Source organism: Eretmochelys imbricata, chromosome 10 (genome assembly GCF_965152235.1).
Source record: "Eretmochelys imbricata isolate rEreImb1 chromosome 10, rEreImb1.hap1, whole genome shotgun sequence".
Classification (NCBI taxonomy): Eukaryota; Metazoa; Chordata; order Testudines; family Cheloniidae; genus Eretmochelys; species Eretmochelys imbricata.
In genome coordinates, this window is record NC_135581.1 from 50,267,389 (window position 1) to 50,555,746 (window position 288,358).

General features: G+C 42.7%; 3 protein-coding genes and 1 long non-coding RNA gene across 6 annotated transcripts; 1 reads left to right on the forward strand and 3 right to left on the reverse strand.

The window, feature by feature from the left end:
- The first annotated feature begins 31,440 nt into the window (after positions 1 to 31,440).
- NRG4 (neuregulin 4) lies at positions 31,441 to 95,076 on the forward strand. Its single transcript, XM_077828950.1, has 8 exons — positions 31,441 to 31,463; positions 49,931 to 50,024; positions 51,316 to 51,393; positions 52,632 to 52,697; positions 58,847 to 58,940; positions 77,423 to 77,572; positions 94,113 to 94,192; positions 94,296 to 95,076. Exons 4-8 carry the CDS (start codon positions 52,688 to 52,690, stop codon positions 94,307 to 94,309), a joined length of 348 nt encoding a protein of 115 aa, XP_077685076.1. The 5' UTR covers positions 31,441 to 31,463; positions 49,931 to 50,024; positions 51,316 to 51,393; positions 52,632 to 52,687; the 3' UTR covers positions 94,310 to 95,076.
- A 3,065-nt stretch (positions 95,077 to 98,141) lies between these two features.
- LOC144271547 (uncharacterized) lies at positions 98,142 to 102,369 on the reverse strand. Its single transcript, XR_013347366.1, has 3 exons — positions 101,794 to 102,369; positions 100,433 to 100,503; positions 98,142 to 98,921 (listed from the first exon to the last, which is right to left on the reverse strand). It is a non-coding gene; the product is annotated as an uncharacterized LOC144271547 (long non-coding RNA).
- A 4,524-nt stretch (positions 102,370 to 106,893) lies between these two features.
- Positions 106,894 to 121,844, reverse strand: FBXO22 (F-box protein 22). Its single transcript, XM_077828951.1, is given in 8 exon segments — positions 106,894 to 108,206; positions 111,002 to 111,167; positions 112,200 to 112,364; positions 113,558 to 113,653; positions 117,474 to 117,561; positions 120,018 to 120,150; positions 121,638 to 121,759; positions 121,761 to 121,844. Coding segments are annotated over 8 exon segments (1,281 nt in total). The 3' UTR covers positions 106,894 to 107,779.
- Positions 121,845 to 124,275: 2,431 nt separating this feature from the next.
- On the reverse strand, positions 124,276 to 201,356 carry UBE2Q2 (ubiquitin conjugating enzyme E2 Q2). 3 transcript variants are annotated; one of them, XM_077828015.1, is made up of 13 exons: positions 201,333 to 201,356; positions 178,898 to 179,002; positions 165,246 to 165,350; positions 161,122 to 161,178; positions 158,676 to 158,816; positions 140,663 to 140,747; positions 137,506 to 137,566; positions 135,454 to 135,544; positions 134,732 to 134,790; positions 132,987 to 133,035; positions 131,756 to 131,851; positions 129,469 to 129,535; positions 124,276 to 125,982 (listed from the first exon to the last, which is right to left on the reverse strand). In XM_077828015.1, exons 1-13 carry the CDS (start codon positions 201,339 to 201,341, stop codon positions 125,951 to 125,953), a joined length of 957 nt encoding a protein of 318 aa, XP_077684141.1. In that variant the 5' UTR covers positions 201,342 to 201,356; the 3' UTR covers positions 124,276 to 125,950. The 3 variants fall into 3 exon arrangements, with proteins under 3 accessions (XP_077684141.1, XP_077684139.1, XP_077684140.1); XM_077828013.1 differs by lacking the exon at positions 201,333 to 201,356 and adding an exon at positions 200,491 to 200,897; XM_077828014.1 differs by lacking the exons at positions 165,246 to 165,350; positions 201,333 to 201,356 and adding an exon at positions 200,491 to 200,899.
- Positions 201,357 to 288,358: the final 87,002 nt, after the last annotated feature.

The window sequence follows — 288,358 nt, forward strand, 5'->3', positions numbered from 1 at the left end:
CTTCGATCACAGCTTGCTTGCAAAGGAAATAGTCACTACCGTTTAAAAATCATGTGTTCTTTATTAATTGATTATAAAAATAGGGAGATAACTCACAAGGTAGCCTGGGTGGGGTGTGGGAGGAGGAAAGGAAAAGGCCACTTTAAAACTTCTTGAATGACAGCCTTCTGTTGCTTGGGCTGTCCACTGGGGTGGAGTGGTTGGGTGCCCGGAGCCTCCCCCGCCGCGTTCTTGGACATCTGGGTGAGGAGGCTATGGAACTTGGGGAGGAGGGATGGCGGTTAAACAGGGGGTGCAGCAGCAGTCTGTGATCCTGCTGGTGTTCATGAACCTCCACCAGATGCCGGAGCATGCCTGTTTGATCCCGCAGCAGCCCCAGCATTGCCTCATGCCTCCTCTGATCTTCCTGCCGCCACCTCTCCTCACGTTCATCAGCCACTTTCCTGTACTCTGCTATTGTGTCCCTCCACACATTCTGCTGAGCTCTGTCAGTGCCGGACGACTGCATGAGCTCAGAGAACATTTCATCGCACGTGCATTTTTTTTCGCCGCCTTATCTGAGATAGCCTTTGGGACGGAGGAGGGAGGCTTGAAACATTTGCAGCTGCTGGAGGAAAAAAAGGGAGTGAAGTATTTAAAAAGATACGTTTTACAGAACATTGGCTATACTCTTTCACGATGAACAACACTATTCACGTTACATAGCACATGTGATTTTGGTACAAGGTCGCATTTTGCATCTTCTATTGAGTGCCTGCGGCTTTGGTGTTAGAGATCCCACACGCAGGGCCGGGCAACAGAATTCGGCTTGCAGGCGGCCATGATAAGCCGTAGTCTTTTGGCTTCTGCAGCCTTCAGAACAGCAGCGCCCTCCACTCCCATACCAAGCAAAGCACGTTGAGTTGGCCATTTAGTGCTGAGGTTTTCCTGTTAACGTGCAGCAGCAGAAACCAAACTAACCCCCCTCTCCCCCATCCAATTCTCTGAGATGATTGCTTTACCCCTCACCCCACTGTGTGGCTGGTATCAGGGAAGATCCTTGCTAGCCAAACGTGAACAGCTCAGCACCAAGGCTCCCCACCCGGCACCGCATGGCTAACTGCAGGGAGAATTTCTTTTCAGCCACAGGCAAACAGCCCAGTAGGAACGGCCATCTCTGAATGTCCCCTTAATTAAATTCCCCTATTTCAACCAGGTTACCATGAACGATATCACTCTCCTGAAGATAACACAGAGAGATCAAGAACGGATGTTGCTTGAATGCCAGCAAACACCGGGACCATACGCTGCCAGGCTTTGTCATGCAATGATACCAGATTACTTGCTACTAGCATGGCGTGGTAAAGTGTCCTACCATGGAGGATGGAATAAGGCTGCTCTCCCCAGAAACCTTCTGCAAAGGCTTTTAGAGTACCTCTAGAAGAGCTTCATGGAGATGTCCCTGAAGGATTTCCACTCCATCCCCAGACACGTTAACAGACTTTTCCAGTAGCTGTACTGGCCATGAATGCATCCCAAGTCCTCAGGGCTACTTAATCATTAAAAAACGTTTGCTTTTATAATATATATTATATTTAAAAAGGTAAACTCACCAGAGGTCCCTTCTCCAGCTTGGTTAGGTTGGGAGGGTATTTCAGTTAGGGTGATAAAAAGATCCTGGCTGTCGGGGAGAACGGTGTGCTGTGTGCTCTCCTCAAGCTCGTCCTCCTCCTCATATTCCCAGTCCGCAAAATCCTCAGGCATGGATGAGAGTACCCCATCATCGGAGTCCATGGACCGGGGTGGGGTAGTGGTGGCGGCCCCCCTTAGAATTGCATGCAGCTCAGTGTAGAAGCAGCATGTCTGGGGCTCTGTCCCGGAGCATCCGTTTGATTTCTCTGGCCCGCTGCTCCTGCCGGAGAGTGCAGGCAGTGTGGCTGTGAGTTCCTGCTGCTCTGAGTGGCATGGTAAGGGGGTGGGGAGTGGGGTGGATTGGATAAGGGGCAGGAGGTTCCGTGGGGCAGTCAGGGACAGGGAACAGGGGGTGGTTGGATGGGGCGGAGGTTCGGGGTGGTGGTGGTCAGGGGTCAGAGAGCGGGGGGGGGGTTTGATAGGGGGTGGGACTTCCGGGGGGCCTGTCAGGGAGTGAGGGGATGGATATGTATCGGGGCAGTCAGGGGACAGGGAGCAGGTGGGTGGATAGGTTGGGGATTCTGAGGGGGGCAGGCAGGGGGTGGGAAGTGGGAGGGGCAGATAGGGAGCGGGGACTAGGCTGTTTGGGGACGCATAGCCTTCCCTACCCAGCCCTCCTACAGTTTTGCAACCCCAATGTGGCCCTCGGGCCAAAAAGTTTGCCCACCCCTGCCTTAGCTCATTCCCTGGTGATCCAGGGAATTCAAATTACTAAAAAAAGTCACTAGCTGGCAACCATGTCTTGCGATCTCGTCAGCTCTCACAAGTTAATCAAGGTAAGCCTAGTCAGTGTTTGGAGGGGGTACTAAGGTAAAGAGGATTTCATAGAAAAGCCATGTTTTGTTATGCTAGACTGCTCCTATTTTTTCTCACTCAGAAGTTTTACCTACAGTTCTGGGTTGCTTAACTTCTCTGCTTAACTTTTTAAGTATTTTCATACTTATTTTTTAGAAACAGTTAACTGTACATCTGAGGTGAAAATCCTGGTCTCATTGAAGTCCACAGCAAAGATCTCATTGATTTCAATGGAGCCAGGATTTTATTCATGTTTTCTAAGGTTAATGAAATGTTAAGGTTGCTTTTTGTGTTCTTTTTATTCCAAGGGACACTTCAGTCCTGTTGGAACCTTGTGCACTCCCACTTCCATCAATTAAAATCCCTCACCCCTGTAAACCCAAGTCATATGCACCATCCTCCTGGACCGGAACTCCTTTGGAGACCATCAGTATTGCTCGTTAATTTTCCAGAGCAGTAAATCTCAAACAACGAGCAATACTCTGTTCCCACATGGAAGGCTCAGAGCATTACCATTAGGATAGAAAATAAATGCATAAAACCCAAAAATAAACACACACTATTTTGCACTTATATAGTTTCCTGCGTCTGAATACATTTTAACAAAGCCCATCCATGAGAGGCAATTAAATAAAATATTCATATTACAGACAGGAAACAGAGACAAAGGCTGACTTTTGCTCAGTGTCATACACTGAGGATGGAGCACAGTTATGAATATACCCAAATATCCGCATACCAAGTCCACTCTTCTAAATGTTGGACTACACTCTCTCCTCCCATGCAGAGCTGTATTGTTAAACATATTTGGAAATTTATAAAAACAAAAGTTAAAAAATTGCACTGGTAGACTGAATACTGAAGTGTGTTCCAACACTGTGTGCAGCACAATTTTTGAATTATGACGAGGCTTTCAAATTCTTCTCTTTATAAACTGGTACAAGGAAGTCAAATTAAATATCTAGAAGTGAAGGTTTTACATTAAAAAACACTACACTACAACAGAAACTTGCTGCTATTGAAAAATAGCTAGGTTCCCTCATCTTTCATAAATGCTATGGGCACCTTTCCAGCAAGGATACATTTAATTTGAATGAATTTGTAGTTTTACTGTATATCTTAATGGCAACTGCATAATGGCACATGGTCAGCCTATTAATATGAAATACACTGATCTTCTCCCAAATCCAAAATAACTCCCTGTAGTTTTAGTTTTTAGTGACAAATAGCCTGGTGGCTTAGTTTGTAAATTCACAGACAATTACTGTATTTCATCGTGGTGCACATATTGCATATTGTTAATCAAAATCTTGTCTCCTGCCTCAGAAGGTGAAGCAGCCCACACTATCTATATGGCCTAATGTGCAATAATATACATGGCGGTAAAATTCCTTCCTGACTCTTGGAGATCACTTTACATCTCTACCCCAGCTGAGTTCTGAAAGATCATGTCAGGAAGGAAATGCACATACAAAGCACATCTTTGAAGTCTAGTTTCCTTCCCTGCTCACTGTTAGTCAGTTGGGTGTCAATACCTAATACTTGTACTTGGGAATGAGACTTAGGATCTTTTTGGGTGGAGGAATGGAGAAAGGAACTAGTTTTGAGACCCAGCTCTTGCCCCCTTCCTTCTCCCAGAGCAGTTCCACAGAGGTTGCTATATAACTTTAGGGTACTGCAGGAGAGAGGACGAGCAGCAAGACGCACAAACAGGCTATATAAAAAGCCACTTGTGATGGGAAGGGGCAGCAGGGAGCACATTTGCATGAGCTCACCACCCCACATAATGGCTCAGAACCTTGCTCCAGGGGCCAGGGAGAAGAACCGCCACCCTCTTCACCAACCATAGTAAGGGTATGGTGACCCGGTGCAAAGCTGAACTATGCAGATGTAAAGGGCTAATATCCACAGTTACCTTTAGTCTAAGCACAAGTAAGTAAGAGATATGGCTCTGTGAAGAATATTTCCTCTTACAATATGTCTGCTGCACAAAATTTTAATTTGTCTTCCATTCCTCTCTTATAGCAGACAATTAAAGTAGATATTTTGGAGTTTAATTAGGTAATTACACTTTTTTTAAAATCACTTTAGTTGCTAATCATTAAGTTTCTGTATCTGAATTGTATTTTGGAGACGAGAGGCTCTAATTTTTCTCTGCAATGGAACTGAAATATTAAAATAATTATTGATTTTCTATGTAACTGGAACGTCAGCAGTACATTTCACTAATTGATGTGTAATGGGTTTTCAGAACTTATTTGACTGGAGTTAACTGATTCATTAGTTATTTTAGGTAGAATATAAAAGAGGATTACTGAAGCACCGGAAAGCAATAGTTTAAGAAAGCACAGAAAATAAAGGGTACTTTTTTCTTTTCTTTTTCCTGCAAGGTGGAGTAAAGCTTTTCAAAATGTATTATTTATATCTTGAGAGAGACAAGGTAAGAGAGGTAATATCTTTTTTTGGACCAATAAAAGATATTTCCTCACCTACCTTGTCATTCTTAGATCCTGGGACCAACAAGGATACATCAACAATGCAAATAACTATGGATAATTTATTTCTTCACATTTATGTTTAAAATACCTACCCCTAGTTTTAGAAGTTTTGTACAAAACTCCATACACACAGGGAGGACACAAATCCTTAACTGAAAGAATAAAAAAAAGTCCAGTCCACCAACTTCATCCCATCAGATCACCTATGCAACTAAAACAACCATCCCTGTCCAACCATTAGATCCTTCAAACCCCACCCACTCCAAATACCACAAAAATATATAGGCAAATTCAGAGGATGACAGACGAGGGGAAGGATGTACCGGAAAATAATAACAATATCACCATGTATTTCTTAAATAGTGCTTTTCATCAGTAGATCTCAGAATGCATCACACTCTTTAATGTTTTTATCTTCACAACACCCCTGTTAGGTATTATTATCCCCATTTTACAGATGGGGCACTAGGAACATACAGACTAAGTGACTTGCCCAAGGTCACATGGGAAGTTTGTGGCAGAGAAGAGACTTGAACCCAGGTCTCCTAAATCCTAGGTTAGTGCCCTAACCATTGGCTAATCCTACCTTTCAATAACCTACCACCAGCTGTCCTTCTTTTAAACAAGGGGATTAGTTTGGGCTCTTCCACTGGTTGCATTTGTGGTAGTGTCACATACGAGGAAATCTGATGTAAACAGATTCTATACAGGATGTTGTATGATTGATATATGACCATTTATCTCATTACTATTCCCACTATTTGACAATTGCAACAAAACTCGTACAAAGTATGTCACGTAAGTTGCCAATGGAAAAATTATGATTCACTAAAGATGATTATCCTGTTTAAATGCATGTATCATTTATGTATCTGAAGTTATGAATATTGGCTATAGATTTGTATTCCAAATGTCTTTGTTCCTGGGGTAACTCCCACTAGGTAAAATCTACATTGAAGCCAGACAGCTTTGTGTTGATGGCCCACCAAAGGCAATTAACTCTCACAATGGGCCATAGAAGAAACTCATTCTGTCCAGATGTCTCTTTCTGAAGGCGCCTTAGCTTCCAAGTGGCCCCTGTGAGTCAGCAAGACATGTAAGGGCATGTGACATGCTCATCTGACCCTGGACTCCTTCTTGTGCCAGTAATAATTTTCCACAAATTGTAATGTGTGAGCTTAATTTAGGGACAGTAATGTTCCAAGCACATGGCAGAGGGTATAAAAGACGCTTGAATCATCTCCATGTTTTCTCTTTCCTGCTCTGATTCTCTGGACTGTGGACTTACAACTAAAAGGAGCATATTTGAACTATGGGCTGAGGACCTTCCAATCTTTTGAAAGTTACCAGAGACTTTACAAGCCAGCAGTCTATAACGTCACTGCTACAAACCTGGTATAAGAACATTGCCATTCTTGTATGTAATGATCTATTAACCATTTGTAACTCTCTTCTTCTTTTTTCTTATAATAAACCTTTAGATTTTAGTTACTAAAGGATTGGCAGCAGCGTGATTATTGGGTAGATCTGAGTTATATATTGACCTGGCTATGTGGCTGATTTCTTGAGATCAGAAGATCCCTTCTTGAGATCAGAAGATTAAATTTGATTTTCAATAATCACTATTCATAAAATCTAGTGTCTGGGTGGTGATGGCCTCTAAACTGCACCCATCCACTAATTCAGTGGTTCTCAAACTTTTTTTTTTTGCGGACCACTTGAAAATTGCCGAGGGTCTCAGCGGATCACTTAATGATATTTCCAAATGTTGTTTGTCCTATTAGCTAACTATTGTAAAGCGCTTTGGATAAAAGCGCTATATAAAAAAACAATAATAATTAACGTTTTTTGTTCTACAAATAAAAGCACACAACTCATATTTTAATATCAGTAGTCTTACCTTTCTAATGTGATGGATGTGCCCTCTCTACCCCGCCGCAGCAGCCCCCAAGCTGGGGCTGGGAAGCAGCTGCAGCAGCCATAGACCTGAGGCTGGGAAGGATGGCACTCTCTCGCCAGCAGCTGCAGCCCTGGAGCTGGGGAAAGTTGCCTCTTTCTCTGGCCGCCGCAGCCCTTCACATCCCAAATTTCTCCCATCCCCTCTTCTCACTCCACAGCCCCCTCCCACCTACCACCTATTCCCCCCAAGGCCACCACTTCACCTTACATGTGTGTCTTCTCCAGGGTTCAGGCAACTAATTAGTGGAGCCATGCCTGCGCAGCTCCACTAATTAGGTGGGTGGCCCTTCATTCTCTTGTGTGTGACCTCCCATGCATGCACCTTAGCGAGAACTATCTGCGGACCACCTGAAGGGAGCTTGTGGACCACTCGTGGTCCACGGACCACAGTTTGAGACCCTCCGCACTAATTAGAATCTAGAAACAAAACCCAAAGCCATGCAACAAGTCAGTACCAGAGTTGGGATTAGAACTATTGTGTTCCTGGCTCCCTGCCCATGCCAATCTGCTACACCAGTGGTTTTCAACCTGTGGTCCATGGACCCCCTAGGGGTTTGCAGACTATATTGAAAGGTTCTGTGAACGATTCTTGTTACCATAGAACAGTGGTTTTCAACTGAGGCTATGCCTAAGATTTCCAAAGTGGTCCACACCTCCATTAAAATTTTTTTTGGGGTCCGCAAATTAAAAAAGGTTGAAAACCACTGTGCTATACCATGCTGCCTCCTAAGAAAAAGCGAAACCTGCAGTCTCAGTATATTCCTTACTGGGAGTATATATGAAATCTTCTGTTCACCAAAACGACTAAGTAATTTTGTTTTAAAGACTTGTTTCAATTACAAAAATAAGGAACAGCAAAATCAATAAAATGTCTCCAATAAAACAAGGATACATGCACAGAATTAAAGTTATACTGGCCTGAAATCAGGAACTTGCTACAGTAGGTCCTGGCATAGTGCCAACAACGTACTGTTAGATCAAGGGTTCAGTGACAGTTTTAAGGTCTGATATCTTGCGATCATTCCTGTCTATTCTTTACAGTTCATGAGATACGAGTCCTTTAAAAAAAACACATGATTCCAATTATTTGCACCAGCCCTCACTCTCAACAAACAAGCATACTTAATTCAGACATGATTTTAGCAACTGACAGCTCAGGAACTCATGTTTTATACCCTTTGAAAAACCGGGGATTCCAGGCTTTCATTTGTTTCCAGTAATAGCTGTCAGAGATCTCAGCTGCTAGAACTATGACAGGATTAAATGGAGGAAAGTGCAAGAGGAACAAGCAAAATTATATGATTTTTAAGATTCCAATAGCTAATCTCTCTGGGCTAGAAAAATTGGGGCACACTTTTATTATTTATACAGCACACAAAAATGTGCTAGGTACTTTACAGAGCAATTTCTTTTAAATGACCTAGGCCCTGCTCCAAAGAGCTCACAATCTAATTTTAGACAAAGGTTTCAGCAATATGATGACATAGTTACTCAAGTTTGGAAAATCTGTACATCTTGATAGTTCCATTAAATTATTATATATTTATAAGATAGCGCACCTTGTGTGAATGACACTGAAGATATGGTGAAGAATTTGAAGGAGGAGCAATTGATGGCATGGGAAATAAAGAACAGGTATGAGTTTTTTTTCAGGACCCATCAATTTTTTCAAGAATTGGACTTAGACCCTCAATTGTACAGAAAAGGTTTTTCTGGCAGGTATGCCTTTTTAAATGAACACAAACTTTCTTTAATAATCCAGTGACATGGACACACCATCCCCCTACACATAGAAAATGCCATGCCATTGTTGTCAGAGGAATGGATGGCAGCAGTGTCCACAGGACTGGGAATGGGATTTGACAAATTCAAGGAGGCCAAGGACAGGGTTGTCAACTTTCTAACTGCACAAAACTGAATACCCTTGCCCCACCCCTTTCCCGAAGCCCCACCCTTCCCCTGCCGCTTTTCTGAGGTCCCATCCCCACTCACTCCAGCCCCCTCCCTCCGTCGCTCGCTCTCCCCCCACCCTCACTCACTTTCACCGGGCTGGGGAAGAGAGTTGGGGTGTGGGAAGGGGGAGGGCTCCAGCTGGGGGTGCAGGCTTTGGGGTGGAGCTGGGTATGAGGGGTTTGGGGTACAGGAGGGGGCTACAGACTGGGGCCAAGGGATTTGGTGTACAGGAGCAGGCTCAGGGCTGGGACAGGGGGTTGGAGTGCGGAGGGGGTGTGGGCTCCAGGAGGGAGTTTGGGTGTGGGAGGGGGCTCAGGGCTGGGTTAGGGGATGCAGGTGCAGGAGGAGGTTGTGGGGTGCAGGCTCTGGGATGGAGTTTGGGTGCAGGAGGGGGCTCAGGGCTGGGGTAGAGAGTGCTGGGTGGGGGTGGGGGTGCGGGCTCTGGGAGGGAGTTTGGGTACGGGACGGGATTCCGACCTGGAGCAGGAGTTTGGGGTGCGGGTGGGGGTGCAGGGTCTGGGAGAAAGTTAGTGTGAGGGAGGCGGTTCCAACCTGGGGCTGGGAGATGGGATGCCGGTGGGGGTTCGCAATCTGGCAGGGAGTTAGGGTGCAGGAAGGGGTTCCGACCTGGGGTAGGGGGTTGGGGTGCAGGCGGAGGTCTGGGGTCTGGAAGGGAGTTAGGGTGCGGGAGGGGGTTCTGACCTGCGGCAGGGGGTTGGGGTGCGGGAGGGGGTTTGGGCTCTGGCCGTGTGGCACTTACCTCAGGCAGCTCCTTGTTGATGGCACAGCGGGGCTAAGGCAGGCTCCCTACCTGCCTTAGCTCCATGCTGCTCCCAGAAGCAGCTAGATGGAGGTGCGGCCAGGCAGCTCTGCACGGGTGTGTGCTGCCTGCATGTGCAGGCACCGCCCCCGCAGCTCTCATTAGCTGTGCTTCCTGGCCAATGGGAGCTGAGGAGCTGGCGCAGGGGCAGCAGGCAAAGCTTCACTGATTGCCCCGCACCTAGGGGTCAGACATGGCGGCTGCTACCGGGGAGCTATGCAGAGCCAGGGCAGGCAGGGAGCCTGCCTTAGCCCCACTGTGCTGCTGACTGGACTTTTAACGGTCGGTCAGTGGTGCTGACCAGAGCCGCCAGTGTCTCTTTTTGACCGGGTGTTCCAGTCAAAAACCAGATGCTTGGCAAACCCTAGCCAAGGCCCATCAGGAAAAGTCGACACAACTGGTCCTCTCTGAACAGCCAAATGCTTTCAACCTCTGAAGGGATTCTGAGGCTACAGAACAGTTAGTTCAAACTCTAGCAGCATTCACATACAATTATTTTGCTACTACTTCACATGCTGGTTTGTGGATAGGATATGGAGCTTGACTCTGTGGTGCTGAGGCCAGCTCAAACCACCTTGAGCCTTGACATGCCTCATTTCAAGAGCCCTGAGGAACTCCTGTGCTATATGTGATTATGATGTATGTCACACTGGAAGCATGCCACTCAGGCTGTTCTCACCCACATAAGCTGTTGCCTGACTCATTTTGTAGCAAGTTACTACAAGTGCCTCCCTTCATTCTGCAGAAAGGAGGATACTGTATGGGCCATACAAATGTGAGAAGCTACACAGATCTGTTTTTCCTGTCTGTTTTAACTTGATTGTTGCTTTGCTAAAGGAAAAGAAATGGTCCAAAACACAATCAGTCATATTGATTGTCAAAGGCTTTCCCTCTTAGGGTAAGAAAATGTGGCATTCTAAAATACATTCCTGACAAGGGGACAACTCTGCTCTCTCTCATACCAGGAGACAGTGGAGTTATTGAACTTACATCAGAGCATGTAAGAGCAGAATTTGGCCATAAGGCTAAAGCTTTAAGCCGCTGTCGTGCCCTTCCCAGAGCACTATCATCACTAGATGGTGTGTAAGACTTTTAAAGTAAAAACATAGCTGAACAAGTCAAATTATCTGTTTATTTAACTTTGGAGCTCAAGAACTAACTTTTTCCAGATACTGAAAAATAGTGACTAAGACTACAGATTCTGCATCCTTCAGCACATGGTAGGATTACTCAAGTATCCAAAGATACACTCAGTGGCTGACAGACCAGAGAACTAACCAATGAAAGTTCAAGAGGTGGATTCTGTTGTCCAGAAGTTCTCAAACTGGGGTCTCAAACTGGGGACTGCTGATAGGCCTCTGAGAGCTGGTTGGTCACAAAATGCTGGCTTCTCTGATTTCCCCTGCAGCGACTGACTGACTGACTAACACTCACTCTCTCTCACACACACACACACACTTTTAATGTTACTTCTCCACATAAGCATTTGCTGTAGTTACCACATAGATGTCATACAATCATGAATGGTAGAGAAGTGGTCCACAAGACAATGTTTTTAAAATAAGAACTTACACTGTAAATGAGTTTGAGTACCCCTGCCAGGGCTGACTTTGATGGACGTTTTGCAGGCTTGAATACTGCAGGATCTAGACTCAGATCTTCTAGTATGGGCTTTCTCAAATACTTCTATGTGAAAATTCCATCTATACTGCACACAATCATTTAAAATAAAACAAATATCCCTTTTCCCATACTAGCTGTAATAGTGTAGCCATCTCAGATGTGTACATTTTATAATGTTAGTGTTGAGATTTACACTAAGTAATCCAAATGGAACATAAGAATGACCATACTGGGTCAGACCAATGGTCCATCTAGCCCAGTATCCTGCCTTCTGTCAGTGGCCAGTACCTGATGCTTCTGAGGGACTGAACACGACAGGACAATTAACAAGTGATCTGTCCCCTGTCATCCAGTCCCAGCTTCTAGCATTCAAATAAAGTAAAAGGTCTGTGAAGAAAATGTGTGCTACAATTTACTAGACAACCAGTTGCACAGCATTACTATCTATTACTAGATTTTTAGTTATTAGGTGCTTATTTCTAATAAAGGGCATCTGAGCATTAACCAAAATACAACTGAAAACAATAATTATCAAAAAGGCAACATGGGCCAGTGCATAAATCCTAGAACTGGTTTAAGTGTATATACATACACATACACACCAAAAACAAAAACCACAGAGACAAAATCTAAAAAGAGGGATAAAAATGTCACCAGTCTCCTTGAATATGCCACAGATCAACTCTAATACAAGGCCACTACTAACTTCCAGACCCTCCTTTTATTTTGAGATTATATTATGGGATGATTGGCAGTTCAAATACCACCAACCTAAATGCCATGACAGGAGACTAGGTCAGCAGGTGGCTTCATATCATAAATTTGATTAGCCCTTGCCATACATTTCCTCCCTTGCTTATTTCATAATGATCCCTGTGAGCAGATGGGTGGTTCCTTCAGTAATGAATGGGAAGGATCTCTTAGCAAGGGTATGATGAAACAGTAATTTAAAGTTAAGCCATCAGTCAAGTCTTGTTGCCCAAGATAGAGGGGAAGAAAAAATAGTGTATAAGGGTCATATACTGAACCTGATCATCATTATGAATCAGCTTATTTTCTGTGATGGCTAATCCCTTCTTTCCCCTTCCTCTATTCAAGGCAAAGCAAGGTTACCAAGCCCAACTCCCACAAAGTCAATCCAACCCCTCTAAATACACAATATTTACCTGAAATAAAGCCCATCTGTCCTGACATTCCCATTGCTTGGAATGCACAAAGTGTCTGGAGGAGAGCAGCTTTATTTCTGCCAAGGTCAGCAGAGGTGATCAGGCTTTTGTTGGTGATTTCTGCACATGACAGTGAAAACCTGGAGTTTGGACTCTCAGAGTTTTCCCTTGGGAGATCAATCATTCTGACATCTGGGTCTACTCCATTTTTTCCTCCCCTCTGCTAGAGAAAGCAAAGAAGAGATTTTGGACCTTGGTCTTCTGCACCTCATTTCTCTCTGCTAAAGGCAAAGGGCTGTCTGATTAGACCAGTACATGATTTCCTTTACATTCTTTCCAATTCCAGAAAAGACAGATGAAATACCCTCATATTTACCACATTAATATAATTAATTTTTTTTTTTTACTTTTCTTTTGGATCAACTGTACTGTATTGTTTTGTCTTGTTTCTTCCCTATAGCCTAGGAGAGTCACATCCATAATTAGGGTGACTAGGGACTGGAGTACCTCCTTCAGAAAGATATTCTTCCTGCACCAACAGATCACCACTGGGACAAGTCCACTATTCTCCCGGCAATAATATTTTTTAATCCAGGTCACAGTATTTTGTCTGTGGACTCTCAATTTTTCAAGTGAGCATGAATGTTCACCCACAGGACTAGGTCTAGTCAGGATGCTCAACACCCTCTTGCTCTGACATACTAGAATGGTCTCTTTTAGATGGAATTCTGTTGTCAGGAACTTGTATTGGCACCTTTCCACATACACCCACTCATATCTGTTATTGCTCCAAAATGGGAGCTTTTGGAGAGCACTGAGGGAGTGATTTCCTTAATTCACCATCAGCTCTACTAGCTGAAAAGGTTTCTGAGATCCTGGATACTGCTGAATTTGTTCTCTTTGCTGATCTACTTTTTGGCAGCTATTTATGGTAGATTCCTTTATGTATGATAAATGCTACAATCATCACTTCTCCTAGGGGAAATGTAAAAGTGCTGATCCCAGCCCAAATGGGTATATAGTTTGCACTGAAAATGTAACTCCTCTACTGCAAGGCAGAGAGTTCTTTGGTGGTCTGAGAAACCAGGGATATGGAAAAACACGTTATTAATTATTATTAATTATTATTATTATTAATTGGTATCACTGTAGCTAGTTACAGACCAATTTAATGTGCGAGGCCAGAATTTTTTTCATTCTTCAAATAGTCTCAGTTCCACCACTCTATTGTTTCTTCTTTAAGGCATAAGTGCTAGGAAAGAGAAAATTAGCGGCCGGACTTTTAGGTAGAGTGAAATCTGGAGAAGAGAGACGGCATTAAAAGAAGAAAAATGATTTCCCGCCCCCTGCAAATTCTGACTCTGCCAGATGGACAAGTCCAGAGCAGGAACCCATATATCTGGAATAGCTGCAAGCCAAATCCAGAACTGCTATATTTTTGTCAGACTGGGAAAAACTATCAGCCACTAATGAGACTCTACTACAGTTAATAATTTACCATTCAATAGCAGCTTCCATCTTAGAATCTCAATGCACTTTACAAACAAATGAAGTAAGCCTCACATCCCTGTGTGACACAGATGCTATCTCCCTTGTACAGATGGGGAAACTGAGATACAGAGAGGTTGAGCGAAATGCCTGAGGTCACTCAGGAAGTATGTGGCAAGGCCATAAATATAACTTAGGCTTCGTCTACAATGCAGTTTCATTGTTAAAACTTTTGTCGCTCAGGGGTGTGAAGAAAACACCCCCCTGAACAACAAAAGTTTTAACCACAAAAAGTGACGATGTGGACAGCGCTTCGTCAGCGGGAGACGCTCTCCTGATGACGAAGCTACCGCCCCTCATTGGGGGTGATTTTATTTTGTGCCGTTGCAGCTATGCCATTGTAAGATGCATAGTGTAGAATAGCCTTAGATTCCTTAACTCCCACTCCTGTGCCTTAATCATAAGCTTATTCTACCTTTAGTTTGGAAAACGGAATAGTGTAAATATCCCCAAACATTACCATTTTTCTTCATTTCTCTTTAATTTGTGTTTAAACAGAGCTTATATAATATTAAGTGTTGCTGCATACACTCACAAAACGAAATTCAACGAAACTGAAATATCTTGTTTCAGAGTAGCAGCCATGTTAGTCTGTATTCGCAAAAAGAAAAGGAGTACTTGTGGCACCTTAGAGACTAACAAATTTATTTGAGCATAAGCTTTCGTGAGCTACAGCTCACTTCATCAGATGCATTCTATCCGATGAAGTGAGCTGTAGCTTACGAAAGCTTATGCTCAAATAAATTGGTTAGTCTCTAAGGTGCCACAAGTACTCCTTTTTCTGAAATATCTTGGAAACTTTTTGAACTGCTAGTACCATACAGCAAGTGGAAGTGTGACACAGTGCATAATACCCACTGTCTTCACTGCTGTAAATATTTCACTGAACACAGCTCCCTTCATTTCTTATATCAATCAGGTAACAAGAGATTCAGCCATTTCACACCTAGGCTCTAATGAAAATGTTGCTGTTTCCTGCTTGATAGAGACCAATCATTCAATGAATGATCAAGCTGTTGCATGAGTTCTGAATGACTACAGCATGTCATTTGATAATGTGGTATCTTCTGACCCAGACAGAGCTGCCTACAATATATAATTAAAGGTTTCAGATACACTATGTTTGCTCCTGCCAAATGCTGTTCACGCAATATGCTCTGTGCATGCAATGAAAGCAATAGCAAAACATTCTATTTCATTAAAACAGCTTTGATAAACTGTTTCAATGAAACTACTGTATAGCACCAAGATCAGATGTCCAGAGTCCTTCCAGAGGAACAAAATACCACTAAATCAGATGTTTCTCTGCAGTACCTAATTCTTAATTAACAAGAGCTGTATTTTTGTTCCTGGCCCTTTGTTTCTTTTAAACATTATTATTAATAATCACTTAAATTATGGTATTTCCCCAATAAGGATCAGTGCATTAGGCACTGTACAAACAGAAGAGACAGATCCTGCTCCAGACAGCTTACAATCTAAAAGATAAATATACTTCAATGTGAATTTTAGAGCCTGTGAAAGGCATAGACGGATGGAAGGTGCTGAGAGTGAAATCTTCTATTTATCTACAAAACAGTCAATAGCGCAAGTGCAAGCTTCCAGGCCAGTATGGGTCAGTGCTTCAACCCTGATCTGGACGTACCAACTTCAAGCGCAAGATGAAAGCTCATTCTGCATATGGCCCATTAAATCCACACTCTCTCCACTGAGGCTGTCAATAAGGAAGCCATTGTTGTACGCAGTGTTGTTGTAGCCATGTCCATCCCAGGATATTAGAGAGACAAGGTGGGTGAAGTACTATCTTTCACTGGACCAACTTCTGTTGGTGAAAGCTTATTTCTCTCAATAAACAGAAGTCGGTCCAATAAAAGATATAACCTCACCCACCTTGTCTCTCTAATAAGCATGCCAACTTAGGTGGTGTTTTTTGGAGCAGGATGTGGATACCTGCTCACTTGGAAAACATCCCAATTCATTTAAGCCGTCAAAGAGCCATCAGATACGAACTAATTCATTCACTATCAACCATTGCCTTTTATTTCTAAATTTGTCACTTGAACAATACCTGAATCTTCTTCCTCTGTCTAGTTAACTTTATCCAATGCTTCCAAAATTAAGTGGGGGAAAAAAAAGTGGTATTGTTTTATGTTTTAAAGTGAATCATTCCCCTGCAATCTTACAGGAAATCTAAATAATGTTGTGCTAATGACATGAGAATCAAAAAGTGGCAACCAGACTGGTTTCGCTGTTCAAAGTGAAGCTTAAAAGACTCAGTCAAAACGAAGTCAACCCAATTTTTAAAAAAGTGACAATAAGTACTGTGTACGGCAGGGGTGGGCAAACTATGGCTCGGGGGCGCATCTGCCCCTTCGGATGTTTTAATCTGGCCCTCGAGCTTCCACCAGGGAGTGGGGTCTGGGGCTTGCCCCGTTCCGGTGCTCCAGGCGGGGGCTTGCCCTGCTCCACGCATGCTGTGGCTCCACGCGGCTCACGGAAGCAGCGGCACGTCCTCCTCAAGCTCCTATGAGTATGGGCAGCCACGGGGCTCCGCACGCTGCCCCCACCTCAAGCGCCACTCCCAAAGCTCCCATTGGAACCACGGCCAATGGGAGCTGCAGGGGTGGCGACTGCGGACAAGGCAGCATGCTGAGCCGCTTGGCTGCACCTCTGCATAGGAGCTGGAGGGGAGACATGCTGCTGCTGCTGTGAGCTGCTTGAGGTAAGTGTCGCCTGGAGCCTGCACCCCTGACCACCTTGTGCATCCCAACCCCCTGACCCAGCCCTGATCCCCCTCCTTCCCTCCAAACCCTTCGGTCCCAGCTGGGAGCACCCTCCTGCATCCCCAATCCCTTATCCCCAGCCCTAGCCCTCACCCCCCCACCCCAACCCCCAATTTCATGAGCATTCATGGCCCACCATACAATTTCCATATCCAGATGTGGTCCTCGGGCCAAAAAGTTTGCCCACCCCTGGGCTAAACTAACTACTCTTTACCCAACAAACATTGCCCTAAAGTTGCAATCATGTGAATAAAAAAGAAAAAGAACTCAAAACTGTCAGGTGGTAGATTAGAAAGGATCTGCTTTGTCCTGCCTCCTTTTATAAGAAGTCCTGGGCCATATGCCAGCCCACCCCAGAACTTCTGAGAGGTATTAAGATTGGCCAGTGCAATCCCTCCTTACAAAAGTTGAAAACCCTGGTCCACTGCCCCGGGAGTAGAGTTGGCTCTCAGGAGAAGCCACAACAATCTAATACCACCTGTTGTAATCCATGCAACTATAGTGAACTATAAATAAACATCTGAGTAAAAATAAACTTACAAGAAATTACCTGTTCGCATATTATTCTGACAACAATTTTTATTCTTGGTTAGAGGCTAGTTTTCTAAAACAGCACCTAAAGACAAAAAATTAAATTTAGCATTTTAATCCTATTGTATTTTGCCTGAGTAAATAGCTATATGGATGTATTTTCATTTATGCTGCAGACCAAGAAGTTTCTCTACTGTAGATAGAAATATTCTGTTATACTATATGTAAACTCAATTAATTTTAAAACTAATGGCAAACATTCATACGTACAGTCAAATTCATAAACCTTTATGGCACAGTGCTACTGATAAAGCAGATACACCTTCAGACTCGTTTGAATAATGAAAATATTGAAAAATAGTTCTACAAAGGAATTCCGCCTTGAAGAGAATGTAGTCATGAAGGACTTATAGTGCTTGATGCTTTTAGAAAATCTACATTATTACCTACATTGTTGCTTTATAAATTCCAGTGCACATTATAAAGCCAGTCATGATTCTGAAGTCAAATTAAGTTTTGCTGCAGGATTGGGTCCCACTTTTGCCATTCACTGGTATGTGAAATTTACTGTCTCAAAATTCTTGGTTTTGTTGTTTGTTTGTTTTCTATTTTGTCTGATTGTAAAATTAAATTAGAAGCTGAGAGTTTAATAAAATTCAAAAAAGTACTAGTTATATATGGATTATAGAGGATAATTTTTTTTATAAGGGATATAAATTCTTCTACTTCAGGACACAAACCAACCACTACCAGAGACAGCTCGGAAAAAACTTCCTTTTTGGGAAGTTTATTCCATAATTGTCCACTGTAGCATTTCCTGTAACTTATTCTAAAACATCTGGTTGTGGCCACGGTCAGAGAGGTTATTAATCAGATGGATCGTGGAATTGGACTGGTCTGGTACAGCAATTCCTATTTTCTAAAGTTTCCTATTTCTGAATTTATTTTGTTTTAATTCACATATCATACTGTATAGTAAACCACTAAAAATAGAACATGTAAGAATAAATTAATTGTGGCAGCATATAGCCACAGGTTAGGAGAAATATGGAGAAGTACCACCGCCAGTAAGAGCACAATGCCAGCAGAGGACAATAGCCGCTACATCACCTTTAAAGAACCCCTTGGTTTGAGCCTGGAGCACCCTCTTGTATCCCCAACCTCTCATCCCCAGCCCCACCCCAGAGCCTGTACCCCCAGCCGGAATCCCAACTCCCCGGGCACCCCAACCCTCTGCCCCAGCCTGGAGTTCCCCCCCCCCGCACCCTGAATTCCTAATTTCTGCCCCCACCTCAGAGCCCACACCCCCCAGCCGGAGCCCTCACCCACTCCCTCACTCCAACCCCCAATTTTGTGAGCGTTCATGGCCTGCCATACAATTTCCATACCCAGATGTGGCTGTCAGGCTAAAAAGTTTGCCCACCCCTGGTGTATGACCTACACATTCTAATAGGAGATCAGGGCCCCACTGTCATTGGCACTGAACTCACATATAACAAGATAGTCCCTGCTCCAAAGACCAAGGTAGTTTCAGGTAATATACATGCTTCTTATTCCCCCTACCAACTTTGTTGTTTTACAATTACATTTTCTTATTTTAATTTTTTTTCTCCCCCATGCTGCTGTGTGACAGATCCAAACTAATGACAGGGGGAAATAGGCAGTACACACAGGGCTAGCTGTCAAACACTCAAAGTAAACAAACTGAAAAGGTAGATACAATTTCTTTGACCTTTTAGCTGTATTAATCTTAAGTGTTACTTGTAGGTTAGACGAATCCATGCAAAATTGTGATTTTTTAAAAATATACTTATTTTGGTATCTCTCTGAACCAACGAAATACATAATAGAAAGGTATACTGTTAACATTATTTCAGTTTTTAATAACTTGAAGCCCTATTATGGCAAAGGAGTCTACAAAGACAGACCCTTACACTCATATGTTGACCCACAGGAGGCAATGCTACTTGATTTTGTAGGACCTGGTCATTAACACATAGTAACAAATATGATTATTTTAATGTCTCTTTATATAATGTGGGGTTATATATATATATTTTATATGTGGGGTTTTAGTCTAGAGCTGTGAGATATATATAAATATATATAGATAGATATATATATGTATATATGTGTATATATATATCTCACAGCTCTAGACTAAAACCCCACATGTAAAAAAGAAGCATTTTAAAAAGCTGTTTGTTTAGAATTATCAGATAAAATAATAAAAATAGAAAGTATTTAGGATATTTGGTTTTGCACTTAAGCAAAAATTTGAGAAGTGGGTTTGTGCTATGGAGCAAAAATATAAAGACTGACTTACTAATTAGATGTACAGTATTATCTGCATATCTAAGGTAAGATACCTATCACCATACACATTGTTCCAACAAAAATATTTTAGACTTTAACCCAAAACGGCAAAGATTGCCTCTTATCTATGTTTGTACAGCACACACCACAATGGGGCCCCCAATCCTTATTGCCTTTGAACATTACCATAATACAGATGTTACTAACATAGGAGTTTGAGGATCCACAAATAGGGATCTGTTTTGTTAACCCTTTGTGAACAACTCCCATTCACGGGAAAGAATAAACACTTGAAGAGCAACTGAAGTCAATGCAAGTTTTTCCTGAATAAGAAATGTACGACGGGTTCCTGCATGAGGAGTGCATGATAAGTGCATATATATAGCAACCAGATGGACACTGCAGTGCCATATGCTCCCCTCCACTGCAAGGCAGGGAAGTGAACAAAGATAAATTAAACTGGGTGGAAAAGAAAGAAAAGTGGGGGATGACAGAGCAGGGAGGATGATGCATCTGCAGCATGCTGCCCCCCATACCAGGAGCCTATATAAACTCCTCTGCCCCTGCTTGCTGTAACTTGGGACATGGAGCTCAGGGTAGGGAGGGCAATGCCAAGGTGGCGCTAGAGAACCACGGCTCTCTTCACAGCATAATCCTTGCTAGGCAGGTTGATGTCTTGTAAAATTAAATTAATGTTACACCTAGCATGATTAACTTCCTGAAAAACCCTTTTGAGAAAGGGTGGGTATCACACAAGCATGGGTTAAAGAATCAATAGCATCATGGCTCACACCATGATGAGGAGGGAGGAAGCGTGTGGAGAAAGACAGCACTACAGAGGGACAGCTCTCAGCCCTCTTGAGGCTTTGGAACTTCCTTTTCCCATGGATCACAGAGCCCTTAGAGATCATGTGAACTCCGCAGTCTCCTCTGAATCTCTTCTTGCCAAGGGGAACTTGTGTCAGATACTCTTAAGTGAACCTTGGAGCTTTCTAAGCCCCGTTGTCCCAACTGGAAGATACGATATGGTCACATATTATAATGACTCCAAGGAGTATTTGCCCTTTTGAGTTTTTTTTTATGACTAACACCTTTAAAAGATAAACATTTCTATTTATGTAGTTTACTATCTGTTTCCCTGCTCAAAAATCCTACTTATTTAAAAATAATCAGTGAACAATCAAATTACTTAGAATGTGAGTGGGCAGAAAGGATAGAGAGAAAAATCTGATGAATAATAGTTACAAGTGCATATTTTAAAGGTTCTTTTATTTATGGATCAACTGTGTAAGTGAACATGAGTACCTTGGGCTGTCTCCCATTTCTACTTAAAAAAAGCTGTTTTCTAAACCTACTAATTTTATCTTTCCAAACAAGAATGTGATAATTTATTGGAAGGGGCCTGTAAATTCCACTAGCTTATTGAATACTGAGAAAAGTCATGGGTTGTTTACTGACTGATGCACATCACATGCCCAGTGATCATACCTTGGCAGTTTGCTAATGTAAATTATTACAGCTAAGAGCTCATGAGCTAACTAAAAAACTTTTTAGAATTCAGTTTTTGCAATAAGAAGGTCTAAGGCTTCATATGGAAAATGTAAATCAGTAGAGAGGTATACCTTCGGCTAGGAGGGCTGATAGTTCAGATGGTGGATTTCCCACCAGAAATTATACGATGGACTTGGACAAATGAACACATTAGGTGAAATCCTGACCCCAATGATATCAGTGGGAATTTTGCCATCAGCTTCAATGGGTATGTCTACACTGCAGTTAAACACCTGTGGCTGGTCCATGTCACCTGACTCAGGCTACGGGGCTTAGGCAGTAGGGCTATAAAATTGCAGAGTAGACATTCAGACTCTGGGACACCATGAGGGGAGAGCCCTCAGAGCACAAATCAGCTGGCACAGGCCAGCTGCAGGGCGTTTAATTGAAGCATAGCCATACCCATTGAAGCCAATAGCAAAACTCCCACTGACTTCAATAGGGTCAGGATTTTACCCTTTATGTTTGGGAATTCTCATTTTTAATTATATGGGGAAGCTGGCAGTGACCCCTGCATTTAAGTTTCCTAGCACTTTCCATTATAAAAGTTTCCTGCGACTTTTTTTTTCTTGAGAAGCTCTGACACGCCCATTTAGGGTGACCAGACAGCAAGTGTGAAAAATCGGGACGGGGGTGGGGGGTAATAGCAGCCTATAAAAAGACCCAAAAATCGGGACTGTCCCTATAAAATCGGGACATCTGGTCACCCCACCCCCTTGTTTACAAAAGGCCGTTGAAATTCAACAGGGAAATAGCCCTTTAGCTATAAAAGTGCCCTTTCTTTGTCCTGTGACATTTCATGCAGATTTAGCTAAGATATATATTGTTAAAAATAGTCATCTCTCATCCCTTGCTTGCATGGCTCAGGAAAAATCTGGCAGCCTGCCAAAATAACAAGTGATATGAACATTCTAAAGTCAGGTTCATGACACTGACAAAGCATCAGCATCAGCACACACTGCAGCAGGAAAGCCTAGGAGCTTCTAGGGCAGGAGAGGAGGAGGGTTGAGGGGAGAGAGCCAGGCCAGGCTCTCCCCAACACCACTCCCCTGGATCAAAAATATGTTCCTAGTGGTCCACCCCCTATCTGGGTACAGCACATAGGGCAGGAGCTCCCACAATTCCAGGAGAGGAGAGAGTGAGAAAGGTGGGTTGGGAGGATCCTCCTTACAACCTTCAGAGCCAGCACTTGGCTCCCATAGCCTAACCCTCAACTCTTAGACAACTGCCTTCTCCTTCTGTAGCTCAAGTAGCAGAGGTTAGTGCTGCAGGTTTAAGGTTAAAATCCTGCTGTTAATATTTCATTGGGGAATTGTAGAGTTGCACATAGAAGAATGTTTTCTCTTTTCTGTTAGTTTAGAATTTCTGAGGTTTTTATACGTTACAAGACTGTTATTTTGACTGAAAAGTCATGTTCTTGAAAGTTAGGAAATTCCAGATTAAAGGTTGCCCGTGCATCTTTAAATCTGCCTTATTCAGGTGCACTATGATACAGTATTTAATTTCGATTACCATTTTTTCCACAGGACCCCCTGCCTCATTCAGTGTAAAGGATGTACACACAAGGGGGTGAATTACATTTGCACAGACAATCTTAATCTGGCATTTCCTAATTTTTGAGTGCTTGACTTCACAACCTAAAGTTCCTTTAACATAGTTTTTTAATGTAATTATATTTGTATATAGTGCCAGAGATGTACATGGTACTTTATAAAGCAAGGAAAAACATGGTACCGGCCCTGAAAAGCTCACAATCTAAATGATCATAGTAGCACAGGATGAGGGAAAAGATAAAATGGAAGTGGGACAGAGGGAGAAATTTGTACAGTGGAAACATTACATTTTTGAATAAACCAAGGAATAAGCAGATGTTCAATTAATAATTATTTAGAAATTGAATCACTTCCATATGCTTCTCAAGTTTACATAACCCATTCTGCCTCTGCTTAAATTCATGCGCCACCAATGATTTTGGTGCGATTACATGGGTGTAACTGAGGGCTGATTTGGACCCTAAAACTAAATTAAGTATTAAACTCTATTATATCATTCTCAGCAAGCCAACTCCAAGCACAGCATATAGTTTGAGTAACTGGGTCTTCAGGGACAGAGACAGTGAAGGACTCCGCCTATTACCTCTTGTGCAACTTCAGGGCCTCCTGCACCCTGTAACCACCTTATTCATTGATTCCCACAGGGGCAAGGGCCTATGCAAAGGGTGGCACAGGGCAAGTTTAGCCCCACAATAACAACAAGCAAGAATTTTTATTTTATATTTAAAAGCATAAATCTGGAATGTCACAGAATATGTTAAAGTGGAGTTAAACTGATAAGCAACTCTAAAAGTATTGGTGACGTTTTGTATTTATTCTGGCTTGGCGATAGTCATAGGAATTTTACAAGTCAAAAGAACAAACTTTCTGTATTGCTCCACGGCAGACTCGGGGCCTGCTCCTGTACCCATTGAAGCTAATGGGAGTTTTGCCTTTGGTTTCCATGGGAGCAGGCATTCAATCTGGGATTCAAAATAAATAAATAAATCTAATATTTTCTTCCTCTTATATAACAACTAGCAATCAAGATTCTGCAAATAGAACTTAGTTGACACTTTTGATGATAACACATGCAGCAGAATAGACTCCAGCTCACTTTCCCATGGCTATATTAGCTCTGCAGCATTAACAAGGATGAAACTTTCTGTCTGTAAAGTAACCGAGTCATCCAGGGAGCAGATTGGTTGAGTAAGATGGCATCCTTACATTGAGCCCCATTCACTACCCCTTTAAAGAGGTAAGAGTTATTCTCCTGTACAGTGTTTACACTATGTAGCACAATTAGAGTAACTGCTTGTTCTGCATTCAGGTACGGCAGGAAATTTAAACACATACAGATGCTGGAACATGTAGACTTTTGCCTTCTGGTAAAGAGGCTGGACTTCTGCAGGGAGGGCAGTCTAACTTCTCCCACTTGTGCTTTGGATATACTAAAACACAAATCCCCTTAACAACCCCAGAAATTTGTTACTTTCATCCCCCTTTGCTAAAAGCTGTCCATACAAAGGGAGACTCAGAGCTACCTTCACCATACATTAGCACAGAGACAATCCAAGAGGAAATGAGCATCCAGCACCCAGCCAATCAGGGTTGCAGGAAAATTGCCATTAGCCATCGCAGCAGAAATAGCCATGTGGCACAACAACGAGAATGGTTGTGGTGGGTACTGAACTGCATAAATCCCCATAGCTTTCTAGTTGTGCCCCTCTAAAACAGCTATATCAACACCCACACACTCATACATTGGGACAGGCATGGTGCCTATGGGAACAGTTAACTCTACCCACTCTGTTGCATCCAGAATATCTGTCACTAATCACATGTAGTGTTGTAGCTGTACTGGTCCCAGGATATTAGAGAGACAAGGTGGGTGAAGTAATGTCTTTACTGGACCAACTTCTGTTGGTGAGAAAGACAAGCTTTCAAGCTTCTTCAGCGGGAAAAGGTACTCAGTGTCACAGCTGGATTTATGATTTATTACAACAATCTATAACCCTCTTAACCGCCCCTTCTTGTCCCCCAGTTTTATTTTTTGCCCCTATGACTGGAAAGGTGTTAATGGGCCACTTCACCTCGAATGGTCCCTTGAAATATGTGTTAACTACTTACGCTAAACAATCTGTTCCACCTTGTATTTAACTGTGACCCTCTGAGTACATTTCCCAGATCTGAAGAAGAGCTCTGTGTAAGCTTGAAAGCTTGTCTCTTCTCACCAACAGAAGTTGGTCCAATAAAAGATATTACCTCACCCAGTCACAGACATTTCAACTGAGTTCTAGGTTATTCATTGCACACACACACTGCAAGCATGGCCCGATGCATGCTAGATCAGGGTAGATCCCTGCTTAGCAGACCTTTGTCATGCCCTTACTAACACCCCCTCCACTGCCCCATGAATTGGCAGGAGTTATGTCTGCATACAGCCTGTTATATTTTAGTTCTAAGACTGAAATAACTGCTCACTCTTGATACACATTCCTTTTGTGTAGAATTTGGAGTAGTCGCCCATCAGGCTAGCCATATACTTTCTTGTCTGACCCAGACCTTCTCATCCTTTGTCAGAGAAACATACCACACTGTATACAGGGGCTGCATAGTCAATTCTGCAACTCAGTGAGAAAAATGAACGTGAAGTTACTACAATTTGTTCAGAAACATGCTGGAGCCAGTGAGCATATGTACTGCCTCAGGCACGCAGGCACTTGACTCACTGAATTGGACCTGCAGTCACTTTTCTGACCATCAGCCCACTGTAGTGCTGCCCAGGACACAGTGTGTCTAAAGCAGCATGCACTAGTTTCCTGTTCTGAACCTTTCGTAAGAGAGGGAGAAGCATTCCTTTCCTTTTCTGCACAAAGTACACTGTCTCGCAACAGTTCACAAGCTCAAGGTAACAATTATTTAATGCCAACATCTCATCTCACAACAGAAGACTCTATATGTCAATACCGTACAGCTGTTGTCTAATTTGTGTGGAATATCTCTAACATGCTCATACTACATTAATGAACTTTTTACAAGTATTCTGACATGCCTGATCTGCAGGAATTTACAGTATCTGCACAAGAACTAGCAGAACCATTCAGTACCAGTATTATCTCAGTTCAACCCTTTACATATAATACAATTTTTACAATATATTGAGCAAAAAATCAGAAACAAAATCTTGCCTTATTTGTAAATATCAACTAATGGTCACAACAAATAAAATAATAAAACAACACTGGTTTTCACTTAAATGGATACAAGCAAAAGAATCTTCAGATTAAAACTACCACAGAATGCTTAGCTCAGTCCTGCTGTGCTAACTTTTTCAGCAAAGATAGCCAGCAATATATGGCAATGCACCTCACAATATATTACACACACTGGATTCAATATACAAGATGTGTTTATGTGTGCGTGTGGTTACATTTATATTATATATTATACACACTTGAGTTATACCTAGTACTTATAAAACCTTTTGTACCTACAAGCAAACTTGGCTCAAGGGGTGTGCACTCAGTCTGTTGTTCAGCCAAGTGATTGTCTGTTGTGAAATATGCATGTACAGAATACAGAAATTTACATCAGACCAAATTTACCAGCCCCAGGACAATAGGAAAATAAACTGAAATAGTGATTTATGTTAACTTAGGAACCTCACTAAATGAAGTTAATGTGACATTCTATGACATCTTATGTTTGAACATGGATCTCCAACGTTTACTGATTTCATCCCTATACATGTGTGTAATGAAAAAAAAAAGACTGCTAATTCTGTGCTACATAACTATGCAGCAGATTACAGAGGGAAAACTAAACATTTTCTTGATTAAAAAAAAGAGTCCTTATGGATTTGGCCTTCAAAAACTATTGCTGGTCTTCTTGCTGTGACGTAATACCATGCTAATGTAGGTCAGAACCTTGTTGACAAAAGTCACAACATAATTTTATGGATTTACAGCATTTAGAATGAAGGCATGATTCAAGAAGCATTATCCTGAAGAAATCACACAAAAGATGGATGGGGGGCAGGTAAGGGAAGATGGCATTAATGCCCCCAGACCTCTGGGATTCTTTATACTTACATCTGGGAATGAATATGGTATAAGGTGGTTCCCAAGGCCGCTTTCTAGGATCAAGCATGTAATTCTTAATCATCCACCTGCTAAAGTGTAGCTCATTACTTGTATCCTCGTGAAAGAACCAGCAATGTAGACCAGGACTAGCAAGGTACACCTAAGCAATGATGGAAAACAATTTTTCTGGTTTTACAGCTATTGACAAATCATGGAATTGGAAAACTCAACAGCATCTAAGAACTGGATCAAACCCTAGGCAACCCTCCACATACTTCATACAACTCCATACCAGCCAGAGCTTATATCTTTTTTGTTTAAACAAAAGAAGTGACCAGATTCAGAATAACTTCTAAACTAATGACCACATCTTCAGTACAAATATTTACTGTTCAGTATCTTCTTTTACATTAAGTACAAATATTTTGGAGTCTATTTTCCCTCCTCTACTTATATTTATAAATAAACTAATGATGCACTTAATAGAAATAATGAGCAGAGAAAGGCATCTAAGACACAACCTGCACCCGGGGCAATTACAAAAAGGGTAATGCCCATACACCTTACTACTTATATACACCCTCTATAGGGAATCAAGAGTATGCCTGTTGTATTGAGGGCAGTGCACTGCCATATATACTAATATAGAAATCCACTGTCCACCTATTATTTGTATAGTGGGTGCTATGTTGACATGTCTTACCTCCAGAACCCCAGTGCACATCTATTAACATTCTGATTAACATCCTATAGAGTAAACAGGGAAAGATTAAGAATGAGCTCTCAAAACTAGATACTCTCATAAAAAACAACCTTCCATACAAAACTCCTCGTGGCTGGACTTTACAAAAATTAGACAAGCCATTTACAGCACACAGTTTGCTTCTCTACAAAGGAAAAAGGACACTAAACTATCTAAACTAATACATGCCACAAGGGGCCACAACAGTGGTTCCCTTAACCCACCCAACAATATTGTTAATCTATCCAGCTATATTCTGAGCCCAGCAGAAGAATCTGTAGTATCTCAGGGCCTCTCCTTCTGCCCCTCCACCCCCACGAACATGATACAGTTCTGTGGTGACCTAGAATCCTACTTTCGATGTCTCCGACTCAAGGAATATTTCCAACACACCTCTGAACAGCACACTAACCCACAGAGACCTTCCTACCAACACTACAAAAAGAAGGATTCTGGATGGACTCCTCCTGAAGGTCAAAACAAAAGACTGGACTTAGACATAGAGTGCTTCCGCCGATGTGCACGGCCTGAAATTGTAGGAAAGCAGCATCACTTGCCCCATAACCTCAGCCGTGCAGAACACAATGCCATCCACAGCCTCAGAAACAACTCTGACATCATAATCAAAAAGGCTGACAAAGGAGGTGCTGTTGTCATCATGAATAGGTCGGAATATGAATGAGAGGCTGTTAGGCAGCTCTCCAACACCACATTCTACAGGCCATTACCCTCTGACCCCACTGAGGGTTACCAAAAGAAACTACACCATCTGCTCAAGAAACTCCCTGAAAAAGCACAAGAACAAATTTGCACAGACTCACCCCTAGAACCCTGACCAGGGGTATTCTATCTGCTACCCAACATCCATAAACCTGGAAATCCTGGATGCCCCATCATCTCAGGCATCGGCACCCTGATAGCAGGATTGTCTGGCTATGTAGACTCTCTCCTCAGGCTCTATGCTACCAGCACTCTAGCTATCTTCAAGACACCACTGACTTCCTGAGGAAACTACAGTCCATTGGTGATCTTCCAGAAAACACCATCCTGGCCACTATGGATGCAGAAGCCCTCTACACCAACATTCCACACAAAGATGGACTACAAGCCATCAGGAACAGTATCCCCGATAATGTTATGGTAAACCTGGTGGCTGAACATTGTGACTTTGTCCTCACCCACAACTATTTCACATTTGGGGACAATGCATACCTTCAAGTCAGCGACACAGCTATGGGTACCCGCATGGCCCCACAGTATGCCAATATTTTTATGGCTGACTTAGAACAACACTTCCTCAGCTCTCGTCCCCTAATGCCCCTACTCTACCTGCGCTACGTTGATGACATCTTCAACATCTGGACCCCTGGAAAAGAAGCCCTTGAGGAATTCCACCATGATTTCAACAATTTCCATCCCACCATCAACCTCAGTCTGGACTAGTCCACACAAGAGATCCACTTCCTGGACACTACAGTGCTAATAAGCGATGGTCATATCAACACCACCCTATACCGGAAACCTACTAATCGCTATTCCTACCTATATGCCTCCAGCTTTCATCCAGACCACAACACATGATCCATTGTCTATGGCCAAGCTCTAAGATACAGCATTTGCTCCAACCCCTCAGACAGAGACAAACGCCTGCAAGATCTCTATCAAGTGTTCTTACAACTACAATACCCACCTGCTGAAGTGAAGAAACAGATTGACAGAGCCAGAAGAGTACCCAGAAGCCACTTACTACAGGACAGGCCCAACAAAGAAAGTAACAGAATGCCACTAGCCATTGCCTTCAGCCCCCAGCTAAAACCTCTCCAGCGCATCATCAAACATCTACAAAGATCTACCTAGTTTTTTTTTCTCCTGCTGATTGGTCTCGTTAAGAGTTGATATGGCAACTCCCATTTTTTCATGTTATCTATCTATCTATCTATCTATCTCCCTACTGTATTTTCCATTGCATACATCTGATGAAGTGGGCTTTAGCCCACGAAAGCTTATGCTCAGATAAATTTGTTAGTCTCTAAGGTGCCACAAGCACTCCTCGTTCTATCTACTGAAAGGAGAGGATGGACTGACACGTAACCTGCTTTAGGAACTCCTCAGCAGACCAGTTTTATATATTTATCTTGGGGACAGGGAAGACTGGCAGATCACAATGCAGCTTGCTATAGGAACTCTACAGAAATCCCAATACGCAGCTTGCTATAGGAACTCTACAGAAATCCCAATACATGCCATGCACCATGCCATTGGGTGCCCACAGCTTGTTCATGGATGGATGTTTGAAGGATGACCTGTCCTGCTCCAGCACATAGCAATTTACAGGCTGTAAAATGAAGGGGGTTTGGAAAGAGAAACATTCTGTTCTAGAGCCTGCTTTATGAGGAGGGGTAGGGGGAAATTCCCTGACATAGAAGATCATATAGGATCATAAGATCATGCCCTGCCACAGGGATCCCATAGACCATTATATGTGAAATGCCCTCCTCCCTGCCACAGGGACTTCACAGCCCTGGTCTATGGGGGATACCCTGCTCCCAGCCACACATCCCTGTTATATGAGGGACGCCCTGCTCCCTGCCATAGGGACTTCACAGGCCTGGTCTATGGGGATGCACTGCTCCCAGCCATACAGCCCCAATCAGCTCCATTATATGGGGGATGCCCTGCTCCCTGCCACAGGGACCTGCAAAGCCCAGTTATATGTGGGATGCTCTGCTTCCAGCCATACAGCCCAATCAGCCCTATTATATGGGGATGCCCTACTCCCTGCTATACAGACATGTTATATGAGGGATGCCTTGCTTCCTTCCATACAGACCTGCACAGCCTCATTATATTGGGAATACCTTGCTCCCTGGCAGAAAGACCCGCACAACTCTGTTATATGTGGGATACCCTACTCCCAGCCATACAGCCCCAATCAGCCCGGTTATATGTGGGATGCCCTGATCCCTGTCATGCAGACCTGCTATACAGACCCGTTACATGGGGATGCCTTTTTCCCTTCGATACAGACCTGCACAGCCCTATTTTATGGGGGATGCCCTGCTCCTGCCATACAGACCTGCACAGTCCCGTTATATGGGGGATGCCCTGCTCTCTCCACAGGGACCTGCAGAGTCCCATTATATGGGGGATGCCCTGTTCCCTGTCATCCAGACCCGTTATGTCCTGCTCCCTGCCACACAGACCCGCACAGCTCCGTTATATGGGGATGCCCTGCTCCCTGCCATACAGACCCGCACAGCCCCTTTATATGAGGGGCTTCCTGCCATACAGATCCACACAGTCCGTTACATGGGGGATGCCCTGCTCTCTCCACAGGGACCTGCACAGCCCCATTATATAGGGGATGCCCTGCTCCCTGCCATACAGACCTGCACAGCCCCTTTATATACGGGATGCCCTGCTCTCTGACCCACGCAGCCCGCTATCTGGGGGATGCCCTACTCTGGCAGAGGCCGGAGGTGTTTTGCAGGGCTATGTGGTATATTACGGAGGGGGGTCCCCAGCGCCTCCCACTGCGGGTGGGACTGGGCACGTGTGCAAACCCTGCCCTGAGGGAGTGCTGGGGGGGGCGGGGCCGGTAGACACATACCTGATGCCCGGAATCCTGACATCCCGCTCCGCTCTGCAGCAGCAACAGCTCCCGGGATCAGGCTGGCGCGCGCTCTCAAGAGATCGGGGTTCCAACGCGCGCGCACTCTGGCTCTCTCTGGCGCGTGCACGTGCCCTGTCCTAGTGCTCGCTCGCTCTCTGGCGCGCTCCCTTTCTTCTGGGTCGCCTAGGAAACAACTGGCTGTGACAGCTGAGTTCGGCTCGGGGCGCACGCTCAGCGTCACGTGGGGCATGCAGGCCCAATGGAGATGACTGACTGCGTAAGGCTCGTAGTACTACGGTAGGGGGGAAGGGAGGGAGGGAGGAAGGAGCCCCTGTCTCGGGAGGGGGACCCTTGAGGAAAGGCCTCACCACCCTAGGATGGGGCAACGGAGGGGCGCCTGAGGGGAGCGGGCTCCTGAAGTAGGACTGCACCCTTTGCTGGGGGCTAGGAGTGGCTCTTGAGAGACGCTCTCGTCGCCTTAGGGGGGAGGGGAGGAGGAGCCACTGCGGAGAGACCCCCCGCCCCCACACCGCCCTAGATTGGGGGAGGGAAGGAGCTATTAAGACCTCGTCCTCCTACACTGGGGAGGGGAGGGCTATGGAGGAGAGACCCCCCACTCTTGCCCTGCATTGGGGGAGGGGAGGAGCTATTGAGGTGGGAGCCCCAACCTAGAGCGGGGCGGGGAGTCACTCATGAGGAGCATCCTATCCCTGAAACGGGGCCCTGCCCTGAGGTGTTGTTCTGAAGTGAGGGCAGGAAGGACAGATCTGTACTAACCTGACAACCCACTTGGATTTGTTGCTCCCAACGAGGTTGGCTGTTAGTGCACGGTAAGGTGCAAAGTTGCCTTATTTGGTCTTCCTCACATGAGGATGGAGGCACCTCTGTGGCTTCCTGGTGCTATTTGCTACCACATCTTTAATATGCAGGGGAAGATGTGAGGCATCACCATCCTGAATTTGCCCCAAGCAGCACCACAGCAAAATACCAAACTGCTCACCACGTCATGGTCTTTCTTGAGTCTCCTATTTCAAGAATAGGGATGTAAGGTTGCACTCAAGAGAAAAATCAGGACCATTTGGCAAATTCTGGAATTACAGGAAATCTGTGTCCAATTGCCAGGGATAAAGAGGCCCTAGCTCATTGTATTCCAGTTTAATGCAAAGTCCATCATGGTCAGGATGGCATGTTGCCACTAAAACCTCTTGTCCCCTGGGGCTGTGATGCTTGGATTAACCATCTTCTTCTGGGGGCTCATCTTTTCTGTGCACTTGGACCAAGATGGAGCATTGCATGTTGGGATTTGTCTTTTCAGCAGGCTATGTCATTCAAGTCAGTATAGTGTTTTGGATCTTGGGAGCCATCATCTCTGCAGACTGAGGTGGATGATTATGAAGACAAATGTTTGCATTCTGGACCACAGAATTTTCATAGGCTGCATTTCTAGATTAAAAATGGATGCTAGAATCATTGCATGTTTGGACTTGTAGTATATAGGAATTGTACCATCACACTAAAGATGAAGATTGCAACAGTCGACACTGTCTATGCAAATTAAATGTAGCCCTGGGGCTCCTGGCATGTTGCTATTGTAGTCCTCAATTGAGCAATGTTTGTGCCCTGCTAGTATAGTGCCAAGACTCCACTAATTTTGCTTTTACAATAAAGGTTTCTTCCCCCCCTCCACATACTTACTAAAGTTTTGCTTGCTTACATGTATACCAGAACAATTACATAATCACAAAGAGAGTGAGCAGCTGCAAGATTTCGTGAGGCAGACTAGAGATTACATTGATTCAGCAGATTGTCCTATCTGAGAAAGATTACACCAATAGAGTAAATAATACCCATTTATTGGGGTAGGTCAAGTAGAACAAATTAATAGAAAATTAAATGCAAAAAATAAACAACAAAATAAGGTTAAAAGCCTGTTTTAAACTGACAAAATGCAGGGAATTAAGACTAAAAGTCAGTTTTTAACACTTCCCTCCCACAAGAGGTTTCTAGACAATTATTTTGTGTCTGGATTGTGCTTAGTTTATAAAAACTAGTTACTTGAAGCACCCAGTGACCACATTTTAAAATTAAAGTTTTACAACATATTTTGAAGTATCTTAGAAGTGATATGGACCTATTATTCTACCAAATAACCACTGGCGAAACTGGTAATTAATATACCAATTTCTAATAAGAATGGTCTTGAGCTGTGACGTTTGGATCTGAATCTCACCTTTAACAAAAATTTGAGAGAGAGGTATAACTGGGAATCTGGTAGGGGAATATCTATAACTCTGAGTTATGAATATAAAAAGTAATACCACATTGCGAACCTTAACATTTTATTACACTTAAACTGCTTTTTAAAAATACACTTTTAAAGAAAAGTGTGTTTGGGGATAAGGCTCTATGAGAGTGAGATCTGGGATTATTGTAGAGGAGGAATTAAATGTATGAGCACACAGTGTGACTTGTGGGGGTTTTGGGGTGTGTATTTATACAAGTTTCTCATCTAAAACTGATTAACTAATAATTCCCCTTGCATAGTCCCAGGACTTGAATCTGCTTGTGGAGCGCTACATGAAATACCAGAAATTGTATATCCCTTTGTGTACCTGACAGATTTGCAGCAGCCTCACCTCCCAAGTGTAGCTGCTCTGAGCACTAGAGTCTTCAGACAGATAGGTCAGGAAAAGTTTAATACCTATTAGAGCTGTGCTTGAAGCTTCATTACCCACCAGCTGCTTATATATCCATGTATGAAATGGGTCTATATGGGGCAAACTTTATGAGCACAATATAGTCCAAGTACTTAGAGGAGTAAACAATGTTTGTATGTGGGCCTCTTCGGGATACAGTTAAATGGGAATTCTCTGTATACTGTACATGTGATTTTATACATCTGCCAGCTAACTCAAAGATTAAAATACAAAACCAAGCATTTAAATAATGGGACAAATTCTGTTCTCATTTACACTTGTGCAACCCGTCTGAGCTCAGTGGAGTTGCAAAGTGTAATTTAGGGCAGAATTTAGTCCACTATGTGTGCATTTGATACTCTGACGGAACACAAGTTCATTACTTACCTATTGTAATTTTTCACTGGTGGCAGATAGAATACATAATATTCCTAGGCATAATACCCCTCTTGTATTTTGTGGGGGTTTAATTTATGGTAGATGCGCAAAGTATAGGAAGGGTGCCTATAAATATTTTTATAAATTTGAAGTTGTGCTGAGCTATATGTAATTAACCATTATATAGGATTAACTAGGATGAAAAAAAGAGGGACAAATATCTGACACTGTACAACTGGGGTTTCTGAATATACGAATGAACAGTTGGATGCAAACTCCTAATAAAATGTTAGAAGTGGAAGATTTTTCTTAAATTTGCTGTAAAGGCAAAATTTGATCTGTGACCACCATGTCATGATAAATGTTGGTGTTAGTAGTATAGCCTTTAATTAAACGGATGATGATAATAAATAGTAATATTATCATTTCTGTAGAGCCTTAAGATCTCTGTAAGCAGGTCAAGTTCATAGCCTATTTTGAATGACATGTACCCACTATATATATAGTTCAAACTTACTATTTTTCTGGGGTTTGGCTGTGTTGGCAACTTATATAACAAGCATACTTACATAACAGAAATCTCTGGCTAAGTTTTCTCCCCAAGCTTTGCTGTCCCTTGGCTTTCCTTGCAGGATTTCCTGTGCGCCACACTTTTCTCTATATTCCAGAGAAAACACCTCATATCTTAGTGGCAGCTAACGAAATCCAAATGCCAGAGTGATACAGCAATAATTAATCTGCATTTTTATGCAGGGTTTTAGCACTGGAGCTTACTGTTGCTCAACTTCTAAGCCCTGCATGCCTGTGCAGGGTCTTAGAAACTGTCATTATGTTACAATCTGAATGGCCCCCAACCACACAGTCTCTAATGTACCAAAGAACAGGAAATATGACAAACTTTACAAGCCAGAATCCCACCCAGGTTCTTTGGTTATGTTCACAGTGTCAAAGAAAATGGATTTTGGAAGAGGGCATTTTCTTTTCTGGTCTTTATTTTAGTAACTACTAATTACAAGCAGTTATGGTTTGTTATACCCTTTGAACGACAATATCCCCATTTCTGGAAAATATCCCTGAGAGTAAGGCCTTGTCTATAATATCACAGTAAGTCAACCTAAGTTACACTACTCCAGTTACCTGAATAATGTAACTGGAGTCACCATAGCTTAGGTAAACTTACTGTGGTGTCTACACTATGTTGCGTCAATAGGAGACGCTCTCCCATCAACTTCCCTTACTCTTCTCGGAGTGGTGGATTACTGGAGAGCGCTCTCCCATCGATTTTGTGTGTCTTCACTGACCCACTAAATCGACATCCGCTGCATCGATTGCAGCAGTGGTGAGCTACTGATAAGTGTAGACAAGCCCTAAGTAGTAAGACATTCATGAGGTTTAAGAAGATCAGTAGTTTGGAAGATACCTTTTGTGAGCCTTTCATGACATTTCAGGTTAGATGACTAGGTCCTTGGTAAGGACCATCATTGTTTGCTGGTGCTCTTGGTGATAAAATTCAGTTACCAGATTAACAGCTATGGCACTGACATTGAGTCAGTCTTTGTATAAGTAGCTCTCTTGCTGATATCCAAGGTCAGTCCTTCCACCGTTTCTTTAAGGAATTTCCATGTCAAGCACAGTTTGGATCTAATCGTTCTAGGATTGCCAGAGATATCTCTTTTGTATCCATTGGATTCTACTGTAGCTACAGTGAAACCACAGTTTTGCTGGAGGACATAGAACCAATTTTAATTTCAGCTTCCTATTGTGTAAATGTTTACAGGCATGGAAGGATGTAGCTTTGTTCAGAGTTTATCAAATGGGACTGTGCCCTTCAGTTTCAGGTCATGCCAAAACTTTCCATTCCTCTTCAGAAATCCTATTAATTATACACTACTATTGGATGAGGTCCAATATCTTCTGGAAATGGAGACCAAAACATAGGTGCTGGTGCCATGGCCTTATTGCAACTCTAGAAACTACAATCCTTGTTCTAAATTCTCAAGATTAATTTGGGCCCTCAACCTTCAAGAAGCATAATTCTTCATCTTAATAAGTCAGAAGCACAGGAAATATCTCAGGTTAAATGTTTTCTACTTAATACTATAAGGTTCAGAGAGGGAATTTTATATTTGTTTTTATAACTTGTGTCAAGGGGTTGTAAAGTTTTGATTAGATGCCCCTTTTTATTTTTGTATAATGTAAATAAATAAAAGAATATTAAATAAAATGTGTCAAAGTCAGTCTTAGTGACATTCAGGTTCCAATATTTTGAAAGGCTTCCCAGAATTTGAGGAAGGTATTAGCTTGTCTCTCACAACAAAAGTATCTAGATTCATAGAATCATAGAATATCAGGGTTGGAAGGGACCTCAGGAGGTCATCTAGTCCAACCCCCTGCTCAAAGCAGGACTGATCCCCGACTAAATCATCCCAGTCAGGGCTTTGTCAAGCCTGACCTTAAAAATATCTAAGGAAGGAGATTCCACCACCTCCCTAGGTAACGCATTCCAGTGTTTCATCACCCTCCTAGTGAAAAAGTTTTTCCTAATATCCAACCTAAACCTCCCCCACTGCAACTTGAGACCATTACTCCTTGTTCTGTCATCTTCTACCACTGAGAACAGTCTAGATCCATCCTCTTTGGAACCCCCTTTCAGGTAGTTGAAAGCAGCTAGCAAATCCCCCCTCATTCTTCTCTTCTGAAGACTGAACATCCCCAGTTCCCTCAGCCTCTCCTCATAAGTCATGTGTTCCAGGCCCCTAATCATTTTTGTTGCCCTCCACTGGACTCTTTCCAATTTTTCCACATCCTTCTTGTAGCATGGGGCCCAAAACTGGACACAGTACTCCAGATGAGGCCTCACCAATGTCGAATAGAGGGGAACGATCACATCCCTCGATCTGCTGGCAATGCGCCTACTTATACATCCCAAAATGCCATTGGCCTTCTTGGCAACAAGGGCACACTGTTGACTCATATCCAACTTTTCGTCCACTATAACCCCTAGGTCCTTTTCTGCAGAACTGCTGCCGAGCCATTCGGTCCCTAGTCTGTAGCGGTGCATGGGATTCTTCCATCCTAAGTGCAGGACTCTGCACTTGTCCTTGTTGAACCCCATCAGCTTTCTTTTGGTCCAATCCTCCAATTTGTCTAGGTCCCTCTGTATCCTATCCCTACCCTCCAGCGTATCTACCACTCCTCCCAGTTTAGTGTCATCTGCAAACTTGCTGAGGGTGCAATCCACACCATCCTCCAGATCATTTATGAAGATATTGAACAAAACCGGCCCCAGGACCGACCACTTGATACCGGCTGCCAACTAGACATGGAGCCATTAATCACTACCCATTGAGCCCGACAATCTAGCCAGCTTTCTATCCACCTTATAGTCCATTCATCCAGCCCAGGCTTCTTTAACTTGCTGGCAAGAATACTGTGGGAGACCGTGTCAAAAGCTTTGCTAAAGTTAAGGAACAACACGTCTACTGCTTTCCCTTCATCCACAGAGCCAGTTATCGCGTCATAGAAGGCAATTAGATTAGTCAGGCATGACTTGCCCTTGGTGAATCCATGCTGACTGTTCCTGATCACTTTTCTCTCCTCTAACTGCTTCAGAATTGATTCCTTGAGGACCTGCTCCATGATTTTTCCAGGGACTGAGGTGAGGCTGACTGGCCTGTAGTTCCCAGGATCCTCCTTCTTCCCTTTTTTAAAGATGGGCACTACTTTAGCCTTTTTCCAGTCATCTGGGACCTCCCCCGATCGCCATGAGTTTTCAAAGATAATGGCTAATGGCTCTGCAATCACATCCGCCAACTCCTTTAGCACTCTCGGATGCAATGCATCCAGCCCCATGGACTTGTGCTCGTCCAGCTTTTCTAAATAGTCCCAAACCACTTCTTTCTCCACAGAGGGAGGGCTGGTCACCTTCTCCCCATGCTGTGCTGCCCAGTGCAGTAGTCTGGGAGCTGACCTTGTTCATGAAGACAGAGGCAAAAAAAGCATAGAATACATTAGCTTTTTCCACATCCTCTGTCACTAGGTTGCCTCCCTCATTCAGTAAGGGGCCCACACTTTCCTTGATTTTCTTCTTGTTGCTAAAATACCTGAAGAAACCCTTCTTGTTACTCTTAACATCTCTTGCTAGCTGCAACTCCAGGTGTGATTTGGCCTTCCTGATTTCACTCCTGCAAGCCCGAGCAATATTTTTATACTCATCCCTGGTCATTTGTCCAATCTTCCACTTCTTGTAAGCTTCTTTTTTGTATTTAAGAGCAGCAAGGATTTCACTGTTAAGCCAAGCTGGTCGCCTGCCATATTTACTATTTTTTCTACACATTGGGATGGTTTGTCCCTGTAACCGCAATAAAGATTCTTTAAAATACAGCCAGCTCTCCTGGACTCCTTTCCCCCTCATGTTATTCTCCCAGGGGATCTTGCCCATCAGTTCCCTGAGGGAGTCAAAGTCTGCTTTTCTGAAGTCCAGGATCTGTATTCTGCTGCTCTCCTTTCTTCCTTGTGTTAGGATCCTGAACTCGACCATTTCATGGTCACTGCCTCCCAGGTTCCCATCCACTTTTGCTTCCCCGACTAATTCTTCCCGGTTTGTGAGCAGCAGGTCAAGAAGAGCTCTGCCCCTAGCAGGTTATTTAGATTCAATTTTTTAGATGCATTGATTCCCATCTCAAAGACTAGATTTCAAAGTAGTTGCCCTGTGAGATACTACCCAGAAAATCTGTATTACAAGTAAAAATGTTGGGGTTGAAGGCCATCTAACTTGCCTTTTGTGCTTTTCTTTTTCTTATTAGAAGGAAGATTAGACTGGCAGAGATGTTGGGGCGGGGTTTCATCTTCCTCTGCAGCATGGGGCACAGCTCACTGGCTGGTTTGAACTACAATAAATGGTGGATTCTATGTTGCTGGAAGTTTTTGAATCAAGATTTGAGGATTTCAGTAACTCAGCTGGAGGTTATGGGCCTATTAGAGGAGTGGGTGGGTGAGGTTCCATAGCCTGCAATGTACAGGAAGTCAGACTAGATGATCATGATGGTCCCATCTGACCTTGGTGTCTATGAGACTCATCTGATCACTTTTTTTACTTTTCTTCCCTGTATAAAGGCAACCAGGGAGACCTGATCAAGAAGGTTCCCCTTTCTTGTATATGGATTGGTTCCCTAATGGTGCAACATCTAGAGGTTCTTGTTGTGTCGGGGACTTAGCTGTTGCTTGTCCTTTCTCCTGGATGTTAAGGCATTCAGTGGTGGTCTGCTGACAGTCCTTCCACCGTAAAAGTCAAGAATTCAGTTTTGGGACAGGTACAAGCAACACAGGTTTATGCAGTAGTATCACCATCTGCAAGCAAAGGAGATCATTGAGGCACAATCACTAGGTCTATTCAAGACTAAAGTAGATTTAATGGTTGGGCCCTAATCCAGCAAATTACTCCATGTGGGCCATTGTCTGCAAGCACATTGAGCTGTACTGAGATCTGTGTGTGTGTGAGAGAGAGAGATCAGCAAAATAAAACAGTGGTTAGATACAGAATGAAGATAAGTGCATTGAAAATTTCTTTAGAAGAACAAGTTTAGAGTAAAAAGAAAAGGAGTACTTGTGGCACCTTAGAGACTAACCAATTTATTTGAGCATGAGCTTTCGTGAGCTATAGCTCACTTCATCGGATGCATACCGTGGAAACTGCAGCAGACTTTATATATACACAGAGAATATGAAACAATACCTCCTCCCACCCCACTGTCATGCTGGTAATAGCTTATCTAAAGGGATCAACAGGTTAGGCCATTTCCAGCACAAATCCAAGTTTTCTCACCCTCCACCCCCCCACACAAATTCACTCTCCTGCTGGTGATAGCCCATCCAAAGTGACAACTCTTTACACAATGTGCATGATAATCAAGTTAGGCCATTTCCTGCACAAATCCAGGTTCTCTCACTCCCTCACCCCCCTCCAAAAACCCACCCCCATACACACACAAACTCACTCTCCTGCTGGCAATAGCTCATCCAAACTGACCACTCTCCAAGTTTAAATCCAAGTTAAACCAGAACATCGGGGGGGGGGGGGGGATAGGAAAAAACAAGAGGAAATAGGCTACCTTGCATAATGACTTAGCCACTCCCAGTCTCTATTTAAGCCTAAATTAATAGTATCCAATTTGCAAATGAATTCCAATTCAGCAGTTTCTCACTGGAGTCTGGATTTGAAGTTTTTTTGTTTTAAGATAACGACCTTCATGTCTGTGATTGCGTGACCAGAGAGATTGACGTGTTCTCCAACTGGTTTATGAATGTTATAATTCTTGACATCTGATTTGTGTCCATTTATTCTTTTACGTAGAGACTGTCCAGTTTGACCAATGTACATGGCAGAGGGGCATTGCTGGCACATGATGGCATATATCACATTGGTGGATGTGCAGGTGAACGAGCCTCTGATAGTGTGGCTGATGTTATTAGGCCCTGTGGTGGTGTCCCCTGAATAGATATGTGGGCACAATTGGCAACGGGCTTTGTTGCAAGGATAAGTTCCTGGGTTAGTGGTTCTGTTGTGTGGTATGTGGTTGTTGGTGAGTATTTGCTTCAGGTTGCGGGGCTGTCTGTAGGCAAGGACTGGCCTGTCTCCCAAGATTTGTGAGAGTGTTGGGTCATCCTTTAGGATAGGTTGTAGATCCTTAATAATGCGTTGGAGGGGTTTTAGTTGGGGGCTGAAGGTGACGGCTAGTGGCGTTCTGTTATTTTCTTTGTTAGGCCTGTCCTGTAGTAGGTAACTTCTGGGAACTCTTCTGGCTCTATCAATCTGTTTCTTTACTTCTGCAGGTGGGTATTGTAGTTGTAAGAAAGCTTGACAGAGATCTTGTAGGTGTTTGTCTCTGTCTGAGGGGTTGGAGCAAATGCGGTTGTATCGCAGAGCTTGGCTGTAGACGATGGATCGTGTGGTGTGGTCGGGGTGAAAGCTGGAGGCATGCAGGTAGGAATAGCGGTCAGTAGGTTTCCGGTATAGGGTGGTGTTCATGTGACCATTGTTTATTAGCACTGTAGTGTCCAGGAAGTGGATCTCTTGTGTGGACTGGACCAGGCTGAGGTTGGTGGTGGGATGGAAATTGTTGAAATCATGGTGGAATTCCTCAAGGGCTTCTTTTCCATGGGTCCAGATGATGAAGATGTCATCAATATAGCGCAAGTAGAGTAGGGGCTTTAGGGGACGAGAGCTGAGGAAGCGTTGTTCTAAATCAGCCATAAAAATATTGGCATACTGTGGGGCCATGCGGGTACCCATAGCAGTGCCGCTGATCTGAAGGTATACATTGTCCCCAAATGTGAAATAGTTATGGGTAAGGACAAAGTCACAAAGTTCAGCCACCAGGTTAGCCGTGACATTATCGGGGATAGTGTTCCTGACGGCTTGTAGTCCATCTTTGTGTGGAATGTTGGTGTAGAGGGCTTCTACATTTAGAGTTTAGAGTAAAAATCTTTATGAAAAATAGTTACTATACATGCATTGCAGTCACTTGTAAACATAGGATTCCTGCCACTTACTTTTTAAAAACATAAACGACACATTACCAGTTACCAGTATGAAAATGTCTACTTTAAAAATTTAGCCATTGTTCTTAGTTACAGGAATGCAAAATCAATAGCTATAAAATGTCTGTTTCAGAGTAACAGCCGTGTTAGTCTGTCTTTGCAAAAAGAAAAGGAGTACTTGTGGCACCTTAGAGACTAACCAATTTATTTGAGCATGAGCTTTCGTGAGCTACAGCTCACTTCATCGGATGCATACCGTGGAAACTGCAGTAGACATTATATACACACAGAGACCATGAAACAATACCCCCTCCCACCCCACCGTCCTGCTGGTAATAGCTTATCTAAAGTGATCAGCAAGTTGGGCCATTTCCAGCACAAATCCAGGTTTTCTCACCCTTCCCCCCCCCCCCCACAAACTCACCAACAACCACATACCACACAACAGAACCACTAGCCCAGGAACCTATCCTTGCAACAAAGCCCGTTGCCAACTGTGCCCACATATCTATTCAGAGGACACCATCACAGGGCCTAATAACATCAGCCACACTATCAGAGGCTCGTTCACCTGCACATCCACCAATGCGATATATGCCATCATGTGCCAGCAATGCCCCTCTGCCATTTACATTGGTCAAACTGGACAGTCTCTACGTAAAAGAATAAATGGACACAAATCAGATGTCAAGAATTATAACATTCATAAACCAGTCGGAGAACACTTCAATCTCTCTGGTCACGCAATCACCGACATGAAGGTCACTATCTTACAACAAAAAAACTTCAAATCCAGACTCCAGCGAGAAACTGCTGAATTGGAATTCGTTTGCAAATTGGATACTATTAATTTAGGCTTAAATAGAGACTGGGAGTGGCTAAGTCATTATGCAAGGTAGCCTATTTCCCCTTGCTTTTTCATACCCCCCAGACGTTCTGGTTAAACTTGGATTTAAACTTGGAGAGTGGTCAGTTTGGATGAGCTATTGCCAGCAGGAGAGTGAGTTTATGTGTGTGTGTGTGTGTGTGTGTGTGTGTGTGTGTGTGTGTGTGTGTGTGTGTGTGTGTGTGTGTGTGTGTGTGTGTGTGTGTGTGTGTGTGTGTGTGTGTGTGTGTGTGTGTGTGTGAGAAAGCCTGGATCTGTGCTGGAAATGACCCACCTTGATTACCATGCACATTGTAGGGAGAGTGGTCACTTTGGATGAGCTATTACCAGCAGGAGAGTGAGTTTGTGTGTGTATGGGGGTGGGGGGGTGAGAAAACCTGGATTTATGCTGGAAATGGCCCACCTTGATTATCATGCACATTGTAGGGAGAGTGGTCACTTTGGATAAGCTATTACCAGCAGGAGATTGAGTTTGTGTGTGTGGTTTTTGGAGGGGGGTGAGGGGGTGAGAGAACCTGGATTTGTGCAGGAAATGGCCCATCTTGATTATCATACACATTGTGACGAGAGTGGTCACTTTGGATGGGCTATTACCAGCAGGAGAGTGAGTTTGTGTGGGGGGGGGGGAGGGTGAGAAAACCTGGATTTGTGCTGGAAATGGCCCAACTTAATGATCACTTTAGATAAGCTATTACCAGCAGGAGAGTGAGTTTCTGTGTGTATGGGGGTGGGGGGGTGGGGTGAGAAAACCTGGATTTGTGCTGGAAACGACCCATCTTGATTATCATACACATTGTGAAGAGAGTGGTCACTTTGGATGGGCTATTACCAGCAGGAGAGTGAGTTTGTGGGGGGGGGGGGGGGGGGCGGAGGGTGAGAAAACCTGGATTTGTGCTGGAAATGGCCCAACTTGATGATCACTTTAGATAAGCTATTACCAGCAGGACAGTGGGGTGGGAGGGGGTATTGTTTCATGGTCTCTGTGTATATATAATGTCTACTGCAGTTTCCACGGTATGCATCCGATGAAGTGAGCTGTAGCTCACGAAAGCTCATGCTCAAATAAATTGGTTAGTCTCTAAGGTGCCACAAGTACTCCTTTTCTTTTTGCAAAATGTCTGTTGTGTTTTGTCAACTTGGCAGAGACATGAACTGAAGTTTTTCATATTTCCACCTGCAAAAATACTGCCAGGCCAAAATAACTTCTTCAACCCAAAAGATATTTGCATTCCCACATGCCCTCACGTAGATACTCAAACATTTCTGACATGAAGGCTAGCTTGTTTATTATAACCTACAAAACCTCATACCTGTTATATGACTAAAATGTATTTGTGCTCACATGGATCATCTTCAGTGCCTTCTGGTTCACCTTTAATTGTGGGATTCATTTCTTCTGTCTTTGTTGTAACTCTAGACTTAATCCAGATCAAAAGTTATTGCTCTGTCAGAAACGAAAGCACATGTATAAACTGCCACATCTGTCAGATTGTCTTGCTAGCTGTCTTTAACACTCAGTGCTAGGTCTTTCTATTTAGGACAGTTCATCTTTGACTATTGTGTCTATGTTCTTCACTAGCTCTTCATTTCTGGATTATGTTTTTCTTAGTTCTTTCTTAGTTCTTTTTTGGGAAGAATAGCGGCTTCTCTTTGGGCCAGTGGGCCAGGCACAGTGCCTATCGATATGGGCAATATATAAATAAGATATTCTTTTCATATTCCACTCTAGCAGTGATGTAATCATTTGCTCCACAGTAGCAGCTGAGAATTGTGATAGGGCAGAGAAACATGTTTCTCAAAATTCAAAACCAACAAGTCATCGATCCACTGCCAAATTATTTTAATTTCACCAAAAGTATGTCAGATGCTGGATCCTATCTACAAATTGTTGCAATACAAATCAGTCAGGTATCTGCTTGGCACAGGTCCATTTGCTGAATTATTTCAGCAATACTCCAAACATTTAGCTGCTCCTCTGCACTTTTGCCGTGTCAGTTCCATGTGCCTGTAATATCCCCAATATGATTTCTTTGGCAACATTTCCCTTTTATTTGATTTACAATTCAATGTCACTGATATTGGATCCAGCCAAATGTAACTTTATAACTTGCTGGTTCTCTCTTCCACCAAATATAGCTGACATATGAAGAAGGAGAAGGGATGGGGAATGAAAAATACCCCATCAGGCCCTCTTTCTTCTGTAAAGACTACATTCACAGTTGGTAGTGCAACTGAGAAGAAGGCTGGATTATGGCTTTCAGACATAGCCTCATAGCAGGCAGTTCTCAATGGCATTTGTGCAAATGGTAGGCATTTTGCCTCTGGAAGTGCTGGGGGAAAGCACAAAACCATTGTTTAATCCTATTACAGACAAGTGTATGTTACCCCACGCCACCCTCTCTCTGCTGTCCAATGCTCGGGGAACAGAGATTGAGCACTGGCCTCATATCACTCCCTTTCCTTTGCGGAGTCTAAAACTGACTGATCATCCTGGGCCCCTGGCCAATGTAATTTGGGGTAAGTTTCTATATTTGGGGTGAAAAAGAAAGAAATACTTCTCTGATAAATTAATTTTTAAAAGGCATATGTTTGAAGATGCTTAGATGTTTGGAGCATGAGACTAAGACCTGGGGAGATGGATTAGTAGGCAAAATGCAGGTACAGCAAAGTAAATAAAACTATCACATGGCTGTGCATATACATAAATACATTTTACTTGTATGTTAACTGCCTTATATATGAGATTTTTGCTTACTTTACATAAATTATAATAGCAATAATATGGAATAAATTATTTGTTATTTATATAGATGTCATGAGCATTTCCATAGGAGTTTAACATGGATTAATGTGAGGAAGTATTTAAATGCTTTATCCCTTAGATCAAGAATTTTAGATGTCCTACATATAGAATAAGTTAGTATTCCAAAGGTTAAAAAGAACAGTGGGACAAATTCTGCAGCCCCTACTTGGGTTATAATCTCACTCCCATTGAGGAAGATGGCAAAACTTCCACTAAATTCAATCCTACTTTCATTGTCCATCAGCCATGACTCAGACTAAACTCCTATTGACCTCAATGGGAGTTTTGTCTGAGTAAAGACTAAAGGATTTGCCACAGAGACAATATATTATCTAAAAGTTTTACTGTTGTCACTTGTACTGTCTGAACCCTGGTTTTCAGAAGTGATAATAATCTGCTGCCAAAGAAAAATGCCTTACATGCTATAGGGCATTATCTGTAGGAGAAAAGAACCCTTTCTAGTAAAACCAGATTGAAATCAGTTCATGTAATCTTGTGTGTGTGTGTATGGGGGGAATTACAAATGATGGTCACTGATGGGTTTCTATTGCATACATATATAAGTAGAGTCAAGCCTTCCCCCCCTTAAAAAAGTTTTGAGAAAACTATAGTAAAAACATAAACCAAGCTGTATATACAAAAATACACCATCACAAAACATTTGAGACTTCATTAATTACTCGGCTCTAGGAAAGAACACCTTAGCATTAGTAAGAGGGGAAGCCAAAGGGTAACCAGTGTCAGCTCTTCAATTTTGGAGGCAGTTCTATGCTGAGGTGTAGCTCATGTAGATAAAAGCAGCCTGGGGGTTCTTTCCGTGAAGATTCTTCAGGTTTTTTATTGGTGAAGGAAGAGGGAACAATAATACTTTTTCAGCCAGACCCTCTCCTTGATCCCCTTCCTGCACTAAGATCATGAAACTTACGGTGGGGATTCTGTACAGAAAGAGTGGCACCTTTTCAGAAGCATCTCACTTTCTCTCAGTTCCTGCAGCTGGGAACTGTTGGATGTCTGAACCTTCTGCTGACAGAAGCAGAAATGATATGGCTCACTGGGAGGGCAATATGGCTGCAAAGGCTTTCCTGGCTGTTGCCGTGGCCTATAAGATCTTCTTTATGGGTAGTTAGTTCTATGTATCGTTTTTGCATATTCCTTAACTTTTGTAAAAAGACCTCCAAGTCTCACCACTGGCTCTCTCTTCTGTACCACATCAAATACAGCTTCTGGGTCTCACCTTTAAGTTCTTTCACAATTTAGCTCTGCCCAACTTATCCATTCTTATATGTTATCACACTCTTCCTGTCCCTTCCACTCTACAACATTGCCAGCTTCCATTGCTCATTTCTTTCACAAGCACCTCCATGGTTTCCTCCATGCTGCTTCTTATGCACAGAACCCAATAGAATCATAAGACTGGAAGGGACCTCGGGAGGTCAGCTAGTCCAGTCCCCTGCGCTCATTTTCATTTAGGCCACAAATCTGCCCACTTTCAAATACTTTGAGACCTCTTTTACTATATAATGCCTATAGAAAACTGCCAATTTATAACTGGTAATTGAATGGACAGTAGAGGACTTACAATATTGTATCTTTTTGTATATCTTAAATTTACTGTTTAAAATTAGCTTCTTCAAAACCAGCTAGCTGTGCATATATCTGGCCTAAGAACCTGAGTTTATATATTAATGTTTCTCTTGTCTCACTTCCTTCCTTCAACTTGATTTTTACAATCACTTGTGTCTTCTTTTAAATAGATAATACATTTTTGGGAAAAGGGACCATCATTTACTTTGTGTTTTCATAATATACAAACAGGTGATTGGACTAAATACAAGGACAACACGGTGAAATTCTACAGGAGGTCAGACTAGATGATCTAATAGTATGTTCTGGCCTTAAAAATCTATGAATACATAGCATGGTGTGGCACCAATTCTGAGTGGTGCCTCTAGATACTGCCACAATAAAAATAACAGCAAGTATTTGAAAACTCATACCTGAAAAACTATTTCGGTAATTTATCTATCATCTTTAGGGACTTTTGTGGAAATTATTTTTAAAAAGTGTGTGGTGAGCAAAGCACCATAAAAATAGGGAATATATGTGGTTTTGCAGCTAATTTAATTCCTTTTTAAAAATCTGCCTGCACATGCAAGTCTTCCAATTTCCCTTCCTGTTGGGACGAAGCAAGTCACAGATGTATAGAATAGCTGACAATTTAATAATTTAAAAATATAAATTTAAGCTCAAGTACACTGGAAATTAGTAGTATAAAAGATTAATTGTTAGTAAGCGTGCAGGGGGTAATGCAAACAAGATCATTTAGAGACCAATCATAGTGCTCTGAGCAAAGGGCTCCTCCCAACCTTCAATCATAGAAAGAGGCACTCTCATATATGGGCTGCAGTCACCACTGTAGGGTGAACGAGCACTGGACAAAACCCACTGCTTCTCTGTTATGCAGTTTCGTGGATCCAACCTGTGCAAAAACTCACTGGCTGTTCGCAAACCATAGCCCCAACAAATCCTCCCTGTACTGCAGAGCAGAGAACAGTTGCAGAGTGCACAGGTGTGTGTGGGCCCACCCACAGAAATGATCACCCACCATGAAGCAGAAACCCAGCTTTCCACGCTGTTTCGGGCCTTGTGCTTCTGCATAAGAGAATATATACATTGAATATATACCTCACAAGCTCTGTTCTGCAGTTCTGCAAAGCTTTTATGCACATGCTTAAATCCCATTCACTTAAATGGGACCACTCACATGCCTAAAATTAAGTATTTGTTTACATGCTTTGTGGAATTGAGGCTATTGTTATTAACAGATCTAATTAAATTTGATGGATTATAGGATTCCAAATAATATAGCCGACATTAAAGACATATCAAATGGAACCTTCAGGTAATAGAAGAGGCAAAAATATAATTATGTTCTGCTGACATTAGAATTTTTTAATCTATGTGCTGTAGTCTGTCAAACAATTATTGTCTTCAGAACTGGTATTATGATAAGATACAGAAAAAGCATCAGAATAGAATTGATTGAGGTAGAATCCTGTCTAGATTGTGTCTATTTAGGGTTGAATACGTGAACATGTGTCTGAAATTTTCTCTATCGAGATACCAAGTAAAGTGATACCATCTAGCAATGTGGGTCCTGTCATTTCTAAATAGAAAGATTATTTCCAATATTATGTAACAAAATGCTTCTCTCAGCTAGTCCCTTATTGATAGAGATTTTTGTGACTTTCAGGATTTCATTTTCAAAAATGAAAATGTACAGTTAAGTATACATATTTGCTGGCCTAGTTTGTGTGAGCAGTTACCACAACGGCATGTTTAAAGTAGGCATTGCACATGCAGGTAGCCAGTTATTCATGCACGCAAATAACTGATTTGTGTGCAGAATGCTGGCGATTACTATGCAAATTACATGCAAGATGGTGTACGAGAGTTTTTGAAAATCAAGGCCTCAGACTAGTAATATGTTCCTTAGACAAATAAGAAGCATAAGCACTAAAGGCTAGATTCACAGAGGGACTTAGGCACTGCGGTGCTCAGACTTGCACCGCCTAAATTGCAGATGTCTAGAAAAATCACAAAACCTGAGTCAGGTGCTCAGACTTTCTGTACAATGGGAGTTTGGCACATAATTCTGGACTGGAGGGAGGCAATTATCTCTTCTTGGAATTCTCACTAATGAACCCTCTCTTAGACTTAGGTGCCTGCGGTGTGTCTTGCAAGAAGGGAGGGGGAGCTGGATCATAACTTTTAGGTCAGTGGTTAGGGTACTCACCTAGGGTGACCAGACAGCAAATGTGAAAAATTGGGACAGGGGGTAGGGGGTAATATGAGCCTGTCCCAATTTTATAAGAAAAAGACCCAAAAATTGGGACTGTCTCTATAAAATCGGGACATCTGGTCACCCTATACTCACCTGAGATGATGAGAGACAGCCCCCATTCAAGTGCCCCCTGGACACTAATTTATAGGGGTTCTAATTTCAGTTTTGATCAATTCCAAAACATATGGAATAGTACCTTCTTATTTTAAAACAGAAAGTGGAGTCAGAAGCTGAGATATACCCAGGCAAAATTCATCCCTGATGTAACCCTATTCACTTCAACAGCATTACACCAGGGATGTATTGGGCCCTCTAAGTTTAGTGAGGGTAAGGTAAAAGTTACAGGTCATAAAGTGAACTAGTTGAAATTTGTGTGGGGGGTGAATCCATTTCCCACTAATTAACTGTAGCGTTAAGAGATATTGTATTTAGTAGAATGGAAAAAATAAAACAGATTGGAAATATGTTTCAGTAAAGAAGTTACACTTTTCATAAAGGTTTCAATCAGGGTAGGGTCAGGGAGTTTAAAACATCTGCCTAAAGTTGGCATTACCGACAATCATGTAAGTACTGAAATAAATTCATATTTTCCCCTTAGCTGAATAAAGTTCCTTTTGATAAAGAGGCTTCTTCCGTGGAATGAATCCTCATTTGCTTCCAGGATCCAAAGCTTAAAGAAGAAAAAGGCTGAGGTAAGTTACTGTTTTGTTACAGTGGGTGGTGCATGGAAATAGTTATTTTAAACTTGTTGCTTTGTGCTGGAAGTAAGAATTACAATAGAATAAGACTAGATAGAGGTTTGTTGGCCTGATTCCCTACTGTCTCACACCCTGTCTAGTCATTTACACCTGTGTAATTTGAATGTAAAATGACCACCAGATCAAAATTCTTCATTCACTTTAGTTTACACCTAGTTTGCACAGCTGTAAATGACTACACAAGGGCCAGGCATTGGAAATTCAGTCTCTGCAAGTTTCTGATATGTTGGACTATATGGGTTTGATAGTGGCAGTGGGGAAATTTGTTATAACAGAATTAACCAGGTTCAGTTATGTATTGGATGTCTAAAAAGTAATGGATTATGGGCCAAAATAAGTGAATTTGCATGAGATTAAGTAGGGCATTTTTTGTTCCACATTTATATTAAGAACAGATATATCTTAAAGAACAAATGTTTTCAATAGGTACAAACATTTGGATAAGATATTCCTGTAAACAAAGCTTAGGCAAGCTATCATAGTAAAGGGGAGGTTGCAGCTAATTAAACCTGGTAAAGCAGTTAGTGTAAAGTTAGGTCATGTATCTTATTTAAATTGATTGGGATGAGAGCTCTTAGGTATTTCACAGTAGTGGGTCATTTTAAAAAGAGGAACGATATATTTTATGGGGTAAAAATTAAGAGTAAAAGTTTTCTAATTTGTTTAACCAGTATCTTGTAACCAGATACTTGGCTGCAATGTATTCTTTTTATGTTGCAATTTGGACACTGCTTTGGAATTTTTGCCAAATATCACCTACAATACAGCACTTGTTTATAATCGAGGATCTGCTAGGATTACAGTTGTGAAAATGTGAGAACTCTTTTGTGAGCACAAAGGGGCGTTTCCCTGGCCCATACTTGGCCTCTGTGCACACCTTTGTCTTTTTCTCAACCTCACCCACATTGCACTGTGCACACACATAAGTCTGCAGCTTTTTAACAGCAGGTATAAAATGCAAATCTGGGGTTCTGCTGAACATACCACATCTGCAAGATAATTTGTTTGTTGTAAACATTTTAGTTGTGAGGTAAATAATTTTTGAGATTTTTTTGTTTGTTTTGTGCCATGTACTATTTTTAACTCTGTTTTGTTATGTACACTTACAGTGGATAAAGTTGTATGTATGTGTGAGAGAGCCAAAGAGGAGGACTGCCCTTTGGGTGGAGACTTGGTATTACATCTTTGTAATGTAGGGAGTTGCCATTTTAGATTTCTCTTGTAGGGTCAGGACGCTTAAAGAAGGAGTAGAGAAGTGATTTAAGTTCCTGTGAGGAACAGAATTATCTACTTACACTATACAGTAAGTACAAACCCTTTTAATCTTTTGAAACAAGCTTCTATATAAACTTGTTTTGTACAACTAGAGAGGTTCAGGTGTAGGCATTTCTTTCTAGTAATGCTCATAAATTCTTTGTTTTGCCATTTAACTGGAAAAAATCTTTTAAAGGCTGGGATGAAGGAAATATCTTGGATGGATGATGCAAAGAGGAGTAAATACTGCATCCTTTTTAAAGGTGATGTAGCGGCTATTGTCCTCTGCTGGCATTGTGCTCTTACTGGCGGTGGTACTTCTCCATATTTCTCCTAACCTGTGGCTATATGCTGCCACAATTAATTTATTCTTATATGTTCTATTTTTAGTGGTTTACTATACAGTATGATATGTGAATTAAAACAAAATAAATTCAGAAATAGGAAACTTTAGAAAATAGGAATTGCTGTACCAGACCAGTCCAATTCAATGATCCTTCTGATTAATAACCTCTCTGACCGTGGCCACAACCAGATGTTTTAGAATAAGTTACAGGAAATGCTACAGTGGACAATTATGGAATAAACTTCCCAAAAGGGAAGTTTTTTCCGAGCTGTCTCTGGTAGTGGTTAGTTTGTGTCCTGAAGTAGAAGAATTTATATCCCTTATAAAAAAAATTATCCTCTGTAATCCATATATAACTAGTACTTTTTTGAATTTTATTAAACTCTCAGCTTCTAATTTAATTTTACAATCAGACAAAATAGAAAATAAACAAACAAAAAAACCAAGAATTGTGAGACAGTAAGTTTCACATACCAGTGAATTGCAAAAGTGGGGCCCAATTCTGCAGCAAAACTTAATTTGACTTCAGAATCATGACTGGCTTTATAATGTGCACTGGAATTTATAAAGCAACAATGTAGGTAATAATGTAGATTTTCTAAAAGCATCAAGCACTATAAGTCCTGCATGACTACATTCTCTTCGAGGCGGAATTCCTCTGTAGAACTATTTTTCAATATTTTCATTATTCAAACGAGTCTGAAGGTGTATCTGCTTTATCAGTAGCACTGTGCCATAAAGGTTTATGAATTTGACTGTACGTATGAATGTTTGCCATTAGTTTTAAAATTAATTGAGTTTACATATAGTATAACAGAATATTTCTATCTACAGTAGAGAAACTTCTTGGTCTGCAGCATAAATGAAAATACATCCATATAGCTATTTACTCAGGCAAAATACAATAGGATTAAAATGCTAAATTTAATTTTTGTCTTTAGGTGCTGTTTTAGAAAACTAGCCTCTAACCAAGAATAAAAATTGTTGTCAGAATAATATGCGAACAGGTAATTTCTTGTAAGTTTATTTTTACTCAGATGTTTATTTATAGTTCACTATAGTTGCACGGATTACAACAGGTGGTGTTAGATTGTTGTGGCTTCTCCTGAGAGCCAACTCTACTCCCGGGGCAGTGGACCAGTGTTTTCAACTTTTGTCAGGAGGGATTGCATTGGCCAATCTTAATACCTCTCAGAAGTTCTGGGGTGGGCTGGCATATGGCCCAGGACTTCTTATAAAAGGAGGCAGGACAAAGCAGATCCTTTCTAATCTACCTCCTGACAGTTTTGAGTTCTTTTTCTTTTTTATTCACATGATTGCAACTTTAGGGCAATGTTTGTTGGGTAAAGAGTAGTTAGTTTAGCCCAGGGGTGGGCACACTTTTTGGCCCGAGGACCACATCTGGATATGGAAATTGTATGGTGGGCCATGAATACTCACAAAATTGGGGGTTGGGGTGGGGGGGTGAGGGCTAGGGCTGGGGATAAGGGATTGAGGGTGCAGGAGGGTGCTCCCAACTGGGACCGAAGGATTTGGAGGGAAGGAGGGGGATCAGGGCTGGGTCAGGGGGTTGGAATGCACAATGTGGTCAGGGGTGCAGGCTCCAGGCGACACTTACCTCAAGCAGCTCCCAGAAGCAGCGGCATGCCCCCCTCCGGCTTTTACACGGAGGCGAGACCAGACAGTTCTGTACTCTGCCCTGTCCACAGTCACCGCCCCTGCAGCTCTCATGGCCTCAGTTCCTGGCCAATGTGGGGGCAGCGTGCGGCGCCCCTTGGCTGCCCCTACGCATAGGAGCCGAAGGGAGGACATGCCACTGGTTCTGGGAGCCGTGCAGAGAGGGGCAAGCCCTCAACCCGACTCCCCAGCTGGAGCACCGGAGCGGGGCAAGCCCTGAGACCCCACTCCCGCGCTGGAGCTCGAGGGCCAGATTAAAACATTCGGAGGGTTAGCCTCTGGATTGGGGACAAATATATGTGTGGGGAGGAGGTTTCTATGGGGTTAGGTGGTGTTGAGGATTTTTATCCCCCAACGCATAGGGCACTCTGGCCCAAATTTTCAATGGATACAGATAGAGGTGTGCATACAATTTAGCAAGTGTCTGACCAGAATATGCACACACAGGGCCCAGTGCATGAGCACAAGGCTGCTTGGAGATGTGCACGTGCATACAGCTATGTGTGCATATAAAGTGTTGAATATGCCAATTTGAAACTGTAGGTCTTAGTTATATGAGTAGGTCTTAGTTATATGAGTACTTAGAGGGTACTATCGCCTCTTCCACTTTGAACCACTGCTGTGTTAGGGCTGCAAGAATCAATTTTGCTTAATTTTGGTTCAATAAAGTTGCAACTGTTTGACCACTTTCTAAATAAAATGTGTTGGCCCCCCTTTATTTTCTTTCCCCAGCAAGTAAAGCAATATATCAAAATACAAATATACATGACATAGAATATCCATAGTATGTTGGTGCCATTTCTACAGTAGTATTAATTGGAAAAGTTGATGACAATATCCAATTATTTATTTATAATCTAGATTGATATTGATAATGTTTCCCTCTCGTCAACATTTATCTTGTATGACCTTTCTGTCTTGGTAATACTAATCTAACTGTAGAATACATTTGACTCTCCAAGCTTATAATTTGAATTTTTAGATTAAAGCAGTTTATTAACTTCACTTGTAAAAAGGCATAGCTATGTCTTTCAAAATAAAAGACAATATTTCCTAACAACAAATTTAATAGACTCAGAATAAAAATAGAGATAGCAATTCAGGTTAGATGAGTTTATTTTGTCAGCAAAGTGTACTACTAGCTAGATGAACTGGCAGGTCTTGTTGTTAAAACAGTTTATCTCTGCAAAAAGTGTCAAGCTATACTCCACCCTCTCTGATGCTAAAGTACCTGGGTTCCTACCTGTATTAGAACCCCTTCTGACACTCATATAATACTTGTATTACAGTATTCCAAATCACTGACTGTAAGCTTAAAGGGGCAAATTTTGGCCCTGTATGCTCAAACTTGACTTCTGTTGTCACTGGTGAGAGTTGTGCATGCCTAAAGGCAGAATTTGGTCAAAATTCTCTAATGAGGTGACCATGAATTGTGACATTGATTGCAATATTTTTTCTTGATATTATAGCATCTTGTATTTTATTTTATTCTTTCATTTATTCAAAATGTGTAGGCCACTTTACATAGTGTCACTTAATAAACAGCAGCAAAATACTATTTGCTCAGATCAGAATGACTGAAAAGTACAAATGGACTGATGATGAGATACTTGACCCACATGAGTGTAAAGGTATTCTCTAAATAGCCCGCTTATTGGCAGTTACTTTAAACAAATGAAGGATATATTTTTTTCCCCTTCATTGCAAGAAGTGGCTCTGGAGAGTGGCAGTATATCCAGGAATTTAGTCTGTGATGAGATTCCCTGAAGAACTGGTTTTGTTGATGTTACTGTACTCTCAAGAAAGACAATATTCATTATTGTAATTTACACCCACAGCCACAGAGTATTATACTCAAATTATTCAAATGGATTATTTTGCCACACACTGTCTCTCTCTCTCTCTCTCTACACGTCTCTCCCGCTCCAGAGTTCCTGAGGCATTTTGCCATGGAGTGGAGGCATATCTAGTGGGACTGCAGAGAGGGTTGATGTTCTATGTTCTACAAGAATATCCTGTAGATCTCAGAACATTTGGGAGGTTGGCTGTGGCATCAACTACTCCTAGGTCCTCCTCCCCCATGGCAGCATGGGTCTTGAGTAATCCAGAGCCTTTGCCTTACTTTTACTTATAGAGTAATAAAAGACTACTTGCTGGGCATGACTCTAGGAAGTTAACAAGGATCTCATTAACTCTCACAAAAATTTTCGTGAGGGTATGCCAGGAGATGCTGCTGCATAAACTTACTTTCCATTGGCTCTCCCTTCCTTCAGCTGGCTATCCAAGTTGTAGAGTCTCAGCAGCACTGCATTCCCTCACATGGGCATCCATAAGCTTGGGGAAGTCGGAGAGGAAGAAGGGGTGGGAGATTTTCTACTTTAGCATCTCCCCCTTCCCTCCAGCAGTTTCAGAGACAATAGAGTAGGATTTCTACTTTTTTCATCCCCTCCTTTCATTCAGGAGATGACATGACCCCAAATCTGGTTACATTGACATATCTACATGGAGATAATAAAACATATTTAATTTATTTACAGCTTCTGTTCAAAAAGACTTGTTAGTAAATTTTCTCTTCAGCTGTTTTCTCCCCGCCCCTCACACCATAGTAAATGGTCTGTACACACAAGTGTAATACTTGAAAAGTTCTCAATAGTAAGCTTGCAGTAAACAAATTGTCAATGTGTATTATAAGTATAGAAATCATGCTGGTTAAAAGTAAAATTGTATTTTATTTTTGACCTTAGTGTGAACATATAGAGTTAAGTTGTGCCTGGTCTTGTGAAGATGCACAAGGATGGAGAGGGCACAAAGAGCTTTCTGTCCCCCTGATAATTTGCACTGGGTCTGTGCACAGTTCTGATCCTTGCACACTGAGCACGTGGACATGGGGATTGAAATCCTGGCCCTGTTGAATCATAGAATCATAGAATATTAGGGTTGGAAGAGACCTCAGGAGGACATCTAGTCCAATCTCCTGCTCAAAGCAGGACCAACACCAATTAAATCATCCCAGCAAAGGCTTTGTCAAATCGGGCCTTAAAAACCTCGAAGGATGGAGAGTCCGCCACCTCCCTAGGTAACCCATTCCAGTGCTTCACCACCCTCCTAGTGAAATAATGTTTCCTAATGTCCAACCTAGACCTCCCCCCACTGCAACTTGAGACCACTGCTTCTTGTTCTGTCATCTGCCACCACTGAGAACAGCTTAGCTCCATCCTCTTTGGAACCCACCCTTCAGGTAATTGAAGGCTGCTATCAAATCCCCCCTCACTCTGCTCTTCTGCAGACCAAATAAACCCAGTTCCCTCAGCCTCCCCTTGTAAGTCATGTGCCCCAGACCGCTAACCATTTTCATTGCCCTCTGCTGGACTCGCTCCAATTTGTCCACATCCCTTCTGTATTGGGGGACCAAAACTGGACGCAATACTCCAGGTGTGGCCTCAGCAGTGCCGATTAGAGGGGAATAATCACTTCCCTCGATCTGCTGGCCATGCTCCTACGAATACAGCCCAAGATGCCATTGGCCTTCTTGGCAACAAGGGTACACTGCTGACTCATATCCAGCTTCTCGTCCACTGTAACCCCTAGGTCCTTTTCTGCCGAACTGCTGCTTAGCCAGTCGGTCCCCAGCCTGTAGCGGTGCATGGGATTTTTCCTTCCTAAGTGCAGGACTCTGCATTTGTCCTTGTTGAACCTCATCAGATTTTTTTTGGCCCACAGCAAATTTCTGTTGAAGTCCACAGCAAAACGCCCATTGATTTTGAAATCCTAGCCCCATTTAATCCAATGGGAATTTTGCCATTGACTTAAACATGGCCAGGATTTCACCCAGGGTCTCCACTGCCAATTGCATCACTATATAACCCAAGGAGGACAGTGAGAGGGCAGAATTTGTAGTGCCAGCCCAGTGTACTGTAAGGATATGGTGCATACTGCACCTCTTCCAAGAATATAGCAATGGCCAAACACTCCTAGTGCTCCTGGAAGCATTGTGCCCACTTAGACTGCAATGCCTGTGGGAGCGCTCCCTGTTGTGGGATGTTTTAACACCACTTGCTAGTGCGGATTGTTGTTCGCAGCCACAGTTTTGGCCCAGGGGAGTTACAAGTGAGTTACATTGGTTATTCCAAAAGAGTAGATATGAAAATGAAAATCAAGATACCTTTTTCCATAATAGTATATTTTGTATGCACTGCTGAAGGCACATTTTGCCATACGCGAACAGTAGGCATTCTGCAGTCTCATTTTCAGATATGGCTGGAAATAACAGTGAAAATAATCACACCTAAAGTGTGAGATAACACATGATTCTCAGGTTTGTGATGTCACAGGCCTGTTCTATTCCTGTTTTAAAGGAAATGCTTGGGTTTAATGAGTGAGATTAATAAAATCTCTCTCACATACATATATATGGCTATATACTCACTTGCATATACCACCCACCCACCCACCTACCCCAGTTTTAAAAACATGGACTTCTTACTAGGATGTCTAAATCCTGGATTTGGATGCCCAGATTGGGATTTAGGTACATAAAATGGACAATTACATCTCTAAATTCCAATCTGAGCATCCAAATGCAGGATCTGGATAGCTTATTAAGGAGCCTACATTGAAAATTCATGTTTAAAATCAATCATGAAAAATGTACTCTTTTGAAATTACATTATAAGAAACAAATGTAATTGTTTGGAGAAATCTTATATTGCGGTTTCTCCACACAAGTATTAATGAACTAGCTCCTCAGCTGTGCCAGAATGGTGCTTGGTGCAGCTGGGTGGCCCAAAGTTGGCTGGAGCCAGCAGGGGGATGGGTCAGTTTTCACTGAAGGTTGGAGCAGCCTAAAGGCCCAAGGGGCCATTCACTGCCAGGGACAGTTAGACTGCAGCAGCACTTAGGCCATTCTCCCCTTTCCCTGGCCGCACTCCTAGGCTGGGAGGAGGGGGAGTATAGGGTTGTCTATACTGCCTCCACATATGTGGATTCCTGTATACTGCAGGAATCCCCATATAGCTGTTTTTAAAGCTGCTTTGCACCACTAGAGCAGTGCAAAGCAGTCTTGATAAGGGCTATCATCTGGCCCAATATATTCACTATGCTCCCCGAATGTGATAGCCATGAGGAAGATTTCAAAGCTCTGTCACTCCTTACTAATGGAACTGCTCCCACTTCCTCAAACTTTAAGCCTGCCTTCTGATATGCTGGTATATTTGCTATATATTTTGTAAAATCAACTTAGTACTTGTATTCACAGTTACAATCATTGATTTTATTAGCTACATAGTGGTACATACCAATATGTTGGAGAGTAAAACTGTCCCTTATTAGTTTCTAGTATTTTTAAGCCAGTTGTATTTTTTGTGTTATAATTTAAAGAAAACAACAAAACAAAACCCAAATCACCACATGGTATAATTTTTTCACATCTTGATTCCTCCTGAGTAAAACAAATCTCTCTCTTTGTATCTGTTCTTTTCAGATCATGAAGAGCTCTGTGGCACCAGTTATGGATCTTTTTGTCTAAATGGCGGGATTTGTTATATGATCCCTACTGTATCCAGTCCATTTTGCAGGTGAGTGAAATTTAATCTTGTATGTTCACACATTGGATTTAGCTATTGGAAGGACAGATACTATGCTAGTTTAACAATATTTCTTTAAAGAAATATAGCATGTTAGGTGAAAATGTGTATGTGTCCATGGCTGTTGTAAACAAGTTTGTATGTGCAAATTCAGCAGTTCTTGATCATGTGGTTTAATGTTAATGTTTCTGTCTGGTCCATGGAAAGGGCAATGGTTTCAAACCCTGTGTATACTTGGGGAAAAAAATTGGTGGATGAGGCAGTACCCATTTATGTACTCAGAATTCAGATTGGTATCTATAATTCAGAGCTTTATACTCCCCTCCTCTTATGCAGTACAGAAGGGAGAAAAATGCCCTTAATCTCACAGAGAAGAGACTGGAGGAAGGGCATACAGAGAGGCAATAATGGATACAAGTGTATTCCCTCCTCTCCTACACATTATATAGCAAAGTGTTATAATATAAAAAGGGTGTGGCTTGAACAAAATAGGGAGAAGACAGCATATTTACTTTGGGGGGGGGGGGAATGTAATGGAGGCCAAAAGCATAAGTGAAGGCTGTTTGTGCTCTATGAACCCAATTAAAAGAATCACAAAGCACAGCTTCAGGGGGACAGCTAAAAAAGCCACTTGACAAAAAAGCAGCATAGTAGCTGTGTATGCTCTGCTCATATGACAGAGGTTTATAGTGCTTGGGGAAAGCTAATACGTGACCTCCAGGAGGGGATCATGTAACAGAATGTGGAAAGACCTAACACTGCCTATCTTTGCAGATAAGATCTCCCCTTCCACATGTAAAAACAGCTGCTATCTATTTGCCAAATCACCCATCAGAGACACAAGAAGAAAAGGTTACCCAGTATATTATTTTAGGTCTGCTTTTGCTAATTTTAAACTATTCTTCATTTGAGATAAGAGAACTGGCTAACTTAAATGGTTCAATTGGCAAGCTGGCACTTACACTGAAAGCTTATGTTTATGGATGTTAGAACATTAGGGCTCTCTTTCCCTCATGCTTGGTGACTTCTGTTCCCCATTCCCTGGTGGCTTCTTTCAGCCTTCAGATGTAATAGGAGTAATGGGTTGAAATATTTAGGAAGAAAAAAACAAAACAGAAAAACTTCTAATGGTGAGATCTGTTAAACTGTGAATAATCTCACTTTGGACATTCCAATCTAAAATAGACGAAATCCTGAAGATTAGACTGCAGGGAACAATCCTGCATTGTTTTTTAAGGGATAATTATATGATCTCATAAAAGTTTTACATTTCTTACTTTTATATTTTCTAGCCACAGTAGATATGCATATATTAACTATTTCTTCTAAAATTATTAGCAGTGGAATAGTTAATAAAGTTGACATTTTAATCAGCATAATTAGGCTTCAGAATTAACTTCTACTGAAATAGGTCAATCCACCTCTCAGCTATTGTTAAAGAGGTCAATAGATTCAGCAAAACAGTGCTGCTAATTGTCACATTTGAAAGATTTCAGCCCTAAGGGTTAGAAACTTAATTTATTTTAAATGAAAACCTAAATTCTTCTGAAATTTACAGGCCCACCAGAGAACTATTAAACCACTGTTATGGTCCATTCTGTCTCTCTTCTAGCCCTGTTACTAATTGGTTCCTGAATTTTCAAAACCTTGCATGAGATTTTAGCCATATAATTCAAATCAATGGAAAATGCATAGCTAAAACTCTCCATCACACTTTGAAAAATTTAGGGATATTACCCGCTGTATGTAGAAGTCTTGTAATTTAAAATTAAAACATCATATACTTTGATACAGCCCCTCAGAACAGAGAAATTTCACAATTGTTAATTGATACATTTTATAGAAAAAAGCAAGAAGAACACAGGGTAACATACATGTGGAAAATTCTTTAACAGGATTTCAATCATTATTAAATCTTTAATTTTCTAATTTATATGAAGTTAGCCTTTGTACCCTATTTATTTCCAAAGATCTTAATGTGCTATCAGTTAATTTATTGTTACAGTGTTGTAGACTCATTGGTTCCAAGATACTAGAGAGATAAGGTAGAAGAAATAATATCTTTTATTAGACCACTTATGTTGGTGAAGAGACAGGCTTTCGAGCCACAAAGAGCCTGACCTGAAGAAGAGCTCCATGTAGCTCCAAAGCTTGTCTCTTTCACCAACAGAAGTTGGTCCAGTAAAATATTGATTTGTGATTTTTAAAAAGTGCCTGTGTCTACATTAAAAAAATTACCAATTTCTTCAAATACATACATCCATTCAAGGTTAATCAAAATCAACAACTTAATCTCCTTCTTACTCCTTGAATTAAGACTCAGTTTTCTTGTGAGATAGGTAATAAATATTCTAACTTTACAGATGGATAAACTGAGAGTCAGAGTGATTAGTAGTGTGCTCAAGGGTGCCCTCCGAGTCTTTTGAGGTTCTACTACCAAATTGAAGATTGGGTGGAAGTAATTTCCCTGCCTGTAGTGGACAGTGTTAAAATTTAACTGTAACTGGCTAAGCTTTGCCAGAGATTACTTATCCTTGAGGCTGAAAACAAAGGAACAGACAAACAAAAACCTTCTGAAGTGCATATTTTTGCCTTTGGAATGTACTAGATTACACCAAATCATAGCTATATTCAGCAAATGTCTCTGGGAAGGATGCATCCAAAAGCCTATAATAAGTCTTCACACAATCAATCCCCAGTTCTATTTCAAATTACACAAATTGAGCACTGTGCTATATCATCAGTAACTCAAGACCTAGTGCTGGAACCCTTATTCACACACTACTTGACGTAAGTGGGCCTACTCACAATTGTGACCTCAGTATATTTTTCTTGGAACAAAAAAGTACAAACATTTCTAGTGAAATGTACATGATACAAACATGACACATTCTGTCACCTCTCTCCTTGATTATGGTTATGACAAAGGGTCTTTGTTCATTTGCTTTTTGCTCTTCCATTTGAATACACTATCCGGTCCCTCATCCTTCTCTGCAAGCACACGCGCCTCTGGTACATGGGTTTATCACATGCTAAGGGAAAACATTTTTGCAGGAAACTCTTGTTAAAATATTCACTGCGCATCACTGAGATTTATCCTTGAGGATAATTGTCCAACATCATTGAGTGAATCAAATGCAGAGATAAGAATAGAATGTAGGAGTCCTGATTTCCAGGTCATTTGTTCAAGCTACTAGGCCACACTAACTCACATTATATAATTTAAATTAATGCAGAAGAATTGAAAATAAAAGTCTATCAAGAAAAATCCTTATTTTTGGTTAACTAGAAAGAAACCCTCCTTTCCAGCATTTTAATAGCTATAATAAGTAGGGGAAAAGTGGAACATTAAAATTAGATGGTGTCGGTTATACAACTTCAGATACAGTTTCAAAGCATTCTGTCTTAGGAATTGCCTAACCACAATATATAGTGAAGGAGGTGTATCTAATGTGATAACTGTATATTTGGAGTAACAGACTTCCTGAACAACTAATTCTTTAGCAATGCACGCTTGTAAGCATAGGTGATTTCCACTTTAAAAGGGTTCCAAATGGAATCTTATGTAAATCAGATACTGACTGGCACTAGGATATTTTGCAATCTGGAAGGGCAAAAAGCTAACTTCTTTAGAGTATCTCTGTTGTACGCTAGCACTAAAAACTTATTTCTTCACTACCCCATTTCAACTTTGAAGTATTTTTCCTGTATATCTAATTGCGGCTTATCAATTTATATGAATTTAAATAGAAGCATTCTATTTAAGCATATGCTCATTCCAAACATGTTCCTTAATCAGTCAGAGAAGATGGTTAATTATAAATGAGAAAGGTTCTGTTTACACACAGATATCTGAGTAATCAGCAGCGATGTGAATAGAAATAATAGGAAAAAAAGTGCATCACTGTGCAGTGGAATTAACAAAAATATTTGATTCTTTAAAACTTCCTTAAGACTGACATTACCAAGCAAGTGATCAAATTTTGTGTTTCTTATTCTTGCCTAGCTCCTCAAGGTGGCAGGGACCTGGTGTCACCCTATAGTATAGACTCCAAGTTGCTCTAATATGACCAGCTGTGGCCAATGCAAAGAATGACTAAAGTTTAGGGCTTCAGAACCATATTCTCCAGGCCAAAGAATGAATCACTGACATGGCATCATTGATTGCAAAGGATTAAGAAAACAAAAATGTGGACCTGAAAACTATTTTAAAAGCGCTTAAAATACATTAATGTAAATAGATAGCACATTGTGATAAATGCCATGTTGCAAGCAGGGTTTATGCAGGATACATGATGCAATATAGTCTGTTGTAACTCTGCAAACTATGATCTGTGTCTAAAGTAGAATTGCATCATCCTTTAAAATAAATATGGCTCTTTTATAGAGGATTTATAGAGAAACTGATAGTTACCGTTTGCTCTTAAATATTTCACAGCTACTTTCACTTGGCAGAAGTGGATATTTGTACGTAATTGAACTAGGGTAGCACAAAAACTTTCTCTGCACAGCATAACATTTTCTGATTCTAAATGCACCTGGCATATGTTAATAGATTGTCAGCTGCCATCTTCACTTTGTGCCATTTCTAATACTGGCTTAATTTCTTCAGCAGCCAAAGGTGCACCTGTCGCCATACACAGGGTGAGATTCAACACTGAAGTAGCCAATTTAAAAAATATATATAAGTAACAAACACACAGAACATAATGTGAAATCCAAATGCCTCGGGTGTGTTGTAAAGCATGAGGCTGTTTGCTTGAGCACGAGATGTACAGCTGTCCCATTATCATTAACAAGCTGGAGAAGAGTACTAAGCTATGATTTTGTCATCTATGGTACAAATCTCATACTAAATTATTTCTTCTTTATTTTATCTTACATCTGTGCAGAGGAATTTGGATGCCCAGTTTTGGGCACTCAGACAAGAAAGGGAAGCAGAATGTGGGCAGTGCATGCTCTTTGAAAATCTCTGTGGATGGGAGTCCAGCTATGGCTGGGGGACCCAATACTGAGAATATCTTTTCAAAGCTTCACTATTATACGGTGCTCTGCTCTCCTGGCATTGCTGTTCTCCTTGTTTCTGATTATCTCTGCCCCTCCCCTTCTCTCAGTCTACTGTAGATGCTTCAGCAATCCTCTGAGGGAATCTGTGGCCTGCACGGACACCATTGTTTCATCAGCATCTGAACAGATAGAAAAGCCTAGGAGATAGAGATCAGGAACAGGAGTTGGTCACTGTTTAAGTTGACTATATCTCTGCTCACAGGTTGCAGAAATAGAAGAAGAAGCAGAGAAGGGGCAAGTTCTATACACTATGGCTATGTTTTAAAATCTTGGGTAGATGCAAATAACTATTTGGGTCCCCAGCAAGGGGCACTAGTGTGAGCGAATTATGTGCCCAGGCAATTTTCACAGCTTGGATTTGGCTGCTCACAAGTTGCTTGAATATACAGTACTTGGGATTTTCAAAGTGTCCACACAAATATCCTTGGTGTTTAAGGCTGAGCAGAAACAGCCACCAGGTGCAGTGGTAACTGGCAGTATACTAATGAAGCTTGGACACCCAGTAATGAGCAGTGTAAAAGCAGGTTATTTTCAAGTAATGGCTATTCCCAGTGGAGAGTGGCCAAACTGGTAAAGGTTGGGGTAGGCACAAATGATAAGACAGAAGCAGAGAGGACAAGAGGAAGCCCAGCTACTGACTGAGGCAATCAAGTCCTACTCCTAGACACACCACAGCCAAAGCTCCCTCTTGGTCTCACCTTGGAGAGCCAGCACCAAAGTGGGCCTGATTCCCCTGCTAATCAAGCAGGGGCATCTCCAGTCCATGAACAGTTTCAAGGGCCTCCCTCCCCTTAAGAGTCGGAAGAGTATCTGCCTGGGTGGGCAGGCTTGGCCTGCTGCACTTTTCTCCTTCCATACATGGAGTGCTTTGTTGAAGTGGTGTTGGAGGGCCCTTCAAAAGTGGGTGTTGGTGTTAACACCCCATTAAGAGGCAGGCTGTAGCTCACACCTCTCAGAACAATTGTTTCAGGCTCTCTCTAAAGCTGGGGTGGGCAAACTACGGCCCACGGGCGGGATCCAGCCCTTCAGGGCTTTGGATCCAGCCCACGGGATTGCCATTCCCGTGGCGCTGTGGGCCCTGCACCACTCCCAGTAGCGGCCGGCACCACATCCCTGTGGCCCTTATTTGTGGGTTCCACACACGAAGCTCCCATTGGCTGGGAACACGCGGCCAATGGGAGCTTCGGGGGAGGTACCTGCAGGCGAGGGTAGCGTGTGGAGCCCTCTGCCCCCAGGGTATGCAGGGACGTGGTGACGGCTGCTTCTGAGAGTGGTGTCGGGCCCCGGCAGGCAGGGAGCCTGCCTTAGCGGTGCCGCTGCCAACCCGGAGCCACTCCAGGTAAGTGGCACCAGGCCAGAGCCCGCACCCCAACCCGTCCTGTACCCCACACTCTAACCCCCTGCCCTGAGTCCCCTGCCACACCGTGCACCCCTCCCTGCACCCCAACCCCATGCCCTGAGCCCCCTTTTACTGCTCCTCCGCCCCAACCCCTTGCCTTGAGCCCCTTCCTGTACACCATACTCCCTCCCACACCCTGCACTCTCTCCCGCACTCCAACCCCTTGCCCCAGCCATACGTTCATGGCCCTGCATGCAATTTCCCCACCCAGATGTCGCCCTCAGGCAAAATGTTTGCCTACCCCTGCTCTAAAGTCAGGCAGATGTTATTGCATCAGTAGGCTGCAGATGTTTTATACTGGTCTCAGATAAACAGTGACACTGAAGAAGTGGTCAAGACCCATTGCACATTCCAAAAATACATGACAGGTTAAGCAAAAGAGCCCATGTTGGTGGCACTGGAAAAATTGGTCCCTTGGAGCAAAGTAGGCATAGATTTGTTTACATTTACTGGTGAAAAAATGCATTCTAGACTATTATTCTAATTTCCCTGAGATAGCTTTACTAGGAGATACTGCTGCTAAACCGGTGATTGTGCATGTCAAATCTATTTTGTTAGACATGGTATAAGTGACATAGTAATGTTTGATAATGGGCCACTCTGTGGTGGCAATGAGTTTAAGCAATTTTTAGGGAAGTTTGCGTTTAGACATATAATCTCTAGTCCCCATTATCCCCAATCCCATGGGCTGGTGGAAAATGGTGTTTTCCGTGCCCTTTTCCCTGCAAAGGGGCACTAGGCACTCAGTTAGGCACCAACCACATGTTAAGACAGCTGAGCCCCAGTACCTAACTCTGCCAGAACAAATGGACTCTCAGTCTTCTGAAAATAGTACTACTGATATTTCAAGGGAGACTTCAAGTCCAAGTGAGAGTACTGTGATAGTGTTCCCAGGTTTTAGCTGATTTAGTTATTTGTCAAGAGGGTCCCTAGATAAGAACGGCCATACTGGATCAGACCAAAAGTCCATCTAGCCCAGTATCCTGTCTTCTGACAGTGGCCAGTGCCAGGTGCCCCGGAGGGAATGAACAAAACAGGTAAGCACCAAGTGATCCATCCCCTGTCACCCATTCAGCTACTGGTAAACAGAGGCTAGGGACACCATCCCTGCCCATCCTGGCTAATAACCATTGATGGACCTATCCTCCATGAACTTATCTAGTTCTTTTTTGAACCCTGTTATAGTCTTGGCCTTCACAATATCCTCTGGCAAACAGTTCCACAGGTTGACTGTGCGTTGTGTGAAAAAAATACTTCCCTTTGTTTGTTTTAAACCTGCTGCCTATTAATTTCATTTGGTGACTCCTAGTTCTTGTGATATATTAAACATGGTCTTTTTGCTGCTATTACCTATGTGGCAGAAGTGTCACATTTTCAACAATGAGGACCAGACATTTATTTTAAAAAAAAGTCTGACCCCATCACATAACTCCAGGAACTAAGGCCTTAGGCATAGGCCTCTAGCTCCTGTGCCTTCATCCAGCCATGCCAGTTGCACTGACGTTGACACCATAATTAAGAAATGGTCCTTCTCTTGAGTGCTCCAGCAAAGACAGCAAGTTGTGGTTGTAAATTGGTTACATACTATAGGCGAAAAGGGCAGAATGTGGAAGTAGTGGCATGATTCTGGGTAATGCTCTAGCACAGCTGTATACACTACCAGTGTGTCACATAAGTACAGCCATCATATTCATGGAATTAGGTACATTTTCTATTTCAGACTCAGTGGTGCAAACTTTTGAAACATTTGATGTTTCAAAAAAAATGCCTCAGCTCCTGGAGTCTAGACATTATGCGAAAATCTCAGCTTTCTTTTTTTATAAAGGTATGTTTCTAGACTTCATGGTTGTGGAGAAAAGCTTGAACACATGAACCAAGTGCACCCTAAAGGCTCAAAAAACAAAAAGCAAATAAAAAGAACACAATTATTTTTAAACACATCTCATTACTTTTTTGGGCCCAGCCTCATAATTTTCAAATGCCTGGTGTTGGCAGTACTACAGATGGCGTAGTTTCACAGAGCTATGCACAATGTGCCACCACAGATGGGAAGTCATCCATGGCTTAGAATTCCTGTGTGACTTGATGGTGTGTCTGCCCATCCATAAAGAAATTAATGTGGGTCTATAACCATGCAGATCACAGATTTAGGAAGTCCTCTACACAGAAGCAACTCACTGGCTGATGTTAGTAGTGTCCCCAATGGTCCTTTAAGGTTACGGCACCTTCTCTAAGCCTCTCAATTTCCTGCCACCTGACTTTTTATACAGTCCTCACATAGTCAGGTCCCGTACTGCTTTCTCTTCCTCAAACTACCCCTCTACCTCACCCCCACTCCTGCACCTCCTCGAGGTGCCTCCCCCATGAAATTCCAATATGTGAGTGGCAACTATTTCTACTTCCTCTCTTCACCTCTCCTAGCCTCTAGTCTAATCCCAACTCTCCTCCAGCTTTCCTAGACTAATCCTATAAATCTTCAGTAAATCCTGTCTCTTTCTGTATCTCTTGCTCCATCCCTGTGTTTGTCCATCTTTCTCCAAGGGGTGAGAGTCCTTGCTCTGTGTGATGTCTGTCTTCAGGCTGCACACATGCAAAGAGCCAGTGAGGGGCTGCTGCTTTAGCTGGTTCAGTGGTTAGGGTACTAGGCTCAGACTTGGTAGACCTGGGTTTAGTTCTTTGCTCTGCCACAGGCTTTCGGTGTGGCTTTGAGAAGGTACTTAGCGTGGGATCCACAAAGGGCCTTATGTGCCTAAATCCCAGTTTTGGCTCCTCTGCGATTGGTAAAATGCCTGCTGAACCCCATAGGTGCCTAAACTGAACAGTGCCAAAGTTTTCAGTGTAAAAGTTCCCTCAGAAAAGTGTGAGTGTGGGTGGGAGAAAGATTACTGCGTGGAGAGACACTGGAGCACAGGTGTCAGCTATCCACCAATCCCTGGTGGACCCCAAATTCATAGACCCAGAGGCCCAAGTGACAGTGCAACCCTTTAACTTGCCTACAGCCAGGTTGCCTTTTCAGTACAAGGACTGGTCAGGGATATGGACTTTTGCAGTCTATGACGATTATCCCATTCCCATGCTTCTGGGAGAAGACTTAGCCAACCATGTGAGGCTAACAAAAAGGGTGGGGATGGTCATCTGCAGCCAGGCTAAACAGGCCTCCAAATCTAACTCCATTCCTGAGCCTTCTAAAGGAACGCAGCCAGAGGTGGTGGAATGAGACTACAGACCAGAGTCTATGGCAGCAGTTGTAAATCCAGTTCCTGGAACCCAGCCAGAACCATTCCCAAGGATTGGAACTGGTGGCGCATTCAGCACCAGAGCCTGTGCTTGCAACCCCATCAGAGTCTAGGGAGCCAGCACCAAAGGGCGCCAGCAGTAGCTAGACCAGTGCAAGAGGTTCAACCGGAGACTAAAATACCATCTAGTGCACCAGCGGGGAGAGTGGTTCACAGTCAACGGAAACAACGCCATCACCTGCATCGCTTCCAGTGGGACCAAGCCCAAGTCCACAACCCAGCGAGGAACTAATGTCTCTACCATCAAGGGAGCAGTTCCAAGCAGAGCAGAAAGTGGATGAGAGACTCAAGGGAGCTTGGACGGTTGCACGGAGCGACCCACCGCCTCTCAGCTCTTCTAATAGGTCCAGGTTTGTTATAGAAGGAGGACTCTTATACAAGGAGACCCTTTCTGGTGGGCACAAGGAGGACTGGCATCCTCAGAAACAGTTGGTAGTGCCAAATAAGTATAGGGAAAAGCTCTTGAGCTTAGCCCACGATCACCCTAGTGGCCATGCTGGGGTGAATAGGACCAAAGACCATTTGGGGAAGTCATTCCACGGGGAGGGAATGGGCAAGGACATTTCTACTTATGTCCGGTCTTGTGAAGTGTGCCAGAGGGTGGGAAAGCCCCAAGAGCAGGTCAAAGCCCCTCTCCAGCCACTCCCCATCATTGAGGTTCCATTTCAGGGTGTAGCTGTGGCTATTCCGGGTCCTTTCCCTAAGAAGACACCCAGAGGAAAGCTGTACATACTGATTTCTATGGATTTTGCCCCCCGATAGTTGGAAACAGTAGCTCTAAGCAACACCAGGGCTAAAAGCATGAACCAGGCATTGACAGACATTTTTGCCAGGGTAAGTTGGTCCTCCAGCATCCTTACAGATTCGGGAACTAATTTCCTGGCAGGGACCATGAAACATCTCTGGGAAGCTCATGGGGTGAACCATTTGGTTGCCACCCCTTACCACCATCAAACAAATGGCCTAGTGGAGAAGTTCAAAGGGACTTTGATATGTAAATTCATGAATGAGCACTCCATTGATTGGGACCTAGTGTTGCAGCAGTTGCTCTTTGCCTACAGGGCTGTACCATATGCCAGTTTAGGGTTTTCACCCTTTGAACTCGTTTACGGCCATGATTTTAAGGGGCTATTATAGTTGGTGAAGCAGCAATGGGAGGGGGTTACATCTTCTCCAGGAACTAACATTTTGGACTTTGTAACCAACCTGCAAAACACCCTCAAAGACTCTCTAGCCCTTGCTTGAGAAAACCTACAGGATGCTCAAGAAGAGCAAAAGGCCTGGTATGATAAACATGCCAGAAAGCATTCCTTCAAAGGAGGTGACCAAGTCATGGTCCTGAAAGCGCTCCAGGCCAATAAGATGGAAGCGTCATGGGAGGGGCCATTTATGGTCCGAGAGCACCTGTGAGCTGTTAATTACCTCATAGCATTTCCAGACCTACCCTAAAATCTAAAGTATACCATGTTAATTCTCTAAAGCCCTTTTATTCCCGAGAAATCAAAGTTCTCCAGTTTACAGCCCAGGAGAGAGACAACACTGAGTGGCCTGAAGAACTCTACTATGAAGGAAAAAGCAATGGTGGCGTGGAAGAGGTGAGCCTTCCATGCTTCCATGACCCTTGGGCGTAAGCAGCAACAGCAAATCCAGGAGCTGTGCACCGGCTTTGCGCCAATGTTTTCAGCCACCCCAGGACGGACAGAACGGGCATACCACTCCACTGACACAGGTGATGCTCGCCTAATTAGAGCCCAACCCTATCGGATGGCCCCTCAAGCCAAAACCGCAATAGAAAGGGAGATCAAGGACATGTTACGAACAGGTAATCCGCCCCTCTGAGAGTGCATGGGCCTCTCCAGTGGTTCTGGTTCCCAAACCAGACAGGGAAATCCACATTTGTGTGGACTACCGTAAACTAAATGCTATACCTCGCCCAGAAAGCTATCCAATGCCACACACAGATGAGCTATTGGAGAAACTGGGATGTGCCCAGTTTGTCTCCACCTTAGACTTAACTAAGGGTTACTGGCAAGTGCCGCTAGATGAACCAGCCAAGGAAAGGTCAGCCTTCATCACCCATGTAGGGCTGTATGAATTTAATGTGCTCCCTTTCGGACTGCGAAATGCAACCGCCACCTTCCAGAGATTGGTAGATAACCTTCTGGCTGGATTTGGGGAATTTGCAGTCACCTACCTTGACGATGTGGCTATATTCTCAGATTCATGGGCAGAACACCTCCAACCTGTCTTTCAGCGCATAAGGGAGGCAGGATTAACTGTTAAAGCCAAAAAGTGTGAAATATGCCTAAACAGGGTAACGGACAGTGGACACCAGGTGAGTCAAGATACTATCAACCCCCTACAGGCTAAGGTAAATGCTATCCAAAATTGGCCTGTCCCTAAGTCAAAGAAGCAGATTCAATTATTCTTAGGCTTTGCTGGGTATTACCAATGATTTGTACCAAACTACAGCCAAATCGCCACCCCACTGACAGACCTGACCAGGAAAAAACAACCAAATGCAGTTCAGTGAACTGAGAAGTGTCAGAAAGCTTTTAAGCAGCTTAAGGCGGCCCTTACTTCTGACTCTGTACTGAGGGTCCCAGACTTCAAACAACCGTTCGTCATAACCACAGATGAATCTGAGCGTGGTGTGGGAGCAGTTTTAATGCAGGAAGGACCAGATCAGCAGTTCCATCCTGTCGTGTTTCTCAGCAAAAAACTTTCTGAGAGGGAAAGCCACTGGTCAGCCTCAGAAAAAGAATGTTACACCATTGTGTATGCTCTGGAGAATCTGTGCCATACATTTAGGGACGGCGGTTCCACGTGCAGACTGACAATGCTCCACTGAAGTGGGTTCACAGTCAATGCGTCTAACAAAAAACTTCTTCAGTGGAGTTTAGCTCTTCAAGACTGATTTTTAAATACAACACATTTCAGGAGCCTCTAACCAAGTGGCTGATGCACTGTCCCGGGATGGTTTCCCAGAATCAGCCAGGTGAAAATGTCCCTGTATGCTAAGTCATTGTAGTCCTTTAAAAAGTACTGTTTAGTTCTCCATGTAATTATTAGTAAAATTAGAGGTGCATGTATCTTAGTAACTGTTTCCTAACCCTCCAGAAAGAAATCCCAACCGGTGTGCACCCGACCTAAACCAGGCTGACCAGCACTGTCTGTAATTTGGGGGGGCGTGTGACAAATGAAGGGAGGGGAGAGCTCCCTTTTATGGACACCCAGCCAGCCAGCTAGCTGTAAAATCCCTCTTGGTAGCTGTTCTCTGCTTGCTTTACCTGTAAAGAGTTAACAAGCCCACAGGTAAAAGAAAAGGAGTGGGCACCTGACCAAAAGAGCAAATGGGAAGGCTAGAACTTAAAAAATGGGAAAGTTTTCCCTTGTCTGTTGTTCTCTGGGCTGCCAGAACACAGAGCAGCAATGCTATAAGCAGAAATGCTGTGTAAGGTTTGAACCAGGTATGAAAAAGTATCTTCCATACCTAGAAGAAATAATTTGGATAGGGAATGTTTAGTTAGATGCTATCAGGTTTATTTCTTATTTTGGCTTGTGGATGTCCTCTGTGCTAACCCCTGATGCTTTTGTTTGCTTGTAACCTTTAAGCTGAACCCCCAAGAAAGCTATTTTGGGTGCTTAATTTTTGTAACTGTTTCTTTTAAGATCTAGCAAAGTGCCTAAATTCCAGATGTATTTTTTTTCCTTTTTGTTTTTAATAAAATTTACCTTTTTTAAGAACAGGATTGGATTTTTGGTGTCGTAAGAGATTTGTGCATGTTGTTTGATTAACTGATAGCCACAGCTAATTTCCTTTGTTTTCTTTTTCAGCTCTTCCCCCGGGGTGTGCGTGTATGAAAGGGCTTAAGGGTACCCCACAGGGAGGAATTCCGAAGTGCTCCTTCCTGGGTTTAAAGGGTGTTTTTTTGCATTTGGGTGGTGGCAGCGTTTACCAAGCCAAGGTCAGAGAAAAGCTGTAACCTTGGGAGTTTAATACAAGCCTGGAATGGCAAGTATTAAAATCCTTGCGGGCCCCCACTTTCTGCACTCAGAGTGACAGAATGGGGATTCAGCCTTGACAATCACATTCTAAGTTTTCCTCCTATTTTTAAAATATTCTTTGACTACTCATCTCATCCCACCCAATCTGTCTACTCTGATGACTCTACTTTTCTAACCTTTGCTTTTCCCCCAGACCCTTCTCTGTGATTTTTCACGACAGTGTCTCTCTCACGTCTCCTGACCCATTTTGTTTCACTCTCTCTAAGTCACTCACTCACTTCCTCTTCTACTCTTGCCTTAAAACTCTTCTTTATGTGATGCTGAAACCTATTCACCTTTCCCTTTCCTAACACTGTATGCTTCCAGTATTCAATAATAGTTAAATGCAGGAAAAATGCATATACATTGTTTTTCTGTGCTTGTTTTTCTCTGCAGCTCTGTACATCGTTTCCCATTCCTATTTGAATGAGACAGATTGTTCTTTAAAGCTATATTTCTGTTGTATTTCTCAATATGAAACATTTTGTGATACCTTTATGAAGGACACTATGCAAATAATTTGCATTATATGAAAATCTACAGAGAATTTCTGAAATGTTATCTCACAGTTATCAGTTGATTAAGCAGGGTCTAGGGAGCTCTCAGGAATCAAGTTTCTGCATGGATAGTAAATTTGAGAAGATCAGGTCTCAGGCAATGGACTTAAAGAAAATGGTGTTCATTTAGTCATTATTGGTATTTGATGACTGAAAATGAGAGAAAACATTTGGACAACAAATTGAGATTATAATCTCTGTGTGCCAGAGGAATTGGGAAATCAGGAAGATTTCTTTGTGCAATTGACTACAGATATTCTAGAATTGTCCTCTGTTGGATAGTCAACTCCAACTTCTTTTTCTTGACAAAGTCTCAGTCCTTGTGATGTTACAGTATATTGTTGTAGAGATGTTCAATTATGAGCCCAGTCACGCAAGGCACTGAACACCCTCAACAGCCAGTGGCACCTTACAGAATTCAGCCAATAATCCTGTGTGTCATTACAATAGCAGCTATAGCAATCTATTGTAATGTCACAAAGGATTGTACCTTCAAAGTCAAGAGTAAGAAGCAGGAACAGATGTACTCCTAAACTACAAAGATCCTGTTTTCCTTCAAAAGTCCCTAGTAATGAAAAATGGGGAAAGGAGATACAGAAATTAGCTGATATAAACAGTATGGTTACTGAATAAAATGCTTTCCAGTTTTATATGGTGCAGTCAGCCAGTCTTTAAAAGAACTTTAGATAAGAAATGTCCGTAAATAAGTATTGTAGCCTCAGCCTATATATTTCTTTGACTTTTACACGGTATGAATTATGAACAGACCATTAAGTTAGACTGGTTATAATATCACCAGTACCAACTGAACAACATTCAGTCAATGGGTAATTTAGTTCTAAATCCAATTAACAGTTATGAAATGTTGTATACAAACTTTTTCACAGTAACATAAGTTTATGGGTCAAATGCTAGCAGGGGATTGCACACTGGTGCCTGTCAAGAAACCTGTGTACAACAGGGCAGTGTGGGAGGGAGAAGTGGGAGTGAAATTTTCTGCCTTGAATTTGTCTCTCTGCAGAACTCACTGACCGGAGCAACAAGGAACATTCTGAGATTGGGCCAAAGGGTCAAGAACTGTGATCTATACGTTTCTGCACATGTGCTTATTGATGTCATAATTCCACCTGTGCACTTTCCCCCCAGATTATTTCTGTTCTAATCAGAGACAATATGACAAGTGAAGTTGTATATAGGGCCAAAGTCTGCCAAAACAGGGATGCAAACTCAGCCCTTCCAACATTAATATGCAACCATTTTTGTAGCTATACAACATATTTACATAATTTGGCCCATATATTTGGCTATAACCTAGCGAAACTGAATCCTGGACTACAGTTGTATAAAAAGCAAGCCAAGTTCTTCTTTCAGTTACACTAGTGTAAATGTAACATAACTTCATTGACTTCACTTGATTTACCCAGATTGACAATGGTATCATTAATAACAGAATTTGGCCACTGTCTTTTTTTTGCACTGCACTGTCATCATAGCCAAGATGATAATATACTGACTCTTTATGAAGTGTAATAAATCCTGATTCGAATGATAGCAAACAGGAACATGTAAAAGGTGATCTGCCAAGTCTAATTTGAATTTTCCAGAGTGATGTTTTTGGTTAGTAATTCTTCAGTGATACATTCACAATTTTTAAACAGTATATATAAAATCAATATTTTTCCCTAAAAGCCTATTTCCATTTAAATAAACAACAATGATGGCGATCACATGTAAAGTCATTACTACTTTCTACAATAACCATAACTGTATATGGCATATGAATCATATCACTGACCTAAAAAAGAGGTCAAACTCAAGCCGGTTCACTGATAGAGTAGCATGAATTCTATGTCTGATTTAAGCATAATGAGAGTATTAACTATAGCTATACAGGTTCATGCTGCTCTAACTCAAGTGTTCACTATTTCTGAAGTAAAAATTTGCTTTGGTTCTGAAAAGTGTAAATTTTGAGTACAAAATCTGAAAGAAAAAAATGTGACCATTTTTAAATTAAATGAGGAAAATTTCAGACCTTTCTTCATTTTCCTCAGAGTGCTTTTTTTAAAAGCACTTTAAAAAAAGATCCTTTGTGGTGCATTAGTTCATACATGTGGAGTATATTTTGTCATCTTGGATTAGTAGGTAGATGGTTTGCATCTTGGGAGAAGTGTTCAGATGAGGGGATTTTGGCCTGAGACGCTATAGACTTAATGACGTATACACCTGTATCACAGAACAATAGATTTTGGATTACATTGTGCCTCCCCAAATAATCCTGGTGTTAGAAACCCGATTAGCTGTTACCTTTGATCTTGTGTAGCCATTTACACCTCTCTGAAACGGGGAGGGTAACTTTTCACAGGGGTAAATGACTACATAAAGTACAAGGTAGTGGATGATCAGGCCCTGTCTGCTTCAGAAAAACCCCTCCTAAAACCCAAGTGTTACTGCCAATATGCAGCCTCTTTGTACAGTGAAGCCACAATTTGGCCCTTTGTACAGCATTTACTGCGGATGATGGAATTTCTTGAGCTATTAGTCACAAAGCACCATGCCAAAAATCACAGTGTTCTACTTATGGAGGCTAAAAATCTAGAACTCAGTACTGCACCCAAACAGCCAGGACAGATATTGGACAGATCTTCAAGGCGAGCCTATTGGGTTAGTTGTAGGAGCTCCTGCAAATCCTTATAAATACTTCCTCTATTCTTCATTACTGTAAAACTTGAAGTAACATAGTCCATCTCAGGATGTCATGAAGAGAAATTAGGAGAGCTCATGATAGATACAACATTCATGAGAGTCACCCCTCTGGTTTGTAGTTTGGTAAAATGATTGGCAGGTTGGAAAATCAAATGTGTAAAGTGGTGCTTAGCTTACCTGGCTGTGTGCATATAGCTCAGTGAGGTATACCCCTTTAGCACACATTTTAGCACTGCTTGTAATTGTTGGTGACCAGGACATGGGTGGTCATGCCCAGTGGTTAGAGCAGGAATCAACAGCAAGGAAACTGAGCCAAGCATCAGAGCTGGAGTCTGAGGCCAGGCACCAAGCCAAAGATCAGCGACAGTCAGGAATTGGAACAGAGAGACAGGACCGGGTGACCTTGGAGTGAGGCAAGGCGAGAGCAGCTATCACAGCTGTGGGCAAATGCTTTGATCAGCCACTGAACTGGAGCTGTTGCATGTCTGAAGACTCTTTCAGTCAATCAAGCAGCCTACTACACACCAGACTGTTAGGTTGCCAGAGCCTGGCTCTGCTGAAGGCCCTGCTTCTAGACTAGATCTGGTACAGGCACTGATTTCTGACACTAATATACACTTAAACAGCAGGAATTTTGTTACATTGTGTGAGAAGCTACAGTGATCGCCAAAGAAGTTACCTCTCCTTAGTTTTGGAAAAGGTTTTGACCAGCCTGACACAAGGTAGCAGTAGCAGTGAAGCCTTTTAACTAGGTCCCTCTGTGAGTGCAACTGCTTTTTAAAAACATATGTGTTTTGGTATGCCTGTTATTTCACTGTAAATACTACAAATGTAACTATCATTGCAATTTGTCAAGTGTTTTTCATGTCCCATGTCCCATTTCCTCGATCGGTCATAACAGTAGCAGCTCTTGGACAGAGAGAAAAAGGTAAATCTACAAAAGGTACAGGGAGAGAGGCACAGGCAGCATGATTCCTCTCCACTGATTTTATTTCTGTACATTTGGAAGGCCACACTCTCCTCTCCCTATGTGGCAAGGAAAACTTAATGCCCTCCACTAAGATGATGTGCTGGGAACTGAACTGCAACTTACTGTTTTTTTCCAAGTAAACTGCCCCTTCCACAGGTTTGTCTGCAGGAGAGTATAATGTAGCTACTGGATTCACAATGCATATATAGTAAAGAGATAATTTAAGTGTACTTTAGGGGAGAATGATGCTTCTTTATCCCATTCCAGTCATGTTACAAAAATCAAAGGGGATTATGTCAGAAATTTCCATCATTCTATAAATGGGATTTATATGAATATGCACTATAGAAATGAATATAAATTAATTGTACTGTGTCAGAAAATGATCCCCCTCCTGCCAAAAAATCTAATTTATATAAAACTTGGTTTCACAGGTGTATTGAGAACTATACAGGAGCCCGTTGTGAAGAAGTTTTGCTACCTAGTCTCAAGACCCAAATTAAAAGTGAACTGTTTGCAGCTTTCTTGACTTCAGTTGTTGTTCTAGGAATTCTTGTAATTGGAGCATTCTACTTCCTTTGCAGGTAAAAGTGCTTCAGAGTACTGAAGCTAGTCAATCAAGTAGAAATTTATTTTCAGGTAATCATATACTAATTATTTGAATTTAAAATTATGTAATGAATTATACATTAGATACGCATGATTATTCAGCAAAATTAATCGACCCTTTTGCTCTTAATATTTTATTTTCTAATTTGTAGTTCTCTGGAATGCCTTTTTCAGTTTTGTCAGCTGTAGTTACTTTACAAAAGCTCGTTGTGACCCACAGTTTCCTATAACAACTAAAAGCATATCCAGAATCAGAGTGTATAACACATTAAGGTATAACTCACTTTACATTGCCAGTTTTCAAAAAAGTAGAGGTAGAAGCCTGTCAGCTGCAGTGCTCAGAAATCAGAACACTGGCTAAAATTTTCAAAAGCATCTCATTATATAGGATACGCTGTCCCATTGAAAGACAACTTAGGCACTTTTGAGAATTTTACCCTTCAACTGTAAAAATAAGATGTACTATAGAATTACCACATACAGGGACAATTTCTGATTCTCTCTGTATGGCTGTGCTGGGAATGGGGAGAGCTGAGCTATTCTACTGAGTCAATTTGGTAGCCACACTAAGAGGGTTAGCTCCAGCCCAGGAGCACATAAGGCACAGGTACAGAGGAATCTGAAGAGGACAACCTTAGAAACAGCCACGTTCAGGAGCAAGCTCAGGTTCAAGTTTGTTTGTTATTTAAGTTACTAAAAAAATGCCAAAAATGCCAGCGGCTTACAGCTACTGTTACCTTAGGTCTGGACTATAATTAAGTTTTGCCAGCATACTTATGTCAGTTAAGAGCATGGGTTGAAAAGAATCACCTCCCTAGCTGACATAGCTATGCCAGAAAGAGCCCTAGTGTAGACACAATTAAACCAGAAAAGACGTTATTTAATTCAGGGAACTGACATAAGCAAGAGAACCCTTTTTCTGATATAAACTGCATCTCCGTTAGGATGGTTTGCCTGTATAGCAAGCAATACCAGCGACCCCTGTCTAGCATAGACAAGATTGTAGATGTTTTTACAAGTCAGCACTAACAGTAATCTCACAGTTATTACTTTAAAATACATTTGTCGGCCACCTTAAAACACTGGTACTTCATCTGTCAAAAAATGTTCCTGTAACATTTACAGTTGTGTGTTTTTTTTGTTTTTTTTTAAAAAAAAGCATTAGGAGTTATACTGGAGATTAAGATAACAATAAATCAGGTTCTTGTTCCAGCATAACACAGGAAACTTTTTTACACAAATGAACGATTCACTATCTGCATTATTCACATATACTTGGTTTTCTAGACATCCCAGGTATCCTGTTTTTACTTATGCTTATTCTCCTGAGTATCTGGAGACTATAGTTAGCTCAGGGCTAATATTAGTGCCCTGACTTAACTCAGATGTATATACGTCAGCCCAATCAGTAGTCACACTTTAACAGCAAGGAAGTAGATCAACAGTACTTTTCCAGCTCATACCCTGTCATAAAACTATCTGCACATATTTCCACCTTTACCAGCCAGCATTTTAATCCCTGAAATACAGTCTAGTTCACTTTTATTATTAGTGACCACTAACCTGTGGCCTAACTCCACGAGCGGTCTTTGCTCCAAAAGCTCTCACACATCGCTCACTTGTAGCCTTCCCTTGGCTGTGACTGACTAGGCCTCCTGCACTTCTCATTTCTTTATCCCTCCAAATCCATGTTGGGCCCTCTATGGAGCAGACTCAGTTGCTCCTCTGAAAGTCCCTTTTCACAACTAGACTTGTTTCATCAGCTGATGTAATGGAAACTTGCTGAATGCTCATTTTTCCCCTTAACCAAATACAATTCGAAGAAGCAAAATTATTTTATAGAAATACTCTCGATAATCAAGAGACAGTTGTAAAGGATATCAAAACTGTTGCATTCACCATTTTGATTAAATCAGTCCTCCCTATCATTGAGACAGGAAACCCTCTCCATTTCATTAAGCTCCAGAGGAGCTAGTGGCAAGAGTATTCACTTCTAGAATTGCTGTGAATTCACCGAAATAATAATAAAACAAGGCCTTTACTAGCCTTTTAAAATACATGCCAGCAGTCTTGCAGTTCTTTAGAGGTGAGATTTTCTTTTGGGTGGAGGAGCTGAAAAGTGACCCCAATACAACAGAACTGCAGAGGTTTTAACATACACAGGATACATAGCACAGGAGTGATCAAGCGTAGGGACTCCTCTCCTCATGCATGCAGTAGAGCTGGGGAAGGGGCGCAGGCATTGACCCCTGAGTCCACAGTTTAATGGCTAAAGATCCCTGTGCAAGGGAACACTGCCACTATTCTAATTCAGGTACTAGAATAACATCCACACAGAATGCATGCAGCTTCCCTGATCATTGGTTTGCAGGGTGATCCTAAACTCCATGTCCATTGACTCAGGCTTTGCGCAGGGGATGTTCAGGATTAATTCCTCCCTATGGAAATAACAAAGGGGCAGCAACTCAGTCTTCCCATATTGGATCTTGTATCCAGAATATAACACAGAGTACTGTGGGAGATCTCAAAAAACAAGGGACTGATTTCTCTTGTCATAAAGAAAGGAACTTCACTTGCTGTATAAAGGGAATATTAGCCTTGTAGTCTTCATCATTCCAGAGAAGCCTAATATGGTATTGCTTTACTACTGCCTAAGGCCTTGTCTACACTGGCAAGTTTCTGCGCTGTAAAGCAGCTTTCTGCATTCTAACTCCCAAGGTGTATACATTGCCAAGCAACTTAGTGCACAGAAACCACCCCGATGAGAGGCATGCAGCTTTCTGTACTGGGGCTACAGCACCACATTGCTGTTGTAGACACCCTGGTTGATTACAGCACTGCAATTGGCCTCTAGGAGGTGTCCCACAATGCCTGTTCTTGCCTCTCTGGTCATTGGTTTGAACTCTACTGCCCTGCCTTCACGTGAGCAACTGTCATCCCCACCCCATATATTCCTTTGGAATTTTGAAAGTCCTGTTTGCTCGGTGACATGTGCAGTGTCTTAGCACATCCTTCCAGGTGGAAGTGCTCCAAGCACCAGGCGATCCCCCACTTGGAGCAACGCTGAGCTGTTGGACCTCATCGACATTTGGGGAGAAGAGGCTGTCCAGTCCCAGCTATGCTCCAGCCATAGGAATTATGATACCTAAGGACAGATTTCACAATGCATGACATAAAGGGGCCATGACTGGAACACACTGCAGTGCAGGATCAAAGCGAAGGAGCTGTGGAACACCTACCACAAGGCGTGGGAGGCAAACCACCGCTCCAGTGCTGCGCCCATGAGCTGCCAGTTCTACAAAGAGCTGGACGCGATACTCAGTGGTGACCTCACTTCCACCACGAAGGCCACTATGGATACTTTGGTGGCTCACATGCCAGCCGAGAGTGGACTGAGCCAGGAGGAGGAAATCTTGGACGAGGATGGGGAGGGGGACCCAGAGGCAGAGGACGACTCTGAGGTCAGAGATGGATGCAGCCAGGAGCTCTTTTTTACCCCAGAGGCTAGCCAGTCAGTCACAGCTGTCGGAGCTTGGTGAAGCGCAAACAGGAGAGGAGGCCCCTGGTAAGTGAATTTGATTTTGGGAATCACTGAAGAGAGTTCTTGGAGACAGGAGGGTTGCAGAAAGCAGGCGTGTGTCTGTATGATGCGTGTACCACCACATGCCTCGTCTGAGCAGCGAAACAGGCTGTTGATTGACTCCCTCACTTCACGGGAATTTCCCTCAGCTTTCTCCAGGAAACCCTCATGTAGATACTGGGCAATCCACTGCCGCAGGTTCTTTGGCAGAGCTGCTTTGTTTCTTGCCCCATTAATGGTAACTTTTCCACGCCACTCTGCTGTCACTGGAGGGGAACCATTGCTGCACATAGACGAACCGCATAAGGGCCAGGGCGGAAGACAGAGTCTTGAAGACCCTCCCTTGAGTCCCTGCTCCCCCTTGGCAGCAAGATATCTTCCATAATGAACACAGCCTGTGGATAATGTGGGGAAAATGAATATCAGACCCCCACTACAGTGCTGACTCTCCCCAAGAGCCACATGCCTGGGAACACTGATTTACCCTGCTCCTGTAGCTACTCACCATTTTGGGGGTCTTGTGGCTCATGTGTGCTTGCCTGGGGTCAGCCAGTTAGTGACAGCTGTGTTTTAAATCACTGAATTAGTGTTGTGTGTTGCAAACAATACTGCTTCTGTAAAATGTTGCATTTATATTCCACAGAGATGACCTTGGGAGCCCAGCCTCCCTCTTTGTTATTGGCAACTGAATAGCTGCGCAGAATTAGAAAGCAGCCACAAAGAACTAAGGAGGATTTTCTATGTGACATTATGATGCATTCTGCGGCCAAAAAACAGGATTCGAAGGAGTGGCGGGACCGCGAGAAGAGGGACCAAAAGGAGAATGTAGTGTGCCAGAATGAAGCCACAGAGCGGCTCTTAAACGTTATGGACCACCAAGCGGACATGCTCCAGGCGATACTAGTACTGCAAACCAAGCAGTTCCCCACCCGCCCTCCCCGGCAGCAGCTGTCGCAAAACTTTCCCATGCGCCCCCAGACACCTCCAAAACACTCTTATCAACCTCCTGGCTCCAGTCTGTACCCACTGCATTCCACTCCTCCCCCGTCACACTCCAGCACTACGGACTCCCAGTACCCACTACACTCAACACCAGTCCCTCTGCAGTTTAGCCCTGCTGAAGTACAGTACCCGCTGCACTGCACTGTACTCCAAAGGAGAAGGCTGGATATGATCCCTGGACATAAACAAATCTTTAACCATCCTGGGACCCCACCTCCTCCTGGGAACTTCCCTTCCCGCATCTCCCTCAGTGCTGATGTGTTTTTCTGTTTGTCTCTCTCCTCCGGTTGTTGTTTTTTAATAAAATAATTGTGTTGGTGTGAAAGCAAACAGAGCCCTGCAAACCAACAGACAGTTATCTTAAACCTTCATATTGCATCATCTGCAATCACAATCCCCTCCTAACATTACAAGCACTGCACTCCTGAGCATAGCAACAAATATGAATGGCTTTCAGCTTCAGATTGCTGCCTCAAGACATCCCTGATCCTTATGGCCCCATGCTGCACCCCTCTAATAGCCCTGGTCTCTGGCTGTTCAAATTCAGCCTCCAGGTGTTAAGGCCTCAGCAGTCCAGCCCTGAGTGAAGCTTTCACCCTTCCCTTCACAAATATGGAGCATACAGCATGTGGCTATAAGCATAGGAATATTGTCATCGGCCAGGTCCAGTTTCCCATTTAGGCAGTGCCAGCAGGCCTTTAAATGGCCAAAAGCACACTCAACATTATCTGCACTTGCTCAGCCTATTGTTGAACCACTCCTTGCTGCTGTCAAGGTGCCCCATGTATGGCTTCGTAAGCCACGCCATTAAGGGCTAGGCGGGGTCTCCCAGGATCACAGTGGGCATTTCGACTTCCCCTAAGGTGATCTTCTGGTCTGGGAAGAAAGTCTGTGTTTGCAGCTTCCTGAACAGGCCAGTGTTCCGAAAGATGCGTGTGTCATGCACCTTTCCAAACCAGCCCGCATTAATGTCTGTGAAACGCGCACTGTGATCCACAAGTGCCTGGAGAACATTGAGAAATACCCCTTCCGATTAATGTACTCACTGGCGAGGTAGTCTGGTGCCAGAATTGGAATATGCATGCCATCTAATCGCCCCTCCGCAGTTAGGGAAGCCCATTTGTGCAAAGCCATCCACAATGTCACGCACATTGCCCAGAGTCATGGTGTTTCAGAGCAGGATGTGATTAATGGCCCTGCACATTTCCGTCAACATGAATCCAAAGGTCAACTTTTCCATTATGAACTGGTTAGCGACCAATCAGTAGCACTCTGGAGTAGCCAGCTTCCACAGTGCAATCACCACGCGCTTCTCCAATGGCAGGGCAGTTCTCTTTCTTGTGTCCTTGTGCCACAGGGCTGGGGCAAACTCATCACACAGTCCCATGAATGTGGCTTGCCTCATCCGAAAGTTCCGCAGCCACTGCTCATCATCCCAGACATGCAAGACGATGTGATCCCACCACTCAGTGCTTGTTTCCTGAGCCCAAAAGCAGTGGTCCACTGTGGTCAGCACCTCCGTGAATGCCACACCAATCTTGTGTTGTAGCTACTCTGTGTGGTGAGATCAATGTCACACTCCTCTTGCCTTTGTAGTTTAACGAATAACTCCACTGCCACTTGTGACGTGTTAGTCAGAGCGAGCAGTATACTGGTCAACAGTTCAGGATCCATTCCTGCAGACGGAAGAGGCAGTGTGTACAGTACACAAACACCTGATGGTGCCAAATGTGGACGGAAGCATGGGACTGCTGGGATTCGAAACAGTGCATCATGGGGCATTGGGACAGGACCCAGGATCCCCTCCGCCTTCCTGCAACTCTTAGCAGCAGAAGCGGAAGAGATGCTTTATGGGATAGCTGCACAGAGTGCACTGCTCCGAATACCGCTGCAAGTGTAAACATGCTATTGCGCAGGCAGCTGACAGTGTGAACACACAACAGCGGTTTCCTTCAGTGCTGTCTGAGCAGCGCTGTAGACATATCCTAAGGCTCTATACGTAGACAAAGTTTCCCAGATGAAAATCTTTAGCTCTTGATTGAGGTGATCAGCAGATCAGAGGTTTTTCAAGGTGGATGCTTCAGTCCATTCTCATTTCTTCAGAGTTATAAACAAGGATCAATAATCTCTAGTACATGGTGTTATGCTTGTTTAAAACACATTGTTACCTATAAATCAGGCCACCCAGCTATCATTGAATCTTTTGGGGCTTAAGTGTAGGATTTATGGTGGGCCAGCCTGTGAGTTCATGTCATTCTTGACTTGTCCTCTTAGACAGTGTATTGGGTTGAAAAATGTAAGAAAAATTGAGTGTTATAAAATTCCTACTTTTTCACCTGTCTAATCTAGGCATTATGTTTGGTCTAGATTTGAAACTCCGCAAAACAAAGTGGATTGCTCTGTTGTATTTATTTATAAGAATTTTTATGGCTCTAGCACCATAGGATCTTAGCAAGTCATAAATGTTAATTAATTTAGACTCATACTACCTCCCTGAGATTAGGAAGTATAAGTAATATTAATTTATATATAGGGAAAATGAGACACAGTAATTAACTTGCCTAAGTCACATAGCAAGTCTGTGGCAGAGTTGGGAACAGAACCCAGATCTCCTTTACCTTGTTGCCCCTTACCCTGGACTGTGTTGTTATGGCAGATTTCTGGGCTATGTATGTTATGTGTGGAAACGCTAGAATGTTCCCCTTATTTATAAAACTCAGGTGTGGCTGATGGGGAAGGTAGCTCACAAAAGCGGACTATGTGGGAAAAAGAGCTGGGAGAAGAGGGGAGTAATCCTCGATCTCATATGTATCTGAATAATCAAATCTTTATCAGCTATGCTCTGAAAGAATTTCAGTAAAAGTGGTCACTAGGATTTGTTTTTTCTTATGCCAGAGCTGCTTCCCAACCTGCCAGCAATCTGAAACAGCTGTATTATACTATATTTGATCATGCCCAGGGATTCATGAGCACAACATGCTTTTGGGAGGCAGAACCTGCACAAAGAGGGAAAATGGGAGAGAATTAGTAATAAAAGAGGGAGCATTTGAAATGGACAGAGGGATGGACAGGGTGCATGAGAAAATGAAGGAAGGTCTGAGTGAAATGGGAAACACTGTGGAAGGGAAGAGAGGAAAATGAAGAACTGGACAGTGGTGGGGAACAGCAGGATAGAACTAAAGGGATAGAGCTCATGGTAGACACAGTGGTTGTGTACAGTGCAGGGTAAAAGTGCTAGAATTTTCCATTGTCCATAGGGCCCAGACATGATCTGGCTGACCCTTCCCATGGGACAGGAAGGTGGGACTTCATTAACAGAGGCTTTTTCTTCTCTTTCTGCCCCATCCTGCTTGTGGCAAAGTAAACAGCAAGAGTGTCATGGACTTTAACAGGTGTAGGATTGGGGCCTTTGTGAAGCTTTAAAGCCTTTCTAAAAGACCCATCCCTTTTTCTGATGATGTTCTTGACAGTTTTGCTACTTACTACAGTAGGATCAAGATGGGGCCTGAGGAATGGAAATTCTGTGTCAGATCATCATCTCCATCACATACCCCTTGGAGACAGTTTCTCTATTGGGGGTAAACAGAAACTGATAATCTCCTACCTTTGTCATTTAGAGAGATCCAATGTGATTTTCAAACAGTGACTTGACTCCTACAGCCTCCTTGGCTCCTATATGTAAAAAAAAAATCACTTCTCTGGTTACTAAAGTGCAGCCAGCTCTGGGAGAAATGTGGCAGTTGTTTAACAGAGCAACATTTTACACAACAGTTTAGGACAGGAAATCCTAACTGACTCCCCTGATGAAGTAAAGAAAGCTACACTATCGAACAAACTCTGGGGCTGTGTGTACACTGGGTTTTTCCTTCCCCAAATTTTTCAGTGGTGCAGCTTCATCATGGCTAGTAATAGTGGAGAAATAGTGTAGACAGAGGTTCTGTGAAACATGATTATTTTTACCATCATGTTGTTCAATGCTGCTCAGAGCAGACCTTTAATGGTCACATCAGCAAGATCGTGGTTTTATGTCTTCAGATAGAATGAAGTCTTGTAAAATGATTTTGTATATTTACTGGGAAACTTGCTCTCTACACCCACAAATATTGCATCATGTAGCAGGTACTACAAATGACTTGAGTTTTAGCAACTTAGTTTTCTTTGCTGTTTTATTGAACTCTATTCAGAAATTTTCTACTGTTCCATGAACAGCAAAACAGACATGTTAACTCTGCCTGTTTAGAAGAGGGAGCCCCTTTTACCAAAGTGTGGTACAAGTATGTCCACACTGGCCGCACTGAAAGTTCACCAAGGAAGGGTATTCCAAACTGTCTTCCAGAATTGCTGGTATCTGTGGCATAGTGTCAACATTAACCATATTTTAGCAATAGCACCTAAATATTTACATTGTGAATTGAAAAAGGGGATTTGAAGGATTCTTCGAGTGCTTGCTCATATTGATTCCAATTAGGTGCGTGCGTGCCGTCTGCACGGCCGGAGAATTTCGACCCTAGCAACACCCGGTGGGTCGGCTGTGGACTCCTCTGGAGTAGCGCCTTCATGGCGCTTGATATATACCCCAGCCGACCCAGCGCCTCCTCAGTTCCTTTTTACCGCCCGTGATGGTCGTTGGAACTGGGGAGTTCTGCTTCGCTGCTCTCCACTCTCCCTAGCATAGTTTATTGTAAATAGTTTACAGTTAATAGTTATAGTTCTTGATAGTTATAGTTAGTATTAGTGGGGTTGGTTTTTTTTCCCCTCCTGCCCGATTTTTCTCTTGGGCTCATGCCCAAGGTTCTGGGATTCAAGCCCTGCGGTTCCCGCTCTAAGCCCATGCCAACGGGCAACCCCCATGACTCTTGCCTGAAGTGTCTGGGAGAGTCTCATCAAGCAGACAAGTGCAGGATCTGTAAAGGGTTTCATCCCTGGACTAAGAAGGAGTGGGACTTCTCTTTAAAACAGCTCCTCATGGAGGCAGCTCTTAGCCCTCAGCCTCCTGTGGTGCGCCAAGATCCGGCACTGAGCGCCTTGGTGCACAGCGCCCCAGCGGCAGCGGTAGGAGCTGCACCGCGGTTGAACTCTGAACGAGACCCGCAGCACCGACGCACCCCAGCACCACAACCAACTTCATCGGCCCGGTGTTGCTCCCATTCTCCTGGCCAGAAGCAGCACCAGAAGCCAGAAAAGGGTGGTCCGCCTCCTCAGAGACCAGCCTCCCTGTAACCACCTGTGGAGACGTGTCCCACAGGGGAGCGTCTAGGGGCACAGCCTACGGTTTCTGCACCACTGACTCCGGCCCTGAGGGGAGAGCCGTTGAGTCCGGTGCCTCTGGACTCCCTGACACACAGCATGGTTGAGGTCCAGTTGCCGTCCACCCCGGATGCCTTTTGCTGCCACAAGGGATCTTATTGCCATGACGGCATTGGCATCCCCTCAGCCTTATGCCAAGGCACTGGTTCCTGTATGTGCGGCACTGTCCCGGGGCAAGCTGTCCCTAAAGCCACCCGTTGGCACTGTCGGTTAAGCCACGGCACTGATCCTGTTCTCAGCACCGTTCCTGACGCCACTTGCAGTCCCGATAGCGCTCCAACTCCCGGTGCTGCTCTTCTTCACTGCACCGATCATACTTGTGGCGCCGGTCCGACTCCTGGCACCGGTCCTGGCACCGATCTGCCCGCCAATCGCCATTGAGGAGCAGATCCTGGACCCGACGCTGCTCTTGCTGCCAGTCATCATATTGACCCAGGTCCAGATCCAGGTGCTGGTCCAGGTCCCGGCACCGTTCCCCAGCGTCACAGCATCATTCCCATCGCCTCGTAGATGTGACCCGGCGCAGATCCGCTCAGCACCACTGTAGCCCTCACATTCCACTTCTCGTTCTTCAGGATCGCGTTTCTCCGAACGCCGCCATTTGGACCACAGCCACCTGGACTCAGGGGCTGGGCATTGGCAGGCACAGGAGCAGGGTCCAGTTCAAGGGCCCACTCAATGGCCGTTCTGGACGCCCTGGGGGTACCACCAGGCCCAGGGTGCTCTGTCTGGGGCTTCTCAATCAGCCCCGTCCAAGCCACGAATGTCAGAGGCTACCGCCAGTCGGCCCGCCCTGGGATGCATGGAGACCATGGCGCCTTCCCTCTCTGCTTTAGGACCTCCCCCAACACCAGTTCCTGGTCCAGGTCCTGAGATAACTGGCACAGGACACCCAGGCCCAGCCCCACAAGAGGACCTGGATGACCTTCTTCCCACTGTGGCCTCCTCCTCTTCCCCCAACAAGGTGGTGGCAGGCATTGCAATCTCGGGTCCCCCTCTGATAGACCTCTGTGTCCACCAGAACCTTCTGTGTAGGGTGGCGCAGAACATGAACCTGCAGGCGGAGGAGGTGGAGGACCCAGTGGTTGATATTCTGTCCGCAGAAGCTCCATCAAGAGTGGCCCTACCCCTTATTCGGACCATCCAAACCCCCGCCAGAATGATGTGGCAGACACCTGCGTCCATCCCCCCCCGACTGCTAAGGGAGTGAAGAGAAAATACTTTGCCCCCTCAAAGAGGTATTATCTGTTCACCCACCCTCAGCCCTGCTCGCTTGTGGTGGCATCAGTGAACGAGAAAGAACGGCACGGCCAGCAAATCCCAGCACACAAATCGAAGGACGCCAAGCGCCTTGATTTGTTTGGGCGCAAAGTTTATTCCTCAGGGGGACTTGAGCTCAGGATCGCTAATCAGCAGGCGCTCCTGAGCCGTTACAATTTTAACTCCTGGAACTCCATGCTGAAATATAAGGAGCTAGTACCTCCTGAGTCCAGAGAGGAGTTTGGGGCTTTGGCAGAAAAGGGAAAAAACAGAGGCACAGACCTCGCTGCAGGCCTCGCTGGATGCTGCAGACTCCACCGCTCATACTTTGTCCTCAGGGATTGCGATAAGACGTATCTCCTGGCTACAAGCCTCCAGCCTACCACCAGAACTTCAGCAGACATGGCAGGACCTTCCCTTTGATGGAGAGGGCCCGTTTTCGGAAGAGACAGATTCAAGGCTACAAAGCCTTAAAGGCTCAAGGACAATAATGAAGTCCTTGAGCATCCACACACGGGCTACCCAGCGGAAACCCTTCAAGTCTCAGGAGCCGCAACAGCGCCTGTATCCTCCTCAGCCGAGGCAGGATTTCTATAGGCAGCGGGGACATAATGGCAGGAGGAAGCCATCTAACCCCCCCATCAGGACAAGGCCAGGGCCCGACCAAGCCTTTGTCTGGCTCAAAACAGGACTTTTGAAGGGATGCCCAAGGCCGGCGTACCGGACCTCGTTCAGGAGTCTACCTCACCTTTATTGAATCGTTTATCCCATTTCCACTGTGCTTGGTCTCTGATAACCACAGACTGCTGGGTCCTCCACATGGTGAAAGTGAGATACTCTCTCCAATTCTCTTCCTCCCTGCCCTCCCACCCCCATCCCTCTTCAGGGACCATTCTCATGAGCAACTCCTTATTCAGGAGGTTCAAATGCTCCTCACAATGGGGACAATCGAGGAGGTCCTGAGGGAGCTAAGGGGCAGGGGGTTTTACTCCCAATATTTCTTAATCCCCAAGGCAAAGGGCAGGCTTCAGCCCATTCTGGACCTGTGCGGACTCAACAAGTTCATGGTAAAGTTGAAGTTCCGCATGGTCTCCTTGGGCATCATTATACCTTTCCTGGATATTGGTATGCCACCCTTGACATGAAGGACGCGTATTTCCATAGCGATTCATCCAGCGCACAGATGCTTCCTCCACTTTGTGGTCAACCGCAAACACTATCAGTTCACGGCCCTTCCCTTCAGTCTTTCCATGACCCCCTGAGTATTCACCAAATGTATGGCAGTTGTGGCGGCCTTCCTTCGTCGAGGGCAGGTGCAGGTATACCTTTACCTCAACGACTGGCTTATCTGTGGGCACACCAGAGAACTGGTGCAGTCTGACCTCCGCTTGGTCATGGACATGTTTCGTTGGTTAGGCCTTCTTCTCAACATTGCAAAACTGACACTAGAACCGACCCAGAGAATAGAATTCATTGGGGCGGTTCTGGACTCCGTGCAGACATGAGCCATCCTGCTGGATGCTCGTTTCCAGTCTATTGTGGCCCTTGTCTGGAGCCTTCAGAGCTTCCCAACCTCATTGGCAAGAAGCTGCTCGAGTCTTCTTGGCTACATGACTTTCTGCATATACATGACCAGGTATGCCAGACTTCGACTCCACCCGGCTGGCATCAGTCTATCGCCCAGGTCGGGACAGCCTGAACTTGGTGGTCACAGTCCCAGAGTGGCTCCTGGCCTCCCTCCACTGGCGACTAGATCCCTAGGCGATATGCAAAAGAGTTCCTTTTCACAGCCCGCAGCCCTCCTTGTCCCTCATCACGGATGCATCAGCCTTGGGATGGGGCGCCCACTTAGGGGACATTCAGACACAGGGCCTATGGCCCCCATCCACACTCTCCCTTTATATCAACGTCCGGGAGCTGATAGCAGTGCGGCTTGCTGTCAAGCCTTCCGGGAGCGGCTGCAGGGTCGTTGTGTGGCGGTCCTTGCAGACACCACCACCGCCATCTTCTACATCAACAAACAAGGGGGGGCCCGTTCGACTGTGGGAGTTCTGCATAGCCCTCTCCATTCACCTGGTGGCGTCATTTCTACCTGGGGTCCAGAACACGCTGGCAGACCACCTGAGCAGGTCCTTCTGCTCACATGAGTGGTCCCCTCGACCAGATGTCATTCACCCCATCTTCCGAAAGTGGAGGTTTCCCCAGGTCGACTTGTTTGCCTCCCGCAGCAATCGGAAATGTCCGGCTTTCTGCTCTGTCCAAGGCCGCTCCCTGGGCTCTCTCACAGATGCCTTCCTACTCCCGTGGACAAGTCAACTATTTTACGCCTTTCCCCCGTTCCCCCTGGTGCACAGGGTCTTGCACAAAGTGCACAGGGACAGGGCATGAGTGATTCTGGTAGCTCTGGCGTGGCCCAGGCAGCACTGGTACACCATGCTCCTGGAACTCCCTCTGGACGCTCCAGTCCCATTGCCTCTTCTTCCAGACCTGATCACTCAGGATCACGGTCACTTCTGCCATCCCGACCTACGATCTCTCCACCTCACGGCATGGATGCTGCGTGGCTGAACCCTTCAGAACTTCTCTGTTCAGAATCTGGGCAGTAAGTACTGATGGGCAGCAGGAAACTCTCCATTAGGGCCACATATACGGCTAAGTGGAAGCGGTTTTCATGCTGGTACACTCAGCACAACACACTCCCTCTCCAGGTGTCTGTGCCTCTCATTTTGGAGTATCTCGTGGACCTACTACTGCAGGACCTGGCAGCATCCTCTGTCAGAGTTCACCTGGCAGCTATCTCGGCTCTTCATCCGGGTGCGAATGGCCGCTCTGTCTTCGCCAATCCCATGATTGACGGGTTCCTCAAGGGCCTGGACCATCTCTACCCACAAGTTAGACAGCCATCCCCACATGGGACCTTAACCTGGTCCTCTCCAGACTCACGGGGCCCCCATTCGAGCCGCTAGCCACCTGCCCCTTTCTTTACCTCTCCTGGAAAACAGCTTTCCTGGTCGCTATCATGTCAGCGTGGTGGGTCTCTGAGCTGAGAGCCCTTACCTTGGAACCAACTTACACGATCTTCCATAAAGATAAGGTTCAGCTTTGGCCTCACCCGGCCTTTCTTCCCAAGGTTATATTGGCCTTCCATAATCAGCCAAGACATTTTTCTTCTGTTTTTTTATCCAAAACCGCATGCCAGTCGCCAAGAACAGCGGCTGCACTCCCTCAATGTCCGTAAGGCCCTTGCCTTCTACATTGAGTGTACGAAGCCGTTCAGGAAGATGACCCAGCTCTTCATTGCAGTGGCGGACCAGATGAAAGGCCTCCTGGTCTCGTCTCAGAGGGTCTCTTCATGGATCACGTCCTGTATCCGCGCTTGCTATGATCTGGCCTGTGTACTGACCCTGCCCCTCACTGCTTACTCCACAAGGGCCTAGGCTTCATCGGCGGCGTTCCTGGCCCAGGTGCCAATCCATGAGATCTGCAGAGCCGTGACTTGGTCCTCAGTACACACTTTTGCTTCGCACTATGCCATCGTCCAGCACGCCAGAGACGACGCGGCATTTGGTAGAGCGGTCCTACAATCCACGTTGCTTCACTCCGACCCCACCGTATAGGTAAGGCTCGGGAGTCACCTAATTGGAATCGATCTGAGCAAGCACTCAAAGAAAAAACGGTTACTTACCTTTGTAACTGTTGTTCTTCGAGACGTGTTGCTCATATCCATTCCAAACCCGCCCCCCTTCCCCTATGTCGGAGTAGCCGGCAAGAAGGAACTGAGGAGGCGCTGGGTCGGCTGGGGTATATATCAAGCGCCGTGAAGGCACCACTCCAGGGGGCTCCACAGCCAACCCACCGAGTCGTAAATTTTATCCGACGGCCATGCACATGGCATGCACACACCTAATTGGAATGGACATGAGCAACACATCTCGAAGATCAACAGTCACAAAGGTGAGTAACCGTTTTTTCTTTAATTGAGAGAACTGGTTTTATGTAGAGGAGCTCTGAACATGAATTTCTGTTTTAACAATTATTAATGCTATATGGCCAGCTTCTGGCCCCTGCTGTGGAGCAGCACAAAGGGGCCATACAGATAGCTTAACCAGTTTGCTGAGCAAGAGCAAGGACTGAGTGTGCCAGCTTCCTGTATAGCACACAAGGGAGTGGGAGAAGAGAGAGTTCCTTGGACATTCCGGAATCCTCACCACCTATGCAGATCTAGGCATACTCCAGTTGGTATCTAAATGGAACTAAAAAAATGGCATAAAGATAGACCACTGAGGAAAGTAGGAAGGTATTCACAGTGCTTGGTGTTACTAAGAGAGCAAAAGGAAGATTTCACTGCAAGCTATTCAAAATGTCTGTGGAAGTCCCCTGGCACTCCTAACCCCAGGAGGAGACTGTACAAGGTATACTAGAAGAGAGTAAAAGAGGTGGCTGATTTGAATCTAGTCTATAATCCACCTGAGACAGTTTTTTTTTTTCATTGTGTTAAGTTATAGGACATTATGACTTGAATTCCCAAAATAGAATTTAAAGGGGAAGAATAGAGCATAGAGGGGGCAAATGGAACACTAGGGATAGTTATAGATCTGTGAATCACTGACATAATATAAACCCATGTTGACTGGTTAAATTACCTATGTGAGAAGAGTATATTAACAAACAAGATCGGAGCCATCCATCTAAAACACACCGTCTAGGAATTGAGCCATCAAGGCAACACACTGTGTGGAAGAATTAAAGTCACCACAGGACAAAAACTGGACACAAAGGAACAAAACTGACAGCTTCTCTCGAGACAGATGTCTAAAGTGGTTTTTTTTTTTGTTTGTTTTTTAAAAAGAGTCAAGATGGTGAGCTAATGTATTTTATTGGATCAACTTCTATTGGTGAAAGAGACAAGCTTTCAAGCTCCACTGAGCTCTTCAAAAGAAGGTTAGCTATGTTTAAAACAGCTGTGTAGAAAGCATCCCTTTCTTCAGCATTTTGAATGGGCTTTTAGCAGATTTAAATGATTAATTAGTTCAAATTGTATTATAGTGACCAATTACATAATAAAGGCCTTAGAGGCCGCCCAGAGCAACATTAGCTGGGACCCAGACACTGGAGTTCCAATCCTGGCGTTGCTACAGGCACGGTGTGTGGTTCTGAGCAAATTTCTTCCGTTTCTCCCCACCTCACAAAGGGGCTGAATATTAAAATTTGTCAAGTGTTTTGAAGTTGCCAAGTCCTAATATTACATTGTTAGTGAAAGCATCATTCATTTACTGAGTCTCTCTTCTCTGACCAATATTTTCTCATTCTGTGTTTCTTCATCTCTCCTCCATCCCTCTTTTTTTGGGTCACTTATTCACGGTCAGGAAGGCCAACACTCGAAGGGCCAGCTCAACAGAGCGTGGTGCCAGCCTGGTTGAGACTACCAGCAGCAATGGCTGCAACAGTGAGTACATCTGAAATTAAGTGGCAGGGTTATTCTGGGGGAGGAAGGGAGGAGTAATTGTTGTTATTAAAAACTTTTTTCTTTTCTTTTTTTTACTTTTCAGAGATAACAGAATAAAACAATAAAACAGGAACCATGGGAGAGCAACATGCAGAGGAACCATAACAACATAACAGGTGCTGTGGAGGGTCTGGTAACCAGGATGAACAAAGAAGAAATTAGATACAAATAAATCTGCTAATGTACTGGGAGAAGATGGCACATAGATCATAATAAGGAAAAATAGTTACATTTATCAGAGTGCCTGATTACTTTCAAAGAAGGGAAGTCACATTGTAGAGAAATCATTAGAACCGTTTTTGAATCTTCTGTGAGCTTTCCCCTGACAAATGTATTGCAGACTCTGTGCAGCCAAGTAGTTCTATCAGGGAGTTCTTTCTTTTTCCAATGCAAAGACAGGGAGCATGAGAATCTTTGAGGTATTTCACCATGTAAAGAGTATATCATCTTAAGAGGTTTTCACCAGATCGTCCCCTTCTCACAGGAAAGCTTGGAAACAGCACAAAGAGGTCAAGGGACTGTCTCAATCCAGTGGTTTCAAAACATATCTGGGATATATGTGCAGAATTTGGCTGACTTCAGACATACTCACCAGATGTGGATAAAAGGGCCTCTCCCTCCACTTTCTCTCCAGCTGATATAAGACCTACATTTTTGTTTTAAATAGTGATTCAATGGTTCCTCACACTGTCTTGAAACATCACTTTGTTGGCCAGCCTCCTAGCTAAGAGACTTCAGCTTGAAGTAAAACAGTGTTAAGATGATGAAATTCATAACAGTTAAAGGAAATCTACTGGGCAGAGTAATTACCCTGTGCTTGGTATATGCTCCTAACACAGGACAAAGAGCCTGTCCCAATGCTATTCTTCCTGTCTTGACATTTTCTTCTGAGGATCTCATTGCTGAGGGAGATTTAAATCTCACCTCAAATCCTACAGCTGACAGATCAGACAGTAGAAAGGAAGAACCCAATTCCCCTGGCTCATATTTGAAACAAAATCTTTCACAGCTCAGTCTACTGGATTCATGGAAGAATGTGAAGCCATTTGTGAGGGATTATTTGTTTTATTCATATCCCTATTTGCTGTTCACGCAAATAGATTATATATCTCTGTCTGCTTGTTTAAAGGATTTTCTGACTGAGGCAAAGAGAGGTGAGCTTACATGGTCAGTCCCTATTCCTAGCATGACAACACTTAGAGATTTGTTTGGTTGTAGGAGGCATAGCAACTGGGACCTGAATAATCCATTATTTGAAAACCTTATAGTATTGAATGATGTAATTAGCAAAAACAAAATTTCTTTCAATGACGACAAAAATGGAAACTTACATACCAATACACTATGGAAGGTTTATAAGGCAGCATTGAGGGGGAAATTAATTGAAACATTCTCTAGAATTAAAAAGGGAAAAAATACAGAAGACAAGTTTTTTCTCTCTGAAATAAAAAAATTAGAGAAGTTACACAAAAAGACAGATGCAAGGCAAATGCTGTCTAAGCCTCCCTCCCTTAGAGGGCAACTCTCTGTTCTGTGGCCAGAAAAAATAGAATGTATTGTATATCAGTTTAAACAAAAGTACAATGGGATGGGAAATAAGGGCCATAACAATTTATCATATAGGCTAAAACAGGAAAAAGAAAAAAATACTGTGATTGGTATCACAAAACACAAGAGTGAAATGCACTGTCATACAAGTTCTTACACTGGAGAAGTTGGGCTCCCAGTTATACCTGAACATCTGCAGAAAGAATTTGAGGAAGTCAAATCAGTCATTCAAAATATGCTGCCAAGTAAAGCACCTGGTATGGAAAGGTTCTCAATTGAATTGTACAAATCTTTGACTTATCAGCTTTCCCCCAAACATCTAAGTAATTTTCAGGACTTCAAAACATTAGCAGATATGAAGAAAGAAGTCAATATTGCTGTGATTTTAAAGGCCAAAAGATATAAGATTGAATGTACTTCACCTATGAACATCTCATTGTCAAATACAGAATTTAAGAGTTTTGCAAAGGTGTTGACAGAATCATTTATGCTTAAAATAACTAGTATATATCAAATGGGATTTAATCAGAGAAGACAGCTATTAGATAACATTCATAGGTTACTGGTTGTGATCCATTCAAGCCTATCAAAGATAAGGAGGTCAGATATGTTACTTTCACTAGATGTGGAAAAGGTCTATGAGCAAGTTAAACGGAAGTTTATGAAGGGACTAGGTCTAGAAAGTAAAAGAAAAAAATGGACTGAAATCTTATACCAATCTATAAAAGCTAAACAAAGAGTCAATAATAAATATTCAGAGCCTCTCTCATTTTGTAGAGGCCTATGGCAAAGTTTTCCACTATTCCCCACCTTGTTTGTATTAACCAAGAAACCATTTGCACCGAAAATTAGAAAAATTAAACAAATACAGGATTTAAATGCAAAGAAGTCAATCCATAAAATAGTGTTCTTTGTGGATGAAGTCCTATTCATGATTACAGAATCCCTCAAAAGAATGGCATTTAGGGAGGTCATAGGTTTTAAAATTAATTATACAAAATTGCAAGTCATGTCAATTTGCCTTAAAGATCAATGTCAGACTAGGCTACAAATTCATTTTAAATTTAAGTTAGCCAAACATCACATAAAAGTATGTAGTGGTCAATGTTATTTTCCATTTAATAACATTATATGAAGCCACCACCTGTGCTTGTTAAAAAAAATTAAGAAGTGATTGAAAAACAAAAGATGATTATAGTGGTTTGGCAAAATTATTACCATAACAATAATGTTGCTCCTGAGGATCACTTTCCTCTTCCAGAATATTCCAGTAAAGGTTTGCCATAAGATGTTAGAAAATCCTCCAGCTCATTTGGGAAAACAAAATGGCTAAAATTAACAGGAAAACTCTTTCCAGAACTAAATCATAAGGTGACCTGCCTGTGCCCCATATAAAAGGTTCTTATTGGGTGACCCATCTTGAACATTGGTAACAAGGTACACCAGAGAGAGAGAAACAGGTGGAAAGAGAACAAGAGGAGTTTCCTATTCTACTAATTGCTTTGATTTTTATTTCCAAACATCAAGGGGAAAACAGAAGGAGGTCTACCTGGCAGAAGTCTACTTCTTACCCTAAAGTTACGGGAGAAAATAAGAGTTAGAGATAGCCCAGAATCTCCCAAACTTACTGTGATAAAATGGAATTCTAGTCTTCCTCAGATCTTTTGGGTTATTTTTTGTTTTTAAGGAAACGAGATGAGCTTTTGCAGAACGATGGTTATTTAAAAAGGGAAACCAGTGGACAGATGAAATACAGAAAATGTTTGTCCCATTAGAAATCCTCACTTTTAATTACTTAATATTTAAAAACCATTCGTACTATGAGTTGCTTTAGTTAGAGCCCTCACAGAATTGGAAAAAATAATTATGAAATCTAAGGGATCAGAAGATATAATTCCTGCCAGATATTTGGTAATGATTACATTATAAATTAGATACGCAAGCGGGAGGAGTAGTTGTATGAAGAGATCTTTCATGAACAGTGGTCATGCATGTGGCCTGGAGCAACTTTCTCTTTTATGGTAACATGTAGAAAAACACAATACAAAATCATATTTCACTGGTATTTGAAAACAGATTGAAACATTATAAAGATGTTTCAAATATTTGCTGGAGGAATTGTGGATTGGTTGGTATTCCTTCCCTTCCCCGTTTTGGACTACCCTAAAATCCAAGCATACTAGTCCGGAAACACTGTCATTCACTGGCAGTTTTACTGACGTTACCAGTTAAGCACCTATTTAGACCACAAAACCCTGATTTCTTAACACACTTATTGGTAGCAGCTATATGCTCAGTGAAGAGCTATGGAAAAATAAGAATTCCTCTAACACTCCCCCCCCACAAAATAACACTGCATAAGTCAAAAGAATCTAGGATAAAGCATTTGTCAATTTTTTTCCATTAAGAGTAATGCTAGACGGTATGAAATCCTTTCAGGCATAGCTGCCTTTCTTATAGTTTGAACATAAAAATCATTCCAATATCAAAAGGACACTGAAAAAATTTAAACTGTTTTTCTTTATTATACTTAAAGTTACCCATTTCTCATGTATTCCAAAAGTATATACCTGGTTTTGCTTCCTTCTCGTTTGCGATCATAGTCTGTGTAAGACGATGTATCTATGTATCCATATCTCAACTGCAAAGCACAAAATAAAAGGTTAATAAAATACTTAGCGTAGGTAATGTAGCAGCTCTCTCTGTCTTTGGGACCAATGGGTTTCCAAGAAACGTTTGCCAATTTTCCTACAAGTACATGAGCCCTATAAATGTGGCAGGGCACCCAGTCATGGGATTTTTGGAAGAGCCCCACTATATGAATACCCTGTTCTACTGACCGTTCTGTTCTCCATCGCAGCATCCACTACTTTGGCTGTTACTTCTGCGGATTCTGTCACTTCCCTCAATCTTGGAGGCAGGTTGTAAGAATTCCTCTTTCCCCCTCCTCCCCGCCCCCCTGGAAGCTGCTAGCTCCTCCTGCTGGTATATTCTCTGCCTGTGTACTCCCAGGACAAAAGTTCTTTTAAAAAGACATTTGTAACTTTCTAATTGCTAAGATGGCTTGGAAAAGGTGAAGTGATTCATAATTCAGTGATGTTTGCCAGAGCTTGCAGCCAGCCTGAAAAAAAGAAAAAAAACAAAACAAAACACACCAAGAAGTGTGAACTGTCCTTTCATCTCAATAGGTTTCAGTTAACACCCCAATTATAGCACTTCTAGGGTGGGATTTTTCAAAAGTGCTTAAGTGATTTAGGAATGGAATTTATGCTCCTGAACCACTGAGGTGTTTTTGAAAAAGCCCACCCCTATGTCAGCTGTTTCACGATGGATAATTCTAGCAGAAACATCCAGATAATGTGCTCTCTCTCATAATCTGAAACGGACTTCCACCTCCTCCTCAAAAACAAAGCTTCCAACCGTCCCCTATGCAGCTTCCGAAACCTCCAGCTTCTACACTGCTGTTACATGTTGTCAATACAAAAATCCATTACTTAATAAAAGCTGAAAGTGTGGGGACAGCATAACAAATAAAATTCAATATCAAAATAAACATGAGGGTTCCTGTACTAATTGGTCTTATTTCTGTATTTCATTACAAACCATCATTATTTAAACTTAAATGGCCATGAAAACTTCTATTGTGCCACAGAATCTAGCAACAAAGCCACATAATTTAGATCCAGCTTGCCCTGTTGCATAGAGGGCACACCTCTGAGCAGCCAGTTGGGGAGTGTATTTCCAAACTGGACAGCCAGAAGTGAGGGCTGCTCAAAGCTGATCTGATGTGTACTAAACAGCATCATTTATCAAATGCTGACTAGGTCTGACTGACAGTTGTGCTCAGGGGACAGTAACATACCACATGACCTAGGTCCAAACAAAACAGCTCAAATTTCATAGCACCAGTGTGTGCAGTTGCTACTTGTATTTGTGGGCCACCCACTGGCTGAACCACATTTTTGTAACACATTCAGTGAATAGTTTCAAAAAAGAATAGATTCATGGAAATCACGATCTAGGGTTTACCTGGTCCTGCTAACACTTGCAAAAAGTACACCTGCCTTGTCCACACTAGGAACACGAAGAAAGCAAAATCTACCACCTTTTTTCCGAGTATAGATGCACTGTCAATGTGCCAGCCAAAGTTTTCTTCCCTAGAAACACTCATGAAAAAAATATCAGCTGACCGGGACATTGATTACATTTATTTAGCTTGTAAAGCACTTGGAGACGCTCTGATAGATGGTGCTACTGCAGCAAAGAAGTTTTACATAAAGCATGTACCTACACATATTCACTACCTTGCGGCTATTCAGATTGGGCCAGGTGCTGGGCAAACTTCTGCACTTGTGTAAATGTACTCATCTGAGTAGTCCTACTGACTTAAATGGGATGACAAATATTTTATTTTGGAAACAAAATTTTTTTTCAAAGCCCTCTGACTTGGCCATTAATGCTCCATATTTGGAGGAGTTTGGAGATGTGTCAGAAATAGCCCTTCTTAGGCTTAAATGAAGACTAAAAAAATCAATTTATTGACTTATGGTAGAAATAGAAAACTTCTGTCTCTTCCAAAAGTGGAGACAAAATACGATGAAAAAATGAAATAGTACACGAACAGAGTATTACCCTTTTTTTCTTGGCAGGACGTCAGTGAATTCCAAGATCCCAATTGGTATACAGCAGAGCTTCATTTTTACCTGAAAAGTAAATGAGAAAATGAACGTTTTTAATCACCTGATTTTCCAAAATTCGTAGTTGAGGTTCAGTCTCACCAGGCACCTTTGTTGTACCTGAAAATCAGACTGTGGTTTAATCATTTACAGGATCCTAGTATATTGCTCTCTGCTCCCCAAAGAGGGCATGACTCACCAGACCCAGAGTCTTCATCTGTTAAAATAAAGCTTATTTCAATAAAAAGGAGTACTTGTAGCACCTTAGAGACTAACCAATTTATTTGAGCATAAGCTTTCGTGAGCTACAGCCCACTTCATCCGATGAAGTGAGCTGTAGCTCACGAAAGCTCATGCTCAAATAAATTGGTTAGTCTCTAAGATGCCACAAGTCCTCCTTTTCTTTTTGCGAATACAGACTAACACGGCTGTTACCCTGAAACCTTATTTCAATATTAACCGGGAGCAAAAGGAATGTGCCAGCACAGAAAATGACAAAAAAGCAGATTTACTGTTCCTACAAGTTTTAATTGAAATGCCTTTTAGATGATGCAATTGTGAAGATTTAGTATCATATGATTTGTGATCTCTTTATCTTCATCAGGTTATTCTTGCTTTCTTCCAAAGGTCCACTATAAGAACACACAAGGGATAATGAGAGGATTCCTTATTCCCCAATTAAGCCTTATGCCAGCTGGGTTTTTTGAGGGAAAACTAACATAACATGAATACTCCATGCACTATACCTACATATAACACCCAACACTATTTAAAAAAAATGTTTCAAATACATTGTAAAAACAAGCAAGAAGTTGCCATTGCACTTGGAAGAGCAGGATTATGCATCTTAATATTTGAGTCCCTGATTCTGGAAAACATTCCTATTCAGGACAACACTTAAGCAGGTGCTGAAGACCAACTAAAATCAATAGAATTTAAGCCAGGCTTAAGAATGGTCCTGAACAGGCATGGACTTTGCTTAAGTACTTTCCTTGAATAGGGGGTTGAATGCCCAAGGGAAAACTTCAAAGTATTTTTTGTAACAAATAATAGAATGCATTTTGAATAACTTTAAAAGTTTCGTACTTTTCCCATGCATCTTAAATTCTGGAGCCACATTTCCTCTGCTGAAGTGCATTATGTCAAACGGAAGCTTCACAGAGGGAACACCAGAGCCAATCAGTTATGAAAGTATGAAAATATGGGCCATTAGCTCTAAAAACAGGATAATTGTCATTTCAATGCTTTTTCCTGTGTGATTTTATATATATAACATTTATTTGGCTATGAGTCATAATCACTTCATTTTTCCATTACCTTTTACGGTTTTATGCAATCCAATGGTATTCTCATCTGGAAGACGTAGGCTATTCATTTTACAGTAGTGTAAAACAAACATTTAAGAACGTTCTGATCATATTCAACGTGTGTAGAAGCAGGATCATATTTGCTTCCTATAAACCAGAAGTCATAAGCACCACTTTTGGCCTGCAGGCCTTGTGCCTTTGAAGTGTTCACTTCTTTCCTTTTTTCACCAAACTGATCTCCATTCTGCTGTGTGTCAAGGACGAGATGACATGTCTGCAAGAGATGCATTGCAGTCAGCCCTGACCTCAGCAATTCTGAGTATAAATGTTTCTCAGGGAAGTCTCTGAAAAGCCTGAAGGTTGCCAAGGAAGCCTTTTAAGTTCTTGCTCATTTCACTCTTTAAATAATTATTGTCCAACCTTAAACCTTCTGGCTTCTTTTGTTTAGTGGCACATGTACAATTAATTAATTTACACAAAATTCCAAATTAATAACTGGGGAAGAGCACAGTAACGTCTTTTGGTACATTCCATACTAAGTTTACACAAAACTCAAACGCTGGCATTTATTATGTTTTGAACAGATTTTTTTGCTTCACTCAGAGTCCTGGCTGTTTTGGGAAAACTGCATTATAAAATGAATGAAACATTTTCCTTATCTAAATTTTCACGAAGTCAAATCATGGCACCAAGTAGCCAGAAATGACTGAATGTAACAAAAAGAGGAAGGCACCCAACTCCTCCTAAAAGGCCTCTTAACATCACATCCTAAAAGGGCAGAACAAACTGAATACCACAATTAACAGCTTTAACATCCAGTAGGATAATTAAAGAGACCCATACTTGCTAATCTTCTGCTTTAAAAAGCCAACAGTGCAGAGTACAACTTGCTATGTGTGACATTATTGACATGAACTGTGACCGTATAGATCATTGTTGCAACCAAGGTCCTATAGTTGCACCAAATCTTGCACAAAGGAGGTCAAGAAAGGTGTCTATAGAAATGTTGTAATTTGCTGGGTATGACTGTGCAGTCTCTATGTATGCATCATTTTTGTATTTGAAGTTATGAATATTGGTTAGGTACTTGTATCTCAATGTGTTTGATTCTAAGTAGCCTCAGTGAAGCATTTGGTCAGCTCGAGAAAGGACCCAACTAAAACCTCTCCAGCACATCATTAGGGATCTACAACCTATCCTGAAGGACGATCCCTCACTCTCACAAACCTTGGGAGACAGGCCAGTCCTCGCTTACAGACAGCCCCCCAACCTGAAGCAAATACTCACCAGCAACCACACACCAAAAACACTAACCCAGGAGCCTATCCCTGCAACAAACCCCGTTGCCAACTCTGTCCGCATATCTATTCAAGGGACACCATCATAGAATCTAACCACATCAGCCACACCGTTGGGCTCATTCACCTGTATGATCTACCAATGTGATATATGCCATCATGTGCCAGCAATGCCCCTCTGCCATGTATATCAGCCAAACTGGACAGTCTCTATGCAAAAGAATAAATCGACACAAATCAGACATCAAGAAGTGTAACATTCAAAAACCAGCAGGAGAGCACTTCAATCTCCCTGGACACTCAATAACAGACTTAAAAGTGGCAATTCTTCAACAAAAAACCTTCAAAAACAGACTTCAATTGTAAATTGCGGAATTGGAATTAATTTGCAAATTGGACATCATCAAATTAGGCCTGAATAAAGACTGGGAGTGGATGGGTCACTACAAAAAGTAATTTTCCCTCTCTTGATATTCACCCCTTCTGGTCAACAGTTGAGAATAGGCCACTTCCACCTTAATTGAATTGGCCTCGTTAGTACTAAGCCCCCCACTTGGTAAGGCAACTCCCACCTTTTCATGTGCTGCAATATATATACTGCTTACTGTATTTTTCACTCCATGCATCTGCTGAAGTGGGTTTTAGCCCATGAAAGCTTATGCCCAAATAAATTTATTAGTCTCTAAGGTGCCACAAGGATTCCTTGTTTTTCTTCTCAGTAAGTGCCCAATCAAGAAACACTTAACTGACAATGGATTTTGGAAGACGCTAGTCCACATCTGAGCTTTCCTGGGAACATTCAAACTAACATATAAATGATGGCGTTGGCCTGCAAAAAGCTGAATCATTCATGGACATGTGACTTGCCCAGGTGGCTACAAAATCCATCTTATTGCTGTGATTTTGCACAGAAGAACAAAGGGGTTTCCGCCCACCAGAGAGAGAATATATAAGGCCCTGGAAGCCCCTCCATTTTGTCTTCAGCTCTCTTAAGAGATGGCCTCTCCACCCCAAAGAGATGCCTGAAAGAAACTGGAACAAAGGACAGTAACTGCAGGGGTGTGAGTGATTGCTGGACCCAGACTAGGAAAGAGTCCAGTCTGTGAAAGCAGCTTATTGGAACATCTCTGGAGGTGAGATTTAATCTATATCAGTTTCTTAATGTATTCGGCTTGCGTGTTTTGTTTTATTTTGCTTGGTAACTTACTTTGTTCTGTTGTCCAGCCACCACGCTCAAAACTCTCTTAAAATCACTACCAGTGTCTCAAAGCAATCAGCTGTGCACAGATCCTGTTCAACTACACCACTGTGATGGGTTCGATCATAGAAACACACTTGGGACTGATGTACTGAGACTACCTCTGAGCCTGTTTTCTCTGGCAGTTTGGGCCTTCAGAACCCTGCCTTGTTGAGCCAGATACACTAATCTGCTGCAACAGAGACCCAGGGTCTGAACCACGCTCCCCAAAGCTTCAGACTTAACTGAAAACGGCTTAGCAAGTGCTCCTGTCTCTAGCACCCAGACACCTAGTGGGATCCAAACCCCAAATGAATCGGTTTTACTATGTATAAAGCTTATACAGGGTAAACTCATAAACAGAGGGCAGACAATAACATGGATAGAGAGGTATGCACAGCTGTTTGCTCCCCCAGGTATTAATTACTTACTCTGGGTTAATTAATAAGCAAGTTATTTTATTAAATATAAAAAGCAGGATTTAAGTAGTTCCAAGTAATAACAGACAGAACAAAGTTACCAACCAAGCAAAATAAAACAAAAAACGCAAGTCTAAGCCTAATACATTAAGAGACGGATATAGATTAAATCTCACCCCCAGAGACGTTCCAATAAGCTGCTTTCACAGACTGGACTCCTTACTAGTCTGGGTCCAGCAATCACTCACACCCCCGTAGTTACTGTCCTTCGTTCCAGCTTCTTTCAGGCATCTCTTTGGGGTGGAGAGGCTCTCTTAAGACAGCTGAAGACAAAAATGGAGGAGGGCTTCCAGGGCCATTTATATTCTCTCTCTTGTGGGCGGAAACCCCTTTGTTCTTCTGTGCAAAATCACAGCAATAAGATGGATTTTGTAGCCACCTGGGCAAGTCACATGTCCATGAATGATTCAGCTTTTTGCAGGCCAATGCCATCATTTATATATTAGTTTGAATGTTCCCAGGAATGCTCAGATGTGGATTGGCGTCTCCCAAAGTCCATTGTCAGTTAAGTGTTTCTTGACAGGACTATTCTCAGTAAGTGCCCATTCTCAAGAAGCTGACCAAATGCTTCACTGAGGCTACTTAGAATCAAACACATTGAGATACAAGTACATACCCAATATTCATAACTTCAGATACAAGATACACACATACAGAGAGCAAAATCATAACCAGCGAATTACAACCTTTCTATAGACACCTTTCTTGACCTCTTTTGTACAAGATTTGGTGCAATTATAGGAGGGTGGTTGCAACAATGATCTATATGGTCACAGTTCATGTCAATAACGGCACAGTATGAATTCTTCTAGTTTTAAAAAACCCAAAGAAACAGCCAATACAAGAGCTCTGCCTAAATCTCACTGATGTCAATGGAAAGACTCCCATTGAATCTACTGAATTTGAATCATGGCCACACACTATAAACTCCTCTATAATAATTTCAATCATAGAGCAAATGATTACCAAATGTCTGCACTGAAACTCCAGATATTCTCTTCAGGAAAAAAAAATCCAATCTGCTGCATTAAGTGTCTGCTTAATGAGAGAACAAAAGCTGCAAGGGCTCAGCAGCTCTTGTGATAAGGCTACATATCTGAAATATGTGCCCTTTAAAAAGTTCTTATATAAGCTTTCCTTCAGCTGCTGCTGAATTATACTGCTGCTGATTCAGCAAGAATTTCAGCATCATTGACTAGGGAGAGGTATATAATTTTATACCATAAAGTTTTTGAAGAAACCTGTGACAAATGTCTGTGGGAGCACAAAGGAGAAAAAAAAGGTATAAATAGCTGAGGATGAAGAAATACAATATATACATCCAAAGTTAAGTGTGGTCACATCAAAGCAGTACAGTGTTGAAGCTTTACCAAACACAGGATGGAAGAAATGCAGAAAGCTGATGTTTTCTAAATGCCAAAGTAACATGGTAGAGAATTAAATGACCCACTGACTTCTCCCTCAGGAAGAAACAAGCTAGTCCCGATATAACTATGAGCATAAAATTCCCTTGACATGTCATATTGCCAAAAATTTTCAAGGTGTGTACTATTGATAGTTACTTTCAACCATTTCCAGAAACGTAAGCAGTATGTCCTAGAACACAAAAAAGGATCCCTTTCCTACGGAAGATCAAATAACTATAACGGATCAGAATTTTCCTCCCATTTTAGAGCTTTCTCTGAGAATTCCCAATCTGCCCTGATGCCAACATACAACATAAAGGATAGGATAAGTTGCCTGATTTGGCATTAGAGACAGCATGAAATATCTGAGTTATAATAAAGCTACACTGTGTTTTGTATAAAATTCTGAATTTACTCATTCTGACTTTATAAATTCAGTATCTAGTAAAGTTAATATTTTATCAATCCAGCTGTATTGCTCCCAGTAAGTAATAAGAGAAAAACTGCACTAAAAAACTTAAGCCCAAAACAGCCTGGGAAAAATTCTCTGTTCATTATAGTAAAAGTGAGAAATATACAACAAGCAACAACAAAGACCTTTTTGCAAAAACTAATTTATAAGAAACATGGCTTGGTCTAGGCTTGGCCCACATTTTAGGGTCAGTAAAAACATCCAAAACTTTAAGGAACTTGAGGCCAATGGAAACGTTTTTATTTTTAAGCTTCTACAGGACATTTTAAAACCCTTTGCAGCATCTGCAACCTCCACAATGCATCATTGTGCTTACACCGGAGAATCCCAAGAGAAAGGTGATTGTCCATTTTCATTGTCCAAGCTGAGAAATGCAAAAGTAAAACAGCAGACACAGTACAGAGTATGTCAGATACTTAAAATTGTTTTAACCCAAGGTGTTCTTGAAGTGAGTCAGTTTGTAGCCTGAGTGTCCCTTTAAATTGTCTTTTTTCCTCTAAATACAGAAGACACTGTACCTTTTACATATATTTTGTATATTATTTAATGAACACTTCATGATTATTGCCCAGATATTCTCACTCATTTGACCTAATAAAGAGGTATTATTGCTTGTAGGTAGGGCCCAGTTCTGAATCTGGATGGAACGTACATATCTCTGTAGAGAGAAGACTCAGGTAAAGGTGGAACCAGACACATACTCATCAGTAGCTTTTTAAGACTTCTTTATGTATAAGAGATCACATCAAAATACGGATGGTTCATTTCTCTATACGGTTGAGTGTTGATGCTGGACTACACTGCCATTTGTGCACACTCTTCTAGCCTTAGGAGAAAGAAGCTTCCTTCTATTGTAAAATCTGAACACATGTACATTTACCTGCAGTTCTGACTTTTGCACAGTATTACACAAAATGCAAAGCTTCCCCATACCTACTACTGCGTTAAATGCTGTCTTGACTACATGATTTATAACATTACAAAAATGATTACTTTAGATTTTGGAAGGTGCTTTTATAGTATGTATGTACATCATTCCAGATTTTTCAGTTTTCTGCACTGGAACCAAACAGGTAGCTCAGCTGGTGTATTTAAAAAACATGTTTAAACTTGGTTTGCTTTAGTGGAACCAAGATGAATAAGAGTCATAACTGTAGTATAACCATGGAGCAGATCATCCTTTATGTCATTGCATCCTCTCAGTATGAAATTCCCAGCGACTATTCGATCACATCCTATTTCTCCATGTCCAAAAAAGCCAAATAGGGGAACATTAGGGAAAAACTTCCTAAATGCATCTGCTTCAAGATTCCTTTTGGTTTTATAATACTGGTATCCCCTGCCAACACATGCAAACATGAACCCAATGGTATTGTGCTCAGGAATGTTTGCTGCTTTGAGACGCTGCATTGCTGCTTCTACAGTCCGTTCATCAATTACATCCTGGTCTAACAAAACTGTAGCACTCTGTAGCTGGGGTCCACTGAAAGCCAATCCAACCACACCACAGGAATCGCCAGCCTCAGTGTTACTGAAAGACAACATACACCAAATTAGAAAAGATGCCAAAGAAACTGCTCTAGATTTAAATACAGAGGCTGCACGAGAAAATTATACAAACTGAACACCCAATATAGACAACAATATTCTAAAGAGAGAGTCACCCACAAAAGCAACAAAGATGCTCCAATAAGTCAAGTCAAAGGCAGACACCCCCTATTCACAAGCCAATGGCAAACCTTTCCTACGCCTCAGCAATGGAAAGATGTCCTCCTTGGACATTTGGCATAAACCCACCTTTGAGCGCCGATAGTGATTTTATCTGTGGGATCACCTAACTAGGTGCCAGGTTCAGTAGTTTGCAGGGATTGTGTATTTATTTAGTCCCTGAAATTATATAGGTCTAATACACTCTGGACTAATTATTATGCCTCTACCCTGATATAACACGGTCCTCAAGAGACACAAAATCTCACCGCGCTATAGGTGGACCACATTATATTGAACTTGCTTTGGCCCTCCCTGTTCCTTGTTCCCTGACCGCCCCCTCCAGAGACCCCTGTCCCTAATCACCCCCAGGACCCCACCCAACTCCCCTGCTCCCTGTCCCCTGACTGCTCCGACCCCAGTCCACACCCCCTGACAGGCACTCACTGACTGGTGCGGGAAGCAGAGCAATGCGGCACCAGCCCATTCCACTCCACCACCTCCCAGCCACAGCGCTCTGCTTCCCGCCGCCGGTGAGTGTGGGGAGGTTGGAGAAAGGACGTCCTCCACACTCACCAGCGGTGGGAAGCGGAGTGATGCGGCCCCAGCCCGCTCCACTTTCCTTGCCCCAGCCCCAGCCATGTGGCTGAAGGGGGGGTTGGGAAAGGTCCCGCGTTCACCTGCGGCAGGAAGTGGAGCGCCGCAGCTGGGGGCTGGCAGAATGGAGCGGACTAGGGCTGGGCTGCTCCGCTTCTGCTGGTGAGTGCGGGGGTGGGTGTGGGGGCGAGGGGGGTCTCTCTTCCCCCAAGCCCCCTCCCCCAAGCGACACGGCTGGGGCCAGGGCTAGTGAAGCGGAGTGGGCTGCTCCAGGCCCCCCGCTAATCCCCCCGGGCCACTCTGGGACTGCGAGGCCCCCAAAAGTGCCCCCCAACAGCTCCTGCCTCCCAGACCCGGGGGGGGGGGGGGGGGGGCGGAGAGCCCCTGACCGCCCCTGAGACCCTCTGCCCCTTATCCAACCCCTCAGCCCTGGCCCAGCACCCTTAACATGCTGCTCAGAGCGGCGTGTCGGAGCTTTACCGCGTTGTATGCGAACCTGCATTACATCGGGTCGCATTATCTCAGGGTAGTGGTGTACTCAGAATTCAAGTAACAAAACTGGGCAGCAGGAGGAAGGAGATAGACAGTAAAAGCTTGTGATTGCTGTTGCTTCTCCCCTTTTCTTAGTTACCAGGAAATGCTGGCTTTAGGAGTTATCTTAAGTTGTGATCTCTTAGGCATAATGGACATATACTGAGGTCTGCCCTCATTGGACCCTTCCCTTGGCAAACATACTGTATCACAGCATTCTCCAACTTGCAATACCTGCGCACAATGGGGTTTAAAGAGTAATTCAATCATAACATTGTCTGAGCATCCATTACTATAGCTGCTAGGGCCGTCAATCACAGTTAACGCCTGCGATTAATTGAAAGTAAAATTAACACATTAATCACATACTTGTGGGTGGCGCAGGAGGCATCAGTGGCAGGGGGACTGGAGCAGCCCTAGCCCACAGCTCCCTGGACAGCGGGGATGGGGCTGGAGCCCAGCGCCCCAAACCTAGAGAGCGACTGAAGCCCCATACCCCCAGCTCTGACCCTATATTTGAACATACAGAAAACCCTCAAAATATTTAAATCGTATTCTAATAATGTTTAATAGTGCGATTAAAATTGTGATTAATTATGATTAATTTTTTTAATCGCTTGACAGGCCTAGTAGCTACATATTGAAGCATCTTATTGCTAGCCTCAGTCTCTACAATTTTCCAAAAGTTAGGAATCTCAGGCCACAGAATTTTCAGAAACCCAGGGGATTATCACTGACATCTCAATGCCTAACAAGAAGAAATTAAGTAGTTGTTTCATATTACAATGGACAAAAATGGAAGTACTACACTTAGGGAATAATTTAACACACAAATTGGAAGACATGATAGCAGCCAGCTACACACACACACCAATGATGAAATCGGAAATGTAAAGCTTTTATAAACTGGTTGGCAAGACTGGCCACCCTAAAAATGAGCAAGAAATTACAGCGTTACTATGTAATGCATAATGAGAAAGAAAAGAGCACAAATGCTAAAGAGTAAAGCATTCAAAAGGCAGAATCGATTTCAAGCAAAGAACTGCCAAACTGGAATAAACTCACACCATTAGAGAATCTTCAAAGTAGGAAATGTCCTCTATAATTCACCTGAAAGTTGCTCTCTAGAATCCAAGATTTAAAACTACTTTTTGTAACAGGCCACAAAGTAAAGCCATATGACAAAGTCTGCAGCTTTTCCTACTGGAGTACAGCAGCAGCAGCCCTGTATCATCTTTCCCATTACATATTTCACTGTGATTTCAAGACTTTCCTTAATACTTCATTACTACTATGAAAAACAACACTGGCTAGAAAAAGGAAGTCCTTGGATATTTCCTCTCCCCCCATAAAAATGACATCACTGTGCTTGGATGGTGCCTTTCACAGATGTGTGACTCGGCCCTATTCACAGAGGTTTCATGTCCAGTGCTGTACCCTTCTACAATTCCACAGTGTTTCATCACAAATTAACTTGAAAGAGAGACCTACTTCTCAGAGCTCAGTGACGTCAAGCTCTCCACATGCCCCCCAGCCAAGATGATACTTTTTTCATTTAAAGGATTGATTATCTGATGAAGAAACCGATTAGCTCCTGGCTTCCAGGAATTGTAGACAAATAGAAGAACCACACGGAGCTCTGGATTATTTTTAAGACCTGGGAATACAAAAAAAATAAAACAAACATTTTTATCTTTAAGGCAGGGTCTCAGTCTCCATTTGAATTATTCTCATTATATTTATTTTACACCTACCCACAATCACGTTCAGCAATCCTACCTAGCTCACTGCTGTTGCAGCAATGGGGAGAAGCAAGTCATCCTGTGCCCTCAAGTGGTGGGCTACATGATTTGCATTTTCGAAGATATATATTTATTGATATATATATACACACACGCCCACCCATTAATGAATGCTGAGATTCTCCTCTATAGTGCTCAAAGGCTAGCTCTGTTAGCAGGACCGTACAGAACCCCTCTGGATCTCATCGACTCCCTCAATATTTAGTGTTTTGGGTTTTTCCAGTCACAGATGAGGTACCTGTCAATTTGCAGAAGTGAGCAAGCTCATAAACACAAACTGGCCAATTTACTCTTCACAAGCAAGACATTTTGCTGAGTACATAGTGTGACTGTATATTACTTTATATTTACCAGGGGATTCTTGCTCTCTTCCCCACATCGCTGCTCCTCACCATGGCATATAATTTGGGGACTACGGATGTTGAAGTATGAAACAAAAAATACCCCCAAGCCCCAGTTTAAAAAAACCCAAACAATCTGAAACATTTCCAGTTGCACAGCCCTGATTAGTGTGCGATGACTTTTAAATAATGTAGGAAGCTACCAAAAGAGACTGACTGTACCGAGGATTGCAACATCCCCACCCAGGTACTGAGCTGGAACAACAGGATTGCTCAAATTTAACTGAAGAGATCCAAGATCACCTCTCAAGATTACACTTTGTACTTTAGTACCCTGCTGTGGGGGACAAAGTTATCAATCACTGGCAGCCTTGCATTTTTGCATTTATATGGTGGTCCATACTTCCAGGGAACCTGTGCCCACCCACCCGCCAGGAGGCAACTTGAGTTTTGCAGTCACAAATACAATAACTCACTTCACACAGAGCCCCTACAAAACTGAGGCTACAGCACAAAAAGTATTTGATATAAAATTAAATGACTTGCCTGCTTCAGTGAATTTGCTTTCATCAAAAACTCTATTCTTCAGGTCTTTAAAAAAGTGGAAGGTATGGATTTTCACACCATCAATTTTAGGGAACAATAAAACAAAGCCAGCTTCACCATCTTCGATTTCTTGAGGTCGATTGCTGCTTGAGCCCATTGGAGTAACTGATAAAGAAGCGTAATGTGAATATTTTATTTTGATTAAAATACTTTTGCCTACGTAATGACATACAAAGGGAAACTAGGTAAAAAAAAATAAGGGATGCAAGTGCTTTTGAAAATATTACCTACGATCAAGATGAAAGCGAGTCAATTTAAAAACACAGTCTCATTTGATACAGCTGACCCCTCCCAATTTCTGTGGGTTTACAACCATGTGTTCATACCCTTAAAATGTGATGAGTCACTCAAACTGGGGAAAGTATATACAAAGAGTCAAATGCACAAGTAAACTGAAAATAAAGGAAAATTCCCTCTAAATTCTTTAAGACCTATTGATATTTTAAAATTCAATGTGTTTCTTTAAATTTTGAACAAACAGATCTAGGGAAGTTTGGCCAAGTAATCTGGATCGATGAGTTTATTAGAGAGATCTCCCATATTTGAGGAGTCTTTTCTTAACATACAACTAGGGGACTGGTCAGAAATATGACCCCAACCAAAAAAATGTAATGTGTGCTTCATGCTATCCTCTGCCTAGGAGATACAGATAGTTCAGCCTATGACCTCTCTACATAGTTACCTCTTATTTTGTAGCTGCAGTCATAGCAAAGATTAAGAAATGTGAATACTGTATAACTTGCTTGGACACAAAGTATCACTTGGGTCTTAAAATAATAAAAACACCATAATAATTGGGTGTGAAGTGAATATGATCACAACTGGGATAGAGATTACAGTGCTTTCTGAAGTTTGTGTCTGAAAACCTAGAAATCATGTCTGAGTTGGTCAAGTCTGCTAGACCACTGACCTTTATGTTTGACTGCTGAGTAGGTTTCTCAAGAAGAAATTCCATACCAGCCATCAGCTGATACTGAGGCCTTTGATCCTAGTTCAAATGTCTAGAACATCCAATTTTTTACAAAGTCAATCTTTTCTATGCAGATTGAAATATGTGAGTTAAGAATTTTCAAGTCATACCATGTAACTTAGCAGCAGTATCATGAATTCTTTAAACTGTGGTAGACATTGAGCAATTTGGAATTAGTAGACAGTGAGATACTAGTATGTTCTACATACAAATCTGTAGGACTGTGCCTCAATTTGAAAGCACTTGGGAGTCTAATAAATAGCAGTCTGAAAAAGTTAACCATCTGGTATGTATCTTGAAATCAGGCTGTTATATTGCTTCCTCTTACCTACAATTCCAGGAGTTACCAGTCCCAGAACTTGGCACCGTTTTGGCAACAGCTTTTCTAGTGCAATTGCTGTTTCTTTACTATTTCTTTTCCTTGCTGTAACAGAAGAGGGGAAAAACTAAGGCACAGAAAGGTTAAAGTGATTGGCCACAGGTTACACAGAGCCTCTGTCTGTACTCAAAGATCTCTACCCTACGCAGCAATAGAATTGACTTTGCATATGGATTAAAACACTGCCTTACCATCAAACCCATGTTATCACACAATGCAGCTCATTGGCCACCTCATTCAGCACATGACAAATCCTATACAGCTAATGAACATTACAGAACTATAGTACACAAAATAGGAAGAACTAAATATCCTGATTAGGAGGAGGTAAAAATGAGTTCTAGTACACCATGAGGTACAGGTTTAGAGTAGCAGCCGTGTTAGTCAGTATTCGCAAAAAGAAAAGGAGTACTTGTGGCACCTTAGAGACTAAACCAATTTATTAGAGCATAAGCTTTCGTGAGCTACAGCTCACTTCATCGGATGCATTCAGTGGAAAATTTGGTATAATGAGGTATAATGGTATGAGGTATAATTATTGTTAGGGCTGCCAAGCGATTAATCACGCTGTTAAACTATAACAGAATAATATTTTTGGGTGTTTTCTACATTTTCAAATACAGTAACTCCTCACTTAACATGGTCCCAGTTAACGTTGTTACGTTGCTGATCAATTAGAGAACATGCTTGTTTAAAGTTGTGCAATGCTCCCTTATAATGTTGTTTGGCAGCCGCCTGCTTTGTCCACTGCTTGCAGGAAGAGCAGCCCGTTGGAGCTAGCTGGTGGGGGCTCGGAACCAGGGTGGACTGGCAGCCCCCATCAGATCCCCTAAATTCCCTGTGCAGCAGCCGCCCAGCAGGTTATCAGTTGCTGGGCAGTTCAGCTGTCCCTCCCACCACTGCCCTGTGCTGCTCCTGCCCTCTGCCTTGGAGCTGCTCCCGGGAGCCTCCCACTTGCTGTGTGGGGGGAGAGAGAAAGAGGGGTGCTAATGTCAGGATGACCCCTCCCGCTTTACCCCATCTCTACAGAGCAGTGGGAGCGACACAACAGGGTTCAGGACGGAGGGAGCTTGCTGGCAACAGCTGCTGTCTCAACTTCCTGATCAACTTAAAAAGGCAGTGTACTCAGAGTGGTGTCAGTGTACTTAAAGGGGCAATGCATGTCTCTCTCTCTCACACACTCTTGGTGTATGTTTCTGTCTCTCTCAGCCATGCTGTCTCCCCTCCCTCCATTTGTGCTGCCTTGTAGAGTGCGAGGCTACATTAACAATGTGTAAACCCTTGAGTGCTCAGCCGAGTGCTAGTTCATCAGTTAGCAGTAAGGCATTCCCTGGGAAATATCCCACCCTCTGACTCCAACACCTCAACCAAGCTTCACAATCATCATTGCTGTGAACAGTATTAAATTGTTTGTTTAAAACTTACACACACACACACACACATATATAGTCTTGTCTGGCAAAAAAAATTTCCCTAGAACCTAACCCCCCCCAATTTACATTCATTCTTATGGGGAAATTGGATTCGCTTAACATTGTTTCGCTTAAAGTAGCATTTTTCAGGAACACAACTACAATGTTAAGCGAGGAACTACTGTATATTGATTTCAATTACAACAGAATACAAAGTGTACAGTGCTCACTTTATATTTATTTTTATTACAAATATTTGCACTGTAAAAACAAAAGAAATAGTTTTTTTCAATTCACCTAATACAAGTAGGGTAGTGGAATCTCTTTATCATGAAAGTTGAACTTACAAATGTAGAATTATGTGCAAAAACCCTCTACATTCAAAAACAAAACAATGTAAAACTTCAGAGCCCACATGTCCACTCAGTCCTACTTCTTGTTCAGCCAATCGCTCAGACAAATAAGTTTGTTTACTTTTGCGGAAGATAATGCTGCCCGCTTCTTGTTTACAATGTCACCTGAAAGTGAGAACAGGCACTGGCACTGTTGTAGCTGGCATCGCAAGATATTTACGTGCCAGATGCGCTAAAGATTCATATGTCCCTTCATGCTTCAACCACCATTCCAGAGGACATGCATCCATACCGATGACGAGTTCTGCTCTATAACTATCCAAAGCAGTGCGGACCAACGCCTGTTCATTTTCATCATTTGAGTCAGATGCCACTACCAGAAGGTTGATTTTCTTTTTTGGTGGTTTGGGTTCTGTAGTTTCCACATCAGAGTGTTGCTCTGTTGAGACTTCTGAAAGCATGCCCCACACCTCATCCCACTCAGATTTTGGAAGGCACTTCAGATTCTTAAATCTTGGGTCGAGTACTGTAGCTACCTTTAGAAATTTCACATTGGTATCTTCTTTGCATTTTGCCAAAATTTACAGTGAAAGTGTTCTTAAAATGAACAACATGTGCTGGGTTACCAACAGAGACTGCTATAACATGAAATATATGGCAGAATGTGGGTAAAACAGAGCAGGAGACAAACAATTCTCCCCCAAGTAGTTCAGTTACAAATTTAATTAATGTATTATTTTTTTAATGAGTGTCATCAGCATGAAAGCATGTCCTCTGGAACAATGGCCAAAGCATGAAAAGGCATATGAATCTTTAGCACATCTGGCACGTAAATATCTTGCGATGCCAGCTACAACATGCCATGTGAACACCTGTTCTCACTTTCAGGTGACATTGTAATTAAGAAGTGGGCAGCATTATACAAACTTGTTTCTCTTCGCAATTGGCTGAACAAGAAGTAAGACTGAGTGGATTTGTAGACTCTAAAGTTTTACATTGTTTTGTTTTTGAGTGCAGTTATGTAACAAACAAAAAATTCTACAGTTGTAAGTTGCACTTTCATGACAAAGAGATTGTACTACAGTACTTGTATGAGGTGAATTGAAAAATACTCTTTCATCATTTTACAGTGCAAATATTTGTAATCAAAAATAATATATAGTGAGCACTGTACACTTTGTATTCTGTGTTATAATTGAAATCAATATATTTGAAAATGTAGAAAAGCATCCAAAAATATTTAATAAATTTAGGTATTCTATTGTTTAACAGTGCGATTAATCGTGATTAGCTTTTTTGAATTAATCACATGAGTTAACTGTGATTAATCAACAGCCCTAATTATCATATGAACTGATAGAGATAGGGCCCTACCGAATTTAAGGTCCATTTTGGTAAATGTCATGATCATAGGATTTAAAAAATCTGAAATTTCACCATTTCAGATACTTAAATCTGAAATTTCATGGTGTTATAGCCATGGTGGTCCCAGCCCAAAAGGGGATTGAGGGGGGAAGTTGCAAGACTACTGCAGTAGGGATGTAATATTGACACCCTTGCTTCTGCACTACTTCTGGCGGCGGGTCTGCCTTTAGAACTGGGCTCCCAGTCAGCAGCCTCAGAGCTTCCTGGAGCCTTGGGAGGTTCCCAGAGGTGGCTCTGACCCAGCTCCAGGAGCGGCCTGACCCCCTGCAAAAAGTGACAAACCCCCACTATACCATGCTGCCCTCACTTCTGTGCTGCTGCTGCTGGTGGCACTGCCTTCAGAGCTGGGCACCGGGCCAACAGCTGCTGTTCTCCGCTCTCCAGCCGCCCAGCTCTGAAGGCAGCACAGAAGTAAGGGTGGTAATCCTGCAACCCTCCTAGAATACCATATTTCACGATCCATGACATGTTTTTTCATGGCTGTGAATTTGATAGGGCCCTATATATAGACTATCCTATGTTTACATGGATCACATCTCTTGATGAAAACCCAAGGTGACAATGCCCACTTGACAATATCACATTACCTGATTGTTTTCCTTTAAGCATCCTACTCCATTATAATTGTACATGACAAGGTTCTCTTAAAGAAGTACAGATAGGATTTATACATACCTCTCTTTTGTCCGTGACGCTCTTCATATCCACTGAAAGTCTCTGAATCTGCTATGTAGAGCACTGTTTGTGGTAGCACATGCACATTCTGTAAAGTACAAAAAGATAAATGAAAACACAGTATAAGAAAAGCAGACTCGGCTACCTAACTGCTGGCTGCCACACCTTTGTCCCACAAAGAAGACCAAAATGAACTAGAGGCAAGAAAGGGATATTCCTGAAAGTCAGTGACAGGAAAGATCTGGCTTTGACAACCATGAGTACATCTCTAGTGCCTTTTATCAAAGGACCTCAGTGCACTTTACTGATATTAATTCTCATAACTGGCCAAACAGCTGTCAGATGGTAACTGCTTTGTCACTACTGATATAGCCCACATTTGTGGCCCTAAAGGCAGAGCACTCCACGTCCAGTTGTAAATCTCTAGAGCCACCCAGTTACCACTTCAAGAGCTGATTTTTATATTTATATATATAAACAATAAATCTGTCCCAACTGTAGTGATTTGTACACCTGTGTTTCCAGAGAAATATTTATTTAAATATTCATTGTTGTTTGGAACTAGAAATACTTTCCTCTTTTGATATTCGGAGGTCCAAGTTCTCTAAAGTTTGTATCAGTAGCAGTGAACATCACCTGCTTCAGCTTCGCTCATTTTAAAGTGCTGTAAACCATGCATTGATCATTCTCCAGTGTATATTTAAGTAAGGGGCTAGAACTTTTAAAAATTTTAGATGAAAAATGAGGACTTATATTCTTCAGAATGATGAAAAAATGGGACCCCAGACTTGTCACAGATAACTTACTACCTGCCACTGCCAAGTATGTTTCCAAGTCTGTACTGCTGTCTGCCTGATTAGACATAGTTGCTTAAAATTCTCTCAAATTAAGGATCAGTGTCAACATAAGAATATATTTTAAAAGAAACTTTTCTTACCATGTTATCACCATTACCTTAAATTACTAAAAGGTCAAATGAAAATTTACAATCCAGTTTAAAAACAGAAATCCTGCCTATTACAGCCTGGCCCAGTCCCACTCTCTGAACAGACACCAGTCTGGAGTGAGTGGACCTAACCCACTGGATCCAACGTGCTTCTAACCCCCTTGGGTCTCAGCAGTGACCCGTCGGTGTTCAAAGCTGTGTGTCTCTCAGGCACACTCCCAAGAACAGACCCCATGTCTGACACTCTTCTTGGGTAGTGTGGCCCTGCATTCCAGCTGCCTGGACTTGTGAATCAGTGCCACAGCCTTCCTGAACTCCCAGTTGCTTAGACATGTTACCCCCAGAGCCCACCTGGCTTGGGAACTCTGGCTGCTAGTTAAACTTTTCTGGGACAGTGTGGCAGAGAAGCAAAGAACACAGGCTTAGCAAAAGAACTTCTTAACTGTAGAATTTTCTCTTAAAAAGCATTAGCGAGTTAAAGAGAACACAAAAACGAACAAAATCCCGACCACAGCCCCTCCTGCTCCAAGTCTGATCTCTCCCCTTCTGAGTGTCTTGGCTTTGGACAGTATCCTTAGGCTTGGCAGCCCTTCCTGCCTTCTTTAGCTTGGTCTTTTTACCTGTGCCAGTGGACTGGCCCCCTTGCTTAGAGAAGCACCCCTCTTTTAAAACAGTCTCTGTCTCCTTTGGTCCACGTGCTTCAGCTGGTGCAGTCCTTCCTTCCCCCAAATTCAAAGTCAATGATCCTACCAATTGAACCCTGCCATTGTTCCAGTAGGGAAGAGTAATTCAATGTCAATGGCCCTTGATTGCTCTGTCACAGCTTCCCCCACCTGCCCGCCCACGGATGCTCTAATCCACACAAGAACTTGCAAGAGGACATTAAGGTCACACTTCAAAACAAGGTTAATACAAAGCAGAGCTCCTAAAACACAATGGTGATCAAAAAACAAAATGGGGTTCTCTGACTTCAATGGGTAAAGGGGTCAAGAACAGAAAAAATAAACTGAAATATGCCTGACTTGTATGACCAACCCAAGCTTTACAATGTCTTTTTAGTGAAAGAATCAGACAAATCATGAAACTCCATAATGTAATGCTTAAGGCCAAATGGCCGAACATTCCCTAACCATAAAACAGCTGTATGAGGACATAAGAACATGAGAGCGGTCATACTGGGTCAAACCAAAGGTCCATCCAGCCCAGTATCCTGTCTTCCGATGGCAGCCAATGCCAAGTGCCCCAAAGGGAATTAACAGAATAGTTAATCAAGCGAGTGACAGAGGATGGATCACTTGATGATTACCTGTTCTGTTCATTCCCTCTGGGGCACTTGGCATTGGCAACTGTCGGAAGACAGGATATTGGGCTAGATGGACCTTTGGTCTGACGCAGCGTGCCCACTCATGTCCTTCTACAGCTGTGTATAAATATGAATCGAAACTTAAAAGGTGCACTACAACAACAGTATGGAAGAACTGACTTTAGAAAAACATATCATCACAGACTCACAAGTGTGCATGTGGATTATACCACAGTAGTTAGAAATTCACATTGGCCATTCCAATGTACGCAGTTAACAGTGGTATTTTACCTACCTCAAGTTCTTCAGCTAATGCACGGACCAGTGAATGACTATCAGATGGACCAGGCTCAAGTGCAGAGACCCATGCTATGCTCTGCTGTGTTCTCAGTAATCTACGGGCACATTCTCTCCATAACCGGCAAACACTAAAATACAAAAATTTACTACAATATACAAAAAGGAATCTTAGCAGCTGTCAGACAACCATTTTTTTTTAACTTTTGACTTGGAAATATCTATCCCACATTGTTATGAGAAACTCTTGCACTTAAAAAAAAATAAAGATCAAGTTTATGTCACAAAGTGTAAATTGTTGATTGGTTTTCTACTAACATCTATTAAAGAACAAACTGAATGCCTTATTTGTATGGGTATTGTTTTAAGATTGGTTTCTGAATATCAAAAAGTGCCAGCAATTTTGACAATTGCCTCGCTTAGTACCAGTCACAATAAATTAAGCAAACAACATGTCAGGGGTAGTTGGTCAAGAGAGCATATTGAACAATTCATTCCCAGCTCCTCTCTGCAGCACAAATATATAAACCAGCAAAACAAAATGTTGTTAAAGTACAGAGAAGGTAACCTTGTTTTATGCTGAAAGTGTCTAGGGACAACATACTCCTTGTACACATGAAAAAAAGTCTTTTTTTTCTTGTGTTATCAGGTTTGGTCACTCCGTCTATTCTTCTGACTCCTAATGATAGAGTTCAGTGGCAGCAGAACTCAATGTATGTAAAGAACATAGTGATGTGCCATTTTATGTTTCCCTCCAAAAATAAAAAATGTTAATTTGAAACATTCAAAACAAAACGAGGCCTCACAATTCACTTAACATAAACGGTTGGTTTTAAAAACAAACTTGTCAACCAATCACAAAACTCCTCCTTTCAGAGTGTGTGTGTGAGACAGTTACAGCTCTGCTAACCATAACACAGCGCTGCTAGGGCTCCTTTGATCTGAGGAGCTCAAAATACTTGGTCAATATTTACAAACGTGATAGACACTATCATGACCTTCTCCCAAAGCTGGGCGGCCGCATGGGACAGCAACAGAGAGCTAAATAAATAACAACCCCTGTGTGGCACCCCGCGGACTCCTTCGCAACTTGGCTGAAGTAAAGAGCGTGGGTTTTAAGCCATTCTGAGGGCTGGGCTGACTTCAGAGTGGCTTGGAAGCGCGGGCTGTTCCCTCAACGTATCCCCTGCCCACCTCCCTGCAGCAGCAGCGAGGCCTGGTCAGCGGAGCAGGGCCGAGTCCAGCCCTTGCTTCCTCTTACACATTGTTCATGGGTCTTGGAGCCTGGGCGCTGGCTTCACGTCACCCAGGCCACGGGCCCGGCCATTCCCCTGCCGGCACGGGGAGTGACTCGGTCGCGTCACAGGCCCGGGCACGCGCGCCTCGGAGCGGAGCATGCTCTCGGATCCCAAACTGTCCTTGGGCTCCGCCCCGAGCACGAGGCGGGAAACAAGCGGGGACCGGTTCCGGGGAAGACCGACGGCCCAAGCAGAAGAACGGGGCCCTGCCAGCTCCAAGGCCGACACCGGGGCTGCCTGATGGAAGGAGCTGGGCCGCGAGGATTCAGCCCGCGGAGGCAGACCCCCGCCCCCGGGGGAAGCCCCAGGCCGGTCCTCACCAGGCTGCTCGCAGTAATGCCTTGGTGGGCAAGAAGCTAAGGATCCGCTCCACCACCTCAGCCAGGTTGCTCAGCACGTAGGCCCCTTTGCCGTCCGACTCCATGGCAACCGCCACCCACGCCTCTGCTCCCGGCGTCTGCCGCCCGCACCAAGAAACAGGCGGGGAGCCGAAAGCCCCTAGCCGCGACGCACTCCGAGTACGTCATCCGCACGGCGCCCACTTCCGGTCTCCGCCTCTAGAGCACGTGACCAACCACACAGCCCTTCCCTGTTGTGGGTATGGTGCACGTGACGACCGGGCGACTAGCGTCAGCGAACTGAGCACGTGACATTACGACAGACACTGGAGCCGTGATTTCCGGTTCTTGGCGATGGGGGCTGGGGCGTGTGAGTGGTCCAGGCCGTGGAGCCTGGGGTTTGGTTCGCCGCTCAGCTATGGCCTTCATGTCTGACCTTGGGCAAGTCTCTTAGCCTCCCCCTGATCTTGCCCAGTTGTATTCTAGGGACAGCAGCAGGGTCCAACCCCACAGGGGGTGAGGACAAACAACAATAAAGCACACCACACCATTTAAGGTAACAGAAAAGGAGTGCTAGTGGCACCTAAGAAACTCACAAAATTTATTTGAGCAAAAGCTTTCGTGAGCTACAGCTCACTTTATCGGATGCATTCAGCCACTGTAGCTCGCAAAAAGCTTATGCTCAAATAAATGTGAGTCTCTAAGGTGCCACAAGTACTCCTTTTTTTTTTTGCAAATACAGACTAACACAGCTGCTACTCTGAAACCTGTTTATTGTTAACATTACCGGGGGTGGGGTAGGGAGAGACAGCTATGCCTCTGCCTGGGGAGTGGGTATGCAGCAGCAACCTAATCCCCAGCCCACAAGAGGCAAACAGGCTCAGGAGCCTGCAGCAGTCATGCCTGGATGCCCCCCTTTACATCCTGCCCAAGCACTGTACTGCAGATGAAGAACACACTGCACCAGGACAGGGGATCCATCAGCTATGGGTCCGACCACTGGCATAACAAGAGTCCAGCCTAAAAGCTGTGTTCACTGGGCCTGGAACAAGTGGATTGATGTGAGAAAGTAAAGCTACACATTCTCCTCCCATCCTAAAAAAATCCCAACCCCTTCCTGCCTCAACTTGTTTGGTCCAGGCTCAGTTACATATAAAGTGAGGGATTGTAAAGGCACAGGCTGTAGCTGGATTAGAGTTGATCAACAGCCCTTCTCAACCTAAGTGAGTAAGAAAAAAGAGAGACAAACCTCCAGCAGCACGTCTTAAGGTAAAATTCTCCCCACCCCACACAGAAACATTTTACTTTATAGAGGAGTAACGATTAAGCCAACTGCACAGTTCCCTGGTAGGATGTGGGGAGAGAGGGGGGCCTAAATTTTAAAACCACATACAAAAAAAAAGCAGGTAAGGGAGATTTGGGCAGCTGTAGTACCAAATGCTGCTTTTTAAGTGTCCTTTTAGAAATCTGAAGAAGCTCTGTTTAGCTCAAAAGCTTGTCTGTCTCTTCTACCAACAAAAGATGTTCCAAGATCTTACCCATCTTTTCTCTCTCTCATATCCTGGGACTCACAACTACAACACTGCACACAACTTTCAGAAATGGTCAGCAGTTTCTATGTTAATGTCCCTTTAATGGAGATTTCTATGTGGAGTTACTTTAGTGTCACCTTCAATATAGGTGACATTTCCTCTACTCACTGCCCATGCAGCTCAAACTGCTGAAGATAGAACCATTTTTGTCCTAGACTCCCATACAACATTAACTTACAGTGGCAGAGTTGAGGCGCACTCTAATGCACTTTAAATTCTTTAGGTTTAGGAAGATTTTTCATTTTTGCAAGGTAAATGTGGGATCAAACTCTCATATGCTCTTACTGCAAAAGAATTATTTTGTTTCCTGTTTGATTTAGATTGTGAACTCAAGGCAGGGATTGTGTTAGCTGTTTGACAAAGGGCAACTGTGAGATAGCCCAGCATTCAGTGCTGTCTGCTTCCACTTACCAAAGGAGGCAGGTTTGGCTACATGGCTAATGATTTTCAACTCCGATTGTGTAGTCTTTTGGCTTTCCTAGAATCCACTCAAGATTAGAGGAGGGCTGCTATGGGAGGCTTGATTCCAAGAAAGTTAAGGTGTTTGGATGAGGAGGAAGATATTCAGAGAAGTGGAAGATTGAGTGATTGCTTTCCTCCCATTTTCTCACTTGTTGGTTAACAAGACATGCAGTTTGAAGGTCCCATTGACCTTAGAGGATAAAGTAGCAGCAGTGAACGAGTACTTCTCATCTGTGGCTGTGCAAGTCTATTTCCACCCCACCCCCCCCACCGGCCTTACTACCAGTGATCCATGTGATTTTTATACCTTTTGATTACAGTGCACTTTATGGGGCCATACCTGAAGACAACTTAGGAACTTCCATCAAGTGCAGAATGCATTGGTCTACATACTTAGTGGTACTTTTCACAGGAGCATTTTACACCTGTACTCATGAGCCTGAAATTCAAAGACGTAATGATGTGTTGACCAGTTTTTCCTTTTATACGTTGCATTGGTTGGGACCCCACACACACACAAACGAACAGAAAGCTATCTTATATTCAAAGACTAACCACAAACAGAATAATTCTTAAAATGGTTCTTTATTCATAAACTTGATGCAAGTTTATAAATTACTGTACATTGCCAAATAATTCTGCAATGAAAAATGAAATCCAAAACAAAGCATGCCAAATGTGCATCTGTCAACCTGCTAGCCCATTAGAATATTAAAGAATTCAATAATGTATTCAAAGATTTTAGCCTCAGGTTTTAAGGAACTTTAATGCTTAAAGAGTTCTGCCTTTCACTTAAGGTTGCTATCTGAGTAATTGGATACCAGGATTGTATACGAATATATGTACAACCAAGTAAGCAGAAAGGCTGGCAAGTCATCCATTATACTCCCTAGAAGACTATTTGAAACAAAACAGTACGTTATCAGGAGTAGTGCCAAATTCCTTCAATCTGTTCTTTCAAGCTAAAAACTGGATCTAGAAGCAAATGCACAAGGGCCAATGGGTGCCTGATAGAGAAAAGAAGAGCACAAAGTTGATAGTTGTAACTAAAAAAAACCACATGCTTCTGGGCTAAAAAAGTGCTTAATCCATGGTACACACCCTTATATCAATCCCTGGCAGTACAAAGGTCTAATCACTAATACTACAACCAAAATAGAATTGATTTAGGTAAGGCAATGAAATATAGTAATTACACAGACCCAGATTCATTTCCTAATAATGAAAGAATAGTTCCTGTTAGTCTTTCAATAACAAAAAGCACTGTCATGACTATGGCAACATTATTTTTACAACTCTGAATCAGGTGATGTCTTTTTTGTATTTTATTGTAGCTTTTATATAAAAATTTTTGTTCAAGGATTTTCATTTTGATTTGTGCCAATCACTTTATAAGTTCATTAGTTTACAAATGATTGCAACAACCCGTTAATAAAATGGAACACCTAAAAAGATTTTTAGTATCTTAAATAACTTCAAGCTTCATACTGTGGCTCCTTTTGTTAAGTAGCTTGAGCCAACAAGTAGCAGGAACAGCCCAGCAAGATTCTGATGCCCCAGTGGAAGTGACTAGTTACAAGGTTTTATTGGCACAGCCTTGCTCTGCTTAAAAATACAACAATCTAATAAAGAGTATCTCTTCCAAGAAACAGTTCATATCCTCACACAGCCATGAAAAAAGTTTAATGACTTAACATACATGTTGTTTTCCTATATCTTTAATTTGGCAATACTACAAATGTTTTCATTTTAGACCAGAAAAACTACTGTGATTTACAAGACCTGAAATTTCCTAAAACAGTATTAAACAATGTATTAAACTTTGTTGGCTTTAAATGAAACATTACAATGCAAGTCTCTGCAGTCCACATTCTGCAAAAGGTAAGAAGTGGTGAGTGACTCCTATTGAATAATCTTCTAGTAACTCAATAGCCAGCTTTAAAAAGTTTGCACTTTTAAATAAAAATTAAGATAGGAGTGGCCCAAATATGCTTAATCCATAGGGACAAATACAGTAAAGGCCAAAACTGCTCAGTCCAAGATACCTAATAAGAGCAAAATGGTAAGGCTGTAAATTATACTGGATGTGTCAGTTGACAGATTATCCACTAACTTATCTAATAGCTAAAGTCTTCAATACAGCTGTTATAGGGGCATTCGTAGCTTGAGTCTGTGTGTGTGTTGGAAAGAAATAAAAAAGAGCTGTTTGACATTGGTCCAGGTGTACAACAGTCCACAATATTAACCATCTTCTTTTGGAGGAGTGTACCAGCCTATAGAAGAACAAAGAAACGTATTAGGCACTCTTAACTTTAGTGCAAGACAGCTTTAGGGTCTATTTGGATGTGTAATTGAAATTGTGTTTGAAAACTAGAACAATCCATCACAGGCCCTAAACTCCTATTGATTTCAATGGGAGTTAAAGCACTCATCACCTTGCAAGATCAGACCCAGTGTTTACATTTGAAAATAAAGCATTAACATTGAGCTCCTGTTGGCAGCAGCCATCCTGCTAAATTAGACAAATCTTAAGATACCAATATAGAAAGCAAAGAGTAATGTGATCTATTTTTCATCTGCTTTAGTTAAGAAAAAGGTCCAGATTCTGGGATGTATTAGCAGGAATGTTATAAGCAAGACACAAAAAGTAATTCTTCCACTCTACTCAGCGTTTACAAGGCCTCAAAACTGGAGTACTGTGACCAGTTCTGGGCATCACACTTCAGGAAAGATGGACAAATTAGAGAAAGTTCAAAAAAGAGCAACAGAAATGATTAAAGGACTATCAGGAAAGATTGAAAAACTGGGTTTTGGTCTGAAAAAGAGAACATGGTAATAGTCTGCAAATATGTAAAATGTTGTTTTAAAGAGGAGGGTAATAAATAGTTCTCTTTAAGCACTGGAGACAGGACAAGAAGTAATGGGCTTAAAATTGCAGCAAGGGAAATTTAGGTTAGACATTAGGAAAAAAACTTCCAATTGTAAGGGTAGTTAAACACAGGAATAAGTTACCTAGGGAAGTTGTGGAATCTCTGTCATTGGAGGTTTTTAAGAGCACGTTTAGAAAAAACAGCTGTCAGGGATGGTCTAGATAATACTTAGTCCTGCCTCAGTGCAGGGGACTGGACTAGATGACCTATCGAGGTCCCTTCCTGTCTTACATTTCTATGATTTTCACTCCTGCAAGCTTTGCAGTCATTTGTTTGATTATATTGGTATATGCATATAAATATCCCATTTTGCATGTGCATGCTCAACTTTTGCACAAGTGTTTAAAAATATAGACCAAGATGTTCCTGGTGTTACAACTCTGTTTCATCCTGCTGAGGACGGAATGGGAATGATGAACTATAATGGCAAGTTCAGAAATGCCAATTAAGCAATTTACCTTTCAATATATATTTCAGTTGCTACATACCCAGAATAACTTCTGAGCCTGTAAAGGTTCAGTCTGTGAAACCAAAGTGTGCACAGTTTTTTTTTTGTTTTAAATGGACACGGCCAAAAATCAAAATACCTATTTAATTCTACCCACCACACTAGCAAAAGTCTTAAGAGATCTGCCTCAAATTTTGGTCGATTAGTATAGTGCCTACTTGAGCTGTTCCTGAGGATCTGTAGTAGCCATAAGTTAACAAAGAAGCCTTTAAACATCTTTAATACTGTGGATGCTTTTGTGTATTGGTAATCAGTGTAGTGTATAGGTAGAACTAAAACAGAGAGCCATATTGACTTTTTTAGACTCGTAACTCCTCACTTAACATTGTAGTTATGTTCCTGACAAATGCAACTTTAAGTGAAACGATGTTAAATGAATCCAATTTTCCCATAAGATTTAAGGGGAATGCGGAGGAGTTAGGTTCCAAGGAAATTGGGGGGGGGGGGGAGGGGGGGGAGAGCAGACAAAAGGCATTATATACTGTACAGCACTGTGGAAGTGTCCCTGGCTTACCCCACACAGGCACAGCCCACTGCAGGCAAGGATGCTAGAAAGCACCTTCGCAGCAGCAGTGGCAGCTTACCCGGAGAAGAACAGGCACCGACTTTGCCGGGGGCTGCTCCAGGCCCTCCTCTTCCCATCCCTGCTCCACTCCAGGCCCACCTTTTCCCACCCCCACTCCATCTCCTCTCCGGAGCACGCTGCATCCCCGCTCCTTCCCCACCCCCAGAAAGTCCTAAGCGCTGCCAAACAGCTGAACCAAAAAGTTCAAGTAATAGCAGCTAATCATAACATTTCAAAGTTCTTTAGAATCAACTATTTCCAATACACTCCTTTTCCACTGGTATAGAAGACATGCTTATTGTACAGATGTGTGCCTTGCTTTCCCTGAAAACCATATCCAAGGTCCAACCAAGACAGAGCTCTCCTGGCTCCCAGTACCAGGTTTTAACCAGTGGATCACACCCTGTCCCTAGATGAAGATTCTCTGATAAGTAAGTCAGCAAGGCAAGAAAGTAGAAAGTGTACTTCTTTTTGTAAGTATCTAGTAAACAGTGAAGAATTGCTCTAAAAGTAGTTGACAAGGCTAGGTGAATTGTCTAGTTGCAAAACAATGCCAAATCATGATGTGGGATGTTAGATCAGTTATCTGCTCCCAGGTAGCTCACTCAAGCTGGAAAGTAGGCATACTAATTTCTAGAGGGAGCTATGTCCATCTTACCACACAACAGGTGAACAGCAGCACCAGCTGGTGGCTACTGGCTTTGTATGGGGGAAAGTATCCCTCCCCGCCTCCAGAGCTAGACTGAACAGTTTTCAGGCTACACGTTTTAATTTGTACTTTCCATGTATTTTCAACCTTTGATCCTCCCTTCTACTTCATTCTCTCATTGATTATTGCTTTCACTTGTCTTGCGCTATATTTAGATAAGCTCTTTGGAGAAGGGAAGAGATGTCTTATTTGCTAGAGAAGCATCTAAATCAGGGGTGGGGAAACTTTTTGGCCTGAGGGCCGCATTGGGTTTCTGAAATTGTACGGAGGGCTGGTTAGGGGAGGCTGTGCCTCCCCAAACACCACCCCCATCCGACCCCCCCTGCTTCTCACCCTCTGACACCTCCCCCAGGACTCCTGCCCCATCCAACCCCCCTGTTGCCTGATGGCCCCTCGGGGGCCCCTGCCCCATCCACCCCGACTCTCTGTCCCCTGACTGCCCCTGGACCCCCCCGCCCCTAAGTGCCCCCTGCCGCCCTGTCCAACCCCCTCTCTCCTTCCTGACTGCCCCCCCCGGACCCCTGCTCCATCCAACCACCTCTTCAAACAGACCACCCTCGGACCCCCCCTGCCCCCAACTGTCCCCCACCCCAACTGCCCCCCCTCCTTCTTGACTGCCCCCCAGGACCCCTGCCCCCATTCAATCCCCCTGTTCCCCACCCTCTGACCGCTCCAACCCCTATCCACACCCCCAGCCCCTGACCACCATCCCAAACTCCCCTGCATTCTCTCCAACCCCCCCCGCCCAGAGTGTTGCGCCGGCAGCACGGTGAGGTAAGGCTCCGGGGGAGAGGGAACAGCAGGGGAGGGGCTGGGGGCATAACAAAAAATTCTGGATAATGAGGGTGGAAACAAAATGCAAAATAGACCCTTCAATGCATGGGAAGGGACATAGGCCGTTCTTGCTTTATCCCAAATAAACCAGGTAAAAGTTTGTATTGTATGGCAATTATATATTAGTTTCAAACATTACTATCTTTCCCATGCCACTGTACAATTTGTGCAGACAAGAACATATAAAATTGCAAAATGTAAATATTTACATACCATTTTTCTCATGTATTTGTACTAGTGACTTATAGGACTGCTGTGCTCTTGCTAGATTATATTGGTTCTGAAAAAAAAAAAAAGTCATTTAATACTACATCAGGTAGTGACATCACGTCATGCAGGACCAAAAAAATATGGACAGATACTTAAGCAAAATACCATAAAGTAACTGTTTGAAAGGTTAGACAGTACTGTAAGTAGAACAAAAAATGTCTATTAAGAGGTACCATGCAAGAAAACCAACTGCAGTTTTAACCTGCAAAATCCATGGCCTTGGGGACTGAAGAGTTGGCTCTCATCATACTAAAAAGCCATGTACAGTGGCTGTGTGATGGGGCTTGCTAACTGATAAAATACAGGGCTTCAGGTTTCAAAGAGCATGGTATTAAACTGCTGTTCTTGCACCTAGTATATTTCACATCCCACTTAAAAAAAAGGTTGTCTTAAGACATTGTATTCTGAATCATGTACAAGTTAAAAAAATATTTTTCCATAGTGCTAATACAGGCAAATATTAGGACAGTAATGGTATGGCTACACTGCAATAAAAACACCTCCGGCTGGCCTGTGTCAGCTGACTTGCACTTGAGGGGCTAAGGCTGCAGGGCTATAGAACTGCAGTGTAGACCTCTGGGCTCAGGCTGGAGCCTGGACTCTGGGACCCTGAAAGAAGGAAGGACCCCAGAGCCTTGGTTCCAGCCTGAGCCTAGACATCTACTCTGCAATTTTAAAGTCCCACAGCTGGAGTCCCAGACAGCTGACAAAACCCAGCCACAGGTGTTTTATTGCAGCGTAGACATAATGTTTCATAGATGAATGACTTTTAGGGTAAGGGACATTCCAGGTGGATAGACTTCAAAAGTCAACCTACCTAACATGTTTTAAAAGATTCTTACCGTCAAACTAATTAGCCATCTTCCACACAAGGCTTGTAATATTAAATACCTGCTCTCAGGGTGAGATATTCTTTTTAAAAAAGTGAAGCAGGCAGAAGTGGAAATGGTACAGTTTGCATGCACTCAATATCAGAAATGCCTCTAAACATCAGCAGGCTCAAAATTTGCGATGGTTCACAAATTTGTGCTACAGTTTGTAGCTGTGGGGCCTAAGTAGCCTGCAGACCCTAGAACTCCACTTGACCATAGGAATGCACATCTGATCAGTGTTAAATTAAAACACAATTAAGACATGATGGAAATTAAATTTAGGTTGATAAGAATAGCAAAACTGCTTAACTTTTAACAGTCAATGTACTGGATCAACAGGGCAATGGTCTCCTGCCACAGGGTAAGTACAAGCAATGGGTAAAATGCATTTTAAGGGTGCTTAAGTGATCTAGTCTCCTAATTCACTCATAACTTAAGCCCTTACGAAAGGTCCATGGGACTCAGAATTAAGTGCCTAAGCCACTTAGAAAGTGGGACCTGGGTAAACATTTTTAAGAGTACCTAACAAGATGTCTGTTTTGTTTTATGGTGAATTACTAGTCTGTTTCTATGCAAACATTATTAAAGCACAGAACAGGTGTCCCCTTAATAGTGGTAAGATCAGACAACTTTTAGAGTCACACACAAAGAGCTATGATCGTTATTTCATTAATTTTTCATACTTTATTAAAATACTATTTTGTGTTTACCAAAAAGCTTTCTTCAGATACTTTTTCTCAACTACCAAGAGGAGGCAAAAAGTGTTTAAAGTTAGTTTGGATACAACAACCTCCCTGTACCAGAGTCACATGCTCCAGAATCCTGCATAGGGATGCAGGGCTCCTCACTCATTCTGGCATGAAAATACAGCATGTATTCAGTTAGCCCCAATCAGAATTTAAGAAGGGGAGGAGCCTGTCCCCAGGAGCACAGAGAACTAGGGATAGAGAGACAGAGCACTGGTAGGGAAAGCCTTAAGAAGAGTCAATCTTGGGAGAAAGTTCAGGCTGAAGTTTATGTTGCATTAAGTTACCAACAGAAGCCAGAAAGAGGACAGTAGGAGCTTCACCTGCTTACGGCCCCTTCCATGTCAAAAAATATTTGTCCTCCAGCCCCCACACACATTGTTTCCTAACAAACCCATATTGTTCATTTCCAGCAAACTAGCCACAAATACACCAATATGTTTCAGCACACAAAAGAGAATCAAAAGTTTATATGGACATTAACTTAATCTTTAAACCAACAGCTTTTTTATATTTGAGCTTTCTATAAAGAGTCAACATAAAATGGAAAATAAAACCAGTATCTACCCACAACACAAAAGTCATTTCAATAATTATACATAATATATTTACCTTATTGGCTCCAAACTGTACTCTGGCTTTTCCTTTGACTAAAGTGGCATTGATCTGCATGATGACCGATTCTATTGAATAGGCACTACTCCAGCCCTAAAGGAAGAAGGAAATACTTCTACAGAATATGTGCTTGTATTCTTACGCTCACCTTGCAAATCCACTCTGGAAAGTATGTTTCTTTTTGCTAAACTCTAGCAAACCATGGTTTTTTGGTTAATAGCTTTTAAAACTATAAAACAATTAGTTATTCCCAAGAGAAACACAAGAAACTAAAGTAAACTATGTTAGCATAAAGAGCTTGTAGGAAAAAGGAAAAAGCCAAGTTGCACACATTTCCAGAATCTGGTAAGACAAAAAACAAAGAAAAACACAACTACATTATAGAATTCTACTCATTTTCAGCTAGCTTTACAATAGCAATTACAGTTTTAAGAGACTGCTTTTAATGACTCAATTAAGCAATTAAGTGAGCAAAAAGATCCTGTTTCCACAAAGCTGGGCAGCCGCTCTGGCACGGTTTTACCTTTCCAGGGTTCACACAAAAGTCTCTATTAGACTTTTACAGGAGTTATTTTTGTAGGGGAGATGCTGTCCACTGCAATCTTCTTTCCATAGGCAGTAGATATCTACTCCTAAATTAAAGCGGCTTCAAGCAGCATTCACCAAAGCTCAGCACCTGCACTCCCATATCAGATTTTGTGGGGCAGCTACTAGGGTAGGAGGTGGGCGAAGGGTTCAAAGGAGCAAGACAAAGTGATCTCCCCTTTTATTGGACCTGGGGTTCCCTCTCTCACAGACTCTAAGAATCCACCAAGTTTGGGGTGGGGAGAAAGAACAGCACTTCCTGTTTCCTCTCCCTCCCCAGTCCCTCCAGGGTGAAGAGGAAGATCTGATGCAAGTTCAGTAAGGTGACCCTTACAGAGCTCAAGCTTCCTGGACCTTGTTCCCCTACAGCAGGCATTTCCACAGGAGTGTATGATTTAGTCCTCTGTTCCTAACAGGCGGTGGTGCTTAAGCTCACATACAGAAAACACCCGCTTATTACTATTCTTAAGAAGTATGCTTTGTTTTAGTCAGGATGCTAACTGCTATTACAATCACTTATTTTTTTTTTAAACAATAAGCATTGCACCCCTTCCACCAAAACTCTTGACAATTAAAAACAAAACAAAAACAAAAAGAAACACACACACACAAAAAATACAAGAGATTTTGATTTTATATTCACCTGTTTAGTAAGAAGTTCCATGCATAGTGCACCCCCACCCAGGACATACCTAAAAATAAATGTTAGATTAGAAATTTTGAATTCAACATGGCTTTTATTTGGCATCTTTCAAGACCAATTAGTAAAGAGATTACTATGCAGTTGTACCCTCAGGCTGTTATGGGTTAGTCTGTCACACAGTTTGCTCAACTATAAATAAAAATTAGAGAGCACTTTCAAGGGCAATATGTTGCTATTTGTTAGCCATATACATTTATTTATATAGAGCAGAATGATGTCTAGAGACAAGAGAAACTAATTTGCTTTGTCCAACCACAAGGGAAGTCTTAGTGAGAATCAGCGACTCAGCTAGTCTGCACAGTTTACACAGTCAGAACTGAAAAATGTGGCGGAGAGATGCTATTTTTGATGGCTCTACTGTGGACATAGTAGAAATGGATAGTTTATAAAGTTACTTCCAAAAAGGAATTTAACACTATTCCAGCAACTTTACAGTATGTGCAATGGCCTCCTCTTCACAGAAGAGACAGACTAGAGGGACATTCATTACTTAATATCTTAAAACTCACCTTCTCAAGCATTTTGCCACTTCTAAACCAAATAACGTCCCAGCATGCACTATACATACTGAGAAGTCACTCTGAATGAACATCAGCAATTCACAACATGCCAGGGCAACAAAGGGAATGGGATGGAGTTGTAAACCCACAAAGTGCAGAATGTCCTCCTTCATCTGGACTATCAGGGGCATGCTGGACACATTTCTGAAGCTGGAATTGTGTTACATTCCTCTGCAGAGAGTCATTAAAAATCTAGACTTTCAGAGGTATTAACCTTTTCTTTTCCAGCAGTTTTGCACCAGGAAGAAGCAGTTTAAGGAAGAGTGCACTTCCAAATGGGTAATGAATGTGCACCGTTTTCATACTACTTTTCATATATTTATGACAGCAGCAGCCACGTCTACCATTCAAAATTACTATTTTTTTGAATTAAGCTCAACAAGAGCTTACAGCAGAGTCAGAATCAGTACCAGCTTCCACTAAATTCATGAAAAGAAAAAAAAGAACTTACTGTCACTTACCTTCCTTCAACACTGATGCTGTATTCCATCCCTTCCCAATAAATATCTATACGCTTCCCCAACACAGCCCAGCCAATGTATTTCGGTAATACTCTAAAGGAATCATCCTTAGGAGTAAGAAGGTCATCAAGTTTAATGCTCTTGGGCTATGTTTGCACTAACCTTTCCCCTAAAACTCCCCACTGTTACTGGAGATGCAGCTCCACCAGTGTGAAAGCCAGTATAGACTGGCCAGCAGCATTAAAACCACCACGTCATCTGCTCTGAGCAGAGCAGGATTAAATCACATGGAGGTAACACTGGCAGTTATCCTTACTGTTACACCTATCACTGCTACTGCCAACGTCAATAGCAGGAAGTTCTAGGGACAACAATTAGTGTACACACACTTTGCAAGGTCACAATGGATTAAAACACATTTCATATAGGCAGCCAGGGGAAGCTACTTTAGCTCACTGGTTTGAATTAGCAGTGATTGAGAAGCAAGTGTATGTGTATGTGTCATTTCCTGAGCACTGTCAGTCTCCTGTCCTACATCAGTTCACCAATATACATTATGGGGTCTTGCCTTAAAATCCAGTTGTAGTTCCCAGAAATCAAGGGTATCTTCAGCAAAGTTTCTACTACAAAACCTTTTCATACAAGTCAGAGTTAAAAAACTTACCCTCCCGTGAGCACAGGAGATACCACTCGCACAAAGGGTGGATCAAAAGGAAAATTATCCTGAAAAGCACAACAAAGTATAGAGTTAAAAGCTATGCTGCAACATTGATTTCTAGTAAGAAAAGGATACTTCAATTTATTCTTTGGGAAATGCATAGTATATAGAGTTTGAAAAGTTAAATCTTCATCTTGTATTCATGAAGAAGTTTACATTACTTCTAGCAGATCAGCAGCCTTGGAATGTGATAGTAATATACTAAAAATCATATCTGTTTTTGAAAGCTATACCATCATCCTTCAAACAGAGCAGCGATTCTCAAACTGTGTGTCACGACCCCCTTTGAATAGGGTCACCAGAGCTGGCTTAGACTTGCTGGGGCCCGGGGCTGAAACCTGAGCCCGAGGGCTTCAGCCCTGGGTGGCAGGGCTCAGGCCACAGGCCCCCTGCCTAGGGCTGAAGCCCTTGAGCTTCAGCTTTGGCCCCCCTGCCCAGAGCAGCGGGCTCAGGCTATGGCCCCCCCACCCAGGGCAGTGGGGCTTGGGTGGGCTCAGACTTCAGTCCCCACTCCTGAGGTCGTGAAGTAATTTTTGTTGTCAGAAGGGGGTCGCGGTGCAATGAAGTTTGAGAACCCCTGAAACAGAGCACATGGCTTACTACCATTTTAAATGGTTTCTACATCCAGATAGTAAAAATTTCCTCTCAGTACTCGGATACCCATTTACCTTAAATGAGAAGTTGAGCAAAATGTATTCTACACCTTCTTTTTCTTTTAAGACCTGAAGATCACTATGTAATGGGCTGTCGGGATCAACTCTAGGAATTAAACAGGTGGGAAAAGCAAACAGAATGAAATGAATCATTTGGCTTTCTACAGAAGAAAAATTACCCTTTAAAGTTCCTTTATCTCGCTTAATGTTCTTGCAGTTTCAATTAACTTTTACAATTCTTAATCAAAGCACAAATGCCTGGTAAACACACTGCAGTTGAAAGTAGCAGCAAGAAGATTCACTGCAATGTATCATATTCTTACCATACTTATGCTCCAATATGTCTGTTAGTCTATAAGGTGCCACAGGACTCTTTGCCGCTTTTACAGATCCAGACTAACACCGCTACCCCTCTGATACTTGTTACCATACTGAAGTTATTCAAGGAATTTAAATGCAGACATTCAAAATAAAAAACCCTTTTGTTTGAAAATAGTAATTCAATTTCTCTTCACTGAAATTTGGTATCCTTCTGAAAGGTAAATGCTTTTAAATGAAGAGATTTTTACACTCATACTCTAACCTTCAATGTTTACTAACTTAACTAGTTACATTTGATGTCAGTGCAGAGTTCTAGATTACCACAGAATCAGAAATTCTGCATCTGTGGCATTAGTAAAGCCGACAGTTTTTGATATCAGCGCAATTTCAACAACCCTGTTTGTAGGCAGATACTGATGGCAGGATTACAAATAGCTAGCAGCCTGGTTATCAATTCTTGCAGTGTTAGGTTAATCCTACCTCAAGAACTGGTACCCCAATAAACTTTTTAGTAAGAACACAGACACAGTCCCTTGTAAGTTTGGTTACATATGTGCTGGATGAATCATGAGCCTGCTGAAGACCGTAGATATTCCACTGGAAGCCAGCAGTACGCTTCTCTGAATGCCTACAACCACACTAAGGCTATGTCTACACTGGTAATTGAACAACACAACTTTTGTCTTTCAGAGGTGTTAAATCCCACCCTGAAAGACAAAAATTTTGCTGCGACAAGTGCCAGTGTGAACAGTGCCTTGTCGGCAGGAGCACTCTCCTGCAGACAAGGCAAACACCGCTCATTGGGGGTTGAAGTTTGACGGCAGGAGAGCCAACAAACAGCAGCTATACTGCCCGACTTTTAATGGCATGGCTGTAGCGACACAGCTGTGCCACTAAAAGCTGTGTATGTAGACAAGCCCTTAGAGAGGGAAACCAGGCTTATGCTCATGACAGCTGGGGGTGGGTCAGTGATCCATCTAGAGAGGGTGTTCCCTCACAGCAGTAGTCCTGCGTGTCCATGAAGTTCTGGGAGACCCTCATAGCAGTCGGACGGGATCCACTCCACCACTTCTAAGGGACAGATGTAACTAGCTTGGTTTGGGGTATGTTCTTCCTTCTTAGAGGTTAACCTGTAGGTTAGCATGTTACCCTATCACCAGGGATGATTTCAAGGGAACTGCTCTGGGAATATTTTTTAAGGTAAAAGATGTATACACATTAAAAATATAGATGTTGGCCAGTACTACTGACACGTGTAGTAAAAAGCCTAAGATTTTAAATCTTGTTAACATTTCATACTTCACACACAGTGATTAGGACTATATCCTGGAATTGTATTTTTTTCATTTCAGGCATATGTCATTGTTGAGCCATAAAAATAAAAGCTGCTAAAGCCAGTAAAACGGTTCTGTTCTTTTGTATAACTTGAAAAGGATCAAAATCTATTTATTCTTCAAGTTAAAAAATTATTCAGCATGACAGGTTCACCATTTTGTAAGGGTTTGGGGAGAGAATTTTGGTGGTCAAAAATTATGCTAAAAGCACTGGTTTGACAGTGTAAATTCAGGTATATTCTGTGCCAGCTCTACCAATTCAGTTCTAGTCTGCACTGAATTCAAAAGACCGCTATCCATGAAGCCTTCATAGTACATTCTAGCTAGACAGTATAAATTCCATATTGTAATCTGTGCGGCAAAATTAACATGGGTTCTTTAGGAGAGAGTTTTTAAAAAAATGTAAACTTACTTTAGAAGTTTAACGTGCCACTCATACAGGCTGTCATTTACAAGTTCCACTGAATAAATCCCTGTGGAAGTATTAGACAAGTTATTTAGGAATCAGAATGTATTGTTCTGAATTAACTGTGTAACAACATCCCAAACAGATTATGTTTTACCATTTTTAATAAGGAAAAGCATATAAAATCTGTTATATCCTTTTAAGTGCCTGACCAGGCCAGTCTGTGCCTATAAGCAAAGATTAATCTATCAGGTACATCAAGGGATAAGAGCCTCAATTCAAGATGTGCTTTCCCTTAGATAACCATAAGTATTTTCAGAATAAGGTTACAAAACCGTCAATATGTGTGTCTCCTAATAGCTTCAAATGCTATAGCACACAAATCATGGGTGTCCTATAGACCTTGGCCATTCTAGAATTTCTCCACTTCAGTTCTCTTCATATTTCCTAACATCTATAGCCACATCTCATTCAATGCTGAACAGGCTTCATCTCCTGTATGTATGCACATAGATTAGTATTTTGCACGTTAATTCAAAGAAACAATTTCCTAATTTGCAAGTGGAGGCTGATCCAATCAATGCTGCCAGAAAGGTAACAACTGAACAGAAAATAAAAAAAGGGGGTTGCTATCACAGTGGGTAGTGACAGGCACTCCAACAGCAGACCAAAAGGATGTCAGTCTCTGGCCGCCTGTAAACAGCATGATTTGGGACTCTGAATTGTGTATGTTTAAGTTGCTTATTGTACAAGTTAGAGTTACAGATTATACTGAAAATGTGCCTGTTGCCTTACATAACTAAACTTCACCATAACATTTAAAGGAGTTAGTATATTAAGTACAGGGAATACATAAACAGTCAAGTAAACCTTTCACCGTATAAGGCAAGACTGGTATGTTTTTAAAGATGTAATTTTTACATGGGTAAAAAAAATCACATCATTACACAGGCAGGAATATTCTGAAGGTTATAATTCCAACAGGAGAGCCTGGAAACTATGCAATCTGTAGAAATCTCATTCCTTTCTGAAGGAATATACAACTCCAGTAATCACTTCCACCAGCTGAATCTTTGATACCCAAGGTTGTGATTTTATCACTAGTAATCAGTTAGGAGTTGTTATTCTAGGATCTTTGCATTTGGAATTGTTAGTGGTGGTGCAAATCTGTGAGATATGGATGACCAAGCCACTCAGAAATCAAGAGTGTTTTTTGACAGGATTTCTTATAAAACTGTGTTCAAACCAGATATGTGGCATCACAGCAAAGACACAGACAAGTGCATAGAGAACTTTCAGAGACCACAACTGTACATTCTCAGCCCTCTAACACCAAGACAATCAGTAGGGAGAAAAAAGTTATCTATAGGGCTCTCAGGCTACAGCATTCAACAGTCACATAGTTTCAATACTTTCACTCCACACAGCAGCCTAATCTTAGCAAATTGGCCCATTATGGCAGTCTACAGGTGGACAATCTGCTAAGCACTTCACAGAGGCATTGAAATAAGGCACCTGGGGTCAGTAGTCGCATCTAAAATGACTCAATACCATTAAATCCACCTGAGACAGTGCACATGCATATTTAATGAAGACTTTAGCAATCAGGCTTACTGCCTTTCAAAAGGATACTGCTCTTGATGGAAGTGGTTTTCCTAAAATGAACCTAAAATCCCCACACAGAAAAGCACACTCCATGACTTAATGCAGATAAGAGCAAATAGCCTAACTGTAGATTCTTCTCAGCCCCACTGACTAGTCTCTACTGGCCTGAGGGGTTAATCTAAACAAAAAGACATAGTGGTGGATAATGTCACAAAATGAACACTCAACAGCAACAGGCAGCATTAGATTAGCACTATTCTCTATGATCAGATCTGGAAATATAGGAAATCCATAATAATGGATAAGTAAATATTTTGAAATGGAACTGAGACAGTCTCAGACTGGTGGTCTTACTTCTTCAGTTTTGTCCTTTCTTAAATTAAAATACCAAAGCAACTGAATGAAGGTCAGGCACATTAGAATGAGAAAATTGGCACAGTAACTCAAAATAGGACAGGTAAAATGTAGAGAAGGCCTTTAGACAAATCAGAGCAGCAATCATTCTTTTTAATTTACTTGAGAACAAGGCCTCCTATCCTGACAGCTAGGATAGGCATTTTCCTGTCAGACAAACAAATCTGAAGACTTTTGATCAGGAATTCCCCCTATTCCCACCCTGATCTGTACCTGTATTCTTGTCCCTTGTGTGAACAAGAAATAAGACATTAGGCTGAGCCAGTATGGCTATGTTCTGCTCACGAAGTTGCAGCAGATGAATCTACTATAACAACTATATTACAAAACTTCTACTCGCTACAGAAAGTGACCGGACAACACAATCCACTCACCCCACTGCTCTGCTATTTCAGGCAATTTCTATAAACGGCGCAAAGAGGATAGTCAGCCTTTATCTGACTAAGCTAATCTATTAGGGTAAACAAACACCTGTTTACAACATAAACATACAACCATGGTTTTTCAATAGTTTTGGTAGTTGAAAGGGCAGGGCTTGTATTTGCAACACCGCATGCATACAGAATCTGAGTATCAGTGTGTGTTAAAGGAGAACGGATAGATAAAAATATGGCTTAGACTAAATCTCACTTATTGCATTCAATAGCAAAGGGCTGTTGAATCAAGTGCAATCCCTTGTGGCAGGAATACTTAAATTGCTTCAAATGTAACATGCAGTACCACATGACCAGAACAGGACTGCAAGATTTTTGCCCTATGTACCTGGCATGGGAGGACTAGATCCCAAGAAATGCTGAAAAACACACCACAATTCCCACTAAAGTCAATGTGATCTGTGGTGTTCAGCATCACCTCCAGACAGCACTCACACAGTTATATTAATGCTACTACTGTTAATGTGACATTTTATGTAGTAAAGAAGCCAGGTCAGAAAAATATGAAAGCCAGAAAAAAGAAATTTTACAGGTGGAATGCTTAAAGAAAATTCAAGCAATTCAACTTCAAAATCTGAAGCTAAGATTAAAAAAAAAATGCACATAATGAAATAAAGTACAAAACAAACAGCTATTAGCAGAAGATATTTTCCAAGAAATAAAAAGCTTCTGCATTGTATTTCTAAAGAGAGAAATGTAGAGCACCTTACCTGTTTTATAACTCTGTGATCTGTATATATCCCTGAGCTCTTTCATAAGTCGATCTGAAGCCTGGACTGACCCAGACACTGCACCCTAAAATTAAAAAAAACAGGCAACAGTTAACAGCTTCATTTGTATTATTGATGCTTAAAAAAAAAAATCTGTGTACTCGTAAAGTCTATGCAACTCTATTAAGGTACCACAAAATGGTAGAGTATATTAATTTCACAGACCTAGCATTCAAGCAAGTTGAGAAGACAAGTACCTAGGTAGTCAGAATCCCCAAGTCAGTCCCACAATCCTAGTTTAGCAACATTTCACATACTGAATAGTATGATACATTGTATTTACATTTAACAAAGAAAACAGCAATTCAAAGAATATATACACGTGACAATGCTTTAGGTAAGTGCAAAAGATTGCTACAATAAATTTAAGGAAAAAGCCCAAGTTCCTATAATGTAGTGCAAGTAGAGTGGCTGCAATCCAGTGGTGCTTAGGAACTGTGCAGCCACAGCATCTTCAAAATGCGTACTAGCTTTAAAGGGCAAACAAAAATACTAATGCTTCTACAAAAAGTTGCTGGCTTTAAATGTCTCTCTTTTTGTACACGTAGCTTGTTTTCAAATCTTATAGAAAAACTAGCCACATGTCTAAATACCCCTGGACCTCTGAGAGTATGAGTTCTGATCATGACGTGCAGGAAATTATCTTTCCCCTTTTTCCCACTGACAAGTTCTTATAACTCAAGTGAACTGATTTTGCTCAGAGTTCTAAAAGGAATTAATCTTTGATTCAAGATCCAGCACTGAAAATTTCTGCACAAAAAGAATTCTGAAGTTTATGAACAACTAAGAGAAGAGGCCACCCCACCAAAAGTTGTCTGTTATAGTGAGGCAATGTAGTAGAAGCTGTATACGCACACACGTGCACGTTGTGCTGAAGTGCAGTTCATAAAATAAAGTAAAAGCAGTTTTCTGTGGTTTAAGTGCTCTTCCTTTTCTCAATTAGTTGTTTTTCTGTCCTCCTTCCACCAATGTTTACCCAGAAAACTGTGAAGTTGGTTTTTTGCACCCAGTTTTCACCCATTTTTAAAAAATTTGTAACAAACACCAATCAATTCCAAGGAAATCATAAAGACCAAAAACAAAGGGCTTTGGCCTATACATAGGCTTGGCAATTTTTATTTTATAATTTCAATGGATATCAATATTTATTTTTAAGCACTTTTTTCTATTTTTATCTATTTAAAATGTTCACAGTTGTGGGAAATTATGGGGGGAGCGGGAATAACTGTCAGCCCCCATTGTTCTGTGACAGTAGATGTTGAAATTAAAAAAGTTAAAGCTTTATCATTGTTAAAAACACACACGATCTGTCAACATCACATGCCAATATATACAAACTATATTATATCCTTAAATCAATCAATAAGTTCTTAAGCATTTTTTTTTTAAATACTCTGCCTATCTGTAAATTTCTTTTATTAATGGGAATATATTTTGTGGGTTTGTGTGTACAGTGAAATATACTGATAATCTAATCCTTCTAAGCCTACCTATACAGTATACCAGTAAAGCACTCCTAGTGTAGACAGGGCTCTTGTCTTTCAACCCAATCTATTATATTGTACCAGTGAACACATCAGATGAAGAAAATGCAGGGGCTCTGTAAAATTTTCCATAAAATTTAACTGTTATTAATTCCCCTTTTCTGAAGTAATCAGCTCCATAGAAAAGGACTGCTAAAATTATGCAAAAAGTGTATCGTATTACTGCTCACTTCAGACACACAGGAATGACATTTCAGATTCTTGTTTATATTTATGAACCAATACCTCATTCAAACTCCTCAAACTTAAAAACATTCAATTCTTGTTTCCCACTGAATCCACGTTATCATTTGTTCTGTACAGAAAGGGCTTATTTTTTTGGATGTTTACAGGGAACCAGGGCTGGATTAACTTTTTGTGGGCCCAAGCGCCAAACATATTTGTGGGTCCCCTTGGGGAAGGAATGGGCCAGGGGCAAGAGCACAACGGGCAGGGTGGATTTGATTTAAATCAATTTAAATCACTATTCAGGAAGACTATTTAATCATGGTTTTCTACATAAGAACGCATTCTTATTGGTTGTTATAACCTTAATACATATTCTTCACAACGTTAAGTATTCTGGATTTTTTTCTGCAACAGCAAACATAATATTTTAACAAAAAAGCATATGTTCCTCCCTTCTCACATTTATCTCCAGACTTCTTCTCCTTGTCCAGATCTATTTCGCCCCCAACAATCTTCTATTCATTGAACTTTTTGAAACTTTTCACTTTTAAAGAGAGGTAAGGGATTGACTGTGTACACAAATTTGCAGAGGGACAATAGAGTTGAGGTCTGTTGTTTCTTACCTCTATATTAATTAATTTGTTTTAAAACATTTTCCTGTTAACAAGCATGTTACCTCTGGAGACAAATTGACAGTTTGAGAATTGCAAAACTAAGCATCTCTAATGGTATCTTCTAGACTGAGCACTGAGTCCCATTGGGTAGATAGAAAGATTAACCTAAATAATCTATACAGAAGCCTGTGGAACCCCATAAGATTGGGTCCCTGATCCATGAACTATAAGAACTCATTTACAAAACTTTTCTTAAACATTACATAAATATATTGTCTCATACTATAGAATTAGAATTTATAATCCCTATTCCATGAGATATAATGCATCTTAATTAAAACTATCTTCAGATAGGTTTTTGAGGGAAAAACCGATTTAAATAAAAAAATTAAATATCTATTTTTTTTTTTTTTTTTTTTTAAAGAAGTCATTGATTTTTATCCACCCTGACAGCAGGGCATGGTGTGGGGGTAGGATTGGTCCCCAGCTGGAGCGAGGCAGGGACTAGGGGCAAGATAAGCCCAGTGGGGCATGGGGGGCGCGGGGGGGAGGATTAGTCCCTGCTGACTTGAGCAAGGCAGGGGCTGGGGGCAAAAAGCACAGCGGGGCAGGACCTAGGGTTGGTCCCTGGAGCAAGGGAGGGGTAAGCACAGCAGGACTGGGGAGGAGGTAAACAGGATCCCCCCTGTCCCCCTGTCCCTGCCCACATAGAGTAGGTATTGACCTTCTCCCTGGTTCTAGCCCATTCTCTTTGTCTCTGCACTAAACTGAGGGTGGGGGTGCACTGAGCACAGGGCTAGGGGTGTAGAGTCTGGGAGGGAGTTAGGGTGCAGAAGCAGGCTGGGGGTTGGCTAGGAGCTAGGGTGAGGGAGGGGGCTCAGGGTTGGGGCAGGAATTGGGGTGTGGAGTGCTTACCTGAGGCAGCTCCCGTTTGGTGCGAGGGGTGAAGGTTGGAATGTGGGGTGGGGGGGGGTGCAGGAGTTCCCGTTTGGTGCTCAGGGTAGGGATGCAGGAGTCAGGATGGGGGGGGTTGGAGGGCACAGGGGGGTGCAGGAGTCAGGGCAGGGTGGTGTCGGGAGGTGCAGGAGTCAGGGCAGAGGGCTGGGGGTGTGGGGGTGCTCCCAGCCCCCTGCCTTGAGCGGCTCACAACAGGGGGCTGGCGGGGGTATGCCCTGATTCCACCCCCTTCCAAGGCCCCGTCCCCACTTCTTTTCCGCCTCCTTCCCCAAGCAGCGAGCACGCAGCTGCTCGGCTCCGCTCCTCCCCCTCCCTCGCAAGGGTGATTAGTTGTTCAGCAGCAGGGAGAGGGAGGGAGGGAGGCAGGCAGGCAGGAACACAGCATGCTGGGGAAAGAGGCAGGGGAGGGGGAGCTTGGCTGCCAGCGGAGCCTACCCTGCAGCAGGTGCCGGCAACACCAAGCTTCTGCCCCCCGCCCGCGCAGGAGAGAGCAGGGGGCGGAGAAGAGCAGGCCGGGCCGGGCACCCTTGCACCTTGGGCCCAGTGCCATGGTAAATCTGGTACTGCAGGGAACCCAGGAAACTGGAGAGAACCCCTTACATTAAATGTTAGATGAGTCTGGATATATAAATCTCTAATGATGAGAAAAGTATGTACCTCTTTATGCAGCTAAGGTAAACTCAACTGTGTACTTCAGAGGGATTTTTCACCACTATTCAGTGAATTAAAAAAAAAAAAAAAAAGATTGGGACTTATTTAGATGCCTCTTCCTGAAACTGAACATAAAAGTGGGGGGACAGGAAATAAAATGTTGTTTCCATTTATTTATATTTCCATTAATGAGAGCCAAGCATACAGGCACACCTTTCAGTTTATCAGCAGCTGAACTCAGACCAGCAGAAGTCTGAAGGAGTCTGATGGGATATATTTCCTCTAGGAAACTGGCTGCTACCTAAAACTGAGAGAAATTAACGATGTTTGAAGATCCAGAGGATGTGGGGGAAAGGAATAATGGTTGTGATGTTTCACTCCATATTCTTTATGAAAATATTCTTATGATATGAATATGACATAACATATACTTTATGCAATATGGGTCTTGTAAGGTATCACTAGAAAGGTTATGATATACTGAATGTGATTATCCAATTTGTATGAATGTATCATTTCTGTATCTAAAGTTAGAAATATGGACTATTTCAACTGGGTGTGTATTGGGAAGACACCCACCAGATGACAGGCCATCAAATTTGATGAGCCATCAGGAAGGAACAACAAAACCATGAAGATACTAATCTCTCCCCATTCTGGGAGGCATCCGAGGACAACTGTGACACTACAAGGCCAGGTGGTCTTGTCACCTGATATTAAAACATTACCTGGGACTTTTTGTAACTTTCCACTGGAAGGGAAGGGTGGAGGGAGAGGGTCAAGTTTGGGAAACAAAGGATTCCCACCTTACGTAAATCCTATTTAAGGGTGGGGAGAAAGTCAAACGGGACTTCTCCTCTCCATGGCCTGTCTGCCCAAGAAGAGAGACTGCTAAAACTACCTGCAGGGAAGGCAGCGGGGAGGCCAGACTGAGACGGGATCAGTCTGAAAAGAAATATAACTGGAACTCTGAACCACAGAAACTTTGCAAGCTGCCTAAAATAATATTTAGGGTAAGAAATTACATTTTGTAACCTGTTTCTTAAGTATATTGAGCTTATCTTGCGTACTTTGTTTTATTTGTTCAGTAATCTGCTTTGTTCTGTCTGTTCTCTTATATTCACTTAAAATTCATTGTTTGTAATTAATAAATGTGTTTTGTTTATTATTTAACCCAGTTTTTGTAATTTCTAACTGGGGGGCAAGAAGTCATGCACATCTCTCTTCACACTGGGGAAGATGGCAAATTTTATGAGCTTGCGCTGTACAAATATTTCTATACGGTGCAAGACAGTAGTATTTTGGGTTTGTCTCCCAAAAGGGGTGGACACATGCGTGCAGGGGAAAACATTTCACACAGAGCTGACTTCAGTCTGTGTCTGCAGCGGGGTGTGGCCCTACCAGATCTGCCCCGCAGGCTGTAGTTTGCCCTCGCCTGGTGTCGAGGCTAGAATACATGCAAACGTAGTCAGGATAAATATGTAAAAATCAAACTTTAAATGTCTTTAAACTTTTAAATGATAACCAGAATTCAAAGCAAAACCTAGAAAAGGAGGAACTTCATGTTTACCTAGCGCTCCACTTAAGACTAATTGATTATCAGCATAAAACACATCCACGTACTGTAACATACGTGGATTTTAACATATTCAGTATTTTCCTGTACTTGAGTGGTCCAAAATGCTGGTGAAAAATCAGGATAAACCAAACAGCTTTGTAAAATCCAGCTTTTCCAGTAATAAGAAAGGTAAAAATCAAACCCAAAGGGCTTATGGATGGCAAAGCATTCCTACCATAAATGCAGAGAGCTAGTAACCTTCCTGTGTGTGGAACAAGCTACACTACCAAAGTACTGGGAGCTCTTGCTAGCACTGCTATGTCAGTCAGGGATCACAGCTCTTCCCAGCCCTGAAAGACACAGCTCTGCCAACAGAAGTCCAAAGCGTAGACCTGCCAAAGGATATTACTCTTGGACCATCCATCTTAGTATTCCATTGGATCTGAATACACAAACTGAAATTCCACTTCTTTTTCTTAATACATAGGACTTGTGAAATATGGTCTGCAATCAGGCATGTAGACAGATGCTCCTTTGAAGCTCTGTCTCCTTTCATTTGGTATGCAAAGGTACACAAATAAGGAGGCAATACTACAAAGGAACCATGGTTCATTGTCCAGTTAAAAAGGGTCTTTTCCAACTCCTCCTTCCCCCTTAGAAATACCCTCCTCTTCTGGTCACCCATAGGGGAAGGGCGCAAATCCCTCTGCTGACCTGGTCAGACTCTCCCTGTTCCCTAGGTGGACCAGGTAAACCTTGTGTGTGCATGGTGGACGGGGGAGCCTTTACCCTGGCTACTGACTACTTGTTTCCATTAAGCCAGACAAAGAGCCCACCTCTTAATATGCAATGGGGGTATTTTGCAGTAGCCTTTGCCTCACTAGTTGACGTAACTGGGCAGAGAAGAGAGTTTTATTGCTGTCTAGCAATTGCACATGGATGGAATTTTAAAGATACTCACTAGAGATTCCATATAAAAGCTGTATTAGATGAAAGTTCAGACTGCAAAATGAAGCACTGAAGGCTGTAAATGCAAAGTTAAGGTTGTCCGTGCAACCTGAACTCACAAGGGGACAGAGTTATGATACAGGATTGTGTGGTTTAACAGGTGTGGATTCAGAGGAGCACAACCTCACGTGCTGCAGAATAGGAACGATATATAGTGAATGAGAGGGATCATCAGGATCCTTGCCTCATGAAGTGCAGCGTCCATATAGGCCACACACTGAATGAGACAGCTTTTTCATATTTATCCTTTATCTTCCAAGAGTACAATCTAACTATAATCTTTAAGGTGATTTTTCTTTAGAGCATCTCAGTTCTGTAATGTTCCTTTTTAAGATGTGTGCAGAGACAGGAAGAGGAAGAGGAGGAACAAAAAACACCCGGCCATTTAATATTTAAGTGACAGTTGTTGAAGTTTGGGTGTCTTGAAGTTTACACAGGCAAGGTAAGCTAAGCCCTGGTCTACACTAGGACTTTAGGTCGAATTTAGCAGCGTTAAATTGATGTAAACCTGCACCCGTCCAAACGATGAAGCCCTTTATTTCGACTTAAAGGGCTCTTAAAATCGATTTCCTTACTCCACCCCTGACAAGTGGATTAGCGCTTAAATCGGCCTTGCCGGGTCGAATTTGGGGTACTGTGGACACAATTCAAACGGTATTGGCCTCCGGGAGCTATCCCAGAGTGCTCCATTGTGACCGCTCTGGACAGCGCTCTCAACTCAGATGCACTGGCCAGGTAGACAGGAAAAGAACTGCGAACTTTTGAATCTCATTTCCTGTTTGGCCAGCGTGGCAAGCTGCAGGTGACCATGCAGATCTCATCAGCAGAGGTGACCATGATGGAGTCCCAGAATCGCAAAACGGCTCCAGCGTGGACTGAACAGGAGGTACGGGATCTGATCGCTATATGGGGAGAGGAATCCGTGCTATCAGAACTCCGTTCCAGTTTTCGAAATGCCAAAACCTTTGTCAAAATCTCCCAGGGCATGAAGGACAGAGGCCATAACAGAGACCCGAAGCAGTGCCGCGTGAAACTTAAGGAGCTGAGGCAAGCCTACCAGAAAACCAGAGAGGCGAATGGCCGCTCCGGGTCAGAGCCCCAAACATGCCGTTTCTATGATGAGCTGCATGCCATTTTAGGGGGTTCAGCCACCACTATCCCAGCCATGTTGTTTGACTCCTTCAATGGAGATGGAGGCAACACGGAAGCAGGTTTTGGGGACAAAGAAGATGATGATGATGAGATTGTAGATAGCTCACAGCAAGCAAGCGGAGAAACCGCTTTTCCCGACAGCCAGGAACTGTTTCTCACCCTGGACCTGGAGCCAGTACCCCCCGAACCCACCCAAGGCTGCCTCCTAGACCCAGCAGGCGGAGAAGGGACCTCCGGTAAGTGTACCTTTTAAAATACTATACATGGTTTAAAAGCAAACATGTGAAAGGATTACTTTGCCCTGGCATTCGCGGCTCTCCTGGATGTACTCCCAAAGCCTTTGCAAAAGGTTTCTGGGGAGGGCAGCCTTATTGCGTCCTTCATGGCAGGACGCTTTACCACTCCAGGCCAGTAACACGTACTCGGGAATCATTGTACAACAAAGCATTGCAGTGTGTGTTTGCTGGCGTTCAAACAACATCCGTTCTTTATCTCTCTGTGTTATCCTCAGGAGAGTGAGATATCATTCATGGTCTCCTGGTTGAAATAGGGTGCTTTTCTTCAGGGGACACTCAGAGGAGCCCGTTCCTGCTGGGCTGTTTGCCTGTGGCTGAACAGAAATGTTCCCCGCTGTTAGCCACGGGGAGGGGGTAGCCACGCGGTGGGGGGAGGCAAAATGCGACCTTGTAACGAAAGCACATGTGCTATGTATGTAATGTTAACAGCAAGGTTTACCCTGGAAGAGTGTAGCCACTGTTTTATAAAATGTGTCTTTTTAAATACCGCTGTCCCTTTTTTTTTCCTCCATCAGCTGCAAGTATTTCAATGATCACAGGATCCTCTCCTTCCCAGAGTCTAGTGAAGATTAGAAAGAAAAAAAAATGTACTTGTGATGAAATGTTCTCTGAGCTCATGCTGTCCTCCCACACTGACAGAGCACAGACGAATGCGTGGAGGCAAATAATGTCAGAGTGCAGGAAAGCACAAAATGACCAGGAGGAGAGGTGGCGGGCTGAAGAGAGGGCTGAAGCTCAAATGTGGCGGCAGCGTGATGAGAGGAGGCAGGATTCAATACTGAGGCTGCTGCAGGACCAAACCAGTATGCTCCAGTGTATGGCTGAGCTGCAGTAAAGGCAGCTGGAGCACAGACTGCCACTACAGCCCCTGTGTAACCAACCGCCCTCCTCCCCAAGTTCCATAGCCTCCACACCCAGACGCCCAAGAACGCGGTGGGGGGCAACCAGCCAACCAGCCACTCCACCACAGAGGATTGCCCCAAAAAAAGAAGGCTGGCATTCAATAAATTTTAAAGTTGTAAACTTTCAAAGTGCTGTGTGGCATTTTCCTTCCCTCCTCCACCACCCCTCCTGGGCTACCTTGGTAGTCATCCCCCTATTTGTGCGATGAATGAATAAAGAATGCATGAATGTGAAGCAACAATGACTTTATTGCCTCTGCAAGCAATGATCGAAGGGAGGAGGGGAGGGTGGTTAGCTTACAGGGAAGTAGAGTGAACCAAGGGGCGGGGGGGAGGGAAGGGTTCATCAAGGAGAAACAAAGAACTTTCACACCGTAGCCTGGCCAGTCATGAAACTGGTTTTCAAAGCTTCTCTGATGCGTACCGCGCCCTCCTGTGCTCTTCTAACCGCGATTTGCCTCAACCTCCCACCCCGCCATAAACGTCTCCCTCTTACTTTCACAGATATTGTGGAGCACACAGCAAGCAGTAACAACAGTGGGAATATTGGTTTCGCTGAGGTCTAAGCAAGTCAGTAAACTGCGCCAGCACGCCTTTAAACGTCCAAATGCACATTCTACCACCATTCTGCACTTGCTCAGTCTGTAGTTGAACAGGTCCTGACTACTGTCCAGGCTGCCTGTGTACGGCTTCATGAGCCATGGCATTAAGGGGTAAGCTGGGTCCCCAAGGATACATATAGGCATTTCAACATCCCCAACAGTTATTTTCTGGTCTGGGAATAAAGTCCCTTCCTGCAGCTTTTGAAACAGACCAGAGTTCCTGAAGATGCGAGCGTCATGTACCTTTCCCGGCCATCCCACGTTGATGTTGGTGAAACGTCCCTTGTGATCCATCAGAGCTTGCAGCTCTATTGAAAAGTACCCCTTGCGGTTTATGTACTCGCCAGCTTGGTGCTCCAGTGCCAAAATAGGGATATGGGTTCCGTCTATGGCCCCACCACAGTTAGGGAATCCCATTGCAGCAAAGCCATCCACTATGACCTGCACATTTCCCAGGGTTACTACCCTTGATATCAGCAGATCTTTGATTGCGTGGGCTACTTGCATCACAGCAGCCCCCACAGTAGATTTGCCCACTCCAAATTGATTCCCAACTGACCGGTAGCTGTCTGGCGTTGCAAGCTTCCACAGGGCTATCGCCACTCGCTTCTCAACTGTGAGGGCTGCTCTCATCTTGGTATTCATGCGCTTCAGGGCAGGGGAAAGCAAGTCACAAAGTTCCATGGAAGTGCCCTAAAGCATGCGAAAGTTTCGCAGCCACTGGGAGTCGTCCCAGACCTGCAACACTATGCGGTCCCACCAGTCTGTGCTTGTTTCTCGAGCCCAGAATCGGCGTTCCACAGCATGAACCTGCCCCATTAGCACCATGATGCATGCACTGGCAGGGCCCATGCTTTCAGAGAAATCTGTGTCCATGTCCTGATCACTCACGTGACCGCGCTGACATCACCTCCTTGCCCGGTATCGCTCTGCCAGGTTCTGGTGCTGCATATACTGTTGGATAATGCGTGTGGTGTTTAATGTGCTCCTAATTCCCAAAGTGAGCTGAGCAGCCTCCATGCTTGCCTTGGTATGGCGTCCGCACAGAAAAAAGGCGCGGAACAATGGTCTGCCGTTGCTCTGACGGAGGGAGGGGCGACTGACGACACGGCTTACAGGGTTGGCTTCAGGGAGCTAAAATCAACAAAGGGGGTGGCTTTACATCAAGGAGTATTTCAGGCAGGACTTCATGGAGGGTTCCAATAAGAAATGGTGCACCTAAGTTATTGTTCTTATTGGAACAAGGAGGTTAGTCTGGCCTCTGATTGATACAGGGCTAGATTTACCTCGCTGCACCTTCTCTGTGAGTGACTGCTTTGTGACCTAGAGGAATGAGTCCCCTAGACAGGGGAGGGGGGGAAGCAAATGAGTACAAAACAAATCTGGTCTATTTCTTGTTTTGATCCACTCCATCTATCTTTTAGATCTTTGGCTGGCAGCAGACGGTGCAGAAGGACTGCATGCCATCCACATCTCACGGCTGCCTGGCAGAAGATGATGCAATAGGACTGCTAGCAATCCGTATCGCCTGCCTGCTCACCATAAGACGGTTCAATAGGACTGACTGCAGGACTAAAGAGAATGACCTGGTCAAGTCACTCCAAATTTAGTCCCTGCGCCCATGTCTGGCCAGGCGCTCCTGGCCGATGTGGCCAGGAGCACCTCGGACATGACGATGACGGCTACCAGTCGTACTGTACCGTCTGCTGCCACAAGGCAAGGGGTTGATGCTGCTGTGTAGCAATGCAGTGCCACGTCTGCCAGCACCCAAGAGACATAGGGTGACGGTTACCTGAGCGGGCTCCATGCTTGTCATGGTATGGCGTCTGCACAGGTAACTCAGGAAAAAAGGCGCGAAACGATTGTCTGCCCTTGCTTTCATGGAGGGAGGGAGGGAACGGGGGCTTGACGATATGTACCCAGAACCACCCGCGACAATGTTTTAGCCCCATCAGGCATTGGGATCTCAACCCAGAATTCCAATGGGCAGTGGAGACTGCGGGAACTGTGGGATAGCTACCCACAGTGCAACACTCCGGAAGTCGACTCTAGCCTCAGTACTGTGGAAGCACTCAGCCGAGCTAATGCACTTAGAGCATTTTCTGTGGGGACACACACACTCGAATATATAAAACCGATTTCTAAAAAACCGCCTTCTATAAATTCGACCTAATTCCGTAGTGTAGACATACCCCAAGAGTATGATCTTTTAAAGAGTTGCTTAATTAAGCTTTGCTTGTTCAGAAATCAGAAGACGTTAGGTCAGGTGGACATGGTACAAAGCAAGAGTGTTATAGCATGTGGCACTGCCGTTGCTCTTTGCAAATGAGATACTGTTGCAACAAGAGGAACTGGAATTGGTCACTTATGAGCATGTTTGACATAGTTGGTATAACGGAAACCGGGAGGGGGGGTATGATTCCCATGATTGAAATGTTAAAAATCAATGGTTATAACCTATTTAGGAAGGATCGAGTGGGCAAAAGAGGAAGGGAGCGGCCTTCTATGTCAAAAATGGCAATACCTGTTTCCAAGGGAGTCACTGATCACTTGGAATAAAGTGATCTTGAACGCTTATGCATCAATGTCCTAACAGAAAAAATCCAAGATGGGGTATTAGCTGGTGTCTGCCTCAGACCTCAAATCACACCAGAGAACAGGAATACCATCACTAGTGTATCTAGAACATCTGGGAAAGAAAGCTGCATGATCATGGGGGACTTCAATTTGAGTTACACATGCTGGAAGTCTCATGTTGGCAGTACTCAAACATCCTTGGAATTTCTAAATACTATATGACAATTTCCTAACTCAAGAAGTGTTGCACCCAGCACAATGGAATTCTATATTAGATCTCATCTACACAGATAAAAGGAACTGATCACAGAACTAAAAATTAATGGTAGCTTAGGTACAAGTGATCATTACTTGATTACATTTATCATGTGCAAAGATAATAAAGTCCAGAACAGTGATATACAGATAGATAGTTTGTATTCTAAAAGGGCCAATTTCACAAAGCTGAAAACAAAGGGACGGAGAATGTAATCAGAAAAATGTGAACGATCATTGGAAATTGTTTAAGAGTACTTCACTAGATGCCAAAAAAGCCACAATCAAGGAAGGAGGTCATACTGGTTAAAAACCAATCTGGTTGGGGGGGGGGGGGGAAGCGAAGGTAGCTATATAAAATAATATATCAAAACAAGTAGAAGAAAACGGAAGTTGATAGTAATGAATATAAATCAGAAGCTAGGAATTGTAGAACAATTGATAAGGGCAGCAAAGGGACAAGGAGAAATCTATGGTCAGAAGAGTAAGGACAATAAAGATTTTTTTTTTTTAAGTATACACAGGAACAAAAAAAATAAAAATCATAAGAATGATATTCGTCCACTACTAGATGATTAGGGTACAATTACAAATAAGTGCAGAAAAGGGAGACGTTCAATAAATATGTCCACTATATGTAAATGATGGTTTCTCTGTATCTTGAGGTCTTTAAATCATGATTTGAGGACTTCAGTAACTCAGCCAGAGGTTAGGGGTCTATGACAGGGGTGGGTCGGTGAGGAGGTCAGACTAGATGATCTGATCTTAAAGTTATGAGTCTGTGTAGTGATATAAAGTGGATAACACTTTCCATTCCACTAGTATCTCAGGAAGTTGTTAAACAGCAGCTACTAAAGTTAGACAGTTTAAAAATCAGCAGATCCAGATCATCAGCTTTTTCAATACTCTTGCATGCAAGTTGAGGAGCTTGCTTGGACCATTAATGCCGATTTTCAATAAGTTCCAGAAGACTTGAAGAAATCTAATGTTGGGGAAACCGGATGACCCAAGTAATTATAGGCCTGTCAACCTGACATCAATGCTGGGCAAGATAAAGGAGTGGCTGATACAGGACTTTATTAATACAGAATTAAAGGAAGGTGATATAATTAAATGCCCATCAACGTGGGTTTATGGAAACTAGATCTGGTCAAACTCGCTTGTTATCTTTTTTAGGATATTACACATTTGGGTGATAAAAGCAATAGTATTAATGAAACCTACTTAGATTTGTGTAAGGCATTGACTTGGTACCACGACATTTGATTAAAAGACTATAACTATATAAAATTAACATGGCACATATTAACGGGATTAAAAACTGGCAGCTGCTAGATTTCAAAATGTAACTGTAAACAGGGAATCATCGAACAGGTGTACTTCTAGTGGGGTCCCACAAGGACTGGTTTTCGGCCCCATAACATTTAACATTTTTATCCATTACAAAACAAAGTCACTACTAAAGTTTGCAGATTACACAAAAATTGGGGAGTAGTAAATAATTAAGAGGACAGGGCACTGATACAAAGCAATCTAGATCACTTGGTATGCTGGGCACAAAACCAATATGCATCTTAATATGGCTAAATATAAATGCATACATCTAGGAACAAAGAATTTAGGACATATTTACACAATGGGGGACTATCCCGGAAAGCAGTGACTCTGAAAAAGATTGAGGTCATGGTGAACAAACAACTGAACACAAGCTCCCAGCAGGACACTGTGACCAAAAAGAACTAATGCAATCCTTGAATGCATGAACACGGGAAACTCTAGCAGGAGTAGAGAGGTTATTTAACCTCTATATTATATACTGTGTCCAGTTCTGGTGTCCACAATTCAAGTAGTATGTTAAACAATTGGAGTGGTTTCAGAGAACAGCCATGAGAAAGATGAAAGTATTAGAAAACATGGCTTACAGCGAAAGACTCAAGGAGCTCAAACTATTTTGCTTACAGAGATGGTGAACTGCTAATAGTCTATAAGTACCTCCACAAGGAACAGATATTAAATATGCTCTCCAATCTAACAGAGAAAGGTACAACATGATCCAATAGCTGGAAGTTGAAGCAAGACAAATTCTGATGGGAAATAAGATGCATTTATTTTTTTAAACAGTGAAGGTAATTAACCACTGGAACAACTTACCAAGGGTTGTTGTGGACTCTCCATCACTGACAATTTTTAAATCAAGACTGAATGTTTCTCTAAAAGATCTGCTCAGGGAATTATTTTGGGGAAGTTCTATGAACTATGTTATAGAGGAGGTCAGACTAGATGATCATGATGGTGATCCCTTCTGGCCTTGGAATCTATTAATCTATGAAAAAGAGCACAAAGCAACCAGTGAAACTCTGGATTCCAATACCCACTAGGTGCTGGTGCTGACTGTCAGAAAGACCTTACTAAATTAAACTGCATAGAACCTTGAAGCATAACAAATATGGGTAGACTGGTACATAGTTTTATTTGGGATCCCAAATAAAACTAGTTGTAGTTATCGTCTGCTTCCTCCTTGTAACATTAAATTATTTCTAATTTGAAGGTTTGATGAGTATTAAAATTTGATTCCTTTTCTAATTCCGTATGTACTTGTTTGTTCTGCAATCCTCTGAAGATAAAGTAAACAGTAATTGTGTAAAACAAGGTAGGAATTTGGGATTTGCCTTTGTGCCTCAATGCACTGGGAGAATTCTCCATCATATGTACTTTAAGAAAAGAAAGCCTAATGCCAAGGAGTTTAGAGTCAAAGTTCATTTTTTTCTTAGTATGTAGGGCACATTGCACACCATTTTAGAATCAACATTCTGCTATGGTTCCACCTTCTGTTGTCGAGTAGTGTGGCAGTGGACATTAATGCAAGTATGAGCTAAATTAATGCAAGTTCTCTTTTGGCTCAGTGGTGGATCTGTAGCTTTCAGATCTCAACTCCGAAGGAACAAAATCCTTTAAGGCATTTAACCAGAACAGGAGCTACTATTTCTGGTGACCCACAAAAATACTGTGGCTCCTTACAGGAGCTGAATACACCATTCTCTGGGCTCAGATGACCTTGTTGATGCTTGTGCATAAAAAGAGTGTGTTGGCATAAGAAAGCTATTATGTAAGTTGAAGCTGCTGTTGTGGAAAAAAACCCAGCAATGTTCATTTCAGCTCCACAAGAGAGAAAGAGAGAAGAGGAAAGCCAACGTTTGCCAAATGGAAGTACAAAATCTGTAAGGAAAGAAAATTCACAGCTTAACCATAAAGAATAAAATTAACACTATGGGGCCTATTTTCAACTCCATTTAATTTCCACAGAAAGTCAGAGTGACTGGATTGTGTCACCTCACACTGTTGTGCAAGTTTGTTTTTTTAATTATGATTACTGTACCATCATTATGAGATCATGAATTTTACATATACATATTCCTTTAAGTGATGTCTATCCTGAAGCTCTAAGTGGTTGTACACATTTTTAAAAAGTTATAAAAAAAATAATCAAGCTTTAATGGTTAAGTCCTTGGATGGCAAAAGCTGAGTCCAGTTTGACTTTGCTTAATACTGCTTTTTTGCTCCTAGATACTTTCTGCTATTTTTTGCAGTGAGATAGCTGACCTATATATATTTTAAAGTCAGAAAGTTAGGGATAACATTCTGAACTGCATAACTTTCCTGACCCAAGAACCTGAACTCAGGGTATGGGAATACAGAAGAATCACTCAACAAAAAACACAGTCCCCTCCATTCAGCCACCCTATTTCCTTCAATCCACCACCTCAAGAAAAGCACAACTCTCAGAATGCTCCACCAGGCTTAACAAATTCAACCAGTGTCAGACTGATGAGGGGACAGGAGCAGTTCTAGTTGAGGAACCTTCATGGTGGATACCTTGCAACTGAATCACTCCATTCTGAAAAGCAGAGTGCAGTGTCTCCACTTATTTTAAAGCGTGATGGTACTGAACAGGAAGAAGCGGTCTCAAGTAGCCAGATCCTAAACTATCTAGGGCTTCACAGGTGTCACAGCTTAACAAATCGCAAGAAAAGCTTAAAATAGATCTGGATACGTCCCTGGCCCAGCTACTGAGATTGTATTATTGGCTCCAGCCATAAGCAGCACCACTTTTAGTCCAATATTTTCGTTCTAGTCAGATGACAGTCTCCAAATACCAATATCTACTGAAATACCAACAGCAAATCAAAGATTGCTTATGAGTGGGACAGTCATGATAAAGATTTAGGGACAACACAGCTGGAGTATGTAGAAGGTCCTCAAAAATCCCACTCAGAAAAGCATTGAAGAAGATACTATACTGAACCAACTATATTTTGTTTTATAGTAAGCAGGTCATGGTCTCTAATTTAATTTCCATTTCTTTGGCAGGAGTCTTGGTTCCAGGAATAGAAGGTTTCAAAAGCTGTTTTATTTGAATCACCTCAGCTTAAAAATCAAGAAAAAAAATCTTGACTTAAGAGATGTTATGCTAATTTTTAGTAAGAAAAGAAACTCCCCCATAAAAAGAACTGTCTATTTCATTAACAGGTCATATAATTCCCTCCCACAATGAACCTGTGGGAGATGGAAGATAATTTGGCAGACAGTGTGATTTGCTACATGAAGTTCCCTCTGAGGAGAGGACAGATGCTACAAGGCTAAGCAGTGCTTTCACTGCTATATTTTCTGGAGTTATTTCTGCTGGCTTTCCAAAGGATGATACTGTAGATCACAACTGCCCCCAGTTCTGCCTCCTGAAAGTGATACCTACAACACTAACACCTCAACTGCAGTGAGATTTCCACCATCAGAAAGAAGGAAGGTGTTTTGCAGCCTACAGCTTGCCTTCTGCGCTTATCGAATAGATTTTGCTAGTAGTCAAGCTTCTTTGATATACTCTGTGCCAAAGTGAAGAGGGTGATAGGACTCAACCTTTTCTTTAATTTTTAAATAAAGTACATAAATGTATAAAAAATACTTTAGAAAGTGTAAAACTGCAAGTACTGATTGCATTAGAGATTACTGTACTTTGCCTTTTGTATCTTTAATTGTTCTTAAGAGGTATGAACAACAGCTCTCACCTCACAACCTAGCTGCTTCCTGTTGATTCTGAAGAGAAAACAGTCCTCTTCTCAGAGGAGGCAAGTAGGAGACAGACTAGGGAGAAGGAAAACCAGCTAGCTAGATACCTCTGGCAAGAGACCTAAGAAACGTTACAAAGTGTGAAAAATGGATTTGGTGTAAAAGTTTTTTCACTCTCACCAGTGTGAAAGTCGTTTTTCAGATGAAATGCCACAAATTCTTTAATATCCCTTACAAAACAAATTAAATTTAAATTGGCATTTTCCAGCTCAGATGAAACAGGCACGCCATGGAGCACTTTGAAGTTGACACAGTGCCTCTTTGGGATCCAGGCTTCTAGCAAAACCCCCTCAGAGCGAAGGAATTTGAGAAGACATTAGGGTAGTGATCAGTTCACTTTGGAGTTTTAGAAGTCTTTACCAAACCAGTTTAACAGAGTTTAGCTTCTCCTCTTAAGTTTCATGGCTTGAGGCTTCTTTTCCCAACACATGGTAAAAGTCAGCTACAACATTTGCATACACAGTAGCAAATTTTATTTGCTAGATACATTGCAGCAGAACCCAGTGCTACATATAAGTGTATTAAGTCCAATACCTAAGTACACTTACATTTAGGTGGTCTTGTCTTTGATTCTTTCTGATTTTTTCTAAAATTGCAAGGTTCTCTTTTTCAATGCCTTCATCCTCAGATTTTTTTCCATCAACAGGCTCTTCCTCCTTCATGTCATAGTGATCTAGATCTTCAATGTCCTACAAAATTGACGAAAATTCACTGAAACATATGAACTGTAAATCCCAGTTAGCACAAAAGATTGCTCTCCATGCTGGGGCTTGGGGGCATAGATGGTATACTCTGATGAATACCAAATTAGTCATCTTTTGATGCTACTTTTATTTTGCCTAGATTTTGCTATCACCATTAAGAGGACATTCTCTTGTAATTTAGGGAGGCTGTGTGATTGTACACAAGGCCCAGACTCATCTACCCTTCTGCTGGCAGAGACTCTGGTGGCAAAAAGGCAGCATTGCGGGAAGGGGAGGTTGCAGTTTACCAGTCCATTGAAATAGGTAGAAAAACAGGGGTCTAGACCACCTCTGAAGGGAGCAGAGGGAACGTGACCAGAGAAGCTGGAAATGAACCTGTCCAGAGCATCCTCGACAGAATCTTAAATGCAACTTTCCACTTCCACAGTAGAAACTCAGAAGTTGTAAAACTTTTACTAATCCACATCTGGTGCTTGCCAAACATGGAAGACAGAAAAACAAAATACATTTAATTCACTATGTGAAGCTTCATCTGAAAGAGGCCAGAGGAAGCATCTGCATTACATGGACATTAAAAAGGACAGAGGAGATATATGTCACGGTTGAAGACATTAGAGTACAACTCAGATCTGGGTTCAAATCTCAGTTCTACAGTCATTCTGACCTTGGACAAGTCATTTAACCTCTGTGCCTTTAAAAATAGTGAGGATAATACTTCCCTACCTCACAGGGTATTGTGAGGCTAACATAATTATTCGTAAGTTGTTCAAGTACTATGATTATGAGGACCATGCAAATACCTAGATAGGTAAGTTCGTAAGTTACTAAAAAGCAGGATTTGCTCTAGGGTTCTTGTCCAAGTTTTTCCCTCCTGCCACTGTTGTGCTTCATTGGTCCCCCAGATGACATCCTCCTTGCTAAAAGGAGGCTGAATTTCAGTAACGCTGCAAGTATACAGGATGTAACATACTTTGGAATCCTTCAACACAAAATTAAGTGTTATTTACTCAAGAGTCCAGACTGGGAGTATACACCATATGCTGGGAAATCTTGAGGTAGTAAGAGATGACCTGAAAACTAGGAAAGGTTTTGGAAGTGTCTTCACTTACTTGGTGCATTTGACAGCATTTTGTATGCATTTCCCATCTGTGAGATTCTTTCAGATGAGAGAAACATTTTTAAAAGGACATAATCATAAGCAGTGCTACTGGTATAATACCCCAAATTATATGGTTTTAAAAATTGGACTAGATTTCAAATGGATTATGTGCGACACTCATCTGTCTTCAGGGAAGCACTACATTGCTTCTATATAGTGAAGACAACCCTTTAGCCCAGTGTTAATTGTACAGGAAATAGGGGTTTGGTTGAAAGCAAGCAAGTTCTAAGACACTTCTAGAAATGCTCCAACACTAGTCAGTCTGCTTTACCTAGTAGCTGGCCACAGCAGACTCCTTTAGAGTTATTCCATTCCATGAGGTACACATATTTAGGTTCTTTTTGAAAAAGTTGTATTAATTCTCTATTCCAAAAACAGTTCCCTTGTTGTATTTAATATCCTTTTTATTTAAAATATAAATTTTAAGCCTGAGTAGTTCTTGTCTAATAAAACCTTTATATTGTTTAAACACAGACATTTGTTTCTCTTTGAGCCATTCTAGCATATTATGGAAGTAATTTGAGGTGGGAGTTGCATACATGAAGGAGCTTATTAAAATTAGCACCATGTTGCTATACAATCATATTACCCACTTAAAGTTTGGTCTCTGCTGTTTCACACTTTGCTCTACCTCTTCAATACATCTGAAGTTAAGGGTTTTGGGTTTGTTTTTTTTAAATTGTTCAGCTGATTTATGAGAGTTAGTGAACAAATTTGCTCCCAACATGAAGCCTAAGTTTCAACTTGGGAAACCTTTTAAAACATAAACAAAGCCAGTTCATAGACTATTTGAAATAAGGGTTTACAGTGCAAACTTGCTGATATGGCACAAGCTTTTTATATACTGTTGGAACAAACAATGAACAGATGTCCATGTTTCAACATTCAAATACCTCATCCTCAGCAGAATACTTTGAGAAACTATATTTTCGTGGATGAAGGGTTATCTGAGAATGTCAGGTAAAACTTCAAAGTTTTTGGTCAACGTTCATACTGCAGCACTTTTCAGAAGGCCATTTTTTGCTAGGAATATGTGCATTTTGTTTACATTAGCAATCAAGGCAAGGATTGTGCAGCCTCTTGAACACAAACATCAGATTTACAATATAACAAATTCTCAGAAGCACATACTTCACCCATATCTTCTTCCTCCTCCTCCTCTGATGTTACTTCTTCCGTCGTTCCATTCTGGAATATAAAATTAGGTTTCATGAATTGTATGGATATTTTTTTATTTATTTTTTTTGCTTAGCATCACAGTAGCAGCTCTGTTATGGCAGGAAAGAAATGCAGTACATATGAAAATTTACATTTACCAAGATTCACACAGGACTGCAGCTTAATCTAAAAGGATCAAACAGAAAGGTGAGGTACACCCAGTTTTATTTACTCCCTTACCAGGAAAAGTGGTAGAGATAGATTTATGTGCAAAGTTCAAGTTAACATGCTGCCATGCCATTATTAGCATAGCTATTGTAACATTAAATCTAACAAAGTGGGAGCTTAAAAAGGATATAATAAGAGGACATCTATTTAAAGACAGTGGTTAACTGTGGTAAACTACTAAAATGAGACAGATAGCTTTCTGAGGTCATGACAGTCATCTCTGTTTTCAGAACATTCAGAGTCCACATGGATCCTATGATGGCCTCAATTAAGTCATGAGCTAAGTAAAATCTGCTTACTTCTATAGTAAATATGAATTGTGCAACAATTATTATAAAATACTGACTATGCGGTTTAGTTCAAATTTTTAATGAATTGTCACATATTATATGGAACAGCAAGTTGAATCAATTCTTCAGTAATTTGCTGCAGATTATCTCAGGTTTGCCTCCAGTTTGCTGGTGTAACCAGAACTGTTCAGTGAAACTACTTCCTTTTATGATGATCTAGTCACTTACAAGTCCATCTTAGAGTGGAGTTTCCTTTTCCTTGTGTGTAACTGGGGAAAGACAGATATACTATACAACTATAATCTTGCTCATCTTTAGTCACATTCCAGTTTAGTCATTACTATAAGTTATGTTACCACATGACAACCATCTGCTGTTCTAGAGGAGTTTAGAAGCCATGTTGTTATCTTAATACATACAAATAAAAGGAATATTCTCAGAGCCGATTACATATACTTAGGGCTCTAACAAAATTTGCAGCCATGAAAAATGCATCATGGACCATGAAATCTGGTCTTGTGTGCTTTTACCCTACACCAGTGGTTCTCCAACTTTTGTACTGGTGACCCCTTTCACACAGGAAGCCTCTGATTGCGACCCCCCTTCTAAATTTAAAAAAACAAAACATATTTTTATATATTTAACACCATTATAAATTCTGGAGGAAACACGGGATTTGGGTTGGAGGCTGACAGCTCACGACCCCCCATGGAATAACCTCAAGACCCCCAGAGGGGTCCTGACCCCCAGTTTGAGAACCCCTGCCCTACACTATACAGATTTCACAGGGGGAGACCAGGGTTTCTCAAATTGGGGGCCCTGACACAAAAAGGAGTTATGGGGTGGGGTCCCAAGGTTATTTTAGAGGGGGTCGCAGTATTGCCACCCTTATTTCTGCACTGCCTTCAGAGTTGGGCAGCCAGAGAGCAGCGGCTGTTGGCTGGGTGCCCAGCTCTGAAGACAGTATCCTGCCAGCAGCAGCACAGAAGGAAGGGTGGCAATACCATACCGTGCCATCCTTAATTCTACACTGCTGCTGGCAGTGGCTCTGCCTTCAGAGCTGGGCTCCTGGCCAGCAGCCACCGCTCTCCAGCTGCCCAGCTCTGAAGGCAGAGCCACTGCCAGCAGCAGTGGTGCAGAAGTAAGGGTAGCTGTACCGCAACCCCTCCTCCCCCTCAATAAACTCGCAAGCCACCCCCCCAAATCCTTTTTGGGTCAGGACTCCTACAATTACAACACCATGAAATTTCATATTTAAATAGCTGAAAACACAAAAGGAGAAAGCCATGTCAGATTTAGGCAAAGGCTCTGTGAGATAGGACCAAGATGTTATCTGCAATACATGGGGAAGTAGAAAAGTGACTCAAGTTGTGGTGGGTAAATTATTTAACAAAAGATTATAATAGCTAAAGCAGGAGCGAGTTAGGCTGTCTAAGCAATTTGGCTATGGGGACCAGAAAGTGGAGTGGGTGAATTTTTGAAGCATCAGAGGAAAGAGCAACAGGATGGCACAGCATGGATGTTTATGTATTTGGGTGGAGAAGGGAGGAGTTGAAAATTCCAGGTAACAGCCCATGCTGACAGGGAGAATGGTGGGGTTAATTGTAATACAGCATCTGGGAGAAAAGATACACTCAGTTGTGGCCCTGGGGAGCCTGAGATAGACATATCTGTCTGGATGGTTTTGTTAAGATAGCTAGATATGACATCCAAAGTGGAGAAGTACACTTGAGAGTAGAAAGGCCCATGTGAGTGGAGTCTCTCAGGGTTCTATTCTTGAACCCCTCTTCCAGAGAAGGAGATGCTGCCAAAGAAGCCACTGAAAAAGTGGCTGGAGAGGTAAGAGGAGAACCAGGAAAGAACAGTAATGAAAGCCAAGAAAATGCAGGTTAAGAATCAACAGTATCAGAGGCACATGAGAGATCAAAGAGGACTGAATATAGGCCTCCTATGACAGCCAGAAAGAAAATGAGCAAGTGACATCAATTTCCATGAAATGGAGATAGTAGAAGGTAGATTACAGTAGATCCAGTGGTTTGAGGTGAGACAGTTGATGCAGTGGTTATAGGCAGACTGTTTAAGTTGAAAGATGAAGTAGAAGGGGGAGGCAATATATTAGAGTCAAAGCTTTTGTTTTTAAGATGATGTGGCTTACCAAAGCTTATTCGACCCCTTCCATTCTGTGTACAGAGGAGACTTTTATGGTTTAAGATGAAAGGCTGGCTGTCAGAGGAGTATGAGTTGGAAGAGAATAGGTGAGAGATAAAGATCAGTGACTACTACCAACAGCAGGAGAGTAGCACTAAATGAAGAGAACAAAATACAACTCTCTCCTTGAAGATGAAGCAGCATGTCAGAAGAGAAGAGGGGACTGAGAAAGCAGTTGAAGATGGCAGACAGACAATGGATTCAAGGAGGAAGTAGTAGAGTCATTTAGGGGGCTAGACAGTAATGCAAAATATAAAGGGAAAGTTTGCATGGGCAGAAGTTCTCTAGATTTTTCTCCAGAGATTTCAATGCCATGGGAGCCAATACGGGACATGGCTGGAGCTCAGTACGTTTGTGGAGAGGGGTAGCGGTGGCAGCAGTGCAGTGGGTGAAAGTCAGATTGGGAGGACAGACTAGGGATATGAAGGACAACAAGAACAGTGGAGAATTCAGAGATGTTGATAGTCTGAAAGTCACAAAAGAGAGTTGTGGGATGCTGACAATTGGCCTGAGATCAGGAATTCAGCAAGAGAGGTAATAAAAAGACCCGTGCTTAGTGAAGACTAGGTCCAAGGAATGGCTGTCTTATGTGACAGAGCTGAGTCAGGGACCGGGTTGAAGACTGAATGAGGTGGCGAGAGAGAAGGTAGAAGGCCAATAGGTCAGATGAGACAGTCAATATAATAATTAAAGTCACCATGGATAAGAGTAGATGACAGATGAAGAAGAGAGGGGAGCCAGGAGTTCTGAGGCAGTAGATGACAGCTGAGTGGAAGGGGAATGGTGGAGTTAATTTTGACAGAGGAGCCCAAAGGATCGCAAATAGGTAGGAGGAGGAGAAGAAAGAAAACAATAATAGAAAAGGCAATCACTGTCAGCATGCCTCTTGCTAGCTGCTTCAAGCATGGGGAGATGGAGAAGGAATGCCCTTTGGTCACTAAGGATCTACTGATATATGCAGTAAAAGAATGAGTATGAAAATAGTTACTCAAAGTTGTTACAGAAGCATGGGGAAAAAAGTCAAACAATGGATGGAAAATATTTTTTGGAATCCCCAAACTAAAATCTTGGGCCAAGTTCACAACTGACAGTCCAGATGTTGTACACATGAACACTTCCCCACAACCTCTCCCTCACTGGGAATTGGGATGGGGGAAAGGGAAGCTGTACATTATTCTGTCAAAGTAAATCCTACAACAAAATTAAAAAGGAAGGACAGGTGCCTTAAGTTTTGGTATAAAGCAATAGTGCTTTGTGTCCAAACACTGGCTCCTTTAAGATCATTCCTTTCTTTCTTGCTGTATACAATCTTGTTAGAATTAAAGAACAGGCTTTTAATTTCCAGTAGATGTCTAGATCTTTTGGATTTACCTGTCCTGTTGGTAATGGCTGATCTAACATCTCAACATCTGGATGTTGAGGAAGGTTGTATAATCTGCAGAGGTCACATATCAATCGCTTCAGTTGTTGAAGAAGCTATAAAAATTAAAAGACAAGTTTTATTTTAAACACATTTCCAAGTTTCTACAGCAGAAGATACTGAACATTCAGCCTATCACTTTAACATGTACGTACAGAACTAAGTCCGCACAGTATTAAGTCCAAAGAATGGTAACATAAGTAATTAAGTTCCAAACACTCATTTTTCTATAATGATCACACTCCTATAAATTCCTAAATCAGAAAACCACCAGCATGGCAAGTCAACAATGGAAACGGTAAAAGTTTTTTGGGTTTCACAGCTCAAGGATCAAATTTGTGCCAGCAATGTCCATGAAGCTGCTCTACCCTAAGAGCAGTGAAATGGATTACATCTCAAGAGGCACAATCTATCTCCCAGCTTTCTGTCTTGGAGAAGTGTGCTTTTTAAATATGAACGCAGCCTGGAGCCATGTGGCCATGGCCTTACCCTTTTCCAACCCACTTTGGGCTAACACACCCCTAGAGCAGTGGGAGCTAGCAGTCCCAGTATAAGGAATGAGACTGGCTCTTGTGCAGGGATAAGAGGAAGAGTAATCTCCTCTCCTCACACCTGTCCTCCTGTAATACGTTCAGGCATAATTTCAGCCCAAAATTACTAGAACTATTGGATTCCAGTAGTTCTTAATGTGCTATTGATTACTGTATCTTGCAATAAAGTTATAATATATAAATGAAGTGACTTCTCATGGTCATGGTATCCACAATATAGGCTGCAGAACTGGGGAGTGGGTGGGACCACGATGATCATGGTCCAACCACCTTTTGGCTGGGCCAAACTTTAGTGACAATGAGACTGGGTGGTGTTGCAACCAGGCACATGGATTGCCGCACCACTCAGATTTGCACTACGTCACAACACTCATTCAAAAATCAGAGGGCAGATGTAGGTATTCATGGTTCATGTCAGGCTGCTGATGGTGGAGGAAAGGGAAGAGGAGGGTCAGGTGGGAGAGGGGGAAAAGAGGGAGGAGATCTATGCCTTTTCCCACTTCCCTGCATAGAATAAATTTATTTCTGCAGATGAGGAATAGTGGCATTAATTTTGCCTCTTACCACTACACTTGAACTGTTCACATGAATTCACTTCCATGATTACTAACATTCCAAACCTCTGAGCAACTCACAAACACCCACTTTAAAAAAAACAACAAAAAAAACAACATCCCTATCACAAAATGTTTCCTTCCTTCCTCCTTTCCAAGCCCTCAAACACGAATTAGGCAAAGAAGCAGTGATTGCAGATTATATATTTCCTCTATGTTCCACAAGGACTATGCACTTGTCATAATAATAAAGGGAAGGGTAACCACCTTTCTGTATACAGTGCTATAAAATCCCTCCTGGCCAGAGGCAAAACCCTTTCTCCTGTAAAGGGTTAAGAAGCCAAGATAACCTTGCTGGCACCTGACAAAATGACCAATGAGGAGACAAGATACTTTCAAATCTGGAGTGGGGGGGTGGGGGGGGAGAAGAACAAAGGGTCTGTCTGTCTGTGTGATGCTTTTGCCGGGAACAGATCAGGAATGCAGTCTCAGAACTTCTGTTAGTTAGTAAGTAATCTAGCTAGAAATGCGTTAGATTTCCTTTTGTTTAATGGCTGGTAAAATAAGCTGTGCTGAATGGAATCTATATTCCTGTTTTTGTGTCTTTTTGTAACTTAAGGTTTTGCCTAGAGGGATGCTCTATGTTTTGAATCGGATTACCCTGTAAGGTATTTACCATCCTGATTTTACAGAGGTGATTCTTTTATCTTTTCTTTAATTAAAAGTCTTCTTTTAAGAACCCGATTGATTTTTCATTGTTCTTAAGATCCAAGGGTTTGGGTCTGTGTTCACCTGTACAAATTGGTGAGAATTCTTATCAAGCCTTCCCCAGGAAAGGGGATGTAGGGCTTGGGGGAAGATGTCTCCAAGTGGGCTCTTTCCCTATTATTTGTTTAACACGCTTGGTGGTGGCAGCATATAGTTCAAGGACAAGGTAAAGTTTGTACCTTGGGGAAGTTTTTAACCTAAGCTGGTAAGAATAATCTTAGGGGGTCTTTCATGCAGGTCCCCATATCTGTACCCTAGAGTTCAGAGCGGGTAAGGAACCTTGACAGCACTATAATACAGAAGATGAAGCCTGCAGATAGAGTTCCCAACCCTCCAGGATTGTCCTGCGGCCTCCAGGAATTAAAGATTAATTTTCAATTAAAGATTATGTCATGTGACAAAACCTCCAGGTTGGCAACCCTACCTGCAGGAGCTGGACATAAGGTACTAAACTGCTGCCAGGCGTAGATCTCCCTTCTACAAGATATTAGAGAGAGTTTTCCTGCCACTTTCAGAGTGCAAAACAAGATATCTGTTTACACAGATCTTCCTGCATTAGAAGCAGCTAGTTTTAGGCTAGGAAGCCCCGATTCCCTTTAAGTATTTCCCTGTACGGAGAATCCCTAAGGAGGCAATCTAGCTCATCAAGGCTGCAGAAGAGATCATCAGTCAGGACAATGCAGATACTTCAATTAGCTTATTTTGGTGTTTAGATGCCATGGGGATTAGTAATTATATTTCTTTACATCACTAGTCCTGGAATTGGCAACCATTTTAAAGATACAAGGTCTTGTGATTAGCTGAGCTAGATATACTTACCTTATCCCACTGGAGCTGAAAATCCAGGTTTTCCAACAGCATGAAGCACTTGTTTCTACCTCAGACTAGTAGCAAGACTGTGATTTTTAGGGACTCTTAGATGACAGAAAGCTGCTTTCAAAAAGTTTATAAAAAATGGAAATGAGTAAGTGTTTTCCCCCTTTGTAGCCTGATTTCCCTTAAAAAGGAAAGTTACTTGCAGGCGGAAGGCTATGAATTACAGTACCAATACATTAACAAAAAGCCTAAAGTAGCTCTTTTGTATCTTACTTATGCCACACTTTCTATGTCTCTGAGACATGCAGGTCATCCTGACAACTCCTCATGAATAACATGGGTCATGCCCATAAAGCCTGTGTACTACCACTATACACCTAGAGGAAAACAGTATGTGGTGGAAAGATTTTAGCAACACAGCTGGGAAGACCACACTCCTCATGAGTTGTGCTATTTTTCTGTAGCTTTCTATTTATTTTCTAAAAGCAGCTGACACTTCTATGTATTCTGAATGCTAAGAGTCCTAAGGAGATTAATTAGTGGGTGGAGTGCAGATAAGGCAGCCAAAGGCGGATGATAAATATCACATGGATATCTCTACCACATGCATATAAAGGGCCTATCGGGGGGTGGGAGGGGTGTGTGTGTGTGTGTACGTGTACATGTGTGTACGTGTGTACGTGTACGTGTGTGTACGTGTGTACGTGTACGTGTGTGTACGTGTACGTGTGTGTACGTGTGTGTGTGTGTGTGTGTGTGTGTACGTGTGTACACCTGGGAATAGAATAATAGCACTAAAACTCAGGGATAACCAAGTCAACATTATTTAAAATTTTATTGTAAAAAGTGAATTTTATTGTAAGAGAGCACTCCCCAGTAGGAACATTTCTAAAGGCCCAATAGCTGTAGTTAAACTTCTAAAGAATCTGGTCATTTTTCACATGACTATCTATAGCTTCTGAGCACATGGACTTTTTAAGGCAATGTCTACACTACCAAATCACGTAGACTTAACTCACATCAGCATACAGCCACCGTAGTTATTAAATATCACTTGTGTGCGCGCGCGTGCACTTTGCTTTGTGTTAGCGGTGCGCGTCCTCACCAGAAACGCTTGTATCGACTGTATTATCAGTGTTGGGCATTGTGGGACGAATCCTGAAAGCCAGTAACAATTGATGTAAGCAACGCAGTATGTAAACTGAACAGTGAGTCGACCTAATTACATTGACTCTACGCTGCTCCTCGGGGGGAAGTGGTGTTACTAAATCAGCACAGAAAAGGACTTAAGTCAGCGGGAGCCAAATTTAAGTAAAGACACTTCAACAGAAAGATTGATGCAAGCCAGTTTACACTGAGCTAACCCAGTAGTGTAGACTAAGGACTAAGATTTGGCTCTGCTATTACTAGTGGGGGCAGAGAACATACCTATGAGCAGCAGCACAGGGTGGGGTGTGATTGCAGAAAGGAGGAACGAAAGTCTCATTACTTCTGTCCTTGCTTCCCCCTTCCCCCTTCTAAAAGAGAAATAAAGGGGATTACGAGAGAATACAAAGCCACTTTCTGCCGCTCACCCTCCCAATGAGATTCAACGATGAGAGAAGCTCCCACAGTCAGGGGTTGGAAGGGAGAAGGTTCCCACTCTCCTGCATCCAAGAGGATGGAGAGGAGCCCCTCTTTGCTTCCAGCAATGGAAGTTGGGTGGCTTAGACTAACTTCCAAATTATTTAATCCCTACTAGATAGGTGTGATGTTGCACTCCATATGTTTATGGAAATATGCTTTGACTGTGAATATAATGTAACTGGAATATGCTTTAGGCAAAAGGTCTCTTGTAAGGTATCATTACAAGACTTGTAATCTACTAAGTGTGTTCATACTATTTGTATGAATGTATCATTCTTGTATCTGAAGTGAGAAATATGAAGTATTTCTCTGAAGTCTTATTGCAATTATACAGAGTGTGGGCCATTAATGGTGGTTTAGAATCTTGATGGCTCCCATTGACTAGGACAATTAGTTGTAAGTGGCTCTGTTTACCTGCAAGCCTTCCTGTGTTCCTGAGAGTCAGACTGGGAAGAATGGAGGCTTGGGGTCTCACAAGACATGTGACCATGTCACCTGGTATTGGAATCCATCTTAAATCTGGTGCTTTTCCATTTAGAAGGAGGGGTGGGAACCCAGAGACACAAAAAAGATTCCCGCCTTGTGACAAAGATATAAAAGGGGGTGGAACAGAACAAAGGGGGCTGCCAGTCATAAGAAATCTCCTAGTTACCACCTGAGCTGGAACTAACAAGAACTGTACCAGGGGAAAGGATTGGGCCCAGACTAGGAAGGAGTCTAGTCTGTGAAAGAAGCTTATTGGAACACCTCTGAGGGGGAGATATTATCTGTAATCAGTTTCTTAATGTATTAGATTTAGATTTGCGTGTTTTGTTTTATTTTGCTTGGTAACTTACTTTGTTCTGTCTATTATTTAAAACCACTTAAATCCTACTTCTTATACTTAATAAAATCACTTTTGTTTATTAGTAAACTCAGAGTAAGCGATTAATACCTGGGGGAACAAACAGCTGTGCATCTCTATCAGTGTTATAGAGGGCAGACAATTGCGGCATTTACCCTGTATAAACTTTATATAGAGTAAAACTAACTTATTTAGGGTTTGAATCCCATTGGGAGCTGGGTGTCTGGGTGCTGGAGATCAGTGACTTGCTGAGGAGTTTTTGGTTAAAGCCTGCAGCTTTGGGGGTGTGGACCAGACCTGGGTCTGTGTTGCAACAGGCTAGCGTGTCTGACTCAACAAGGCAGGGTTCTGGAGTCCCAAACTGACAAAGAAAACAGGCTTAGAGGTAGTTTCAGCACATCAGGTGACCGTCCCAAGGGGGGGTCTCTGTGACCAAATCCATCACAACAGGTATGGAAATAGTGTACAATAGGCTTCTCATCACGTGCTGCCCATAGACCCAGTTATCTCCTACTTTACCCCCTTCTTTCTGGATAGTACAAAATACTTAGAAATTCAAGAACACATTCCCTCTGGAGCAGCTCAAATTCCGTCTCAACTGCCCTGTGAGGTATGCAAGTAACCTCATTTACGGAAAAAGAAACAGACATCAAGTAAAACTACTTGCTTTAGGTCACACAGAAAGGCTGCAGCAAAGCTGGGAACTGAACCCCAGTTGACGTCAACCACAAGGCCATTCTTTCCCATCCAGTCTAGCTATTTCCAGGGTTTCCCTACACCAATCTGTCTCAGACACTAGCTCTCCATGATAAGGGTCACCACCACCTTCCTTAAAATCAGCAAGGTTAGCAAGCCACAAATTTCCCAGCAGTCAGAACAATGTATAAAGATGCGGTGATGAAAAGTGTCCATATTACTTGTGTGACTCAATTTCTCTGACCAATTTTGTACTATGACCTGCCTGAATGCTCAGTGCCAAATCAGAGGAAGCTACAGAACTCAGCACGTGAGATAAAGTCATGGCAGAAATAAGTCAGCCTTACATACACAGCTTTAAAGGAGTTAAAGTAACGATGGTTGGGCCATCAAGTAGCAGGAGAATTTACCTCGCTGGCTCCATCCATGCTAGGATGTTTTACTCTTCCCAAGGCTAAACCTGGGATCAAAGAAGATTTACAAAACCACACAGACCCTAGAAAAGGGAGGCATTATTTTTGGGTGAACGGAAAGAGACTGGCCAGGATGTATCAGTGAAAAGACCGACAGTCAGAGACAGGGAGAAGGCTGCAAGCATGTAGGCTGTTTCTCCCAACTCAGAGATGTAGAATAATGACAAACCTGCCTGAGATTGGCATAGAGGTTAAGTTTAGGTAAGGGAATATACTTGTAGGTCTGTTATTTTAAAATCCACCTCTAAGTGCTGTGTACATTTTGTTATTTGTTTTTTTAAATGCTCCCAAATTCTCAGAAAATCTGTGCTAGATCTTCTAGATCCAGGCTACCCAAGAAATATTCAATCTCTAAGCCAGAACACCAGTGACTCTTGTGTATTAGATTCCTCTTCCCTGTAAAGTATCTGAGTACAGTCTAGATTTGACAAGCCAGAGAATCTTCAGGAGAGAGGTGCCATAATATGATGATTTAGAAGTTCTTGGAGGGCTATGACTGTGGCTGATGAGAGGCCTACCCACCCCAACTTCTGCACCATTTTAATGGCAAGTTTCATTGTAGGCTGACTGGGTGAGACATCTCAATACCTGCCTGTTTAGATTTTCTTGGTAAGTTTAATATCAGGATACTTGTTCTTTTAGCAGAATCTTACATCAAAAAAGATTCTGCAGGAGGGCAGAAGGACATTTTCCTAAAAACACAAACACCACAGGAGAATTGTGAAATAGTCTTGCACACACCTGAGTTATACTGTGGTAACTGAGTGACTCCAAATAGACCTATGAAATTATTTATACCCCTCAAGGGTTCTGAGAACTTGTTCTTGCAGTTGCTGTGATGGTGTTATAGCTCCAAGAGGTGTTTAGACATTCATTTCAATTTCCTGTATTCACGTATGATGAATATGACGAGTTTTATTTAACTCCGGCCCACACAAGAGGCCCTTTTATATGTTCTTTAGAGATTTTCCATTACAGCACAAAGGCACAAGGAATTTTAGAGATCCTTAATTGTAAAATTAATGTATTCCCTCGGTCCACTGTGAAGCATAGTACCTTTGACCACCTAGGAAAAACACACTGGATAAGAGAATATATAGCAATACAGCAATAAGTGCTAGCCTTCCACTCTAGGAAATAGCTAGAGAATATGACAGGGAGGGACAGCATGAAGGGGTAGGGGGGGAAAAATAGAAAATATCTTGCTTCATATATGTCACACAATTTAGAGAAACATCAGCTATTGCTAATGACTGAAATATTGTGTCCAAGCATGTTCCGTAGATGTTTGAAGTTTCAGCAGAACAAAAATGAAGCTTCCATCCTACATGATCCCTTAGTGTACATTACATTGCAGTTAAAAACCTGCAACTAGCCCATGCCAGATGACTTGGGTTTGAGCTAAGGGGCTGTTTCACTGCGGTGTGGACATTCATGCTCTGGCTGGACTCTGGGCTCGAGATCCCTGTGAGATTGGAGGTTCCCAGAGCTCGGGCTGCATCCTGGCCCCAAAGGACTACACTGCAATGAAATAGCCCCTTAGGCTGAACCCCCCTGGTTCAAGTCAGCCGGGTACAGGCCAGCTGTGTCTAATTGTAGTGTAGACATACCCTTAGTGATCCCAGCAGAAATACAGCTGCTACTGTTCGAATAATTTACATGAGGGAGATTAATGAATTTTCTTATTTCAGTGAAGAACATGTAAAGTATTTTAATTCATAAATCGGGAAGTTTTAATATGCTCATAGTTACATTACCTTATCCACATTACAGACATCTATAGTGTCAAAAAATATTAAAACACATTATGCAAAGTCAAGCACTCAAAATTTCAGAAATGCCAGAAATAAAGTTGTCCATGCAACCCTAAGTCGGCTCCCTTGTGCATATGCATTATGATGGTCTTTAAATCACATAATTTTTAAAAGAAGTATAGTTGGATAAATAGTAGCCTCCCACTTTTTAAAGAAACAAATGGAAAAAAACCCAAATGCTATCATGTGGAACCATACTGATGCCTAAATTTGGTTCATCAGCAGGGTCCAGATCCTCAGATGCACAGCACAGATCTCTACCACTCAATTTAATGATGTAACTAGTAGCTCTAGCAGGCGGTTTTCCTCTATGTGGACAAGCCACTAGAAAGGGATGATATACTGTCAGTGGGTTTTACAGCTACGTACTGACAGAGGAAAGAAGAGACTAAGAACCTCGAACTGGACCCAGGAGCCACAGAGGGGAGTGTGTTCAGACATCCTTCTGCCCCCTGCCATATACCTCAGCTCACCCACTTACTCACCTTCCCCTCCTCTGAATGCCTCCGCCGCCACACTCCCTGCATTTGAGACATGCGGTTTCTTCCTCCTCTGACGGGGCACCAGTAGCAGGTGCACTGAGAACACAGGAGCAATAGTCTCCCTGCTCTCAGTGCCTATCCCCAGAGAAGTACTCTCTGGCTGCCAGGAAGAGTCCTGCTCACCCCAGGTTGGAGCATGCCTGGTGCTGAGTGAATATTTAGGGATCTAACTCTAACAAGCCTCTCCCGTGCATGTACAAACTGCAATTTTTCAGAGGCATACAACTTGACCAGATTTGGGGGAAATTTACACAGGGATAGCAGCAAAAGGCACACCTGACACTAGCGCTGCCTCCCTACCAAGTCTAGGGTCCCTGCAGATTTCCCTCAGCAAAGCTACTTTACTCTTAAGCCACTCCCAGCCTCTGGCAGCTAGCTCCTCTCTTTTGTGTGGTCCAGGCTGGTTTCCACAGAGGTTAACAGGCCCCAGTTATTTCTGGGCCTTGCTTGGAATCCATGGCTGTCTAACTAAGCCACTCACCTGCCCCTCTGAGGCCCTGGACAGGCAGTATATCCTATAAAACAAAACAATGGTGAGATGAACAGGTCACTGCCAGGTGTGACTGTAACAAAATAACTAACTCTTTCCCTATGAAGGTAGCATTCCTGATGAAGTACATAACCAAAAACCTGTGTTTATTCCTCCAGCCATGACCTTTCTTTGGGCACCAACTAGTATTTGCACACACAAACAGACACTACATTTATACAATGAAATTCAGCATGACAAACCATGGACAAGTTTACTGCCTTGTCACAAGTTCTCATGTGGTTATCTAAACTAGGGCTGTCAATTAAATGCAGTCAACTTTCACGCGATTAACTCAAATTAATAGCAATTAAAAAGTTAATCGCAATTAATTGCAGTTTTAAATCACACTGTTAGACAATACCGATTGAAATTTATTAAATATTTTGGATGTTTTCCACATTTTCAAATATATTGATTTGACTTACAGCACAGAATACAAAGTGTATAGTGCTCACTTTATATTTATTTTTCATTATAAATTTTTGCACTGTATAAAAATAAAAAATAGTATTTTTTGATTCACTTAATACAAGTACTGTAGTGCAAAATCTTTATCATGGAAGTTAAATTTACAAATGTAGATTTATTTTTTTGTTACATAACTGCACTCAAAAACAAAACTATCTAAAAATTTAGAGCCTACAAATCCACTCAGTCCTACTTCTTGTTCAGACAATCGCTTAGACAAACAAGTTTGTATACATTTACACGAGATAATGCATGGCATTGTTGTAGTCAGTGTTGCAAGATATTTATGTGCCAGATTTGCTAAAGATTCATACATCCCTTCATGCTCCAACCACCATTCCAGAGGACATGCGTCCATGCTGATGGTGGTTCTGCTCAATAATGATCCAAAGCCGTGCAGACCAACGCATGTTCATTTTTATCATCTGAGTCAGATGCCACCAACAGAAGGTTGATTTTCTTTTCTGGTGTTTTGGGTTCTGTAGTTTCTGCATCAGAGGTGTTACTCTTAAGAATTCTTAAAGCATGGTCCACACCTCATCCCTCTCAGATTTTGGAAGGCACTTCAGATTCTTAAGTTTTGGGTTGAGTGCTGTACCTGTCTTTAGAAATCTCACATTGGTACCTTCTTTGCATTTTGTCAAATCTGCAGTGGAAGTGTTCTTAAAATGAAGAACATGCTGGGTCATCATCCAAGACGGCTATAACATGAAATATATGGCAGAATGCGGGTAAAACACAGAGCAGGAGACTTACAGTTCAAGAAGTTCAGTCACAAACTTAATTAATGTATTATTTGTTCAATGAGTGTCATCAGCATGGAAGCATGTCTTCTAGTATGGTGGCCGAAGCATGAAGGGGCATACGAATGTTTAGCATATCTGGCATGTAAATACCTTACAATGCTGGCTACAAAAGTGTCATGTGAATGTCTGTTCTCACTTTCAGTTGGCGTTGTAAATAAGAAGCGGGCAGCGTTATCTCCCCTAAATGTATACAAACCTGTTTGAGTGATTGCCTGAACAAGAAGTAGGACTGAGTGGACTTGTAGGCTCTGAAGTTTTACATTGTTTTGTTTTTTGAGTGCAGTTATGTAACAAAAAATAAATCTACATTTGTAAATTCAACTTCCATGATAAAGATTTTGCACTACAGTACTTGTATTAAGTGAATCAAAAAATACTATTTTTTATTTTTATACAGTGCAAAAATTTATAATGAAAAATAAATAAAGTGAGCACTGTACACTTTATATTCTGTGCTGTAATTCAAATCAATATATTTGAAAATGTGGAAAACATCCAAACATTCATATAAATAGTATTCTATTGTTGCTTAACAGTGCGATTAATCGTAATTAATTTTTTTAATCGCTTGACAGCCCGAAGCCAAACAAAAGCAAAAGTATTCCATGCTTATTGAATAATTTGTCACCACTGAACAACGATGAATTCACAAAGAGACTAAACAACAAGCCAAGCAAGTTTTGGAAAGTTCTTCAATTGTACCAGGTATCCCAGGACACCATTTGTTTGGCCATATGGTCTACTGATGATCACTGCCAGAACATGAACACATAACCATCATTATAACCCCTTCTGCTAAAGGTTGTATTAAAAAGCTAAATTATTAAAAACTACACCAAGAACTACAGTTAGTAGAATGTTCCACTTATACCAAAAGCAGCAAGGAAATCCACAACTGAAGGTTGTTTACCATATTTCCTCCCATAGGAAGGTCCAACAGGGTGCATTACGTCTTTAACGGGGTGCCCCCTCAGGTATGTCCACACAGCATTTTGGAGCCTGCAGGTGTGATTCTGGTTAGCAGGACTCATGCTAGCACTCTAAATACAGCCATGTAGACAGCACTTTGGGCTGGACCTTAGCCTCTGAAGCCCATCCCCCTCCTTGGGCTATTTTTAGTACTCTAGCGCAGGCTTCACTAACACAAGTCTGTCGACCTGAGCTGGAAGGCTTGTTCCTGCAGGCTCCAAAATGCCTGTGTTGACGTACCCTTTGTGTCTAATTATTGGAAGACATATGGTAAACTTCACCTTCAGTTGTTAATTTCCTTGCTATTTCTGCATGGTCTTCTAAATGTAATTTATACTGTGGATTTTTACATCCAGATAATTAAAAGCCACACGTCAAGAACCAAGTCTACATGCTGAATACTTCAGGCAAATTACATAATACTTCCCTATTCCCCCCCTCCCCCCAAACAAATGAATGTATGATGAATCAATATTAATCCATACGGGCAACTAATATCCTGCAAAAAAAGTAGGATCAGCAGATCGACGGACGTGATCGTTCCCCTCTATTCGACATTGGTGAGGCCTCATCTGCAGTACTGTGTCCAGTTTTGGGCCCCACACTACAAGAAGGATGTGGAAAAATTGGAAAGAGTCCAGCAGAGGACAACAAAAATGATTAGGGGGCTGGAACATGACTTCTGAGGAGAGGCTGAGGGAACTGGGATTGTTTAGTCTGCGGAAGAGAAGAATGTGGGGGGATTTGATAGCTGCTTTCAACTACCTGAAGGGGGTTCCAAAGAGGATGGAACTAGACTGTTCTCTGTGGTAGCAGATGACAGAACAAGGAGTAATGGTCTCAAGTTGCTGTGGGGGAGGTTTAGGTTGGCTATTAGGAAAAACTTTTTCACTCAGAGGGTGGTGAAACACTGGAATGGGTTACCTAGGGAAGTGGTGGAATCTCCTTCCTTAGAGGTTTTCAAGGTCAGGCTTGACAAAGCCCTGGCTGGGATGATTTAGTTGGGGATTGGTCCTGCTTTGAGCAGGGGGTTGGACTAGATGACCTCCTCAGGTCCCTTCCAACCCTGATATTCTATGATTCCCCCCCCCTTTAAAAAAACAAAACAAAACATTGTAGCAATCAAAGCCGCCTTGGAGATAGTCCCAGTTACCTTCCTTAAAATACAAGAAAATTTCAGTTTGTTAGGCAGTTAGTTATATTTTAGCCTGCAGGAAACTTACTAAATTCCTTGAAAAATAATGGTTTTCTGATTTTTACAAGTATACTTTGATTGCATATCATCAGGTTTTTCTTCACTGTATTGTAGAGAGAGTTCACAGCATTACAAAAAAACACTAAGCATGTATGTATCAAAAAATTAATAATTCTTCCAAATTATATTAAAATAAGCTATTCCTTCCTTGCACAGTATAAGAAATGTTTTGATTTGATACAATTCTAATAATTGCACCAAAGGTTCTCAAGCCAGAAATAATGCCACTAAACAGCCTTTACTGGTACAGAACTTGTACTCCAGCAGTTTTCAATTTAAACCATTTGTACATTACAGTCCTCCAAGTCCGTCATGTCAGTGCCCAGTTTCATTACCACCTCCACTGCAAAACTGTCTAGGACAAATCTGTTAAAATCTTTCCTACTAAAATCAAAGACTCTGAAAAATGTTCAGGTTTAAGTTTGAGAAATTTTACAGCTGTGGAAACCACAGTTCCAGCTGAATTCTGGAGCACGTTTACTCTAAAACCACACATTAAACTACCCCCAAAAGTAATGAACTAATTATAATTTCTGCATAATGGAAATACCAATGACTAATATTCCAATGCTTCCCATTAGAGATTTTAATAGGTTTTAAGGTCTTATGTACAAATCTATTTATCATTTAAATATTTTCAGAATGTATAAGTTACACCATTGACAATTTAACAAATGTTCTCTCAGACAGTTTCAAGTCATCCAAAAAACTCAAACCTTTTGGAATTACTATTCAAGTGCTTTAAAAAGAGCTGCCTGCATTCTGATGTGAAAGTATATGCAAACATCCAAAAGTATTGGGGTAGGAGTGCAGCCTTGCGTTGTGAAACCACTTTTTATTCAATCTGACCTGCAGTTAATGAAAAAGTAAAAAACCACTAGTTCCTCACCAGAGTATTGCTCTTCTTAATATCTTCTAATCGCTCCAACACTGAAGTCAGGTTTGGGTCATCTGATTCCACAAACCATATTGGTGATGAAGAAGGATAAGACTCCTGTAATAGAAATGACAGTTAAACATCCATACCAATAGTTAAGTAATACAATATTAGAGTCAGACTAACTTAAATTGTTAGATTATGTAGTAGCATTGATGCTTTTACCTCAGATTTACTTTAAGAAAAAATTAACTTTTCCCCAGCCTCTCTACCTCAACTTGTTATTCAAGCTTTTTCCTGCCACTTTAAATTTTCAGCCTATTTTCCTCTCAGTCCAACAATGGACCTACATAAGATTGAGGTTTAAAAGTAATTTTCCTTCACTTCTGAAGTTTAAGTCTGGAGGGCAGTGGACACCACAGAAAGTCAATGAACCTAGTACAGTCAGAGTCATCACAACATATTACAAGCTAGAGCTATATTTTGAAGGACAAGAGTCAGACATATCTACATCCCAACTTCGTGTTTGTCAACAAAGTTTTAGACTCACTCAAGTATGTGAAACAAAAACATGAAAGCATTTGGTACCTATTCACAATCCTGACAGCACCACAGAAGAGGCACCAACATTTAACCTCGGAACAAGTTTCTCCTAACTGGTTTGGCAGCGTGCTCTAGGAGTACATGAGTAAGTAATTCATAAGTAAGTAATGTCCCCATTATGTCCTCCAAGACCAGGACTTCAAGAGGCACCAATTTTATCTATGCTTCTGCTACTGTGGGCTTGTGAAAGGTCCTCCAGAGTTTAAAGACTGCCTCCTGGAGAGCAGGGTCTCAAAAACTTTCTACTTCAAGGCTGCTTTCAAGGTACCACTATGACCCAAAAAGGGTTTTAAATTTGTTTTGTTTGATAGCAAAATGCCAAATATTTATAAGTTAGTTAGAATAAAAAGAATTTTGTACAATCATAAAGCAAGTCTTTTATGCTATTTAGAAGCTGCCAAAGCTAACTCAAAGTTTTCAAGTAGCGTAGCAGTTTTATAAGACAAGTCTACCACTCCATCCTCCACTTACTTAACATTCAATATTCCTACAAATTGTTTTTGCAGCTTTTTAGGTAATTCTCAGAATCTTCAGAAGAAGCCTGCTGTGAGTTACTGAATAATCCTGGTAGTTAGGATCAAAAGGCCATCTGTCTTAGCATAGATGGGTCAGTAAGAGGACCCTCTTCAGCTTTGTGCACTCCCCACAAAACAGAGGCACAATTAAGGTTATGACTATACTACACACCTTTTAGTGATACAGCTGTGCTGCTACAGCCGTGCTGCTAAAAAGCGTGCAGTGTAACCGCTGTTTGTCATTGTGAGAGAGCTCTCCCTTCGACAAAAAACTTCCACCCCCAATGAGCGGTAGTAGCTTTGTAGACAGGAGAGCTGTCCTGCCAACAAAGTGCTGTTCACACGGGTGCTTTTTGTCAGTAAAACTTTTGTCATCCGGGGTGGGGTGTTTTTTTCCACACCCCTGAATGACAAAAGTTTTACTGACGCAAGTCCAGTGTAGACAAAGCCATAGACTGATATTGCCATGGTCTGCCAAGCCCAAAGCAAGACAGCATCTTATAGCAGATGTAGTGTTGGAATGAGGAGAGAAGGCAGGTGCAAGAAACTCCAAGAGTATATAAATGCTATACACTATACAGCACATATCACAGCATTCTACCTGCCTCTAACCCTGTGGACATATACTATGCTTAGGCAAATGCACCTTCAGTAAACTTCCGTTATCTCCCACGTATTCCAGAAAAAAACAAGGCCACAACTGAACCTCATAGTAAACAAATCAAAGAACAAAGTATGTTTTGAGATGCTATCTTCACTTACACAACTGTAGTTTAATTTTAAATTTAGAATATTTTTGAAGTGTATTTGCATTTGTAAGAGTAATGAAATATTAAGGCCTCACTTCAATCCTCTGCCATCCTTCAGAAGTCTTTGAGATATGGGGAAATTAGTGGCTCCCCCAGAAAGTGAGACAAATTATGCAAGTCAGTAGTAAACTTTTGCCCATCCATCCCCGTTTGCTTGATCATGACCACATGGCTATGCACATCTAAAAACTAAATTGTGCCCAAGAAAATCTCCAGCCTAAGATCTCTGTTGATGGCCAAGTTCCATCTCCTCAGTCAGTCACTGAACTTCACTAGTTTAGACATCCAGACATTGTCATCTGCAACCTCTCTCTGGAATAACATTTGCCATCAACACCACACTCATCTCCTCCTCTCCTTCCTCCCCCCCCGCCCTGGTTTTGTACAACAAAAAATGAAGGTTTTTTTATTCACTGAAGAGCCATTGGAAACATCACAAAAATCTCTTTTCCAGGCTGTGAGTGCATTGTATCCGCACTATCACTATGCTTAAGTGAAAATTTATTTCACAGCTTACTAACTGCAGTTAACTCCCATTGCTACTGCAAGATTACTGGCTGTTTTAGTGACTAATGAAATTAAGAGTAGTGGTCAAGTGTGCGCTACGACTATGTCCTTACACAGTTTCCTTCTTGTGATATTTATTCTTTGCTTTACAGTACCCTATAAAAATTCCCAGCGCCCTCTAGAAGACATGATTCCTGCCCTTAAAGCTTATGATCTAACGTTATCATTCAGTCATTAAAACCCCAAACAAGGTTTTGAACAAGCTTTGGAAGTGAATATAATGGATAAAAATACTTTGCTAAATCTTCCTACTTAGGGTTAGGCATTTTGATCATTTGCAAAATCACTATATATTTAAAACAGAAGTGCAGAGTATGTACCGCCAGACTTTGAAATGGAGAAATACAAGCATAGTAGAATTGGCTCTTATTAGCACAAGACTCGTTTCACAGATAACCCTTCTAATTGAAGAAAAATGGATTTTTGCAAGAGGTCATATGGCTAGACAAGGTGCAGCAGGTTTTGGCAATAAAGATAGTGGAGTGCAGAATGCATCCCCAACAACACACAGCAAAAAAAATTCCGACTTCAGTGTTTATAAAGGTCAGTAGATAAGACAAATTAGAAGTAACAAAATTCTACTAGTAACTGACAGGTTTCATAAAACTGAGTTTTACAAGACTCCAGAGAAGCTACTTTTCCCTAAAAGTTTGAATTGCTTAAGGATATCATACAGAAAGACTGTGTTACATAGCGAGGAGCAGTGTTAAAAATCAGTCATTTTTCACTTTGTTTTCAAGCATGTTGTAAATAAAGCAGAACCCTTGAGATGTCTATCAAGTTTTAGCTCCCAGAAATAGTCAAAAGTGTTTTCCAAGATACAGAAATAATTCTCTGTCCATGGCACCCAGAGCTTGGGTTTTTTTTGGGGAATGAGCTAAGGCGAAATCAGGCCAACAAGTCTCCAGAAGTAGTCTTCTGTTTATTAAATAAGTTGTCCAAAACAGCCAGGTTTGGTTATTCACTTTCTTCCTTTTCTCAAGAGATTTATATTTAGTGGTCATCTTAATTGAAGTAAACTCCATCAAGAATTTGTGGACTTACTGAACCTTCCTAGTTGTATTCTTGCCTTGGTAAAGAGAAGGAAAGATTTTAGAAACACTAAATGCTATTTGAGAGACCAGGATGATATACATGTGATTCCAGCCAGGCAAATGATCTCATGAAAAAGAGACACTGTCAACTTCCATTGAAGCTGAGCATTTGATTAAGTAATTCAATCCAAATCTTAACTATGAATCTCCCTATTTAATTCTCTTCCATAAATAAGAGTGATTAGTTAATTGCCCAGAGTTGTGTCAACCTGCCTTTGGATGCAAAGGGGGATGGGAGGAGACAACATCTTACTCACAGACCATTCTTCCAAATTATGCATTTAGACTCTGTTGAGACAGTAGTTTTCTATTTATATTCTTTCCCTATCATTCTAAAGGCTCTTCTCTCACATCACCATGTGCCCCCAGCAGTACTAAAATATCCAGAACAGAGTTCTTCAGCTTTGTGAGCAAAATTCACCCCAGTCTGGAGGACCCATGTAATACTTTCTGCACCATTTACAATAACCACTGTGTTGGGGAGGAGAAATGACAGCAGGGCAGCCTCCAAGGAGAACACTAGATTTGTGGATCTGGTGGTCCTAATATGCAAGTTGGGTTTAGTGGCTGATAAGATATACAGTATCCTGCACTGGATGATTTTTTCACCTTCTCATCCTCCCTTCCCACTCCAACACTTAACTAACTGGATTTTCTGCAAGTAAAGTAAATCTCACCCTATGTTGGGAAGCATGTTAAGACACAGGCAATATCCAGACCTGTTTCTGTATGGCACGTGTCATTAGGCACTTTTATTTTCTCTTCTATATTCTCAAGCTGTATGTTACATTTTAAAACAAAATGAGTAAATGTGGAAAAAGCAGATTACAGTGACCATATACTAAGCATAGTATTAATGGGAGTTGAACATGCAAAAGGAAAAGGATCTTCAAGTTCAATACCACTCCTATGCAGCCAGTGCATGAGAAAAAACTTAGTGAGTTAATGTGTCAGTTTTTAAACTAATTGTGCGTGCACACACTTACTGTATATTCCAGTTTGGCACATAATCAAGGTATTTAAAGTTGACTCTTGATGGATATATTCACAATTTTAAGTGAGTAACAGCTTTGATAAATAGCATCAAAAGATTCTATAGATGAGCAGATAATAACTATTCTGACACATCATTTGTGTTATACTAGAGATGAGTCACCACCCATTTTGGAATATGGAATATAAACAAGCATTTCAAACATTCAAATCTGTAAATATAAAGAAGCTCACTTGAGATCTGTAATGAAACAAACAGCCATGGTACTTAGGATATGGCAAAAAATTCTATTGTACTCATGGCTTGGGAGGTCATCTGAACTACTCTGCAGAACCAGGGCTTGTAAAATTTACTAGATGACTAAACCTACCTACAAGCAGCTGATCTGAGAGGGTTGGTGGGGTTTTTTTTGTAAGGGGATGGAGGAGTAGGGTTGTGGGTGCAAAAAGGAAGATAAGAAAGAATATCAATGCGGTATAGGGACAACAGCTTCACCTGTGCATCTCTAAACAACTCATTGCCCAATTCTGGCATTTTAGGCAAGCAACCCTTGAATTCAAGAAATACTATTGTACTGATACCCACTATTATAAATATTAATTACCGTTATTTCTCAGGTGGCTGAAGGGTACTTTACGTTGGGCCTTTTGCCACACAATTCAACTGAGAAGAGGTTGTATACTGTTCAGATGCAGAGTTACTGTTCACAAAAATGGTTGGTTGTCTTATAGCAGTTCTGCAAGGGAGCAATTTCTTGCTCTACAAATGAGAGCAGGAATTTGTTACAAGTAAAGCCTGCAGGCTTAAATTTGTGTAGCCTTTTTATAAGCTAATCTGTGTACTGTAAAAATTGCTCAGTAACAAGAACACTTGACATACTGAGCAATTACATCACACCAAAAGTGTACTGAGGCCAGAAGACAAAGGCTCAATGTTTACAACCAACCTAGATACAGTTACCACTCATAGTACCCTTACATTCCGGAGAGCGTTTGTACTAACAAGAGGCCAGATTGTGTTGTCAAAAACCACAAACCTTTGTCTAGCTCCCATGCTATATAAAGCATTCAATAGCTAAACAATATCAAGATAACGGTTAAATCTGGCCCATTAATAAATACCCAGGACACAAGAGGGAAGAGTCCCTAGGAGCTTGCCACTGCAACACAATTTTGGAACTGCATGTCTGTTAGTTGGCATAATGGTTCTTCATAAAGCCACCGCACAAGGAAGGATGAGAGGTTACAATGAGATACCACAATTCAGACACAAAGCTTCACATCCTGACATGTGCTTTCCTTACCTTTTGTCAGGGCTCTGACTTCTTAAAGGTAATAGAATATTTTGTAATTTTATAGTTGTTTTTGCAGACTAGCTTGTTCATAGGGTAGACAGATTTGTCATTTGTGTCTAAGCATATACTATTGAAGACAATTTACCCTTAACAAGGATGTTTTTGAACTTGTAATTAGTATATAATTGTTACCTGTTTGACACCATGAGTTACCACTATACATTTTCTCTTTTTTTATGAAGTATGCTGTAGCAGTTATGCACAGCCCAAACTAGATTACTTCCAGAGTACTACAGAATTAAGGTATGTGAAGTCACAGTAAAATACTGTCTTAGTTATGTGTTACCATGGAAGTTTTGATTTAATCACAAACTTCATTATCCCACCCCCTGCAAGCTGTATAGCACAGCGGTGGCCAACCTGAGCCTGAGAAGGAGCCAGAATTTACCAATGTACTTTGCCAAAGAGCCACAGTAATAAATCACCAGCCCAGCCACCCCCGCCCCCAAAATCAGCTCCCACCTTCCAGAGCCTCCTGCCCTCCGGCAGCCTGACCAGTCAGCACGGTCTGTGGGGGAGGGGACGGAGCAAGGGCATGGCAGGCTTGGGGGAAGGGCAAGGGCCTTGTGGGAAGGGGTGGAGTGGGGGCAGAGCCTGGAGCAGACCAGTGAGCACCCCCAGGCACACTGGAAAGTTAGCATCTGTAGCTCCAGCCTCAGAGTCAGCACCTATGCAAGGAGCTGCATATTAACCTCTGAAGAGCCACATGCGGCTCCGGAGCCACAGGCTGGCCACCCCAGTATAGCAAGCGAACCTCTCCTTTATACAGTGGATCTATTGGACGCCACTCTGCCATGGTAGAGTGTGGCTATAATTAATGTTTTTATGTGTATATACTTACATGTTGCTAGTTCTTTCCTTCTTCCCATTTTAGTCAGACTGGATGTTTTATATTTCATTAGTTTATTAATTGTTAGGAGAAAAACTAAAATCCGGAGTTAAGAGTTGCAATAGCTCAAGTTTTCAAAGTAGTTATGTTTATTTTAAATCAAGTAGTTTAAATAGCTCAATCTTGCCATGGTAGTGGATCAAAAAATATCAAAACAGTAAGCTCGTTTTTAGTTAAGCATGCTCTTATAATTAATAGAAATTAGATCTACCTTCCCCCCACACCATATAAACCATAGTCAGTTTGAATCAGAATTAAGTTAGCTGATAGTTTTTGCTTAACAGTCAACAGTGTTGAACATCATAATGTTCCTTAGGCCAACATGTCTGCCCATCATTCTTTGTCACTACACTACAACACTGAAAAATGTTCAGGTTTGTTAATTGCTTCTGAAAAGCTAGCAGAGGTCACTGAAGCCACCTTTTGGGACAGCACACAAAGGAGTCTTGGTCTCAGGAATGAAGTGGTAACTTTTATTATAGGAAGAGGGTTAAAAGTCTTCCCCCAGATGTGCATGCATGCACATCCTATTTACTTCAGTGGAAGTTAGTACATGCCTTTCACATGAGGACTGCACTACAAGAGTTCTTCTACACAAAGCAGCTGGGAGGCATAATTCCCATCTTAGGTAGTCAGGCTCAAAGTAGTGGGATAAAATTCACACAGTGAAGCCATGGCTACATAGGCAGCAGGCTGGCCTAGCCACTGCCCTGTAGCTACAGTTACACTGCTAATTTTAGTGCACTGGCTTCAGCGGAGTAGGTGTACATACATCCACCTGAGCAAGAATTACACCTCCCGCTTTTTAAAATGCGCAGGGTTTCTCTCTCACTAGCCAACTATTGTACTATTACCAAGGCCATGGTGGATAAATTTAGAAATCACCAGTTTTAATCAAGTCAGCAAGCAAAAAACCTTAAATTAAGTCAAGTTGGATCTTGTTTTGCATTTGTACTTTTTAGTTACTTTCCTAAAGAAAGGTTCATTCTTTGTGGTTGGTTTAACCACTAAAATGGTTTATTTGGAACCAAATATACTCTTAAACTAGATTTTGTACTAACCAGGAGGATGCAATATAAGCACATTATATTATATATCTTAACATAACTTAAAATATGAATTTCTTGTTTGAAAATTGGCAGTGACATTTCTTTCTTCTGAGTGTAAAAAAAATCTAGTTTGTGGTAAGTTACATTTAGATGGAAATTGGAATTCAGTTAAGGATTCACAAAAACATTTAAAAATTGTTTTTTATTAGTTAAAACTACTTTAAATGTGCTGATACATTAGGAAAAATCAAAAATCATCAAGACTTGGTTTTGTATTTAAAACTGACTTAAACAATTAACTGTAGAATCGGTGAGCTGACAGATGAAAAAAATCCAGCCCATTGTGACCAGAGGCAAAGGTATTTAGTTGCCTAAAGATGCAGATAGACACCTCTGACAATGCCATTTGGTTCACATATGCATCTTCAGGCACCTAAAAACCCTTTAAAAACCTGCCCCCCCGCCCCACGTCATCCTCTAACCTGGTTTTATTCCTAGATGGGGGGGGTGGGGGGTGGAAATGCAGCTTTCCAGCTTTTTGAAATCCCAATTGGTTTCTCAACTTTGAACGAACCAGTCCGTGGTGGGCAAGGTTTTGTGGCCTGCAACATGCAGGAGGTCAGACTAGATGATCATGGTGGTCCTTTTGACGTTAAAGTCTAAGAGTCCTAATTAAAAAAGTATGGTTTCTGCACCTACTATCTACACTGAAACCAAAAGTAATTAAGGCTAAAGCTTTTCTGCACAACAAAAACTGAAAATAAACTTACATTTTTCCAAGTGTAAATACCAGCATTCACTCCACTGTAAAGACTGAAAAAAAAATCACAGATACTAATACGTATCAGAGCAGGAGCCGTGTTAGTCTGTATTCGCAAAAAGAAAAGGAGGACTTGTGGCACCTTAGAGACTAACCAATTTATTTCAGCATAAGCTTTTCGGATGCTGTAGCTCACAAAAGCTTATGCTGAAATAAATTGGTTAGTCTCTAAGGTGCCACAAGTCCTCCTTTTCTTTTTGCGAATACAGACTAACACGGCTGCTACTCTGAAACCTGTCATTACATAATGACACTTATAAACCTTGAGTTCACCTCAAAAGTTGGACGTTTTCCACCTTGATTCTGTATTAAAAAAGCAGCATCTTAACTCATTACAATATGAGGGGGGACTCCATGTAGTGTATTATGTTTCATTAAACTGTTTTTAATAGATTACAATAGCTTTAGGCCTTAATATAGGTTTTCATTTCAAATTTTAAAAACAGGTTTATTTTTAGAAATAAAGTATGTGTAAAAAAACCACTTAAAAATAGACTTGTATCCACCCTGAAAAAGGCAGACTTTTTTATCTGCTCTTCTGTCAGGGTTCCTTTACACAAGCCATGTAAGTATCAAACCATCTACTTCTTTGTTTATGTACAATAAACAAATCCAACCACATTCATACAGTTTTAATTAAGCAGTTATATTTTTTTTTTTAAGTATCTACATAGTATAGGCAGAATGCTTATGACAACAAAAATGTCATTTTCTTTCACCCTCTCTACAGTCAAAAGTACTCTACGGCAAGCAACTTACCTTTTGCGGGAGATTCTCTAGATTGTGTGGCCCGAGTACAGCAGACTAGAAGTTCTGTTAAAGCTTCATTTAATATTAAAAAAAAAAAAAAAAAAAAAAAAGCTTAAAAGAGGCTATGCAAGTAATTGTTCTGTATGTTCATTTTCAGTTAATAAATTTTTTTTTTAAATTCAATTTGATGCTGTCCCTATACAGATTTTGTATTGACAAGCTGTAACTATACTGGAAGAGAGTAATGAAGGTAACTGGAGGTTTTCATGGTTACGCAGGTGAGAGTCATCTGGGGAGGTGTAGGAGGCATGTTAGAAAAGAATCCCGTAATCCTGTTCTATATAGGTTCTAATACTGTGCTCATCATGATAGTATCCGAGCACCTTTCAGTAGTGCATTAAGCAACGGGACTAACATCTGTCACGTATTTGTTCTCTTATCCTCTCCCTAGGGGGAGAAGTGTGTGCAGTGGAGTGTTTTGTTTGTATTGTTTAAAAAAAAAAAATCCACTCGCAACTACATGTTTGAGAAGTCAAGGGTCAAAGAAATGTACCTTACACTAAAAGTGGGATGTGGTGAGGTTTGTGATGGTACTTAGGATCCTGTGGGAGTTTATTCCAGTCTTGGGCCAGCCCACGTGAGACAGATCCGACTCCCACACAGATAAGCTTTACTCTTGAAGTAGAAAGTTTCAATGTGTTAACATTACTTAGATGTTTCTGCTTGAAATCAGCAGAATAGCCAATATTTAACCAATCATTTCTAGGTTTCACAATTAAAACCCCGTTGAGACGGCCGGAGCAGTTCACACCTCTGAGCTATCATTTCAGCCTTTTATAGATTCAGGCAGACCATTATCTCACTGTACACATTTCAGTATTTTCTTTGCAAGCATATGGACTAGAGATATTTTTGTAAGTAAAATGAAAGCTTAGATTCTAGATGCAGTTCTGCAGCAGGTGGTGGACTCAGCAGCACATGCCAGTGGAGTATTCACAGGACAGTGACTACAGAGTAACTTTGTATACACATTAAGTGGGCTAATATTTGGGTGAGAAGAGTTCTCATGTTTGCTGGAAGCTATTCCAAAACCAAGCAGCTTATAGCAAATACAAGTAAGCTCTACAGAATTTTCTTGGATTTGTTACAAAATCTATAAGTGTAGCTGAATTTAAAAAAGTTAAGGCAGTAAGTAAAATCAAGAGATCAAGAATACTACTTTGGCATAAGGAAAAGGAAAAAGCTTTTCTAAAGTCTTGTTTTCAATTTAAGATGCTCTAAAGTGTAATAATTCTGAAATTTGTAAAATAAAATGGATAGGTAACGCTGATTGCAATTCTGAGTCTCTCTACCCTCTGCAGACACACACGTAACCTCCCACCCCAGCCCATAAACTTTTTTTTTTTTTAAAAGGAAAAAAAAAAAAAACCACCCCAGTTCTCTAGTATCAATACATCTTACAATAAGCCAGGGTGTGCGCAATGGACGGTAATAGTCAGCAAAGAATAGATTTCAGTTAAATTGTCAAGGTCATGAATGTAGACATATGTCATAGGATACAGTTATTAAGCTTCTTGTAGGCAGAGTTCTATAGCCTCTTAAGTTGGGTTTATTAGTCAAGCTATCACCCACGCTATAACTCAATACCTACTGTTTTACTGAATGCAATGTGTGAACCACCACATCAACCTTGGGGAGATTATGGGTTGGGTAAACCAATCTTGGAAGGGAGTCTGCCAGACTGCATAAATTTCAGTTGGCACAACCCCTTGCTAAATGATTATAAATAACAAACAAAAGAAAAGTATCTTGCTTAAAGCAAGCCAGTTGAGGGGGCTGGGGGAGAAGAACACCTGAAAGAAGAGCATATTCTTATTCATTTGAACAATGAAAGGTCACTATGTTTTTAGAAGAAACTAGTAACTGGTATTTTTAAAAAGCTACACTTTGAGGAGGTAAAGCAGTACATTTATTCTCGAACATCTAGGTCACCAAAATGTACACTTTAATATTAGGCTTTTGATACTGTCCACACAAAGAAATTCACAGTTCAGGTGGATACTACTAAACTTTTGTGAAAGAACAAAACCCACCTCTACACACACACCCGCTTCTCCCCCATCATGGCAGGAAATAAGTAGTTAACCTGTGGCTGCTAATACATCTACAAGAGATGCAGCTTAGTGCTGAACTTTGTTTACCATCAAGTATAGCCGAAGACGAACAGTGTCATGCAGTTTCAGAAGTCAAGGTCAAATGCTGCTCTTAAACAACTGCCTCTGAAACTGGGGTTAGTCCTCAACTACACTGTAATTAAATCAGGTTCAAAGGCACCCTTTAGCTAACACTTTTGTCAGCAACAGATGATTGTCAGTGTAGACAAGACTAGAGAGGTTAAGTGACTTCCCAAGATCTTATAGACTGCTAGGAAGTCTGTAGCAGAGCTGAGAGCCCAGATCTCCAATTCTCAGATCTTTTCCATTAACCACAATACCATCCTACCAAATACAGAGACTTCACAAATGCACAGGATCTTGGCTTTAGTCTATATGCCAACAGAGTATTACAAAATAGTCAGCCAGATCAAATTATAATACAAGAAAGCTCATTACCCTGTAGGAATTTTGAGCCCTGAATTTTCTTACTTGTCATGTTTGTGCAACAATCTTGATGCTGCAACTTTGTCAGGGAATTTTTGTTTCAGGAGCCTCAACAACAAGTATTCCTCTTGCTTAATGTCTGTTATCCAGATGCATGTGTGTTGTCACTAGGTTGTCTAATGAACATTTTGATTCACTTTTAATGTCAATTCTTAAGGCATGGATTTTTGTATCAGATTCTAAAGGAGTTAGTATGATTCAGCTTGTGACATGGTGAATACCACACAACTTAATTTTTGGATGTCTGGAAGAAAACAAAAAACAAACATACATTACCTGAAATGAATAGTCAACTCTTTGTATATTTAAGAGTTAGTCACACTTTATTTCTATGACCACGTGAATAGATATGATCAGCTTCACTAAAGTAGTATTAGCCATATCAGTAGCGAAGTAGCTAAGACTGGCTTTTACTTGGTCACCATTAGGTTTAGAAGTCAAAATACCATTTAAGTGGTAAAAGCTGAACCATCATACCTGGTATCTAGTTCCTCTTCACTTCCCCGTATCTTACTGATTTCAAGAATACTGTAATTTATCTGGGCAGAGTTCTCATCTTCCCCACACCCTCTAAGCCAATTCCTTCACCCATCATTCAGTCAGATGTCTCTCTTCTGCTCTTATTCTAACATTCATGCCTTCTTCTCAGTTTTATTCTCTCTTCCTCAAGGATTTCTGATTTTTCCATGGGTGGACCATATCCTACTAGTGTCTCATGGATCACCTCCACAGACTATCTCCTCTTGCACTGGTGAGCAATTCTCACTAGTTTCTCTACATCCTCTTGCCAAGTATCCGTGTTCCACCCAACCCTCTTAGTTTGATTTACCTTTCGCCTATTGCTAACCCTGATCCTCCTTCTTTATCCCTCCTATGCTTGAAGAGCATCCCAATCAATATTTGCCAAGTTCCTTAGCTCTCCTTCAAAACACAAAAATTCACACCTAGTCTACAGAGCTGATATGCACCAACATCCACACAAAACTCCAATTACCAACACTTGCATTGTTACTGTATCTTTACAGCAAAGCTGTTTAATGCAGGACTTTGTCTTCCATTTATAGATTATCAATACTGTTAAGCTCCATATAGACCGTTTAAAAGTCAAATACAACGCCTCTGTAACAATCTGTTCAGATTTGGAATAGGTTTCAGAGTAGCAGCCATGTTAGTCTGTATTCGCAAAAAGAAAAGGAGTACTTGTGGCACCTTAGAGACAAATAAATAACAAATTTGTCAGTCTCTAAGGTGCCACAAGTACTCCTTTTCAGATTTGGGATAGAACACTTACCAAATCAGAAGCTTTACCTACTTCTGACTGAATAAAATACCTTGGAATCCAAGTTCCTTCAGCTACTAAACTGCAAAAATTCCGTATTAAACCAGCAGTTCAGCAGATGAGAAGATCCCTGCAAACGGGCATGCTTCCTTAGAATACTTGTGGGAAGAGTTACCCTATTGAACCAGTATTTTTCCTCTTCCTCCCAGCTACTGGTGTTCCTATAAAAGATGTTGGATAAAATATTCTATTTCATAGTAATCTGCTTTAATAATCCCAATTTTCCTACAGGAATGGGAGGTTCCATGTCTATAAAGACCAAGTATAGAGGGGTTAATTCTATGTAAAAACATTTGCCAATAGTTATCACACAGTGGTGTCCAAGATATCACAGGTTTCCTTGAAACAAAGTAGGAAATAACTGTTTTTTTAGATTCATTAATTTGGAAGTCAAGTAGAATGATTTGTGGCAAGTAAAATAAAACCACTAGTTCTCGGACTAGTTATTATCAGTTCTAATATCACATCAAACAGAAGCAGCAATAGTAGGCATCTTTGCCGTGTACACAGTGTCAAATTAAATGGAGAAATAGTAATGCTATTTACAAAGAGTGTCACAATAGTAATGCTATTTACAAAGAGGGCCACATAGAGCACATAAAGCTATTGCTCAAATGCTGGCTCAAATCCAATGTTTTTGATAACATGAAACAAACGGTCACTCTAGGACACTAAATGTCCTCTAGTTATCCAATGAAGTGATCCTAAACTATGTTTTCGTTTCTGTAGAATAAGTGAATAATGTTAAGAAACCTGCAAAGATTACTTGTGACTCTTCTAAGTTTTACAGAGACCACTTTGACCGTGTTAACACAGGAAGCATTAATTCTAATCTGATTGAGCAAGTATGTAAGCTAGGAGGAAGAATGATCCAAAGGTTAGGGCACTAGCCTAAGGTGTGGAGACCAGGGTTCAACTCTCTCCAGGACAGACTTCCTGTGTGACCTTGGGCAAATCACTGTGCTTCAGTTCACCGGCTATCTGTAAAATGGGGATAACAGTACTTCCTTACCTCACAGGGGTGCTTTGAAAATAACTATATTAAAGATTGTGAGGCACCCCATCACTGTAGTATCTAAGTACCTAAGCCAGATCAAACTTTTACATTGTCACCGGATTTAATTAATCTCAATGAGCATTTTTTTAAAAATGCCTGTTTTGGGGGTCATGTGGCCCCAATCCTGAAAATATTTACATGCTTATAGTTCACACGTGCATGAGTAGTCCCTTAGACTTGAATGGGACTACACAGATGCTTACAGTTCGACACGCGGAACAAACATCTGCAGCACTGGGGCCTATGACTGTGGCTTCATGTGATATGTTAGGGGCAATTTATCATGATTAGAGGTACATTTTATAAAGGGGAATGAGAGCAATTTATCTTCAAAGCTCTTAATATAATCTTTAGACCATGAATTCTTGCTATAGAGCAGCTGTAAACAACAAAACAGAAATGACAGAAACCACAGACGTTTATAAGCCTTCATTCAATTCTAGTGCACTTGGAATTTTTTCCAGAAAATATTGTTCTAGCAAAGTTTAGTTTTTCAGTTTGAGCTTTGCAGTGTAGAAGTATATCATGCAGCTAGAAAACTCAGCATTCTTTGAATTTTAGCATTTGTATTCTTGAATTTAATTTTTTTTTTTGGCAGAAGTGCATTCCTTAAAGAAGGAACCCATTCCTAATTTATTATTCTCATAATTTGTTGCATAAATAAGATTATTCCACCTCCATACAGCATGTCTAGCTCCTTGGAGTTTTATATATTTTAGAATTTGGGTATTACAATATTCCTTTTCTTCAAAAAGGAAGTGTCCAGTAACTTTTTCTGGTTGTTCCTTGGATTTATAAACTGCATAGAAAATAACCTGGACTCTAACCATCACTGTAAGGATTTACCATCGTATGAGAAGTTTGGTAGTTTCTTTTGAGTTGGTAACTCATTCATTATGGAATTAGTTTTGTGTATAAACTGAGCACCCTTAAAAGAAAACAGCTTCAAAATCATCCCCCTTCTAGTATTGCCTTTAATATTAATACCGAGAAAAAAGCGGTGCATGATGTGAAATGCCTATATATATATTTTTTTTGTCTGTACTAAATTGTAAAAGGATTGTGGAGTTAACAGAAAAGTATTTATCCTTTTATCTGTTTGGGTTCAGAATGCAGAGTTAGACCGAAAAGTAAAGTCCTCTCTCATTGGTTGCAATTATCTCCAGACACCACACCCTTTTACGTCTTTCATAGTAGCTTGAACTCTGATTCAGTAGAAGGCTACCTTTTCAGGAAAGGCAGAGAATCCGTCTTTCCATATGAAAAATAACCAAGTCCCAGAATAAGTCACATTACATGATTTGTGAACAGTTGTATGTGGTACTCATTTGGGACAAAATTCACCCCGTGTGCAGATGGCTGATACAAGGACAATGTTCAGCATAGGCCCCATGCAAGCACTAAGTAAAACTTGAGCGATGCACAAGATTTTTGCTGTCTAGGCATAGGTGCCGACTCCAGGAGTGCTCTGGGAATGGAGCACCCACGGGGAAAAGTTAGGGAGTGCTCTGCACCCACTGGCAGCCAAGCTCCCCTCACACCCTCACCCCACCTCAGCCTCCGCTGAGCGCGCCGCGTCCCTACTCCTCCGCCTACCTCCCAGCGCTTCCCACCCGGCCGCCACCAAACAGCTATTTGGCAGCGTTTGTACCCTCCGAGCTGGGGGGGGGGGGGGAAGAGCAGGAACGTGGCGCACTCAGAGGAGAAGGCGGGGAAGAGGCAGGGCCAGGTTGGGGATTTGGAGAAGGTGTTGGAATATTGGCAGGGAGGGGACAGAGACTTTGGAGAAAAGGGGTTGGAATGGGGGCAGGGAAGGGATGGGAAAATGTGGGGCCTCGTGGAAGGGATGGAGTGGGAGCGGGGCCAGGGGCAGAGGCAGGGTCAAGCACCCACAGCAGGGTCAAGCACTCACGGGAAAGAGGGGAAGTCGTCGCTTATGTGTCCAGGGATTAAATTTCATTCTTGGATAGATACTAGCTGAGATTAGAGTCCAATTTGTTCCTCCACTGCCACCACTCTAAAGGAGGTCTCATATAATACTACACAGATCTTTAAACTGTATATATAAAATGATGGTAACAGGTATATTTTCGTAATTGTAAGAATAGGTGCAAAGTGTTCTGATGGAAATGTGGTTTTTCAAGTTTGTGTCCATTTAAACACAGAAGTGAGCCAATAATTAAAAAACACATGCAGAAAAGAAAATAAGAGTTCTCCCTAAAATTCAGTCTCTGCATTTCAGATACCAGTTCATATGGGTAGTTCCTTCTCTTTCTGTGAAAAGAAAACAGAACATGCAGTCACAACACTTAACTTTTGATACCTTACCAGACTTGGGCTGTGACATCTCCAGTTGCAACTCTACAGCTCTCAAATAAAGACATGTCTAAGTTAGAAGCATTGTTATAGAAAAGCAATAAACTACTGATTTTAAGTCCACTGATTTGCTTTTTATTCAAAACACCCCAAGGGGAGAAAAGTAAATCCACATGGAGCTTGTAACAGGCAAATTTTATTCAGACTGACCTTAACTGAGGTGCTGTTGCTAACCAGAAAGGGAGCAAAAAAAAGGTAGATGACAACTCTGGAGCAGAGATATTGCTCTTGGCACAACAAGTGGGAATGTAAAGGTACACGGCCTGAACAAGTTCAATAATTAGATAGTTTTCAGGCCTAAGAATCAGTATTTCTGACAAGGATGACTCCACCCTAAAATGCCTCTTTGAAACTAATAGGATTAACTATTTAAGGTCCAATATAGATCACACTCCTGGCAAGGGTAAAGCAAACAGTTTCCTCGAAATCTGACTGGATGCCTACTTGACCACTCCTATCCTATATTCAAAAGGAGATTAACTAAATTAATAGCTTGATATGGATTGTATTTCAGGGGTCTTTAAGAATTAGATGAATAACATTCCTGGGAAGTTGTAGAAAACATTGAGCTTTGATTTTCCAACAAACTGATTTGTTTTAATAATATTTGAGATATTATTCCAGGCCTTCAAAGTGAAAATGTCACCTCAGTGGGAAATTCCAGAAGACACACACTGCTAGTCAAAGTATGTCAACTCAGGTTCTCACAAGGAATTCAGTGTGCTATGTTTCTTAATCAGAGGTAATTTTTTTTTAGCTGTATTCCCTCTGCTGTCTCTCTTTAGATTGGAGAGTGGAAAGAAATTCTCTAAGATTAATTAGAAAGAAATGTAAGTCATCAGATCTCCTTTAGGTCTTAGTCCAGAAGTTCTTGAAAGAACTTTGTTCCTTTGTAAGAGAACGATCATTCTAAAAACTAATAGTTTTCATGTCCATACACAATGCATGAGTGTTTATATAGCCACCACACTGTACATGTGGTACGACGGTCCCACAAGATAGAATTCAGAGTAGCAGCCGTGTTAGTCTGTATTTGCAAAAAGAAAAGGATACTTGTGGCACCTTAGAGACTAACCAATTTATTTGACCATAAGCTTTCGTGAGCTACAGCAAAGGATCACATGGTTAGTTGCTATTTATTTTCCCTTATAAATAGGAGTCTTGGCATTCAGAAACCTACTGCTGTTAAGTAGTAAGCATATATTCCAAACTGATTAACTGGGAAAGTTTTAAAAAGTAATCAGGTAATGTTAATCTCTGTGACATCACAAAGGAGGAAGGAAATAAACATTTAACGGCCTATGGAACTACAGCAGCACTTGCCAGGAGTCTTTTTCCAAGTGGAAGAAAATATCCTTGAGGATTTTCAGTATTGTGAGGGTTAAGTTGTCTAGGAAAGGCAAACCGACTAAAAGTTACATATTTGCACTGTAATTCCAGAGCCTGGAGATAACTTCTCCATTAGCAATGGCTGAGTTTCTCCAGAGAACCACACGTTTACTACCAGCTTTTTATAACATTACAAGTTTGAGTGTGCTAACACTGTCATCAGAAAATATATTCTAGACCCTAGAATGCCTTGACCCAGCTCTCTAGAAAAGCACTTTAGATCCCATGCAGGATGAGGGGTAAGAATTATAATTTTCTAAGATACAGTATCTAGAGACAAAGCTGGCAGCACTTCGGAATTAAAACCACAAGACTTGAGTATGAGTCTGCTACAGGGAATTCCCTTTACCACTTCAAGCCTTAATAGGAAGGCAAGCGTACATACACTTGCCGCAAAGCACCAGGCCTGGGAATCAGGAGACCAGGATTCTATTCTTGGCTGTCCCAGTGACTTCCCACATGATTTTGTGAAACTCAGCTTCTGTACCTCAGTTTCCATCCCTGATCTGTAAAATTGGTTGAATAAGTCACTCTATTCATACTGTGAGTATTTAACTAGTTTTGTACAGCACCAACTCCTTAGGCAGAAGTACAAAATATAATTTCCAAGAAGCTTCAATTCTTACCACTTTGCAAAGCAGAAGCCTTGGCTTTTCTGTCTGAAACAGCCATTTTCAGTTCCTTTGTGGCAAGGTTACATGCCACTTAAACCAGCATAACTGAGGCTTCAGCCCTTTGGGGCAAGTGACCATAACAGCACAACATAGTAAACAGACACTACTATAAGCTGGGGAAAGCCTAGGTCACACTTTACATTATTGGGTTTTATGCTCTGACATAGATAATTAAGATACTACCAAAAAGTACTAACCAAATTTTAACCTGGAATAAAAAGACGTATGAGCTGCTGCTGAAAGTGACCTTAGAGGTAGAAAAAGGCTAGAAACACCACAGCACAAACCCAGAATCCATTGCTACCGGCTGCTTTACTACTTATCATTTGACAGGAAAAACAACCCATCATCCTGAACTGATGTTTCATGGTGCAGAAACTATCTTTTATATTCTTTCCAGAAATTTATGAAAGAGGTCATGCTCTGTGGAAAGTAGCAATCAACCTCCTCAGCCAAAGAGCAGTACAGTTTTCTATTGAAATAAAGTTATTTATAGGAAGTCATGCAACTCATTATCTGATTTTTCTAGACATAGGGCTCCAAAACATGTTGCTTATTACATTGTAATAAGTTACTGGTGTTTTTAAAAAAGTAAGTACACTTGGATTAAGTGCCCTTATATTTAACTACTTATAAGTACAAAACAAATTCCATGACATTTAACGGTCAAACCTGCAAATCCTTCTTTTAAAATATGTAGCTAAATTAGTTTAGAATAGAAAAAAAATTAAGTAACTGATGATACAGGTAAAATGTGGTTGATTCTATTACATTAAAGAATAACTAATGTTAATATTGCAAGGCTGAGGACTTTTAGTTTAATTAAATTTTCAACTTTCAGTACTTGGGCATTTGCAGAGTCAGACCCTTTGATCCACGGTATGCATCTGATGAAGTGAGCTGTAGCTCACGAAAGCTCATGCTCAAATAAATTGGTTAGTCTCTAAGGTGCCACAAGTACTCCTTTTCTTTTTGTCTGAAGACGCTTTCATCCTTTTCCAAAAGGCAATGAATTATGTTGTTATCTTTACTCTGACCCCCAACATACTAAACCCCAATTTCACATAGTCAAGCCTTAAAAACAGTCTACCTTTAAGAGCAGTCTTGCCAAATAGACAGGTAAGTTTACTTATACATGGCCCCAATGCTGCAAAGTGAACCTACAGTGGCATTCCACATGAAGTAAAGGTCCTATATGTTCAAATCCTTTTGCATGCTCAGGGTCTATAGTATTTCTAAAGCTGGTAAGGGGTATTTTATCAGTTTAGACAAAAGTTTACTTATCTATCTTTACCATGATGAGCTTGCTCCTCAGCTGCCCCCAATACTGTTTTACTCACTCATGTAACAAAAAACAAAACCCCCACAAATAAGTTCTTCAAAACACGTCCCCCTCCATAAATTTATTATGCAAGAAAAGTATTTTATTCAGCAAGCACTCAGTTTTATCCCTTTAAACGGGCAATAATTAAGTTTCCTCAGCCTCCTTGCTAACTCAGTCACTTTCAGAAGTGAAATCTCCTATTCACCATTACACTCATTTTAAAATTGTATTTTAGAAATGCAGATAAAGTAAATACCAGGCTGTAGAAGAAAACAAAAAGATCTGGTATGCCTTCTGCCCTCCCAGCCCCAAAACAAGAGTTAGCTTTTCTGTGGCGTTCACTTGGCTGGGTCACACAGAAAAGCAAGTTGCTCAGCTCAGGCCTTGTATTGCGTATTCAGTAATGTGCACACACTCCACCTTCTTCCTGGGCTTCCACCTTTTGGGGAAGGGAGCAAAATACGTACCACATCCCACTAAAATCCTTTAGAGAGAGATACTTTTCCCCCCTGCAACCTCCTTTTTCCTTCTCCTCACGCCATGGGTTTTAGGGCACAAAACTAACAGCAGGAACGGTGGGGATACACAAGGGGGGGGGTGGCTCTTGCTCTCTCCAGGGCCTACACTCCCTTTGTTTAGGGCTCACAGCTTCTCCAACTTCTAAGAAACAGACACGCAGCATAACTAATAAAGTGGTGGGCAAAGCCCCTTTCTCCCCCCATCCCGCAAACTGCCCCCAGGCTAAGAGAGTCGACATTTTCAGCTGAGAAACAGAAAGCAGGGGCGCTGATTCAATACTTTATGAAGGGAAATGAAAGGGGCAGCCCGAAGCAGCCGGGGGGGAGGGGGGCCGGCAGAAAGAGGGGTTTCTCCCCATCTGTAGGGGGAACGAAGGCAGGGATAGACGAGGCTCTGAAGAAATCAAGCTACACGCGTAGTGTCTCGCCAGCGGCAGCCCCACTGTGTCTCAGGACCGAGCTCGGAGGACGCTACACAAGACGCCGCTGGCACACAGCTGGCATGCCCCCCGTGTACTGGTTGCTAGGTGCTGTGCCCCCCTAGGCACTGGGTAAACTCGCCCCTGCAGGCGATGGATTCACCTGGGTGCCATATGCTGCTGCCCAATGGGGACGACATACCCCGGGGTGCTGAGTCACCCCATGCCAGGGGGCCGTGCCCATACCCTAGGAGCAACGGGTACCTCTGCCCCCTTCCCGTGGGTGCCAGGCGCCCTGGGCGAGCGCTGCGTGCCCCCGCCCGCTGCTCCCGGCTGAGCGGGTGCCAAGTGCCCCCCGCAGCAGGGCGGGCGCCGCGCCCCCTCCCCCAGCGGCCCGGCCCGCACCGTGATGTTGCAGTGGATGGTGAGCGGCGGCGGCGGCGGCGGAGGGCTGCTCCCCGGCGGCGGCGGCAGCAGCACGAACTGGCAGTGCAGCTCGTCCAGCTTCCAGGAGACGATGCGGAAGCGCTCGTGGTCCTTGTCGAAGATGGACTCGAGGAGCTTCAGCTCGGCCTTGAGCCCTGACACCGACATCCTGGCCTCATCTCCGGGCCCGGGCCTGCGCCACCTCGCCTCACGCGCCCCGCGCAGCTCGGCTCCGGCCCGGCCTGACCCGGCCGCGCCTGCTCGGCGGAAGATGGCGGGGAACAGCCTGAGCCGGTGGAGGAAACAGAAGCGGCGGCGGAGGCAGCTCCCTTTGTACCAGCCTCCAGCACCCTCTCGCACATTTAAAAGGGCAACAGCGGAGTCAGCCACCCCCTCCCCAGCCGTGCTGGGCCGGGCCCACTATCCACCCCGCCCCACGCAACAGTGCAAGGGCGGCCCCTCCTCGCTCCGCTGCCCTCAGGCAGGGCTACCTCCACGCGCGGCCTGGCCAGCCCCCTACCCCCCCCCACATACAGCCAGACAGGGTCTGTAACCCTCCCGCTCCCCCCACCCCAACTGGAGGGCAGCGTTGGGCCAGCCCCCAACTCACTCCCCAAGGACAGGGTTCACCACACCCACCCACACACACATGGGCAGTGCCAACCCATACTCATCCCTCCTCCCTCCACACAGAAGGGCAGGGTTCAACCCTCCCCCCCAGAGGGCTGGGTCAGCCTTGCCATCAGATGTCCTCATTCCTCAAGCTGGGGCAGGGTTGGCCCCTTACCCCAGACACCGATTGAGGCAGGACACTTACTCACCCCTATCATGCACAAGACACACACCTCCCACACCAGGGCAGGGCCCACCGAGCCTCCTTGCTCACTTTCCCACCCATAGACCCAGCGGGCAGGCTTGGCCTCCTTCCTCCTCTCCCAGATACACAACAAGGCAGGGCCCTTACTCACTCCTAGCCCTGCCCCATGCACACCTCACACCAGGGCAGGGCTTATCCTCCTTGCTCACCTCCCCCCTACCACTCCCACACGGGCGTAGCTCCAGCTCTCTAGTCACTCTCACATGTGCCAAGTCTGTGCCACCCCCTAATCTCCCCCCCCCACACACACACATTCACCAGGGCTGGCCTGCCTCCCTACTTCTCCACACATACACACCAGGGTAAGACTAGCCCTGTACTTACAACCCCTCACGCAGCAGCCACAGGGCAGAATGAGGTCCCTACTTCCCTTCCCGCTCCAAAGACATATATACTAGGTCTGGTCCAACCTGGTCCACTAGATCTGCTACACACATTAGGACTGACCTGACTCCCTACACCTATCCCCATCCACTAGCCCTACCAGCTTCCCAAGAATTCCTTGATGCTAACAGCAAAGGGTTGACTGTATTTTTAACAGCAACTCCTATCAGGCCTGACAAACTCACTAGCCTTACCAGCCTCCCACTCTCTCCCCCAGCTAAGGTGACCATATTTTCCTATACCAAATACGGGACACCTAGTAAATTACTCATATTCAAGCGAGTTAAACGACAATCAGAACTATGTAATACAGACATTCAAATTAACATCAAGGTGACTGAACCCCCATTAAAAAAATACCGTGTAGGTGGACTCTTTTTATTTACCTTCTTATCTTTAAGGCTTTAGGGTTCACACAAGGAGAGGTGACACACCCCTACCCCCACACACACACACTCCTGTACATCTCTCACATGGGGGGTTGACTGACAGAGCCGAACCTACTCTCCGTCCTCTATGTCTGGCTGGGCCCCCAAGATGGACCCAGCTCTCCAGGTACCTGGCACCGTGTCTTCTTGATGCAATCCGTGGGGGGCACACAGGGTTGCATGTCCCCCCCGCCCCCGATTTCTACCAGGGTTCACACTAGAATGTGGCCAGCAGCAGCCTTTCAGCACTGTGCAGGAGGGAAGGGATGGGAGCTACTTCCAGTCATGGAGGGGTGGGGGGAAGGGATGACCTGGCCCCGTCTTTGCAGAGCTCATCTCTTCGTCCTCCCCCTTCCCCCTGTGGCTGGAAGCAGCTTGTCCCTTCCTGCCTGCATAGTGTTGAAAGGCATCTAACACCTCCAGGCTGCTGCTGGCCACAGACATAATCCAGTCGCCTCCTGTCCCTTGGCTACAGCACGGGCAGGAAGGAGTTAAGCCCTAAGGATGCATTGTGCACCAGGGCCCAGGAAACCTGACTGCAGGGGCTTCAGCAAACCAGGCCAGAGAGGGACTCAGCAGGGGAGGGTGCCGAAGGGATGGAGCAGACCCATGCTCCCTGGGGGAAAGACCCAGGGCAGGGGGTTGGTGGGAAGAGAGTGCTAAGCCCCTGCCCTGGGGGGCTGCAGTGGAGACTGCAGGTTTAGGGCTTGAACAGGCTAGAAATTGCTCTCCCACCCCCCCTGGCACCTGAGAGCTTAGCTGAGGGGCAGAGAGGCTTCCCCATGCCAGCACTGTGTGGGGCTTTGGCACCTGCAGGACTTGGCTCCTTCTGGCCAGCGCCCCAGGCTGGAGGGTCTTGGGCTTTCCCGGGTCGCCAGCCCAGGCAGAGGCAGTGGGGAAGGAAGGAGCCTGCCAGCCAGGCTGTTAGTGAGCTGAGCACTCTGACCCAGGGCTGGTTCTCCACACAGCTCTGGGAATGGGACGCACCCCACTGGGTGGGAGGGGGAGGGGAATGGAGGAGCAGCAGAGGCAAAGGGGCAAAAGCAGGGAGAGGACAGTGAGAGGGGGAGCACATAAAAGGCTGATGGATGGGCAGCAGAGGCGACACGTAACTAGCTCCTGCCTGGCACCTGCCTGCACTCACTAGCCCCTGCAGTGCACAGCCAGTTCTGGCCAGAAATGGGACAGGGGGGCAGGGCCCTGCTGGCCGAGAGCTGGCATGCAGAGGGGGCCATAGGCGCCAACTTCTCCTGGCACTGGTGAGTGCTCAACCCCCCCACCCCTGCCCCATTCCAACCCCTTCCCCAAAGTCCCCGCCTCAACTCCGCCCCTCCCTGCCCCATTGGACTCCTTCCCCAAATTCCCGCCCTGGTCCCGCCTTTTCCCCACCTCCTCCCCTAAGCATGCCACATTCCCGCTCCTCCCTTCTCCCTCCCACAGCTGGTTACACTGCAAAACAGCTGTTTCACAGCGGCAAGCACTGGGGGGAGAAACGGGACATGGCGCACTCAGGGGAGAAGGCAGAGGTAAACTGGGGAGGGAAGGTTGGTTGCCGGTGGGTGCAGAGCACCCACCAATTTTTCCCTGTGGGTGCTCTAGCCCCGGAGCACCCACACAGTCGGCACCTATGGCAGGGGCTACACTGACAGACCAGCTGGGGGAGTGCCGAGCCCTGCCACCCACCTTGCACAGCCACCCTCATCATCGGCCACTGGAACTCCCACTCACTGCTGGTGGGAAGACGGCTGGCAAGCAGGGATCTGGCCAGCAGCAGGATCCACCAGTACTGATAGGGGGAGACAGAAAATACAGAACAATTTGCCTGCTTTTAAGAAAAAGTCAGGACATCTGCAGGAGGTCTTAAATATGGGACTGTCCCTTTAAAAAAGAGACGTCTGGTAACCCTACCCCCAGCCATCCCTGCTCTGCTAATCCCACCAGGTTGCCAATTTTCCTCTAACTGCTCCCCCACTCACACTCACACACTCTGCTGGGCTGATTCTGCAAGCTTCTCAGTTACCCACCTTCCACCCCATCCTGTTCTACTCATTAGCAGCTTTTCAGTTATCCTTTAGTAAACAAAGTTATTGTTGTCTAACATAACATGTTTGTTTCTCCCATTGCTTTCCCCATCCCCTCAAAGAGCCCAAAATCTTCCTTTCTCAATGGACTTTAATTTTGCTGGGAAAGCTGCAGTTCATATTTTATGTTGATTTCACTATCCCATTCATTCTCTAGTCTTCCAAAAGGTTCTCCAGCATAAGCAGGGAAGTAAAGGTCTGAAATTTTGAATGAAAAAGGGTCTGACACCACACTACAAACTATGAGCTCAATTTTGTAAGGCGATGAGCACTCTAGCTCTTATCAAGAAAACAGCTGTGCACCTGGCTATCTTTAATCATATAAGTAGCCCATTGAACTCCAATCAGATTAGGACCAGAGTGCTCAACACCTTTATATCCCTCCGCCACAAATATGTCTCCAGCATATAGAGCAGCATTGAACTAGTACCCAGCACGCTTCTCTATGCTAACAAGACAGGGCAATGTTGGCCAAAAGCAAACCCATACTTTTAAAAAGGTGGCATGGGCTCTTTTAGCATCCAAAGTGTGGACAGGACCTATATTTTTAGGTTCATTTGTATTTCTAACACTGTATGACGTGGTGGCAATATGAATACATTAGATTATTATGTTTCACAATCTATATACATTCCTTAGATTGTGACCCAGTCAGATCAAAAACTTCCTGACTGTTTTGAAAGCACCTAGTACATGGTTGACAATGCTCCATATAAATAATACACAAGAGGGTTTATTTTAAATTGAGATTTCTAAATGTCCCATTTTGAAATAAAGTCCCAAACCAAATTCCATTTCTAAACACTCCCAAACTTTGAGGAAAGTTGGATCTAGATACAAACGATGTGGATAGTCCCACTCTCTCTAGCGGTCCAAACCAAAATACTGGATCAGAAAGAAACCCTGTCCCTTGGGCCAGACATATGACAATAGAAAAGAATCACAGAGTTGAGTTCTTCTAAGACTGAACATGGAACTTTATTAGAATAAGGAAAACCGTATTATCTCTAAAGTTGATCTATTTAGCTTTGTTATAGAGTTTTTGCCTAGATCCTTCCCTGCCCCCCTCTGCCTGCCTTCATGCTACAGATTTAAAGAAACAATACACGTATACACATGCTCCACTCTTCTATAAATCTCCCGTCACAGTTCTCTATATTTAGTTCTACATTGTTCAAGCTGCAATGTAATAGGACTCCTGTGAATTCATTTCTGTGATAAACACCTTCAGAACACATCAGGGATACTTTGCTCTCTGGAATAAAGTATACTGCTTTAGAGGTGTGAGAAGTTCTTCATCATGTCTGACTCGTCCCTATTGGGCTGGGATTGTGTGCCGAGAGCCACATCTAGGTAACACAGGAGCCCTGAATTATTTGGCATCTAAAGTTAGCAGGGCATGGGGAGATAGACTTTGAGATAGACAGTGAATGGGGGAGGCTTATCCATGAGGAGATCCTCAGGAATGTTGTGTGAGATTCTAGCAATCACTCCTGGCCTTCCACTGCTGATCATGTTTGTGATGGCTGCAGGACCTGATCTTTATGGAACAGATGGTCTCCTGCTGCCTACTCAACCAGATTGCCATAGCTGTGCAGGTATAGGAATGCTGTACAAGTAGAACATTTCTTGGGCATCCCACAGTGGCTCCTCTCTGTTGGCCATCTTCCAGCAGTTTTGGAGAAGGAAAAGAAGGGTGGGGCAGAGTGTTTCCTTAAGACCAAAAACTTCCTTTCTAAAACCCAAAGAGAAAATTTCTGCAATGTTAAATTGCAGAGAACAAGCTCGGCTCAGAATTCAGTTTTCAGAGAAAAATACAAATGTTTTTGGAAATATTTTTAAAAGAAAAGATGGCCCAGCTGTAAATGAGGAATGACTCGTGCCATCTGCTCTACTTGGAGGCAGAAAATTCTGGGTAGGGTTTCTAAGAGAGGACCTAAGTCCATCCCAGGTTCAAAGGTCTGACGTGTCTCCAAGCTCCTAAGACAGAAGAGAAAAACCCATACTTGCAAGAGTCGAGAGAAATTATATCACTGGCTGCCTAGAGACAGACAATAGCCCTGTTAGCCAAATGCTTGCACTCACCTATGAATTTACAAATACATGCGTGTAGTATTAAAAAAGTGGTTGAGATTTTCCAAGCTTTTGTGGGGATTTAGTAGATACATATTCCATTAGTTTTAAGGAAAGATATAAATATAGATAAATCCCCTAGACCAAAGGTTCTCAAACTGGAGGGGGAGGGACACAGAATGTATTTTGGGGAGGGGGCATGAGAAGTTTAGGAAAAAATAAAAAACTTACTGCGCACATTTTACCCACAGCAATGAATAACGCTGATTCCTCCAGACATATCAGGTCCTCAGATGGTGCTGTGCATTTGACTCTAGATGGTGCCATGCATTTTGGTGGATTTCTGTTAAGCTTGCATAGCATTATATAAAGTCGTTGCCATCTGTTCATTAATCCATTTGCTACAACGCGGTGTGCACATTTAATTGTAAGAATGGACCACTATCGCAGTTTTGCTTTTGCTCTTATTACAATGGATCATTGGCTCATTAGTGCAACAGGAAAAAAACAACTCAGATGAAAAACAAAGAAGCCAAAATTGATTCAAGTGAAGCATCACCGCTGCATATATCGGGATACATATACGTGTATGTTGGGGGAGGGAGCATAAACTACTACCAACTCAAAGAAGGGGGGACACCATCCAATAAGTTTGAGAACCACTGCCCTAGACTGTTTTGAAAATCTCAACCTACATTAAGAGAGTATTAAGGTTGCATGGTTAAGCACTGAAAAGTCAGCAATTTACAAGGATAAGGTGCATATTCAAGTGTAGCTCTGGCCCCTTGTGATTATGCATTATGATGCAGTTATTAATTATCTGCATAAAATAAAATAGAATATAATACAATTCTTTTCTACAAACTTAAATGCATAAATGCAGCATTTTGTAGCTCTGTGTGCTACTCTAGACTTGCCAGACAAACAGGATCCTTGAAAGTCATTATGGAGGCATCTGTACTGACTCCATAGTCAAGGCTGCATTGACATTATTTTAAGCAAGACTAAAATTCCTTTTTGCACACTTCAGTGATTTAATTTAGTCTCAAAATTTAGCACAGTGGACAGTTTTGACTTCAGAGAACAATTAAATAATTATAGAATTTATAAAGTAAATATTTACTAATTTTTGTAGAAGTTAAATTTAGAAATTCTCCCTTTGAGAAATTTTGTCCTGTTTTCATCACGTTTCTTTGGGTTCATCCAGCTAAATAGCTACAGACGCCACAACCTGTGCCCCCACCCAAAATTAAACATGAAAAAGGTAATTCCCCTTATTTAGGGTAATTTATCTAATTTCACTAAAAGTAGCCAAAGAAACGTCTCAGCTCCATTAGCTCCTTTTTCCTGCCGCTGCTTTCTTGGCTAGAGCTGACCAGAAAACAGGAAAAAAATCATCAGAAATTTTGATTTCTTTTTTCTTTTTTTGTTTAAATTTTCTTTCCATCAACATTTTACAACCAGCTCTGTCCCTGACTCATCAGTGGCACATATGCCTAGTGAGCAAATGAGGCTGGCTAGGCAGCAAAGAGGTATGTGGAGGGGAATCTCTGGGAAAGAGATGGGAATCTGGGGTGCCACTGTGGAGGAGGTGAGTGAGGATGTAGACAGGAGAGGCAGAGTAGCAAGCTTTGTGGGGTCATCAGGGGACTTTGGGAAGGGAATTATCAGTGAAGGGATGAATGTCATGATTAGTTAGACAGTCTTTTTTTCCTGTGAGTTCTACCAGCTCTGTTGCATTTCCACTTTTACCCTCAACTTCCTACACATTTTATGCAGAGCGGCTGCTCTTTTTGCTGAGACTCTGCAACCTGGCACAGAATCTATTTCTTTCTCTGGGAGTATTTTATAGATTGCTGCTGTTTGTCCAATTCACTCCCCAACCTTCAGAAAAGTTCCCACAGTCTGGGCCCAAATGCAGCTCCATGAGAGGGTTAAATTGGTTGGTAAGTTTCAACAACAGAAGTTGCTGAGGAAAGAACTGCCATGTTAGAAACAAGTCCCCCTCCCTTAGTCCCTTTGAGTCATGGAGGAGGGGGAAAGAGGAGGAAGGGAGAGGCTTATGGGATCTGAGGATGAGTAAACTGGTTTTAATGAAAGAGGAGGTTATTTATCAGACCACTTGCTAATAGTTGGATCCCAGAACATGAACACACACTGTTATGGTTTTATGTAGGCAACAGCAGAATCCTGAGAACAGAAAAAAATAATTGCTATGGCCCAGGTAGAAACAGACAAAGCCAAGAACCTGACAGCTTGGGCACAGGAAGGTCCCATCATGGACAGAAAAGCAGTGGATCAAGCACAACTTAGAGCCAAGAGGGCTAGTGCCAAGATCCTCCTGGCTCAGGATATGATGATTCAAGCTGTCCAAGTCACTCAGGCACCCAAGTTTTAGCCAGGCCACTGACACCTCTGAAGCACTGCCCAGAACTCAGAGAATCAAAATCTCTGCCAGGATACTGAAGCCACTTTCAAATAATCTGGGGACACCAATGCAACTGATCAAGACATAAAAGGCACTGAAACTACTGCACAGGGCATCAATGTAATTCCAAAAAACACTGGGTGACTCCATGCATATGGTGGACATGCAATAGCTTAGCCCCTCAAATAACTGGATCACAGGATATAGTTCTCATGAAATGACATTTCAAAACCTATTTACAGCTTCACCCACCTATGGCAGCTGGTTTTGCTGTTGCCCAGGGTTTCATGTAGAGGTGTTGGGGAGATGTCAGTAAGCACTTGGATACCATGGTGATGAGCTCAGTATAAAAACGCAGAGAGACAGATAGGCAGAATGGTCAAAGAACTGCAGAAGGCAATTTCAGTTACGCTTCCTCTTAGCCCTTTCTAGCTCCTTCTGTGGCTAACAGTAATAGGGTCAAGTATCTCCTTAGCTAGGAAGTTTCTGCTCAGAATATGGAAGAATTTTGTAAGCTCCATAACCCTATGCAGGAAACATCAAACACTTGAAAAAGATTTTAATACCCCTAGATTTGTAGCTCTGACTATTTTTTGTAAAGTGCTGAAATAGTCAGTAAGTCTCTGAAAACTGAGGCTAATGATACTTCTCTGCCCCATAGGAAAGTTGTGGAGTTTAATTCATTAGCAGAAAGGTGCTACAGAAACACAAAACAATGTTACTCACACTATCAAGATGCTTTAGATGTAGATTAGACCCCTCTATACAAATGCATCATATACCTAATTATGCATGTGCCAGCTTAAAAATGCAGGTTTGCCATCAAATATGCCCAGTATTCCCTCAGTATTTAAAAAACTGATGCAATATCTCAACAATGGATAAAAAATGCTCTCTAACAACAAAGACTATGCAGTCGTATTCTAAATGTGCGGACTAATAATAATAATGTAATCAGAAGGCAGATTGGAAAAAAGAAAAACTCCACCCCCAAAATAACCACCTGGGATGCTGCTCACAAGAGATTATAAAGATGTTCAAAATATGATCACACATGCCCTCTGGGTTCCTCAGGTATGGCTGCTCTTCTCTGGTTTCCAAATTACACACATGGGCTGTGCCAGACTCCTCATGCTTGTCTTCCCCTTGGTGAGGCTCATACACCCAATGGGGCTTACTGAGTTTAGAAAGAGGGGGAAGGAGGAGCTCAGATGCCATGCTGGGTTCTGTTAGATTCCTTGGGCTTGACTGGTGGGGACAGGACAGGTGTCAAAATAAGGGACCACTGGCATAGGGCGTGTGTTGGAGTGGGGGTATGATTTGCCAGACCGTTGGTGTAGTAGACCACTATCTGATTTTCCCCATCCAAGAATGGGATAGTAATACATGCTGTGACTGCTTCACAGGGGTACTGGTGCCACAAGTACTCCTTTTCTTTTTGTGAATACAGACTAACATGGCTGCTACTCTGAAACAGTAGATTATGCAGACCTTCACACTATGAGCCTCCCTCTCCTTTCTTATACGCTCTGATGAGCACTGAAATAGTTAACCATATATCATATTCGGACATCTGAGCTGGTGCCCACTGAGATGAATGGGGCAGATCACAGAGAGATTGTTTCAGGTTCTGCACATGCCGCCAGACATCTCTGCATCAGTTAGCCATGAAAACATGAACTGAATGTAGCTCAGCAACCAAAACAGCTAGGAGTTCTCATTAAAAAAAAAAAAAAGAAAAAAGAAAAAAAAAGAGAAAGCTTCCATTTCGGAGCATAAGAAGGCGGCACGAATGTGGTGCCAATCACCATATTGGCTTAATCCAAGCCCTGAATGTACATGTACAAAGTTCGTACAAAGTACGAACACTAATCATTCCAGTACCCCTGTGAAGCAGTCACAGCATGTATTACTATCCCATTCTTGGATGGGGAAAATCAGATCCAAAGAGCCTAACTGTGATCTCACTAACAATGGTGTAACTCAGCTGATTCCATTTGAGTGACTCCTGAGTCACACTAGAGTGAGATCAGAATCTGACTCAGTGAGCAAACCTGGGATTCATGCTAAAAGAAACTTAGTTCCAATTTCTCAGTTGCACCCAGCTTCTGTTTGAGGGGAGGGTGCAATGTAGTTGGTAGAGGATCCCTAATTCCGTAGCCAGGGTTCCACAACTCTGTTTCCAGCCCTGGCCTCACCATAGATTAGAGCAGTAGCTGGTCTACTATACCAGCTGTCTCTGGCAAATCATACTCCCACTCCAACACACCCCCTATGCCAGTGGTCCCCAAACTTTTCCTCGTGTCCCCCCCTTACCAGTAATAGAATGTGTCTGTGCCCCCCTCGGGCTGAGAGTGAAGTCGCAGCCGGGCCAGGGGCTGCTGCCAGGAGCCAAGAGCAGGGGCCAGGGCTGGAAATAGAGCTGGGACTGCAGCTGGGGCTGAGGCTGGAGGTGGGGCTGGAGTGGAGCTGGGGGCAGTGGAGCTCCCCACCTCTTCGTGGGGGCTGGCTTGGGCCCTGCTGCACCCCCCTAGATGTTCCTCTGCACCCCCTAGGGGGCATGCCCCACAGTTTGGGGACCACTTCCCTAGGACAAAGGCTGCCAGAAAGATACCACAGAAGCTGGCTATGCATGCTTTATGGTTATTAGTAGATCCCTCATTCTGGGAACCCCCAGAAAAGGAGATTTGATCACAAGGGAGTTGAACAGGCATCAAGACTGGGCCATATAGGATTAATGTAGAAGGTCTCACTCCAGTTAGAAATAGTGCTGGTTCTTCTGTATAACTCTGGGTTACCATTAGTACAGCAGTTATCCTCTGCTGTAACCACATGTGCTTCTCTGTGCTCCTTGCTCTCACCAGCACTACAACAGAAGAGAAGGTTTCTCACCTTGTGCAGTAACTGAGGTTCTTTGAGATGTGTCCCCCTGTGGGTGCTCCACTTCAGGTGTTGGTGTGTTCTGGCACCGCTGATCGGAGATTTTCGGTAGCAGTGCCTAGTCAGAACGCGCGTGCACAGTAGCTGTTTTATGCTACTGTTGGCACTTCATCTAGCACTCGCGTGTCCTGACCCCCCTCAGTTCCTTCTCTACCATAGAGTCCTTTCTGTGAACTCTGAAGTAGAGTGGAGGGTAGTGAAGCACCCACAGGGGGACACATCTCGAAGAAAAAACGGTTACTCACCTTTGTAACTGTTGTTCTTCGAGACGTGTTGCTCATGTCCATTCCAATTTAGGTGTGCACGCATTGCATGCACAGTCGTCAGAGAATTTTTACCCTAGCAACACCCGGTAGGTCAGCTGTGGAGCCCCCTGGTGTGGCGCCTTCATGTAGCACAATATATACCCCAGCCGACCCAGTGCCCTCTCAGTTCCTTCTTGCCGGCTACTTCAACAGAGGGGAAGGGGCAGGTTTGGAATGGATATGAGCAACACATATCAAAGAACAACAGTTACAAAGGTGAGTAACCGTTTTTTATTCTTCGAGTGCTTGCTCATATCAATTCCAATTTAGGTGACTCCCAAGCCTTACCTAGGCAGCGAGGTTGGCGTGAATCAACGTGGATTGTAGGACCACTGTACCAAACACCGCGTTGTCTCTGGCATGCCAGATGATGGCATAGTGTGAAGCGAAAGTGTGTACCAAGGACCAAGTTGCGGCTCTGCAGATCTCCTGGATCAGCAACTGGGCCAGAAAAGCCACCAATGAGGCCTGGGCCCTTGTGGAGTGAGCAGTGAGGGGTGGGGTCAACACACTGGCCAGATCATAGCAAGCACGGATACAGGACATGATCCAAGAGGAGATCCGCTGAGATGAAACCGGGAGGCCTTTTCATCCGGTCTGCCACCATGACGAAGAGCTGGGTCGTCTTCCTGAATGGTTTCGTATGCTCAGTGTAGAAGGTGAGGGCCCTATGGACATCGAGGGAGTGCAGCCATTGTTCCCGGCGACTGGTGTGCGGTTTTGGATTAAAAACCAAAAGAAATATGTCCTGGCTGATATGGAAGTCCAAAACAACCTTTGGAAGAAAGGCTGGATGAGGCCAAAGCTGCACTTTATCTTTATGAAAGATAGTGTAGGGTGGTTTGGAGGTAAGGGCTCTGAGCTCGGAGACCCGCCGCACTGACGTGATAGTGACAAGGAAAGCTGTTTTTACAGGAGAGGTAGAGGAGGGAGCAGGTGGCCAGCAGCTTGAATGGGGGCCCCATGAGTCTGGAGAGGACCAGGTTAAGGTCCAATGTGGGGACTGGCTGTTGAACTTGTGGGTAGAGATGGTTCAGGCCTTTAAGGAACCTGCTAACCATAGAATTGGCGAAGACAGAGCGGCCATTCACACCCGGGTGAAAAGCCGAGACGGCCTCAAGGTGAATCTGATGGAGGATGCCGCCAGGCCCTGCTGTTTTAGGTCCAGTAGATACTCCCAAATGAGATGCATGGACGCCTGGAAAGGGGGCGTGTTGCGCTGAGTGCACCAGCATGAAAATCGCTTCCGCTTAGCCGTATACGTGGCCCCAGTGGAGGGCTTCCTGCTGCCCATCAGTACTTGTTGCACAGATTCTAAACAGCAAAGTTGTGCAGGGTTCAGCCACGCAGCATCCATGCCGTGAGGTGGAGAGATCGTAGGTCGGGATGGCAGAGGCGACCGTGATCCTGAGAGATCAGGTCTGGAAGAAGAGGCAATGGGATTGGAGCACCCACAGAGAGTTCCAGGAGCGTGGTGTACCAGTGCTGCCTGGGCCACACTGGAGCTACTACAATCACTCTCGCCCTGTCCCTGCGCACTTTGAGCAAAACCCTGTGCACCAGGGGTACGGGGGAAAGGCGTAAAATAGTTGACTCATCCAGGGGAGCAGGAAGGCGTCTGTGAGAGAGCCTGGGGAGCGGCCCTGGCAGGAGCAGAAAACTAGACATTTCCGATTGCTGCGGGAGGCGAACAGGTCGACCTGGGGAAACCCCCACTTTCGGAAGATGGGGTGGATGACATCTGGTTGAAGGGACCACTCGTGTGAGCGGAAGGACCTGCTCAGGTGGTCCGCTAGCATGTTCTGGACCCCAGGTAGAAAGGAAGCCACCAGGTGAATGGAGTGGCTATGAAGAATTCCCACAGTCGAATGGCCTCCTGACAGAGTGGGGAGGAGAGGGCCCCTCCTTGTTTGTTGATGTAGAACATGGCCATGGTGTTGTCTGTGAGGACCGCCACACAACAACCCTGCAGCCGCTCCCAGAAGGGTTGACAGGCAAGCCGCACAGCCATCAGCTCCCAAACGTTGATATGAAAGGAGAGCATGGATGGGGGTCATAGGCCCTGCATCCATGATGAGGGACAAGGAAGGTTGCGGGCTGTGAAAGGGGACTCCTTCGCAAACCACTCAGGGATTTAGCAGCCAGTGGAGGGAGGCTAGGACCCGCTCCAAAACGTGACCACCAAGTTCAGGCTGTCTCGACCTGGGCGATAGACTGATGCCAGCCAGGCTTGTAAGGGGTAAAGTCGAAGTCTGGCATGCCTCCTCACGTATGTGCAGGAAGCTGTGTGGCCGAGAAGACTCAAGCAACTTCTTGCCAACGAGATTGGGAAGCTCTGAAAGCTCCGGACGAGGGCCACTAAAGCCTGGAAACAAGCATCCGGCAGGAGGGCTCATGCCTGCACAGAGTCCAGAACTGCCCCAGTGAATTCTATTCTCTGGGTTGGTTCTAGTGTTGACTTTGCCACATTGAGAAGGAGGCCTAACTGAAGAAATGTGTCCCTGACCAAGCGGAGGTGGGACTGCACCTGTTCTTTGGTGCATCCCTGGATAAGTCAGTCGACGAGGTAAGGGTATACTTGCACCTGCCGCCGCCGAAGGAAGACCGCCATGACCTCCATACATTTAGTAAACACTTGGGGGGCCATGGAGAGACCGAAGGGAAGGGCCGTGAATGGATAATGTTCACAGTTGACCACAAAGCGGAGGAAGCGTCTGTGCGCCGGATGAATCGCAATGTGGAAATATGCGTCCTTCGTGTCGAAGGCGGCATACCAGTCTCCAGGATCCAGGGAAGGTATGATGGTGCCCAAGCAGACCATGTGGAATTTCAACTTTACCATGAAAGTTGTTGAGACTGCGCAGGTCCAGAATGGGCCAAAGCCCTCCCTTCGCCTTGGGGATTAGGAAATATCAGGAATAAAACCCCCTGCCCCTTAGCTCCCTTGGAACCTCCTTGATCACCCCCATGACGAGGAGCGTCTGAACCTCCTGAATAAGGAGTTGCTCTTGAGAAGGGTCCCTGAAGAGGGATGGGGAAGGAGGGTAGGGAAGAAGAAAATTGGAGAGAGTATCCCACTTCCAGCGTGCGGAGGACCCAGCTGTCCATAGTTATGTGGAACCAGGCACGGTGGAAGCAGGATAAATGATTCAAGAAGAGTGGGGTAGGCTCCTGAATGAGGTCCGGTACATCGTCCTCGAGTGTCCCTTCAAAAGGCCTGTTTTGAGCCTGACGAAGGCTTGGAGGGGCCCTGGCCTTGTCCAGACTGGGGATTGGAGGGCTTCATCCTGCCATTATGACCCCGTCTCCAATAAAAATCCTGCCTTGGTCGAGGGGGAGGACAGGAGTGTTGTTGTGGCTGCTGGGGTTTGAAGGGTTTCCACTGGGTAGCTGGGGTGTGCATGCCCAGGGACTTCATTATCACCCTTGAGTCTTTAAGGTTTGGAGCATGGAATTGGTCTTGTCCGAGAACAGGCCCTCTCCATCAAAGGGGAGGTCCTGCAGTGTTTGCTGAAGCTCCGGTGGAAGGCCGGAGGCTTGTAGCCAGGAGATACATCTCATCGCTATCCCCGAGGAGAAAGTACGTGTGGCAGAATCCGCAGCGTCCAGCGAGGCCTGCAACAAGGTCCATGCCACTGTTTTGCCCTCATCAACCAAGGCCCCAAACTCATCTCTGGACTCAGGAGGTACTAACTCCTTAAATTTCAGCATGGAGTTCCAGGAATTAAAACTGTAGCAGCTCAGAAGCGCCTGCCGATTTGCGATCCTGAGCTCAAGTCCCCCCGAGGAATAAATTTTGCGCCCAAACAGATCAAGGCACTTGGCATCCTTTGATTTGGGAGCTGCAGCCTGCTGGCACCCTTTTTTTCTCGTTCACCGATGCTACCACTCGAGAACAAGGCTATGGGGGGTGAACAAATAATTGTACCCTTTTGAGAGGACAAAGTATTTGTGTTCTGCTCCCTTAGCAGTCAGTGGGATGGATGCAGGTGTTTGCCAGATTGTTCTGGTGGTGGATTGGATAATCTGAATGAAAGGAAGGGCTACCCTTGATGGAGCTTCCGCTGACAGAATATCAGCCAGTGACCTCAGGGCCCAGACCAGAAACCAATGTTGGAGGAGGTCCTGTAGCAGGAAGAGGAGCCACCACGGTCTCCATGCCTCCTGGGATGGGCCGAGTGGCGGCAGCCTCTGGCACTTGTGGCTCAGACAGGGCTGAGCGAGAAACCCCAGACGGAGCACCCTGGGCCTGGTGGTATGCCCAGGGTGTCCAGAACAGCCATTGGGTGGGCCTGCCAATGCCCAGCCCCCAACTCCAGGTGGCTATGGTCCATGTGGTGGCGGTCCGAGAAGCACAACCCTTCCTCCGATCCCAAAGAATGGGAAACGGAATGTGAGGGCCACAGTGGTGCCGAGTGGATCTGCATTGGTTCACGCCAACGGGACGATGGTGAATGGTGCTGTGATGCTGGGGAGCGGTGCCAGGACCTAGAATGGTACCAGGACCTGGAATGGTGCCTGAATCTGGACCTGGGTCTAGATGATGAGTGGCGTCGGGTCCAGGATCTTCTCCTTGATGGTGACTGGTGGGCAGAGCAGCGCTGTGACCGGGACCGGTGCTGGGAGTTGGAGCAGTGCCGTGAGTACGACCAGCATCGCAAGTATGACCGGCGCTGCAAAGGAGAGCAGCGCCGGGACTGCAAGCGATGCTGGGACTGCGAATGGCGTTGGGAGTGCAAGCAGCATCGGGAGCAGGAATGGTGCCGAGAATGAGACCAGTGCCATGGCTCAACCGACAGTGCCGACGGGTAGACAGGGCCGGCTTGCCTTGGGACGGTGCTGCACGTGCAGTTACCAGTGCCTTGGCATGAGGCTGAGGGGATGCCGATGCTGTCATGGCAATAAGGTCCCTCGCAGCCGGAAAGGTATCCAGGGTGGACGGCAACTGGACCTCGACCATGGTGCGTACCAGGGAGTCCAGGGGCACCTAACTCAATGGCTCTCCTCCCAGGGCCAGAGTCAATGGTGCCAAGGCCGTAGACTGTGCCCCTAGGCGCTCCCCTGCAGGACATGCCTCCAGAGGCGGTTCCGAGGGGGCTGGCCTCTGTGGAGGCGGGCCAGCCTTTTCTGGCTTCCGGTGCCGCTTCTGGGCAGGAGAGAGGGAGCGGTGCTGGGCCGATGCCGGGCCCGGGCTGATGATGTCGGCTGTGGTGCCGGGGAGCATCAGTGCCATGGGTCTCGAACTGAGTCCAACCGCAGTGCTGCTCCTACCGCTGCCGCTGGGGCGCTGCGCACCGAGGCGCTCAGTGCCAGATCTTGGCGCTCCGCAGGATGTTGAGGGCTAAGAGCCTCCTCCATAAGGAGCTGTTTGAGATGAAAATCCCACTCCTTAGTCCGGGGACGAAAACTCTTGCAGATCCTGCACTTGTCTGCTTGATGAGACTCCCCCAGACACTTTAGGCAAAAGTCGTGGGGGTTGCCCGTTGGCATGGGCTTAGAGCAGGAACTGCAGAGCATGAATCCCAGAGCTTTGGGCATGAGCCCAATAGAAAATTGGGAAGGAGGGGAAACCCCCCAACCCACTAACTAACTACAACTATAACTATTAACTACTATAAACTATCGACTATGAACTATTATAAACTAGAAACTGCAAGTGCTAGGGAGAGTGGAGACCAGCGAAGCCGAACTCCACAGTTCCAATGACTGTCACGGGCAGTGAGAAGGAACTGAGGGGATGCTGGGTCAGCTGGGGTATATATCGAGCGCCACGAAGGCGCCACTCCAGGGGGCTCCACAGCCGACTCACCGGATGTTGCTAGAGTAAAAATTCTCCGACGTGCATGCAGCACGCGCACACCTAAATTGGAATCGATACGAGCAAGCACTCGAAGAAGAACCTCAGTTACTGCACAAGACGAGTAACCTCTTCTTTTTCGAGTGCTGTCCCTGTGGGTGCTCCACTTCAGGAGACTGTAGAGAAGTACTCCATTATGGAAGGATGGGTTTTGGAGTTGGCTGTACAGCTGAGGCTAGTACCGTAAGGCCAAGTATCTCATCGGCCTCTGAACACAGAGTTATTGTGTAGTGGTTTGTGAACATGCGTACAGAAGCCCAAGTGGCAGCTTGTCATATTTCTCTGATTGGAAATTATGTAAGGATGTGGTCGAGGTAGAAATTGATCTCGTTGAATGGGCTCTGATCCTTGTCAGGGGTTCTATATTTTGTTGTTGGTAACATAAATGGATGCAATTCAAAATCCATTTTGATAGTCTTTGTTTCAAAAAGGCTGCACCTTTTGATCATTCAGTTGTGGAAATGAAGAGTCTCGGTGACTTATGGAAACGTTTCATTCTATCTAGGTAGAATGCTAGTGCCCTTCAGTGTGGAGAACGGATTCCTGTGTAGACTCATGTGGCTTAGGGTAAAACGTAGGTATATGAATAGGTTGATTGAGATGGAATGATTAAGGTACCTTCGATATGAATTTAGGTTGTGGTCACATAGTCACTTTGTCTTTAAAGAATATGGTGTAAGGAGGACGGGCCATGAGGGCCCCAATTGCACCCACTCTACGTGCTGAGGTTATCGTGACCAGGAACGCTACCTTCATTGATAAATGTAGTAGAGAACAGGTAACAAATGGTTTGAAAGGGGTGCTGGTAAGGCCTCTGAGGCCTAGATTTAGGTCCTATGCTGGTGTAGGGTTGCAGACTTGAGGGTACATTTTGTAATTGCATGTACAAAGGCTGAAAAACCATCTATCTTGTGGCAAAAAGCAGCTATGGCTGTGAGGCATATCCTAAGTGAACTAATAGATAACCCCAAGGGTTTCAAATGCAACAGGTACTCCAAAATCTAATGTATTGGCCCTGTTAGTGCCGATATGTGTCTGTCATGACACCACACGGAGAACCTTTTCCATTTATGGAGGTGAGTGATATGCATGGTAAGTTTCCTGCTGTTTAGCAACACCTCTTTAACCTCTTCTGAACAAGTTAGTTTATTGTGATGGAGCCATGGAGGTGCCATGTATTCAGGTGAAGTTTTCTCAGATTTGGCTGAAGAACATGACCCTCGTCCTAAGAGAGAAGATCCCACTGGAGAGGAAGGCGCCATGCAGTTCAGGTATGGAAATGACATCTGTCTGGGCCATGTCGGAGCTATCCGTATTATCCTGGCTCTGTCGGTGCATATCTTGTGTATCACTCTGAATAATAATGGTATTGGTGGGAAGACACAGAGGAGGGGCACGTTCCATCAGATGACAAAGGCATCTCCTAGGGATTGCAGTCCTAGTCCTGCTCGTGAGCAAAATCTTGGACATTTGCGGTTTCGTGAAGTTGTGAACAGATCAATGTGCGGTGACCCACACATGCTGAATATGGGTTGTGTAATGTCGTCATTCAGTTCCCATTCATGTTCTTGGGAAAACTGTCTGCTCAATAAGAAAAGGAGTACTTGTGGCACCTTAGAGACTAACCAATTTATTTGAGCACAAGCTTTCGTGAGCTACAACTCACTTCATCGGTGGAGTGAGCTGTAGCTCACGAAAGCTTATGCTCAAATAAATTAGTTAGTCTCTAAGGTGCCACAAGTACTCCTTTTCTTTTTGCGAATACAGACCAACATGGCTGTTACTGTGAAACCTGTCTGCTCAATGTGTCTGCCATTGTGTTCTGTTGGCCCTGGAGGTACGACGCTGTAATGGTAATATTGTGGGTAATGCACCAGTTCCATAATTTTATGGCTTCTGTGCATAGGGAATGAGATTGAGCTCCTCCTTCTCTGTTTATGTAGAACATACAGGCTATGTTATCTGTCATTATTTGTACCAATTTGCTTCTTATCATCGATAGGAAATGTTGGCATGAGTTTCGAGCTGCTTGTAGTTTGAGTAGATTGATGTGTAATAACTCCGCAGAAGACCATTTCCCTTGGATTGTGTGTTGGTTCAAGTGTGCACCCTATCTGATCAGTGATGCATCTGTAGTGACCAGGATGGATGCTGGGCCTTGGTGAAACGGGACCCCTGTGCACACACTACGTTGGTTTATCCACCATTGTAGTGATTGTATGACTTTTGGTGGTGGTGACACGAGTCTGTTCAGACTGTGCTTGCATGGTATGTAGACTGTGTTCAGCCATCCCTGGAGACCATACATGTGTAGTCATGCATGTTTGACCACAAAACTAGAGGCCGCCATGTGTCCTAATAGTTGTAGACAGGTGCATGCAGAGACCCTTGTACTGTTTGTGACTACCGATATGAGAGTGGTCATTGTGGAGAATCTGGTCATTGGTAAAGAAGCTTTGACTTCTATCGAGTCTAGGTAAGCTCCAATGAATTCTAGTTGTTGAACCGGATCTAGGGTAGATTTCTTCTCATTTACTTGTAACCCTAGGGTGTGGAAAAGTGTCATAGTCATTTGTGTGACATGTATTGTTTCTGTTTGAGTGTGACCCTTCAACAGACAATCATCCAAGTATGGGAATATCATAATTCCCTGTCTGTGTACGTGTGCTGCTACTATGGCCAGGGTTTGGTAAAGACTCTCTGAGCCGTCGAGAGTCCTAATGGTAATACTCTGTATTGGAAGTGGTCTCTCCCTACTGTGAACCACAGGAATCCTCTGTGTGCAGGGTGTATAGTGATATGGAAATATGCATCTTGTGGGTCATGGGCTGAAAACCAGTCCCCTTTTTCCAGCACTGGAATTACTGATATCAGCATCACCATTCTGAATTTGTGGGAACATACAAATTTGTGAGTTTTCTGAGATTTAAATGGGGTCTCCATCCTCCATTTTTCTTTTGAGTCAAGAAGTAGTGGGAGTAGAATCCCTTCTCCCTGTGTTGTACTGGAACATGTTCCATGAAACCTAAGTGTATATGATGGTTTACTTCTTGTTGTAGAAGATGCTCCTGAGATGGGTCCCTGAAGAGGGACAGGGAAGGGGGATGGGTAGGCGGGATGGAGATGAAGGGGATAGTATAACCAGATCGTACTATCTCCAGTACCCAGTGATCTGTGGTGGCGGATGCTCATGCTTGGTAAAATGGCTGTAGTTGGTGGCCAAACGTCTGGGCAGAGGAGGCGCCGCACCAGTGAGTCGCTTGCTACAGGCTCAATGTCTAGGTATCAAGCGGAGTGCCCCAAGGGTCGGTCCTGGGGCCAGTTTTGGTCAGCATCTTTATTAATGATCTGGATGACGGGATTAATTGCACCCTAAGCAAGTTTGCAGATGACACTAAGCTGGGGGGAGAGGTAGATACGATGGAGGGTACAGATAGGGTCCAGAGTGACCTAGACAAATTGGAGGATTGGGTCAAAAGAAATCTGATGAGGTTCAACAAAGGCAAGTGCAGAGTTCTGCACTTAGGAAGGAAGAATCCCATGTACTGCTAAAGGCTGGGGACTAACTGGCTAAGCAGCAGTTCTGCAGAAAAGGACCTGGGGATTACAGTGGACGAGAAACTGGACATGAGTCAGCGGTATGCCCTTCTTGCCAACAACGCCAACAACATATTGGGCTGTATTAGTAGGAGCATTGTCAGCAGATCGAGGGAAGTGATTATTCCCCATTATTTGGCACTGGTGAGGCCACACCTGGAGTACTGCTTCCAGTTTTGGTCCCCCCACTACAGAAGGGATGTGGACAAATTGGAGAGAGTCCAGCGGAGGGCAACAAAAACGATTAGGGGGCAGAGGCACATGACTTATGAGGAGAGGCTGAGGGAACTGGGGTTATTTAGTCTGCAGAAGAGAAGAGTGAGGGGGGATTTGATAGCAGCCTTCAATTACCTGAAGGGGTGTTCCAAAGAGGATGGAGCTAGGCCATCTCAGTGGTGGCAGATGACAGAACAAGAAGCAATGGTCTCAAGTTGCAGTGGGGGAGGTCTAGGTTGGATATTAGAAAACACTATTTCACTAAGAGCGTGGTGAAGCACTGGAATGCGTTACCTAGGGAGGTGGTGGAATCTCCATCCTTAGAGGTTTATAAGGCCCTGGCTTGACAATGCCTTGGTATTTACCTTGTGAGTTCAATCCTTGAGGGGGCCATTTGGGATCTGGGGAAAAAATTAGAGATTGGCCCTGCTTTGAGCAGGGGGTTGGACTAGATGACCTCCTGATGTCCCTTCCAACCCTGGTATTCTATGATAATGAAACTACAAGCAATTATATTGGCTCTAGAAGTTGATAAATAACAGATCTTGCCAGACAAATTTTAATGTTTGTTTTGATAGATTTACAAGACCAGCGGATGAAAGGAAAGCAGCAAAAGTAAGATATTTGGAGTTAATAAAGCATTTGAGACTGACTCTCAGAAATCTAACTAAATTTAATTCAGATCAGTTTGGACATAACTGAGCACTTGCATGGCTTGAAAGCTGGTTTAAGAACAGTGAACAAGGGACGATAAGTAGCAAATTATTGAGCTGGGAGAGGTCTTTAGTCTAATACTGAAGGGCTGTGTGTTAGGTCTGATCTGATGTCTTCATTAATGATCTGGAGAGGGAGTGAATACTACATTGATAAAATTAACAGAGGATACTAAAGTGAGTAGAAGCATGAATACTAGCGAGGACAGAGAAATAACACAAAAGGATCTAGAGAGAGCAGAAACAGGAGAAGAAAATAAATTAATCCAAAGGGAGGTAGAAACCTGGGAAAGAATGATGCCTGATGAGACCAAAGGGTCGTCTACTAGTCTGCACTAGTATGTCATGCACTAACTGGCTCTTGTGGACTCTGCTGGCACATACTTAATGTTCCCTAGTGCGTGAGAATGTAGTATTGCTTGAAATGGGACTACATTGACATGCACTAGGGAATGTTTAGTACATGACACCAGAGCCCACACAGGCCAGTTAATGCATGACATGCTAGCATAGAGTAAAATTTACACCTTTCTGGTGTGGACTAAACTATCATGTAGACAAGCCCTTATGTGCTAGAAATTAGACATGAATTTGCAATTTGACATGGCAGTAAAAAAGTGGTCAGTGCAATGTTAGGCTGCATATGCTGGGTCATTCCATCATGGGACAGGGAGCGGATGGTCCCTCTCCACACCACTGTGCTGCAGCTGCACCTGGAATACTGCACTTGGTTCTGGACAGAAAGTTATTGACAAATTGCAGAGAGATCAGAGAACAGCAACAAAAATTATCATGGGGCTTGGATGGGCAAATTTACAAAGAGATTAAAAGAGGTAAATACCATGTGCTTGATCCTCAGGCCTAGTCAAGCTCCACTCAGTGGAAGACCTTCCTTTATGTTCCTCCTGGAGCTGTCTGGAGGTCATTTTAGTCCCTGGCACAACATACATCAGCCTCAGCGTATAAGGCTGAAATTTAAGTGTGGCTAGCACAGAATCACCAGAATTTGGCAGTGCTCCAGTCATACACCCTATCTCCTAGCCAAGACTGTCACCTGTCTCTCTGCAGGAGGTTGCAGAGTGGTGATGTAGGGCTGGTTAAGGTGGCTGTGCATCATTGGAAGATGTCCTTTGCTCATCTAGCTTAAGCAGATTTAGCAGGGTTGAGGAACTTGCTTCATGTGAATAAATTGGCTCAATGATAACTCAGGATGACATAACAGTTTACAGGTATTTGCAGGTTGTCAACACCAAGCAAGGGGAAGATTTTTTAGCATGGCACGGGGGAAGGGAAGGGAGCCGCCCTAAGTAGGAGGAAGGAAATAAAATTAAGAAAGGACAAATGTAGCCTGAAGGTCAGAAAAAAAAAAAAGCTTCCTGACAAAGGAATCCTTGGTGCTGAAGGGAATGGTGCTGGAGGGAATGATCCTGTATGAGCAGAGATGTGGGCTCGGTGGGACCTACCACGCCTTTTCCATTCACAGAGTCTGATTTTTTTGGGGTCAGGACAATCAGTAAAGGGCTACAACTGTAGCAAAGAAAAATTATGGTTAGTATTATGAAAAACTTTAAGGCAAGTTGAGCACAAGACAAGCTGCCTGGAGGAGGTTTGAAATCAGTGGTTTTCAATCTTTTTTCATTGCAGACCTCTACAAAATTTCAAATGAATGTACAGATCCCTTTGTAAATTTTAGACGTCATCTGTGGACCCCCAGGTGTCCACAGACCACAGGTTGAAAACCACTGCTCTATCTTGAGCTATTTGAGGCTGAAGTTAGGCCACCACCTAGTGGGGATGGTTACAGGAGAATGAGCCACCTAGGCCTGATGCAGGAGACTGGATTAGAGAGCCCGTCGGAGAGCTCTCCCTCCCAACCTCAACAAAGTCCAAACTCCTAAATACACTTGAGTACACACTTTTAATCTTTGATTTACTCCTGACAGTGTTAACAGCCCTGTAAAGAACAGACAGCAGAGAAAAAAATCCCACTCAGATGCTGTATTAACCAGATCCTCTCAGCAAGCATGAAACTGGAGTTATTGAGTGAGCTCATACTGCCACTTCGTGGCTAAAAAGTTTGCTGCAGGAAGAGGATTAAAAACTAGTAGCTTTTCCAGTGGTCAGCTCTGGCATGGAAAAGTGCAGTCCAGGTCCACAGCTCTGGCCAAATGCGTGACTCTTTTATTTAATATGTTGTATGTTTCTGCAGCTGTTTGCAATTTGCGTGACTTCATTTATATGTGGTTAGTACATAGTCACTTGGGAGGTGAAGCAGACACAGACAAGTTTTAATGATGCTGTCACCTCTGACCATGCTGAATACTGCAAAGGGATATTCAGGAATATGAAAATGATTGTCTGCCCTCCTTCTTTTGACAGCTGTTCATCCCAATTAGCATTGTGTTTCCCATCCCCTGGCACAAGGAATGTACATGTCTCTAGGACAATCACATTTACCCATCACCTGAGAAAGGTGGCAAGGCTTGAAGGAAATGCGCTGAAATGGTGTGAGTCCTTAGACTACATTGATTTGTGCCAGTGGCTGAATTGGCCCTTGGCCAGCCTCATAATTAAGAGGCAGAAAAGTGGCTTAAGAGTATAAAATGGGTACAACTGAGGATTGAGCCCAAGGTTTATATAGTACAATTAAACCTAATCTGCCTCATGTGTAGTTTGCAGTACTGAGGCAGATCTCCCTTTGTGACATAGTTCTGGAACTTGGAGTGCTGGGGGTGCTGCCGTACCCCCTAGCTTGAAGTGGTTTCCAGCATATACAGGGTTTACAGTTTGGTTCAATTGCTCTCAGAACTCCCATTATACATATTGTTCCAGCCCCCCTGCTTTGTGATGACCTCAGGGTTGAGTTAACAGGGCCTTTCTGTTCTCCTTTTGGCCTTGTCCATGAAACTGGATAATGCTGACTACAAGGTCTCATTCATTCCTTAGACCAGTGTGACTTGTTAATAAGATGTGACTGTGGATTGGTTTGTTTCTGTCTTATTGTCTTGATATTTGAGAATCAGCAAACCCACCTGAATGATCATTGATTTATATGTAATTTGTTAAGACTCACAGCCCTTCCAGGAAGGAGATTGCCTGTAATATTTTCAGATCCTTTTAATTCATAAAAATCTTAGCTGTTTGCAAGCAAAGCTCTTGGAAAAGTACAATGTTATATTGGGTGACACAGCAGAACAAATAATGGAAAGAATTCTCCACAAATATTTCTTTGATTTTGAAAGCAAATTGTGACTCAAATTTATGACCTTTCACATTCATTTCTCATGAACATTTGAACTCTCAGGGGCAGATCCTCAGCTGGTGTAAAATGTCATAGCCATATTGAACTCACTGGAGCTATGACAATTTACATCAGCTGAGGATCTGCCCCTTGAGCTTTAGTAGCACAAATATCCACAAAACATGAATTTTTATCTTGAATAGTGGTGTATTCATTTTAGGTCCAATCCTTCACCCAATGAAATCAACAAAAAGGCTCCCCTTGACTTTAATGGACTTTGGATCTGGCACTGACAGTGAATTTCAAATTGTATTTCAAGCTACTTGCTGTACAGTTACATAAATCAGTCAACCAAGTCAATAGAAACAACTCACATAAATAACCAACACAATCCAAGTTGTGAATACATGCAATAAACTGCTTGCTTCCTTCTTTTGTCTTCAGTGGACTTTGGATCACGCTATGCAGTAGAACCTCAGAGTTATGAACACCAGAGTTATGAACTGACCAGTCAACCACAAAGTGCATTTGGAACTGGAAAGACACAATCAGGCAGCAGCAGAGACACCCTCCTTCCCCCTCACACCAAAAACAAACCACCAAATACAGTACAGTACTGTGTTAAACGTAAACTACTAAAAGTATAAAGGGAAAGCAGCATTTTTCTTCTGCTTGGTTAAGTTTCAAAGATGTATTAAGTCAATGCTCAGGTGTAAACTTTTGAAACAACAACCATAACATTTTGTTCAGTTACGAATAACCTCTGTTCCCAAGGTGTTCATAACTCTGAGGTTCTACTGTATCTACAGAGCAAAATGTATTTCCTGAAGAAATATACAAATAATTTCAAATAGCAAATAAATCTGATAATTTCAGGATCCGATAAAAAGCAATATGTGTTGAATAAGTAAGTAATTGTGGATTGTTCACTTGGCTTTACTAGCTAATATAAGTAATCCTTTTGTGCTCAGTTAGCTGTGCTGTCTCATAGATTTTAAGGCCAAAAGGGACCATCATGATCATCTAGTCTGACCTCCTGCACATCACAGGCCACAGACCCTCACCCACCCACTCCTGTAATAGACCCCTAACCTCTGGCTGAGTAACTGAAGTCTTAAAATCATGATTTAAAGACTTCAAGTTACAGAGAATCCACTATTTACACTAGTTTAAACCTGAAAGTGACCTGTGCCCATGTTGCAGAGGAAGGTAGCCTACTGAAGCTATTTCATTTGTAGTAAGATTCAGGTAACTAAATATAGTGGCTGTGTTGTATGAACCTTGCTGATGTAAATCTGTAAAATTTCACACTTTATATTTCATATGATATTTAAAATATGAATGGAATACTCAGGCCCCAAAAGCACACGAGATTAGCTGAAAAATCATGAGGTTTTTTTTTAAAACAATACAGTTTAAGTTCTTTTTATTTAACTTCTGGGGGGGGGGGTTGTTTTGAGATTTTAAAATACCACATTTCCAAGCTTTTCTCTCAAACCAGGAGGGTTAAAACCTTTTTTTTTTTTTTTTTTTAATGAAAAAAGAGATTCTGATGCAACTGCATAACTCCAGGAATGGAGGCTTTAAAGAAAACTACTAAATGTCAGAAGAGTTGGCAACACTGAAATATTCCTTAGATTACAGACATATTAAAGTGTGGCTGCTCATCACTATCAAACTTCTCCATACCCAGTATTTAATGGCAGATTCTTTTAATGTGGCAAACTGAATTAAAAGATGCCCTGATCTCCGCATGTCCAATTACCAAGGTATTCATGAAAACTGCTCTTATTACACTAACTCTTTTCCTGGTCTTAGAAGAAGGTGAGGTGATGTGATATAATTGAGCAACCGACTTCTGAACACAGCATCATCAGGCCAATGCAGGAGGTTTAAACAAGCCACATCACAGAGGCCCACATCCAACAAATACTTGAGTACACACTTAACTTTAAATGTGTGCTGAAATCCCATTGATTTCAATGGCGTGCTCACAGGCTTAAAGTTAAACGTCAATGCTTAACTACTTTGCTGAAGCAGGGCCTTAAACCTTTGGAATATCATCATTTTCACAGCAACCAGCTGTGACATTACAAAGAGAGGATTATGGCCTCTCTGATTGACATGGACCCAGCAGATCATCCACCTTGGCCCCTGTGGATGTGAATCTCCCTTCTATGTGGACGGGGACTCTGCCATTTCCAGGCACGATCCCACTCTGTCCACGGGATCCAGGGTCTGTGTGAGGGCAGGAGGTAGAGACTGGGAGGAAGAGTGGGTTGATGTACATTTTCCCCGCTCTGGCCCTGCAGATTATAGGGAAAAAAGTAAATTCAGCTTCACGCTGTAATCTCTTTTCAGTGAACCTCCCCCAGGACTCCCATGGGGAACTGCAGCCTGGGGAAGTCCTGGTATCACAGAATATCAGGGTTGGAAGGGACCTCAGGAGGTCATCTAGTCCAACCCCCTGCTCAAAGCAGGACCAATCCCCAATTTTTGCCCCAGATCCCAAATGGCCCCCTCAAGGATTGAGCTCACAACCCTAGGTTTAGCAGGCCAATGCTCAAACCACTGAGCTATCCCTCCCCCCGTGACTATAATGGAGCTGCACTGCCACCACTAACTGATCATGGTTAGCAGCATGATTTCAGCCTTCTAGACACTTCTTCTTCAACACTTAGCCAAACATTTGGTCATAGCGATGGTTCGCCATTTGGTCCGTTTTTGTGCAGCCTCAAGGGCTTGACAGGCTGAAAGTCCAACGTCGGAACAGACCTGATGCCCCCATGTAATAGGGGGTCGGGGATGCCCGCAACCCTCGGTGGGTGGAATTTTATCCCAGATGTAACAAGCCACTCAGAGAATGGCATTTGCTGGAACATATTGTGGCATTCTGGAAACATGTCCGAAAAGCATAAGACAGCAGCTGCGGGCAAGGCCCCAGGAGTCTGTTGACTGGAGCGCCCGCAAACATCTACGTGATGAATGAAGTCATTCCACTTTGTTCCCAAAATACAAGGTTGGCATTTTGGGTGGAAAGCCTCCAACTTTGCCCAGTCTGAGAAGCATAGTATCCATATTTCACAACCATACAACAGTCGGAGAAGATACAGCTCTAATAAATCCTGAACTTGGTTGTCACGTTGAGATGATGTTGATTCCATATTCGTCATAAACGACGTGTGGCAGATGCTGTGATGCCAATCCAGAGAAGAACCTCTGTATGAGAACTGGAGGAACTGGTTTGTATAGAACCCAAATAGCAAAAGCTGGAGACTGCTTTGACAGTTTCTTTATTCAAAGAGATTGGAGTTGTTAGTGGATCTGTTCCTAGGTTTTACAGCTTTGTCTGACCATGAAACATGAAAGCTGACCTTAGCAGACTCCTCCTCCTTTGGCTGGAGTGCCTTTTGTTCTCTCTGTACTAGGAGAACAACGTCATCAGTATAGTCAAGATCGTAGAGTGAGAGATCACCGATCTAAATGCCTATGGACCTGACGGAATGCTGCATTATGAAATCCATTGCCCGACAAAAGGGTGCAGGGGCCAAGACACAGCCCTGCCTGACACCAGATACTGATTTAAAAGGTGCTGACATCCAATTCTGCAGACGTACATGGGCAGTGGTTTCATTATGCAGCTCACTAATCAAGTCCAGAAGAGTGGTTGGGACACGTACACCCTTTAAGGCCTTCCATAGCATAACTCAGTCAAATGAATCAAAAACAGCCTTAAGATTGACAAACGCCACATGCAGGAGCTTCTTGAGCTTGTGGTGCACAGTATCTCTGACAACAAGCAGAGGGCCAAAATGGCAACTAATGTGGACCTGATCTTCGTAAAGCCTGACTGTTGGGGGCGATGCTTCTGATGAGCAGGGGCTCCAAACAGGCCAGCAGAACATGCACAAACACCTTCCCTGACATGGACAACAAGGTGACAGGCCTGTAGCTCTTACATCGCGGCATGGTGCCTTGTGCTTATAAAGTGAGATCACAATACTGTCCTTCCAGGCAGTTGGGAAGGTTTCATTTCTCCAAACCAGGTGAAAGATGGCCAGAAGTGATTCCACTAAAAGGTCAAAAGCACATTTTAGCACCTCTGGGGGGGATACCATCAGCGCTGGCTGCGCATCCATTTTAGAGTTTGCAAATGGCGTGCGCTTCACTTCATCCAATGTTGGTGCGTCACTACAAGTGTTGTGGGTATGAAACCACAGTTGCTGCCAAATTGTCCAGCTCTGGGCAAGAAGCAGCTGGAGGGTGGTTCAGTGCACTGTGATAATGTTCCACCCAGCGTGAGAGGATGAAATTGAACTTCTAGACACTGGAGTTTCCGTTTCATCACTGCCTCGTGCTTAACTTGTTATGTTTGGTCCAGGAACTAGGCAATTCTCATAATCAGTTCTCAGAAGAAACTATCTATGTTCACAAATATAACTTGAGAAGGGTTTTCAAAGCATCCATACAGATGGCTTTTGTAACAGGAGCCAAAAACAAGTTGGAAAACTTAGCTTGCTACCCCCAGCATGGCTTGGCTGAGTGAAAAAGGAAATGCATGTCAGGAAGTGAGATCTCACACTCCACTCCTTTAGGAACACTAGCCTACATTTTAACAGAAAATTGTTTCCCAGAACAACTCTGACAAGTATGGGGTTGCAGTACTTTGCCAGCCTCCGCAAATACCATACATATTCATAACAGCCCAAGCAAGTCCTCAAACTGCTCTGCCCAGCAATTGGGCCATAGAGATAAGGCCCTCAGAATTGCAAAGGAGCTCAACAGTTGCTTTTAAGCAAGGAACCTCCTTTCTAGCAAGTACTTCTCTTTAGAGTCAGAGACATGCTTTACCAGAGAGGTTAATGCCACTGTGCTTTGAAATAGATCGTATGGTTAAGTCATCTTGTTCTTTACAAATACAGTCACAGACTATAAATAACCACTGTATCGTCCACTAGATGCTGTTACTATGCAAGCCTCCTCCTTGGCAAACAGATGAGCTCACTGTAAGATAATTTCATGATAACTGGATAGTCTCAATGTAAGGTTGAGCACATCATTATTAGCCCAATTAAGGTTCCTTTTTGTATCAGGAAATAACTGATACTCAGATAAATCTACGTCTTTGTTCATTGTTTGTTCATCATCCACAGCTGGTATGTGCACTGCCCTGTAGTCAATAAGGCTCACTAAAAGGTTTATAAATGAGTTAACTCTTCCAGGAAATGGCTGGATTTCTGGGATATAAAGCCTCATCATTTTTATCTAGTGTTTCTTTTCTTCACTTAGGCATTCACTACAGCTGAGAGCAGATAGTGCACACTTCTATCAAGACCTGTGTCGGTGTAATATACTATTATTATTGCAGTACAGACTTAGATAGGGGATGTGGTGTTGAGGTTAAGGCACTGTCCTAGAGCTCAAGGACCTCGGGCTCAATTCCATGCTCAGTTGCCAATTTCCTGTGAGACCTTGGAAAAGTCACTTAATGTCTCAGGTCTCATTCTGTGAAATGGGGATAATACTCCTTTTGTCTATCTTGTTTATTTAGATTGTGAGCTCTTTGAGGCAGAGACTCTCTCTTCCTCTGTGTTTGTGCAGGTCCTAACACAATGGGGTCTTGATCTTGATTAGGGTTTCTAGGCACTACAACAATACTACTAAACTTCCCCTTTTCCTTCTGACTCTGTCCATACCCCTTTCCTTGTACTCCAGTGCACACCTGCAGTACCACTCCACTTCCAGAGAAAGGTCTCTGTGAGCAGAAACTGCCAACTTTATCAAGCAGCCATACCGTGCAGTGGTGTAATGATATAAACTAATATCTGTAGGGTTTGAATTAGGTGACCCAACTTATTTTAGTTTAGATGCAAAGAGCTTAAGGATATAAATAGGGCTGTCAAGTGCTTAAAAACATTCATTGCAATTAATCACGCAATTTAAAAAATTAATTGCGATTAATCGCACTGTTAAACAAGAGAAATCCAAAAAAATTAAATAAATTGTAGTTTTCTACATTTTCAAATATATTAATTTCAATTACAACACAGAATACAAAGTGTGCAGTGCTCACTTTATATTTATTTTTCTTACAAGTGTTTGCACTGTAAAAAGACAAAAGAAATAGTATTTTTCAATTCACCTAATACAAGTACTGTTGTGCAATCTCTTTATCATGAAAGTTGAACTTACAAATGTAGAATTATGTACAAAAATACTGCATTCAAAAATAAAACAATGTAAAATTTGAGCTTGCAAGTCCACTTAGTCCTACTTCTTGTTCAGCCAATCACTCAGACAAACAAGTTTGTTTACATTTGCAGGAGATAATGCTGCCCGCTTTCTTGTCACCTGAAAGTGAGAACAGGCATTCTCATGGCAATGTGGTAGCCGGCGTCAAAAGATATTTACATGCCAGATGTGCATGCTTCAACCACCATTCCAGGGGACATGTGCCCATGTTGATGACTGGTTCTGCTCAAAAACCAGTGCGAACCGACGCACGTTCATTTTCATTATCCAAGTCAGATGCCAACAGCAGAAGGTTGATTTTCTTTTTTGGTGGTTCAGGTGCTGTAGTTTCCGTATCAGAGTGTTGCTCTTTTAAGACTTATGAAAGCATGCTCCACACCTCGACCCTATCAGATTTTTGAAGACACTTCAGATTCTTAAACCTTGGGTCAAGTGCTGTAGCTATCTTTAGAAATCTCATATTGGTACCTTCTTTGCATTTTATGAAATCTGCAGTGAAAGTGTTCTTAAAACGAACAACATGTGCTGGGTCATCAGCTGAAACTACTATAACACGAAATATACGGCAGAACGTAGGTAAAACAGAGCAGGGGACATTGAACTTCTTGAGGGAGAATTGTGCCACAAATTTAATTAACACATAATTTTTTTAATGGGCGTCATCAGCATGGAAACATGTCCTCTGGCATGGTGGCTGAAGCGTGAAGGGGCATAGAAATGTTTAGCATATCTAGCACATAAATACTTTGCAATGCTGGCTACAAAAGTGCCATGAAAATGCCTGTGCTCACTTTCTGGTGACATTGTAACAAAGAAGAGGGCTGCATTATCACCTGTAAATGTAAACAAACTTGTTTGTCTTAGCGATTGACTGAACAAGAAGTAGGATTGAGTGGACTTCTAACCTCTGAAGTTTTACATTGTTTTGTTTTTGAGTGCAGTTATGTAACAAAAAAAATCTACATTTGTAAATTGCACTTTCACAACAAAGAGATTGCACTATAGTACTTGTATGAGGTGAACTGAAAAATACTATTTCTTCTGTTTATCATTTTTACAGTGCAAATATTTGTATTCAAAATATATGCTGATTTCAATTACAACACAGAATACAAGATATATATGAAAATGTAGAAACACATCCAAAATATTTAATAAATTTCAATTGGTAGTCTCTTATTTAATAGTGCAATTAAAGCTGTGATTAATCGTGATTAATTTTTTTTAACCGCAATTAATTTTTTTGAGTTAATTGTGTGAGTTAACTGCAATTAATTGACAACTCTAGATATAAATGATTCAGGACGTTACTTTTGTCATTCTGGCCCATGTAAGTCACAAAAGGCCAAAACTCCACCTTTCTAAGTGACCCATATATGTTATAACTGTCATGCCAAAAGCAAAATTCCAGGTAGCAAAAGACATGTAAATGAGCCTCCCTCGCTCCATCAGCAATTCATTGCCCTTTTTAAGGGAACAACTTCCCAGACTGGGAAAGACTGAACTTCAATAGTAGGTGAACTGCTGCAGGAGCCTCTCTCATTTAGCACAAAGAAAAGGAGGACTTGTGGCACCTTAGAGACTAACCAATTTATTTGAGCATGAGCTTTCGTGAGATGCAGCTCACTTCATCGGATGCATTCAGTGGAAAATACAGTGGGGAGATTTATATACACAGAGAACATGAAACAATGGGTGTTACCATACACACTGTAACCAGAGTGATCACTTAAGGTGAGCCATTACCAGCAGGAGAGCGGTGGGGGCGGAGGGGGGACCTTTTGTAGTGATAATCAAGGTGGGCCATTTCCAGCAGTTGACAAGAACGTCTCGGAGAACACTTCAATCTCATTGGTCACTCGATTACAGACCTAAAAGTTGCAATTCTTCAACAAAAAAACTTCAGAAACAGACTCCAACGAGAGACTGCTGAATTGGAATTAATTTGCAAACTGGATACAATTAACTTAGGCTTGAATAGAGACTGGGAGTGGATGGGTCATTGCACAAAGTAAAACAATTTCCACTTGTTTATTCCCCCACTGTTCCTCAGACGTTCTTGTCAACTGCTGGAAATGGCCCACCTTGATTATCACTACAAAAGGTTCCCCTCCCCCGCCCTCTGCTCTCCTGCTGCTAATAGGTCACCTTAAGTGATCACTCTCATTACAGTGTGTATGGTAACGCCCATTGTTTCATGTTCACTATGTATATAAATCTCCCCACTGTATTTTCCACTGAGTGCATCCGATGAAGTGAGCTGTAGCTCACAAAAGCTTATGCTCAAATAAATTTGTTAGGTGCCCCAAGTCCTCCTCTTTTTTTTTGCGAATACAGACTAACACGACTGCTACTCTGAAATCTCTCATTTAGCACTTAGCACCTATGTTATCTAATTGGCAGCATTCACTTTTTTTCTAAGCAGAGGGCCTGATTCGCCATTGCCCTGCACCACATACAGTTATTTAAGCCCAGATCCTCATAGGTAATTAGATACCTCACTCCCTCTGAAATCAATAGGAGTGAGGTGCCTAACTACCTTTGTGGATCTGGGCATTAGTGCAAAGCAGGTGTTAATTCTGCTTTGCTAGCCTTTCTCACCCACTTTACAAAGGTGTAAATGCTGCACAATTTGCAGGCTAATGGAGAATCAGATCCTTGGTTTTCTTGTTTAGGATGGTGGATCTAGCTGCCATCTGTGTTAATCACATGCAGTTGATTAGAGAATACACAGAAAAGTGCAAATTTTCAGAACAAGACCAGAAGTTAGACAAAATCTCATCGGATGTCTTCTTTTGTTCCATACCCTAAAACTCATCCCAGATACATTGAGGTTCATGAACACTTCAAGTGAGCCCCACCCTACCCAGCTTTCTGGGAAGGATTTATAGTTTCAGTTAAACCCACACATACTTTCGTGAGCTTGGCTGAGTTTTACTTCGAGTGTTTGTTGTTTGCTCCAATACAAAAGCCAAAGCAAAATCCAGAGTACTCAAACCAAAACTATAAACATTTTTAGATTGTTTGATGAATCATCTGTATGGCAAAATGGTTGAATTTCCACGCATCTCTGCACACAAGCCAAATTCCCTGTTCAACACCACCCGCTACATTTTGATTTTGTATGTGTCTGTGACATTTTGGACATAGGAGTAGCCCCAGATACCTGTGTAAAGAGATGCATTGCTTAAGTGATTGTTAAGGTCTCTCTCTACTTGAGATAATTTAAAAACATCCATTGAGCCAGCTCTAGAAGTTAATTCTACATTGTCTGGTGGTAGTCAGCAGAGTCTTTGAATGCTCTGATCTGTTCCTATAAGTCAATCTCATCCTAGTACTTCAAAGAACAAAACTGAGTGTTGCACAAGTACATCAGCTATTATAGGAATAGGTTTTTGGGGTCTGAATGTTATAGGCTTATGATCTATCATTAAGGTCAAATGATGGGCCATACAGATGCTGGCAGTACGTCTTCACACTCTTCAAAGCAAGCAGAGGGCATCTCTGTTTGTGCATCACTCTCTCCAACTAGTGCTAATGGCAGATATGCAAAAGGGCAACATGGAGCCCTGACAGCCATCAACACAGAATCACAGAAATTTAGGGCTGCAAGGGAACTCAAGGTCATGTGTGAACAGAGAAAAAGCCAACAGAGGGCGTTTGCTTGGGAACCGTCCGAGAAGAGCTACGGTGTGTGCTGCATTAGGGGGGCTGTGTTGTGAGCTGGTAGGGTGAATATCCAAGTGTCTGTCTGCTGTGACCATTTGTTTAACCGGTGCTAGTTGCAGGGACTGTTTGACCGTGTTTGTTTGTTTGTTTGTTTGTTTGAAAAGTGTGACTGTTTAACTGCATAGTTGTTTGTTTGAAAAGTGTGATTTGGGAGTGCTTGTTCCAGGTGGGTCTTGAATGGTTGATTGGAAGGAAGGCTTTGAGCCAGGGCAACTGTTTGGAGCCAGCAGCCTTATAAAAGAGCAGCCAGTTGCGAACCAAACCGAGTGAGCTACAAAGAGAGGGAGAAGCCAAGAGAAGGAGTTTGCCTGGGGGGGGGGAGTTCCCACAGAATGTTTACCTTTCAGGCTTCTGTGAGCAGTAAATACAACATCTGAAGCGGCTCTTAGAAGGAAGACAATATGGATAGTAAGCAATCAGCTGTTGTGACCTGCACAGGATATGTCATGTTTGTTTTTCTCCCAGAGGATAGAAGCGACTTCGTCTGTAGGAAGTGCAAGCTGGTTTCCATATTGGAAGATAAGGTTAAAGAACTAGAGACCCAAGTAACAACCCTGTGCTTCATCAGAGAAAACGACGATTTTCTGGATAGAAGTCAGCGTTTGGTACTGCAGGTACAGCATGTTGAAGAATCAGAGAGGGCAGTGCAGAACGGGGAAGAAAACTGGCAGCATGTGACCTCCAGAAGAAGAAAGAGGAGAACCCATGAAGCCCCAGTTCAGATAGAGATAAGAAACCGTTTTCAGGGTCTCTGCACAAATGGTGGATAATGGTTTGAAAGAGTCATCTGAGGGAAGGCATCAGAAGGAGACCCCATCAACCAGAAAGCATGGGATGCATTGTCCTAGGGATGCGGGTCCCATGACCCCCACTCCCAAGAGGAGGAGATGGGTGGTGGTGGTCCAGGACTCCCTCCCAAAGGGGGAAGGAGTCATCCATCTGCTATCCAGACTGGGAAACTCGAGAACTGTGCTGCTTGCCTGGAGCTAGAATTCAGGATGTGACGGACTGTCTGCTGAGACTGATCAAGCCCTCAGATCACTACCCCTTCCTACTTATCCACATGGGCACCAATGATACTGCCAAGAATGACCTTGAGCGGGTCACTGCAGACTGTGTGGCTCTGGGAAGAAGGATAAAGGAGTTTGAGACGCAAGTTGTGTTCTCGTCCATCCTCCCTGTTGAAGAAAAAGGCCCAGGTAGGGACCATCAAATTGTGGAAGTAAATGCATGGCTACGCAGCTGGTGTCAGAGAGAGGGCTTTGGATTCTTTGACCATGGGATGTTGTTCCAGGAAGAAGGATTGCTAGGAATAGATGGGATCCACCTAACAAAGAGAGGGAAGAGCATCTTTGCAAGCAGGCTTGCTAACCTAGTGAGGAGGGCTTTAAACTAGGTTCGTCGGGGGATGGAGACTTAAGCCCTGAGGTAAGTGAGGAAGTGGGATATCGGGAAGAAACACAAGGAGGAGGGTGCAACAGGGGAGGCCTCCTGATTCATACTGAGAAACCAGGGCAATCGACTAGTTATTTTAGGTGCCTGTGTGACTGGAGTCCCAGGGAGCCACACTGGAGTTACTCAGTTAGGCTGAACTGCAAAGAATGGGGCAGACAATCCCCAAAACTGGTGGATATTCCAATACTTAGATTTACCAAGCCAGCACAAAACAGCTTCTATAATTACTGGTTACCCAGAAGCCAACAACATAGTTCCCTTAAAGCAACCCAACCTTAGGTGTCCACCCAGACACCCAAGTCAAATATGATGAGGAGTACTGTGTCCAGTTTTAGGCCCCCCACTACAGAAGGGATGTGGACAAATTGGAGAGAGTCCAGTGGAGGGCAACAAAAATGATTAGGGGGCTGAGGCACATGACTTATGAGGAGAGGCTGAGGGAACTGGGATTGTTTAGTCTGCAGAAGAGAAGAGTGAGGAGGGATTTGATATCAGCTTTCAACGACCTGAAGGTGGGTTCCAAAGAGGATGAGCTAGGCTGTTCTCAGTGTTGGCAAATGACAGAATAAGGAAAAATGGTCTCAAGTTGCAGTGGGGGAGGTCAAGGTTGGATATTAGGAAAAACTATTTCACTAGGAGGGTGGTGAAGCACTGGAATGTTTACCTAGGGAGATGGTGAAATCTCCTTCCTTTGAGGTTTTTAAGGGATGGCTTGACAAAGCCCTGGCTGGCATAGACGCTGACTCTTTGGATGATCTGCAGCTGGAGCACCCATGGGGAAAATTTAGTGGGTGCTCTGCACCCACCGGCAGCCAGACTCCCCTCCGCCTCCTCCCCTGAGCACGCTGCATCCCCACTCCTCCACCTACCTCTCAGAGCTTCCTGCCCGGCTGCCACCAATAACAGCTGTTTTGCCGCTTTGGGAGGGGCGGGGAGGAGCAGAAACATGGCGCGCTCAGGGGAGGAGGCGGGGCTGGGGTGGGGATTTGGGGAAGGAGTCGGAGTAGGGGCAGGGAGTGGGAGGAGCTGGGGTGGGGACTTTGGGGAAGGGGTTGGAATGGGGGCGTGGGAGGGATGGAGTCGGGGCAGGGGAAGAGAGGGGTCGAGCACCCACTGGCAGGGGCAGAAGTCAGCGTCTATGCTGGCAGGGATGATTTAGTTGGGGTTGGTCCTGCTTTGAGCAGGGGGTTGTACGAGATGACCTCCTGAGGTCTCTTCCAACTCTAATCTTCTATGATTCTATGATCTACTCCATCCCTCTGTGCTGAGGCAGGATAAAGTATACCTAGACACATGCAGTACCCACTGCTGACTTTATTGCTTCTTATGCATCTAAGTCCAAAGGTAGACTGTTGTAGAATGCATCAAAATCCTTTTGGGAGAGCACCGATACTTTAGACCCCATGTCCAATTCCATTTTTAAGGGATTCCCATCTACCTGGAGTTCTAATTTGCTTTGGGTAGTTGAGAAGGGTCAGATGTCATTTGAAGATCATGATATTTGAATCCTTCAAAGGAAGAGGAAAAGGTGAACGGGTTGATTACCAGCCTCCTAAATTGCTTATAATAGAGAAATCCGTAGCTGAAGAGATGATCATGTTCACTTTAAATTCAGTCAAGCATCCATATCTCAGTGCAGTTGCTGTAGGAATGGTGATAAAGAAGAGCATGAAGTATGCACAGCAAGCTGTCCTCCACTTGTCACTCCTAGGATGAGAGTATGTGTTCTAAAGAACCCTTGGTTCATGGCTATCTCTTACACTAAGGGAGAGCAAACTACGGCCAATGGGCTGGATCTAGCCCATCAGCGCTTTCAATCCAGCCCGCGTGGCGGCAGGGCTAAGCCAGGCTCCCTGCCTGCCCTGGCCTTGTGTCGCTCCCAGAAGCAGCCAGCACCACGTTCCTGCGGCCCCTGGTGGGGGGGCGGGGGGACACAGCTCCCATTGGCTGGGAACAGGGATCCACTGCCAATTTGGGGGTGGTACCCGCAGGCGAGAGCAATGTGTGGTGGAGCCACCTGCCCCTTCCCCTCCAGGAGCCACTGATGGACATGCTGGCCACTTCTGGGAGTGGCACAGGGCCAGGGCAGGCAAGGAGCCTGCCTTAGCCCTGCTGCGCACTGCTACCACCCCAGAGCTGCTCAAGATAAGCGGTGCCGGGCCAGATCCCGCAACCCGAACCTCTCCTGCACCCCAATCCTGAGCCTCCTTCTGCACTGCACACCCCTCTTGTATCCCAACCCCTTGCCCTGAGCCCCATCCTGCACCCCATACCCCAATCCCCTGCCCTGAGTCCCCTAAACCCCTACCTTGAGCCCCCTGCCGCACCCCTCCTTTCTCTGTTGTTTTTAGCCAATTTACTTTGTCTATGTGGCAGCACTTTGTTTCCCTGGTATTGTCAATCAGTTTCCTTTGTTTATGGGGAGGGGAAGGAAGAGGGGTTCACACAGCAGCAGAGAACAAAAAAAATTTTTTTAAATAGGAAAATTTGACTGTAAAACACAGAGCGATAGGGGGACACGGACAGGTGTAGTACTTGAAATTCCTTTTAACTAATTGTTTTAAAATTGACTGGATTTCAAATTAACTGTGTCCCTTTAACTATGGAAGGACTCTTGTCTTTCTATAATGAAAGATAGGAGTTTGGGGTCACCAAACTGCCACCATCTGTCACAATGTCAAAATGAGTTAAGGAAACATGAATTAATCTACACTGGTTAGACGACAGTTAGACTATGTAACAATGAAAGACTCAGTTCTTTTAAATTCAGTGACCAAATTAATTTCTGCTTAGAAATTGTTTATATTCTTTTAAACACTTTTAAAAATGGAAGCTGCAGAGTTGAACAGTAATGCATGCAGGAGTCTGTTAGTATCTAGAAGATAATTTTTGTTTCTGATGAAAAAGTATAAAGAAAATAATTTTTTTAAAGATGGAAAATCCAACATTGACTTTTTTTCCCTTAGACGTTCTCCTAAGCACTGAGGATTTCCACTATGTCCCCTCCTTTATTTCCATTAACATCAACCACACATTGGGCTGAACATTTCTTCCACTAAGGAGGGCAAAATATGACTCCCCATGGAGATGAGACTCCTATAGTCAACTCTACTCTCAAATGGTCTGCTTAAAGCACCTTGAGTCTCAATGGATTTGAAGAATTACTTGCTGCATGGAGAGGATGTTTCCCTTACTCTCTTGGCCCTGCCCCTCTCAGCCATATGGAGTAATGGTCCTACAAGACAGGTAGTGCAGAGCAGCTCTGAGGCAGGAGGGAGGCACATGCTGTACTGTTGCCTTTCTCTCCCACACTGGCCCCTCTCAGCTCCCCTCTATGTGGTTTTGGACTGTTCAGCTCCATGCAATTCCCTTCTGTGGCCTCCTGCTCCCACTGTGGAATACAGGAATTGCCATATGAGTTCAGACCGATGGTCCATCTAATCAAATACCCTGTGTCTGACAGTGGCCAGGCACAGCTCATTCAGTGGAATTTGCAAGAAACCTCAAAGTAACCAACTATGGAATGTTTCAGAGTAGCAGCCGTGTTAGTCTGTATTCGCAAAAAGAAAAGGAGTACTTGTGGCACCTTCGAGACTAACAAATTTATTTGAGCATAAGCTTTCGTGAGCTACAGCTCACTTCATCGGATGCAATGGAATAACTTCCTCCATGATGCCCCTCTTTCCACCCATTATGAAACGAAACCAAACATTGAAAAGAGAGCCTTCTTTTGGGTCACCCAATATGTTCTCTACTGCCCATTTATTTAGATTGTATGGTCCTCGGGACAGAGACCATGTTGTATCCCGTGTTTTGTACATATCCAAGGTCTCTTGACCCTTAATACCCTCTTTGGTGCATTTATTGATAGGCAAGTACAACACCTCAGCAGCCTTTTGTATCCTTTGTTTATCCTTTGTCCTGTGTCTCCCACAGGAAAGCAAGAGACACAAAAAGAAAGGAAAAGAAATAATAACTATCACCCCAAGCAAGGAGATTTTACATCTTGACTCACCCCTGTGGGCAAAAGACCAGGGAAGGGGTCGGGGGTGTCTCTCGAACTGAGAAACCACTAATATGGGTGGCCAGGAGATGGCGCCTGAACAACGGTTATCAAAGAAAGTCTCCAGCCATGGCCTTCTGATAAAGCTTTAGCTGTGTGCCAGATTCTGCTTTCAGTTCCACTGGTGTAAACATGGAGTAATCCCACTGAATACATCGGAGGCACTCTGGATTTATACCTGTTTAACTGAGGTCAGAATCTGGCCCACCAAACATATGTATCTATGATTTGCCATGGAGGGAGTTTGGCCCATCTCCTACGAAGCTTATGTTTTAGTTCTGCTGGTAGAGCAGAGCTGAATGTGCTGGAGGTTAAACAGAACTATAAAGTTCAAGCAAAGAAAATAATTTCTGGACAATTATGTATATTCATCAATGTTAAATTTATCGGCCTGTTAACAGTTGTTAAAATGTATACAAGTTATGTATATGGCATTTTCTGTATATCCCTGCCCAATGAACGCCACTTGAAATCTACTATTATGATCTTTATTCTCTAATATAGCTTGTGGAAAGCTTTTTCCTTGGGACTATAAAGCTTCTATCCATGTATCCATGGGCCAATGTTTGCATTATTTACTTGCAAGAAAGGATAACTGAATAAAAAAATTAATTCAGAACTAAATAATCACATACTTAGCAAATAAATGCTCCTTTGTCTATCTAAGATGATTGGAAAATGTGCCATACATTGTACAAAACCTGCTTCTGGATACCTTTTTAGGGAAATGAATGTGTTAATGTCAGCCACTGGTTTAATAATAATGTGTATTCCTTATAAAGTTAATCATTTGATTACTATGTTCAGATTTATATTAACCCAAAAGGGAAAATATTTTTATTAACACTTATTATGGTAGTACCTAAGTGCCCCCAATTGAGATTGGAGTCATAGTGTGCTAGGCACTGTACAAACAAACACATAGTAACAGACAGTCACTGCCCCCTAAGAGCTTACAATCTAAATAGACAAGACAGACAATGAATGGGAGACAGGTATGATTATCCTCATTTTACATCAGGGGAACTACGGCACAGAGGGCCAAATTTAAAAGTATTTGGGTGTCTAAAGATGTAGCTAGAACACTCAGTAGGATTTCCAAAAGCACCTACGTGCCTCACTCCTATTGGTTAGGCACCTATGCACTTTTAAAAATCCCACGGGGTGTCTATCTGCATCTTTAGGCACATAAATACTTTTAAAAATCTGGCCCAGAGAAACCAAGTTGCTCAAGGTCACACAGAAAATATGTACCAGAACTGGGAACTGACCCAGGATTTCCTTAGTCTCGGTCTGCTACCATGAGTGTCTTTTTCCTCTCAATCCCCCAGCTGTGATTCTGCTGCTCAATGGTCAATGTCAACATGCAATAGCTGCACTGACTCCTAGCCATTTTCTGCTTGATCCCATCACTGAACTTCTCTCCACAAATGTAAAATATATTGTCACGAGAAGATAGACGACAATCACCTAAGGCCTTGAATGTGGGTTCTTTCCATTGTCTGCAGCAGCGAGACAGTCACAGTGGTTATCAGGAGAGAAGGCAAAACCCAGCACACACAGCACATGGGTGAGACAGTTGGCTCTGGTATCACAGATGTTTGCTCTTACATAGCTTCCCTCCCCCAAGAGAAGGATCTGTTTACCGGGCAGCTGTGAAAGTTTGACAGAGGTATATCACTTCAAGGCATGCACCGCCCCATAAAAAATTTCAGAAAATTAGTGGTACACGTGCATTATCCAAAAGAGCTAACCAAATCTATAGCACCCATTCAGGAATGGCTTTGATGACGCCCATGCAGCACCCCATTGCTGCTACATGAGCCTTATGAGACAAAACAGTGTTAACTGGGGGTGGGAAAAAGAAAAATGATGGGCTTCCCCTCCCCACAACTGAAAGGAGCATACAGTACAATGATACAATACATTGTCACGGATATACCTGTGGAAATGTGTTTTGGTAGGGTAGATAGTCTCTTGTACATATTTTAATGCAAAGTATATATTTTTCGAAAAAACAATTAAGGAGGATGATTTCAATGAGGTATATTCCCTAATGGCAACTCACAGCCACAAGAGTGCATCCTTGTATTTTGGACTAAACATGCCACATCATACTGCAGTGGCAAGATATAAATATCGTTAAATCCATTGGAAAATGTATTCCAGTCCCAGCAGCATCCTGTTTCCAGTTTTAGCCTTTTAACACTGGTGAATGCTAGTTTGCTGGTGATCAATTTCAAAAATTTCCCAATTTGATTTTATAGTTTGTTCACAGCATAACAAGCGGAATTAGTAAAATGCCCATTAACCAGGTCTATGGTAGATGTCATCCCTTTTGTGCACGAATGTGCTGTACTAAATTATGTTCAGAAGTAACATCTCCAAAAGTGAGGTTGCAACCCTGTCCAATCAGATTTTCTGGTGCTGAAGTCTCATTCCCAAAAGAATGACATCTAAGGCATGCTATTTGTAAAAATGAGAAGACTGTCTGGCAGGGTTGTAATCCAACTGAGTCTTTGGAGTGATGTTGTCAATATCATGAAATGACAATATTAAAGAGCAATAACAATAATCATTTGCAAATACCCAGTGCCTCTCAACAGAAGATCTCGAAGCATTTTATAATAATAGAAATTAATGAGACAATTACTAATACCTTATGGGTCAAATCCTCAGGTTCTTACTCAATTTTAAGCAAATTCACATGAATTAATATTCTGAGCTTCCCCCTTCCCCATAAATACATCTGATTTCCCCATTCACACCTGCTTCCTGGCCATGCCAAATTTGTCTGGGCACAGAGTCAGGACTTTGAGAAGGAAGATGGTCTGACCATCTAGAAAGCTGTATTTCTCTTTTTTAATCAAAACCCCACCTCCCAATCTAGGAGGATATTCCCAACAGGACCTTAAACCCATCCAACAGGAACATCCCATTTATTCCTTAGCAGGCATACAGCACTAGTACAGGGCTCACGCTGGAACACGAATACCACCTTTTTATACATGGCCAGTTTGGGGCTACTTTTAAAGCCATACAATTATTCCTTCCTCCTCTGTAGAGATATGGCCCTAGATCCCCAGTTTCACAATGTTGGGTCTCTCCCAAAAGAAAATGAACAAATCCAGCCACAAAATATGCCTGGCCTGTAGGGGCTCAGGAATGATGTTATTCAAGCTGGTATCTGAAGGTCACGCTAGATTCTTTCTGCCCCATATTTCCTTTATACTAACAGAATGGGTTTAAAAGCATACACCGCTAAGTTGTCACTGAATATTTTAAATTCAGAAGATTTCCCTTTCCCCAAACTCCACCCCCTTCGTCCCTGCTTCCCCTCCCTCCCCAGACTTGTACAAAATATAAATATAAGGAGTCTATGACCTGAAGAAATTTACAGTCTAAAGCACAGTCACAGATAAGACTAAAAACACTGGAAGAGCCGGAGGATGGTGCCAACTCAGATTTTCTTTTCTGGAGAGGGCTTTATATTAAACATGTTTCAACAATATTTTCCAAATACTTTTTCTTGCCTGATTTTGTTTAGTCCCAGCCTTTCTTCCTCCCCTCTGTTTCTTTGGTCTCTTTTTTCCTTCTCTTCCTTTTTCCTACTCGCTTTGTCCCAGATTTATTCCTGTGTTATACCTTTCCCCTTCTCAAGGTGTACAATGAGTTTCCCATCAATGAAATAAAGGAGTCCTTAATGCAACTAAGTTTAACCATGTATACATACACTGCCCTGAACACTGTCAAACAGCTGTATTCTTCTAAATGATGAAGGGAACCACATTCCAGCTGTAATCCTGGATGCTGCTTTAAAACAAACAAACAAAACAGGACTTCTTCAGAATAGGAGGGGACTATAACATTTGTTACAAAATAAACGAACAGGAAGGCAACCTAGTAAGTTTAGGGTATGAACACTTCAGACACTCAGCGTAATTTCATTGTTTATCATAGAGACGAGGGAGCTAATTTATGCTACAAGCTGTATGAGTTAAAAAAAACAGTGAGGCAACTGTAGAACATAAAGTGGGTTCCATCTATGTAACACATGAGCTTTCCTACTTGGCTGTTCTCGCACTGAAATGTCAATCTACGACTGTTTTAATAATAGACTTCCCACCATTTTTCAGCTTTGTCTCACGTCACTAAAGATTCTTAAATATCAAAGAGATGATAGATATAAGAGAAGTTCTGGAACAATTTTTGGGTGAATATGCTTTCTCTTAAAAGTGGAAAGGAACATTTGTTGTTATTCATTATACCTCAGGGACCTGGAAAAAACATGCGGCTACTTCTCTGTTATATTTAATAATATGCTTGTTCTATCTTATAAACACTTTATGATGTTTAAACATAGTGTGCCAAAGGTTCGCCATGAAGTGGCATTTTACAAAACTGCATTTGCCCCAGTGAGTGTTGCAACAGCCAGGATATAGCTGGAACATACGAATGCCCCAGTCTATCTCTTGTCCTCTGCAGCATACCCACAGCACTGGGGGCTCTTGCGAGGGAGAGGGGCATAGAGTTGGCTCTGTGCTTCTCAGAGAGTCTCTTGCCCTGGGAAAGGTCTTTGCAGCCCATTTGCACTGGCATAGCTCATGCAGAGCAGCAGTGAATTCCCCTTAGGCTTTGTCTATACTGGCAACTGAAGGACTGTTTGTCTTTCAGAGGTGTTAGTCCCCCCCTCCCCTCAGCTCTCCTGCCGACAAAGTTAATGCTGCTCCTTGGGGGTGGAACTTTTTTGCTGGTGGGAGAGCTCTCTTCTGCCGACAGACAGCGGCTACACTGGGTGCCTTTTAGCAGCACGGCTGTAGTGGCACAGCTGTGTCCCTAAAAGCTGCCTAGTGTAGACACAGCCTTGGAGTGGGAGAAAGAGGCAAAGCAGGCAAAGCAACTAACAAACGGCTTTAAGAGTAAGGACCAAGTTCTGCTGTGTTACCCAGATCTAAATCTACAGTAACCCCATTAAATCACTGCCAAAGGTAATGTAGACATCCATTGAAGCATTTGGCCTTATGCTCCGCATTGTGTTCTTCATTCTGGTCCTGCATTTTCAATTAAATCTTATTTCTGAGAAGGAAGGATGAAAAGCTGTTTAATTTCCAGTATAGCATTTTTGACAGATAGAAATAATGGGCCCCAGCCATCTTCCACTGAAGTCTTTGGGAGTTTTGCCACTGACTTGAATGGGAGAAGGATTGGGCTCATTTTACACTAACATCAAATGAATAGTAATCAGCCCAAATGTGTTACCAAACTATCTCTGTTATTTAGCACCTAGAACAATGTATTTTCAGCTTTAACTCCACTGTGAAATTGTCTACTGTACCTACACTATCTAACTATAAATTATTCTAAAATGAATTAAATTAGATGTCTTTTCATCAAATTATAATTAATGTAAAAAATTCTGAGATAACATTTTAATGGAAAGAACTATCAAAACATTGTAAACCTGCCATTATAATTAGTAATTAATCAAACAGCTGGGCCATTAAACCAAACTGTTTCCTCTTCAGTGTAACAAAAGTTACAGCCAAACTGCTATAAAAGCGTTAACTCTCTGTGGTTAAGCTGCAGATATTTCTTATCGGGATTAGGACAACTGGCAGATCTCATTTTCCATGGTCTTTAGTTTTGCTGGAGCTGTGATAAACGAATTGCAGTGAATTTGGCTGATGTGTCAGTAAGCGCACAGGTGCTGCTAATATTCTGCCCACCTGAGCTACAATGATAAAAACTTTAAGAATCAGCTTTACACGTCATACAGCGTGTGAGAGTTTTAAAGGAACCCTATTTTAGCTCAAAGATGAGCTGATGTGAGACTGGAAAGCTGCAGCAGCACATTTATCATTAGTTATTTGTAGTACAGTAGTACCTAGATGCCTCAGCTGAGATCATAGCCCCATTGTGCTGGGCACTGGTCTGATAATTAGTAAGAGAGGACTCCCTGCCTCAGGAAGTTTACAACCTAAATAGACAAAACATAGGAGGGGAAACAGGCATAGAGGGGAATTGACTTGCCCAGGGTCACACTCCAGGTCCATGGCCCAGCTGTAGTAGAATCCAGGTTTCCTGTCTCGCTGTCCAGTGCTCTATCCTCTAGGCCAGTGGTTCTCAAGCAGGGGTACATATATCCCTGGGGGTATGCAGAGGTCTTCCAGGGGTACATCAATTCAATTTGCCTAGTTTTACAACAGGCTACATGAAAAGCACTAGAGAAGTCTGTACAAACTAAAATTTTATACAGACAATGACTTGTTGGTACTGCTCTATATCACATACACTGAAACATAAGTACAATATTTATATTTCAATTGATTTATTTTATAAGTATATGGTAAAAATGAGAAAGTAAGCCATTTTTCAGTACCAGTGTGCTGTGACATTTTTGTATTTTTATGTCTGATTTTGTAAGCAAGTAGCTTTTAAGTGAGGTGAAACTTGGGGTATGCAAGATAAATCAGACTCCCGAAAGGGGTACATAGTCTGGAAAGGTTGAGAGCCACCGTCTCCCATGATACCTTGGGAATTTGTAGTAGGGTTTTTCTAGGCTAGAAATGTGTTTTGTCCATAGCACCCGGTACCTGCCTCTCTGCTCATACTCTCCTTCCAGGTGTGCAAACTTAAAGCTTTACATCAGTGATGCACTAGAATACTCTCGAACACCAAATATATGGTAGAAAGTTGTGTGAGTGCAGTTTCATGCAGAAAGGCAAATAGTGATAGGGCAAAAACAATAGCTTCATCTCCCACGTAAGGCCCCCATTCATCAGTCCACTCATTTTCAGCAAAGCACTTAGGCATAACTTGAGTCATGTGCTTATAGTAACGCATGTGCTTAAGTGCTTTGATGAATTGGGGTCTAAATTCAGAGGCTGTTCCCCCAATGTACTGTAATTACCATGCTACGTCCAGTACATTTCTACTGTTTGGGTCACTTCTGCAATTTAATCTGCATCATCTCCTTGGGGCTGAATATCCCTCATCACTGCTGTGCTGATCCACAATGCCATTTCCAGTATGCTGTGCTCTTTCTTTCTTTCCTTCCTTGGGTGGCTCTTGAGAATTTAGCTCTTGTTTTTCTATGGGTGCAGGAATATTTCTGCCATACAGATAATCTGCATTGCACACTACGGTTTTGAAATTCTTTGACTGTGTTAGTTTATATGGTGCTTATCATTGTGGTATCTCAACAACTTCCTTCACATCTGGATTGTAATACCATGACATACACAGGGCATAGGAAGTGTAACCCATCTGAGTGATATATACATATTTTTTCATTTGTAGCCCACTGTATTATGAACCCTCTAAAAGAGATCTTTTTGTGTTCCGGAAGGGCTGAGTACACATGGCCATGGTTGCCTTAACTCAATGTTTCTTTACATTTGTAGGATTATACATCACTTATAATATCATGTCAGTATAAATTTTAGTTTTTAATTCCCTTTGTTCTTTAAAAGCAGCATAATGTGGGTTGAAATCCTTTCATTTTCCCTGTAACAACAATTCCACAGAAAGCTGTTGCATGTACTGTTGTTATGTCATACTGAATTATCATCAGCAGGTCTCTCCTGACTTGCATTAAAGTAATTTTCCTATTGTAATCTTATATAATGGCCTCATAATGACATTCTAATAGACATCCAAAGTCAGACTGTTTTTCAACTTTATAATCTTTTCTTGGTATGCACATTATAACAGAATCATCAAGGGGTTTTCAGAGGGTTCCTTCCAAATTGTTTTGCCATGATAATAGGGTCTCTATACGCTTGCATTGACGTTCTGAGATCATTGAGACAATGTTATAGAAACAGATTTAATATCATTAAGAAGTTACGTACTGAGTAGCTGGTGAGATTTTCAGACCTGGGGCCCAATCCTGAGTGGAAATCGAAAAGAAGTTGTGGGTGCTCATGACCTTTCAAGCTCAGCTCCTTAATGATCTCAGGGAGTTCATTTTAAAGAGAAAACAATCTTCTATCTATTTGAGTTATGGCTACAGGATTCCAAACTAGTGTTAATCCACCATTAAAGAGAATTTTCCTCGGGGAAGATATGCATCCTCTCCTGAAGTTAAATATGTCCCATCATAGAGACTACACTGTATGTGACATAATGAAATGTGTCTATTTAGTTAATTGCTACCTGAAGAGAAGATTGCCAGATTCCTCATGAAGAGTTCGTATGAGCTGATACTCTGGCACAAATAAAGGGTGCTGAGTTGAAAGAGTATAAACGTAATCCAGTATGTTAGGAAAAACAGAGAAATGAATAGTGACTAGTGTCAGTCACAAGAGAGTGACTCACAGCTATATGCTTGGGCTCACACAAAGGTGTCAGTTGAATCAGAAACAGTATGATCCAAGTACTCCCCTACACTGAACACTGAAGTCAAGAGAAAGAGCTACATTTTGCAGAGTTCATTATAAATCTTCTCCTATTAAGTTTATATTGTTCTTTAAATTATATGTTATGTAAGAGGATTTCCTAATCGACAAACAAGTGTTTCAGTCCCCATCTTGAAAACAGGGATAATACTTCTCTACTTCAGACAGGTGTTTGTGAGGATCAAGTAACTAATGTTTGTAAATCATTTTGCAGAGATGTAAAGTGATTTATATATACTTCATCATCATCATCATCCATTCGGATTTATTCCTAGCTGCTGCTCCTGGTGTATAAAGTGCATCTGATCCTTCCATATCGTACTTAATAGGAGAAAAATACAGAATGAATATCAAGTCACATGTCTAACCTTCTCTTAAAAATCTCCAAAGATGGAGATTCCACAACTTCCCTAGGCAATATATTCCTAGTACTTAACTAACCTGACAGTTAGGAAGTTTTTCCTAATGTTCAACCTAAACCACCCTTGCTACAATTTAAGCCCATTGCTTCTAGTCCTATCCTCAGAAGCTAACGAGGACAATTTTTCTCCCTCCTCCTTGTAATAACCTTTTATGTACTTGAAAACTGTTGTCATATCCCCTTCCAAGTCTTCTCTTCTCCAGACTGAACAAACCCAATTTTTTCAGTCTTCTCTCATAGGTCATGAAACATAGAACAAAAAATAGCTACACAAGGTGGCATTCACTACTGTGAGCTATACCCTTTTTAAACAGCCACAATATTAGATCGTAGCTTGTCAGGGATCAATGTCAGCATAGGCTCCTGAGCCCTATTCATTTCCAAGATAGCTCAGAGATGCAGAGGAAAGAGTTAGAACATACAAATGGCCATACTGGGTCAGACCAATCGTCCATCTAGCCCAGTCTCCTGTCTTCTGACAGTGGCCAGATGCTTCATAGAGAATGAACAGAAAGGGCAATTTATTGAGTGATCCGTCCCCTGTCATCCCGTCCCAGTTTCTGACAGTCAGAAGTTTACAGAGGACATGGGTTTGCATCCCTGACCGTCTTGGTTAATAGCCATTGATGGACCTATCCTCCATGAATTTATCTAATTCTTTTTTGAACCCAGTCATACATTTGGCCTTTACAACATCCCCTGACAATGAGTTCCACAGGTTGACTGTGTATTGTGCGAAGAAGTACTTCCCTTTGGTTGTTTTAAACCTACTGCCTATTAAGAGTTAATGCTGTTTAGAGCAGCATTCATTCCCACAAAGGAATCTACCAGGCTAGAAAGTGAGCATGCCATGCAGAGCATCTATTCCCTGGCTCCCTTGTGCCATAGCGCAGTCCCTTCTAAACTGCAGATTCTAACTACTTGGTATGTCTGTGAAGAGGCTTTTATGACGAGGGGTGGGAGGGAGGGAAGGGACAACATGCCACAGAACTGCTCCTCCCCACTTCCGTAGTGCCCTATTCAGTTCTCCCTGCTTTTGCTCTTCTCCAGCTGTGTAAGTGGAGGGGCAGCATCAAGCCTTTGATATTTAAGCCTCATTCACAAAGCTGAGAGCTTTCTAGAAGAGGGGGAGAAGGATCTTGACATTACCCTGAAATGTTACATCAGTATGTAACACAATTTAAAATATTAGTCTTTACTCTTTAATAGTCTTAATAATAAGGTTAATGGACCCTAAGACCAGAAGGGACCTTGTCTGGTCTGACTTCCTGAATAATACAGCCATAGAATTCCAACTAGTGATTCATGTGTGGAGCCCAGTAATTTGCTGAAGCCCATCATCTCATGGCCTTCTCTCTCATTCTCTACCCTTCATTGTGTCCCTTACTCTTTGGTTCTAGTCTCACAAAACAAAAAAAGAAAAGGCTGCTGTTTTATTCCTGTCTCTAGAATACCTACCAAGCTCATACACACATGTACATAAAGCCACAAGAGGAATAAGATGTTCCTCAGAAGTCCATGGGCCTATGTACTCCCCTTTGTTTGCATATATTGCCAGTTGGGTGGAGTCTGAAATTCATTTGGTGGTTTTCTATATGACTTATCTTGTCTCACTTGAACCCACATGACCAATGTGGTTCTGCTACAGAAATTCAACAGGAATTCCTTGCACCTGACTTCCATCAGCAGGCTCTTCACATGCTTATCTTCTAGCACTGTACTTCCAAGTCCTTCCTCAAAAGTTCATACTTTTCTCTCTCACACTTCCTGTGTTATTTCAGCTTTGGCTTTCCGTTACCAAGAAAAGCAGCTGCCAGTGGTAACAGATAAGTGGAAACTGCTTGGCTAGAAAAAACAGCCTCTTTTTAGTTCTTTCTTGAGTCTGCTATAGCTACAAAGATCTCCAGTAGGACTTTCCTACTGCTTCTTTTCCCTCTGCAACAGGCTAAAGAGGTGAGATTTCTGTCTTGGTTCAATCCTTATTTTTTTCTAAGTTTAAAGCCCTTGTCAGGACCGTTAGTATTCCTTCAGGATTCCAATCATATTGAACCTGGGCCTGGGCCATGGTGAAGGCTGGTTAGTAAATATCCTGAAGTTTGCACGTTCACTTCCTATCTCTCTGGCTGTCATCTATTCAAATCCTTAAAGTTACAAATTAAATTTCCTTGGCAGGAGATCATGGACTGTTTTTCATACTTCTTTCATCCATTTTCTATACTTCTGCATGGGAAATTACCCTTTGCTTTTCCACCATCACTTCCATCTCATGCAGTCTAACATGTTTCCAGGCACTGCTATTTTCTTATCGTCACAGAGCCAAACTCTAAAGCAGTTCTTACTCAGTCAAACTCTGGTCTGAGTCCTTACTGAGGTGATGGGACTCAATAAGAACTGAACAAGGGCTTCCGAGTTTGGAGAGCACTGGATAACTTCTCCCCATTGCACTTAGTTCTCATTTCTCAGTGCTTCTGTGACTATTCCTTTGACAACATCCTTCCTGTACCCACTGAACTTTGCTGCCATGTAGTCTACTTTTCTGATGCCCTTATGTGCCACTTGGTTTTTCCATCATTGTAGCTATTTAGTATCATCACAACAGTAAGTACAGTACCATAGCACACAGAGAAAGAGATCATCTCTGAATCCTGGCTTCCTCAAATGTTCTTCCTTCCTTCCATACCCATTTATTTGTTTTTCAAAGGAACAGTTAAAGGAAAGTAGACAGCTGAGTAAGTGCTATTTACACAAAATATACTAGACCTTTTTCTCAACTTTTTTTTGCTGGACATGGACACTGAATGGTCTTTGAAAGTGAATTAGCATAAACCAAATTAAGGCCGTTTCAATTCTGAACAAGGGCTTCACAAAGGGGTCTAATGCAGTTTAACTAATTTACTTCAAATCTACATCATTAGTTAGTTCAGATTAACTTTCCTGGATGTCCCTGTGTAGACAAACCTTTAGTCTACTTTTCCTCAGTCACTGTTGACTATGGAGCTCTGCTTTATTCCTTTCATGCCCTGGAGGCCATACATCTTGTGTGACTATAACATTCTACAATATTGCTTCTATAATCTGGATTTCATTCTCTGCTCTGTTAAATATTCCCTCTAGTAAGTCACTTAGCCTCCCTGTGTTTCAGCTCTGCATCTGTACAATGGGGATAAGAACACTTCTGTACCTTATAGGAGTGTTACTCAATAACTTAATTAATGTGTCTGAGGTGCTCAGATTCTTTGGTGGTAGAAGCAATATAGATAAGTAGGTAGATAGATAACCTTATGCTCCTTGAATGGGGCAAGGGCATGACCTTTGCCCTGTTGCTCCTCCACCGCAGGGCCAGCACTGGGAGGAGACAGTGAATGCTACACCCTTTGGACAGGGGTAGCAGTTGTGCTTTTGCACAAGCCTCTGTAACACCAGTGGGAGTCTGCCTTCATCCTCTGAAGGCAGAATATCTCCAGGAACTGCCACTGATGTGGTAACTCACCCTGCACAGCTGTGGCTTCTAAAACCATGGCTGCAGATGCAAAGAAATAACAGTAGTTGAGCCTATGGACAATCCCACGCTTGTAGATTGCTGAGGAACATCTTTAGTTCTTGAGCCCTGAACATGTGTGGTTATGTGACAGGTAACTGTTTACAAATGGAATTAAAAACTCTCCTCTACTTCAACTATACCACTACAAACTGTGACCTCAGAGGGGGTCTCCAGCTACACAAGATCAGGCCTGGTCAGTACCTGGATAGGAGATATCAAAACAAAACCTGGGATCCTGGAAGATGGTCCCAAGTAGTAACAAACAAAACCAAGTAAATTACCAAGCAAAATTCTGTGGCACAGGCAAGGATAGAATCCAATTTTCTAGGGCAGCAATTTAGTGCCTAAAACCATGAGACCATCCTTTCTTTTCCTGCAGTCCCCTGCCTTCTTCACCACACTCCTTCCAGCTTTCTCAACAAATGAGGTAGGATCCTATAGACAAAAGTTTCACTAAATGCACAATCCTGAGTCATTCTCTGGGTACCATCCATACTGTGCATTGAGTGAGGCAATGGAAAAATAGCATGTGGTCATGTAATTAAAGACTGTATAATAATATTTATGCACAAGGGGATGAAATTAAAGGCTGCACGAATTAAGGAAACTAATTCTGGTATTTGCTGACTTTTGAGTGCTTTATTTTGCAACACTTACATTTTTTTAAACACTTTTTAGTATTATTTCCTGGATTTTTACAAAAGCAAGCTGAAAAAAATCCTAGAAATTCTATCATGTAGCATCATACTGACACATACGTAGATCAGCAGCAGCATTGGAACCCTTCAATCCGCAACACAGGCTTCTCCCACTTAAGCTAATGGAGTAACTAATAGAAGTAGTAGGTTGTCATCCTCTATGTGGCCAACCACTAGAGTGGGTTTCACGTTATTTGTTGACAGAAGAGGAAGGTTGAGACTTGGGACTCTTACGTTCAATTCCATGTTCTGCAGGGAGTACACATTGCAGTGGTCACAGACCTTTCTGCCTCTGTTCTCGCCCTTTCTGCCCGTGTCCTCTCCAGCCTGTCTGTGTGCCAGTCTTGCCTCTCTCACATCCCTAGCTCTTCAGCCCAGTCCCTTCCGCTCCAGGTCTTTGTCCCAGTCTCCCCTTCTCGCTCCTTGTCTGAGCCACAGTCTTCCCTTCCAGGCTCTGCGTCACATTCTCCCTCCTTAGACTCCTCATCCCAGTGTCACCACCCCGAGCTGTCAGTCCCAGTCTCCTTGCTTCTCCCATGCTGCCCTGTCCAGCTTTTGCACCCTCTGCATTTCAATCAGTCTGTTTCTACCTCCTCCTCCTCCATGGTATCTGGGCACCAGAAGGGGGGCCACTGAGAGCACAGGAGGGACCACTTGCCTGCTCTCAGGTCCTGTGCCTGGCACCACAGCACCTGGAAGCAGCAGTTGAAGAGAAATTACTGCTGAACCCCGCAGGCTTAGGCTATATAGTAGGCCCAGCACAGATGGAATTTTTGAAGCATTGGCTGTAAAGCTTTAACACAGTGAGAGAGAGGAAGGTCACCTGATGCGACTCAGAAGCCAGCTGAAGGGAGTGCTTCATCATCAGCAGTTTAATCTCCCTGTTGTTCCTTGCCCTAAATTTGAGGGCAAGGTAGAAGTTGCATTTCTAGGGGATGTGGGACTCTCCCATGTGACAGATACACTTGGGGTAGCAGTCACTAACAGGTATAGCCTCTTGACAAGAAAGGCAGCATTTAAACCAGGCATGCACTGCCAGAAGAATAAGGCTCTCCGAGGAAGGGGAGGGAGAGGAAACAAGTCTATTTTATCCCTACTTATATCTACTAACTAACTACACTAAACAAATAACTATAGGTAGCTGGACAAGAGATTAGGTGAGGCACACTCAAGGCATTTCCTAACTTTGTGTGATTGACTTTGCAAATACATTCTTGTAATGTATTTTTGTGAGTAATAAACAAAGTTCATGAAAATAAATGCATGATATTATTCATAATATATTTCTGTGAAGGATTACAAAAGAGGGAAAGAAAAAGAGAAATTCACCTAAGTCTTCATCCAGGTTTTTCATTACATTGGTGATTAATATAAATATGTATTGTTGTTTTCCACAGCTATACTGAAATACCATTTCAAGAGTCTAACTAAGAAATCCTCTCCCTTCATCATATATACAATATTCACAGCAAATATTGCTGAGGCAAATTCAGCCCCCAGTGCAACATACACATACTTGTCTGGCTACAGTCTATTCTCATTTTCAGCCTACATATGAAAGAACAAAAATAGCATGTTCAGTGAATGTTAAGAGACTCATACTCATTTGTGACCTTTTCCTCCTCTTGTAATGCACAAATGTTGAAATTTGTTACCACTAAGTTACCACTAATGTTCAATTAGAATGACTTTGCCAACACATACTGAGTCTAAAATATATCTGGGTTGTGGTGTCTTTTCAGTAAAGATTGAACCTGAAAACCATCATCACATTCCTCCCAAGCTTTCAGTTCTAACCTCCTAATAAACCAGAGAAAAGTTGTTTTGCCAACCTTAGTTTATGCCTGAAGCATTAGGTACTGAACCATTTAACTGTTGCAAACGTCAGCAATTCTAGCATATCTACTAAAATGCTTCACTGAATTCCAAACTATCCTCATGAAAAACACCAGTTTCCTTCCCATGTACAATAAATTTATTTGTGCATTGTTCAAGGAAATATTTCCTCATTCTTTAGAGTACTTAAATGATGTTATAGAAGGGTGATAAATAAGAGCTTCTTCCAGCTCTCTGAGTACTTTGGTTTTATTATTACTGATGCTGTGCTTTCAGCATAAAAAACTTAGATACAGGAATCTCAGTTTAGCTATCAAACATTCTCCATACGGAAGTTTATAACAAAGTAGAGGAATGTACACGATGCAAAAAAGTCTGCTCAGACTATGCCCGTTATACAGATATGTGGTATATAAAAGTCAGCAGCAAATGACAGATGTTATATAATTATTACACGAATTAGCTCAGTTGGAGACTAGGTGATCTACTATATTGGCAGATGAGAGATGTAGATTCTAGACCCAGCTTCGCCACTATGTGGCCTTGGTCAAGTCAGCTAACCTCTCTATTTCCCTATCTGTAAAATAAGGTTAATACTTTTTCAGAGGGATGATGTCAGAACCAGCTAATGTTTCTAATGAGCCATGAATAAATATATAAATGCTAAACAGTGTTAGCACTCTACTCTTACTAGCATACAATAGTGTGAGATTCAAGTGCACTATGAATTGTCTTGGAGTTAGTCCAACGCTCCTTACTGCCTGAAAAAGCAGTTCAGTCTAGGTCACATTTGACTCTGTAGCTTCCTATACTTTCTTGACATCTTGTATTTTTTGCCTGTAATCAGTAGAAAGGGATTAATTCCTGTTGCTCCAAGCAAGCTGTCTCTTTTAGGTATTTTTGCTATACTCATTCTGAGTGATTTTTGTTTTTGACAGTAGAGATTCTTTTTAAATTTTGATGTGACTACTTGTGTAAAAAAGCAAAATTATGAATCAGAAAATCCAGTACCACTTAAGCGTGATAGTGTGATGATGAAGAAGATAGGTGTGATTTTCAAAAGTGCCTAAGTCACTTAGATGCACAAGTTCAATTGACTTTCAATGAGGGATTTGTGCTCCTAAGTTACTCTGGGTAGCATTCTCAAAAGTGTCTATCAGGTCTTGGATTTCCAAATGAGCCTAAGGGACTTAGGAATCCAAACCTCTTGTGAAATTAATTGGGAGTTGGGCATCAAAATCCTGCCTAATAACAAAAAGAAGAATACCATGAGACTAAATTGTCCAGATTCTCAACGAAAAAATGAGGGGGGAAACCAGATATAGCTATGAAGGGAATCAAATGTATTCTTCTTCAAATTGTTTCTGACTTAGGTGTTCTTTGGAAGGTCTGATGTTCTATGGCTATCCCAGGCACCAAGGCAGGCCTCATGGCTTGCTTGAGAAGGAGCTGCTTCAACCTCAAAGTCTCTGGCCACTCGTGTCCTCTTTTGAAAAGACTTGGAGGTGGAACACCGTTCCTTAATGTGCCCCTCCCCAATGCACAATAATCATCAAGTGTGGGGGCTGCTATTAGGGACAAGGCTTAAATCTTAGATAGCTGGTTCCTGGTGGAATGCCCTAACTAACTACCATCACTAACTAAACCTAAGGGTACTACTAACTAACCATGTATAGAAGAAAATCACAGTAAAAATTGTGAAGCAAGTGTGAAACAAAAACCACACTGAGCGCTCTGACTATGGGAGGGACTATGAGGAAAGGTCATAAGTGCCACTACTACATCTTCTGCTAGGCAAAAGCAGACTTTGGTGGGCTAAGCGTACACACACCTGAGCGGAATACATATCTGCACCCACATCTTGAAGAACAACAGTTATGCTACAGGTAATAACTATCTTTTAGCAGGGGACATACAAAGACTTAATTTTTTGTAACACTTATTTCATGATGAGGAATTGGAATTTAAAGCAATGTGCCAACCTTTAACATCTTCCCTATCTTCTCTTGAATCCTCATGCCTTCTTCTGCCTCCCTGCTTCATTAAAAATTAATGGGTGATTTCTTCTGAGATCTCATTTCCTTTTATTTAGTCATTATTTCTGTAGCTCTGTACACAGTTTCATCCATTCACTGTATGAGCGGATGTGGATTTTTTTCTGTTCTAACCCTTTTCTGCCTTTCTTCTGCTTGGGGTGTGATGCTGTCAAATGGAGTACTGGGCCACATGTAGGTATTCATTCCCTTGTTCTTCTCCCTTTTCACTGATATTTCCTTCTGGCCAATTCCACCTGTTGGGGTAGGAACTGGTGCAGTTAAACCACTATGGAGTTTGGGCAGGAGAAGGCAGTCCCTGCTGGCCAAAGAGGGCAGGAAATACAACCCTGAAATGTAAATGAGATTAACTGGCTGGCAGGCTGTTAAATATTTGGCTCTCTGTTTGAAGTAGTGTAGCTTAAAATTCCAAGGAGGGGTGTGCCTGGGATAAATATATATAGTATGGTGCTTCTGGGGCTTGGGGCTATACGATTTTGTCTTAGCTGTGAGGTGCGGAATTGTATGTCTGGTGAAAGCCTAATTAAAAATATATATAGCTCTATGGTTTGGGATATTTTTAGTCAAGGCATTACATCTTCCTTACAATTTTGGTTTCTAGCAAATTGATACTGAAGTATCAATGTTTCAGCCAGTGGTTTTTGGTGAAAGACAAACAATTTGATATAAACACGCTGATACTACCATGACGGGAGCCACATAGGTTGATCAGATGATTAGGCTGGACGTGAGACAATCCCAGTTGAACAATCACTTTAATATCCTAATGGGAGACCACCATAAAAGCACTACATACCTAATGCTGATGGAGCACATTGCTGATTAACCCATCTCCAGGACTAACTCGCCTGGATATTTGTTCATTTTATAGTAGCAAGATATAAAAATACTTGCAGTGAATTCTAGAGGATTATTACTCCTCTTGGGTGGATGAAGTTACTTGGCTTTCAGCTTCATACCACTACCTGAGGGATGCATAATAAAGGATATAGAAAATGGATGTTCAGAAAAGCAAAAGTAGAAACAGACTGAACAGAATAATAAAACACTGAACAGGTTTTTGTCAAACCCAAGTCTGATGTCTGAAGATATCTCAATATAAATTTTCTGCACTGTAGAAGGAGAATGTAGTCTGTTTTGGTGTTCTGCAAAGACTCTGTATTTCTGGACCTTGGTCAGCTGTCTTCCATCAGCCAGGAATGGAAAGATGGTCTTGTGGTTAAGGCACAGACTAAGACTCTGCATATCTTGGTTCAGTTCCTAGCTTTGCCACTGACATCCTATGTGATGGCTGCTAAGTCACTTAACCTCTCTGTGCTTCAGCTCCCCATCTGTAAAATGGGAAGATAATACTTCATATCTCCCTCGTCTGTCTTGTATGTAGATTATTAAATCTTTGGAGCAATGATTGTCTATACTAAATATTTTTATGGTGCCTGGCACACTGGCCTCAGTCTTAGTTGGGACCTCTACCTGTGACCAGAATACAAATCAGAATTATACTTCATCTTCAAACTAAGATATTGCACATACAGCTAATGAATACAGTGATTCAGACAACTAGTTAAGATCAAAAATTATAAGGGATATGTCCACTCTTATGCTGCAAGACATCACTGTAACTATCTGCCTGGGATTAGGAACAAACTTTTCCCATAGACACATGATCAGAAAAGTTGTGAGGGTTTTACACCTTTCTCTGAAGCATCTGGCCCTGGCCACTGTTGGCAACAGGATACAAGACTACGTGGGTCTGATCCAAGTAGCAATTCCTATATACCACCATAAGGGTTGGTCTACACTTAAAAGTTATATTGATATAGCTATGTTGGCTAGGAATGTGAAAAATAAACATACCGCTGACCAATGTACCTATGCTGACCTAACCCCCAGTGTAGACTCCACCTCCCTGAAGTAAGTTGGCTATGTCAACACAGTGGTATTCCTATACCGAAGGAAAAACCTCTTCCGTCAGTGAAGGCTGTATCCACACTACAGGGTTATGCTGGCATAGCTACGCTGACATAGCTATGCCTGTATAGTCTCCATAGTGTAGACATACTCTTAAGTCTTTTAGTGATGTGCTAGTCTAGGACAAAGGTCACCTCTCTATCGTAGCTAAAATGTGCCATTCAAGAGCTCCTAGACGGGAGTTTTGTAAGGGGTGCATGAGAAGTACTCACATGAGTTACTATCATCTAAACTGGTTTCAGAGTAACAGCCGTGTTAGTCTGTATTCACAAAAAGAAAAGGAGTACTTGTGGCACCTTAGAGACTAACCAATTTATTTGAGCATGAGCTTTCGTGAGCTACAGCTCACTTCATCGGATGCAGTGAGCTGTAGCTCATGAAAGCTCATGCTCAAATAAATTGGTTTGTCTCTAAGGTGCCACAAGTACTCCTTTTCTTTTTATCATCTAAACTGAGTGAGTTTAACAACCAACTTTATATGCTTCATATGAGTCTCAGTCATTGTTTGATGGGTGTCTTATTAAAGCTGTATCAAAGATGTCCTCTGCATACGCTCCTCTGCTCCTTGCTGAAAATTATAGGTGTAAACTCAATTCAAATTTCACATAATTTAAACCAACAAAATATTCTCTCTTTATGAACATTTTCCATCTGAGGTCCTCAAAGTGCTTTATAATCATTAATGTATTAAACCACATGAGACAGACAAGTGTTATCCCCATTTCACAGAGTGGGGGAAACTGAGCCACAAAGAGGTTTATATACTACAATTTTGCTTGGACTCTCTCATTCTACATGCAGATGACTTGGTTTTAGTCTCTTACTGTACATGCACAAAAGAAAAAATAAAATAATTTTGGAATACCAGGACTTCTATAGCAAAACCATTAAGTGAAGAGTGTCAAGTACATTAAAAGCACAGTCACTGTAACTGATTACTTCATACACTATATTTATCATCCTGTCTCCTGTGTAATCATGAAGATTGCACTGGCTTAAGGATAGGTGAGCAAGCAACTTCAATCTAGATTATATGAAAGACAGCGAGACCGCTGAAAGTTCCTACTATGATTGGGCACTCTGAATGCATACAGTAGATCTGTAATACAATTATCTTTTTAGTATTCAAGGAAATATGGACCAGAATCCTGAGAATTCCCCAAAGTAAAAAGTAAAAAATGGGTGCATGCTGCAAAACCAAGATCTCAGCTTAAATATTTGGTGTGTTTGAGCCCCTGAGTGTCAGACATGTTCTGCATTGCCATTGCTGGCAGCGCTTCCAGGAGGTAAGTGCCAGCCAATAGTATTACTCGCTTTCAGGATCAGTGACTTCAAGAAATGAGCCAATAATCCAGGAAGATCAGTTCCCCCTTGTTGTGATCTCCAAATATTGACATGTTCTGAAGCACTTATATATGTTTGCATCTGCTGAACTATTAAAACATCTCTTCCATCATCCACAGAATACATAACTCCCAATTCTCAATTACACCAAGGCTGTTTTGCATAGGCAGCGTAGTATAAAGGGGCCTTCAAGAGGGCATTTACTCCCCATGGAGGAGTTTTAGAGGTAAAACCTTTGACATCATGTAATGGCGGTTTTGTTGGCTCTCTGCTGGTGGTCTCAGTCCAAAGTATAGCTGCCCTCCTGATAACCTGTACTACTGAGGTCTTCTACAGCATGTTTATCCATAACTCTCCAAGCACTTTACAGAAGGAGGTAGATATAATTATGCCCTTTCACACTAGGAACTTACCACGGTGTCTACGCTGCGCTGCTTTGATGGGAAATGCTCTCTGGTCGACTTATCTTACTCAGGGAGCTGGAGTACTGGAGCTGACCGAAGAGCTCTTTGCCATCAATTTAGTGGGTCTTCATTAGACTCGCTAAATTGACACCCACTGCATTAATTGCAGCAGCGTTGATTTCTCCGTTAGTGAAGATAAGCCCTAGTGAAATGGGGTGAAGAACCTGGCCCAAAATCACATGGCTGGTCAATGGGAGAGGTGAAAAGAGAGCCAATGTCTCCTGACTCTGTTCCATCACTGTCAGCAGCAAGGCCAAGGAGCGAATAAAGATGTGAACTAAACCAGAGATCGCCCCTCAGAAATAAGATATATGTACACTGGCAGGTCACTAATCACACAACAAACTCCCACTGGACATGCTGTACCTGTCCTGCTATGTAGATAAACATGGGGCTTTAGCTTCCAGACCTATCAATCTGGCACCTTTTATGAACACTAAATTAATTTTTAAAATAAAAAGAGCTGAGCTGTTGCCCAGAAGAGGTTGTTATGCTGGGGAAGGAACATTGGGCATGACCAAAAACGAACTTACGTGAGGAATTCTTATGTGAGATATATGTACTCTGACGGATATGTAACTGCATTGAACTGTAACATGCTAAATGATTTATAGGGGAAGTAGGCTAACTCTGAGTGGCACTGAAACCCTGGAAAGTGGTAAATAATGAATAAAAGACATTATTTTCTTGTTAGTCGTTTGGCTTGTTGCCTGTTGGATCTTTTCAGCAGCTGGAGCGAGACAAGAATGGTGGGGCAATGGAAAAGGATGGGCAACTTCCTAAACTTGGATTGCAAGAAAGCAGACTCTGAAGTTGGGTTCTCAACCATCCCAGCAGTGTTGTTACCCTTAATATCCACACAGCATAAAGAGCATCAAAAAGCAGTTGATGAGGCAAGTAGAGACTAAATTGTCCCCTTATATATCATTAGAGTCCAGCCATGGAAGCTGTTCAACATCTTCAGCTCCCACCAAAGCCAATGGGAGTTGAAGGCAATCACCATCTTGCACAATTAGACCCATATGGCCAGATCCTCCATGGAACTATTCCAATGTACACCAGCTGAGCTGGACCCTTATGCTTTCCTATCTCTCGCTGATCAGATCAACCCCAATACCATGGGAGAGAGAGGCCTGACAGTGAGGCAGCTGGATATAGTTTCAATCTACAACTGTGAACAAACCCTTGAGATCTACCACTGAATGTAAAGGGACTCGGAGACAGAAACGTGACCACTGCCATGCAGATAGTTGGAGCTGTATCACTGAGAGCTTCCAGCACACAGCAGGAGTTGCCCACACAGCTGAACCCTTTGAAAAGAACCTGGAATGGCATTTTCCTGCCAATGTGAAGTGAAGGCCAGTCCTTCTGGGTTATAGAGTTAGCTGTAATAAGGGGTGATGCACAGGAATTCTGGCAAGAAACAAACTTTATTTCCTGGCCCTAGTCTGGGTCCAAGTTGCAAAGGTTGAGTCCCCTGTCACATGACAAGGCTAATTATCTACTGCCTCCAATACTATTACATTACTTATGAAAAATGGCAGTTAGTTACAACTGAAGTAATTCTTCAATAAAAACCTTCAAAAACAGACTCCAACGAGAGACTGCTGAATTGGAATTAATTTGCAAACTGGATACAATTAATTTCGTCTTGAATAGAGACTGGGAGTGGATGGGTCATTACACAAAGTAAACTATTTCCCCATGTTTATTCCCCACCACCACCCCCCACTGTTCCTCAGACATTCTTGTCAACTGCTGGAAATGGCCCACCTTGATTATCACTACAAAAGGTCCCCCCCCCACACTCCCGCTGGTAATAGCTCACCTTAAGTGATCACTCTCGTTACAGTGTGTATGGTAACACCCATTGTTTCATGTTCTCTATGTATATAAATCTCCCCACTGTATTTTCAACTGAATGCATCTGATGAAGTGAGCTGTAGCTCATGAAAGCTTATGCTCAAATAAATTTGTTAGTCTCTAAGGTGCCACAAGTACTCCTTTTGCGAATACAGACTAACACGGCTGCTACTCTGAAACCTGAAGTAAGAGTGAAACTGCTGATGAGGAGCCTGATTCTCCACTGCCCTGCAGCTTGTTACCAACTACACCTGTGCAAAGTAGGTGCAAAATTCTGATTTGTTAGCATTTCATTCCCACTTTGTGGAAGGCTTTGGAGACTCAAGCCTCATTATCTCAGGCAGAGTCTAAGAGGATAAATAAGATGCGTTCTATAAATGGTAGTGTCTCTGTAATTTGAAGTTACCCAGAGAGGCCAAACAAGGAGAACCTGTTTATCATGCATACCATGGAGCACAGCAGATCTCTCATACCTCCATGCAGGGGGACTTGAGCCCAGGTGGAATCAGCTCTGCAAGGGCTCCATATTCTGGCGAGAGGATTCAATTTTCTCCATCTCACAAAGCCCATTTCTGTAGGATCTTCCACAGAATATGGGCTGTATATTAGTAGCCAGTTTGTTAGCTTTCCTCTGGTTCAGTGGCACCCCACGTTTCTGGTTCCTCTCTGGCTTTCTTTATAACAAGGTATTTCAAACTCTTGAAATTCCCAAAGCTTCTATGGGCAATAATGTCTGTCAGTCATTTCTTCTCTATTACCTTTCTTGGTGACACAGCATCTTTTCTCGTCACCATGACATTCCACAAACACAGTTCTGTTTCACCCTTAGCAATGAGCAGGTCTCGGAAGGTTCTGGAAAGTTGGGATTTGTTTCTCCCCAAATGTCTGGATTCTTTTGATTTTCACACTAGGTAATGTTTCTCCCTGATTTGTGGACGTGGGGTGGGTTTTCCAGTCTTAGCAAACATATTTATAGTTACAGAGCAAACATTTAAACAATACCTTATAACATGGAATACAGATATTATAAGCAGGATTAACACATGCAGTATCCTACAAACATTCCATAGAAGTTTACCACAAGAGGTGTTATCTCCTCTCCAACAAAAGAAGGTCTACAGTTGGTTTAGATACAACAAATCCTGCATCTCATCAGGGGAATAGACTAGATCAGGGGTGCTGAAACTTCATTGCACCTCGACCCCCTTCTGACAACAAAAATTAATACGTGACCCCAGGAGGGGGAACTGAAGTCTGAGCTCACCTGAGCTGTCCTGGGCAGGGGGGCCAAAGCCCAAGCCCGAGCCCCACTGCCCTGAGTGGGGTGGCCAAAGCCGAAGGACTTCAGCCCTGGGCGGGGGGAAGGGGGAAAGTCAGTAACCTGAGCCCCACTGCTCAGAGTTGAAGCCCGAGCCCTGGGCACTCGGGCTTCGACCCTGAGCCCCAGCAGTCTAACGCCAACCATGGCAACCCTATTAAAACAGGGTCCCGACCCATTCTGGGGTCCCGACCCAGAGTTTGCGAACTGCTGGACTAGATAACCTAGCAGTCCCTTCAAACCCTAGGATTCTGATTCTACCATCCCCTCCAACACTACGCTCCCATTCCCAAATGATCTTACCCCACACTCAGTCCCACTTCTATTTGCTCTTCCCTCTATCGGGAATCCCACTGACTGGAGACGACCACTTCAATCAGATCCTGCTGCCCTTTATGCCCTGGGTCTATGAATGACCCCACTGCCCCATCTTTCCTGCCACCTCTCCCTGAAATTCTCCATTCTTCTCCAATTCCCATGCTACCATCTCCTTCCCTAGTTCTCTTTTGTTCTTTTGATAACTCTATTTTGTGTTTGCTTCCAAGTTTTCCTTAAACATCTGACTATTTTACAATATGCACTTGTAAATAAAAAGATGGACAGAATTATGAGCAGTCAATAGCAGTGTTCACTAGTGCTATATGTTTTCTTGTCATGTAAATTCTCTTTCCCCTAATTATTATTCATTCTTTAAAGCCAATTAATTTAATATGGTAATAGGAATTTGCAGTGGGGCTGCCAAGCCATATGTCTCCAAACCTCCATGGACTCATGGTGACTGTATTTGTTATGCACCCAGAAATGACAGATGTGTGACACTGAAAATATTATGCAGATAGACTTGTTCAGTTGTGAGGCTTTGAGCCAAAACCAGCGTAGAAAAATATGGATTCCAATTATGGGACCTATTCCATGTCCCATTCTAAGCTTCTAGTACTACAAAAACTTACACATGTACTTACAATTAAAACACTTGCTAACATATTGTTCTGTTCTAGGCCCGGGAGGCCTGGCAGAGGTGCTCCGAAAAAGCAAGGCTCAAACGTGGCAAAGTGGCGAATTATTGGCTTTATTGAAGGTAAGTGACACACCCGCAACAGGGACTCCAAGCGTTGCTGTCATGGAGGCGGAGAGCCCAGCGCACCGGAGCAATGCCTGGGATGGAGTCCAATGAAGGGGCAGATAGCAGCCATTAATATACACTTAACATTGTCAGCTCATGTATAACTACTAAGGGGTTGTGCTCCTTTACTGGCAAGGGGCCACACGAGGCAGTCAAGGCCGGTTGAGGACCAGTTTGACCGGTTCCCCATGTCCGACACTGATTGATAGTAACCGTCTGCACGAGAAAGCGTTCTTCCCTAGCTAGGCCATCAGAGTCTTCCGCAGTCCCTTACACAATCCAAATCCATGTCTACTGTATACTTTGTTAATGCAGAAGAACTTCATTAGTCTGGTGTTCTTTGTGAAAGTGTGGGAAGGGGATTTACTACAGCTCTTAAAAGAATCCCAATAGGAGAGCATATTACATAATGTTAAAGTGGCTGTGGATCTCAGGATCTTGACACAACAAAAGATTTTATTCAAAACATACTGGATGCCACAGAGGTGGCACAAAAGAAAGGCCTTATCCTGATGTTTTCTGGCACTGTAACAAAGGAAAAGGAACCCTGATGCATATGTTATGGGACTGTCCAATAGTCAGGCAGCTGTGGAAAGAGGTAGACCCAAGTCTTAAAGTAGAGCTCAGGGTCAGCAGCCAAACCTCTGCTAAAAGTTATATCCTATGTCATTTACCTGTTAAACTGTCATTTACCTGTTAACTCTGCCACAGAGACTTTGGTTCTTGAGGGCTGCAATGATTACCGAGCACATATAACCTTCCTGCCAGGTGGAACCGGCAGCAACCAGGGCTGGGTTCAATACCTAGGGGTTCTTTTCAACAGTACAACACAGAACTGTCTCAAGCTCCCACCCAGTAACCTGGGAAAATTACTTACCACCCCTGGGCACCTCTGAGAGGCAATACTTCCCCACTCGCAAACACAGACTCTGAGTGTAGAAAAGGAACTTTTAATGAAAGGAGGGAAGTCACCCAACATTAATTAGGGAAAATGCCATGAGCAGGATTCACAAACCTAAAATTGTGAGCAGGACACTCACCCTAGAGTGTGTGGGGCAGAGTCTTCTGCCTCATCTTCTTGAGTTCTACAACCCAAAGTGTAGAACTGTGCCCCCCACTGCTCCCTCACCATATCCCACTCACAGTGGTTGTCCTTGGTCAGTGAGGACCCAGGGTTCAGAAGTGCACCTGTGTGAGTTCACCACCCACCCAGGGAAGAAGACACCTGGCTTGCTCTGCCACCTGAGCGCTTGCTCTGGCTGGCCGCCTCCCGCCAGCCAACTGCTCACCACTTTCGCCAGCCACCCATCCATCACCACCTGCCTCTCTGCTGTGACCTCTGTTGATCAGTATCAAGGCTTGTCTACACTGGCACTTTACAGGGCTGCAACTTTCTCGCTCAGGGGTGTGAAAAAAACACCTCCGTGAAAGCTGTAAGTTTCAGCACTGTAACATGTCAGTACAGGCTACACACTTGTAGAAGTGGTTGTTTTAGAGCACTGGGAGAACTCTCCCAGGGCTGTGCAGCGACTACACAAGCCACGTTAAAACTGTGGCTGCCAGTGAAAACGTTCCCTTAATGATATTTAGCTCTCAGCAAGCTGGGCAGAAACACTACCCCACAGTAAGTGATTTCAGCTCTCACTGAGTACTTAATATAACAATGAAGCCTATTTAGCTTTATCTTTGAACAATGGGAGGAAGAGGTTAAACTAGACCTAGGACCCTTAGGGAGAGTCCACACCTCCTGGCTGGGACTCCTGTTCCTATCCCTCTTACTTTTACAGGAGTCTGACATTTGAGCCCCTACTTAACGAGGTCCTTTCAGATGAGGGTAACGCCCTCATTTGGGACAGGTTAAGCAAGTTCTGCTCCCCTTTATTCATACAATAAGGGCAACAACACTGATAACAGCATTTCACTACCCCAGCCAAAGTTGATCACTTTGAGCAACACCGCTCTATTTGCTGGATATCTAAGCAGAGGAAGTGTGTTCATGTAAATACAGATTGTTCCTGAAGTCTCTCCCCCTCCCAGCTAGCTGTCAGGCGAGAGTTCATTCAGACTCTGCTTACACACATGATTGTACAAAAATGGAAGAGTAGGCTTATTCCCAGAATACAGCAGCGGTATTCAGACCTGTTTGAGTTAGCAGCCAAAGAAAGAAGAGTTTATTGCTGTAGCACTTGTCCTCAACGAGACATATGTATACCCCCAGGGGTAGGCAGAGGTCTTCCAAGGGATACATCAACTCATTTAGCTTTTTGCCTAGTTCTACAACAGGCTACATAAAAAGCATTATCAAAGTCATTACAAACTGAAATTTCATACACAGAGAATGACTTGTTTATACTGTTCTATAGGCTATACATTGAAATATAAGTTTCATAGTATATGTAAGTACAATATTTATATTTCAATTGATTTTATAATTATATGGCAATAATGAGAAAGTAAGCATTTTTTCAATACTAGTGTGCTGTGCCACTTCTCTATTTTTATGTCTAATTTTGTAAGCAAGTAGTTTTTAAGTGAGGTGTAACTTGGGGGTACGCAAGACAGATCAGACTTCCGAAAGGAGTGCAGTAGTCTGGAAAGGCTGAGAGCCACTGCTGTAGAGAACAATTACATGAATTTGAAGAAATATTGGCCCCATCTCTAGATACCATTTGGATGAAAACGTTGAGATGGCTCAAAGAATGCCAGACCTTCATTCCTTGTAACCCCTCCTCTTTTGATCACCTCCTTCCCTCTTTTTCCTATTCACGTACATCTTCTCCTATTTTATTACTGACACCCCAACCCTAAGAGATTATGTCTATGTGTATTGTCTGGTTTTGTATTGTCTGGTCTTGCAGCTTTGACAAGTTGTAAAATTGCATAATAGCGTAATTCTACTGAAGAACCCACAAACCATCTGGTATTTGGAAACATATACAAGCTGTAAGTCATCTACATTTTGGGCTTTTCATCGTCTTTTTTTCTTTAGGAAATCAATAAATATTAATCGCAACAAATACAATTAAAACATTGTAATAAAACCTACCTTCTTAAAATTTAAAAATGAGTAAGACCAACTGACAGGCTTCCCCGCAACAAAGAGACATGAGGCCAAAGTCTGTTCTTGGTAACTCTGGGGTAAATGTGGAGTGGATCCATTGACATCAGTGGAGTCACTCCAGATTTACACCAGTGTAACTGAAAGCAGAATTTGGGCTTTGTTTAATTTAATAAGATTCTTAAGTTAAACAAATGGCAGGGTCCCCAATATATGCAAAGTCATTTATTCTGCTAACATAACATTCTGAGTAAAGATTTATGTCTCAAATGCACAAAATAAGTTATTGTTGCAATAAAAAAATCCCTCCTGAAGGCAGCCTTTGCTAAATTGAGCTGAGGAGTTGCTATGGTGATGAGGTACTGAAGTTGCTGATGCATTATCACTTTGAAAACAATTGACAATGGACAACAACACTATTACATTAATGATCCTAAAGAAAACTACAGACAAATCCACATTCAAGGACAACCAAGGTGGTTTAAATTCAGAGTGGTTCTACTGATTTTAAGGGTCTGGATTTACACATGTGTAAATGAGATAAAAAAAGTTATCTCAAGAAAGTAGCAGTTGAGCAGAAGCAGCAACATCCAAAAGGGGTCCCAATGAGAACTAGAAATGCTACTACAAACAAACCAGTTGCGAGGAAAATATTAGAACACTGTAGTCTCCAAGCCATTACAGTATACTGGGCTTTTAAACTTTTCACCAGCAAACAGATGAAGTTGTGCCAATAAATTTGATCTTAGTTACACAGGTATAAAACTGGAGTAACTCCACTCACTTCAGTGAAGTTACTCCTGATTTAAACTGGCATAAATGAGAGCAGAATCTGGTCCAGTGGGATTGTTTATTTCTGTAAGTAAGCCAGCAGGAAGTATTTCCAATCACACTTGGGATAACTGCGATATTCAAATTCTTTCCCGCCTCCAATATTTTCTTTCCAGATTGTATTGGAGAAAAGTTTCCTAAGTCCTATAATTTACTTTATAATTTAAAACCTTCCACTGAGTTCACTTCTTCCATTACCATTCAAATACAGGCCTAGAGTTCAATATCAGTCCAACTGGTATAAATTCTGCATGTGTGATGCGATTTCAACAGAGCTACTTTGATGTAACTGAGAGCAGAATTGGATCCACGGACTTTAGGTTATTGAATTAGAGCTATGGATCCAGGTACTATTTTTCCTATGGAAACAATGGCTCTGATAGCGTGGCCCAGGGCAGAGACATATGAGATATTGCTCAAGATCACACAAGGGGAAAGCAGTTAACTTGTGTCATGGTCATAAATCAGACTTGGTTTTACTGGGTCATTCTTTTACCCATTTGTGGATGCTTTGCCATCATTGTGCTTTTTGCAGTAACAGCAGGTGTCTGATTAATGTTGGTAAACTCATATGCACAAAGGGACAGCATATGTCCAGTAAAATTCTACCAAAACAAAAACATACATACAAATTGTTTACTCAGGAATATGCTATTTCCACTAACAGAATGAAATTTCCTACACCAACTATGAAAAACTAGGCATATAGCCAGGGAGCAACTTAAAGTACTGTTCACTACCATCAATCACACACTGTGAAATCACTCTAGCTGACAGCTCTAAAAGCAATTAAACTTCATCTTGGTTTAGGCTACTTCCATTTGCAAGGAAACCAATTTTCCTATTAGTCTCCAGAGATATTTTGCAAGCTGTAGATAACCTTTTAAAATCCCTCTCACTGCGCATGTACAGGAGGTTATAATACCAGTTAGGGGGGAGGGTGCAGGGAGAGGAGACGAAAATCATAAAATACCATTGGGTTATAGCATTACCTGAATTAATGTATAAAAAATTGGAAGCACTGTACGTCCGGTCATAATGCAACAGCTTAGCAATATACAACACATGTTCATATTACTGTACCCCAAATCCTAGCCTTTCTGTACACCATACAGAACTACAGGGGAAATAAATATTTAATAGAAAAATATGTTTTTAATCTATTGAAAATTTCTTATAATACAGAAAAAACAACATAGGATCAGTCTGCATCAACTAAATCCCTTCAACTGACTAGAGATGCGATCTGTTTTTGGACACTGAAGTAGTTCAGGACCAAATGTGACCCATTTTAAGAGAGCTGTAATCTGGTAGTGAATGTCCCCCTAATTTAATTTACGCCTTCCCATGGTTTTTTTCCCCTGATATGTCCCCATTTCTGCTCCGCCAGGGCCTAATTCTCATTCCCACAAGACTGCTTTTACTTTGCTTTGGCAGTATAATGGGGCTTAAAAGGGAGCATTAAACTGGTCCCTTTGCACTGGCAGAACAGTGTAAAAGGCCTCCATGTAAATGAGAATCAGGTCCTCAGGGTGTAATTTAACACCAGTGCTGACTTACAGCCATCTAATTTATGTGACTTCTGAATTTGGTCCATACTTATGGGTGGTCCAATTTGCCTAAATCAGTCACACAAATTTCACACTGTTTCCCAAATACATGTTTTTGATCCTTACCTCTTGATTTGGGTGCCTAATTTTAAGCAAATTTAGGCTCTTCAAAGTTATTGCTTCAAAAGTGAGCTAAACCTCGAGCTATGTGGAGTTTATTGTTTTCTCTTTGCAGAGGGTGGCTGAACATTTTCTTTGGTTTTGACTCAGATAAATTCTCCTTTCCCTCAAGCGTGACTTTGAGAACCAACAAATAAACCTGATATCTCAAAAGAAATTTAGCTGAAACTGTGACGTAGAAACCTATATAACTGACATGGCTCTTTTTCCCTGTACTGCATTTTTAAGTCTCTAAAGTACTCTAAATGCTGAGGTTGGTATGCATTTTGTATACAAAAAGAAAAGGAGTACTAGTGGCACCTTAGAGACTAACCAATTTACTTGAGCATAAGCTTTCGTGAGCTACAGCTCACTTCATCGGATGCAGCTGTAGCTCACGAAAGCTTATGCTCGAATAAATTGGTTAGTCTCTAAGGTGCCACTAGTACTCCTTTTCTTTTTGCGAATACAGACTAACACGGCTGCTACTCTGAAACCTGCCATTTTGTATATAATTCAGTGCAGACTGATGCACTGTATGATCTCATGGACACTCTACTGTTGTTACTACTTTGGCTGCTTTCTTAACCAGACTAAAACTTCTGTTTTCTCTCTGTGTACAGAGAAATCTAACAAACCATCACATTTCACCTGGTTTGCATTGAAATTATACAAAACCATGAATTTTGGGGTGATTTCAGTGCAAAAAAAAAAAAAAAAAAAACTCCATCACATTTAGTTCACTCAGAATTTGGATCTGATTTGCTAAAGACATTCATGAACCTTGGGGAGCATTTCTGCAAAGACAGTGCCTAGTGCTGCATGGGGTTACTCCTTGTGCAACCTTACAGAAGTCAACAGAGCTACACATGGCACAAATCAAAGCAAAGTTTGTTTCCACGGTTGAATTTTAACTTTCATCTTTATATTATACTGAGGACAGCCTCCGTTGCTCCTTCAATCAGGACCCCTTAAAAAATCCACACAGTCTAGATATTCAAAACATTCCACTTCTGGGGGCCCATTTATCAAGTCTACACAAAGTCTTCATCCCAGTTTCAGCTGGGTTCAGCCCATCCACCCTGGGGGTCTATCCTTTATTTAAAATTCATTTGTTTCATCCCAGTCCCAAACTGGGCACAACCTCTCCTCTCTGAGGGTCTGTCTTCCCCCTGGAGTTCAAACACTCTCCTGCTCCAATTTTAAGCTGGGCCCAGCCCTTCCCTCCTGCGGATCTGTCTACCTGCTCTCCCAAGTATCTCTTGCTTAGAGTATGGCCTTCTCCACAGGTGTCTTGCTCCTGCTGACTCAGGGCCCTGCAGGTGCCTTTTTGCTCCCTGCAGTATCTGCAGGCACCTGCCAACGCCCACCAGCAGCTGTCTCTGCCTTCATAAGGCCCAGATGCTTTTCCATAAGCCCAATTGAGCAGCATATAGGTGCACCGCACCTCACTTCCACTTAAATGGTCCAGTCACCTTGTGACAGTAATTCAAAGCCAAGAGAGTTTTGAGTGGGCACAGGATTCATTGAGAACATTTCACAGACTCTAATTGTGATACACATGGCAAGAGTTGTGGCCAGATCTGCCGGGGAAAGATGGTGCCACATAAATGCCTTTCGCTTTTTTCCTAAATCCATCAATTTCTGGTTAAAAGAGGCCAGTTTTTGGAGATTCAGAAATGAAAACAGGCATATCCGGAGAGCTGCGCATTTTAAAGGATGACAGAATTCCAGCTCACTTGGAGGTCAGCAAATGTGCTTCCAATCCAGTGCCTGTTAACTTACAAACATAAGAGAGAGGGAGAGAAAGAAAGAGATGTGGTGGGAATCTGATAGCAGATCATGACCCTTAATACTCAGTATCATTTTTTAAAATCTATTGCTTGTATTGAAAAGCTACAAGACAAATACTGTTTGTTTATATCACATGCAATGATGTGTGCTCTGCTGCTTCAGAGGTAGACAGTTCACCAACAGAGGTCTGATAATCTAACTAAATGATTCCTGCTTCTGGAGCTGGACTAACAGCACTGCTGATGGCAGCTGTAGCACACAAACAAGGATAAACTCAAACAGGCTATGTCCATTTCAGGTGAAGTGATAACAAAGGGTATGTCTATACTTAGGGTGACAAGATGTGCCATTTTTAAAGGAACAGTCCTGTATTTAAGCCCTCCTGGAGGTGTCCCGACTTTTTCTTAAAAACAGGAAAATTGTCCTGTATTTTCTGTCTCCCCCAAATCAGCATTGGTGGGTCCTGCTGCTGGCCAGATCCCTGCTTGCCAGCCACCCGCCCACCAGGGGTGAGTGAGGGCGGGGGCCAGTGGCTGACGGCCATTAAAGGCTGGTGGCGGGGCAAAGCTGCCATGCATGGGGCTGGCCACTCCCCCTGCTGGTCCGTCATGCAGCCCCCGCTGTGTGCCGGCTCTTGGCCAGCAGGGCCCGTCCCCCATCCTGTTTCTGGCTGGCACTGGCTGCGTGCTGCGAGCTACAGTGGCTGGTGAGTGCGAGCAGGCGCCAGTTGGCAGCCCATTACATGTCGCCTCTGCTGCCCACCCATCGGCCCTTTACATGCTCCCCCTCTCACTGTCCTCCCCCTGCTTTGTCCCTTCACCCCGCCCCCAGTCCCGTGGCTCCTCCATAACACCCCTGGCAGGGTGTGTCCCACTCCCAGTGCTGTGCGGAGAACCGGCCCCTGCTCAGAGTGCTCAGCTCACCAGCAGCCTGGCTGGCAGGCTTCTTCCTTCCCCCACTGCCTCTGGCTGGGCCAGTGCCCCAGGAAAGCTCAGGACACTCCGTCCTGGGGCACTGGCCAGAAGGAGCCAAGCCTTCCATGTGCCAAAGCCCACAGAGTGCTGGCACGGGGAAGCCTCTCTGCCCCTCAGCTCAGCTCTGGAGTTGGGGTGGGGGGGAAGAGATTTCCAGCCTGTCTGCACCCTGACCCTGCAGGCTCCACAGCACCCTCTTCACCTGCCCCTCCCTGCCCTGGGTCCTGCCCACAGGGAGCACAGGGCTGCTCTGTCCTCTAGGCACCCCCCTCTGCTTAGCCACCTCTCTGGCTGGGTTTGCTGAAGCCCCTGCAGTCAGGTTCCCTGGGCTCTGGTGCATAATGCATCCTTAGGGCTTAACTCCTTCCTGCCCTTGCTGTAACTGGGGGACAAGAGACGGTTAGTTATGTCGGTGGCCAGCAGCAGCCTGGAGGTGTTAGCTGCCTTTCGACACTGTGCGGACAGGAAGGGACAAGCTGGTTAGAGCCACAGGGCCGGGGGGAAGAGATGAGCTCTGCAAAGACACAGACCAGGTCATCCCTTCCCCCCACCCACTGCTGCGGGAAGCAGCTCCTGTCTCTTTCCTCCCAAACAGTGCTGAAAGGCTGCTGCTTGTCACATTCTGGTGTGAACCCTAGCAGGAATCTGGGGAGGGGGACATGTGAGCCTGTGTGCTCCCCTATATGTTGCCTCGGGAAGATGCAGCAGCAGGTACCAGGAAACGTGGTGTTCATCCTGGGGTCTCAGCCAGGCATGGAGGGCACAGATCACCGGGCAGGGAGGGTCAGGTTGGTCAGTCACCCCCCTGTGTGAAAGAGGTGTATGGGAGTGTGTGTACGTCATCTCTCCCCGTGTGAACACTAAAGCCTCAAAGATAAGAAGGTAAATAAAAAAATCCAACTATGCAGTATTTCTTTTTAAGAGGGGCTCAGTTACCATGATGTTAATTTGAATGTTTGTACTGCATAGTTCTGATTGATTGCCGTTGAACTTGCTTGAATAAGAGTAATTTTACCAGGTATCCTTTATTCAGCATAGGGAAATATGGTCACCCTATCTATACTGCAATTAGACACCCAATGCTGACCCATGCCAGCTGAGTCAGGCTTATGGGGGTCAGGCTAAGGGGCTATTTAATTGCAGTGCAGCCATTAGGGATCTGGCTGCAGCCCAACCTCTGGGACCCTCCCACTTTGCAGGGTCCTAGAGCCCAGGCTCCAATCTATGCCTGAATGTCCACAATGCAATCAAGCAGCCTTTTAGCCTGAGCCCTGTGAACCAAGTCATGTGGCATGGGCCAGCTGTGGACTTTTAATTGCAGTGTAGACATACCCAGAGAGAGCAGGGAGTCCACCTAAAGCAGAAATGAATACAGGTAGCCAGGGCATGATTTTCCCAGAGTTTAAGATTTCATAATTTCTTCCTGTCTCAAATCAGGATTAAAAATTGAAATCTCAAAAATTTACAAACCAATAATCTGAAACATTCTTTTCAGATCAGGTGAACTGAAGTGTTTAATTTACATAATTTTGAAACAGTTCAACCTTTTAAAAAGGTCTTCTGGGTACAAATTAGCAAAACTTTCAAAATGAAATGTCATTTCGAATCGAGAAGCCAATTTTTTTTGTTTTGAAAGTGTCAAAACTAGACGTTTCAACAATCATGAAACTTTTTTCCCCTAAGATTTCTGAATCAGGAGTTTCATGAAAACTGATCCCATTCCTGCAAACGGTTTGTTTTCAAGAATCGTCATTTTCCAATGGAAAAACGTTGAACATTCCTGACCAGCTCTAGAACTAAGTCCTTTTGTCTACAAACAAAAGTTGAATCACTAACTGTACTGGAATAGTTAAAGTGCATCTCCAGTGGGGATGTACTTATACTGTGGTAAATATGCTTATACCAGTATAGCTTATTCAGTATGGGAAAGGGAACAAGATATACCGGTATAAAGTATCTTTATACCAATATAAATGCATCTACTTAAGGGGTTGAACTGATATTACTATAACAGGGAAAAAATCCCGATAGTTATATTGGTACAAAAAATGTGTGTAGATTAGACCCGAGACAAATTGACAGGTCAGTGGGCGAAATCCTGCGCTGCCACTGTCCTTGCTGTTTTGTGTTCCATAAAACACTTCAGTCTTCAGGACTTTTCATTCTGCACCTTTCTCCAGCACTAACATTCATTGAAACCATACACAGATGTAAGCAGTGTCAGGATGAGCTCCACCCTGACATCTGGTGGTGAGGTGTGGCAAGTTGTGGAAAAGAACTTCAGGGGCCGATCTCATTTGCATAGGCACACCCACCACGCCTAGAATGAGACCATAGCTGCCCAAATGGTCACTTTGGCTGCTGTGGGATCCCCAGTGTCTCTGTTATTGGGGCAGGAAGAATAAATTGTTATTACCCTGATTATGGGAACTGTGCTTGGAACTGTACGTGGCCTTTTGTTATGATGGAGGGATTCACCATCAACTAAGTAGCACTCGCTAGGCAAGGGTCATGGGTTCCAAAACTCTGTGAATGGAGAGAGGCTGGGGACAAGTATTAATACTTGGTGGTATGGGCCCCTTGGTGAGGGCCTTACATGCTAATTGCACTTCCTCCTCTCTCCACTGTGGAATATCAGAGCTAATTTTGATTTCATTAGAAGTCTAGTTATAGGCTGCTGAGCTCACTTTGGGCTGACAGTGCACCAGCACTGGGGCTCCCCTACTACAAGCTGAATTCACCTAAGAGCTGAAATCACTGAGTGTTGTGTTAAGTAGTGGGGGAGCCTGAAGATATATTGTGGAGCAGTTTGCGGGACGGCTGGTGAAGCAGTTCGACGCGGAGCAGTGTGTGGATGGCAGGAGCTGCTTGTGGGCCGTGGAGCTGAGCGAAGGAGTTCGTGGGGCGGCTGGCGGAGCGGAGTGCAGCTGAGCGAAGGAGTTTGTGGGGCGGCTGGCGGAGCGGAGCGCCGCGCCGCTATGGGGCGGTCAGCTTCAGATCATGTAAGGTGCCTCTTACCCCCGTCCCATTTCCATCCAGGTTGGGAGGTAAAGCTCCGCAGATAAACTTTCGAAGTCTGGGGCTGCCCTGACCAGGGACAGAGACTTTTGGGGCATTGGACTTTTGGGTGATTTGGGGTTGCTGGACTCAAGAACCAAAGGGAAAAGGGCATGCCCCAATTTGCCTGGGGTGGGTTTTTTTTTTGCTCATGGGTTGTGTTATGAATCCTGTTGGTGGTGTTTCCCCAACATAATGCCACATTGTTTCTCTCTGTTATTAAAAGGCTTTTGCTACACTCAGACTCTGTGCTTGTGAGAGGGGAAGTATTGCCTCTTGGAGGCGCCCAGCGGGGGTGGTGTATATTTGTCCCAGGTCACTGGGTGGGGGCTCGAGCCGGTTTGCATTGTGTTATTGGAATGGAACCCCTAGATATTGAACCCGGCCCTTGTTGCTGCCAACTCTGACGGGCAGAAGGGTTACACATAAATATTTTAAAAGTACCGTACACTACTTATAGAGGCAGAGGCAGTGCCATTCATACTGTTTTTACTACACATGGTGAAAGGCCTGCTGCTAGAAGAGAGAAATGTGCTTTCACTAATTTATACCACTGTGGAATTGGCACCCTACCTTATCACTTAGACTGCTGCAGAATTGGCACTCTGTGCTATAAAAAGGGAGAGACCGGCATATTGACTGAAATGAACGCTCACACAAGAATTCTTTCAGTTAACTCATCATTCCTATTATGTAAGTAAAACCTTGCAACCTGACAAGTTGCTAGGGTGCCTGGGTGCAGTTTCCTTCATGCAGCTAGGGTAAATTTCATCTCTACTATCAAACTCCGATTTCAGCAGGTAACAGTCTCTGGACCACTCAGCAGAAGAAAAGGGAATTATTTCTATAAAAATCAATGCAGGGAAAGAAATAGAGCAACTTTGCATAGTGAAGCTGTTTTTCAGAGCTGGATCAATAGCTGCTACTGCTGATGTACCCTCAGACTAAAAGGAAAGAAATGTGAACAGTATTTTTAACCTGAGAGTACCACAGATTTGAATGCAAAAATTTAGAAAGTAGCACCACAGATTTCCCTCCTTTTTTATGATAAGGAAAAACGAACGGGTGACTATAATGAATTATAAGACTTTCCAATCTTTTGATTGTTCCTATGAGCTGAACAGAAGGAGGTGAGAACTGCCAGATTGACAGCACTGAAAACAGAAGTCTTCTGTTTATTCCCAGTTGAGAGCAGCACGAACAGTGCAAGCTACTGCCCTTATCCCAAATTGCTCCATTAAAAGCTCTTAGCATGGAGTTATAACCATTAGGCTGGAAGGGTAGTTCAGTCTCCATAACTATCTAAACCTTGGCCTTAATACTGAGGCTACCAACAATGGTGACACCATTAGTACTGATTGTGATGATGGAGTTTACGATGTGGTCCACAATAACTGGACTGAGGCCAAATACAAACTCATTTCATATAGGCAGCACTGAGTCCTCAGTAGGTTTTATTTTATTTTACAGGTGAGTTTATAATCCACGTAAAAAGGTAATTCCAATCCAGGATTTTAGGAAAGATTCTCTGAAGTGTTCTACTACTCAACAGCATCCCACCTCTTGGTGGGATACATTCGTGGAAATAAAAGGAATCCATAAGTGTTTGCATACTTTGATTACGTGAAAGATTAAGAAATATGTGGGAGTCAAGACAAACATACCAGCACACATGGGAGTAATGTGCTTTTCCCCAAACAGAACAAGGATGCTTATTTCACAATATTTTCATTTTTGACCCACTATGTACTCTCTTCCCAAAGAGCTTCCCTCAAACTTTAACTTACTCTAAGATTATATTAAACTGAATGTTACCAGCACATCAGTATTTGTATGTTACCAGATTTCGGTTTCTTTTGGTGCATACACTGAGACCATTTGACACCGTCTTCTTTGTACTAAAATTGTTGTGGGAAAAATCAGACATTTGGGGGATACTGCCAAGAATATAATCAGCTGATTTTGACCCACAGTCTATCAGAACAGTTCTGCTCTAATTCAAGTAATGGGATTTTAGTGTATAAACAGTTCTGTTGTTCTGTCAGGGTGATTTTGTGGACACCCATTTTCAACTGCATCTTCCAGTGACAAAGCATTCTTCTTTATTATGCCAAATTAATCCTATTTTAAGCTCTTTTTCTCAAGCTCACTGGTAGTAAAAGATTGGAGTGTGGCACAAGAAAATGACACATCCCAGCACTTTCAGGAGATATTAATTTTGTGTTTCCAAACAGTACACCTTAGAACTCCAGTCCAAGACACACACACCGCTCCCCCAAATTTCACTATTCAGGCCCTGAATTTAACAACCCATAACTCTGGGGAAGTCCATATTTAGATTCAAATCCAGTTCCAAATTCTGAGGCTTGGGCCCATTTCTACTTATAATTGACATTAACAGGGTTTCTTGCATCTTCTTCTGAAATCATCTGGTACCAGCCAGTGAAAGATAGACCCCCTTGACTAGAGCAACTGCTTGTTTAATCAGGACTGGCAGTTCCTGTTTTCCCTAGCTAGGCCTGGATCCCGCATCACTGAAGCCAAAGCAAGATTTATCACAGACTGTCAATGAAAGCAGGCTCTTGATCCAGATCACAGACCACACTTCAGGCATGTTTGGATTCAGGGTTTTGGTTTGGCCCAGTAGAATCAACTGCAAAGTTTAGATTAGGACCCAACATATCGAGAAACTCAGAGTGTTCACATCTGTGGTCTCGATTCAGGCCCATCTCCAATTCCCAGGTACCTTTTCCCATTGTTCTTTGTGATTTTTCCTTGAAAATTCCACTGCTGGGTTTGGTCTATGCTTAACTCCAGCCTGTGAACTATGATTTCTATCTAGCCTTGTCTGGAATTGTATTTTGGTTGAAAAGGTGAAAAGTAAATAAATAAATAGAGGTAAAATCAAAAAAAGATTTGAATGCAAACTGTCCAACAATTCTTCAACTGCAAATTAGAACTAAAAACAGAAAAGAAGAACTGGAGAAGACACTGCCTCTTTTCCTTGCCCTTTTAAAAGCTTTTTTGTACACTGTCCTGATGACTGAGCCACAAATCACCCTTGTCAGTGCACCTTTATTTAATTTGCATCAGCTTCATTATATTTCAGTGGAGCGCTGTCAATCAAAGTGACACTAGATCCATTAAGATTGGCACCAGTTAGATGCAATTTAATGTAACTCAGAGCAGGTTAATTTACTCACCATGTGTTCACCTCCTTCATACATATTTTTTTTAAATCACCATCTGAGCAGCTACTTGCATTTCTGCTTATCCTATTAAGTTATGAAGTGATGCAATGTTAAAATCCAGTCAATCAGCTAGATGGTGAAAATTAATGGCCAGTGGAAACAAAGGCTGCCTGTGATAGACTGAGCCTTCATGTAAAGAACATTGGAAATGCAAGTGAGAGAGTCAGTGGAGTGAGCCAGGACTGCTTGGGGCCCTGCCAACAACTAAGTGAAAAATATCCACAAAACACATTTTACAACTTGGTGCAATCAGGCCACCCCTCAGAGCATTGACCAGGGAAATCACTCAGCGCATGGAAACGTCAGGTCTGATCTGAATGAGCTTCATACTGTATTCACCAGCCACAGGAAGAAGCTGATATCTTAAAGGGGCGGGAGAAAGAGGCACTGTCTTTTGGAGATGGGCCAAATGATTCCTGAGTAATCTGAACATGGGTGCGTGTGGCCTGTTTGAAGACCACAGAACACATAGTCCTTCACCACAGCTCATCTGTCATCTATTCACCTCTCTGTGTCAGCTAATATTAACTGATAGCCCCTTTCCTAATGGAACACACTAAAGAGAAATGTATATTGAGCTCACTCTTTTGATGGTATGTCGTTTTTAGTGTCCTAACATACTTCAGTATGCTTCACCTCTCTGGTCACATAGTGCTCCCAGTAACCTTGCATGATTGACATTGTGCAGTCATCCGCAGTTCACACAATAACTTGGAGCTGTAAGATTCACTCCAATAGCAATTTGCGAACAAGAGTCTGATGTTCAACCTCTTGAGAATTGTAGAAAACAGCAGCTAATTCAGTATGGAAACAGTCTTCGTTCCCTACCCAAATGTCATCACTGCTCAGGAACTGGAAAAATCAATCAAGGCTGAAACAACCATCTTGTTTTGAAAAGTGTGTAAAAGCTACTGCAGAAATGCAAGCATTTGATGAAGTAAGAAGGGTAGAGTGCTTGAAGAAGCTTGTATGCCCATCAGTTCCTCCTATTTACTTTACTAAATATTGCTACCGTTTGTAACCTTGCTCAAAGGAACATGGAGTTGGCTACATAAGGAAAATTACAGAACGGACCATCTAACAGTATCACTAGGCAGAGACACGTACACTATTTATGGTTCATCTGATAAATCTTTCAAAGATGGTGGTTGTGGTGTCTTTGCACAGTGGCCTAATGTAGCAAGTATAAGAAAGAGCATTATTTTGGGATAAGATTAGCTTGAATTATATGACTGAAATGAAAGCTCTTCTCACTGCATTGCAAGAAATAAACAGAGCAGAAACAGAAGATGATGTTGTGATGTTTGTTAACTTGTAGGTGGTGATCCTTGGTTCCTTTCTAAGAAACCAGAATACTATCAACAATGCATTCATAAGAAAGCTTGGAGGATCAGAAAGCCAATAAAGTTTTCAACGGATTCCATCACACATTGGTATATACATGGGAGTGAGGTAGCAGATGATATGGCCAAAGTTGGAAGATCAGAAACTCGGGTAAGAATGACAATGGTCAAGGATATTGACATTTTATCTAGGAAAACGTTAGCTAAAATAAATGGTCAAAAGATAAAAGATCCTCTGATCAATATCAAAGCATATCAGAGAATAACATCCACGAGCATAAAATCACAGACAGGGCACACTGCTGGAATAAGAATTAATAGAGATGAGCAAGAGATATATTCACTCTACAAATTGTGTCAAGAACAGGCTTAAAAATGTGCCCACATTTTTGCATGTGACATTGTAAGGTGAAGTGATGCTCTTCAGATTCAACACCTTGGATCAAACCTTAGAAAAGACCTTGTAAGAGTCTCTAAATTCATTCTAGTGTTTCGTGGCCTGATATAATTGTGGGACAAGAGAACCACAACAACTCTTTTGGCAGGAGGCTGGAATTTCATCATCCAGAGCGTGGGACAGTGTTTAATTGTCTTTGGCAAACCCTAGACCTCAGAGTAACTAAAGTAGAGCCCTCTGTCACCCAGACATTTAAAGTAAACTCACCTTGTTTTGGCTGGACAATCCACTCTGTGTATACATGTTTTTTTCAATGAAAATAAGACATGAGCCATCAAATCAGGCTCAGGTTTACATCAGGTAGACTGCAGTCAGATGGAAGCTCTGAACTGCATGAAGAGCAATTAGTAATGTGGTTTGCCTGTTCTGGCTCCCCACCACTATTTTTCTGATTTCCCATGATAATCTCAATATAAAAGCACATCATTGTCGCCAGTACATAGAGGCAAACTGAGGCACTCTTTAGCTTATCACAAAGGATAATCTTGGAATCATGGGAACAAATCCTAAAGTCATTATTCAGGCAAAAGCAAACCCCCACTGACTTCTGTTGCAGCTCAAATGCAATATTACAATTGAAAATATAGGTCTTGCAAATTTTCTGCAGGGCCAGATTCTGCATACCCTTCCTTATTTATTTATATGAGTAAATCCATTGATATTAATGGAACTACTTCTGAGAGTATGGTTTTGTTCCAACCATATTTATCAGTAAGGCACTGCTGAAGTATCCCTTTAGTGATTTTTTTCTTTTTTTTCTTGTCAATATTGCTTCTGTCTCATTACATGACCTATATTTAAGGATCTCAACAGATTGCTGGAAAATGCCTTCTTCCTTAGTAACTTCTGAGTATATGGACGTTCCCTTATAAAATTAATTTGGATGGGACTATATATTTATTACCCAGAGGTCTTTATGTTACCTTGATCCTATAAATAAGAGAACAATAATGAGATCATTTTCAGTGGTCTGAATTCTCATGCACATTTACCCAAAAATAAATGGAGTACTTGTGGCACCTTAGAGACTAACCAATTTATTTAAGCATAAGCTTTCGTGAGCTACAGCTCACTTCATCGAAAGCTTATGCTCAAATAAATTGGTTAGTCTCTAAGGTGCCACAAGTACTCCTTTTCTTTTTGCGAATACAGACTAACATGGCTGCTACTCTGAAACCAAAAATAAATCATTTGCTTATACAACACCACATTGATACAATCTATCTTACATGCTGATTTTTTGAAAAGGAGAACACAGAGGTGTATATTCACCTCTTAATTAACTATGAAGAGATCTGTCTCTCTGCATCAAAGAGAGAGTTCACCCGCAGGAGCTTTTCAGTCGTGTATGCATGTGATTTCTGATATATAGTTTCTGAGTCATTTCAATTGAGAAATGTAAATATCAGTCTTTAGCAGACTAATTTCTGTAAGACTAAATTGAATTACATATTAGCAGAACTGACATCTGGCTAGCACTCTATTTAATTCAGTCTGTCAGTGCCTGTTTTAGAGCTCTGTGCTGGAGGTTGAGTTAGGCCAAGACTGATGGTCTCTGCTCTACAAATTGAATCCACTGATGCATAATTGAGCTCTTGACTACATCAAGTATTTTCTTTACCAGACCCTCCTCTTGCTTACTTGCTCTATTTAGTTAATGAAAAACATATTTCCTGGTGATTAGGAGGGGAATGAAAAATTTAAGGTTCCGATCATGGAGATGCAGAGTGCCTCATCTTGCTTTACCCTCACCAAAAAGTTGAGTGTGCTTGGCACATGTCAGGTGGGTCCTTGATTTCAACTGGTTTGCTGAGTCTTAAATCTCCCACAATGTGTTTTTAAAACAAGTTATATAGTAAGTGGAAAACAGCTAATGTTAATGGCACATTAAGGCTGCAACATCAAGTGCTCCTGGTCTTGTAAAGACAAAAACCAGACTCACTGCATGTATCAGCAGATTTGAAGTCTGCATTTGGAAAGGCCTCTAGGGTAGATTCTGGAACATTTCCTAAAAAACCCTATCATGTCCTGTTTGGTCAATAAATCATATATTATACATAATTTACATTACATTATAAGATGAGATGACTCCTCTTTACCTGTTGAGCATGTAGTTTGATTGTTTCATTGTATTTTCCTCTCTCGGCCATAGTGGAAATTGATTTATATTTGCTCGGATCTATAACAACTAACAGAAGATCAAGAATTAATTTTACCTTTAAAAAAGAAATATGAAATAGTAGGGATTTTTTTTAAGGCACACTTGGGGGCCTACTCCTCTAGGCTCATCTAGACTGTAATTTGGAAGATGTCAGTTAACACCTGCTACCTGCCTAGGGTACATCTTTGCTGCAAAATTAACATGGGTGATCAGCACTTGGGTTAGCCTAGTGTGGGTGTGAGCAGCCACACTGCAAAGCCTTACCTGAGTTACTGTGTCCTCACTGGTGCTGCACTGCCCTGTGTGTGTTGCTAGGATTTCTGGGGGCATATCCCGTAGTTCTATGTGCTACGGAAAGCTGATCTACTCTGTGAACTGTGGAAAAATTTGCCTGTCCTGGGCTCACAGGGAGGGACTTGTGGGAAGGTACTGGAGAACTATCAACACTAGAGTGATTTTAAGTGTAGACAAGGCAGTGAAGTGTGCCTTTAGCACTTGTTAAACTGCTCCACCTAAAGCCTGTAAGGCTAGGTCTACACTTGGAGCTGGGGCTATGATTTCCAGCTTGAGTAGACATTCTTGCGCTAGCTCTCACTGAGTGAGCACGCTAAAAATAGTAGCGTAGCCACAGTAGTGCAGGCAGTGCCGAGCAGAAGCACAGGCTAGCCACCCCAGAAATGTACCCACGAGGTCTGTGCAGGTGTGTACTCAGGGAGTACCTCTACGCTTCAATTAGACACACGCAGCTGGCCCGTGTTGGCTGACTCAAGCTTGCGGAGCTCAAGCTAAGAGCATGTTTATTTTCAGTGTAGATGTTCAGGCTCCAGGCCCTGTGAGGCTAGGGGGAGGGGTATCCCAGAGCTCAGGCTGCAGCCTGAGCCCAAAGGTCTACACTGCAATTAAATAAGCCCACAGCCTGAGCCCAAATCAGCTGGCCCGGACCAACTGCAGGTGTCTAACTGTAGTGGAGACACACCCTAGAGAGGCTAGTTCATGCTGCTGCCTGTGCTACCACAGCTACGCTGCTGTTTTTAACACAATAGTGCAACGGCAGCTAGTACAAGTACGTCTGCTTGATCTGGGAACCACCCCTGTCTCCAACTGTAGATGTAGACTAAGTGTCTTGCTCAGGTGCTAACTTGTGAAGCCACAAAAAACCCTATAGCCTTGTTAGTCTGGAATTTAGAAGTTTACTGCACTTGTGAGCTGTACCACACCTTGCTTTGAGTCATTTAAGCCTCTCAGTAGTAACATCTCCTAAAAACCTACTTTTATTTGTAAATGGTGTCCATTTGCCAGGGGGTCAGTGAAAAGAAGCTGTAGTTCCAGGGAATCCAGGCATTTCAAACCTGATGTTTGAGATGAAGGATGGTCTTGTGGTTAAGGCACTACACTAGAGATCGGGGTTCAAAACCTGTATCTACCATAGACCTCCTGTGTGACCCTGGGCAGGTCATTTAAGCTGTCTCTCAGTTCCACTTCTGTACAGTGGATATAATAATATTTTCTTTGTCCATTTTGTATATTTATAATATAAGATTTTTACAGCCAGGACTGTGTTTTACTGTGCGTGTACAGCACATAGCACAATGGGGCCCTGATCTAGGTTGGAGGCAGTAGACACTATCATAATACTAATAAATAACAGAACCACTAAAGCCATCCCCCCTGGGCGTTATAAAAACCAGATTTAGTTTTCAGTCTGATGAAAGAAACTACTGCTAACATTAACAATTGTCAACTTGTTTTCCCATCAGAAGTTGTAGCTTAGAATATCTGTACAGGAAACAAAGTAATCACAAAAAAGAAAGCAAAATAGTATGCCAAAAAAACCCGCACAGATAAACCTGCGGAAATACTGCTGCTTACAGAATTTTAAAAAGCACATACAGACAAATGCAGAAGTTTGTCTTATTAATTTATGAAGTAACTTAACAACTTTCTTCCTTCCAGGTTTATACCTAGATTTAATGGTTTGTGGTATTTATATAAGATTGCTGTCAGCAGCATATATAAACTATCACAGTTTTCATTTGGAAACAAAATGGGGACAGGCTGTTACAAGTTTTACTTTGTTGGAAAGCCCTGGGGTCTTTCTGTAGTAGTTACATAGATTGCTTTTGACATGTGAGTTGCATTTGCTGATGCCACTCATCGACCAGATAGGTTAAAAGTAGTTTCTATCATCCCTCTAGCTGTAGAGGTCACTGCACAACAAGAATTATACTTAGTGTTGGATTAATAGTTTCTGTTTTAGCCACTGTTGAGCAGACAGTTTGATGTTATAGTATAAAGCCCCCACATTTAGCACTTGAAATCCCTCCCACATTATTTATGCTATATACTGTCCATTGTTCTGTATTATTTATTATGTAAATCATATTGGAATGCAGTTTGTATGGAGGATGCTCTAAAGCTCTATAGTTTTGTTATTGTATTGCTTGCTGTCTGTGACCAAATACTTTGAAAAAACAGAGACAAAGTGGATGAGGTAAAGATATTACCTCACCTACCATGTCTCTCTAATATCCTGGACCAACATGGCTTCAACTACACTTGAAAAAATAGGCACGATAGGGACTCGATAGACCAAACATTTCCCTTTGCTACTGAGGTGCAATCCCACTAAAATCAATGGGATTGGACAAGGGTGATTGAGGGCAGAATTCAATTCACTGCTACCTTTTTATTCTCACCTGCATGTATCTTTGATCTCACCTTGGGGTGAATAAGTGAGAGGATTGTTTGTTATCTGGATGAAACATAGCAAAAAATCACCCTATATTAGCGCCGAGCTGTGTTTGGATGATTGCATGTTTGGTCTTTGATTTTAAACATGGGCACAAAGATTCCCATCTCTGTGCAAATATTTTAAAGCGGTCTGTGCAATTTAGAGGGTATTCTGCACCTGGCTCTCCTGGGCAAGATGACAAAGAGGTACACTACATGTCTTTTCCACACATCACTGGGTGGCAGTCAACGCAGAATCTGGCCAGTATTGTTTTCTGCCAATGGAAACTTCACAGTGGATCCAGAAAGCCACAGGATTAGAATAAACTAGGCTTCAATAGAAATGGAGCTTGGGAGTTTGCTTTGCATTCAACAGAACAGATGTGCTTGTTTGAAGAGATAAAATGTGTAAAAGCAGTATAACAGTGTGTGTCAGTTCTTGATAAAATGCATCTTTGTGCCTTATTTCTTATGCCAGTGAAATTGCTGAAGCTCTCATATACACTGCCCAAAACATGCAAAGATGGCAAGATATTTTGTCACCTGCTGGGGAAGTGCCAACTGCACAAGTGATGATTCCTAGGAGGAACTTTAACTTGAACAGTTTTTGCAAACTTTTCAGAATTTTTTTTAAATTTTGCTTTTATGAATTAGTCCTCTTTTTCAGGTTGGATTTGCCAATGTTGATTTATGCAGGTTGCAGTTTCCTGAAGGTAAACTGCACTGCTTGCAGCTTAAATCTCCAGGTATGCCCTTCACAGGCTGACCTTTCTCACCTGGGCTCAGCCCCTGCCTCCCCCAGCTTAGTTCC

Bases quoted from the DNA above. Each gene is read 5' to 3' on its own strand.
- NRG4 (XM_077828950.1), top strand. The intron at 58,941-77,422 runs GTGAGTGAAATT...TTGGTTTCACAG, and splicing joins GTATCCAGTCCATTTTGCAG to GTGTATTGAGAACTATACAG. The intron at 77,573-94,112 runs GTAAAAGTGCTT...ATTCACGGTCAG, and splicing joins GCATTCTACTTCCTTTGCAG to GAAGGCCAACACTCGAAGGG.
- UBE2Q2 (XM_077828013.1), bottom strand. From the start codon at position 200,679: ATGTCGGTGTCAGGGCTCAAGGCCGAGCTGAAGCTCCTCGAGTCCATC. The intron at 179,003-200,490 runs GTGCGGGCCGGG...TTTCTATTACAG, and splicing joins CCATCCACTGCAACATCACG to GAGTCTTATCCTTCTTCATC. The intron at 140,748-158,675 runs GTAAGTGTACTT...TTTTAATTTTAG, and splicing joins AAAGACAAGACCACCTAAAT to GGTGCAGTGTCTGGGTCAGT.